The sequence below is a fragment of the Triturus cristatus genome, chromosome 1_2, assembly GCF_964204655.1.
Source record: "Triturus cristatus chromosome 1_2, aTriCri1.1, whole genome shotgun sequence".
NCBI lineage: Eukaryota > Metazoa > Chordata > Amphibia > Caudata > Salamandridae > Triturus > Triturus cristatus.
Window position 1 is genome coordinate 646,532,322 of NC_140580.1, and position 288,358 is coordinate 646,820,679.

Sequence of the window (288,358 nt, forward strand, 5' to 3'; positions counted from 1 at the left end):
AACGGAACTAACTGGGACTGAAAAGGAAGTAGAGAAGATCAGGATGACGTCCAGGTACACCACAAGAAATTGGTTCAGAGAAGTTGCTATTAATTAATCTATGGAAATCTGATGGAGCCATGATAAGGCCAAAGGGGATGACCCAATTTTCATAGTGGCCAAACGGTGTCCAAAAAGTCATCTTCTACTCATCATTCATCTTTATCCGGAGCAGATGGTAAGCTCCACAGAGGTCTAACTTTGTGACTTTGTTGAGTAGAAGCGGGTAGCAGTCCTTAACTTTGACCTTATTCGCAATAATTGATACAAGATCTTAGTTCTTTGAACCTCTTTGGGATGAAGAACTGAAGCGCTCCAGGGACAGATGTTGACCTGACAGTTAGGCTACCCAAAGGTTTTCTCCAAATAATTCCTCTGACCTGCTTCTCGTGCTGAGAAAGAGAGTACATTCTGCAATAGGCAATAGCAATAGGGAATTATGGCCCTGGGTACTGTTGGGATGGCACAATCCAAATCCCTATGTGGAGGCAGTCACACAGAAGTAGGCCTCTGAAAGACGAAAAAAACCTCTTGATAATCCATAGGAATGGACAAGGCCTTGGCTATAGTGGAATGAAACTGATCCTCAGAAAGTTCTTTTACCACTAGAGCCCAATTCGAAAAACAATTGTCTCTACAAAACTGGGAGGAAAGAGAGAATACCCCGGTCTCCCAAATGATGTACGGCTTCTGGTGTTCCAGTTGGGGTATCCTAAGCACAGTGGCATAATTTGGAGACATGATTAGATCAAAGGCAACCATCTCTTTATAATAAATGAAAGACACTAAGTGCCTGATTTGGAGTATGGCGGAAAGTATACTCCATCGCAAAAACATCAGAGTATAGTTGAGGAAGGTCTGCTTGCCTCATTATAATGGGGCAGAACTTCAGTATGTCAGCAGAGGAATCTCCTCTGTCTCTACTACTAACGTATACCTCAGATGGCTTGATGGACCAAGGGCCATCTGAGGTTTGGATTTTTGACAGCCCGCCTGATTTAAAGTGGGCAGTCAAATGACCAGTTTTCACTCTCCATAAGTAAGGTGTAAGCAGCAACGAAAACTTGTAACTGACCCAAACGCCACGCAGAAATCTCCTATGGCAAGATGGGTCATTGCTCTTTTTATTTAAAAAAATATCCTAGTTCAGATTTTGTTTTCAAAAATAAAAATAAATTGAAAGTTTGCCGTACGAATCTGTCATGTTGACATAGACATCCGTCAAACTTTCAATGCATTGACAGGAACTGCTGTTGAGGCAGCGGACATTTCTAAATTCAGCAGGCTGATTCTCCATCAGGGAGACAGAGTATTTTACTCTGTCACCCTGATGGAGTAAATCCCACCCACCAAACTATAAATAAGTCATTAAGAGAGGAATCTTGAAGGAGGTCACTATAGCTGACGTCAATGATGATCCGTCAATGGCTGATGAAATGGACTTAAAAAATTAAATCCAGTATGAACAAACATGAACTGCACTCACCACAGCAGCTGAAAACATTAGGGAGAGTACAATCTTCCACCCCTTTCTCAACAAAGGACGTCAATCTGGTATTTTCCCTGTGGCCTAAAAGGTAGAACCGTACAGTTTTGCAGCACATGATTTGGGTGTTTGCACAATAGAGACACAAGCCTTTCTTACATTTTCGATCCCTTTCAAGCTGCTGTAGTTCATAAGGCACATTAGATGAAAAATTAGTAGGCTCAGTCTGCCTAAAACATGGTGAAGAGGAGTAGAAGTAAAACTCTGAGTTCTTTGTTCTTCTACTCTCTTTTCTTTAAGTGTTTTCATTCAGGAGAACTTGATCCAGGAGTGCAGCAAATGAGGAAGCTCTGTGAACTCTTGCCAACTCATCCTTTAACTTCTCTGTTAACCCTCTTCAGTAAGGTCATCTGATTGAGTTCCACCCAGGTTTCAGCAACAAACTCACACAATTGTGTACAATAGGACAGTATATTGGAATGTCCCTGGGATTTCCCACACAAGGCATCCTCTGTGGAAGTTTCATAGTCTAGACCCTCAAGCATCTTCTTGAAGTTTGCCAAGAAATTGGCATTATTCTGTAAACAAGGGTTTTCAGTGACAACTAAGAGAGTTGCTCAAAACAGAGCTGCACCGGTACAGGAGCCAATAAGATACCTCACTTTGTACTGTCAGAGGAAAATTGTTCAGGTCAAATGCTAAAATAAACCACCAGGCCAACCAAAAACTCCTTTAATCTTGAAAAACCTCCAGAATATTTAGGAGTTGAAGGACTGATGGACTGATGGCTAGAAGATAACAAGACATGGAATGGATTACTTGGTGAAGGGCAGAACTCTTGGCCCTTAACTGGTCAAAATCCAGGCTTTGTTTCTGAGGGACAGCATCTAGGTCTTCAATAGGATCCATGCTGGAAACAGTCACAATTGTTTGGCATCGGAACCTGTTCAGGTCCGGATGTTTAACCTCAATCTGGGTCTTACACTATCCAATCGATGGATGACTGTTGCCAGAAGCCCAGATGTCGCCACACAATGGAATATGTGTAAGGCAAGTGCCTTCGAGAAGCTGCCACCTTCTCAGGAGGAACAAGTCGAAGGTGTAAAGAACCTCCTTGCTGGACCAAAACTTAAGAGGGTTGAAGAAAACCAGGAGTTTGGAATAGTGGAATTTTTTGAGGAGTCAGAATCAGAAAGTTGAGGAAGTGAGGAAACAAGCGAAGAAACAGAGCTTTGCTGTGATGCATGCTTCAACCAGACGGAACCCTTAGTATAGAACAGGAAAAGTAAATGACATAACACATATCGAAACACGAAGAATTGAAAAATCAGAAAGGAATCAAAGAAGAAACCATGAAGGAAAAAAGATAGAAAAAGGAATGAAAACCAGTACCAGACTAGCTGCATACACATGGGGTGTTCTTTTCTAGGTTGTGGTTTCCATTCGTGGATCTCTCACACCAGCAAAGACGACGAAGTGTCCTTAGTTTTGTGCCTTTCACTTCCCTCTGAATGGTTCTCTGGGGGATTGCCTTCAGGTTCAGTTGGTCTCAGGGTTGTTGCACTCACTTCCACTGAGTCTTTTACTGTCAAAAGTAAATACTAGGAAAGGTGTAGAAGGGTCAATTACAGCGGATATGATTTCTGCAGAGGGAGCCCATAGGATCTGATATCCGATCTGTTGGCATTCAGAACTTGCCTGCCTCTTCCTCTCCTGTGAAGCGCAGACCTACTCTCACAGCAGAATAGTCAGGTACTTCACCCTAATCCTGAGATACTGTGATTGCTTGTGTAGAGATCGAGCTTTGCCAGTTAAGAGTCTTTTTGCTTTTCCGATGAGGCTGCAGACTTCATCTTAGCAGTCAGGCAGCCCAAAACTAAACTCATCTATGCAAATCACTGATACAAATTCATCTAGTGGTATGAGCTACAAGACCTCAAATTCTTAAGACCTCACCTTTTCAACATCTTACAATTTGCATTGTTGCTTGCAGAGTATGGGCTAGTAGTGGCTACAGTTAAAGGCTGTCTGAGAGGCCCTGTCTGCATTCATGTGTCCTCCTGCTCAAACTTTCTTGCTTAGAACAAGTGTGGTGGTGCGTTATTTAAAAGGTTTGCACTACTTGGTTCCTCCTTCTCAGTTTATTTTTCCTCAGTGGTATTGAAATTCTGAATTTACTTTCTTGATGTCATGGCCATTTGAGAAAATAAGCAGTTGCCCAATTATTTGCCTTATACTAAAGATAGTTCTCTTGGTGACAATAACTTTAGTGCACAGGGTTGGAAATCTTCAGGCCCTCAGATTTTGCCCACCTTTCACAGTCTTTCTCCTGGATTGGCTAATCCTTCACGTCTGCCCATCCTTCTTACCAAAAGTGGTTTCTGCATTTTATATAGATCAGTCTATTACCGTTCCATCTTTCTTTCCTGCTCCATATCCAACAAAGTAGAACTGACTGCATGGTTGCACAGACTGTATCCTAGACATGTGGTGTGATATTCTATCAACTAAACTCACTGAACTCACCTGAGTGGATGATCATCTCTTTGTGGACTTTGCGGGAGCTAAGAAGGGCAAGACGGTGACCAAATGCACCATTTTGTTTTTAGTCAGCCTCTGTATTAAGATTTTCAGTGCCTTGGTCAAGAAAGATCCTTTGGATGGCAGTCATACCTTTTCCACTAGAGCTGTACCTGCCGCCACGGATACCTTCCTGATTGCAGACAAATGCCGGGCAACTACATTGTTATCTTTACATAGTGTTGCAGAGAACAACAGTCTCACTGCTCAGGTATGCAGTGATGGGTACTTTACTCAAGATGTGTCAAATTACTTTATTGTTTAACCTGCACTACTCTAACCCACCTCCCTGAGAGGTACTGCTTTGGGGCACATTCATAGGTGGATGAATCTGCAGGAAGATGTTATCATCAGAAGTAAAATGTACATATCAATGGTATCAACATTCCTGGTGGATATATAGACTTCCCACAGATTCCTCACTGCCCTCCAATGGGGAGTTAGTGCCATGAATAATAAGATCCAACATATTCAAACATTTGTGGGGCTGTTCATAAAGGTACATGTCTATATTTACTCCTACACCTAAGAATAACATTACTGCTTCTGACTATTCACAACATCTGAGTGCAAAGCTACTCAAAAGTGTAGAAATGCACATCTCCACACCCTGAATAAGCAGTGGGAGAGTAACGTACAAGTGTAAGCTACTGCTAAAAGAGCAGCGGTACATCTAGCACCACACATATAAAATAATGGAGTCAGAGACTTTAATGTAAACCTAGTAGGACATAATGATAATTTAAACTAAATAGTTGAAAATATAAATAAGCATAATTTAATGTTAAACAACTATATAAATTAGTACATATTTTTACTTAATTATAACGTTTTTTAATACCTTTGTTGAATTTTGAAATTATTGTAACAATGTATGTTATTTAAATATATTGAAATTAATATTAATTAATTCTATACAATACTTTTAATAATTGTCAATGCATAAATAAAAAATGTAAGCATTTTAGTTTAGTTAGGAACTTATTTTTTAATTTAATCTGAAACAATATTTATAATGTATTTAATATATATATATTGATAAAGGATTTCTTAAATGTAGTTACACGTGCTGTACTATTTTCTTTCTTTCTTTCTACATTTAGAAATAAATATGACATTAATTGACAAAACAATTAACGTTAAAATATTTTTACAAACGCTTTTCAACTTTAATAAAGGGTTTACTTTTCTCTATATTATTTTACCATGCTGAGATCTCCACCCTGACTGCAGAGGCTCCCTTTGGTAAAGTATAGGGGAAAATAAAAAAGTTTCATCTTTTTAAAAATATGTTGTATGTTAATTATTACTGGATATGCATTTATAATAATGTTACAATTAAAATATGTTTCTCAAGTTTAAATTGAAAAGGAAACATTTTATTTTGCTTTAATTTTATTAAAAGTGATGTAAAGAATTAATTAAAAGTCATTTGTATGAATTAATGGGTAATTTGTAGAGCGCAAACTGTCACTCATAAGAGAGTCCTGGCGCCAGTAGCGTCTGCTACCAGACAAGGGGGGTGAGGGGGAGAGGGGGAGGAATGCAATAAAAATAAAAAGGACTTACCTTCAACGGCTGGGCACTGTCTCTCCTCCGTCCTCATCCTCTTAATCTTCCAGTCCTGGCCGGCAGCAGCAGGAAGCATCCTGACAGGCAGACTCCCCTGAGCAAATCACAACGCTGCAATGTAGCGTTGTGATTGGTCTGAGCACCATGGATCGGCGCTCAGACTGAATCAAGGAGCCTGTGCATGTTCCTGACCTGGCTGAGTAATGCAGCCTGGTAGGAACATGCAAAGTGCGCATTAACTGTTTGTTCGGCCAAACAGTTCATGCACACTTACGGAGTGCACACCACTCCTTCCCTGCTCTGGCCAACCCCGCCCGGTCCCGCCCCACCACTGACTGCAATAGAGAAAATAAATTAAGAATACATTTTATTTTCTCTAAGGCGGAGGAGCTGCCACTGCCTGGTGCTATACTTAGAGGACTATGGATTCCCAAAAGTAACTGAACTAGTTAGATTAGTGAAATACAGAAGGAATCAGGGGCCTAAAATAACCAGGTTCTAAGTTATTTGTTAAACGATTATATCAAATCAAATTTATTGTTACATTATTTTGTTTGATGCAATATTTATTACATTTTTGAAACAGGACAAAGGTAGTACACAGACACAGGTGGTAGTCGGGTTATTGAGCACATACAGTAATTGTGGCTCATTGTCGCAGTGTGTTAAGTGAGTAATGGGATTGTACATTGTCATGGATAAACAGTGGTTTGATCATTATGGTACATATTTCGATGTCAGTACAGACCAGTGTGTTTTTCGGCATCAAAGGGGGTCTTTCAACCGGGGGTTAGATCAGTGTGCGTGATAGTGTCCACAACGCAAGGTCCTCTAGTAGTAGTCCTCCTAAGCTTGTTGTCATTTCTGGTCAGAGTAATTTTTATTTCCTCCGTCGTCGCCCACTCCGTCACATCCAGAATCAATTGTTGTATCTCTGGAGACAGTGTGCTAAGCCAGAATATGCCTATTCGTCTTTTTTGATAGCAAGAGTGTAGACTGTACACATTTCCAGTTTATTTTCTACTTTGTTTTTATGACATCAATAGGAGACATGTTTGTGGTGCCAATTGCATTGCGAGGGACATATATATGTCAAGTAGCAGGCCACCATCTCCTCCAGTGTGCCGCTACTCTCAAGCAATCCTATACCAAATGATAATATGTGGCCTCTGGGTCCCTACATTTGGGACAGTACCCCAGAATGTTGTTATGTATTTGGTGCAACATTGCAGGCGTCATATATGTCCTGTGTACATAATTAAAATGCAATAATCTGTATCTGGCCTTTCTAGAGACTTCTTTAATTAACAATAATATTTGCTTCCACTGTGAATCTGTGAAGCACTGGATACAGTCAGACTCCCAGACGTCCAGAAGCTGACAGACGGCTGTTTTCTTGAAGTAACACAACCCTTAATAATGCAAAGGTTCTAAACACAAGACTCCAACCGGCTGGTGGATGTCAAGTGTGTTCTTACATAAGACTACAACCGGCTGATGGAGATCTTCTGAACAAACGAGCATTTCTAATCAAAAAGAATTCTCCTGAACAATATTACGGAACCCCACCACATGCATGAATACATAGTGGTGCCCAGTAGTAAATTTGAACCACGTCTTAACCGTTTGTTTTCATTGACTGAAGTTTCTGCCTTTGTGGCTGTCCACCACTCCTTCCATATTCCTGAGAAAGACCCGCTCTGACGCACAACATTCCGCACTGTTTCCAGGGTTAAAACGTTGACAGTTATTGTATATGTCCACACAGTTCTCTTGACCATAAATTGATTTGTTAATAGGTTCTGTATTATATGTGAAAAGTTAGGATAGGACAAGAATTCTAAATATCTCCTTTTGTCACTCATGTATGTCATGTATATAGTGTACTGTTTATTTCACCATTCACTGTATGTCACTTCTTCACCATAGTCAGCTATTGTCTTGTTGTAATTCATGTGTATCTGTGACAGCCAACACTATTCAGTTATTTTTTTTGAAATATAAGAGTAAATTAACTTTATTTGTGAATTTCTCCTTTTGGTGTGTTCTTCTTTTCCAAAGTGTTTTTGTGTGTGTTAGAAGTAAGGAATTGAGAGATACCTTTTTCATCTGTAGTAAATACAGTGTGCACAGTAATTGTACTACCCAACAGAACCAATTGTAATCTATACTACCAATACCCAGGCTCTGAGGGACACGGGGTAACCCCATTATTTCTAATGCCATCGCAGGGGGAAATGCAAGGCTGCATCACATTCTTGTAAATATGATGCAGCCTTGGTTAGCCTCTCTCCGCCACTTCATTGTACATATGGCCCCAAGTATTATAACTAAAAAAAGTGCCTCCATATTTACCATGTGAACTAATGTAACCATTCTAGAGATCCATGTGTAAGATGAGTCACAGATTTGAATGATGGGAGCTCCACGCGGATTTTTATTTTTCGGGTGTTGATATAAAGAGTAAGATTAAGTTAAGTAATAATTAATATCTGATTTCAATGTGAAAGACCAGAGAAATGGTAGACTGCATTATACAATTGTATGTCTTAACTAGCTATTTGTGTACAGCAAGTTACCTTGGAGTACCATGCCCAATTAAAGGCACACCAAGTACTGTCTTTGACAAGAGAATGTCATAATATTCCTATGTGGCTTGTAATAGGCAAGTTATGTCTGCTTTGGGGTACACTATCCCAGTCACACTGGAGTGGAGGACTCAACACCAGTAAGCTTCAAGCAGCAGAGAAGGACCAACTCAGACTTCTCAGTAGCAGCAGTCAGCGTGCACCTTAGCTTCCCAGTCAGCACATAGGCCTCTATCTTTTCCTTGCTTGGACAACTCTACCAGCGGTAAACAGCCTTTAGTGCGCGGTTGCTAGTGCGCATACCCTTACTTCGCAAGCGTTACTACGCTTGCGATGTTACAACGCGTACCATTAGAACGCAAGTTGTTACATCGCAAGCGTTGTTACAACGCATGTGTTGTAATGGTATGCGCTATCCACATCGTTGTTTGGAAGGAGCTTCCATTTCCAAACAACGACGTGCAGATCTGACATTGCTGGAAGCCGGAGAAGAGAGGAACCACGGAGGAGAGAGAGGTAAGTGTAGTTTTTTTGTATCGTGCAGGGGTAGTCTTTTAGGTTGTAGGGTTGTGTTTGAGTAGTGCAGGTTCATGCTGGGGCTAGTGTTTTAGGGTTTAGGGTAGTGATGTGGTGTATGTGTAGTGTATGTGTAGTGTAGGGTAGTGTTTTAAGGTAGTGTTGGGGGGTCGAGCAGGTTAGTGTTTTAGTGTAGGGAATGGACTGGGGGTAAGGGCAGGGTCATGCTGGGGGTAGTGCTTTAGGGTTTAGGGTAGTGTAGTGGTGTTAGTGTAGCGCAGGGTAATGTATTAGGGTTTAGGGTAGTGTCGGGTGTAGTGCAGGGTAGTGTTTGGGTGTAGGAACAGGACTGGGGGTCGGGGAGGGTTGTGCAGGGGTAGTGTTTTAGGGTTTAGGGTAGTGTTGTGGTGTTTGTGTAGTGTAGGGTAGTGTTTTAGGGTTTAGGGTAGTGTTGGGGTGTCATGCAGGGTAGTGTTGTAGTGTAGGGAGTGGACTGGGAGAAGGGTGAGGGTCGTGCAGGGAGTAGTGTTTTAGGGTTTAGGGTACTGGTGTGGTGTTTGTGTAGTGTAGGGTAGTGTAGTGTTATAGGGTTTAGGGTAGTGTCAGGGGGTGGTGAAGTGTAGTGTTAAAGTGTAGGGTTCAGGCATGAGGAAGGGGGAAGGTCTTGTAGGGGGTAGTGTATTTGGGTTTCGGGTAGTGTAGTGATGTTTAAGTAGTGTAAGGTAGTGTAAGGTAGTGTAAGGTAGTGTAGTGTAAGCATGATTTTAGTGCAATGTTTTTAATTAGCATAAACCATAGTACATTTGCGTTATAAATGTATGCGCAGTTAAAAGTTGCGAAGTAATGGTTTATGCTAAGTAAAAACATCGCACTAAAATCATGCGAAGTAATAGTATGCGACGTATCGACATACATCTGTAGTATATCCTGCAACCTGTATTAGATTCCTAACTGGGCCATGTAAAAGTACAACTTTTAGTCTGCTATTACTTGCATGCTCTTGTTAGGAGCAAAACCAGGTCAGCAGGAACTAGTTTTCTGGCTCCCCTAAAGATGTCTTGGGTGACTCAGGAGGTACTGGGCTATGCTGGTAGGGATGTATGTCGATATTTCGCATACCAATTCTTCGCATGATTTTAGTGCGATGTTTTTACAGGTTGCAGGATATACTACAGGGCAACCCCTCTCAATGGTCATGCCTTTGTAGCATGCATATCTTGGCTAGTTATCTCAAAATATTAGTACTGTCACTGACATGTTTCAGACAGTTTTCCCCCATTAATACATGTTTACATATCAAAGCATACTGGAAACTGACAGTTTAATTCATCTTATTGAACCATGTTGGGATGGGAATGTCCACTGCATTATATACAATTGTGTTTCCCTGCTCAGCGTCCCCGAACTGCATACCTGTGATCCAGTTTTTTAATATTTTGATCATGCTACACACTAATCCTGTGTTCTCACATTGACCTAGGGCGGGTCTACAAAATGGAACACCAAATGAATGCTTATAATGACAGGGCACTACTGTCCCCGTTATGGGTTTCATGTGTCGATACCATGGTTTACAAATTAGAGACAGAATTTTACCCGATCTCCTGCACACTGTGTGTGTAAGCTAGACATAAGAGTGTGCAATGCTAGATTCATACTGGCCTGGTGGTTCCATTCTGGAAGCCCAAATCCTAGATCAGAGTAGAAGATGGAGGAGAGGTTGCTTTCTCCTGGCAGCATATGTGTATTGCTGGCATCTCCTAGATGTGTGGGGGACAGTAAACGCTATGATGATAGGCCTTTCTTATGATAAATTGGTCTGTGAATGACTCTGGCCCCGATTTAAAGTTTGGTGACGTGACAGATATCCCGCCCGCCTTATTGCAATTGCCATAGGTTATAAGACACTTGTATTAAGGCTGACAGGATATCTGTCACATTTGTGATGGAGTAACCCATCTGCCAAACAATAAATCAGGCCCTCTGACAGCAGTTGCCATTAGGTAGAGGGCATGGTTTATGGGGAGAGGCCTGTAGCATCTGTTCTTAAGGAGCATTTTGAAAAGCCACAAGGAGCATCTGATTACTCTTCCTGATCTCTATGAAGAGGTGTCATAAATAACTGGATGCAGCCTCCTCTCAACTTCCGCTGGTGGGCACTCCACCTTGAGACTGTACTGCTGACCAGAGCATCCTTTAAGACAGTGGAAGCGCTGGAGAGTGGCCTGGCCAGGACACATGAAAGGGGAACTGACCCAAACTGTTACGAAGGAAGACGACCATAAATAAGCATCCCGTCTGCAAATTCGGTATAAAAATGGGAGCTCAACACCCATCGATGTTCATTGTTGTGGTCTCTTCTACCAAGGAGGGTTTACTCCACAGAGTACTTAGGCAATACTAAGCAGCGCACATTGGTGTAACACTGACAGCCAATTTTCCAGAGCCAAGGGAACAACTACTGGAGTCGGATTTGAAGGAGGTACTACTGGACTGTCCTGGGTACCAAGATATCCAATCTGTGAACGAGGGAAGAAAGCACAAACCATGCAGGTGGAGCAGATCGTGGAAAGGACTGCTGTATTGACCCTGGCATAGGGTCTGTCTGACAAAGGCTCACTAAGCAAGTGTGCAGAATGACCTCTAGTACTCACCAAAGGTGACATGCTTCATCATAGGGACTCTCCTACCAAAGGAAACACCTAGTTCCTTTGAGGGCTACAACACCCTCACTGTGAGGGAGGAGTTCAGGGATGTTTTAAAGGAGTATATCGGGTATCCTAAACCCACCTGTGATGAGTCTAACGTGTGAGTGAGGTTGCAGCGCAAAAAAATCTACAGTGTGAAAAATAACGTGCATCAGTGAGTGATTGTTAAAACTGGCTAGTAGGCATCAAACAACAATTTTAATCCAAGGATGCCTATTGTCAGTATTACAAGAGAGAAAGGCAGTGCACCAGCGGTGTAAATTAAACCGCTATGGTGTGATGATAATTGGTCGACATGTTTCAGCCATAGTGATCCTTAATGGATCTGGCTTTCATCAGGACCCGGACAAAAAATGCTGCTGCTCTTAAAAAGTGAATAACTCAAAAACAAATTTCAACAATAAAGGATATTAGACCAAAATAGGGTCTTTGGTCTATCAGTAATAAGGTATCACCGTACCTGAAAAGATAAAGAGACACAGAATGAATGCCAACTAGACATACATTTAACATTCTAAATAAATCACCAGAAAAAAGAGCTGCCAACAATGAACCCACAGGATACAAGACTCTTACCCGCTATCGCTGGGTGTAAAGCCTCACCCCTACCTGGCAACCGCTCAGGAAGGGAGCACCGCTCTATAAAAAGAGAATAACATGTACTATATTAAGTGTCCCTAAGTACACCAATATCTTGCATACACAGCTACCTATCATAGTCATATATTAAGTATGAGAAAAAAAGGACCTGTTAGGTCATGAGAAATTCAATCAACAGACGAGACGCTTGGAAAGACACAGCGAAAAACACTCAAGTATGTTCAAAGATAAGAGGGAAATTATTGTGTGTCCCGCAGAGCCCTGCTAGACGCCTCATGATATCTCAACAGTAAACGGGTGTATTAAAACAAGCCTCAATGAAAAGGTAAAGACCAGAGAATGTCTGCTGCGCATGCATTATGTTAGCAACTCATTGCTTGGTATCATATGTTACACAATGCACCAGACAATGGGCCTCATGTAGGTAAATACATTTTACCGGTTCTTAAATACCGAGCCGTACCGAATCGGTAAATTAGAATCGGTAAGTTATATGTAGGTAAAAATTCGGTAACAGTTACCGATTCGGTAACATTCGGTAATCACGAATCGGAATTCACCGAATCGGTAAATACCGAGGTGGTATTTACCGAATCGGAAAATACCGAGGTGGTATTTACCGAATCGGAAAATACCGAATCGGTATGTACGGATTCGGTAAATAAAATCACATGACTTGACGAAACAGCTAATCCTGTGCAACGACAGCCCACCCAACCAGGAAGTGCCCACACCCAGGCAGGTGTACAGAATTAGCCGAAGTGGCCACACCCAGGCAGGTGTACATAATTAGCCGACCCTGGAGAGGCTTGGAGTGCAGAGGAGAGGCAGGGAGCAGTTGCATGTGCGAGCGGGTAAACGAACAGCATGTCCAGCCAGAGAACACAGAAAGACGGAGGGGAAAGGAGGAGGAAGCTGAAATTTAGCCCCAAGGAACTCCAGGTGCTGGTGGAGGAGGTGGTGAAGCAGCACCAGAAGCTGTTTGGAAGGCAATCCCTGCAAGTGCCTGAGGCGGAAAAGCGCAACATATGGCTGGCCATCCAGGCGCAGGTCAATGCTGTGGGAGTGACCCACAGGGACATTGAGGTCCTCAAAAAGCGCTGGTATGACCTGAGGATTGTAACCAAGAGGAAGATGGGCGACATCCAGAAGGAGGCCAGCCAGACCGGAGGTGGAACCAACAGGGCACCTGCCCTCACCGAACTGGAGGAGCTGGTGGCGGCCACAATCCAGCAGGAGAGCGTCGTGGGGCTTGGGGACGCCGACAGCTCTGCCAGAGCCGCAACACACCAAGGTAAGACGAAAGCACAGCAATGTAGCCCCCCCTACCCCTCTCCCACATCCCCCATTGTGAAACGAGAATCACACTGCAGTCCACACGTGTCAGTGCAGACAGGCAATGCATTCCGGGAGATGTAGTCAGGGCAACACTAACCATGACGTAAATGTTACAGGGCAACAAGGCATGTCACGCACTCGAGGCACATGGAGACAGAGGACATATTGGAATGTGAAATGTTTTATTGTGACGCTTGCAATGCAGCCCTTCGGGGACACTGAGCCAATGTTGTATTTCTGTCCACAGATGTGACATCATGCAGGACAGGGCATGCTGCAGGAGAGACGGCACACCGGCCACAAGTATCACCTCTAGCCAGCACAAGTACAGACCAGGGAGCAGGCCCACTGGCAGCCGCACCACCAACACAGCCAGCCTCGCCGCACCCAGAGCCAGCATCACCTCACCGAGAGCCAGCATCACCACAACCAGAGCCAGCATCACCACAACCAGAGCCAGCATCGCCACTCATGTTCGATTCACCGGCCACATCTCCGCTTGCAGGTGTGAGAATGAGGAGGCGTCCAGCAGCCAGGCTACGAGCCTTAGACACCTCGTCAGACGACAGCATGGGCCCAGAAGACCGCACCGGGCCCCAGGAAGTGAGCCATGCCACTGTGCCCCACACCTCACAGGCAGCACAGACGGGAGCAAGAGGGCGCCGCAGGTCGCGTGTCCAGAGTCCACCAGCACCCACTGACGGCCATGGTGTCTTCTTGGGTCTCGAGGGCCAAATGTTGAAGCAACAGCGCCTGCAATCAAAGGCAGTCATGTCAGTCCAGAGGCACATGCGGGTGATGAGGACAACATTAGTCAACATGGACAGTAACATTGGCGGCATGGCTGCGGGCATTCGGGACATGTCCCAGTCAATCCAGCAGTTGTGCAGCAAATTAGATGCTGACATCGAAGCACGGCGCCGGGAACGCCAGAGAAGGGACACTACCAGCAGGGCACTCAACCGTCTGGCAACTGCGACTTCTCTACTGTGCCGGCGCTCTGTGACGATGCAGGAGGGCCTAACACAGTGCTGCAGCGACCTGTCTCGGGGGATGGTGCAGGTGACAAGTGCACTAGGGGTGCTATTGACTAGTCAGGCGTCGACAACTGCTGCAGGGGATGCTGCGGAGAGCATCGACACCAGCAGCAGCATCACACCCCCCGTCCCAGAAGCACGCAGGAGCAGCAGGCGGCTTGGGGTTGGCTCTAGTGAGGATGCACAGGCCGTGCAATCCATCACTGCAGCGCGTATGCGCAAACATTGATGTGGCCCTGCTAAGCCACTTCCCATTGGGTGACGTAACCCTGGACATACTCCTTGTATAGATGGTATATTGCCTGATTGCCCTGTTCATGTGTTCATGGCGTGGTGCCACATTAAAACTACGTCAGTACTTCTCACAACTCGCTGTGTCCCCTCACTTACTCAGAAATAGTTGTATGTGATCTCTGCCCGTCTCTCTCTCCCATCGATTGCAGTTGGCACTCTAGCTGCGTTGCCCTCTGGCTGGCCTGACTCATCCTCGTTGTCCTCAAAATATGTTAGTTCCACATCTGTGCCTTTTTTCGTGGCAAGGTTGTGCAGCATTGCACAAGTGGCAATAATCTTGCAGCAGGTGATGGGTTTGTACTGGCGTGCGCCTCCGCTCTTGTGCAGGCAGCGGAACCTGCTCTTCAGTAGTCCAAACGTGCGCTCCACCACATTGCGTGTTGTTTTATGTGCCACGTTGTATCGTCTCTCACTCTGGGTTGCTGGGTGTAGGTAGGGAGTGAGGATGAATGACCGGCATGCATATGCACTGTCGCCTGGATGAGTAAAAGGGAACCATCAGTAACATGCCTCTATACACTATGATTTGCAGGTTTCAAGGGGCGTCACTGTTACTTACCTAGCAGGTATCCCTCTCCGAATTCTCCGGCACTCAGTCGTGTGTAGATCCCACTATTCTGGAAGATGTAAGAGTCGTGGGTGCTCCCAGGAAACTTTGCAACAATATCTGTGATGATGTTCCCTGCATCACAGATCACCTGCACATTGATGGAGTGGGTGGACTTCCTGTTCCTGTAGATGTGCTCTGTATCAGCTGGTGGACAGATTGGGATGTGTGTACCATCAATACAGCCGATGACATGGGGGAACTGTGCCATGTGATAAAAGTCTGTTTTTGTTTTGTGCAGTGCAGCCTGTGTGTTTGGGAAGCTTATGTAGTGGTGCATTCTCTGCATCATGGCATCCAGGAACTTCCTGAAGAAACGTGACAGGCAACTCTGGGATACCCCACCCACCGCAGCTATCACCACCTGATAACTGCCGGATGCCAACAGATGTAGGCTGCAGAGCACCTGCACATGTGGGGGTATGGCGTGCGCCCTTCTTATTGGCTGGTCCAGGAGTGGGTGAAGGTCCCTGATTAAGTCCATGATGGTTTCGGGGTGTAGCCTGTACCTCTCATGTATCTCTGCGTCAGTCAGCTGGAATAGTGTGATGCGCTGTCTGTAGATTTGTTCCTCCCGTCGCCACACCCTCAGTCCTGCTGCCTGTAGACGTAGGCGCCTTGCAATGACGTACATGGCGGCCATGTTGTCCACGCTGTTGCATTTTGGGTTTGCCTATATGCATTGTTGATGGTTACCACCTGCTTTCAATCCGTGTTAATTACCGACTCTTATTTACCGATTTTCCTGGATTTCTTAATTACCGAGTGCTCCTACATGTCATTTTCAATTTTACCACTTCATATTTACCACTTCATATTTACCGATTCGTTAATTATGTATTCGGTAACTCTGAATCGGTATTTTGGAATTCGGTAAATATGAATCGGTATTTACCGCCTCATATTTACCGAAAAGTGGTTTTTGGACTCCTACATCTCACTTGTCTGAATACCGGTCGGTAACGGCATATTCACCGAAAATCGGCCGTTACCGACCGGTATTTGGCTACCTACATGAGGCCCAATATGTGGTATATTAGGAAAAAGTGACCAATGAAGTCATATTATAACATTATCAACAAAAAGTAGACATTCAAGCCATTTGTCACACGTAATCCACAACGAACAAAAGTACAGGCTTACTAACAGCTTCGTAACAGTCTCACCTATCCGTCGGTACTGCTTGGCAGGAAGAGCCTGCTGCCGGAGGTAAACGTTAGGTAGTGGGTGTGTTCTTTAAATACCCTCCAACCCTCGCTCTTAATGAAGTTCACGTGGTGCCCATGAAGGCGAGGGAGGTGCCTCATCAGAACGTACACGCATGCTCCAAAGTGGAGCCGCTGTCATCACGTACTGCGCATGAATAACAAATAAACAACATTTGCGCATGCGTGTAAACAAAGACTACTCCTACGCCCCGTATTCTAACATGACTTAAACCTATGGCAAATCAACTGCGAAGATGTTAGAAATAGTTGTGATGTTATTGGCGCATATTGCAGGCAACTCGCAACCATGAATCATGTACTATTATACAGCACATTCCATATGTAACGTGTCCAAGGGCAGTACCTGCGCACAACGTATCTGTAAAGAGCTCAACAACAAAGTGAAACCCAGACGAATTCTAATGTAGAGCAGTCTTAAAACGAGCTCGTAAGAGACAAGAGCTCTACTTTAATAAACAAATCGGTACCACAACTCCTCTAATGTCTAAAATCATTTGTAAACAAAGAGGAGAACAACAGCAAAAGATGTTGCTCTATCCATAGAGACAGAGCCAACAGAGTCAAATGCTTGCTTACATATGTAACAATGAAAAAAGAAGGAGTGAATCGCTACCTAACTCCTATAACTTACATATGTAAAGTGTTTATTGCAATGATCTAATCACCCAATGTTGCATTGATTGAGTCAACCAACATAGTTTCACAAGGACACCCAAGTAATCTCATCATTAAGACCTAACTGGGAACTGTTAAGCTTGTATACCCAACGTTGTTCTTTCTTAAAAAGAAAGGTCGAAATGTCTGCAATGTGTGAGGGAATAAAAGGTTGTTCAAGCACAGTCCATTGTAATTCTTGAGGGGAATGTTGTGCTGTGACAAAGTGTTGAGTTAATCTCGTAGATGTTTTCTTACATCGGATGGTGCTCTTATGTTCCAAAATCCTTGTCTTCACTCATCTAGTTGTCATACCCACATATCGAAGGGGACAGGGACAAGTAATAAGATAAATTAAATTACTACTGTTGCAGTTGGTATGGCTCATCAAAGCCCAAGGTCTGGATGTCCCAATGTCAATCTCAGTGGTGTGTTTGGTATGTGCACAGGCAGCACAGCTGCCACAAGGATAGTGGCCACATACTGGAGAAGTGTGGCTCAATGATTAGAGCGGCAGACCCTGATGCAGAGGTCTATCCTGGGACCAGGGTTCAATTCCCCGCCTCGGCGGGTCTTGGGCTCAAAAATTCCACGGACCTGATAATTCTTGCCTCGGTGCCATTCCAATCATGGAGTGCAACTCTGGGCAATAGCTTGCTTAATCTCCACAACGGCCCCCACAACGCTAAGGATGCCTGGCCTCCACCTTGGGGGTGCCCAGGAGTGGACGCCTCACACGGAAAGCCAGGATGGGTTCCACAGCGGTATTCGTACAAGCGCCTTGAGACCCTTGCGGGTGAGTAGTGCGCTATACAAGTATCAATTTACATTTACATCCCAAAGTGTGTTCTGCTGTGTATTGGTAACCTCGCATGGGGACTAAGGATGTTTTAAATCTGATTGAGAATATTGAGTTCAACGGAGACAATGATTTCCTTGTCTCCTTTGACGTGGAATCATTGTATACATGTATTCCTCAAGACGAAACGTTGTCCACTATAGAGACCTTGCTGTTGGAAAAGGTGCCTGATTCTATCACACCAGTTTAGTTTATCATCAATTGTGCCCGCATTGCAATGAAAGAAAATTTCTTTCAATTTGAAGATCAATTGTTCTTGCAAGTGTCCGGCACTTCGATGGGTAGTGTGTTCGCCCCCAGCTTGGCGAACCTCTATATGCATAGCTTCGAACAGGAACACATTTTGAGCTCTTAACCCATTCAGACAACACATACGGTGTTGGAAACTTTATATTGATGACGTGTTAGTGATATGGACGGGCTCAGTTTCCTCTATCAATGAATTTAAGATCTGGCTTAACAATCAAAACGCATATCTTAGTTTCACATGTGAGTTTAGTAAGTCCAGTTTACCATTCCTTGATATTCTAATTTCCCCGACAGATGGCGGTTTAAGCACTGAATTGTTTAGAAAACCTATGGCAAAGAACTCTCTTTTACTATTTGATAGTTTCCATCCAAAAGCTTTCCGCCGGAATTTGCCTTTTGGACAGTTCTTACGCATAAAGAGGAATTGCACCACGATGGTAAAATACCAAGATCATGCGAAAGAACTAGCCAATCAGTTGCTAACGAGACATTACCCCAAGAAACTGGTCAAACAGTCACTAAAATGTGCAGCCAACAACAACAGAGCTGCCTTACTTGAATCTAAATGCACGAAGGAGACCACCAATAGACTGACCTGTGTCAATACGTTCTGTACTTTCTCCAATCAGATTAAGAAAATTATTTTATCTAATTGGAAGATTTTGAACATTGGTACCACACCGCTTCCCTGTCCCCTTTTTGCATTTAAATGGAGTTCTAGCATTAGGGATTGATTGGTACATACTCGCCCATGCGAGGTTACCAATACACAGCAGAACACACTTTGGGATCTACCGGCAGTACATGGCCACTATCCTTGTGGCAGCTGTGCTGCCTGTGCACATACCAAACACACCACTGAGATTGACATTGGGACATCCAGACCTTGGACTTTGATGAGCCATACCAACTGCAACAGTAGTAATTTAATTTATCTTATTACTTGTCCCTGTCCCCTTCGATATGTGGGTATGACAACTAGACGAGTGAAGACAAGGATTTTGGAACATAAGAGCACCATCCGATGTAAGAAAACATCTACGAGATTAACTCAACACTTTGTCACAGCACAACATTCCCCCCAAGAATTACAATGGACAGTGCTTGAACAACCTTTTATTCCCTCACACATTGCAGACATTTCGACCTTTCTTTTTAAGAAAGAACAATGTTGGGTATACAAGCTTAACAGTTCCCAGTTAGGTCTTAATGATGAGATTCCTTGGGTGTCCTTATGAAACTATGTTGGTTTACTCAATCAATGCAACATTGGGTGATTAGATCATTGCAATAAACACTTTAAATATGTAAGTTATAGGAGTTTGGTAGCGATTCTCTCCTTCTTTTTTCATTGTTACATATGTAAGCAAGCATTTGACTCTGTTGGGTCTGTCTCTATGGATAGAGCAACATCTTTTGCTTTTGTTCTCCTCTTTGTTTACAAATGATTTTAGACATTAGAGGAGTTGTGGTACCGATTTGTTTATTAAAGTAGAGCTCTTGTCTCTTACGAGCTCATTTTAAGACTGCTCTACATTAGAATTCGTCTGGGTTTCACTTTGTTGTTGAGCTCTTTACAGATGCGGTGTGCGCAGGTGCTGCCCTTGGACACGTTACATATGGAATGTGCTGTATAATAGTACACCATTCATGGTTGCGAGTTGCCTGCAATATGCGCCAATAACGTGACAACTATTTCTAACATCTTCGCAGTTGATTTGCCATAGGTTTAAGTCATGTTAGAATACGGGGCGTAGGAGTAGTCTTTGTTTACACGCATGCGCAAATGTTGTTTATTTGTTATTCATGCGCAGTACGTGATGATAGCGGCTCCACTTTGGAGCATGCACGTACGTTCTGATGAGGCACCTCCCTCGCCTTCATGGGCACCACGTGAACTTCATTAAGAGCGAGGGTTGGAGGCTATTTAAAGAACACACCCACTACCTAACGTTTACCTCCGGCAGCAGGCTCTTCCTGCCAAGCGATACCGACGGATAGGTGAGACTGTTACCAAGCTGTTAGTAAGCCTGTACCTTTGTTCGTTGTGGATTAGGTGTGACAAATGGCTTGAATGTCTACTTTTTGTTGATAATGTTATAATATGACTTCATTGGTCACTTTTTCCTGATATACCACATACTGTCTGGTGCATTGTGTAACATATGATACCAAGCAATGAGTTGCTAACATAATGCATGCACAGCAGACATTCTCTGGTCTTTACCTTTTCATTGAGGCTTGTTTTAATACACCCGTTTACTGTTGAGATATCATGAGGGGTCTAGCAGGGCTCTGCGGGACACACAATAATTTCCCTCTTATCTTTGAACATACTTGAGTGTTTTTCGCTGTGTCTTTCCAAGCGTCTCGTCTGTTGATTGAATTTCTCATGACCTAACAGGTCCTTTTTTTGTCATACTTAATATATGACTATGATAGGTAGCTGTGTATGCAAGATATTGGTGTACTTAGGGACACTTAATATAGTACATGTTATTCTCTTTTTATAGAGCGGTGCTCCCTTCCTGAGCGGTTGCCAGGTAGAGGTGAGGCTTTACACCCAGCGATAGCGGGTAAGAGTCTTGTATCCTGTGGGTTCATTGTTGGCAGCTCTTTTTTCTGGTGATTTATTTAGCATGCTAAATGTATGTCTAGTTGGCATTCATTCTGTGTCTCTTTATCTTTTCAGGTACGGTGATACCTTATTACTGGTAGACCAAAGACCCTATTTTGGTCTAATATCCTTTATTGTTGAAATTTGTTTTTGAGTTATTCACTTTTTAAGAGCAGCAACATTTTTTGTCCAGGTCCTGATGAAAGCCTGATCCGATTAAGGATCACTATGGCTGGAACATGTCGACCAATTATCATCACACCATAGCGGTTTAATTTACACCGCTGGTGCACTGCCTTTCTCTCTTTTAATCCTGACAATAGGCATCCTTGGATTAAAATTGTTGTTTGATGCCTACTAGCCTGTTTTAAAAATCACTCACTGATGCACGTTATTTTTCACACTGTAGATTTTTTTGCGCTGCGACCTCACTCACACGTTAGACTCATCACAGGTGGGTTTAGGATACCCGATATACTCCTTTAAAACATCCCTGAGCTCCTCCCTCACAGTGAGGGGGTTGTAGCCCTCAAAGGAACCAGGTGTTTCCTTTGGGAGGAGAGTCCCTATAATGAAGCATGTCACCTGTGGTGAGTGAGGGATTACGTCCTTTAAAGGGATCTGCCCCTACATGATCTTATGAACACAATTTTGTTGTTGGTTTAATGCATTCTTAAGTAAGAAGTATCTGTATTTCATATATACTAGTGACATACGATTAGACCCTAGGATTGTTGGGTATTTATTATGTCTGTTTGGGGATATAATCCTTAGAGGTCTATAAAAAAAATTCCCTTGGATCCTCCCTGTTTGAACTGTTTTGTCTTCGACCTGTAGTACTGTCAGACTGGGTAGTAAGATCTTTGTCATTTATCCCAATCGTAGCCGCCAAGCACCTGGAGGGTGTGCCTATGCAGTAGGCCGAACTGAAGCTGGCTAAGCACCTGCTGGTGGCCTCTGTGTTCTACAAGTGCACTGCATGACCACAGCGCTCCCCAATGTGCTGTTGGGTCGTACCAAGTTCTAAAGATTACATGACCCCAGAAGTGCCCTGGGGCACCTTGTGAAAAATTGAGGTGATCGCCTAAAGGCACTCTGTTGCGAAGATAGCTCCCTGGCACCTTCCACGCCAAAGAATCGTCATCTGCGGAAGTGTGGTAGTCGCTCTCATGAAGAAGTGGCAAGTACTCACCAGAGTGTTGGAGTAAGCCATGCTGTGACACAAGTAGCTACTAGTGTGCTTGAGTAAGCTGCAATCTCAGCCCACCACCTGGAAGATGGTCAACGACAAACGTCTTTGCTTCTGTCATAAGCCTCTGAGCAAAGTGCTGCGTGATCCCTGAGAAGACTGCTGTGTGCCACCCTGAGGTACCTTCTGCTATCAAGAGCCTGCTGCAGCAGGAGGTCAAATGCCACACTGCACGGTTACTACGAACTTCACTGACAGAATAAATGGGTCTAGGCCTGAGAGACTGTATGCTAAGACTAGATTAAAAGGGGGGGGGGAATACGAGCTGCATCTTCTGATCTACCTCGAATGTTGAACCTGAGGTGGGGAACCTAGAGATACGGGGACCCATGAGGGTCAGGTGACGGCCTAGTTGGCAGAGGTACCTGGTGCACACACTTGCACCTGTGGACCGGATATTCATGCATTATTGATTGTGTCAAGTAACTTTCTGTTTTCTGTGTACTAAAGTACTTGCCTTTTCTACAAATAGGAGCACTGAGCTGGACATTGATCTTACTACGCTGCTGGGGGAGGGCAGGGGTTTAATAATTCTTGAGCTTGAATAAGCCCTCACACTAATCTTCCTGAGAGGGCTTTGACTGCTCGCCTTCAAGGTTACAGAGAATCAAGTTGGTAAAAGGCCTCAACCCCCATGGTTGTGGCCCAGTAAACCCTGTCTGCATCAAGGTCTCCTGAATGGGTTCTGATAAGCTATCATACCTGAACAATGATGTGCACAAACAAAGTCTAGCACTATCAAAGTTGTGTCCTCATGATGTACAGTAGTAAACACTGTGTGTGGAGGGGTTGCAGCGAAGGCCTGGGCTGAGTTAGGATAGGAGGTAGCATCCAAACCTAAATGAATATCTACAGCACAGAATTTGTTTGTATATTTCTACAGCACAAAAAGTCTGGCTGACTAGCAAAGCAGCACAATACACAACAAAGGGTGGTGCAAGACTAACAATGTGAGGTAGGGGAAGCACGCTGCTGCCGCTTCACTATATATATAAAACGCTCTTCTAAAAGTTCATGCTAGTAAATGATACAAACTGAATGTAATAAAAATAAATGTGGGTAGCCTTTCCTTGAAAAATGGCCTCAGACTTGGACTTTGGTTCGAAATGCTTGTCCAATGTTAAGATATTACAGTTGATTGCAGTACAGCCATGTCGGAAAGGTGAAATTGGTTAGTGACCTTTCATAAGCACTTGAGAGGTGCGGCATTCTTTGAAGTACATTTTACTAGGGCTTTTCGCTGCACAAAAGGGACGAATTTCTGATACTTATCCCTCCATATGGGTTTCACTGCTTGGTTTTACTGGTGATACCGAAACACTCAAAGTGTCCCAAATTAGGCAATGCAGTGGCACATAGAAGCACAATAAAACCAGAGAGGTCACACACCAGTTATATGAAAACCATGTGGCAGCAATGCATTCTGTCATAGTATTCATTAAAGCAAATGCTACATGACTAGAGTTTGGAAAAATGACTTAAGAATCTAAATTGCAATCAATTTCATTCTGCGGGTACTTGATGATTTTTTGTCATTTCATAAAACTCAAATTATGGATAGGGGCCTCAAAAATGAAAATAAAGTGAGACCCTATGTATTTTGAGGGGGCCTGCATTCTACCTTTAAAAGTAACATGTATTTAAGATGTCTATCTTCTATTTATTTATAAATAACATATGTGATCATAGTTACTTCTCTGCTGACTGTGGGGTCCATTCAAAGCACAGTCTTTGCTGGTGCCAGCCCATATTCCTGTGTGATGTAATTATTCCAGGAGAGCCAAACAGGTTAAATTATAATTGAATTGCACCTTTAAGTTGGAAGTTCTAAATATTTTGACCTCTGTTATGGTGTTTTCAAAACAGATATTGTGTTAAAACATCCAATATAGTAAGGAATTGGTCTTCTGTCATGAATGAACAGTTTGTTTGTCCTAAAGTTGTAAAAACAACTATTATTATTCACAAAGTAAAAAAATAAGAAAATGAAACATGGCATAGTGAAATGCCTGCCTTGAGCTACTTACTGTTCCATCGCCAAGGCCACGCCCAACCTCTGTGCAAATTGTATTTTAATATTAATATTGCGCTTACTACTCCTAAGTGGGGAGCTGAAGCGGTTTCCTACATGGTTAGCAGGCTACACTGTGTAGTGTGTGTAGTTGAATGGGGGTTGTCTTTGTTTGGATCCTGTGTGGGAAATGTTTCTGTGTCGTGGGTGAGGACCACTGAGGTGAGGGTATTGTGTTCTGGAATGCAGCGCTTAGCAGCATGATGGATGACGAAGTGTGAGTGATAGGCATGCAGTTTATGGTTTTCAGTAAGCTAGCAGCATTGAGCATCTCAGAGAGTCTCTTTATGGTATTTTTATGTTTGTATCCCTTAACTGCTGAGTGCTCTGTGTTGTCCGTTCTGAGCTATTTTGTTTAAAGTTTATGGTCCTGAGCAGGCATAGGTTAAAGGAAGAAATGGTTGAGAGATCTGCTGGGATGGACTTAGTTACTATCTTCCCATATTTGATTGTCATTGTCTGAGGCACAGAAGCAGTTATAGTATGTAGAAAGTTGGGACCTGCAACGGTGGACTAAACTAAAATTCTTTGTTGCCCAGCAGCATGTAGCACATCTCTTCAGTTATTCCAAACCTGTTCAGCCCATGATGGGTGGCTTATTTCTTGCGGACTGGTACACTACTGGGTGACGAACATGCCCTTAGCAGTTTTGTCTTTTGTGAATATAAGAGTGTTAAGCAGTAAAAGGGGACTTGTTATGCAGTCTGTATGAACTTCAATCAATTACCAAACTAGAGTGTTATGATATTACTACTAGGGTGAGTTATATATTGTATTTGTACTGTAATTGCATTTATGTAGCACTTGCTCCTCCATAAGAGGTGCTGCAGTTCTTTACGCCGAGCAGCATACATCTCCGGATTGCAGAGTTAGTCGATTTTTGGTTATTGGGATTAGTCTTGTGCTCTTAAGGAAAGCATAACATACTTTAATTCCAGTTTTTCTAAGTGGTAGATTAAATTAACAGTATTTTGGTATAATCTTTAGAGAGCTTGTGCAGTATGTGAATTCATGCATTTGTTGATGGTTTTGTATTAAAACAGTGGTCCTTAAACGCAACAGTTGAGTAAATAGGATAATTATAGACTTTTAATAAATAAAAAATGTCAAAGAACAAAAATACAAACGTAGCTATTATGTGGGACACAATCCTGCATCCTACATGAACACATGACAAATACATTTAAAACAAAAACATATCAGGCAAGACGGGGTAGCTTGTGGAATATTGAGCACAATATCTAACAAGCTTAGAGAAACAGTAACTGCACTTTATTTATCATATGCGATTAACGTGCAAACTGTTTACATTAGTCGATGACGTTTCGATCCTTTAAAAACAATAATAGGATCATCATCAGGACAGTTAATGTGCAAGCCTGAATCAATGAAAATAGTCCGTGGAAAATGAGGAAAAGGGAAGGAGATTAGGGAACATCTAATACAGAGCCGTAAAACATTGTGCCAGCCATGGGGCAGTCAAGGTGTGAAGCAGACGCAACATGCACGTGGTTGAGTGCACTACGACCTTGAAATGGCAAATGGTTAGACTCAGGAAGGTGATGCACGGTGACAATTAATGAAGCGCCTATATAAAGGATAAAGGATAAAATCACTGGAATGCTTGCAGCAGAGGATATACAACAGGCACGTGGTACGTCTGCCAAGAAGGTACGAGTAGCTGATGGGCAGAGGGCTTGGTTGTGAGCGAGTGAACACCGACAAGCGGGAAACGGAGAACTACAGGCAGTGTGGGCTGCGCAAGGGTATGACGGGTGATATCGTGTGCGTGGTACTTCTGCCCAGAAGGTACGAGTGGCTGACGGCCTGAGGGCTTGGTTGTGAGCATGAGAGTTGCGCCAAGCGGGGCAAGGAGAACTTCAGGCAGTGTCGGATGCGCTAGGGTACAAGAGAGCGATTAATGGTGTGAAGGCTGCGCAAATACAGGTATGCCGGGTGGGCTGAGGATAAGTCCAAGGCAGAAGGCGTAGAACGTAGCCTGCTAGTGATAGGGGCGAACAATAGTGGATTAAGGGTAAGGTTCACCTGGATAGTGCTTGCGAGAAAAGGATAGCCGTACGGGGACTCAAGAGGGGCCGGAGCCGCAGAAATGATCGTTCTAAGGTGATTAGCTATGCGTAAGTCCTCACCTGTGGATAAGGTGGTGAAGCTATTCGGGCGTTTTTCAGCAATACGTGATATTATAGTCAATAAATTAGCATGTGGCGATGCACTGCAAGGTAAGGAAGGAAAAAAGGTTTAGGACCCATATCATAAGGAGTAGCAGGGGGTCGGTGACTGAACGGAAGACCACACTTACCAGAATGATGTGAGATCCTATGCTCAATAGCTGGGAACCAGCCGACCAATAAGGTTGTATGTATTTGTAGTGAACAGTGACTCAGCATATTGGCGACAATGCTGGGTGAGGGTTTATGCAGAAAATAGAGGACAGACTATCCACGGCAGAGATAAGACTAGAGAGCCGATTGGTTGCATGGTTTGATAAAGGGTTAGTTAAGCCAACTCAATGGTACTAATAAAATACTACTGATAATCCTAATAAAGGGAGCAGAATCCGCGTGGAGTAAATCGAGCCCTTGCTGCATTTGAGACGCTCAGAGTTGAGCCACAATAACGCGTGGGGTGTTAGTTGGAAGTGTCTCAGGGCAGATTCAATTGGCAATACGAATTATTGAGCAGAGAACAGGGAAAGCCATAGATTTAAAGTGTTTAAAACAATTTATGCCACTATAAAAAACATATGTGACAAATGAATTTGCAGTAATGGCATATAAGTGACATAGTGAGTGAACAATTAAAATCATAAACATGTTAATGAGATTGTATTAACGTGGCACGCTGGCAGCAAACCATATTCAGAGTTAGAACCATACTATGGGTCCAAGGAGAAGTCTAGAGCAGGGTGGTCCAATCCTCATTCCGGTTCAGTCCATTCCTAATGCTGTTCATTTGGATGATCAGTCTAAGCTCCTCTTTATTCAGGAGTTGCGTAATGTCTCCACCTCTTGGAGGTTGTTTCACAACGTTAATGACTGTCCATTTGATGTCATCCTCATTATGGCCGGCCGCAGTGAAGTGATCCACTAATGGCGCGTTGGGAGTTTTGCAGCGCACTCTACTCCGGTGTTGTCCAATTCGGGTCTTCACTTTTTGTGTTGTTTGGCCAATGTAAATAAGCAGGCAGGGACATTGAATCAAATAAATAATATTGCAAGTATTACAGTTTGAAAATGATCTTGATTTGATTATCACATTATTGAAAGTGAATTCTTTGCCTTCCATGGTAAAATCTCAGACATTACAATTGCCAAATTTAGCGTGTCCAATTCAAGATGCCAGTGTGCATCAAGGGTGGTGGCTGGCTGGGGGTTAGGTAGAGCTGCCCGTACAAGATGGTCTTTAAGATTGCGGCTTTTGCGGAAAGCAAAGAGTGGTTGTTGAATGCTAAGGTTGCCTGCGTTCAGGGTGGGCCAGTGTTTTATGATAGATTTGCGGATGGGTTTAGAGATAGGAGAGAATGTGGTCACACAAACTATGCGATTGTTATCAAACTTGATTTTGGGGGAGAGCAAGACCTCTCTAGGGCAATACCAGGCTCGTTTCTATGCCGTGCACACCAAACGTTTGGGATAGCCACGCACTTTCAATTTGGTGGATAAGACTGTGGCTTCGCGAAAGTAATCTTCTTTGGTGAAGCAGTTGCGCCTTATCCGCAAGAATTGGGAGTATGGTAAAGAGTGATGTAGTGCTCGTGGGTGATTACTTTTGTAACGGAGAAAGGTGTTACGCTCTGTAGGTTCTCTGTAGAGCCTGGTTAGTAGTTCGCAATTGGAGTGGTAAATGGTGAGATCAAGGAAAGGAATCAATGATGTGTCATGTGTGAGGGAGAAGTTAAGGGCAAGACAATTATTATTCAACCAGTGTAAGAATTGGTTGAGGGTTTCGACATTATTGTGCCAAATCAGGAAAATGTCATCAATGTACCGACGTCATAATGTGACGCAGGTAATGAAGGGGTTAATGGGAGATAGGATGGTAGTCATTTCAAGGTGGTCCATGAAAAGTATAGCTAAGTTGGGGGCGAAAACAGCCCCCATTGATGTACCTTTACCTGTTGATAATATTCATTGTCAAAGGAGAAGAAATTCCTAGTAAGGCAAAGTTCAAGTAGTTGGAGTATGAACAAGGTAGGGACAGTGTGGAAGCGAGGCCTCGAGTTTAGTACTCCTTGGATCACGTTCAACGTCAGCACTTGCGGGATGTTCGTGTACAAGGATTCTACATCCATTGTACAAAGTATGTCACTAGTCGGGTCAAATGGGTGGTGTTCGACTAAGTTAATCATGCCCATACTATCCCTTACATAACATTCAGTACTGGGTACAAAATCTTAATAAAGTAGTCAACGTATTGACCCAAAGGTTTAAGTATAGAGCCACAACCCGAAACTATGGGGCGTCATGGGGGACTTATGACGTTTGTATGCACCTTGGGTAGTGTATAAATTACTGGCATGCGTGGTGATTTCACATTCAAAAAGAGAAATTCCTTTTGACTTAGAAAGCCCTCAGCTTTTGCTTCAGTGGTAATCTGTAGGATCAGGTTTTGTAGTTCTCTCCTTGGATTTGTGGGCAACGTACAATAGTGGTCAGTATTAGAAAGTTGGCGCAGGATTTCAGATTTGTATGTTTCCTTCTCCTGCAGGACAATCCCACCACCTTTATCAGCTGACTTAATAATTAAAGACTCATTCCTTTTAAGTGATTCAATGGCTTTCTTTTCGCTAAGGGAAATATTGTAAAGAATAAATCGTTTCTTACTCTCAAGTGTGGCAAATTCATTCAGTACCAATTTCTCGAATGTGGATATTTAACCTGGGATCATGCAACTGAAGGGGGAGAACGTGAATGGAGGATGGAAAGGGGTGTTAGAGATGACTGCAGGAGAAGGATTTAACAGAAAAAATGCATGCAGACATAAACGTCTAAAAAATCTCAGTAGTTCTGTATGTAGCTCAAGGAAGTTGGGGTGTATAGTTGGGACAAAGGATAGGCCTTTTCTTAAAAGGGACAGTTCAGAGTCAGCAAGGATATGTTTTGACAGATTAAAGATGGGTATGAGTTGTGAGGATGCTGGGTCATTGTTGCCAGTGGTTACCATTGGTAAAACTTCTGGCGTGTCTGACGCTCGCTGGGGGGGTTGCACCATCGTTGTGCTTGTTTCAAGCGTCTACGTTTCGGTGGATCGCTTTGGCCCCTTCCTAAAAAATTGGGACCGGGGTTACGGTTGGAGGAGCTAGGACCTTCCCCTGAGTCTGAGTTTTCAGATGAGTCTGCAGAGGTGTCAGAAAAGCCTACCAAGTTGTTGCGTCTATTGAAGCGATCCCAAGGTCTAGTGTTCTGGGGGTTAGTGTATGAGCGATTTGTACAGAAATCCTTCAGAAGATATGGGTGTGTGCATTTGGTGATGTATGCTTTGATGTCTTTCTTCACTTTAAGTGATTTTTTGTTCTGCTGTAATCTGTGAAAGTCCTCGACGGTCTTCTGGACTTGTTCAAGTAATTTCTGGCCGTCAGGGACTGAGCAAGTGTCTTTAATCTGCTTTTCAATATCACTGATTTCTTCTGTTAGTTTTTTAGAGTTTCTGTGGCGGTGTCAACACCAAGTACTAATCAGTGTCTGGAGCAAGAGGTTCCTATATAACTAAAGTTGTTAATGTATTTGGGATTGTCTGTGAAGATGCCTGGTATGTTCCTTACTTGCAACCCAACCAGAATTATATCAGCTATTTTAAATATTCGGTTAGCATGCGGATCATCAGCTGGAGGCGAACCTGCTTTTTCTTACACTTCTCTAGTTGATCAGAGAGGGATATATTTGTGTTAGTAGGTGTGTCCAGTGAATCAGTAAATAGGGAAGGACCCTCGAGTATTTTCCTAATATATCCGTCAGAGTAAAGAGGTGCGTGGTCTGACATAGCAGTTGTGTTAAACGGTGTATTGGGACAAGAATTAGGGGGAAGTAAAAGGAGAATAGAGACAAAGAGAGGCAGGAGTGGCCCGCTCACTAGGAGGGGAATAGGGAATTTCTCCCTTGCAATATGGCGATTGCGCTAACCATACTTTTACAAAAACAAGGGAACCCAGAAGGTAGATAAGGACCTTGGGTAACAGCTTAGTATTAGGACAGGGGTCTCCGGCCCCTCCTGAGTCCGCGTACGGCTATCCTTTTCCCGCAAGCACTATCCAGGTGAACCTTACCCGTAATCCATTATTGTTTGCCCCTATCACTAGCGTGCTATGTTCTACGCCTTCTGCCTTGGACTTATCTTCAGCCCACCTGGCATGCCTGTATTTGCTCAGCCTTCACACCATTAATTGCTCTCTTGTACCCTAGCACATCCGACACTGCCTGAAGTTCTCCTTGCCCCACTTGGTGCAACTCTCACGCTCACAACCAAGCCCTCAGGCCATCAGCCACTCGTACCTTCTGGGCAGAAGTTCCACGCGCACAATATCACCCGTCGTACCCTTGCGCAGCCCACACTGCCTGTAGTTCTCCGTTTCCTGCTTGGCGGTGTTCACTCGCTCACAACCAAGCCCTCTGTCCATCAGCTACTCGTACCTTCTTGGCAGACGTACCACGTGCTAGTTGTATATCCTTTGCTGCAAGCATTCCGGTGATTTTATCCTTTATATAGGCACTTCATTAATTGTCACCGTGCATCACCTTCCTGACTCTAACCTTTCGCCATTTCATGGTCGGAGTGCACTCAACCACGTGCATGTTGCGTCTGCTTCACACCTTGACTGCCCCAAGGCTGGCACAATGTTTTACGGCTCTGTAATAGACGTTCCCTAATCTCCTTCCCTTTACCTCATTTTCCACAGGCTATTTTCATTGATGCAGGCTTGCACTTTAACTGTCCTGATGATGATCCTATTATTGTTTTTAAAGGATCAAAACATCATTGACTAATGTAAACAGTTTGCATGTTAATCGCACATGATAAAAAAAGTGAAGTTACCGTTTCTCTAAGCTTGTTAGAAATTGTGCTCAATATTCCACAAGCTACCCCGTTTTGCCTGATATGTTTTTGTTCTAAATGTATTTGTCATGTGTTCGTGTAGGATGCAGGATTGTGTCCCACCTAATTGCTACGTTTGTATTTTTGTTCTTTGACATTTTTGATTTATTAAATTGATTGTCCGGCTGGACACTCGCATTATAGTACTGATTCAAGTCTATAATTATCCTATTTACGCAACTGTTGCGTTTAAGGACCACTGTTCTAATACTAAACTGTTACCCCAGGTCCTTATCTACCTTCTGGGTTCCCTTGTTTTTGTAAAAGTTTGGTTGATGGTTTTACCAGATAAGCTAAAGAAAATTAGGTATTGTTAGAATGGAGGGGTATGTCTTTTAAAGCAAAGATTGTGAACTTGAGCATGCCTAGGATGGAAAGGAATGAGAGATTTGTTCAAGAGGAAGGTGTGTTGACAATCAGAAGTTTTAAGTCAAGGTCAGTTTTCATGTAGGGTTTTTAGTACTACTGTGGAGAATTTATGAGCTAGCATGTAAAGTTGTAGAAGGATGCAAAATGATTTGCATTTGTTACAATACCACTGTTTGTCAAGAGAACTCATGCGTGCGCACACACCATAACCACCCACTGAAAACTATAATTTAAATATGGTTTAATTTCCCCATAAAATCTGATGGAGAACACCACCAACACAGGAATGTTGTATTTTCAATGTTTGTGCTTTAGATGCTCCCGCTCTTTCCCTCCCATAATCAGGGTAGGATGAAGGAGAACAGGTTCTATTTAGTGACTTTTTGTGAGGTGATGCATCTCAGGGCTTGCGACACAGGGCTGCCTCCAACCTGGGGCACCTACAATATAAGCACAATGAAGGGCATGATGTTGCATCTGGCTGTCATTTACCATTCCTGTAGCAGCACTCAGACATACAAAGGAAAAGACCTGCCCAGAGACTCCACCACCTGAGCAACAGAAACTGCAGTCTCGGTGGCCATCCTAATGGAGATATTGTCCCCTTGGTGTATACTTGTGCCTCTCTCCAATCGTACTGGACTTTAGTGATCTGAACGATGAACGCCACCAACAATTTGCAGCTTAGGCGTTCTGTGGCTTTGATTTTACTTCACGATACGGTGAAAATACATGATCCTAACTAATATTGAAAGGCTGGGTTGATATGGTGCTGGCCTTTAATTCAGTGGCAGTCGTACAGAAATAGACGCTAAGTCCCTTCCCACCCATACTGGTTGGTGGATGTATGAGATGGCCGGTACGGCTTCACATGAACACATAATCTAATGTATGCTGGATCCGATAGAGGTGTTCGAACAGATATGATAGTCTTTCCTTAGGCTGTCCATCCCGACTGGGGGGGGGGGGGGACCTGGTATAGTGGACATTCAGGACTCAGCCTCTACACAACGGACTGGGGATTTATTGATCGCCTGAAGAAAAGGCTGCTGTTGACTACGAGTCTGGCACCCTTCCAGTTTTGTCCCAACACCGAACCAGTATAGGTCTTTCTCATGGAGGCGACTGCGCCCTTAATTTGTTTATTGTTCCGATGGTGAACGAACACGGTCAATGGTACCAGAGATGCTCCTCAGTCTGTTTTTCCTTCATTGCTCATTTCTTTCTACTCTTTCATTGCAGATTTTTTCTTTCTTGTTTACAATGATGATCCTCTGCTTTTCTCGTAGTCTGCACATGTTATAGCTAATAGAAGATTGGCAATGAGCACTGGTAACAAGAAATGTTGTTGTATATTGTAAAACTCACAATCATTTTATTTAAAAATCAACTGCAGTCTCACCTATCCACCAAGCTTGCAGTGCTCAGGAAACACTAATATTCAGCAGCCCCTTTCCAAAGAATATAAGGGCATATAATCAAGGCTCAGGGATAAAATGATCGCCGCTTTAGCGTCCGTTTTTGGACGAAAAAAGCGGCGATAATTTTATCGCCCTATCAGCATGAACACGCTAATGCGTGTTCCCATGCCTCAGTGCTGGGACCCTAACGCCCATCTTTGCATCGCCAATGAGAGGCAAAGTGGGCGTACCCTGCCAAACTAACGTGGAGAATGTCGCTAACCGACATTACTCCAATTATCAAGAAATCGCTAACCTGCGTAGCGATAAGAAAAGCAGCCCTAACCGCGGTTATCGCTACTTTCCTTACGCCTGCTTTCAGTCTGACTTAGCCATTATATCCAATGAGAGGTGGATACAATGGCTAAGTCTGCCCTGCCCTATCATCAAGCTATCGCCAAACGTTGTGCGATTATCGCTGGATTTCCAGCGATAATCGTAGATTTGGCAGCTTGCGCTTGGAATTTTATCGCTTTGGAGATAAGCGTCGCTGATAGCGCGCTATCTCAGCGATAAAATCCAGCGATAGCTGGCGATAATTATCCTCATGCTAAGCGCGCTTAGCAATAATTATCGCCGGCCCTTGCTGATATGCCCCATACTTAGTCATGCAGATACAAACACTAATATTACCATATGTCCATCCCACTGCAAATCCACAAAATGAAAAGTAAACTAGTATGTTGTCTCATGTGACGTGCATAGATTTGCGCCTAGAAATTATGCAATTGGGTACTGTAATGAGATCAAACTCTTTTACAAGTGGAAAAGGCAGCTTTAACACAGAAAAGCCCTGTATCTGAGTAAACACCAAGCTCCTTTACAACTGTGTTTTCAGGATTAAGCATTTGTCCACTTTTTCTAAATTTGCCGTTACTTCAAAACAGGATTTTTTTTAATCAAAGGATTTTTTTTCTCATATTATAAAACATATGAATACATATTGCAGTAACATGTTGGCCATATCATGATCTTAAAGACTGTGCTCTGCTCATTTTGAATTCACGTAATGTGTGAGGGTGCACCTCCTTCACATTCTGAGAGGCACTGGCATCAGATTGGCACCACATACGTGTAAGAGGGGAATCAGCTTCATGCATGCAGCCAAACTAAGTGGCCCTGCAATGGCACTTTGTTGTAAGAATTCAGCAATTGATGGCTGACAAACCGAACTGAGCACCAACACATATGCCAAGCGGAGATGATCCTAGAGGTGGGCGAGCCAACAAATTAACAGCACGAGCTGAGCCAGAGCTGAGCCAACGGTCTGGGTCAGCTCTTAGAGCCCATGCACGAGCCGAGCTTTGAAAAAGTTTGCTTTGAAAATCATACAAAAACCTCATGTAAAATATGATAAACCCTTTTCAAAATTCAGAAAGTGTAATCATAGCACTGCACTGAGAGGTGCTTATTAAGTGATCGGTTTTTAAACATGAGCCATCAGTGAACTAAGAGGCAAGACAGTTGTCATGTAAACCCTAAATGCTGCCCAATTATATAGCCGGTCTAATAAATCAAACACAACAGGTTTTTGTACAACTGATTATCTGAAACTCACATATTTGAAAGTGCTTTCATATACGATAATGAAGAAAAATAAGTTTTGGTGAAATAAAATATCTACCTTGGATCACACAATTTAAGTGGGGAAGCCACGATTTATCCAGGTTTTTAGTTTTACTTTGTACAAAGCAGCCAGTAAAAGGCTTACTGAAGTACTACTTTCAGTCCTAACACTCTCTGTAGTGCCCATAAAAATAACAGCATCAGTTGGTCAAATACCGCCTTGCCCAAGGCTGCCTTTAGAAAGAGGTCAATAGCGAATTAACATGTACTCTGGAGGGACTCATCGGCACCCAAGGTGAATCCTGCAGTACTCAAGCTCTCTGTGCGTAATTCGCAGTGCAGTGGGGATCTCTGTGGCTGGTTGAAGCCACATTGTATGCAGGGCACCTGCCAGGCTAAGACCCACGTCCCCACTTTGGCAGGGCTATGCTCGAGGTCGACTGTTCCAATAATTTTTCCAATCAAACACACCGACCTAGGGGAGCTCTACGCTCACTTGAATGTATCGCTGAAGATGCTCCCGAAGCGTCTCTGCCTTGTCACGCCCTAGCCTGCACATGCACAGGAAGTACGTGCTGAAAGTATGTGTTGTGCCCTGCTATGATGTCACCAGTGCTATGTTGTGTAGTAATGGAAGTCTGGAACAGTAAGCATTAAGGGGCACATGCATCAAGCTAATTACCGGTATTTAGCCATCTGGGATGCATCAAGCCCAACCCAATCACAAAATAGGTAATCGCAAAATTTGCGATTACCTATTTTGCAAATGCATTTAGGGAATCGCAATTTGCAGTTCCTTAAATAGAATGCAAGAAGCAATCCGAGATTATGATTTAGCATTAAGGAATCACAAATTACCACCAACTTCAAGTTGGTGCCAATCTGCAATTCCTTAGAAAAATGCTAGAAATTGCATTTTTCTAAGTGCCATGTGTTGCACACACATGCCCTTGGGGCATGTGTGTGCACCACATGTACACACATGCCAGTTTTGGGGGTTAATCAGGGTGGCCTTTTGGCCCCCATCACTCTTGAAATTGCATTCACAATTTGAGATTACCTATGTGGTAATCTCAAATTGCGAATAGTTTTCCATTCATTCCTATTGGCCTCTAGGCTCATAGGAATGAAGGGTAATGCATTTCCTAATAGCGAATCACAATTTGCGAGTCGCTATTAGGAAATATGTAGTAATCCCTATTTTTTTTAGCGAAATCTACATGCATAGGCAATTGCGATTCCTTAATAGCGATTATTTAATATTCGCTACTAAGGAATCACAATTGCCTAGCTTGATGCATCTGTCCCTATATATTTCCATTTAAAATGCCTAAAGTAAACAGAATCTATTAGATTTTACGTAAGGGCATCTTCTAATGTAATTGCTGTGTCCTGAAAAAACAGTGAGGGAAGCCAGGGGTTGCAAGCAAGGTGACAGGGGTTGCAACGGATGGCGTTGGAGTTGCAGTTGTGACCCCCTAATTGACTTCCATGCTAAGAAGCCATCAGTATTCAAGGGGCATCATCGCCTCAGTTCAAGGTCTTTTGAAGCTTTATTAGAGTCCGACATGCTGCAGTAGCTGTGGTTGTTGGGTGCATCTTACTTTGGTACCGACAAAACTTTGAAGAAGGAGCGCCGAACAAGCTGTGAATCATTTGACGGGAAAAAGTACACGCTTGCTGCTGCATTGTGGGTTTCAGCTAGGTCATCCTGAGTGATTCTTTAAACTGAAACTTCAAATGAAGCAAACAACGTGTAAGATTTCAAACTCAAGACTAGATGACAAGATAGTGTACTGCATGTCACTACCAGCTAGACATGTTTTACACATACACTTATTTCTGACAATTCAGAAGTAATGATACAAGGTTTTGTCCTTCAAATTGAAGCATTGTCAAGATAACAGTGTATTCTTTGACCAACATCATTCGAAGCATTTTGGGTTGTTTGAAAGCATGAAACACCAATCCAAATATTTGATCAAATATAATCTAGGTAAAATACTATATGCTGGCCATAAAATAAGCCAATGTTGATGAAAATTATGTAAGCACTATGCGAGACTCCGCTTTTAGCATCGATTACATTTCAACAACTCCCCTGTACTTTGGTGTTTGTTTTGAAATTAAGGTGCCATTCTATTGAATAGCAATTTCCATAATATTTACTTTCCACAAAAATGTGGCTTTGCTTAGTATTTCTTAGAGGTAGCTCAGGAGGGCTGCACTAGTTACACCTATTAGGTTTCACATTAGTAGGATGTATTTTAAGAAAACTAAAAACAATAGTAAAGATGTGAAGTCGATGAATCATGATAGTTGAAATCCACAACAAGCAGAGGAGTCATTTACTGTATCCTTACCAACTGCTGCTGCTTATATGTACTGACTGATAAAATGTGCTGCAGCAGCTGCTTTCAACCAAATGTAAGAACGATACTTACTGATCAAACAACAGAGGCTGCAGAAACCATACAATACACATTTTTGACAGCGAAAAGAGCAATTCTATAGCAATTTAATCATTAAAAACTTGCACTGCATTCAAAAAGTGCATATAATTACTGTATAAACCAAATGTAATTAGCAACTTCAAACCAAGAGGGGGTAAGATTATTTTAAACCTTTGAGAAAGTCCATGGAAACACTGTAACTTCCCAAAGATTGTGACAAATGTTTTGCTTTGCCACAATCGGGAAACGGCCACTACAACGCAGCCGTTTCCACGCATATCATTAACCACGCATGCATTACAACGTATGCGTGGTTAACAAGAATAGCCTTTACCACGCATACCTTTACTACGAGATACGTAGTAAAGGCATGTGTGGTAAAGGCTAAAATTAAAAAAGGGGGCTTGGGGGGTCTCCCCCCCAAAAAAACAAATGCGTGCGAAAAGAAAAAGGGGCTTGGGGGGTCTCCACCCTAAAAAAAACACACCTGACAAAGTACCGATCATGGAGGTAATCGGGAGGCAATCAATGTCGTTAGAGGAAATGGAAAGACACTTCCGTTTCCTCTTTACGATGTGCAATGTCAACAAGGAAGATCATAGAGAAGAGATGACAGATGAGACGACGAGGAAGATGTAAGGGGAATTTTAGATTTAAAAAAAAAACGCAGGGGGCCGATTTTAGGGTTAAGGGCGGGGGAGGGGTATTTGTAAGAAGGGTTTAGGGGTGGGCGAATAACCTTTACCAAGAGTATGCCCTTACCATGCATGAATTTACAACGAAAATTATTGTAAAAATATGCGTGGTAAAGGAATGTTCATGGTAAAGGCATGCGTTGTAACGTAATGTGTTGTAACATCATACAACCCCACAATCATGTAAACAATACTTACTTCTGCGCTCATTTATTTTACATACATCCTTACTTAACAATAGAAAAATGGTTCTGCATAAGACCTACTTCCCAGAAAACGGTGCTAAACTGTTCAATGCCACTGTGCATAAAACAAGCTCAGGAAAAGGGAAATTTGCAGAGAAAATGTATGCATACATTTTCCAGCTTTGCGATGTTTGTTAACAGTGAACCTAATTTCATTAACCACAAAAACATGTGTGAAATCCATAGCAAACTGGGGAACTTTGCACATAGAAGGTCAAAATCAGGTACTTTGAAGAAAATTCTTGATGGAATCAAACACTATGCACATCCCTACTTCAAACCCAAATCGCGAGACAACGAAATTCCATGCTCATATCCGATACATCCTGCCACATTGACCTCACACCCTTACTCATGTGTTAGAATTGAAAATGTTATTGTCCCATTGCTCGTGTTTCATTCTGTGTTAAGTTAGCATTCATAGCGCCATTTTATTAGTAGCCGCTATTCTGTTCTATTATCAAAGCTAAGCTCCGGGCCTCATACTGCTTGCCTTAGCAGAAAACTGCCTCCATGCATCTTTCCTCGTGTTTCTCCAAGGCCAAGTTCAGCTGCACTACTGAATGTACTCTCTATTATGGCATACCTTTGCTGTTAGATAGCTCGTTCCCACCTTCTAGAATGGCGGGCATGGGCAAAGTAACCTTGGAACAGAGATGACATGTACCCGGGCCCCGGACTGTAGCTCATCCTTCTGTGCCTCCTTTGTTTGCTGGTGCCTAGACTGGAATTCTCCCGCCTGGGCGTGTTCCTAGGGATTTTGAATAGTATAATATTTTATGTCAATGTTGGGGGGAGTCAGTTCTTCGGAAACTATCTCATGAGGCTGGTCAGACTGGTCTCCGCGGCAGCGCAATACTAATAAATAACTTGGGTTTATATTCTCTACTGTCTGACTGACTCTTCATTTATTATGAAGGCCAAGAGATGGTCACGAGTGACCCGGGTGACCCTATTCGGGTCACTTCCTTCAGTTGGTGCCCGAACAGGGACTCCATCGGGCTAACCCATCCTTGCCCGCGGACGGGTGAGAAGGACGGGGCCACGTCTGATCGGAAGGGCGGATCGGGGATCCCTGCACGATAGAGCCTAGTACTCGCAGCTGCCCCGCCTGTCTGATCAGGCAGTGCCTCGCCCAGTGGTCATCCCGGATGGGGTCCTGTAAGGCGAAACCCTTCGATCTGACCATTTTGTCCGAAGAGTGGGCAGTGGAGAATACATTTGTGCGACCTGTGTGCACCAGGTGAGTTTGTCTTGGTTCTTTGTGAATATGGCACCACTTTGAATAATCTTTGGTATGGTCTGATGGCCATTTGATTTGAAATTAGTAGTTCTGCGGACCAATTTGAATACAGAGCGTCTGTGGACACTCTGCCAGGCAACATGATGGATTTGGCTTGCCTTTGAAAAATGCCTGGGATTTGGCTGGCTTTCAGTTTTGTGGTATCAATTTTGACTTGTCTCTTTGGTGCAGTCTGGGGACTGAATTTAGTTTTTTTCATTTGATACAGTCTGAGGACCGACCTTTTTGGAAGATATTTGCGAGTTATTCGTCTGGCGAACTTGTTATTATTATTATTATTATATTATGTCCCCTATTAGGATGCCCTGCTTGAGCAAGTTATGTTGTTTGGGGTGCCGTTGTTGTTCCGCTGAGGATCGATTAGAGGAAAGGCACCCTGCACCTCCGGAAGGCACCCCGAACTTTGATATGTATGTTAAGCATGGCCTTGGCCTTATTATGTTTAGTACACTATGGCAGAAATATACGAGGGACAATGCCGAGTCTAGTGGCAGCTAACAGGTACCTTTGATGAACAAAAGTTGAATTTCCTGCAAGATAAATTATTTGCAAAACGAACTAGGCAGTGGATGGTTGATTATCTTCAGGTATGGCAAAAGGAAGCTAGGCAAAGGCGAATGAAAGCAGAAAAAGAGGCCAGAAGAGCAAAGATGCAGACAGTGACTCAGAAAGCAGTAGCATATGATAGAGAGAAGGTGAAAAAAGGCATAGAGTGTGCTGACAGAAAGTTTAGGTTGCAATGTGACAAATCCTATGTTGCCCGAGAGGAAGGTGATGCATTCGTAGAAGAGCTGTTAGACGCCCGAACTACACCTCCCTATACCCCACAGAGGATTTACCCTGCTGTCCCGACGCCCCTGTCTTCTGCCCCTCCTGCTTTCACCTCTGGTTCTCCTGCTCTTGATCTGTCTGCCTCTGCTACAGAACCTCCTGCTCTTTCTCTAGCCTCACATGCTGCGACTGCGACAACTGCAAGTCTCCCTGCTACTGCAATTGTTTCTGCTTACACTCTTTCTCCATCCCTCTCATCCTCAACACAGCCATTAATAATTGAGTGCCTGCTCCTTCCTCTATTGTGTCTCCCTCGAACATATCTTCCCCAACATTGCTGAGTGTTGGGACACCGGTGCGTGGACTGGACGAGGGTGGCTGGGCAACTGCACAGGAGCTAGTGGGGCGGTTGCTGATTCGATCTGATGTGGGAGATGTAGAGAAAAATATGGTAGCTGATCAGGCTGCACAGTGGGCTTGGAACACGATTTACAGCGTGGAGTATGTGTGGAGTGTGTTGAAGGAGTATGAGCCGTTTGTACAACAGCATGACCTCAAACGTTTGTTGGCTACATTAATAGGTTTGTGGGAGCAGTGTTTTAATGGTGTCGCACCTCAGATACTACATGACTTCCGAAACTATGTTTATGCTGCCGACATGGCCCCTAATGATGGTTTCAGTAATGTTGCAACACTGATTGGTTATCGAGGTAGGTTACATCAGAAGAGCCCGACAGCAGTGTCCCAGTTTCCGATGAGGGAAGTGCATCCTATTTTTCACCCTGAAATAACGGAGTTGCGTGATCAGCATGTTGCTGTTTTCAGGCAGCGAGTAGAGGCTCGTTTTCAAGAACAATGGGTTTATACTCCGTGGAAAAGGAGTGAGGTTTTGTCCCTTAAGACTCCGTTGCCCGACCCTAGAAAAAAAGCCAACTGCATACTATAAAGAATCAACAGAGGCTGCGTCGTCGACGGTGATGACGTTAGCAGATATTGAGATGTTTTTTGGTTTATTGGTGCCCGTTAATATTTGGCATCAGGTGCATACGCAGGACCATGTTGTGGAGTAGGGTGGCACTTGGGATGAGATCAGGGCATGGGATAAAGAGCGGAAGCCTGGTGAGAAGCCTAAGGCTGAGATACTAGCGTTGCCAGGTCGTATTATCAGCTACATGCACTCTCTAATTCCACCTAGAAGAGTAGATTGGGACAAGTTAACAACATGTCGTCAGAAGAAAGATGAGAGTATATCTGATTTTTTCACTAGGTTTGAAGGTGTATTTTGGACTTCAGTGAACAGAACCGGACGCTGGAGGGAGGTGTCCGGCTGTTCATTAACAAATTTGTTACGAACCTGCTTCCCGAGAACGTGACTCATTTACAGGATTCGGAGAGCACTTGGAATACCTTCTCCCCGTCAGTGATATTAAGTATGGCACAGTATTATGAGCATAGAGAGAACGAAGAGAAGGAGAAGGTGGAGAAGAAAAATAAGGAGTTGAAAACGAAGGTGTTGATGCAGCAGGTATCTCGAGGGACCAGGAGACGTCGCAGCATTGGTCCGGCCCTAAAGCTGCCCCGCACTAGCAGAAATTCTGCACCTTTGGGGCTGAACAAGTGTGCATATTGTAAGGAGAAAGTACACTGGTGCAGTGAGTGCCCGACATTGTTGAAAAAGGTTGCAGCCCCTAGAGGACGAGGTTCTCGTAGATGGGGTCATGAAGCAGGTGGTCATGACGGAGGTCGGGAAAACGAGGAACAGCAGGGTCGCTCTGATTGGAACTATTTCGTTGACCCTCGGGGCAGACAGTACTATCATGATGACTATGATTTGGATGAAGTGACGGTGTTGAGTCATGGTTAGTATAGCCAGGGACAGGGCGAGGGACCAGTTCAGATACCTGAGGATCAACGCGGACTTTATGTTACTGCTGACTTACAGGACTCAGCTGAGCAATTTTTGGTGGATACAGGCGTAATGAATAGCTCAGTTTCTTGTTCACTGGTCCCCGGGGCAGCCCTGTCCGGCCCAAAAAAAAATTCTGTAGGTTTTTTAGGTATACCGGTTGTGAGCCCCATTTCCAAGCCCCTTGCCTTGACTATTGGTCCCTTTTCTGTAGACTCCCCTTTTCTATTGATGTCCGAATGTGGAGAAAATTTGATGGGTCTGGATTTGTTAAAGAGGTTGCACGCGACCATTTCTTGCTCCCCAGATGATCTCCATATGACAATAGGGCCCACTGTAGTGAGTTCCAAGCAGTGTTTGTCCAAAGATGAACGCCTTCCCGCTGACGCTAAAGATGTGCCAACTACTTTGTGGGCTACCGGCGATACTGATGTCGGGCTGTTACAGATACCTCTAGTCTCCATTAAGGTCAAGGACAATGCTGTCCTACCTCGAATTCCCCAGTACAAAATACCGCAAGCAGGGGAGCAAGCTCTCTTACAGATTATACCGGACATGATCAAGTCTGGGGCTGTTGAAGAGACGACTGCGAACATGTGCAATAGCCCTATTCTTAAGAGGGCACCTTCGGGTTCCTCTGATGATCATCCTGATGTCTATCGTTTTGTGATCGATCTGCATGAGGTTAACAAAATAGTGGTCCCTCAGTTCCCGGTGGTCCCCGACTTCACTGCCCTACTGACGATGATTCCTTCTACTGCCAAATTATTTTCAGTGATTGATTTAAAAAATGCTTTCTTTAGCATTCCCATTCATCCGGATAGCAGGTACCTCTTTGGATTTGCCCTGGCCGGCAGAAGCTTTTGATTCTGTCGCGCTCCTCAGGGCTATACTGAAATTCCTAGCATATGTAGTCAAGCTCTAAAAGGCCAATTGGATTCCCTCACACTTCCCCCAGGTAATGTGTTACTGCAGTATGTGGACGATCTCTTGATCGCTTCTAACACTGGTTGCAAAGATGCAATGGTCAAATTATTCCTACATTTGGTGCAGCACGGACATAAAGTGTCCCTTTCAAAGTTTCAATATTGTCAACAGGAGGTCACCTATTTAGGTCACCAACTGTCGAAGGAGGGAAGGAGACTAACACCTGAACTCATTAGTGCTATTATTAAAATGCCCATCCCTAAGACTCAGCTGGATGTGCGAACTTTCATAGGCATTACTTCGTATTGTCGCCACTTGGTTCTAACTTTTTTTTACTAACAAAACCACTGCTGCAGCTAACCACTAAAGATGTGCATGAACTCTTGCCCTGGACGCCTGAATGTCAACAAGCTTTTGAGCAATTAAAGGTTGAGCTTGGTACGCCTGACTACCAGAAGCCATTTGTGTTGTATGTACAAGGGACGGCTGGTTGTGCGCTCCTTGTCTTGACACAAGCCTTTGGAGGTAAGCAGAGGCCGTGTGCTTATTTTTCTGCTCTGCTTGACAACGTCGCAAAAGAGCCCTCCCGAGCTGTCTAAGAGCGGGCGCGGCTGTGGCTGTCTCTATCCGACAATCGCTACGCAAACATATGATGGATTGAATGCTGAATAAATCATACATTCACGCCCAGTCGAGAGATCTGAGTTAAATCCATCGTTCTTTTGCTCACCATGCCACCCCAGTTTAGACCCAGCCATATGCAAATCAGTCTTGACCCTGTGCCTCATGGGAATAGTCTAGACCGAACTGCTAAGCCAGGTCCTCCCTGGACCAGAAATAATCATCCTGGGACCGGTTTCTCTGTATTACATATCATCAGCCAGGCTAGCTTGAATCCAGTGGCACAGTGAGCAAGGGACCCACGTCTGAGCATACCCATCCCACTTAGGGTGAAAAGTGCTACGGAAACAAACAATGGATGGAATGCTAAATAATCATACATTCATCCCCAGTCAAGAGATCTGGGTTAAATCCATTGTTCCTTTGCTCACCAAGCCACCCTAATTTAGACCCAGCCATATGCAAATCAGTCTTGACCCTGTGGCTCATAGGTACAGTCCAGACCGAACTGCCAAGCCAGGTCTTCCCTAGACTGGAAATAACCATTCTGGGACCGGTTTCTGGATATTACCCTTCATCAGCCAGGCTAGCTTGAAACGCGTGGCACAGTGAGCAAGGGACCCACGACTGGGCATACCCATCCCACTTAGGGGGAAAAGTGCTACGCAAACAAATGATGGACAGAATGCTGAATAAATCATACATTCACCCCCAGTCAAGAGATCTGGGTTGAACACATCGTTCTTTTGCTCACCATGCCACCCCAGTTTAGACCCATCCATATGCAAATCAGTCTTGACCCTGTGCCTCACGGGAACTGCCCAGACCTAACTGCCAAGCCAGGTCCTCCCTGGACCGGAAACCAGCATCTTGGGATGGGTTTCTGGGTATTACCCAGTTCGGGCCGGACTGGTCCCATTGGACGCAGGGTCAAGACGGATTTGCATATGGCTGGGTCCAAACTGGAATGGCATGGTGACCAAAAAACGATGGATTTAGGTCCAGATCTCTGTACTGGGGTGAATGTATGACATTGCTCTGCATTCTGTCCATCAAGTGTTCTTTTTACATTTGTGCCCCTGAGTGGGACGGGTATGCCCAGACGTGGGTCCCGTGCTCTCCATGCCACTGGAGTCAAGATATCCTGGCTGATATGGAGTGAAACCCCGAAACCAGTCCTAGGATGCTTGTTTCCAGTCTAGGGAGGACCTGGCCTGGCAGTTCGGGCTGGATTGTTCCCATTGGGCGCAGGGTCAAGACTGATTTGCATATGGCTGGGTCCAAACTGGAATGGCATGGTGAGAAAAGAAACGATGGATTTAGGCCCAGATCTCTGTACTGGGGTGAATGTATGACATTGTTCTGCATTCTGTCCATCAATTGTTCTTTTTGCATTTGTGCCCCTGAGTGGGACGGGTATGCCCAGACGTGGGTCCCGTGCTCTCCATGCCACTGGAGTCAAGATATCCTGGCTGATATGGAGTGAAGCCCCGAAACCAGTCCTAGGATGCTTGTTTCCAGTCCAGTGAGGACCTGGCCTGGCAGTTCGGGCTGGACTGTTCCCATTGGGCACAGGTTCAAGACTGATTTGCATCTGGCTGGGTCCAAACTGGAATGGCATGGTGAGAAAAAAAATGATGGATTTAGGCCCATATCTCTGTACTGGGGTGAATGTATGACATTGTTCTACATTCTGTCCATCAATTGTTCTTTTTGCATTTGTGCCCCTGAGTGGGACGGGTATGCCCAGACGTGGGTCCTGTGCTCTCCATGCCACTGGAGTCAAAATATCCTGGCTGATACGGAGTGAAACCCCGAAACCAGTCCTAGGATGCTTATTTCCAGTCCAGGGAGAACCTGGCCTGGCAGTTCGGGCTGGACTGTTCCCATTGGGCGCAGGGTCAAGACTGATTTGCATCTGGCTGGGTCCAAACTGGAATGGCATGGTGAGCAAAAAAACTATGGATTTTGGCCCAGATCTCTGTACTAGGGTGAATGTATAACATTGTTCTGCATTCTGTCCATCAATTGTTCTTTTTGCATTAGTCACCCCGAGTGGGACGGTTATGCTCAGACGTGGGTCCCGTGCTCTCCATGCCACTGGAGTCAAGATATCCTGGCTGATACGGAGTGAAACCCTGAAACCAGTCCTAGGATGCTTGTTTCCAGTCCAGGGAGAACCTGGCCTGGCAGTTCGGGCTGGACTGTTCCCATTGGGCGCAGGGTCAAGACTGATTTGCATCTGGCTGGGTCCAAACTGAAATGGCATGGTGAGAAAAAAAACGATGGATTTAGGCCCAGATCTCTGTACTGGGGTGAATGTATGACATTGTTCTGCATTCTGTCCATCAATTGTTCTTTTTGCATTTGTGCCCCTGAGTGGGACGGGTATGCCCAGACGTGGGTCCCGTGCTCTCCATGCCACTGGAGTCAAGATATCCTGGCTGATATGGAGTGAAATCCCGAAACCAGTCCTAGGATGCTTGTTTCCAGTCCAGGGAGGGCCTGGCCTGGCAGTTCGGGCTGGACTGTTCCCATTGGGCGCAGGGTCATGACTGATTTGCCTATGGCTGGGTCCAAACTGGAATGGCATGGTGAGAAAAAAAAACGATGGATTTAGGCCCATATCTCCGTACTGGGGTGAATGTATGACATTGTTCTGCATTCTGTCCATCAAGTATTCTTTTTGCATCTATCTGACATTCGGCAGGGCTCGTCATTTCACAGTTATGGTACCTCATGCTGTGGATACCCTTTTAAACAGAACAAAGACACAACACCTTACCAGTGCACGTCTGACTGGCTATGAGCTGACCCTAGTCGCACCACACATCACCATCAAAAGATGTGCCACCCTGAACCCAGCAACGTTACTACCCCTCCCTTCTGAGGAAATAGACATGCATGATTGCATTTTTTGGACTGAAGAGGAGACAAAGGGACGGGTACAACTGACTGATGTTCCCCTATCTGAACCCCAAGGGGAGCTATATGTCGATGGCTCTTATTTCAAATTATCAGATGGCCCAACTGCAGCATATGCAATCACTACCTTATACGCAGTAGTTGAGACATTACGAGTTCCCTATCAATCGGCCCAAGCTGCAGAGTTAGTTGCCCTTCTTTGAGCTTGTGAGTTGAGTGAGGTACTGACTGTCAATATTTATACTGACAGTCAGTACGCCTTTGGAGTTGCCCACAATTTTGGGCAGCTCTGGGCCAAGAGAGGATTCCTAACTTCACCCGGTTTAAAGATCCAGAATGGTCCATTGATACACAGGCTTTTGTCAGCTCTGACAGTTCCCAAGAAGTTAGCAATAGTAAAGTGCAGCGCCCACAAGGCAATTACTGATGATGTGGGAAGGGGAAATGCATTTGCAGATCTAACAGCTAAGGAGACAGCTCGAACAAAAATGAAAAGAATGTTTGTGGCAGGTCCTGCTAGATGGGGACCCGAAGTTACTATGTTTGAGGACACACTGGATAGTGTCAAGGAAATACAGAATGAGGCAACGATTGAGGAGCTAGCAGTATGGCAGAAAAGCACAGCACGTTTGGACGAAGATTCGTGTTGGATGGATAAGTCAGGAAAGCAAAGGTGGATGTTACTGGATGCCTATGTCCTCCCTGTAGTCACTATGGCGCACGGGGAAGCTCACATTAGTCCCATTGGCATATGCAAACTATTAGACCCCGTGTGGCAGCATGATAGCATCCAGAAAATAGCTGCTCATTTGGTTAAAAATTGTATGATATGCATGATGTACAATCCTGGTAAAGGCACTTCTACACCCCCTGGCAATTTCGCTCCCCCTTGTTTCCCTTTTGAGGTCCTTCAGATGGACTATATCGAGATGGAGCGGGAGAACAATTTAAAATATGTGTTGGTGGTTGTCTGTGCATTCAGTAAATCGGTAGAGGCTTACCCCACAAAGGAGAATACAGCTTTGGTGACAGGGCAAGCCCTCCTGAAGGAGTTATTTCCCCGCTTCGGTTTGCCTCATTTGATTTGGAGTGACAATGGTACTCTTTGTGATGGGTTACACATTAGACAGAAGTTTCACGCTGCACACCACCCCAAGTCAGCAGGTTTGGTTGAGAATTACAATGGTACTCTCAAACCGAAACTGGCAAAAATTCAGGAAAGCACAGGATTAAAGTGGCCAGATGCTCTACCATTAGCCCTTCTGTCAACCAGGGCCACGGCTCATACTAGGACAGGATTATTACCATATGAGGTCGTGTTCGGCCGCCCAGCAAATGTTTGGGGCGTCCCGCGACCAAACATTTTTCCGATATTGTGTATCCTTTGTTAGTGGATTATCTTTATGAATTGACTAGAAATTTGCATTCTATTCATCAACAGATACAAGAAACTTTGCCAGCGCAAACGGAGGGGCCCGGGCATAACATCCAACCTGCCAACTTTGTACTCGTTCGGCACTTTCAGAGACGGGGGAGCCTGAAGCTCTGGTGGAAGGGGCCTCTGCAGGTACTTCTTGCAACCAGGAGTGCTGTTAAAGCGACTGGTCGGAAGAACTGGATATATACAAACCATTGCCGCAAGGTACCGTTGCCTCTCCCCTATGACAAGTGGGTGATCGATGGCATAGGTGACCACGAGACGGATAGTGCCATGCTTCATCCCCTTTTCGGATGCCCGACTGACGTGGAGAGGTGTGGCTCACTGGTTAGAGGCGGCAGATCCGTAAGCAGAGAATGGGCCAGGGACCAGGGTTCAATTCCCAACGCGGCAGGGTCGTGGACCAGGGTCAAAACGGACTCGATAATTCTCGCCTCGGTACCTACTCTAACCAGGAACACACTCGGCAACTCTGGGCATTAGCTTGCCTCATCTCCACAACGGCCCCCCACATTCGCCGGGGATGCCTGGTTTCACCTTGGAGATACCCTGGAGGGACCATCTCACAGGGATAGCCAGGACAGGTTCCCCAGCGGTCTACAGCGCCACGACGCCTCAGGGCAGCAGTGCGCTTTACAAGACACATACATTTACATTTACATTTACGTGGGTGAAAACTGATGAGGAGAATGATGCTGTGTTGAATGAAGTGGTCCCCCCAGAAGTAAGGGCCGCCCAGGATACTCCTCCACCTGACCCACAAGAGCTTGAGTCGCAGTCTTTTGGCCCCTCTGAATTTGAGCCCTTGTTCACTGACTACTCTATGCCCGGAGTAGCTAGGTACAATTTGCGCCCCCGGCGGAGGGACAGTGCACCAAAGGAAAAGTCAGATTAGTAGGGATGGACTGCATGGAATAAGAATAGGGTGTGTGTACCCTGTACGTGGTACCAAGGACAGCTTAGGGAAAGGGAGATTGGTGCATTGTCCGAGATACTGAACAGGATAAGCTGAGGATGTCTTCACGGAAAAGGGAGGGGTGCTCTATCCTGGATGACGTGGGATTCCTTCAACGGGCCGCGATCACGACGTCCCACCATAGATGATCAATAGGAGTCTGCCAGTGAGGCTCAGAAGGACGCTGTGAACTCTTTTCCCATACTATTATTCCCTTGTCATTGACACTGTTGCATTGTGTTTCCCTCTTTTGACCACTAAGTATCCCTTTGGCCCCCCAATTGTTAAAGAGGAACAGCCTTCTGCAGCACCACGCTTGGAAGAGAATGGGGTTGGTTGGCCCGATTGGTCGAGATAGAGTAAAATATTTTTTATGCTAATTGTCCTGGTTTCTTTCATAGCAATGCTTGGAATAATATGGTTTCTTGAAGAAAAATATCCTGTGCATTCCTTAACTGGTACAACACCTGCTCCCCCTGAAGAAATGTTTGTAATTTTGGCACCTCACAAAGGGGAACACCGAAAGTCTTCTAAGGATAATGCCTTTATACAAATGTTGCACCAGACACATAATGCGTCTAACACGGCAAACTGTTGGGTGTGTGGACTACTTCCCTCAGTGACTCACAAAAGTGAGAACTTATTGTGGAGAAGTGTGGCTCAGGGGTTAGAGTGGAGAAGTGTGGCTCAGGGGTTAGAGGCGGCAGACCTGGAAGCTGAGATCGGTCCTGGACCAGGGTTCAATTCCCAGCCTCGGCGGGTCTTGGGCTAAAAATTCCACGGACTCGATAATTCTCGCCCCGGTGCCTCCTCGACTCACGGCTTCACACTCTGCGACTCTGGGCAATAGCTTGCTTAATCTCCACAACGGCCCCTCGCGGCGGGATGCCTGACTTTCACCTTGTGGATACCCTGCTATCTCACAGGGGAATACCAGGACGGGTTCCCTAAGCAAGCGCCGGGAAACCCACAGCGGGTAGCTGTGCGCTATATAAGCTCAACTACATTTACATTTACATTGTCCATGCTGTTGTCCTACATTAATAGCTGTGAAGGGTGGTTTGCTTTGCTTAGTATGGTACGTCCACCTCCCTCACTTAATACATTAGACAGAAAGAGTATTGGTTTCCGCACCATGATGCAAAACGTACACTCACAGCATAGAGCACCTCCTGGTGCTCCTCCAGGTCGAGAGCCGTTCAGTATGATGTTCCTAAGCTCCTGCATGTATGCATACAAAGGGGTAAAAAAGGGACATGGTCTTAAACGGAAATAGATTTTTCTTTGGGGTTCAACACGTCAGAATATTTCTAGTAGTTTCAGGCTCGTAATGTCACTGAGGATAAGCCAATGCCGCTGTCAGTGGTTAACACTACAGCAACTTTCTGTGTCCACAGGAATGGGAAGATCGAGGTAGGGGAGAGCAGGTGCAACACTACATATAAGCTGAGAGCGACAGATAGTCCACCCCTAGTACTACCCCCTAGTGTCTACTTCATTTGTGGGTCCCAGGGTTATGTTTGGCTCCCTGAGGAATGGTCAGGTAGGTGTTATCTCTCTTACCTCCTACCTCCCATATATATAGCTCCACCCAATTACCATCGATTGCAACGTAGGAGTACATACCTGTCCCAAGTTCGGAGGGTTATTAACACTGAAGATGTAGATGAGACAGACACCACTCTGCAGCAGTACATTGATGCCATGAAAGGTTTTGTATCCTTTTGGTACCCTATGTCCAATAGCCTAAATATTCGTAGACTCACTCGGGTGGTAGGAGTGATAAATGCCACTGCTGCTATCCTGACTAATATTACAGCTGACCTCCAGGCTACGAGACTCGTAAACAATAAAATAAATAAAACGAATTTCGTTGCTCACCCTGCATCGCAAAATGCAATGCAGCGCGCGCTACGAAATTCATTTTATTTAGTTTATTGTTTACTTACCTGTAATTATCCATATTCCGGTTTTTAGAACCCCTCACCCTGCCCCTCCCCCGCCCCGCCTTTCCGCCCCACAGAACTCCCTCCATGGGCCGCGGCTGAATGAATGATAAAAGGAGGGTCGGTTAGAATTGAAAATGTTATTGTCCCAGTGCTCGTGTTTCATTTTGTGTTAGGTTAGCATTCATAGCGCCATTTTATTAGTAGCCACCATTCAGTTTTATAATTGAAGCTAAACTCCGGCCTTATACTGCTTGCCTCAGCAGAAAACTGCCTCCATGCATGTTTCCTCGTGTTTCTCCAAGGCCGACTTCAGCTGCACTACTGAATGTACTCTCTGTTATGGCATACCTTTGCTGTTAGATAGGCTCGTTCCCAACTTCTAGAATGGCGGGCATGGGAAAAGTAACCGTAGAGCAGAGATACCATGTACCAGGTCCCAGGACTGTAGTTCATCCTTCTGTGCCTCCTTTGTTTGCTAGTGCCTGTACTGGAATTTTACAGCCTGGGCTTGTTCTTAGGGATTTGGAAATGTATAATATCCTATGTCATGTTGGGGGGAGTCAGTCCCTTGGCAGCTATCTCGTGAGGCTGGGCAGACTGGGCGCTGCTGCAGTGCAATACTAATAAATAACTTGGGTTTATATTCTCTACTGTCTGACCGACTCTTCATTTGTTTGGAAGGCCGAGAGGTGGTCACAAGTGACCCGGGTGACCCTATTTGGGTCACTTCCTTCACATGTGATCAGTGTAACTGATATAACAGATGGTACATTTTCTTATACACATCTACTAAATAAATCTGTAACATCAACAAATAGAGCTACTAAAGGAGATGCAAAAATAGTCAGATTATTGTACGAAATTATCCACAATAGTACTTTTTATCACGTTTGTAATGTTTTTCACAAAATGCATTCATGTATGCAATGGGAATAACTATCCAATGTACTGCTTCAATCATTTAGAAATACTGGTTTTCTTATTCATGATAAATAAAAAAGACAAGTATTTGCAAATTATATCAGAACACTGAAATGGCAGAATAGGACCAGAATACATAATCCATTAACAGTCATGTATGTCGCTTATTACTGGGTAAAACTACATTATCCATTGACATTACATCATACCTGTCAATTATGGCTCATACTTCACACCATGTAATGTACACTGTAATGAACTGTGGGGATTTAAGCCACTGCTGCTTGATCAATAACATTTAGGGGCATAATAATTAATATTTCATCCAAAGCAGCAAGTGAACTTGCTGCGTTACATGAAACCGAGAGAGCAAAAATGCTCCATATTTACAAGGATAAGGAGGATTTATGCTCTGTCCTTGCACTGGCGCACTTTGTCCTAGCTAGTGCCAACGCAGAACACTTGCACCATGGTGCAAGGGTGCCTGCGTCATAGGCAGGATTGGTTTTAGACAATCCTTAAAGACATTTTCCTATTTCTACATAGAAAGAGGAACTAATGAGGGGAAATAAAGATATTTCTCCTCGGTAGGTCTCTGTTTGGTAGGCGCACCATGCTGGCGCAAACCCAGGTTTACAAGTCTTTGTAAATCTGGGTATGAGCAAAATACATGGGTGGATGAATGGAAATGCCATGCTCCACCCATGTAACGCCTCCCCGCCGCAAAGGTACTAAACCATGAGAAGTTGGTTTGAGTGGCTTAGAAAATGCCAAAAATGATTTTGCGTCAGTGCAATAAAAGAGACACAACCCGATGCAAAATCATAGTAAATCTGGGCCCAAATGTGTAATATATCCATCAACAACCAGGACCTCTTAGTTCACAAAACTAATGTTAACAGTTAATCAGTAATAACTTTCCTTTTCATGAGTGACATCATTCCCTATGTTCCTCTTTTTCTGAAAAGGGAAAATGTGTCTTCTTCCACTTCAAAATCTACTGTCTCTTTAGTCACTCCATTCAAAGGTATAAATAACTGGCAACATTTTTCTGAAAGAGATTAAATTATTAAGTGGGGCGGGCGACAACCTACCTCAAGGAACAATCACAACTCTTGTAAAGACAAACCTTCAAAATCATTAAAATAATCTGAGCTCAACCCACTGTTAGCTATGGCACGTAGCAGAAAGACAAATTGAGGCAAGTAGCAATAAAGAGAAAATGCAAAACAATAAAAATCCCAAGAGAAAAATATACTAAACAAAGTCATACAAAAATGACAAAGATCCAATTGGGGAACCATAAATAAGAATTTTTAAGTTGTAATAGAGCCAAAAAGCACAACGAGCATATGATAGTCAAAGGTCACTATAGATAGGGACCTAAGCGCAATTTGACGCTGACTGAAATGGAGCGCGGTTAGGAAACACCAACCAGGTTCATCCTGGTCAAAGGTTTTACCTTTTGACTTAGTCCTTTAAGTCCCAATCCACCAAAGGAGTACACCTCTAAAGCCCCCTCAGGGCACCAGGGCTAACACTTGGAGACTCACAGGGTGTTAGGCAGGGGTCAACACCAGGCTCCAGGTACTACAGGTCAGCTGGGTACTTCCCGGAAAAGGCCTCATCTATGTTATTGTATCCCTGTAGCTTGAACAGGAGATCATCCTTATGACCCTTGGAGTCCACTTCTTTGTCCTTGGTACAAGAGGGTGCAGGCCTAGTCCTTCAAGGCTCCTCTTAGGTTACAGACAGGAGGTGCAGTTCTCTGCTGATCCTCTGCAGGTTCAGGAAGTCTCTGAAGTGGGCACCTTGAGGTACCTCATTTGTGCCAGTACTGGACTAGGTGGAATGACTCCTTGGCATGACCAATCCAGTGGGGTAAGTGTTCCTGGGGCCAACCCTAAACGCTATGAACATTTTCAAGATGGTGAAAGTCTTTGGCCACACTAAACTTAGGGCCTGATTACGATGGCGGTGAACCCGCCACCGGCAGGCTGCCGGTTGCGGGTTCCCTGCCATCGTAAGGCCTTTTTCCGTCCGCCAGATCAGGATGGCAGACGGCGTGCCTGGCAGACGGAAAGCCCGTCCGCCTCAGGTCCGACAGAGGCAATCGTTACAATTGCCTGTCGGACCCGCTCCGCATCCACAGAATTGTGGCGGTGCCTAGGAGGTACCGCCCACCAGATTTGGATGCAGGATCCCCGCACCATGGAAAGGCTGGTGGGGATTGACTTCAGGGGCACTTTTGCTTTGCACTTGGGAGGCACCTATAGTGCCCCCTACATTTCCCTGCACCACATGGTGCCTGCCACATAGTGCAGGGAAATGCAAACAGTGCATTTCTAACATTGTTGGTGGCGGCCGCATTGTAAGCTCACTTGCGGGACCGCCGCCTTATAGCCGGCCGGTCCCAATCCTAGGAACGATGGCGGATGGACTGAAGTCCGTCCGCCATCGTAATGACCCTCTTAGGCTGTAAGTGTGCATATGTCAGGTGTACTATGGTAATCCTAGTGTCTTCTTGCATCTGAAAATATAATCTGGTTTGTGGCAGCCACGGTACAGTGGATCCACAAGGATTGTTTTGGCATCCTGTTCTCTCCCCCTTACAAGTATATCCCAAGTGTTATATGTAAACCCAGCAGAGCTGTCAAGCAGGATTTGACACTCAACGAGTGTCAACAAAAGATATCCACAACCCCTGGATATTGTGTTGAGTTCAGACAAGTCATCTCTGCCCATTCAGGTCATCCTATTGTTTGCTCTTGGGAGGCATGTCACACCTATCAAAGGCTAATTAATGGCCGGAGAGCACCATGTAAATGAGCCTCCAGGAACTTCAGGCAGAGAAAAGGTAACTTTCTAAACTTTACTTTTCCATAATAGTCATTAAAAATCAGACTATATGATTTGTAACAACTATTAAAAATAGATGTTTAGTTATTGTTCTAGCTGGTCCCCTTTCTGAGATACAGTATTAGCATTTTAACCCCTTCGTTGCTAGCCCCCCCCCCCCTCCCCAGTGCGTGCTAAGCCTTTTTTTGGCTATTTGGGTTAGTTTAGCCCCTGTAACTTTTTGAACACTTATGGTATCCAGGCCAAATTTGTGTCCTTTTCTTCCAACATCATGAGGATTTTAAAGGTAACCAGGGTTTGTTGATTCTCCTGGAGGGGGCCCAGAAATTAGCCACAATACAGCAATCTTTTGTTATTTTTGTGAAAAATTAGAAAAAAGTGCTGCAGATGAAGAATCTGTTTTTTTCCCTGCAAATGATATCAACAAAGGGTTTGTGGTGCTGAAATCACCATCGTCCCAGCTTTCGGGAATGACAAACGTTTGTCAGAAAACCAAAACTTTTTACATAGTTTTGGCATTTTACTGGGACATAGCCTATTTTTCATATTTTTGTGTTTTCAACCTCCTTCCAGTTAATGGTAAAAATGGATATGAAAGCAATAATGGATCCTGAAAAGCTATACATTTCTGCAAATGTAGACAGAATTCAGAATGCACCAAGGGCTCATTTGTGTAGATCCTTCAAGGTTTTCTTATAGAAACTAACAGTTGAAAATAGGAGAAATTGAAAATGAGTTGAAAAAAACAGCCATTTGTTCCGTTTTTACCTGTAACTTGTTCTAAGTATGACAGGTCAGATTTTTGAAAGCAGTATACCGTTACATCCGCGTGACCCTTCTGGTTGTGGGGATATATAGGACTTGTAGGTTTTTTATTGTGTACTGGGTGTAAAGCAATTAATTTGGGAAAATATAAATAGTGAAAAATCGGTATTTAAGACACCTATGTTTTTCTGAAATGGGAACAAACTATAGAGTTTCGAAACCGTAGCTATTTGTACATCTCCGAAATTGTGGGTACCTATACTAGCATGTGAACTATAGGATAGTTTTCACAGTGACTTCGTTTTTACACATTGTATTACATTTGGAAGGCAGAAATGCATCCAAAGTCAATAGGTAATAACAGTTGCTCTACAATTCTGTGTTCCCCTAAGTCTCCAGATAAAAATGGTACCTCACTTGTGTGGGTAAGCCTAGTGCCCGCGACAGGAAACAGCCCAAAACGCAACGTGGACATATCAAATTTTTACAGTGAAAACTGACCCTTTTCTTGCAATGTGCCTAGCTGTAGATTTGGAACCATAGCTCTGCCGGCACCTAGGGAGACCTAGCAAACGTATACATTTTTTAAAACTAGACACCCAGGCGAATCCAGGATAGGGTGACTTGTCTGGCTCTCAACAGGTTCGGCTACCCAGAATCCCTTGCAAATCTCCAACTTAGTAACAAAAACACATTTTCCTCACATTTCTGTGATGGTTAGTTCTGGAATCTGCGTAGATCCACAGAATTCCACCCACCCCGCATTGCCCAAAGTCGTCCGATAAAAATTATACCTCAATTGTGTGGGTAGATCTAGTGCCTGTGGGGTGACTTGTCTGGCTCTCACCAGGTTCTGTTACCCAGAATCCCTTGCAAACCACTAACTTTGTGAAAAAAAACAAATTTTCCTCAAATTTCTGTGATGGAAAGTTGTGGAATCTGTGTTTATCCACAAAACTCCACCCACACCGCATTCCCCAAGGTCTTCTAATAAAAATGGCACCTCACTTGGGAGGGTAGGCCTAGCGCCCGTGACAGGAAACGGCCCAAAACCCAACGTGGACACACCACATTTTTACAGTGAAAACGACCCCTTTTTTGCAACGTGCCTAGCTGTAGATTTTGAACCGTAGCTCTGCCAGCACCTAGGGAAACCTAGCAAACCTATACATTTTTTAAAACTAGACACCAAGGGGAATTCAGGATAGGGTGACTTGTCTGTCTCTCACCAGGTTCTGTTACCCAGAATCCCTTGCAAACCTCAAACTTTGTAAAAAAAAAAATAATCCTCACATTTCTGTGATGGAAAGTTCCGGAATCTGCATGGATCCACCAAATTCCACCCACCCCGCATTCCCCAAAGTCTGCTAATAGAAATTGTACCTCACTTGTGTGGGTAGGCTTATTGCCCGCAACAATAAACAGCCCAAAACGCAACGTGGACGCACCACATTTTTACAGTGAAAACTGACCCCTTTTTTGCTAAGTGCCTAGCTGTAGAAATTGAACCCAGGCACCTAGGGAAACTTCGCAAAACTATACATTTTTGAAAACTAGACACCCAGGGAAATCCAGGATGGGTTGACTTGTCTGGCTCTCACCACGTTCTGTAACCCAGAATCCCTTGCAAACCTCAAACTTTGAAAAAAAAAACATTTTCATCACATTTCTGTGATGGAAAGTTCTGGACTCTCCATGGATCCACAAAATTCTACCCACCCTGCACTCACCAAAATCTTCCGATAAAAATGGTACATCACTTGTGTGAGTCAGTCTAGTGCCCGCAACAGGAAACTGCCCAAAACCCAACGTGGACACACCACATTTTTATAGTGAAAACTGACCCTTTTTTGGCAAAGTGCCTAGCTGTAGATTTTGAACCCTAGCTCTGCCGGCACCTAGGGAAACCTAGCAAACCTATACATTTTTGAAAACTAGACACCCAGGGGAATCCAGGATGGGGTGACTTGTCTGGCTCTCACCAGGTTCTGTCACCCAGAATCCCTTGCAAACCACAAACGTTGTTAAAAAAAACATTTTCCTCACATTTCTGTGATGGAAAGTTCTGGAATCTGTGTTGATCCACAAAAATCCACCCTCCCCGCATTCCCCAAAGTCTTCCGATAAAAATGGTACCTCACTCGTGTGGGTGGGCCAGGTGCCTGCGGCAGGGAAGGGCCAAAACCGTATTGTGGATCCATCACAATTACCTATCACAAAACGACCTGGTTTCGCAAGGGGGGTCACCCGGGGTTTTGGCCCCGGGCTTGGAGGCCATCTAGGGAAACCTACCAAAGCCACACATTTCTGAAAACTAGACACACGGGGGAGTCACGGTAGGTATGGCTTGTGTGGACCCCCCAACATTTTCCTTCCCAGAATCCCATGCACACCTCAAATTTACTTGAAAACAATGATATTTTCCTCACTGTTCTGAGTGGGAAAGTTGTGGGATCACCGGGCTGACACAAATTTCCTACAACCTAGCATTCCCCTAGGTCTCCCGCTAAAAATGGTACCTCACTTGTGTGGGTAGGCATAGTGGCTGCAACAGGAAATGACCCAAATCGTACTGTGGTGACTTCAATGTTACCTATCATAAAACAACCTGGTTTTGCAGGGGGGGGGCATCTGGGTTATGGGCCCCGGGCTCATGGCCATCTAGGGAAACTCTACCAAACCAACATATTTCCGAAACCTAGTCACCCTGGGGAGTCCCTGGCGTCTAGGGTGCTTTATTGGGGGCTACTGTCCCCGTCTGCCTCCTGGGGGGGCAGAAAGCCAGTGGCATTTTTTTAGGGGGTGGGGGCATTGCCATGCTCATCCTGGACAGCCCTCACCCCTACGTAAAAAAAAATAACCCTGGTGCCTAGTGGGCTTTCTGCCCCCCCGGGGGGGGGCAGATCAGTGGCAATTGCCCCATCTGCCCTATTGGGGGGGCAGAATGTCTTTTGCCTCCTTTGGGGGGTAGGGTAGGGGCATTGGGATGCCCATTTTGGGCAGCCCCCACCCCTGGCCTATAACAAAAATTATCCCTGGCGTCTAGGGTGCTTTCTGCCCCCCGGGGCAGATTTTGAGCTTCTGCCCCCATCTGCCCCCAGGGAGGCAGAAAGACTGTCTGTGGCAAAACTATATGGGGAGAGCAAAGGCCCTTGCCCAATGGGCCTCTCTCCCCTCCCTGGTGCTAGTGGGTGGATCCCTGCTTGGGATCGCCCTCCTGGGGAGATTCTCCCCTTTCCAATGATACCTCTCCCATGTGTTTCGGTGTTCGGGGGCTGAGATAGCCTCACACGCACCGAAACTGTAAAGCTGAAGCTAAGTTTCAGTTTAGTTTTAGTTGTAATGCTGACAGCATGCCATGCACGCAGTTGTCATTATAAGGAAAACACAAACCATGCTTTGGGAGGTTGGGGAAGCTCCCCACCTCCCAAGGCAAAAAAGAGAGGGAAATCCCTCTGCTGTTTACAGCATAGATTTTTTGCAAGGGTGCTCATCACGGAATGGTTCCGTCATGAGCACACTTGCACTTGTGCTCATGACGGAACCATTCCGTCATGAACATGGAAGGGGTTAATCTGTACTCTGGTTTTCTACATAGGACAGCTAGGTCTGCCACAGTAAAAATAGCTTTTGGGTGTTAGCCATTGTAAGGACATGTTAACCTTAAATTACTGCATATCCTACTTTTTTAAATATCATCCACCCAGTCTTGTGGGCTACAAAGCCTATATAGGGATGGCATGCTAAAATATATTTAATAATATATAAAATAAACCCTGTTGACAGGCAGTTTTAACAACACTACAAATAGGTGACAATGGTAGCCTGAAGCTGCTATTGCACTGCCACAGTAGTGGGTGGCACACTAGGTGCTGCAGTCCACAAGTGAGTACTTTTAGGCCCCGTGTATACTTAGTACCATATACAAGGGACTTATACATAAGTTAACTATAACATTAAGGACTATGACACTTTACTACTGATTAGTAGAGGTAAAGTGCATAGATTTCAAAGCCAACAAAAACTATAGGGTCTAGCAAACGGTAAATGCACATGCAATATAAAGCAAAATGGCAAAATTATTGACCTCTTCTGAGTTCAACAGATATGTTGCTTGTTGCCAGGAGAAAGCAAAGATTTTGGCTATCTTTCAAAGTCTCACTGCAAGGCTGCATGTCAGAAATAACTTCTGACACAAATATATGCTACTTAATAAGGTTTCCGAAAACACTATTGCGCTGAGTATACATTTTTATTATTTATAACAATTGGGCAATATTTATGTACAAGGTATTTAGGATGTCACGGTTATGATAGAAAACATTCTGACAACAACATTCTGGTTCCACTTCCTTTGAGCAGTTGATAGCTCTCTTCTCAAATGCAGTAGTTGAGGATTATAGTCAAAACAACCCTCCCTTTCTGCATAGCTAATTAGGGTTTTTATTAAAGACGAATTCTATTTCATGTGCTTAGAAAACACTTGCATTTTTACAGTGTGCCTTTCATAACAAAACTGTAAACTGTGGAGTAGTTTGTTTCGAATTATTCTCACATATGTAATTACATCCCACTCCCCACTGCATCATGTCATGTGTTTATGACCTGCATTCAGCACTGCTCAATGTTGAAGGTGAATGCCGAGGTTAACGTAGAGGACAATTGCAAAAATAGTTTAAAAAATATACATACAATTGGCATTGGGCTACTTTCTAAGCTCATACAAATTTGAGAGGTAAGGGCAAAGAGTGATACAGGATTATAAGTTGTCGCTGATGATCACATAATGTTGTCAAGTGAATTAAATAATATGATTAGATTGTGTTTACTCATGTTTGGCATGTGGCTTAAATGCTTGAACTGCCTTCAGTCAAAATGGCTACCACAATCCATACCCTAGAGAGTACACAGGTTCCAGTCAATTAGCTCCTTAAGTCTGCCTTCTGTCTCCATCAGTCAATTGGCTCAATGCACTGCTTGAAATATCTAATAAAGAATAACCATAACACTGGCCCGATCCAATCATTCAGCTACAGCGGTTAGAACCCTACTTATGTGTCCACTATTGAACAAGTGTGCCTTGCCATAGCCCAGATGCACTTAATTCTTTCACCTCACAGAATAGCTTGTGAAAGGGCATAGGGTGCTTCACAGATTTCCCACTGTTGCTCCTCCTGCCAGCCATCTAATACCAGAACCCCTGTTTTACTCTCAGTGACACATATTGACAGAAGCAGATGCCATAGTCTAGGTGCCACGGTATTTGCACCTCCTCATAAAATGGAAAATGTTTTTGGGCCACACAGACGGCATAATTTGAGGAGAAGTATACAATGGCTCGTCTGAACATCTCATCAGCTGATGTAAGTCCATTTCTGAATGTGTCCTCAAAGGTCTGTTTGCATTCTTCAAGGCAGATATAGACAAAATGAAGCTTCACCCGAGATTCACAGCCTATCAAAACCAAGGTGCCCATCAGGAGTTCATTGGCATGTCCCGTTCTTTGAGCCATCTCAAGATGCTTGCGCTTCTCAGCCCTTTTTCCCCAACGACAGACACTCACAAATGTAACAGGCAAAAGAATACAACCAATTAGCAAGAGAGACATCCTTGAGATAAATGAGTGCACAGCAGCAAAGGGCTGTAAGGTATTAAAAAGTATATAAAAAAGAATAGAAAGAACAGCTAAAATTACCAATATCACACAGAGAATAACCCTGCAGAATATGTTTTGAATGAACGACCTCATGACAGGAGTGGTATTGATTGCCTCAATTGCTGCTTGGTAAATGAATGGGTCTTCTATGAGCATTCTCAACGGATCAGGGATAGGGGCAGTGCTGAAAGTCCCAGTTTGCCAGTTTGGGATATCTTCTTTTATAGCACTTAATGTTAGCAGCGTCTTTCCATTATACAGTGCACTGGGTTGGTAAGGGACCATGGTGGAGTGTCTCAGCTGATGATTCGATGTGCACAGTACCTGTAGCAGTTTCCTGAAAAATTGGGAGTCGTTGGCCTCAATATAGGTCAGGTGGTTCAGGTGAAGAGGAACAGGGCAGGGTTTCAGCATGACAGGGACAATGGGCTTTCGTTCCATGCAGTCCTTGAGGAGAGAGAGATTGGCTTCAAACAGGCACCAGCCACTCCGCACAAAGTCAGGGCTCAAGACCATCAGTGTTTTTTGACTCCTCTCAATAGACTCCACCATATTCTCAGTGATTAATTTCCCTGGGACAAAGTCCCGTCCATGGTAACACACTTTTAGACCCATGGCCTCCAGTTTAACAACCAGTTCAAGGACCCAAGAAGTATCCAGGCTACTAAAGCTGATGAAAGCGTGGTACTTCTCCTTCCCGCTTAATGTTGGGATAGATGCCAAAGCCACTTCTTTCTGGACTTCCATCAAATCAACTCTACATGCATCCACAGCTGTAGACATACTTTCCACAGGGAATATCTCTTCAGAACCATCCTTCACTTTAGGATTATTTTCTGCCATTTCTTGCAATTTATTTGAATTAATTAATCTGGTCTTTCATTGTACTTGATTTTACAATTTCAAATGGTCACACATCTGTAAGAAGATAAAATTACATTTATTGAACAACAGTTTGTATTTCAAAATATAAACACTATAAAAACTGACTATTATAAGGATACAATTAAAACTGGTAGTTAATAAAACATGCTTAGGGAATGTAAACAAAATATATGCCTATAAAATGTAATGTCTGAGTCACACTGGTAACTGATAAAGGTAACGGCAACCACAATCAAGTCACATGAAACTATGAAAAAATAAATACTCATCCTTCACACTTTCCAGATGAAATTGCAGAATATATCTATACAATCATATTTCTCCTACAGGATATAAGGACTGATCATACATAACTTACAATTCTCAGAAATTGCTTACATTAAAAGGAAACTTCAGTAGAAATATGAAAAGAGCCCACGCAGAAGGCTCTTGGAAATTCTCTGAACCATCCTTTGATTTCTAGAACTTGGAGTTCAGCTAATCCTAATCTTAAATACAACAATGAGAGACCTACAAAGTGTTCATGGTCCAAGTAATTTTCAGAGTCCATCTGAGATTTGTCCAACATATAATTGCACTACAACATTAACACTCAAAATTATTCCATACATTGAAAACAAACATGACCCCCAGAAGCATTTCAATTTTGAATACTTTTAAATCCGTTTTGATGGAGCAGCTACAACATTCCAACTTAAACGTGGGGGGGGGGCGAGCAGAAAATGAATGGAGAAAGTTTTACTATTATTCGTCTTCACATAAACCACCAAACATCCAGTGCATCCTCCAACTACTTATTTCATGTTTCGTTTAAGATTTGATTCCTAAAATACTAACATCACTAGAAAGGCAATAAAGTACTTACACAGAATTTAACAAAAAAAGGGCAAAATACTGGGGCCGATTCACAGAACTAACTTAAGACAAAATCCTAAACTTACTATTTTTGGTATTCACAGAAGTTAGGATTTTGTCTTAAGTTTGTCTTAAGACAAACTTAAGACAGACTTAAGACAGACTTAAGACAGGCTTAAGACAAACTTAAGACAAACTTAAGACAAACTTAAGACAGACTCAAGACAGACTTAAGACAGACTTAAGACAAACTTAAGACAAAATTCTAACTTAAGTCTGTCTTAAGTCTGTCTTAAGTCTGTCTTAAGTTTGTCTTAAGTCTGTCTTAAGTCTGTTTTAAGTCTGTCTTAAGTTTGTCTTAAGTTTGTCTTAAGTCTGTCTTAAGTCTGTCTTAAGACAAACTTAAGACAAAATCCTAACTTCTGTGAATACCAAAAGTAGTAAGTTTAGGATTTTGTCTTAAGTTAGTTCTGTGAATCGGGCCCCCTGTTTGTAGAAAGCCAGAAGATGATCCAGAATTTGAAAGTATGAAGAGCAAATAAATCTTTATATGTGTATTTATTTATGCATGGAGACAAGAACCCTCAATATTGTTATAGAACATTTTGCAGTTTCAGACTTTCAGCTCGGCCTGAACACTATGATAATTTCTGGTCATTATCTCCAATTTGGTGTTGTTTAGAACATATCCAGAAATACAAGACAATATTATTTTCAGGAGTCTCTGAACGAACACCTTGGGATTTGAGAGTAAATGCATGAGGCGTTAAAGAATATATGTTAATTTCTTTTTTGCTATTCCATAATTTTAAGTCTCTGAATTATTATAACAAGTTATTAAGAAAGTATTAAAAATGGCACAACTGTCTTGTACCTTAAAAAAGTGCAAATAAATAGATGGTGATATTACTTAATGCCTCCACAGCTAAAGATGCCATATACATTTATTTTTAAGTGAATGAGCATTTTTGTAAAGCTAATAGTGCATAGGAAACCCATTGATGCTCTATTAAATGCTTTTTGGGTATCCAGGGCTAAAACTATAATCGGTTTGGGACTCTTCCTCACACTCTCAATTAGGTGGGAGAACAATCTTATCTTATCACTTCACAATTGTCCATTGACAAATACACTGTTTCTGCACCTAATACAATTAGACTGGTTATGGATAACGGTTCTGCTAAGATATTTGCATATATTTTGCAAACTGGACCTGGTAAGGAAACATTGTTATGTTTAGCCAGCATTTCTTTATCTGTGTCTCATTTAAAAAAGTAATGAATGTGGATTCAATCATAATCCTTTGTAGGTATCCTTTATCTTCTAAAAAACTACAATAATTTTGGGACAATCAGTCAGTAAATTCTTTAGAAAAACAAACAATAAAACCACCAGTTACACTAGTATAGTAGCCATGTTTAAGAGCATTGATTGCTTCTTTGATCATTTGTAGAGGTAAAACCCGATCTGAGGTGCTGCTTGTATTGCATTTAAGAACCCTTAGACTCTACAGATACAGCCTTGTTAGACTTGCTCTTAACCGTTGCAGTTAAAGTCATACTTACAGAAAGGAAGTCCTTTCAAAATCTATCGTACCACACCTGGTCGGCTTCGGATTCATATCTCCGTGGGGCTCATATGTCACTCTTAGGGAAACATTCTGTACCACTAATCTCTGGTAGGGTTTGGCGGTCCCTTGATAATTACATGAAACTAGGCTCTCAGGGCCCACTGACCCTTTTCAGTATTGTCTCTTAGGGATCAAGCTAGAGTCATGTGACAGACATCCCAACCTATTTCTCAACCCCCTTTCCTCTCTAGTTTTTTTCTATGTACCACAGGCGATACAAATACCGTCAATTTACTTGGTACTGCTCTACACCATACCTAGTCTTACTGGTAGTACGGCTATTTTTGTGCTCTTGATCACATTTTTTCTGATTCATAATATTGCAGACGCATCCCTCTGCTGTGTCCTCGCTCATCTGTCTAACTTCTGTGACTGCTGTACAAATGTGCTCTGTGTAATCAACTGTATTTTCATGTGTATCTTGTATTTCTTGGAATTTCGCTTGTATTGCATGTATTTCTGATTTTTTGCTCCTGTTTCATTTTTAACTAATAAAAATGCTTGAACTAAAAAAAAGAATGGGTATATCTTCAAAAATGAAAACTGTTTGACAGCCACTGTGTGGAGTAAACATTTTGGTTCAACTGCCAAAAAATGAACTATCCGATGAGGATCTTCCATAACTTTTCTCTCATTATCTAACATATTCACTATTCAGGCCCACAATGTTTTCGATAATTCACATACATGTAACCTTAACTATTGGTTTCTTGGAAGACTTTTCCTCTGTACTTGGTGGTCGCTGACTCACTATCAGAGAGCATTTAATTATATTCAGGTTAGATGGCTTCAGTTATGTGCAAGTGTTTGGGGTTATAACATAAAATGATTTTTTTACTCTCGTATCAGATTCCTGTTGGTGACATATTTCTGTGAGCAGTTATTCCAATGAATGAATGTGTGAGACATCCCTTCAAATATTTCTGTGACGCTTTCCTTTGCTTTGTTACAATACAGTCATCTGCAAATATACTATTGTTAAAAGGCCACTTTTTGTTTTTGGGACGCACGTTGCGCGCTCAAAAGATATGAATAACTGCATTATCCAAGATGATAACTAGTTCGACATGTGTCTGGAACACAACCTCATTCGGCCGTTTTGTATGCTTCATAAGTCATTAAGTACAAGATATCATCAATATTATTACTGCTTTATACCGTCTCGATAAATAGATTATAGTTAAATAATGTCCATCAGCAATCAAGCCCATGGACAGTTTGATGCCCCTGCCTAATATCCGGGGTATCATTTTGTAACCCCGGGTAGATCTCTAAATATTTTTTTAGCACGTTGGCTCATCTGAGGCAGGATTGCCTTCATAGCTGTAATTATTTTTGCTACCTTATTTAATTGTATGATTGAAAGGAACATTACTGAATTTCAGCCTATTATTAATATTTTAATATACTATGCTAAGACAAACTACTCTTGCATTATGGGCAATGTCATTCTGCAATTTCACAAAATCATAATTAATTTTTGTCCTTTGAAAGCGATCACTCTCAATGTTTAGAGGGCACATAATAAATTCATTGTATGTCAATCAAATTAGGTTGCGGTTATGATTTCGGACATGACCAAGAACATTGTTGCTTCTGACGTTTATTGCATTCTTATGAGAATTTGTTATCTTGAAAACTATTACTTATTGATGAATGACTAACAGCATAAAATACCAGGTGTGAGATGAGACGAATAGGTATGATAAAAACCGAGAAGTAAGCTCACATAATAAACACCTGATTTTCAGCAAGGACTAATGAACATATGCACAACAGATTGAAAAGGTTTCATATGTGAAACGTTTATTGAAATTATTTTGAAAATCATTTTTGGAAAAGAACAACTTTTGATGACATTCTTGTATTGTTACTTAGAGGAAGGAGAGCAATAACCAACTAAAGTTGTTTTCTTTTTTTGATTTTAGATGATTTTGACACCAAGACACAACAAAAGCACCATACCATATAAAACAGCAAGAAATGTATTAGTGAGGGTAATGTCCCCTGCGTGAAGTACAGTTGTGAACTCGTGCCTCGAGTGCCCAACTGTATCTCGTAGCTTGATTTTTGACCCTGGCCTTTCTGTAATCCTACAAGTGTGCAAAGACCTAGGCCAGTCCCTTGACATGAGTGAAGTCCACATCCTGTCCTGTGACCTGGAAGAGCACACTAATTGGGACCTCTTTACATTGACAGTGGACTAGTTTCCCTGTTATGGTTTTGCATGTAAAGCAATGGTGGCAGCATATCATGTTTTGTGAAGTTATAGTTGACCAGACCACTTTATCTTTGTCACTGGAGTGGAGGCCTACCGGCCAATTCGTGTACAGTTCAGCCTCTATGCAATAACCCAGATCCTAACACTAACATTCTAAGGGTATGTAGCCTCTATGCAAGCTTTGTGTGCATGAGTGAGATAGAGTAATGGAGACCTAAGGGATCCATTTTGGATACTTCTGGCTTGGCCTAGTACACATGATTGAGGTGAGATTGTCTTTCAAGCCAGTGGAAGTGTAGTACTGACATTCCTGAAGCTAGAGGAAGGAGACCTAGACACTGAAATAGGGAAAGAGAAGGCAAAGCTTATTCAGTAATTCAATTAGGTCTTTTGTGAAGGAGCACTGCTAATATCTTCCTGCAGCAATGCCATTTAGGAAATGCTTGGAGTGAAGGGTGGAACTGCAGCCTCCGTAGTTCAAGGTGGAAGGAAGACCCTAGGTGAGGCCTGCATTTTGTCTCTTCCCTGATAACTCAGCAGTGTGGTTGATGACAGCCAGTGACAGAAAGCTCACACCTCTTTATGCCTCTGTTGTTGGAGCTACAGGCATGAGGCTACCCTGTTGTGAGGAGCACTACTCTACACAAAGGCTGTGTCCAAAAAGCAGCCTGGAAAGTACATTTGAAAGGAAAACCACCCTGAACTGGTTCTGAATCCACAGCTTGTCTGCTTTTACCGCATAGATGTGAGAGTTATGGATGTTCTCGTTGATCCAGTTATAAGTTCTCTGTCACTGAGGAAGGGAGTGCTGTACATTATTATATTATAGAGGCTTTTGTAACGCGCTCTGCTACTAAATAGTATAGTATCCTGTACTAACCAGACCGTGGTGCAACCAGAGCTGTTGACTCACTGAAAGCTACCATCTCAGGAGTGAGGGGACATTACCTGAAGGCTTGCCTTACTCGAAGAAGCAGTCAATATGAACCGAAAGTGCGTAAAAGCCAACTTGTCTAGTGAGGGAAGAAGCCTACCAACCCTACAGATGGTGCACTTGTCCAGGATAAGCTAGGAGCAGCAAGACCCTTGTGCTGGTGGGGTCTGACAGAGGAGTGTAATCTGTGTACCCAAAGTATTGGTGGGCATCGGGCGCTCCTTTGTGCTAATTCTGGTTTGAACCACAGATCTGCCTGCTAACACCTCTCCAACCAAATAAGTAGGCCCAGGGCTGTCCTAGCCACTGTGGTGAAGACAAGTGTGCCAACTGTGACCAATAGAGGAGAACCCACAACTCTCCATGCAGCTGTAAGCAAAATAACCAAGCCCACAGAAGCCAATGCCATAGCGACCAGCAAAGTTTACCACTGTGGGTTACCATGCCGTTGCGACCTCAGGATGACATGACCCACTCACATCAACCACTGCTGCTAGTGCCCAAAAGTGGGCAAGAAATCAATCATGATCAGCTCAGATCCAAAGGGGAACTGCTACTTTGTTATCTGTACTTCCTGCTGGAGGGATTAAGCAATGGAGTTGGCTACCGTCATACACCACAATCTCCCCATGACTGAAGGAGGCTGCTACACCGTGAATTGCATGCCATTTCCCAGAAGAGGGAGAGAAAGACACTGCATGCTTTGTCAGTCCATCACTGACCTCAAGAGACTTTACCAACTGTAAGAGTGGAACTTTACTGAACTGAAAGCTTCTACCTCTAAAAGGGTTAATCTGCACCTGAGGCTTTATTTGTGCCTTCTGAGATACTCTACCCCACAGGGGAGACATGTCTATCTCAGAGAAGGAGTGACACTCAACGGCTGGAAAAGGGTGAGTGTCATACCAAGGCACAATAGCCCCAGTGCCTGTACACTGAACTGTAATTCATAGATATTGCAAAAATGATATTACTGAAAGCACTGGGTTGAACAATCAGATATTGTGCTGCTTGGGTGACTGTTGAGTTCTGACCTCAAGCACCCCTCTCTACCTCTCCGAGAAGACTATGACTACTCACCTGTGCTACCACTGAGAGCTAAGAGTTGAAAGGGTTGTTCTTGTCCCAATGTGCAAGTCCTCAGGAGGGTGAACCACAAGACATCAGTAGTCCTTGCTTGTCTCTTGTCCACCCGTACATGAACTGACAACTGGCAGTAAGTGGAATGATATCCTGCAAAAGCCAGTTTCAACCTTCAACAACAGAGCAAAAAGTTCAGCTTTTACATCTTATAACCTGCACAGTAATATGATATATGCAAGGCTAGTCTTGGTAGATTTTTTACTCCCTTTCTGCTTGTGGCCCACCTTGGAAACTTGGGTTTTGGCCTGGCCCTTACGCTTAGATCTGGAATTCTTTTAACTCCCTGTCCTGAGACCAGTAGAGGGATGCTTTTGAAAACAGGATGAAGGACTCAAGTGAACAAGGACAAGTATTTCCTTATGAGTTACATTAGTGCCCATTAAAAGAAACTAGACAGCTTTAGAAAAAGAGAAGCTCAGGATGGCAACAAACACATGTACATCTGGGCAAAGCGATCCCACTTTCCAATTCATTGCAGTACCTGACAAGGTTCCAGAAGACCTTGTGTGCATGTATGTGGAGGAATAATATATACTGAATGGCTTTTGAGCTTGCTTGTAGAGCTCACTCTTTGAATGTGTTTAAGGTAGCCAGCTTAATAAATCACTTGCCAACAGAAGTTACAGCAGTCATTGGAAAGATGCCTGAATCTAAGCAAATGAACTATGAGTGAATGAAGGAATATTTAATCAGATGGGTTAGGCAGCAGCCAGCACAATACTTTCAGGGGTTTAAAGGAAGCAAGAGAACAGATGGTGGTCCATTTCAGACTTGGATTTGTGGTGTGTAGTGTTATAGGAATGAGTGAAATGAGAGGGATGGAGGCAAAAGACTTTTCAAACCCTTTACCAGTGGGTGGTGACAGAGAGACACAAGGAGAAGTGTTCTACCTCTCTTAGGCAATACCTGTAAGATTTGACAGGCAAGGGTCCAGAAAAACGTGCAGTGATGGCTGACAAGTAGTTAGCTAAGAGAGTTTAGAAAGAGATGGAGCAGCAGGGCAGATGAGAGACAAACTCTCTCAACAGACTGGTTCCAAATCTAAGCGCAAGGGCCAGGGCAATTCCCAATTTTCCAAGGGGGGGCCACAAGCAGAAAGGGAATTGTGTTCCAAGTCGGGAATAACACAAGGGAGGGCAGGGACGTTCTTTCAAGCTAAAAAGGTGTGACTTGTTTCAGGTGTCAGTAGGAAGGGGAAAACAAGAGAGACTGTTACATGAAGTCCTGTACCAGCTGCACCCATGATAGTGAGTTTTTGGAATTGTGGGTTACCGCAGAGGGCCCTGCTGCACAAAACCTAGTGGTAACAGACGTTTGGGATAGGGAAACCAGTTACCTTGAAGCTGACACCCAAATATGGGGTCTATGTTATATATTTTTTTGTTCGGATTTACCATTCAGAATGAGCTCCATATGTTGCTGCCCCAAGAAATGTTCTCTTGCCTGGTCCTTATCAATATATATTTATACATTATATCTTATTTAGGTCACCAGAGGTTTAGCTCAATAGTGACAGGCTAGAATACAGTCTAAGACTGCATTCTGGTATAGTCATTTGACCAGCTTTCTCCACTGATTAAGTTTTGTCCAAATATTCAACCTTTGATTGCTTTTACATTTCTCATCTATATCTGACTAATAACAGAGCTTGGTTAACCAAACCTGCAGAGTGGAAGGGGAATGGTAATATGCATTTTTTACAAATCTCCACTCTGGCAACAAGAAACATATGGACCTTGCGTCCACCTTACTCAGTTGTGTATACTCATCTTCCTCGATGATACCTAAGAGAATTCAGGTGGGGTTTACCTTGATATCTTGGCATAAGACTTCTGACATGATCTTACCTGTGCTGGTCCAATATTACCTAGGCTATTCCAATATTCAACAAGTATAGGACAACAAACACGTAAATGTCATCAACATGTGGCCGATTACAACTCATACATCTGACTTCTTCTTGTCTCTTCATCTTTGTAATATTTTTTGGGTTCGAGTGGATTCTAGGAATGGTGAAAAAATGGTTCCTTGTGTGGTGCTAATTTTGTAACTGTTTTATACAGTGAGTATAAAGATACTTGTCAGACATTCTCAGTAGCGGTCATAGGCAGTTCTTCCTCCCAGATTGTATATGGCGCTGGTCTTTTTTTATATTCTTCTTCTAGTAGCTCCTCATAAAAGGATGTAAATTCTTTATTCCTTGGAGGTGCCTTTTGTAAATCCCCCTCAAAGCCAAATATAGAGCATTCAGTCTAGTAGAGTTGCTTTGTAATGTGTCATTTGGTGAGCAGTCAAAATATCGAAAATTAAATATCGACCTACACTAATATCGAGTTGACAATATCGAAGGGACAGAATATCGATGTTAAGAATATCTATGAATAGAATATCGACCCTAAGGTAAGTAATATAGATTTTTTTTATATCGATGTTAGTAATATCGAAGTTAGTAATATCGAAATCAAATATATCGGTTACTAATGTTGATGTTACTAATATCGATATTTATATTATTGTTATGTATTTTAATATGTATTTAATATGTATGTGTTATATGTTTTTTGCTAAGTGTTCTACTGGTTTTAAAATAAATGTATACAATTTTTATATGTTAACAATGGTTTTTTAAGTCAATTTTGTGTTTTAGTACCGTAGGCTTATAGGGGAATAGGGTGGGAAGTAATTTAATTATATGAAATTAATTATACATTTTTAGGAATTATTAAATAATTTTAATTAATTTTTGCGTTTAAGTTCTGTAGCGGGTTGTGGGTTTATAGGGGAATAGGGTGGGAATTAATTTAATTGTAATTAAGTAATAATTTATTTTCATTTATTGGTATTGATAATTATGTTATTGTTAATTAATTATTAATTGGTAATTAATTTGTATTAATTGGTAATTCGTTTTTATTAATTGATAATTATGTCAAGTGTATTATTTTATTATTGGAGTGTGTTGTGCGTTTATAGGGGAATAGTGTTGGAAGTAATTGAAATCCAATTAGGTAATTATTAAATTTGTTGTTGGGTATTGATAATTAAATTATTGGACATTAATTATTAATTTGTAAATATTTTAAATTATAATATGTTGGTTATGAAAAATAATGTATTGCTTATTAATCATTAATTGGTCATTAAATATGATTAAATATATTATTTATTTAAATGTCTAATTAATATATTAATAAGTAATTATTAATTGGTAATTACTGTTTAATAATGAATATTTTTAGGTATAAAAAATATTTATTTGTTCATCATTTTTTAATTGGTAATTAATGTTTAATAATAATTATTTTGGGGTATAACAAATATTATGGTGCCGATTCCGATCCTGTAAAACCCGGGTACAAATGGTCGTACGGAGCGTTTTCTCCGTACGACTCGTACCCGGGAATTCCACCGTACAAACCGGCAAGTACGATTCGTACAGAAATACCATTTCCGTACGAATCGTAAAAAACACCGTACGGCTAAAAAATACATACAATTCCGATCCTGGACAACGCGTACGCGACGTCCGCACGGAGACAGGCAGCGCTTTACGGACCAGCAAGTACGATTCGTACCCACAGCACTCCGCACGGCTATATTTTTACGGGAGCCAAAAATTGCCGGAAAAGCTAAGTACGCCGCGATGCACGAGGAAAAGGGGGCCCGCTACGCGACGTACATGCCATCACCCACATCGTACCTGTCATCATGTACGGTGCGTACACCAACATTGCATATGTACGGACCGTACCCCCCACCCCCCGCATATGTACGCACCATACCACCCACCCCCGCGTATGTACGGACCGTACCCCCCACCCGCCGCATATGTACGCACTGTACCCCAGGCATACCCCCAATTCTCGCGTATGTACGGTCCGTACATACGCGAGGATTGGGGTACGCCTGGGGTACGGTGTGTACATACGTGGGTGGGGGGTACGGTCCGTACATACGCGGGGTGGGGGGTACGGTCCGTACATACGCGGGGGTGGGGGGTACGGTCCATACATACTGGGGGGTGGGGGTACGGTCCGTACATACGGGGGGTGGGGGGTACGGTGGGGACGTACGTGGGAGGGGTGGGAGGCTGGGGGGGCAATACGACTCATACCCCGGGCACAAGTGTACTCGGGGTAGGGCTCGTACAAAGTTCGCTCCGTACGGGGCCTTTTCCATGCGCTTGTGTTTTCGGACTTCAGTTTTACGAGTTGTATGTAAAACTGTACGGGGACGTCTCGAAGACTTTTCCCGAGGCGATTCGTATGTATTTTTCACGTACGAATCGTACTTCGCCGTTTGTACGGGACTTGTACGATTCGTACGTAAAAAAATACGGATACGAGTCGTACGGGAAAAAAAAATCCAGGATCGGAATCGACCCCTTAATTGTTCAATATATTTGAATTGGTAATTACTTTTTAATAATTAATATGTTTTTGTTATGAAAAATATTTTATTGTTCAATATTTATTATGTTGTAATTAATGTTTATTAATTATTATTTATTGGTATTTATTATTAATTTATTGCTAATTAATTATTCATTGGTAGTTGTGTTTGTAATAATTATTTATTGGTATTTGTAAATAATTTAGTTATTTAATAAATAAATCAATAAATATTTTAAATAATTATTTTATTTATAAGTATGTTATTTTTAACTTTTACGCTATCCAACACTTTCCCTACTGTTGCACTCTCTGGAGTTGGAATAGTCATTTTGACCCTTACGCTATGCAACACTTTCCCTACTGTTGCACTCTCTGAAGTTGGAATAGTAATTTTTACCCCTACGCTATCCAACACTTTTCCTACTGTTGCACACTCTGGAGTGGGAATAGTAATTTTTATCCCTACGCTATCCAACACTTTCCCTACTGTTGCACTCTCTGGAGTTGGAATAGTAATTTTTACCCCTACGCTATCCAACACTTTCCCTACTGTTGCACTCTCTGGTGTGGGAATAGTAATTTTTACCCTTACGCTATCCAACACTTTCTCTACTGTTGCACTCTCTGGAGTTGGAATAGTAATTTTTACCCCTACGCTATCCAACACTTTCCCTACTGTTGTACTCTCTGGAGTTGGAATAGTCATTTTTACCCCTACGCTATCCAACACTTTCCCTACTGTTGCACTCTTTGGAGTTGGAATAGTCATTTTTACCCCTACGCTATCCAACACTTTCCCTACTGTTACACTCCCTGGAGTGGAAATAGTAATTTTTAGCCCTACGCTATCCAATATTTTCCTTACTGTTGTTTTTGTTGGAGTAGTAGTTTTATTCTCTCTGATATTTAATATTTTTTGTATTATTTTAGCTAATGTAATATATAATTAATTAAAAATATTCAAATGAAATGTAATTTTTTTAATTTGTTGTACGTAATTATTTAATTTTTATTCATGTTATTGTTTTATGTGTACAGATGTATTGGTAATTTATAATATTTTTAAATAATTTATAAGTTATTAAAATAATTCTTAAAAATAATTATTAAGTAAGTATATATATTATATATTATGGTGCCGATTCCGATCCGTGAAAAATATTCCCTGTACGAATCGTATCCGGTTTTTTTTTCCGTACGAATCGTACAAGTCCCGTACAAACTGGCAAGTACGATTCGTATGTGAAAAAATCCATACGAATCGCATTGGGAAAATTCCCCGACACGTCCTCGGGTCGGAAAAAGTGTCCGAGACGTCCCCGGACAGTTTTACCTACGATTCGGGAAACTGAAGTCCGAGCGCGCAAGTACGATCCGTCCCGTCCGTCCGAATTCACAACCGTATGGAAAAAACACCGTACGGTGCGAACTCCCATAGCAACTATGGAGTCGTCTAAATAGTTGCCCGCATACGCGCCGAACACCCCCCCAGCACACCCCCCCACGTACGTGCCGTACCCCAGCACCCCCCCATGTCCGCGCCATACCCCCACCCCGTAGGTACGGAGCGTACCCCCACCCCCCCTAGGTACGGAGCGTACCACCACCCCCGTAGGTATGGGGCGTACCCCCACCCCGTAGGTATGGAGCGTAACCCCCCCGTATGTACGGTGCGTTACGTGCTGGGGTGGTCCACAGCGTACCTACGGGGGTGGTAGTACGATCCGTACTTACTGGTGGGGGTACGCTCTGTACCTACGGGGTGGGGTAGGGGTACGCTCCGTACGTACGGGGTGGGGTGTGGGTACGGACCGTCCATAGGGGGGGCTGGGGGTACTGCGCGTACATACGGGGGGATGGGGGTATGTGCTGGGGGACGGTGCTTACATACGGGGTACGCACCATCCATACGGAGGTGGGGGTACGCACCGTCCATACGGGGGTGGGGGCACACACCGTACCCCCAGCACCCCGTGTGTACCCGCCGTACCCCCAGCCCCCCCCCATGTACGCGCCGTACCCTCGGTTCACGTATGTACGGCATGTACCCCAGGCCCCTACACCCTGCCTGTGCCTGTACGCACCCTACCCGAGGCCCCAACACCAGCACCCTCACCCAGCCTTGCGCATGTACGAGTCGTACCAAGCCATAGCAAATGTGAGCACTGTACAACAACATGGCCGATGTACGCACCTCACAGACGCGAAAAACACACATACTGAACCAGGACACTGCAAAACACCACAAGGAGAGTCAATTCGAATCGCACAACACCACAAAACACGTCCAACAAGCCCAAATACATCCAATACACTGACCTGCAACAGCCAAACAGGTAAACAGAGGCCCAAAACACAACCACTCCTTATAACACACCCACCCAAAGTTCAAACACAGCCACACCCACAAATGGACCAATAAAAAGGGCCCACAGACACAAACCATGAGCCTTTGCAACAGACCCACTGCTGCCAGACCCCACAGACAACCCACAGCACCATACTTGAACCTTTACTACACCTTACACTTGCACACCTTCACACAACCACCTTCACAAACACCCCCTCATCACATTCACACACACACCTTCACAACCACACACACACACCCACAACCATCCACACCCCACACCATGCCCACAGACAGGAATCCAAAGTTCACAACAGCGGAGCTGGAGATCCTTGTCAACGAAATCATCAGAGTCGAGCCACAGTTCTTTGGAACATTGGTCAGACAGACCAGCGTAGCAGCTAAATCAGCCATGTGGCAGAGGATCATCGAGAGGGTGAATGCTGTTGCGCCCATCAGAAGGACCAGGCATGAATGCCAAGCCAGGTGGTACGATCTGCGGAGGACGGTCCGCCGCAAAATGACAGACGAATACAACCAGGGGAACATCACTGGAGGTGGCCCGCCCCCCAGACCAGTACACTACCATCCCTGGGAGGAGACGGTGATGCGCACGCTGCCGCCGGTGGGAGTACACGGAGTAGGAGGAGTCGTCGAGCCTGGTGAGTACACAAACAACTCACCCCACATGGGGGGAACCGCATCAACAACCCAACTCACAATAATGCACGCAACTACCCCAAAGCAATCACCGGACACGACCACACTCCAAAAACACGCACATGCCACTAGCGGCTCCATGCCCCATGCACCAAGCAAGGCCATGCCAAGTCACATGCCACACAAAACACCAACACAAGACAGGATGTCCATGATGCCAGGAGGGGGGGCCTCCAAAATCACATTGTGCAACTCAGAAGCAGACACCAATGCCCTCAGCCCATATGGCCTAGGGCACAGCTATACAAACAGTGTGTCCCGACACTGTACTGTGTCGCCTGCAAATGGCGGCCGCGTCGCAGGATGACATGGGTATGAAGGCCCAATTTGCACATAACAGCAGCTAATGAAGAGGCATCACTGTGAAAGAGTGTCAGCACACACCGCCGCTGCAGCGCAGACTCAGAGACACTCTGCCCAATGGGGTCCGGGAGATTCTAAACAAAGCCACATGAACAAGCCAATGCCCTTTGAAAGACCTGCAAAGTGCGTGTGCCCAGGAATCTGGGCTGAGGTGACAGACAGACGAAGGGAGAGGGAGAGAGAGGGAGGGAGACAGAGGGCGACAGATGGAGACAGACAGAGGGAGGGAGAGGGAGAGAGAGGGAGGGTGACAGAGGGAGACAGATGGAGACAGACAGAGGGAGGTAGAGGGAGAGAGAGGGAGGGAGACAGAGGGCGACAGAGGGTGACAGACAGACGGAGGGTGAGGGAGAGAAAGAGAGGGAGACAGAGGGCGACAGAGGGAGACAGACAGAGGGAGGGAGAGGGAGGGAGACAGGGCGACAGAGGGAGACAGATGAGACAGACAGAGGGAGGGAGAGGGAGAGAGAGGGAGGGAGACAGAGGGCGACAGAGGGTGACAGACAGACGGAGGGAGAGGGAGAGAAAGAGAGGGAGACAGAGGGCGACAGAGGGAGACAGACAGAGGGAGGGAGAGGGAGGGAGAGGGAGGGAGACAGGGCGACAGAGGGAGACAGACAGACGGAGGGAGAGGGAGAGAGAGGGAGGGAGACAGAGGGCGACAGAGGGAGACAGACAGAGGGAGGAGGGTGACAGAGGGGGGGAGAGAGGGAGACAGAGGGAGACAAAATCACCCTTGGGTGGTGTGGGCATGTCCGTTCATCAGCAGGTGGACTGTGTGCATGTTGACAAGGTCTGGCAGTGCGTGAAACACCCCTCATTCGTTTGGAAAGCACTGGGCCATGTGTCAAACTGTGCACGAGTCGATCCTTGCTGCAGGCACAAACCTAACCTCACACCCAGTATACCCACTCACTGTGTTTGTTAGAACCCAGTCACAAATGCATAAGTTACCTACCTGCATTCTCCAATAGACATGACAAAGCAACATTTGGCCACGTACAGTGCAACACGTAAGTCGGTTCTGCAGCGCTCGCTACGCACGCTTGCTACACTGCTCACTGCGTTCAAAACTGATGCAACAACAAAGAGTGTGTCACACATAGGAAAAGCGTTGACAGCTGTGGCCAAGGGACATACCCATGCACCATGCACAGGGACTTGCCAAGTACAGACAAGGTAGATGACACTTTGCCCTGCTGTAGACAGCACAAGGCAAACCTGTGACCACTGTACACTCAAACACCAACTCCACATGCCACCTACCTACCACAGGAACTCACATTCACTGTCATGCCAGCAGGCACCATGAGGGGATAGACACATCACCTGGTAGACCCAATGACAAATCACACCACACCCAACAGCATGCCCGGTCACACCCCCCCCATTACACAAGCACACACCCCCGGGGCAGCCAACGTAAATTGGCACTCCCACAATAGATATGTGACACAACAAGACCAATCCATAGCCAAATAAGCATCCCAACACTCATCAGACAGGCCAAATAACCAGGAGTACATATCAATCTGTCCCCCGCAACATACCCATCCACAAGTGCACTGTGAGAGGAATGCTAGACATATCCAACTACCCAGAGGAACTGTGCCAACTTGAATATGTATGAAACATGGATGACGCATGTAACACCATTAACATTGTCTCTCTCTCACACACAGGGCAACGTCGTCGATCTCCTCCCAACACTGGGGGGGAAGAATCACAGGACCAGGCTCGGCGTGACGATGATCCCACCGGCAGCGACGACTCTCACCACACCGTGGATGTCCCCGACCAACCTGGCCCCTCTGGTGCCCAAGCACCTGCAGCACCTGCGTCAGGTACAACTGTGCCAACCATCACCCCCATTCCTGCCACATCCCAGGATACACACAGGAGCCCTGCTCGCACACAACGCAGTCTGACCAGGAGGGACAAGGTACCCTGGGCACCCAGGAGGAGGCAGGCGACCCCGCAAATGCCATCCCTCAGGGGTCCCAGAGACCCGATGTGCCCACCACGGCAGGCCAGGCTCAAGTGGGCAGGGGTGGTGGGAGTGGAGGACGGCGGAGGCGCGAACCTGACCAGACAGCTGAGGAACCGGTTATGTCACACATCCGCAACATCCTGGACACATACCGGCATGACACCAGGGGCATCAGCCAGGCCATGGAGGCCCTCAATCACATTAAGAACCTGCAGGCCGAGCAATATGCCAGTCAACAGCAACACCAAGGACGGATGGAGGCAAGAATGGCTGAGCTCGTGGCGGTGCAAACAGACATGACCCGTGTACTCCGTCGGATTGCTGAATAAATGGGCAACACTCCCTGTGAAACCAGGCGTAGATCACCACCAGCCACAGGGAGGGATCAGGAGGAGGATTCGTCTGACGGAGCATCCCAGACATCGTCACGGCCTGCTTCTGAGGGTCCCCGGAGCAAGGTGGGTCATCCACGCAAAAGACCGTGAGAGTCAGCAGACCATCACCATCTCCCAGGTCACCTGGCCTGGCACCTGGCCCTCTGGCGCAACAGCAGCACCTCATCCAATGACATTCTCTGCCACATGGACTTGCTGGTCACTGTCTGACCAATGTTGACAAAGACTGTGGCATGGACTCTGATGACTTCCAATGGCAAGGATCCCAACTCCCCCTGTGAACTTTGGATTACAGACACCCGGCGAGCACCACTTTACATCCCCCCAAACACGTACCCCACCACTAATAAAAATCTTAAAAATCACGAGATGATGCCGTCATTTAGCATTATTCCATTACATGTGTGTGTTGGAAAGTCAAACCATGCCTGAGTTTTGAAGTAACTCCAACCATGCATACCCTGGGGTCTGAGTCTGGCACAGGACATGCATGGATCACAATGTATCATCCAATACAGACATGGAGCACCATACTCACCCGTGATGGGCCCAACCAGCTGAGGGGGTGCCTGCACAACTTTGCGGACAGACCTATTTCGAAGAGCAACAGTCATGCGCAGAGGTCAGGGATCATGTGGAGTGTCCTGGGGTGGGAGTCCCAGGTATGTGTAGCCAGGTGGGAGAACTATGTCCTGCAAGCAGGAGTCAGGTGGCTGTGGAGAATGGTGGCCAGGCCAAGGTTGGATGCATGGAGATGGCACAATGGGGTCTTGGATGACAGTGCCGCAAGGTTGTGTTGGGGGCGTGGTCGTGGGCTGCATCCTGAGTGTGGGCGTGGATTGTGAAGGTCATCCTGCAGCTGATAGTGATCCATTGCAGCTATCTCTGTTGGACGGTGATGTGGCTGGGTCACCGGATGTTGAAGCAGAGGTGTGCAGATGCACCCTGGATGTGGACAAGTCTCATGGGAGTTGTAACGTACTTCTCCCTAGAGTGCAGGGTAGGATTAGACACGAATGTTGAAGTTGACCTGGGGGATGGTCTGTCTTGCCTTGAGGTGGATCGAACTGTGGATCTTGTGCATAATGCAGAGTGTGCTGAAGCCTGAGGTACAGATGCTGGTGATCAGCATAGCACATGTGAGCAAGCATTCCATGATGCACACCAGCTCGTGTGCGTGGACACTGTGTGCCTGTGCAGGGCCCTTGCGGGTGGGACACAAGCAGTTGACCCAGCTGTAAGGGGACAATCCGCAGATGAACACCTCAGTCGTGTACAAGTCCAGCATCAGGTGGCCAACGTGCAGCCATCTGCCAATGGATACCATGCATTATTCAATATGAGAACTGGCAAGGACTGCGTCTTTGGGGAGGGTGAGAAGCACCTGCCTGTCAATGGGACACCAGATGATGATGAGATGCAGTGCGCATGTCATGGTGTAGAGGGGAACCCTGGACACATTGTAGACTGGCACGCTGAGACATGATACCTGTGCCATGTGTCCCACAACGACACCATACTACATGCAGAGGCCTGGAGTACCACTCACATGGCCATGTTGGGGTACAGAGCCGGTGGGGAGTAGGAGGGACATGACCTGGTTGGTGTGACAGGGCCTGGAAGGCGTGCCAGCGCTGTGTAGGCAGTTGGAGTTGCACACTCATTATGCAAAGGTGTTGTGTGGGCGATGAGTGCATGCCTGAGTGCATGCAACAGATGTATTGGATGGACATTGCTTGGTGGGTGGCCTCAACATCATGGTGTGGCGTGATGTGGCACATGCAAGGACATGAGGCACGTGCAATGTGCACGTAGCATGTGCAGACGGTCCAGCCTTTCCCACCGCAACTGTGTCACACACAAGCAGATTACACCAAAATGAATGGGTGGAGGGAGGAAGGGGGGTGCGTCTTAGAGGCGTGTGTGTGAGGGCAAATATAGAAACTCTGTGTGCCCTTGCTGCAGGGCCTGCAGCAGCAGGCGCCGTGTCCTGAAAACCATGCCACAAGTTGCACACTAACACAAGCATGTCAGAAAGGACTACTGTAAAAGGTGTATGAGAAGGGAGGAGTGTCTGGTTCAACATGGCACACACACAGACAATGGATGCACATGCAGCAAAGTGGCCGTTGTGGGGACTGAGATGCCAAAATACCTACACAGCCATGTACATCATGCACAATACATATCATAATCCCTGACAAATAGCTTGCATCTTGCTACTCTACACATAGACTCATATGCACCATCTGTGACAACTATGCCAGACATGCCGCATGCACAGTGGCAAGAGACCCGCATTGACAGAGATGAGGCACCTTGGAGGCTGAGGGACACCTTTATTAGTCATGTTTGCCGGAAGGCAAATGCATCTATATTAACAGATGCACAGGTCATGTGGATGAACATGTGGAACCTACACTGGCACCCCCTTTTGCACCACAGATGCAGGAAACCCATAGAACTGGCACACAAGTGACGGGTTTGAGGCAAACGCCCCGTGCTGCTCACGGAGAGGCTGCAATTCACCATTGAGCCACTAATGGGGATGTCCCACACTATGTCAACCCGGTGCATCCCGTATGTTTCCAAGGGCAGTGTTACACACATTGATGCCTTCATCACAATCCACAATCACATTACAGATGACTGTCACCAAGTGTGACTATCAATTCAGGTGAATCCAGCTCCATGTCATGTGACCCATGGTGATTCTACATGTATGCTAAGTAACCAAACATGAACAGGAGCAGTGCACACACATTCCAAACAAATAGCACACCCAAAAAGCCGTGGTGCATCCCTTACCCTAAGGGGATTTTTCGACATGTCCGTGCATGTTACGCTGATTCAGCACACGTTGCTGTATTCATGAGGAATAGCAGGAGCACAACAATGCCACCAGCAGACAGCATGCGCAAATACCTGGGGATGAGAGACACACAAGAAGTGAGCCAAAAGAAGCACATCCGCATGCATGGGCATGTACTCGACACGTATAAGGTTGTCAACATGCTAGGTGAAAATAGTGTCTCAGGTAAGACATACTGTTATTACACCATCACTCGAGTGACACATCCAAACACACCTCTGACTCACTTGCCATACATTCAGATGGAGCCACACATTGCAACACATGCCACACAAGGCTCAATGCGTGCGCACTCAGACACTGCAACTCACCACTAAGCAAAGAAGTTGCGTATGAGCCGACTCCGGATGTCCTCTTCGTCTTCCTCCTCAAAATCACTTGCCTCGTCACCAAGCCCCTCGTCCTCCACGGATGGATGTTCCTGCTCATCCGGATCCAGGATGAGTGGCACAGCTTTCTCCACTGCCATGTTGTGCAGCATGCAGTACACGAGGAAGATTTTGCAGACCTTCACCGGTGCATATGGGAGTGCGCCGCCGGTCTTGTGGAGGCACCGGAATCGGCTCTTCAGGAGGCCAAAGGTCCTCTCTATCACTCGCCTGGTCTGCCCATGGGCGTTGTTGTACCGGTGATCGGCAGCCGTTCTGGGGTTGCGGAGAGGCGTGATCAGCCATGGCATGTTGGGATAGCCAAAGTCCCCTACATGGAAACATCATGGACAGAAGTGGGTCAGGAGAAGCAGTAAGACAGAAAGATGACGCTAAATACAGGAGTAACAGAGTATACCCACCAACAAGACATGCTCGTTCGTTGCGCAGCTGCAGCATCATTTCAGGCACCCTGCTACGCATCATGATGCAGGCATCGTGTGCTGATCCTGGAAAACGAGCACAGACATGGGAAATCACCATGTTAGCAAGACACACCACAAGGGCATTAATGGAGTGGTAATGTTTCCTGTTTCTATAGGCTACCTCCTGGACCTGTGGTGGTGCAAAAGCCACAGGTGTCCCATCAATAGTCCCAATGACATGGGGCATCCCTCCCAGGGCATAGAAGTCACCCTTGACACCTGTCAACTGCTCAGGAGTTGGGAAATTAATAAACTCATCCAGGTGAACCAACATGGCCTCTAAAAAATCATGCAGGACATGGCTGAACATGGTCTGGGACATGCCACCAACATGAGCTATGGTCTCTTGAAACGTACCCATGGCAAAGAAATGTAGGGCTGCCATCACCTTCATCTTGGGTGTCAGTGCAGTAGGATACCTGTGTAGCGGTTGGAGGTGTGGTGCCAGCCTAGCTGTCAAGTTCAGAATCAACCGTTGGGTGAAGCGGTAGCGGCATATACAGTCACGTTCCCTCAGGGCAGCCAAGTCTGGGATTGGTCGGGGGAGAGGCGGAGCCCTGCAGTAATTTGGAAGGGACAACGAAGAGTGAGTACAGTACAACAACACTGTCAATGTACTGAGCACATGTTGAACAGCCAATACACATATGCTACATGCAGAGTCAGGTCTGTGCAATATATCCTGGACACGTATGCCAGGCAGGTGACACTCCTACCAAGAGCCAGCTACAAACGTGGATTCACAAGCTCAACATGACATGGCATGAAACTAGCTGTGGGCCAGTGTAAGTGAACAGGCAGACGCATTACAGGAGTGACAGACATCCACATGTGTGCAGAAGAAGGATGTTTATCATACAGACAGGTTGCGGAACACTAGAGGCACAGGTCACATATCCCGGAAAAAAGGACAGACCACACACCTTGCCATGAAGGGGTACATGTCAAAACTGATCACACATACATTGATACTACGCAGATATGTCCTTGTCTCGCAAGTCCATGTTCGATGCATACATACACACATTACGTCTGATTCCACATGTGTCCTGGTGTGCATAATAGTGTGCCATGCCCATCCACACACATGCACATGTTGGATGCAGCAACTGCAGATGCATTTGACGGAACACCAACAGCAAGCTTATGGGAACACATGACACACACATGACATACTCACATCGTGCAATGCCGGTAGTCACATGTCAGGTGTCATTATCCGTGTACCTGGCATCAGGGGACAGTTGCGGGTGTTGGCGACTGTGCCATGCCAGTGACGCAGTGCTCAACAAGTCTGTACTACATGCACACATGTCAAAGGTGTGAAGGGGATGTGTGGCACATAGTGCAGCTTGACACATGACATGTGTACACAGCTCATACACATATATTGGGTTCAAACATGAGGAGATTTGTGCCACATCACAGCCTGACACACCTAGGCCCGAGACATGTAGGACTGCACTGACAATGACTTGATGTCCAGCCTCGGCCAAGTATGACAGCTCAATTCCTTTCTGTGTGCCGCCTGTCACCAGTGTAAGGTGTGAAACGCACCGTACACACGCTCTGAGGGCGTGTGTAGGTTCCTTATCACTATGGTTGTGTTGCCGTAGGCTTACGCCATAGGGATACGGTCCGTACAGGCGTCTGTAGGGTCCGTACCACTACGGTTGTGTCGCCGTAGGTGTACGCCCTAGGGATACGGTCAGTAAAGGCGTCTGTAGGGTCCGTACCACTATGGTTGTGTCGCCGTAGGCGTATGCCATAGGGATACGGTCCGTGCACGCGTGTGTAGGGTCCGTGCCACTATGGTTGTGTCGCCATACGCGTACGCCATAGTGATACGGTCCGTACACGCGTGTGTAGGGTCCGTACCACTATGGTTGTGTCGCCGTAGGCGTACGCCATAGGGATACAGTCCGTACACGCGTGTGTAGGGTCCGTACCACTATGGTTGCGTACGCCATAGTGATACGGTCCGTACACGCGTGTGTAGGGTCCGTACCACTATGGTTGTGTCGCCGTAGGCGTATGCCATAGTGAGACGGTCAGTACACGCGTGTGTAGGGGCTGTACCACTATGGTTGTGTCGCCGTAGGCGTACGCCATAGTGAGACGGTCCGTACACGCGTGTGTAGGGGCCGTATCACAATGGCGTACGCGTACGGCGACACAACCATAGTGATACGGCCCCTACACACGCGTGTACGGACCGTATCCCTATGGCGTACGCGTACGGTGACACAACCATGGTGATACGGACCCTACAGACGCCTGTACAGACCGTATCACTGGAGTAGTGGTGCCCTAGGGGCGTGGAACGCTCCGTACCTGTGTGTGTATAGTAAAATTACATAGGGTACACATGAGGGACAATTATAAGGGCCTAAATGCATGCTGGTTGTCATGCTCATTTTTTAAAACATGCAAAGGCACCCACTGGGGTAGGTTTAAAGGGATTGGAGGAAACGTAGGATGCAAATGAGATTGACCAATCACTCTGTACTCCTGTAAATGAAACTGGCCAGCAAGGCAAATATAAGGCAGCCAGGCCCCATGAGAGAGCACTTGCCTGCACAACCTTTCATTCCACACCACTGCTGCTGCTCGTGATTCCTCTGGCACCATGTCCAGGTCTGTGGAGAGGGCCCAGCCATTCACCCAGGAGGAGAACCAGGCCCTGCTGGATGTGATCCTCCCACAGTACCCTTGCCTGTATGGGAGACCAGGGGAGCAGGTGAGTGCTGACTCCATTAGCTTAGACTGTGCCCCTTTTGTGTGACTGTCACTTCTGGCATTGTGTCCAGGTGTGACAGACATGCAATGTTCTTTGGAGTGGGTCCCTGGGGGGGGGGAATTCCTCATGTCTCCCATGCAGAGCATGCTGTAGTGCATGTCTGCACTCCTCACTTGCATAGTGCTTACTGTGACAATCACTGCATGGTGCATGCCACATTCAGCCTGGCTAATCCTCTTGGGAATGTTGTTTCTACAGTCCTGATGTGATTCTGTGGTCCCCCCAGTGTGACAGGTGACTGTACTCACAGATGTGTGTGAGTTGTGTGTACCTGTGGAGAGAGTGTCCAAATGATGTGTTCGTCCCCTGGACATTGGTGTGTGTGTAAGTCCCCTGTCATGTGGGCGAGTGTCTATGTGGAGTGTTGCACCCCAGCTGCATGAGGGATGCATATACCCTACCCATCTGATGTGTGCAGGGAGCAGTGCTGTATGACTGACGTGCTGAGCCTGCCCCACACCTGTGACACCCCCCAGTCTAGAGGCACATGTGCAGAGTGATGTTTGTACCCGCAGTTGCCAATGGCAGGTGATTGTCCTGTGCCTGTGTGAGTCTGTGTACCCTGCTGAGGTTGCGTCAGTAGCCTGGGGCATGTGACTGCTTTGAGGTGCAGTACATAATCGTGGTGTAGCTTGTGATGCACAGTGTGAGCCGGGATCAGTGATTGTGTTGCACCCCTCATTCCACCTGTGTACTTTCAATGCCACGTAGTGCATTTACCCATCCCCAGAGGATGATGTCCCTATGACAAAGGTGCAATGAGTTTGCTGCATACTATGCCCTGTTCAAACCAGCCAAATTGTTCAAATGTGTGTCTCTGTGACATGGAGCAGGTGTATTGATGTTGTCTCACTTTGTCATCCTCACAGGTAGGCGTCTATGGCAAGGGGGAGATCTGGAAGCAAGCCGTCAGTGCCGTGAGGTCGGTGGAGGGTCGGAGGCGGCGCCTGTCCCAGGTGAGGAAACGCTGGCAGGATTTCCGGTGCTGGACCAGGAGGATCGCCCGGGTCCTGCTGGGGGACTCACCAGAGAGCCATAAGAACCGTGGGCGCCAGCGTCTGACCCACCAGATGAAGCGTGTCCTGGCGGTGGTCTTCCCTGACTTGGATAGGCGCTTAGCGGAGAAGCAGTAGCAGGAAGGGGGTAGGTAAATGTGTGTTTGTTGTGTGTCACCAGCTTTTGGAAGTGCGCAGTTGCATGGAGACACTGCCAGGGTTCATATGTGCAGTACATATCCTGTTCCCCCAGTTAACCGGTGCTGTTCTTCCTCCCTTCCCCTCCTTGACATGTGTTCCCTGGTCTGTGTGTAGTCACTCTTGCACAAGGTTATCTAGGCTGCTAGTTAATTCAAGTGCCCAATGCTTGCAGCATCATGTGTGGGGGTGTTGTGTAACATGTGTTGGGTCCTTGCCTGTGCCCTGGCCAGTTGAGTCAATGTGGGGTCCATGTTAGTTGGCACTGATGCTGAATCCCGACATAGGAGTGTGTCTGAAAAGTGTACTGCCTTACAGCATGCATGACCAATGTTGTGCCCTCAGACATGATGTGCATGAGTGGGAGATATGCATAGTGCAGGGACGTTTGCTTCTGTTGCAGTCATATCCATCCAGGACCATGGAGGAGTGTGGCCACTACAGTCCCCTGGGGCACCTTTTCCTAGGTATCATGTGTGTCATCCAACAATGTGGACATTCTCTGTGTCTTCAGCATAGGTTGGGCTCTGTGGCATTGTACCCTGGCCTCATTTGTATTTACGTTAAGTGTGCTACATGTGTCCACTGTACAGGGTGACCCAATTTGGCTTGTGCATACTCACAGTGGCCGGTGCCTGTGTGTTTTGGTACAACTATCTGATGATGGTTGTTTGTCAATTATATGTGTGGACAGGCGCACGAGGGTTAGTTTGTGTACATTCAGGACTCATTGAAGGGCATTTTAGTAATCCCCGAATAAGAGGTGTAAGTACTTCCTCTGTGTCACTCACATTGTCTCAGGTAGGGGGGGGGGTTTGTGCGGGCAAGGCCTACATGTCCAAACCGTATGTGTCCTTGCCAGGTCTGGCCTGTGTGTGATGATTGTCTGAACATACACTCAACATGCAGTGACCCAGTCATGTTGGGCAGGGTTAAATGTATTTGCTAAGCAGCATGTGCCAAACGTTAAAAGACTTAGGGGCCGATTCACAGAACTAACTTAAGACAAAATCCTAAACTTACTACCATTTTCGTATTCACAGAAGGCACTTACTCATTTTGGTATTCACAGAAGACACTTACTCACTTCGGTATTCACAGAAGTTAGGAGTCCTAGCTTTAGGACTCCTAAATGCCTTCTATGAATACCGAAAGTCTTAAAATTAGGATTTTTCTCAATTTAGGAGTCCTAAAGTTAGGACTCCTAACTTTACTACTACTAAACTGAGAAAAAATCCGAATTTTAAGGCTTTCGGTATTCACAGAAGGCATTTAGGAGTCCAAAAGTTAGGACTCCTAACTTTACTACTACTAAAATGAGAAAAATCCTAATTTTAAGACTTTCGGTATTCACAGAAGGCATTTAGGAGTCCTAAGGTTAGGAGTCCTATCTATACTACTACTAAACTGAGAAAAATCCTAATTTTAAGGCTGTCGGTATTCACAGAAGGCATTTAGGAGTCCTAAAGTTAGGAGTCCTAACTTTACTACTAGTAAATTGAGAAAAATCCTAATTTTAAGACTTTCGGTATTCACAGAAGGCATTTGGAGTCCTACAGTTAGGAGTCCTAACTATACTACTACTTAACTGAGAAAAATCCTAATTTTAACACTTTCGGTATTCACAGAAGGCATTTAGGAGTCCTAAAGTTAGGACTCCTAACTTCTGTGAATACCGAAATGAGTAAGTGTCTTCTGTGAATACCAAAATGGTAGTAAGTTTAGGATTTTGTCTTAAGTTAGTTCTGTGAATCGGGCCCATGGTTCCTGCTCATCCCTTTTTTGGCTACGGTGTGTGGTCCAGATGCAGTACTCGACTGTCCCCAGAGGCTAGCTCCTCTGTCTAATTTGATATCAAGTTCTTTGCTGTTGTGTCATGCTCTCCATTGTTTCTCAGTGGCATGGTGGGTCAACCAACTGTGTGGTGCAGGGCCTACATATGTGCGTAGTATTGTAGATGTTACTCATGTTGCTTTTCATGCTATGCACTGTGACCTATGTAGTTTTGAATCATGTGTCATATGTATACAGGTGTCTGATTATTTCCTGTCTCTTCACCTTGCCCACAGCATCGTCGGGGGAAACCGAGGGAGACACTGGCACGGACCTTGAGGAGGGATCCAGCAGCGGTGCCACCAGTGCTGGCGAGTCTGGCTCAGCGAGTGGCACGGAGGCGGAGGGGAGTGCGGCGGAGGACCTGTCCAGTCCCACCACCGACTATGACGCTGACGGGTCCGAGGCTGAGCTCCCAGAGGGGGCGGACGCTGCTCCCAGAGCTGAAAGCAGCACTCCATCTGTCGCCGCCCCCTCCATTCCCATCACCCGCCTCCCAGTTGCTCTGGTCCCTTTCCTCCGTGCTAGGCGCCATCAGGTCTCCTTCGGGCCAGGCACCGCACCCCCTGCCCCTGTCTCCCCTGCTGCCGTCAATGCCGAGTCTGTGGACATTCTGCGGCATTTGCAGGTTGGTCAGACATCGATGCTTACTGTCCTCCATGGCCACACCACACTGCTGACACAGATGGTGTCGTACTTGGAGGGCATGTCAGCAGCGATGTCTGATCAACGGATGTTGCTGAGGTCCATAGACTCGTCACTGACTGCAGCAGTGGATCTCCAGCAGCGCTCCGTCCCCCCCCTACCCCTGCACCATCCACACTTCCCACTCCCATGCCTGTCCCACGCACACCCAGATGTCCCCATGCACGCACCCCACCAGACACAGGCAGCACACCACCAGGGAAGGCCAAGCGCACTCCTCCAGTCATGCACACACAGGGGGAAGTAGGCACACCCACTGGGTTTGGGGGCAAACGGCAGGCACGCAGCCACAGTGGGAGTCCGCAGTCCTCAAGACCCACTTCCTCCAAAACCACTACCCTTAGCTCCCCTGCCCAACAGTCGGACAAGGAGTCCTTCATGGCCAGTCTGTCCCTCAGCCCCAGTGTGACCGCAAGCGGTCGAGAAAGTCCCCGGGCAGGGGAGTTGAGTCCCCCCCTGTCCACACCCTCCCCCAGTAGAGCTGCAACCCATCCCTCTGACCCCCCCCCTCCATGGGGCCTGTGGTTCATTCGGGTGCAGGGGAGACGCTGGGAGACCTTGCCACCGTATGCAGCGCCATCCTCACCACCACCTTTGGCGCTGCCCCACCCCCTGTGGTGGAGTCATCCGTCCCTGCACCCACAACACCTACCCATGCCCCTCCTGTCCCTGCGGTGCCTGGTCCCCTTCCCCCCCCCCCATGATGCCCCCCTTCTGTGGATGAAATGGAACAGTGAACTGTGCAGGCAAGCTAGGGGAGACATGTCCCTAAGTGTCCCCCAATAGGACTTTTCACATGGCCTGGCCTATGGGCCCTCTATATTCTGGACAGTCATTTAGCAAATATTATTTTCTGCTGAATAAAGCATTTTGTTTTTCTTTTGCACACTAATGCTTTCCTGGACTTGCTGTTGGTGGTGCTGCTCCATGATTTGGGGTGGTGATAATGTGTTAGGTGTCTGGGAAATGTTGTAGTGTGCTGCTCACGGGGTGGACCCTGGTATCTGTGTGCCATCACAAGGGCTCTGCAAATAATCCTTGGTCATGTGTGCTCTTACTGTATGGTGATTTTGTCCCAAGCTGTGTTCCTTCCTCTGTGGACCCTGACATCTTCCCTGCAGGCTGTTTCCCAATTGTTGTGCTGAGCTGTGTCTACATATCCTGGGTGTGTGACGGATCCCTTCAACTTTGGCCATGCATGCTCAGCAATGTTTCCACCTGCATCATTTGTGGCATCCTTGGTGGTCACTGTACTAGTGTATGGAGTATATTGACATGACTTCATGTGGACATGTTCCCTTTTACGCCCTATGCATGTGTGTACTCCCAGCCTCGCACACATGTGTTACGTGTTCTGCAGGGTCTTTGTTCACCTGACTGACAATTGTGGGCATTGTATCTGTGGGTACTCCACCCTTTTCCTTCCATGGGAGGCAACAACTTGTTGGCTGCCCCAGCACCTGTACATTCCTATCAGTCCTGGAATGTGCGTGACAGTGTGTGTTCCCTTTGGGTCTCTTAGTTTAGTAGGGTGGCACATGAGTATACAGTCTTGTTGCATGCTCTCATTGTGTGTATTGTGCCGTCTGCACCAGGGGTGGGTATGCATGTGTCATTTGTCATCACACCCACATGTGGTGTGTCATGCAGTGGGGGATGGACATCCACCCTCATGGGAGTGGGACACTGCTGTCAGTGATGTGTTGGCATGCCACTCTCAATATTGTCGCACTTTGTGTATGCCTTCATGCACCCATGGTGTTTTGCTAATTGTAGGATGGTGTACACACCACCATGTCTCTGTCCACTGCTTGGGGGACTCTGCACCCACCCCTCCTATGTCTGGGCACTGCTGGGAGTGATAGGCACCCACCCCTCCTATGTCTGGGCACTGCTAGGGGGACTGCACACACCCCTCCTATGTCTGGGCACTGCTGGGAGGACTCTGCACCCACCCCTCCTATGTCTGGGCACTGCTGGGGGGACTCTGCACCCACCCCTCCTATGTCTGGGCACTGCTGGGAGGACTCTGCACCCACCCCTCCTATGTCTGGGCACTGCTGGGGGGACTCTGCTCCCACCCCTCCTATGTCTGGGCACTGCTGGGGGGACTCTGCACCCACCCCTCCTATGTCTGGGCACTGCTGGGAGTGATAGGCACCCACCCCTCCTATTTCTGGGCACTGCTAGGAGGACTCTGCACCCACTCCTCCTATGTCTGGGCACTGCTGGGAGGACTCTGCACCCACCCCTCCTATGTCTGGGCACTGCTGGGAGTGATAGGCACCCACCCCTCCTATGTCTGGGCACTGCTGGGAGTGATAGGCACCCACCCCTCCTATGTCTGGGCCCTGCTGGGGGGACTCTGCACACACCCCTCCTATGTCTGGGCACTGCTGGGGGGACTCTGCACCCACCCCTCCTATGTCTGGGCACTGCCGGGAGTGATAGGCATCCACCCCTCCTATGTCTGGGCACTGCTGGGAGTGATAGGCACCCACCCCTCCTATGTCTGGGCACTGCTGGGAGGACTCTGCACCCACCCCTCCTATGTCTGGGCACTGCTGGGAGGACTCTACACCCACCCCTCCTATGTCTGGGCACTGCTGGGAGTGATAGGCACCCACCCCTCCTATGTCAGGGCACTGCTGGGAGTGATAGGCACCGACCCCTCCTATGTCTGGGCACTGCTGGGGTGACTCTGCACACACCCCTCCTATGTCTGGGCACTGCTGGGGGGACTCTGCACCCACCCCTCCTATGTCTGGGCACTGCTGGGAGTGATAGGCACCCACCCCTCCTATGTCTGGGCACTGCTGGGAGTGATAGGCACCCACCCCTCCTATGTCTGGGCACTGCTGGGAGGACTCTGCACCCACCCCTCATATGTCTGGGCACTGCTTGGAGTGATAGGCACCCACCCCACCTATGTCTGGGCACTGCTGGGAGGACTCTGCACCCACCCCTCCTATGTCTGGGCACTGCTGGGAGTGATAGGCACCCACCCCTTCTATGTCTGGGCACTGCTGGGAGTGATAGGCACCCACCCCTCCTATGTCTGGGCACTGCTGGGGGGACTCTGCACCCACCCCTCCTATGTCTGGGCACTGCTGGGAGGACTCTGCACCCACCCCTCCTATGTCTGGGCACTGCTGGGAGTGATAGGCACCCACCCCTCCTATGTCTGGGCACTGCTGGGAGGACTCTGCACCCACCCCTCCTATGTTTGGGCACTGCTGGGAGTGATAGGCACCCCCCCCCCTCCTATGCCTGGGCACAGCTGGGAGGACTCTGCAACCACCCCTCCTATGTATGGGCACTGCTGGGAGTGATAGGCACCCACCCCTCCTATGTCTGGGCACTGTTGGGGGGACTCTGCACACACCCCTCCTGTCTGGGCACTGCTGGGGGGACTCTGCACCCACCCCTCCTATGTCTGGGCACTGCTGGGACTGATAGGCACCCACCCCTCCTATGTCTGGGCACTGCTGGGGGGACTCTGCAACCACCCCTCCTATGTCTGGGCACTGCTGGGAGTGATAGGCACCCACCCCTCCTATGTCTGGGCACTGCTGGGGGGACTCTGCACACACCCCTCCTATGTCTGGGCACTGCTGGGGGGACCCTGCACCCACCCCTCCTATGTCTGGTCACTGCTGGGAGTGATAGGCACCCACCCCTCCTATGTCTGGGCACTGCTGGGGCTGATGGCCACACACCCCTATGTGTCTGTCCACTGGCGTGGTACGAGCTGTACCCACGTCCTACGGCCTGGGTATGGGCTCTACCCCTACGGCACCCCAACAATGGCGGGACGGCCCGTACCCATGCCTTTTGGACATGGGTACGGCTCGTACCAAGCATACCCCTACATCACCACTGCAATGGTGGTACGGCCCGTACCCATGCCTGTGGGACGTGGGTGTGGGCCGTACCACCATTGTGGCGGTGACGTAGAGGTACGGCCCATACCCAGGCCTTTAGGACGTGGGTACGAGTCGTACCCCCATTGTTGGGGTGCCGTAGGGGTACGTACCGTACCCATGCCTTTAGGACGTGGGTACGGCCCGTACCACGCGTACCCCTACATCACCACTGCAATGGTGGTACGGGCCGTACCCACGCTCTGGGGGCCTGGGTACGGGCCATGCCACCATTGTGGCGGTGACGTAGGGGTACGCGTGGTACGGGCCGTACCCACGCTCTTCAGGCGTGGGTACGGTTCGTACCCTTACGTCACCCCAACAATGGCGGTACTGCCCATACCCATGCCTTTGGGACGTGGGTACGGGCCGTACCGCCATTGTCGGGGTGCCGTAGGGGTACGGCCCGTACCCACGCCTTAGGAGCGTGTGTACGGGTCGTACCACACCCACCCCTACGTCACCCCAACAATGGAGGTACGGCCCGTACCCATGCCTTTGGGACGTGGGTACGGGCCGTACCGCCATTGTTGGGGTGACGTAGGGGTGGGCATGGTACGACCCGTACCCACGCTCTTAAGGCGTGGGTACGGTGCGTACCACAATTGTTGTGATGCCGGTTCGCGTCCATGTTGACTTCTGTTGGGGCGGACGCAGGCCTTGGTGGAGACGCCCCCACCCCCGAAGTGACCAGGCCCTGGGGGTCAGGTATGTACAGGGCATGTGTGATTTTGGACTTGGGTGGGGGTTATGTTTCCTGCCCCTGCCCCCCCCCTTTGCCCCTGGGTGTTCTGACCTTCTGCGGCGTCTGCGTCGGTTCCTGCAGGTGGACTGCTATGAGGGCCGGGATGACACGTAGGTTGGGGTCCATGGCTGTCCATCGCGTACAGGTGCTCCTTCTGCGCGTCGTCCTGATTTCCCGGCAGTTTTTGGCTGCCGTAAAATATTGTCCATGCGGGGTGACGTCGGCACGAATCGTACTTGCTGGTTCGTGAAACGCTGCCTGACTCCGTCCGGACGTCACGTCCGCGGTGTCCCAGATCAGAATTGTGGGTATTTTTTGGTCGGTCGGTGGTTTTTACGATTCGTACGCAAATGGTGTTTGCGTACGAATCGTAGTTGCATGTTTGTAAGGTATTTTTCCCGGGTACGAGTCGGACGGAGAAAACGCTCCGTCCGACGGTTCGTACCCGGGTTTTAACGGATCGGAATCGGCACCTATATGTATATGTTTAATTAATGTTTTATTAAATTATATATATTAATTATTAATTTTAAACATTATAAAATATATTTAATTATGTTTATTTTATTTATAAGTATTATTTGGTTTATTTTACATATTTTTTTAACTAAAGAAAATCAATATTTTTTAATAACGATATTTTTGACATCGATATTTTATTTTCGATATTTTTGTACTTACCATGTTGTAGATAGGATGTCGATATTCTTGACATCGATATTTTTGCTTCGATATTTTTGTAGGTCGATTTTTTGACCTTCGATATTTTGTTAGTGATCCGTGTCATTTACACTTTTATCGAAGCTTAGGGCTAGGCAATTGATGAAATCGGTTACGTTTGTGAGGATTTTCATTTTAACCATGATCACGTTCCAGCAAATCCCTATTGTTCTTCTAATTATAAGGCATTTTCTGACCTCTTGCCACTCTCTCATAAATCTTCATTGAAATGTCGCTGATTCCTTGAGATACAGTGATACATTGGGGTTAGCTTTTCCTGGTGGAGATAGGCATTGACACCATAATCAAATTCATATTTTTCCACTATTAACCTTGTACCCCAAAACCTCTTCAAATAATTTTGTAATCCCACTAACCCTCTCCAAAGCCCTCCATGTAATAATATATTCTTAATAGCGAAACGTCCACATCTAAAGTGAGCTATTTTCTCATCCCACCCAGTGGCCTGGGGAAAGAGTTCAATACATAGATTAAAAGAAGTGGTTACAATGGGCACCTGTCAGCAGGAAGAAAACTTGCACCACAAATTGATACTTACCAGGGACTTTGATTTGCTAGCATACAATTGATCAGCATCTAATTGAAAACCCCAACTGTCACCAATTGAACTCTCATAACCTTGTGTTCTAAACAAAAACATACCAAAAAATTAGTAAGGAGGGATGAGGAAGGGAAAAGATAGGGGACTATGGGTGGAGAATAATGGAACATCCCATTATTATAAAACAAACACATCTCCATCCTTTAACAAAAGGTAAGCGAACCACAGAGCACTAATCATCAAATAAAAACATCCTGGATGGCATCCTGGACCTTGGATACTTCTTGACCCTATCAGCAACAGATTCATAGCTGCTGTGTAAAACAGGCTTCTCCAAGTAGCTTGTGAGCTAGTGATAGCTTTTCAGAAACCAGCAAGTAGCTGTCCTGTCTGCAGCTCAGCTTATTTAATTAGAAGCTTTTTCTTGTTTTAATTAATATTTGTATACCAAAATTTAAAAGCAAGAATTTGAGATAAAAGTGTTTATTTTCAGATCTCGTAAGCCGATGTTTACCAGGAGGGACAAGGTACCCCGGGCACCCAGGAGGAGGCAGGCGACCCCGCAAATGCCATCCCTCAGGGGTCCCGGAGACGCCATGTGCCCACAACGGCAGGCCAGGCTCAAGTGGGCACGGGTGGTGGGAGTGGAGGAAGGCGGAGGCGCGAACCTGATCAGACAGCTGAGGAACCGGTTATGTCACACGTCCGCAACATCCTGGACACATACCGGCGTGACACCAGGGGCATCAGCCAGGCCGTGGAGGCCCTCAATCACATTAAGAACCTGCAGGCCGAGCAATATGCCAGTCAACAGCAACACCAAGGACGGATGGAGGCAAGACTGGCTGAGTTCGTGGCGGTTCAAACGGACATGACCCGTGTACTCCGTCGGATTGCCGAAAACATGGTCAACCCTCCCTGTGCAACCAGGCGTAGATCACCACCAGCCACAGGGAGGGATCAGGAGGAGGAGGATTCGTCCGACGGAGCACCCCAGACATCGTCACGGCCTGCTTCTGAGGGTCCCCGGAGGAAGGTGGGTCATCCACGCAAAAGACCGTGAGAGTCAGCAGACCATCACCATCTCCGAGGTCACCTGGCCTGGCACCTGGCCCTCTGGCGCAACAGCAGCACCTCATCCAATGACATTCTCTGCCACATGGACTTGCTGGTCACTGTCTGACCAATGTTGACAAAGACTGTGGCATGGACTCTGATGACTTCCAATGGCAAGGATCCCAACTCCCCCTGTGAACTTTGGATTACAGACACCCGGCGAGAACCACTTTACATCCCCCCAAACACGTACCCCACCACTAATAAAAATCTTAAAAATCACGAGATGATGCCGTCATTTAGCATTATTCCATTACATGTGTGTGTTGGAAAGTCAAACCATGCCTGAATTTTGAAGTAACTCCAACCATGCATACCCTGGGGTCTGAGTCTGGCACAGGACACACATGGATCACAATGTATCATCCAATACAGACATGGAGCACCATACTCACCCGTGATGGGCCCAACAAGCTGAGTGGGTGCCTGCACAACTTTGCGGACAGACCTATTTCGAAGAGCAACAGTCATGCGCAGAGGTCAGGGATCATGTGGAGTGTCCTGGGGTGGGAGTCCCAGGTATGTGTAGCCAGGTGGGAGAACTATGTCCTGCAAGCAGGAGTCAGGTGGATGTGGAGAATGGTGGCCAGGCCAAGGTTGGATGCATGGAGATGGCACAATGGGGTCTTGGATGACAGTGCCGCAAGGTTGTGTTGGGGGCGTGGTCGTGGGCTGCATCCTGAGTGTGGGCGTGGATTGTGAAGGTCATCCTGCAGCTGATAGTGATCCATTGCAGCTATCTCTGTTGGACGGTGATGTGGCTGGGTCACCGGATGTTGAAGCAGAGGTGTGCAGATGCACGCTGGATGTGGACAAGTCTCATGGGAGTTGTAACGTACTTCTCCCTAGAGTGCAGGGTAGGATTAGACACGAAGTTGAAGTTGACCTGGGGGATGGTCTGTCTTGCCTTGAGGTGGATCGAACTGTAGATCTTGTGCATAATGCAGAGTGTGCTGAAGCCTGAGGTACAGATGCTGGTGATCAGCATAGCACATGTGAGCAGCATTCCATGATGCACACCAGCTCGTGTGCGTGGACACTGTGTGCCTGTGCAGGGCCCTTGCGGGTGGGACACAAGCAGTTGACCCAGCTGTAAGGGGACAATCCGCAGATGAACACCTCAGTCGTGTACAAGTCCAGCATCAGGTGGCCAACGTGCAGCCATCTGCCAATGGATACCATGCATTATTCAATATGAGAACTGTCAAGGACTGTGTCTTTGGGGAGGGTGAGGAGCACCTGCCTGTCAATGGGACACCAGATGATGATGAGATGCAGTGCGCATGTCATGGTGTAGAGGGGGATCCTGGACACATTGTAGACTGACACGCTGAGACATGATACCTGTGTCATGTGTCCCACAACGACACCATACTACATGCAGAGGCCTGGAGTACCACTCACATGGCCATGTTGGGGTAGAGAGCCGGTGGGGAGTAGGAGGAACATGACCTGGTTGGTGTGACAGGGCCTGGAAGGCGTGCCAGCGCTGTGTATGCAGTTGGAGTTGCACACTCATTATGCAAAGGTGTTGTGTGGGCGATGAGTGCATGCCTGAGTGCATGCAACAGATGTATTGGATGGACATTGCTTGGTGGGTGGCCTCAACATCATGGTGTAGCGTGATGTGGCACATGCAAGGACATGAGGCACGTGCAATGTGCACGTAGCATGTGCAGATGGTCCAGCCTTTCCCACCGCAACTGTGTCACACACAAGCAGATTACACCAAAATTAATGGGTGGAGGGAGGAAGGGGGGTGCGTCTTAGAGGCGTGTGTGTGAGGGCAAATATAGAAACTCTGTGTGCCCTTGCTGCAGGGCCTGCAGCAGCAGGCGCCATGTCCTGAAAACCATGCCACAAGTTGCACACTAACACAAGCATATCAGAAAGGACTACTGTAAAAGGTGTATGAGAAGGGAGGAGTGTCTGGTTCAACATGGCACACACACAGACAATGGATGCACATGCAGCAAAGTGGCCGTTGTGGGGACTGAGATGCCAAAATACCTACACAGCCATGTACATCATGCACAATACATATCATAATCCCTGACAAATAGCTTGCATCTTGCTACTCTACACATAGACTCATATGCACCTTCTGTGACAACTATGCCAGACATGCCGCATGCACAGTGGCAAGAGACCTGCATTGACAGAGATGAGGCACCTTGGAGACTGAGGGACACCTTTATTAGTCATGTTTGCCGGAAGGCAAATGCATCTATATTAACAGATGCACAGGTCATGTGGATGAACATGTGGAACCTACACTGGCACCCCCCTTTGCACCACAGATGCAGGAAACCCATAGAACTGGCACACAAGTGACGGGTTTGAGGCAAACACCCCGTGCTGCTCACGGAGAGGCTGCAATTCACCATTGAGCCACTAATGGGGATGTCCCACACTATGTCAACCCGGTGCATCCCGTATGTTTCCAAGGGCAGTGTTACAGACATTGATGCCTTCATCACAATCCACAATCACATTACAGATGACTGTCACCAAGTGTGACTATCAATTCAGGTGAATCCAGCTCCATGTCATGTGACCCATGGTGATTCTACATGTATGCTAAGTAACCAAACATGAACAGGAGCAGTGCACACACATTCCAAACAAATAGCACACCCAAAAAGACGTGGTGCATCCCTTACCCTAAGGTGATTTTTCGACATGTCCGTGCATGTTACTCTGATTCAGCACACGTTGCTGTATTCATGAGGAATAGCAGGAGCACAACAATGCCACCAGCAGACAGCATGCGCAAATACCTGGGGATAAGAGACACACAAGAAGTGAGCCAAAAGAAGCACATCCGCATGCATGGGCATGTACTCGACACGTATAAGGTTGTCAACATGCTAGGTGAAAATAGTGTCTCAGGTAAGACATACTGTTATTACACCATCACTCGAGTGACACATCCAAACACACCTCTGACTCACTTGCCATACATGCAGATGGAGCCACACATTGCAACACATGCCACACAAGGCTCAATGCATGCGCACTCAGACACTGCAACTCACCACTAAGCAAAGAAGTTGCGTATGAGCCGACTCCGGATGTCCTCTTCCTCCTCCTCCTCCTCAACATCACTTGCCTCGTCACCAAGCCCCTCGTCCTCCACGGGTGGATGTTCCTGCTCATCCGGATCCAGGATGAGTGGCACAGCTTTCTCCACTGCCATGTTGTGCAGCATGCAGTACACGAGGAAGATTTTGCAGACCTTCACCGGTGCATATGGGAGTGCGCCGCCGGTCTTGTGGAGGCACCGGAATCGGCTCTTCAGGAGGCCAAAGGTCCTCTCTATCACTCGCCTGGTCTGCCCATGGGCGTTGTTGTACCAGTGATCGGCAGCCGTTCTGGGGTTGCGGAGAGGCGTGATCAGCCATGGCATGTTGGGATAGCCAGAGTCCCCTACATGGAAACATCATGGACAGAAGTGGGTCAGGAGAAGCAGGAAGACAGAAAGATGACGCTAAATACAGGAGTAACAGAGTATACCCACCAACAAGACATGCTCGCTCGTTGCGCAGCTGCAGCATCATTTCAGGCACCCTGCTACGCCTCATGATGCAGGCATCGTGTGCTGATCCTGGAAAACGAGCACAGACATGGGAAATCACCATGTTAGCAAGACACACCACAAGGGCATTAATGGAGTGGTAATGTTTCCTGTTTCTATAGGCTACCTCCTGTGCCTGTGGTGGTACCAAAGCCACATGTGTCCCATCAATAGTCCCAATGACATGGGGCATCCCTCCCAGGGCATAGAAGTCACCCTTGACACCTGTCAACTGCTCAGGAGTTGGGAAATGAATAAACTAATCCAGGTGAACCAACATGGCCTCTAAAAAATCATGCAGGACACGGCTGAACATGGTCTGGGACATGCCACCAACATGAGCTATGGTCTCTTGAAACGTACCCGTGGCAAAGAAATGTAGGGCTGCCATCACCTTCATCTTGGGTGTCAGTACAGTAGGATACCTGTGTAGCGGTTGGAGGTGTGGTGCCAGCCTTGCTCTCAAGTTCAGAATCAACCGTTGGGTGAAGCGGTAGCGGCATATACAGTCACGTTCCCTCAGGGCAGCCAAGTCTGGGATTGGTCGGGGGAGAGGCGGAGCCCTGCAGTAATTTGGAAGGGACAACGAAGAGTGAGTACAGTACAACAACACTGTCAATGTACTGAGCACATGTTGAACAGCCAATACACATATGCTACATGCAGAGTCAGGTCTGTGCAATATATCCTGGACACGTATGCCAGGCAGGTGACACTCCTACCACGAGCCAGCTACAAACGTGGATTCACAAGCTCAACATGACATGGCATGAAACTAGCTGTGGGCCAGTGTAAGTGAACAGGCAGACGCATTACAGGAGTGACAGACATCCACATGTGTGCAGAAGAAGGATGTTTATCATACAGACAGGTTGCGGAACACTAGAGGCACAGGTCACATATCCCGGAAAAAAGGACAGACCACACACCTTGCCATGAAGGGGTACATGTCAAAACTGATCACACATACATTGATACTACGCAGATATGTCCTTGTCTCGCAAGTCCATGTTCGTTGCATACATACACACGTTACGTCTGATTCCACATGTGTCCTGGTGTGCATAATAGTGTGCCATGCCCATCCACACACATGCACATGTTGGATGCAGCAACTGCAGATGCATTTGACAGAACACCAACAGCAAGCTTATGGGAACACATGACACACACATGACATACTCACATCGTGCAACGCCGGTAGTCACATGTCAGGTGTCATTATCCGTGTACCTGGCATCAGGGGACAGTTGCGGGTGTTGGCGACTGTGCCATGCCAGTGACGCAGTGCTCAACAAGTCTGTACTACATGCACACATGTCAAAGGTGTGAAGGGGATGTGTGGCACATAGTGCAGCTTGACACATGACATGTGTACACAGCTCATCACACATATATTGGGTTCAAACATGAGGAGATTTGTGCCACATCACAGCCTGACACACCTAGGCCCGAGACATGTAGGACTGCACTGACAATGACTTGATGTCCAGCCTCGGCCAAGTATGACAGCTCAATTCCTTTCTGTGTGCCGCCTGTCACCAGTGTAAGGTGTGAAACGCACCATACACACGCTCTGAAGGCGTGTGTAGGTTCCTTATCACTATGGTTGTTGTTGGACCCGGCCTCGTAGAAAGGCCCTCCGTGCCCCCGCACCACCGGAACCTGGTGCCTACAGCCCAAGCACGCGGCCCAGCCGACCTTTCCCACCAGGACACCTGCACCAACCCCGGACATCCCCGTCCATGGCCTCCCTCCTTTCGGCCACCCCGGGCCCGCGTGCCCACTCCCTGCAACAAGATGGCCGCCCGGCCCCAGCGCGACCCGGGCCTCGAGGCGCCACTCCGGCTGGAGGACATCACGCTTCCAGGGGATGAGAGAGGGAGGAGCAGTTTCTATCGCACCTCTGAACTCCCCTGGGACGATGGGTTTCGATCGGCCCTCCGGCCTCCCTGCGGGCTGGCTCCGTGCCTGCTGGGTGTCTGGAACTCCTCCCGACCCGGCCCTGAGGGGATCAAAAGACAATAGCAGGAAACCCCGACAAGCGGCCCCCAGGTGACAAGACCCCTGCCTGCGCAGACTCCGGACATCAAAGCGGGGTCGACCTATAACAAGGGGTGCTCTGAGACTGTCCGGCAGATTCGACGCTGGAACAACGAGAGCCTGCTGACGTGGTCGCAGCTCCTGGAACTGAAACCTGCCTGAGCCCTGCTGAGTGACTCGCGGCTCCCTGAAGATCGTAAGACCTCCTAACTTGTACCTGAGCCCTGCTGAGTGACTCGCGGCTCCCTGAAGATCGTAAGACCTCCGAACGTGTACCTGAGCCCTGCTGAGTGACTCGCGGCTCCCTGAAGATCGTAAGACCTCCGAACTTGTACCTGAGCCCTGCTGAGTGACTCGCGGCTCCCCCAGACTCTCACGGTCCCGCCGGACCCCGACTCCGACCACGTATCCCCCGGCTCGAGGATTGTGAGCTGTGCGCCGGATACGTCCCTGCAGCGAACCGTTACCAAAGACTGTCCCGCTACCCCCTACCTTTCCGAGACTCTTGAGCCCGTGCTCACCTTGTACATATTTGCAGTGATACCTATTTGATAAAGCTTGTTTCTGAGAATACCCAGTGTGGTCTCTCTGTATCGTGTGGTGCCAGAAGTACGATCCTAGTTACGAGATTCCTCCCCCTGGGGAATCTCTCGCCAGTGCCCGGCTACGATACAACACGGGTGGGACTCAGGGAAGTCAGGACCCCCTTTCCGGGCTCCTCTGGGGTCACCGTCTAACATTGGTGGCAAGCGACGGGATTCGGGCCCATCACCTAGAGATCGTACAGTGAACAACGAACGCACGACCAACAGAGATGGCAGAAGGAAGCGCCATGAGCTCCGCAGAGACCAACGCCAACAGAGTGTTCCAGGTGGAGCATCTGGAAGACTGCACACACAAAGAGCTAAAACAATTTTGCAAGGAACTTAAAATAGCTACCACTGGCCTCAACACTAAGGAAGACTTGCAGAAAGCACTGAAAAATTGGGTGGAGACCGGGGCGTCCCACCCGGAAGGCACGGGGGAGCGCCCCGACGAAGCCGAACCCCCTCCAAGTGAAAGCAACGACAATCAGGTGCAAGGCATTGTACCAGACGGGGGCCTATCCCCGGGAGAACTCGCGGACAGAGAGAGACGCCGCAGTCATGAACTCGAGTTAGCTAAACTCAAAATCGAGGGCGAATTGAAGTTAGCGGAGAAAAAGCTAGCGGTAGAGCAAATGCGCGTACAAGGCGAACTGGAAGAAAAGAAGCTCCAACGGGAGCACGAAGGAAGAAAGCTCCAACTGGAGCACGAGCGCAGCTTGAAGGAACTCGAGCTCAAGGCCAGAAACGAGGAAGGGAGGCCCCCGGGAAACCGAGAGACGGCCCCCCCAGCGGAACAGAAGGTCCACATCCCCAAGGATGTGGTCAAAGAATATTATAAAAACGATGACATTCAGCAATGGTTTCGGGCCTACGAGGTCGCCATGACCTCCCATCGGATTCCAGAGAAGGACTGGGGGGCGGGGTTGTGGGGGCGGTTTCTGAGCGAAGGAAGGGACACCCTGCTCGATCTACCCCTCTCCCTGCAGACCTCCTACAGCCACATGAAAGAGGCTCTCCTCACAAGATACGGCCTCACCCCAGAAATGTACCGCCAACGGTTCCGGGACTGCCGGAAGATCCCGGGCACCACCTGGGTGGAGTATGTAAACTTTTTTAGTCGGGCCTTCGATGGGTGGGTCAAGGGCAGCAAGGTCACCACCCTTGCCGAACTCACTGACCTCATGTTATGGGAACATCTGGCTGCGAACTGCTTCGTAGAGCTTCGTCAACATCTGCTGGATAGCAAGCTCACAGATCCCCGGAAGCTGGCTGTGGAGGCCGACCGCTGGACCAACACCCGGGTCTCCCGGGGCATGGTAGGAGAGTACCCCCGAACCAGTCAGGGACCACCCCGCCAGAGAGGGGGAGGGAACCAGGGAGGGCCGAGAGAGTCCCAGCCTAGCCCCCCGAAGACACCACCTCCACCTTTCCTGGCGCCCCCCCCACCAGTAACAGGGCCCCCTGGGAGACGAGGACACCGGGTGACCGTTACATGTTTTCGTTGCCAGAAACCCGGGCACTACGCCAATGACCCAGAGTGCCCCATGGTCACCCAAGTCACCCCTGCGAGACAGATAGCCAACGTAGCCCTGGGGGAGGAGGTTGAGGAAGCCGAGGAGTGGGAACCCGCCGCTATGGCCCTAGTATCCCTGGGAGATAGGGAAATGATCCCTGGTAGCCTCCTACCGTCCAACACACAGAAATATGGGCAGCTCGTCAAGATCAATGGCCACCAGGTAGAGGCCCTGCGGGACACCGGGGCCAGTATCACCGGTGTCCTCAGGCACCTAGTTCCCGAGGAGCAGATCCTCCCCAATGTCTTTTGCCCCGTAATCTCTGCAGACAATAGGGAAAGTATGTGTCAGGTAGCCCTGGTGCCATTTGAGTGGGGAGGGGTGATAGGTAAACTCAAGGTGGCCGTAAGGACCTCCCAGCCGGTCGACTGCCTCTTGGGGAACGACCTGGAGAGTTCTCCCTGGAAGCACGTAGAGCGCAAGGCCCACCTAGGAATGATGGGACTCCCCGAGTGGGTGTGTGACACCACCCGATCTATGACCGCCCGACTCACTCCCCGGAGAGAAGTCGAGAGCACCCCGGCCGAAGAAGCCCGTACCGTCCCCGCCGAGGGTCCTCCCGTTCCCCCATCAGAAGGGTCTGTCGCCAGCGACGAACCCGCACCATCCGACCCCGCCCCGGTCCCCAAGTTGGGGGATCTACCCGAGTTGGCCCATTGGCGCCACGAGGGCGGGCCCACCCGGGAAGAATTTTGCCGGGAGCAAGCCACCTGTCCTTCCCTGGTCGGGCTGCGGCGCCAGGCCGAGGGCCAAGCCGCAGGTGACCAGACCGGAACGCACCGAATCTATTGGGAAAATAACATCCTGTATAGTGAGCAGAAATCAGTGGAGCTGGGATCCGGACGGGTACTGGTGGTACCCCTCCGCTTCCGGGATTTCCTCCTGGGCTTAGCCCACGATGTCCCCCTCGCCGGTCACCTGGGTCAGGACAAGACCTACAGCCGTCTCGTGACCCATTTTTATTGGCCTAAGATGAAAGCAGCGGTAGAGGCCCACTGCAAGTCCTGCCCCACGTGCCAAGCCAGTGGGAAGAGTGGGGGGAAGCGCAAGGCTCCCCTCCAACCCTTCCCGGTCGTCAGTACCCCCTTCGAACGAGTCGGAATCGACATCGTGGGGCCACTGGACCCCCCCACCCCCCAAGGTCACCGTTTCATCTTGGTCCTAGTAGACCACGCCACCCGCTATCCAGAGGCTATTCCCCTGCGCACCATTACGGCCCCCGTGGTGGGCCGGGCCCTGATGGGGATCTTTTCCAGGGTGGGTTTCCCCCGCGAGGTCGTGAGCGATCGCGGCACTAATTTTATATCAAGGTATATGACGTCCCTGTGGCAACAATGTGGGGTGTCCTATAAGTTCACCACCCCGTACCATCCCCAAGGGAACGGCCTAGTAGAGAGGTTTAATAGGACTTTGAAAGGGATGATCGCTGGCCTAGAAGAGCCCCTCCGGCGTAAGTGGGACGTCCTGCTCCCCTGCCTCTTGTTCGCTTACCGGGAGGTCCCCCAGAAGTCCTTAGGGTTCAGCCCGTTTGAATTACTCTATGGGCACCCCGTCCGAGGTCCCCTCAGTTTGGTTAAGGAAGGGTGGGAGGCAGCACCCCAGACCACCCCCCGAGATGTGTTCCAATACGTCCTGGCCCTCCGGAACCAGACCAGGAAGTTCCGAGAACTGGCCGAGGCCAACCTGGAGGCGAGTCAAGAAGAAATGAAGCGCTGGTACGACCAGAATGCTACTCTGGTCGAGTTCCAGCCGGGCCAGCAGGTGTGGGTCATGGCCCCCGTGAAGCCTGGCGCTCTCCAGGACCGATGGACTGGGCCCTACAAAGTGGTTGAGAGGAAGAGCCAAGTCACCTACTTGGTGGACGTCCAGTCGCCTCGGGATCCCCTCCGGGTCCTGCACGTGAACCGCCTCAAGCCTCACTTCGTGCGGACAGAACTGAGCCTCCTGCTAGCCACCGATGACGGGGCCGAAGATGAGTCGGATCCCCTCCCGGACCTCCTGTGTGTCAAGGAGCAGGATGGCTCCGTGGAGGGAGTGAACCTCTCCCCAGCCCTCACTGCCCAGCAACAAGCGGACTGCCGCCAACTCCTCAGACAATTTTCGGACCTCTTCTCCCTGACCCCCCGGGTCACCAACTGGTGTGTTCACGATGTGGACACCGGGGACAGCCGGCCGGTGAGACACCGAGCCTACCGGGTTCCTGACCGGGTCCGGTCCTGTATTCAAGCCGAAGTCTCGAAGATGTTGACCCTGGGGGTGATCGAGCTCTCTGACAGTCCCTGGGCCAGCCCCGTGGTCCTGGTTCCGAAGGCAGCAGCCCCCGGTGTCGCCCCCGAGCTCCGGTTCTGCGTGGATTACCGGGGGCTCAATGACGTTACCCGAGCCGATGCCCACCCCATCCCACGAGCCGACGAGCTCATTGACCGACTAGGGGCCGCCCGGTTCCTCAGCACTTTCGACCTCACCTGCGGCTACTGGCAGATTGCGCTCACCGAAGGGGCCAAGGAGAGGTCTGCTTTCTCCACCCCCGATGGGCACTACCGCTTCCGCGTGATGCCCTTCGGGATGAAAAATGCCCCGGCCACTTTCCAGAGACTGGTAAATAGGGTCCTGGCCGGGCTAGAACAGTTCAGCGCGGCCTATCTGGACGACATCGCTGTCTTCAGTTCAGAGTGGAGTGAGCACCTCCAGCACCTCCGGAGAGTGCTAACCGCCCTGCGCCAGGCAGGCCTCACCATAAAAGCCAGCAAGTGCCAGATCGGGCAAGGATCCGTAGTCTACCTGGGGCACCAAGTCGGGAGTGGCCAGGTCGCTCCTCTACAGTCGAAGATCGACGCCATCCTGGCCTGGGACCCACCCGTCACCCAAACGGAAGTCCGAGCCTTTCTGGGACTCACGGGCTACTACCGCCGATTCATTCAGGGGTATGGCAGCCTGGTCAGCCCTCTCACGGAACTCACGTCTAAAAAACAGCCAAAGAAGGTGCAATGGACGGCTGCCTGCCAGGAAGCTTTCGATGCTCTAAAAAAGGCCATGTGCACGGCCCCCGTCCTCCAGGCTCCCGACTACACCAAGGAGTTCGTAGTCCAGACCGATGCCTCCGAGCATGGCATTGGGGCCGTCCTGTCCCAAGTGAATGATCAAGGCCTAGACCAGCCCGTCGCCTTCCTCAGTCGGCGGCTGCTACCCCGAGAACAGAAGTGGAGCACCATAGAGCGCGAAGCCTTTGCCGTGGTCTGGGCACTCAAAAAACTACGACCCTACCTGTTCGGCACTCATTTCAGGGTCCAAACTGACCATCGGCCCTTGCGATGGCTCATGCAGATGCGAGGAGAAAACCCCAAGCTACTGCGGTGGTCAATCTCCCTCCAGGGAATGGACTTCACCGTAGAACACCGCCCTGGTACGGACCACGCCAACGCTGACGGCCTCTCCCGGTTCTTCCGCCTCAGCGAAGAGAACCCCCCAAGGTGATGGGCAGTTCTCTCCGGCTTTCAGCTGGGGGGGACGCGTGTTGGACCCGGCCTCGTAGAAAGGCCCTCCGTGCCCCCGCACCACCGGAACCTGGTGCCTACAGCCCAAGCACGCGGCCCAGCCGACCTTTCCCACCAGGACACCTGCACCAACCCCGGACATCCCCGTCCATGGCCTCCCTCCTTTCGGCCACCCCGGGCCCGCGTGCCCACTCCCTGCAACAAGATGGCCGCCCGGCCCCAGCGCGACCCGGGCCTCGAGGCGCCACTCCGGCTGGAGGACATCACGCTTCCAGGGGATGAGAGAGGGAGGAGCAGTTTCTATCGCACCTCTGAACTCCCCTGGGACGATGGGTTTCGATCGGCCCTCCGGCCTCCCTGCGGGCTGGCTCCGTGCCTGCTGGGTGTCTGGGACTCCTCCCGACCCGGCCCTGAGGGGATCAAAAGACAATAGCAGGAAACCCCGACAAGCGGCCCCCAGGTGACAAGACCCCTGCCTGCGCAGACTCCGGACATCAAAGCGGGGTCGACCTATAACAAGGGGTGCTCTGAGACTGTCCGGCAGATTCGACGCTGGAACAACGAGAGCCTGCTGACGTGGTCGCGGCTCCTGGAACTGAAACCTGCCTGAGCCCTGCTGAGTGACTCGCGGCTCCCTGAAGATCGTAAGACCTCCGAACTTGTACCTGAGCCCTGCTGAGTGACTCGCGGCTCCCTGAAGATCGTAAGACCTCCGAACGTGTACCTGAGCCCTGCTGAGTGACTCGCGGCTCCCTGAAGATCGTAAGACCTCCGAACTTGTACCTGAGCCCTGCTGAGTGACTCGCGGCTCCCCCAGACTCTCACGGTCCCGCCGGACCCCGACTCCGACCACGTATCCCCCGGCTCGAGGATTGTGAGCTGTGCGCCGGATACGTCCCTGCAGCGAACCGTTACCAAAGACTGTCCCGCTACCCCCTACCTTTCCGAGACTCTTGAGCCCGTGCTCACCTTGTACATATTTGCAGTGATACCTATTTGATAAAGCTTGTTTCTGAGAATACCCAGTGTGGTCTCTCTGTATCGTGTGGTGCCAGAAGTACGATCCTAGTTACGAGATTCCTCCCCCTGGGGAATCTCTCGCCAGTGCCCGGCTACGATACAACACGGGTGGGACTCAGGGAAGTCAGGACCCCCTTTCCGGGCTCCTCTGGGGTCACCGTCTAACAGTTGTGTTGCCGTAGGCGTACGCCATAGGGATACGGTCCGTACAGGCGTCTGTAGGGTCCATACCACTATGGTTGTGTCGCCGTAGGCGTACGCCATAGGGATACAGTCCGTGCACGCGTGTGTAGGGTCCGTACCACTATGGTTGTGTCGCCGTACGCGTACGCCATAGTGATACGGTCCGTGCACGCGTGTGTAGGGTCCGTACCACTATGGTTGTGTCGCCGTAGGCGTACGCCATAGTGAGACGGTCCGTACACGCGTGTGTAGGGGCCGTACCACTATGGTTGTGTCGCCGTAGGCGTACACCATAGTGAGACGGTCTGTACACGCGTGTGTAGGGGCCGTATCACAATGGCGTACGGCGACACAACAATAATGATACGGCCCCTACACACGCGTGTACGGACCGTATCCCTATGGCGTACGCGTACGGCGACACAACCATGGTGATACGGACCCTACAGACACCTGTACAGACCGTATCACTGGAGTAGTGGTGCCCTAGGGGCGTGGAACGCTCCGTACCTGTGTGTGTATAGTGAAATTACATAGGGTACACATGAGGGACAATTATAAGGGCCTAAATGCATGCTGGTTGTCATGCTCATTTTTTAAAACATGCAAAGGCACCCACTGGGGTAGGTTTAAAGGGATTGGAGGAAACGTAGGATGCAAATGAGATTGACCAATCACTCTGTACTCCTGTAAATGAAACTGGCCAGCAAAGCAAATATAAGGCAGCCAGGCCCCATGAGAGAGCACTTGCCTGCACAACCTTTCATTCCACACCACTGCTGCTGCTCGTGATTCCTCTGGCACCATGTCCAGGTCTGTGGAGAGGGCCCAGCCATTCACCCAGGAGGAGAACCAGGCCCTGCTGGATGTGATCCTCCCACAGTACCCTTGCCTGTATGGGAGACCAGGGGAGCAGGTGAGTGCTGACTCCATTAGCTTAGACTGTGCCCCTTTTGTGTGACTGTCACTTCTGGCATTGTGTCCAGGTGTGACATGCAATGTTCTTTGGAGTGGGTCCCTGGGGGGGGGAATGCCTCATGTCTCCCATGCAGAGCATGCTGTAGTGCATGTCTGCACTCCTCACTTGCATAGTGCTTACTGTGACAATCACTGCATGGTGCATGCCACATTCAGCCTGGCTAATCCTCTTGGGAATGTTGTTTCTACAGTCCTGATGTGATTCTGTGGTCCCCCCAGTGTGACAGGTGACTGTACTCACAGATGTGTGTGAGTTGTGTGTACCTGTGGTGAGAGTGTCCAAATGATGTGTTCGTCCCCTGGACATTGGTATGTGTGTAAGTCCCCTGTCATGTGGGCGAGTGTCTATGTGGAGTGTTGCACCCCAGCTGCATGAGGGATGCATATACCCTACCCATCTGATGTGTGCAGGGAGCAGTGCTGTATGTCTGACGTGCTGAGCCTGCCCCATACCTGTGACACCCCCCAGTCTAGTGGCACATGTGCAGAGTGATGTTTGTACCCGCAGTTGCCAATGGCAGGTGATTGTCCTGTGCCTGTGTGTGTCTGTGTACCCTGCTGAGGTTGCGTCAGTGGCCTGGGGCATGTGACTGCTTTGAGGTGCTGTACATAATCGTGGTGTAGCTTGTGATGCACAGTGTGAGCCGGGATCAGTGATTGTGTTGCACCCCTCATTCCACCTGTGTACTTTCAAGGCCACGTAGTGCATTTAGCCGTCCCCAGAGGATGATGTCCCTATGACAAAGGTGCAATGAGTTTGCTGCATACTATGCCCTGTTCAAACCAGCCAAATTGTTCAAATGTGTGTCTCTGTGACATGGAGCAGGTGTATTGATGTTGTCTCACTTTGTCATCCTCACAGGTAGGCGTCTATGGCAAGGGGGAGATCTGGAAGCAAGCCGTCAGTGCCGTGAGGTCGGTGGAGGGTCGGAGGCGGCGCCTGTCCCAGGTGAGGAAACGCTGGCAGGATATCCGGTGCTGGACCAGGAGGATCGCCCGGGTCCTGCTGGGGGACTCACCAGAGAGCCATAAGAACCGTGGGCGCCGACGTCTGACCCACCAGATGAAGCGTGTCCTGGCGGTGGTCTTCCCTGACTTGGATAGGCGCTTAGCGGAGAAGCAGCAGCAGGAAGGGGGTAGGTACATGTGTGTTTGTTGTGTGTCACCAGCTTTTGGAAGTGCGCAGTTGCATGGATACACTGCCAGGGTTCATATGTGCAGTACATATCCTGTTCCCCCAGTTAACCGGTGCTGTTCTTCCTCCCTTCCCCTCCTTGACATGTGTTCCCTGGTCTGTGTGTAGTCACTCTTGCACAAGGTTATCTAGGCTGCTAGTTAATCCAAGTGCCCAATGCTTGCAGCATCATGTGTGGGGGTGGTGTGTAACATGTGTTGGGTCCTTGCCTGTGCCCTGGCCAGTTGAGTCAATGTGGGGTCCATGTTAGTTGGCACTGATGCTGAGTCCTGACATAGGAGTGTGTCTGAAAAGTGTACTGCCTTACAGCATGCATGACCAATGTTTTGCCCTCAGACATGATGTGCATGAGTGGGAGATATGCATAGTGCAGGGACGTTTGCTTCTGTTGCAGTCATATCCATCCAGGACCATGGAGGAGTGTGGCCACTACAGTCCCCTGGGGCACCTTTTCCTAGGTATCATGTGTGTCATCCAACAATGTGGACATTCTCTGTGTCTTCAGCATAGGTTGGGCTCTGTGGCATTGTACCCTGGCCTCATTTGTATTTACGTTAAGTGTGCTACATGTGTCCACTGTACAGGGTGACCCAATTTGGCTTGTGTATACTCACAGTGGCCGGTGCCTGTGTGTTTTGGTACAACTATCTGATGATGGTTGTTTGTCAATTATATGTGTGGACAGGCGAACAAGGGTTAGTTTGTGTACATTCAGGACTCATTGAAGGGCATTTTAGTAATCCCAGAATAAGAGGTGTAAGTACTTCCTCTGTGTCACTCACATTGTCTCAGGTAGGGGGGGGTTTGTGCGGGCAAGGCCTACATGTCCAAACCGTATGTGTCCTTGCCAGGTCTGGCCTGTGTGTGATGATTGTCTGAACATACACTCAACATGCAGTGACCCAGTCATGTTGGGCAGGGTTAAATGTATTTGCTAAGCAGCATGTGCCAAAAGTTAAAAGACTTAGGGCCCGATTCACAGAACTAACTTAAGACAAAATCCTAAACTTACTACCATTTTCGTATTCACAGAAGGCACTTACTCATTTTGGTATTCACAGAAGACACTTACTCACTTCGGTATTCACAGAAGTTAGGAGTCCTAGCTTTAGGACTCCTAAATGCCTTCTATGAATACCGAAAGTCTTAAAATTAGGATTTTTCTCAGTTTAGGAGTCCTAAAGTTAGGACTCCTAACTTTACTACTACTAAACTGAGAAAAAATCCGAATTTTAAGGCTTTCGGTATTCACAGAAGGCATTTAGGAGTCCTAAAGTTAGGACTCCTAACTTTACTACTACTAAATTGAGAAAAATCCTAATTTTAAGACTTTCGGTATTCACAGAAGGCATTTATGAGTCCTAAGGTTAGGAGTCCTAACTATACTACTAATAAACTGAGAAAAATCCTAATTTTAAGGCTGTCGGTATTCACAGAAGGCATTTAGGAGTCCTAAAGTTAGGAGTCCTAACTTTACTACTAGTAAATTGAGATAAATCCTAATTTTAAGACTTTCGGTATTCACAGAAGGCATTTAGGAGTCCTACAGTTAGGATTCCTAACTATACTACTACTTAACTGAGAAAAATCCTAATTTTAACACTTTCGGTATTCACAGAAGGCATTTAGGAGTCCTAAAGTTAGGACTCCTAACTTCTGTGAATACCGAAATGAGTAAGTGTCTTCTGTGAATACCAAAATGGTAGTAAGTTTAGGATTTTGTCTTAAGTTAGTTCTGTGAATCGGGCCCATGGTTCCTGCTCATCCCTTTTTTGGCTACGGTGTGTGGTCCAGATGCAGTACTCGACTGTCCCCAGAGGCTAGCTCCTCTGTCTAATTTGATATCAAGTTCTTTGCTGTTGTGTCATGCTCTCCATTGTTTCTCAGTGGCATGGTGGGTCAACCAACTGTGTGGTGCAGAGCCTTCATATGTACGTAGTATTGTAGATGTTACTCATGTTGCTTTTCATGCTATGCACTGTGACCTATGTAGTTTTGAATCATGTGTCATATGTATACAGGTGTCTGATTATTTCCTGTCTCTTCACCTTGCCCACAGCATCGTCGGGGGAAACCGAGGGAGACACTGGCACGGACCTTGAGGAGGGATCCAGCAGCGGTGCCACCAGTGCTGGCGAGTCTGGCTCAGCGAGTGGCACGGAGGCGGAGGGGAGTGCGGCGGAGGACCTGTCCAGTCCCACTACCGACTATGAGGCTGACGGGTCCGAGGCTGAGCTCCCAGAGGGGGCGGACGCTGCTCCCAGAGCTGAAAGCAGCACTCCATCTGTCGCCGCCCCCTCCATTCCCATCACCCGCCTCCCAGTTGCTCTGGTCCCTTTCCTCCATGCTAGGCGCCAACAGGTCTCCTTCGGGCCAGGCACCGCACCCCCTGCCCCTGTCTCCCCTGCTGCCGTCAATGCCGAGTCTGTGGACATTCTGCGGCAGTTGCAGGTTGGTCAGACATCGATGCTTACTGTCCTCCATGGCCACACCACACTGCTGACACAGATGGTGTCGTACTTGGAGGGCATGTCAGCAGCGATGTCTGATCAACGGATGTTGCTGAGGTCCATAGACTCGTCACTGACTGCAGCAGTGGATCTCCAGCAGCGCTCTGTCCCCCCCTACCCCTGCACCATCCACACTTCCCACTCCCATGCCTGTCCCACTCACACCCAGACGTCCCCATGCACGCACCCCACCAGACACAGGCAGCACACCACCAGGGAAGGCCAAGCGCACTCCTCCAGTCATGCACACACAGGGGGAAGTAGGCACACCCACTGGGTTTGGGGGCAAACGGCAGGCACGCAGCCACAGTGGGAGTCCGCAGTCCTCAAGACCCACTTCCTCCAAAACCACTCCCCTTAGCTCCCCTGCCCAACAGTCGGACAAGGAGTCACTCATGGCCAGTCTGTCCCTCAGCCCCAGTGTGACACCACCCCGCAAGCGGTCGAGAAAGTCCCCGGGCAGGGGAGTTGAGTCCCCCCCCCTGTCCACACCCTCCCCCAGTAGCGCTGCAACCCATCCCTCCGACCCCCCCCCCCCCTCCTTGGGGCCTGTGGTTTATTCGGGTGCAGGGGAGACGCTGGGAGACCTTGCCACCGTATGCAGCGCCATCCTCACCACCACCTTTGGCGCTGCCCACCCCCTGTGGTGGAGTCGTCTGTCCCTGCACCCACAACACCTACCCTTGCCCCTCCTGTCCCTGCGGTGCCTGGTCCTTCCCCCCCCCCCCATGATGCCCCCCTTCTGTGGATGAAATGTAACAGTGAACTGTACAGGCAAGCTAGGGGAGAAATGTCCCTAAGTGTCCCCCAATAGGACTTTTCACATGGCCTGGCCTATGGGCCCTCTATATTCTGGACAGTCATTTAGCAAATATTATTTTCTGCTGAATAAAGCATTTTGTTTTTCTTTTGCACACTAATGCTTTCCTGGACTTTCTGCTGGTGGTGCTGCTCCATGATTTGGGGTGGTGATAATGTGTTAGGTGTCTGGGAAATGTTGTGGTGTGCTGCTCACGGGGTGGACCCTGGTATCTGTGTGCCATCACAAGGGCTCTGCAAATAATCCTTGGTCATGTGTGCTCTTACTGTATGGTGATTTTGTCCCAAGGTGTGTTCCTTCCTCTGTGGACCCGGACATCTTCCCTGCAGGCTGTTTCCCAATTGTTGTGCTGAGCTGTGTCTACATATCCTGGGTGTGTGACGGATCCCTTCAACTTTGGCCATGCATGCTCAGCAATGTTTCCACCTGCATCATTTGTGGCATCCTTGGTGGTCACTGTACTAGTGTATGGAGTATATTGACATGACTTCATGTGGACATGTTCCCTTTTACGCCCTATGCATTTGTGTACTCCCAGCCTCGCACACATGTGTTACGTGTTCTGCAGGGTCTATGTTCACCTGACTGACAATTGTGGGCATTGTATCTGTGGGTACTCCACCCTTTTCCTTCCATGGGAGGCAACAACTTGTTGGCTGCCCCAGCACCTGTACATTCCTATCAGTCCTGGAATGTGCGTGACAGTGTGTGTTCCCTTTGGGTCTCTTAGGTTAGTAGGGTGGCACATGAGTATACAGTCTTGTTGCATGCTCTCATTGTGTGTATTGTGCTGCCAGCACCAGGGGTGGGTATGCATGTGTCATTTGTCATCACACCCACATGTGGTGTGTCATGCAGTGGGGGATGGACATCCACCCTCATGGGAGTGGGACACTGCTGTCAGTGATGTGTTGGCATGCCACTCTCAAAATTGTCGCACTTTGTGTATGCCTTCATGCACCCATGGTGTTTTGCTAATTGTAGGATGGTGTACACACCACCATGTCTCTGTCCACTGCTGGAGGGACTCTGCACCCACCCCTCCTATGTCTGGGCACTGCTGGGAGTGATAGGCACCCACCCCTCCTATGTCTGGGCACTGCTGGGGGGACTGCACACACCCCTCCTATGTCTGGGCACTGCTGGGAGGACTCTGCACCCACCCCTCCTATGTCTGGGCACTGCTGGGGGGACTCTGCACCCACCCCTCCTATGTCTGGGCTCTGCTGGGAGGACTCTGCACCCACCCCTCCTATGTCTGGGCACTGCTGGGGGGACTCTGCTCCCACCCCTCCTATGTCTGGGCACTGCTGGGGGGACTCTGCACCCACCCCTCCTATGTCTGGGCACTGCTGGGAGGACTCTGCACCCACCCCTCCTATGTCTGGGCACTGCTGGGAGTGATAGGCACCCAGCCCTCCTATGTCTGGGCACTGCTGGGAGTGATAGGCACCCACCCCTCCTATTTCTGGGCACTGCTGGGAGGACTCTGCACCCACCCCTCCTATGTCTGGGCACTGCTGGGAGGACTCTGCACCCACCCCTCCTATGTCTGGGCACTGCTGGGAGTGATAGGCACCCAGCCCTCCTATGTCTTGGCACTGCTGGGAGTGATAGGCACCCACCCCTCCTATGTCTGGGCACTGCTGGGAGTGATAGGCACCCACCCCTCCTATTTCTGGGCACTGCTGGGAGGACTCTGCACCCACCCCTCCTATGTCTGGGCACTGCTGGGAGGACTCTGCACCCACCCCTCCTATGTCTGGGCACTGCTGGGAGTGATAGGCACCCAGCCCTCCTATGTCTGGGCACTGCTGGGAGTGATAGGCACCCACCCCTCCTATGTCTGGGCCCTGCTGGGGGGACTCTCCACACACCCCTCCTATGTCTGGGCACTGCTGGGGGGACTCTGCACCCACCCCTCCTATGTCTGGGCACTGCTGGGAGTGATAGGCACCCACCCCTCCTATGTCTGGGCACTGCTGGGAGTGATAGGCACCCACCCCTCCTATGTCTGGGCACTGCTGGGAGGACTCTGCACCCACCCCTCCTATGTCTGGGCACTGCTGGGAGGACTCTACACCCACCCCTCCTATATCTGGGCAATGCTGGGAGTGATAGGCACCCACCCCTCCTATGTCAGGGCACTGCTGGGAGTGATAGGCACCCACCCCTCCTATGTCTGGGCACTGCTGGGGTGACTCTGCGCACACACCCCTCCTATGTCTGGGCACTGCTGGGGGGACTCTGCACCCACCCCTCCTATGTCTGGGCACTGCTGGGAGTGATAGGCACCCACCCCTCCTATGTATGGGCACTGCTGGGAGTGATAGGCACCCACCCCTCCTATGTCTGGGCACTGCTGGGAGGACTCTGCACCCACCCCTCCTATGTCTGGGCACTGCTTGGAGTGATAGGCACCCACCCCACCTATGTCTGGGCACTGCTGGGAGGACTCTGCTCCCACCCCTCCTATGTCTGGGCACTGCTGGGAGTGATAGGCACCCACCCCTCCTATGTCTGGGCACTGCTGGGAGGACTCTGCACCCACCCCTCCTATGTCTGGGCACTGCTGGGAGTGATAGGCACCCACCCCTCCTATGTCTGGGCACTGCTGGGAGTGATAGGCACCCACCCCTCCTATGTCTGGGCACTGCTGGGGGGACTCTGCACCCACCCCTCCTATGTCTGGGCACTGCTGGGAGGACTCTGCACCCACCCCTCCTATGTCTGGGCACTGCTGGGAGTGATAGGCACCCACCCCTCCTATGTCTGGGCACTGCTGGGAGGACTCTGCACCCACCCCTCCTATGTTTGGGCACTGCTGGGAGTGATAGGCACCCCCCCTCCTATGCCTGGGCACAGCTGGGAGGACTCTGCACCCACCCCTCCTATGTCTGGGCACTGCTGGGAGTGATAGGCACCCACCCCTCCTATGTCTGGGCACTGCTGGGGGGACTCTGCACACACCCCTCCTATGTCTGGGCACTGCTGGGGGGACTCTGCACCCACCCCTCCTATGTCTGGGCACTGCTGGGAGTGATAGGCACCCACCCCTCCTATGTCTGGGCACTGCTGGGGGGACTCTGCAACCACCCCTCCTATGTCTGGGCACTGCTGGGGGGACTCTGCACACACCCTCCTATGTCTGGGCACTGCTGGGGGGACTCTGCAACCACCCCTCCTATGTCTGGGCACTGCTGGGAGTGATAGGCACCCACCCCTCCTATGTCTGGGCACTGCTGGGGGGACTCTGCACACACCCTCCTATGTCTGGGCACTGCTGGGGGGACTCTGCACCCACCCCTCCTATGTCTGGGCACTGCTGGGAGTGATAGGCACCCACCCCTCCTATGTCTGGGCACTGCTGGGGCTGATGGCCACACACCCCTATGTGTCTGTCCACTGGCGTGGTACGAGCTGTACCCACGTCTTACGGCCTGGGTAGGGGCCCTACCCCTACGGCACCCCAACAATGGCTGGACGGCCCATACCCATGCCTTTTGGACGTGGGTACGGCTCGTACCAAGTATACCCCTACATCACCACTGCAATGGTGGTACGGGCCGTACCCATGCCTGTGGGATGTGGGTGTGGGCTGTACCACCATTGTGGCGGTGACGTAGAGGTACGGCCCATACCCAGGCCTTTAGGACGTGGGTACGAGTCGTACCCCCATTGTTGGGGTGCCGTAGGGGTACGTACCGTACCCATGCCTTTAGGACGTGGGCACGGCCCGTACCACGCGTACCCCTACATCACCACTGCAATGGTGGTACGGGCCGTACCCACGCTCTGGGGGCCTGGGTACGGGCCGTGCCACCATTGTGGCGGTGACGTAGGGATACGCGTGGTACGGGCCGTACCCACGCTCTTCAGGCATGGGTACGGTTCGTACCCTTACGTCACCCCAACAATGGCGGTACGGCCCGTACCCATGCCTTTGGGACGTGGGTACGGGCCGTACCGCCATTGTCGGGATGTCGATATTCTTGACATCGATATTTTTGCTCCGATATTTTTGTAGGTCGATTTTTTGACCTTCGATATTTTGTTAGTGATCCGTGTCATTTACACTTTTATCGAAGCTTAGGGCTAGGCAATTGATGAAATCGGTTACGTTTGTGAGGATTTTCATTTTAACCATGATCACGTTCCAGCAAATCCCTATTGTTCTTCTAATTATAAGGCATTTTCTGACCTCTGGCCACTCTCTCAAAAATCTTCATTGGAATGTCGCTGATTCCTTGAGATACAGTGATACATTGGGGTTAGCTTTTCCTGGTGGATATAGGCATTGACACCATAATCAAATTCATATTTTTCCACTATTAACCTTGTATCCCAAAACCTCTTCAAATAATTTTGTAATCTCACTAACCCTCTCCAAAGCCCTCCATGTAATAATATATTCTTAACAGTGAAACGTCCACATCTAAAGTGATCTATTTTCTCATCCCACCCAGTGGCCTGGGGAAAGAGTTCAATACATAGATTAAAAAGAAGTGGTTACAATGGGCACCTGTCAGCAGGAAGAAAACTTGCACCACAAGTTGAAACTTACCAGGGACTTTGATTTGCTAGCATACAATAGATCAGCATCTAATTGAAAACCCCAACTGTCACCAATTGAACTCTCATAACCTTGTGTTCTAAACAAAAACATACCAAAAAATTAGTAAGGAGGGATGAGGAAGGGAAAAGATAGGGGACTATGGGTGGAGAATAATGGAACATCCCATTATTATAAAACAAACACATCTCCATCCTTTAACAAAAGGTAAGGGAACCACAGAGCACTAATCATCAAATAAAAACATCCTGGATGGCATCCTGGACCTTGGATACTTCTTGACCCTATCAGCAACAGATTCATAGCTGCTGTGTAAAACAGGCTTCTCCAAGTAGCTTGTGAGCTAGTGATAGCTCTTCAGAAACCAGCAAGTAGCTGTCCTGTCTGCAGCTCAGCTTATTTAATTAGAAGCTTTTTCTTGTTTTAATTAATATTTGTATACCAAAATTTAAAAGCAAGAATTTGTGATAAAAGTGTTTATTTTCAGATCTCGTAAGCCGATGTTTGGAGAAAAATGATTGAATTTGCAAAATATAATGAAATCTGATATTTGAATAATCATTTGCCGTATAGACATATTACAAAATTCATTACTTTGGTGCCAGGTGAAATGTAGCTATGGTTTAGTTATGTTTTACCCACTTACAGGCATTCCACATTAACAATATATAACTGGTAGGAGCCCTGGCTTACAAACTTGGTCGATCACTACTAATGTTCAAGGATAAAGTGGCCACTAGTGTAATCTAGTCTAATATGGTCTCTATTACACTGCTAATACAGGGTGATTTTCACTGAACAGAATAAGTAGCTTTTGTAACAGTAAAGGCTGGAGGCCCTGGCCTACAGGAACTGTTAGCTCAACACTACTATTGGGTTGATTTTCCGAATGTTTAACAGGCAAGTCAAAGTTTGCATCAAACACATTCATTTAATCACCATCATTACGGTCATAGCAATTACTCCATCACTTTGTTGCGAGATAATCAGGGTTAGATGCCCCTCACATTTAGACAATCTCTTAAGGCTCCAACACATGCCATCTAAGGTGAGGACACTCCCTTTGTTGGTCATGACCACTTCCATGGGCTTGGAAAATTTCCTCTTACCCTTTTCCACTCATTTGGGCAATTGCTTTCTGGCACAGTCACCAACATACAGCTTAGAACATGCAATATCATGTAATGAATCATACTTCAATTTTGAGGTAGCTTGTTTATCAGTGAATATTTATTGTTCTCTCGTTCTCTAGGTCAATTTTGTCGAGTAGGCATTCACACATTAAATTTCATTTTAAGCCACCAAGGACAAACTAATAAAGTGATTTGCCAACTCAAATGGAGACATTCCACAGACAGAATTTGGAGTGATTCTATAAGTCCATAGCCTTTCAATCTCTGCTATGATGAAAGGGATCCCTCCAACCATGGCCAAGTTGATCCCCTCCTTAAAGTACCGGTTAAAGTGCTTCACTTCACTTGGCCATTGCACTGGGGATCGTACATCGCTGTCCCAAATGTTTGATACCGTCATTTCAGATGACATACATTTAACCCCATTATCTATGAGCAGAACTTATGAAAATCCCTCTCTGAAAATTTACATCAGAAATTCAAGCACAAAAGACATAATCACTCTCCCTCTGAAAACAAAACTTCTGGTATGGTAATCAACCAGAACTATATATCTTTAAAGGGCCTGCAATGACCAATCCAACTTTTTACACTGCAAACGTGGGCCACTAAACATTTCCCATTGGTGGAGTTTGAGTTTTACAATTTGTATCAACAACAGCACAGATCTGGCACTGTTTAACTATGCCCTCTGCCTAGGCATCCATTAATGACCACCAGTAATGACTATGCAATAGATTCTTAAGTGCAGACATGCCCATGTGATCAGTGTGACTCACTTTGAGTAAAAGTTAACCAAGGCCTGCTGATAGTGCACATTTATCATTTCAGAAAATAAAATCTTCTTCAACACTGAATTTGGACACAACCTTGGAAAACGAGTGCAGAGTACCTTTAAGATTCTTACTGTGTGGCTATCTTTCCAGCGCATATTTCTTTACCAAATTAATTTTAATGTCTTTTGGATTTTCCAACATCAATAAGTCCTAATCCAGTTTTATTTCAGGCATCGTGAAACTATCACTCACTCATGCAACCACATCACACTCATAATTTTCAAAAACATCTTCTTTCTCCCCCACATGGCAACCGAGACAAACAGGCAGCAGTCTGGTTCCTGTGTCCAGGAATGAAAGCAATGTCAAATTGTACTCCTGCACTTTGGAGCATGATCTTACAATGCAGGCAGTAGAGTTCCTTCCAACACCAGGGCACAAGATATGAACTAGAGGCTTATGATCAGTGTGTAGTGTAAATTTACTTCCCCACACATAATTGTCTGAAATGGTTTGTTGTCCACACACAGGTAGGGAGATCTCATTCACAGACTGAGTACCTGTGTCTGCCTACACTCAATGTTTTGGAAGCATATGCCACAATCTATTTAGAACTTCCCGCACTTTGAGATAATATCGCTTCTAAACCATAGGCACTTGCATTCTCTTCGCTTATGTGCATTTTACCATATGAAAAGGGCTGCAAAACAGGAGCATGAATTATTCGTGATTTGACAAAATCGAAAGCTTATTGCTATTCCTAACCCCAGACAAAATCGACATCCTTGTGCAGAAGCATCTCTAACGGTTCCATCACAGAGTCTAATAAATGATTAAAGTTGATCTGTCATTAGGTGGTGGTGCTTTCTTTTTAGCATTCACCAAGTTGTCCTTTGGCACTACACCTCTGGCTGATATTTTATGTCCCAAATAATTCAACTGGGATGCAAATAATCTGCATTTTTCTGCACATAAAGCCAATCTCCTTGTAGACAATCTCCTGCACATCTTTGTCATGACCTCAAAATGATCACTTTTAGCCATAGTAAATACCAATATGCCATCCTGGAAGCACCTGATCTGATTTTCCATGTCTATAAACATGTGGAAAAATATCCTCTGGAAAATTGAGGATTGTTATCCCAGACCAAATGGCAATCTTGTGAACTGGAAAGCACCAAAAGGTGCAAATGAACGCTGTTAGTGGTCCAGAAGACAAAAATTATGATATTTGGTGATATGCACTTTGTGAATCAAGTGTGGAAAAGGTATTTGCCCCTTCAAGCAAGCACAGTAATTCATTAATCTTTGGTAAAATAAGTCTGCCCACTGGAATATTGCTATTATGGGCCGTCAAGTCCACACTAAGCCTCAGATCTCCAGTACTCTTTTTCGGCAGCACCACTGCTGAAATCCTAGCTGAGGATTCCGTTTCATCATAATGTAATCCGCTTTAGTTGATTTAGGAGTTTCTGCAAGTCCTTACTGAAAACGAATAGGACTTCCCTTACCCTTTGCCTGACAGGTTCGGCACCACCCTTCAGTTTTATTTTATGTTCAAATATCCGTTTACTCATTTCATCACAGAAAACCCTGGGAAAGGCATGCAGGATTTGATCTGTAAGGTCACTGAATTGACAGCTAACAAAAGATCATAAGCAGCTGGATTCAAAGTTATCTTAAAACATTTCTGTACTTCTCTCCAAACACATTGGTTTTCTTGTGGGCCACATATATTTGATTGTCGCAGATATTCCCTTGAAGATTGTATCAGCAAAAAAATGCCCAATAAATCACTTTTGTGACCATCAAGGTGCCGATTCCGATCTGTTAAAAATAATTTGCGTACGACCCGTATCCGTATTTTTTTACGTACGAGTCGTACAAGTACCGTACAAACTGCCAAGTACGATTCGTCCGTGAAAAATAACTACGAATAGCGTCGGAAAAAGTCTACGAGAGTGCGTCGGAAAGTTTTTACGTCTGAATATCGTCGGGAAAAGTGTACGAGAGTGAGCCGGACATTTTTACGTGCAAATCGTAAAACACAAGTCCGAGCGCGCAAGTACGATCCCGACCGTCCGTCCGAATACACAATCGCACGTAAAATGGCCCGTACGGAGCCAACGCAGTAGCACACATGTACATGGGTAAACTTATGCCCGTGTATGAGCCGTACAGCCCCCCCACCCCCAAATATGTCAGCACCGTACACCACCCTGTCCGCACTGTACCCCAGCCCCGCAACTGTACGTGCCATACCCCCCATGTACGTGCCGTACCCCCCCATGTATGCGCCTTACCCCCCTGTCTGCACTGTACCCCAGCCCCGCACCTGTACGTGCCGTACCCCCATGTATGCGCCTTCCCCCCCTGTACACGCATCACCCCCGCATGTACGCGCCGTACCACCGCATGTATGCGCCGTAGCCCAGGGCCGCACGTGTACGCACCGTACCCCCACCGTATGTACGCGCCTTACCCCCCATGTACGCGCCGTACCTCCGCATGTACGTGCCGTACCCCAGGGCTGCACCTGTACGCACCATACCCCCACCGCATATACGCGCCCTCCCCCCATGTACGCACCCTCACCCCATGTACGTGCCCTCCCCCCAATGTACGTGCCCTCCCCCCCATGTACGCACCTTACCCCACCCATGTACGTGCCGTACCTCCGCATGTACACGCCGTACCCCAGGGCTGCACCTGTACGCACCGTACCCCCACCGCATGTACGCGCCCTCCCCCCCATGTACACGCCCTCCCCCCATGTACGCGCCCTCCCCCCCATGTACGCGCCTTACCCCCCATGTATGCGCCGTACCTCCGCATGTACGCGCCGTACCCCAGGGCCACACGTGTACGCACCGTACCCCCACTGCACTCCAACACCGTACCCCAGCACCCTCACCCAGCATCGCGTATGTATGGATCGTACGTACGCGAAAAAGACTCTTACAGAACCAGGACAGTGTAAAACAGCACAAGGAGGGTCAATTCGACTCGCACAACACCACAAAACACGTCTACATGACAAAATACATCTCACTGACTGACCTGGCACATCCAAACAGGCAGAGGCCCCAAATCACAACCACCTCTTATAACACACCCACCAAAATTCAAACACAGCCACACCCAAAAATGGACCAATAAAAAGGGCCCACACACACAACCCATGAGCCTTTGCAACAGACCCACTGCTGCCAGACCCCACTGAGAAACAACTCCACATTACTCATACCTCCACTACACCTTCACTCACACACCTTCACACAACCTCCTCCACAAACATCCCCCTCTTCACATTCACACACACACCATCACATTCACACCCACACACCCACAACCATCCACACCCACACCCCACACCATGCCCACAGACAAGAATCCCAAGTTCACAACGGCGGAGCTGGACCTCCTTGTCAACGAAGACATCAGAGTCGAGCCACAGCTGTTTGGAACATTGGCCAGACAGACCAGCATAGCTGAAAAATCTGCCATGTGGCAGAGGATTGTCGATAAGGTGAATGCTGTTGCGCCCATCCGAAGGACCAGGCATGAATGCCAAGCCAGGTGGTATGATCTGCGCAGGGCGGTCAAGAGGAAAATGAACAAAGAGTATGCCCAGAGTAACATCACTGGAGGTGGGCCGCCCCGCAGGCCCGTACACTACCATCCCTGGGAGAAGGTGATGGCCCTGCTACCGCCGGTGGGAGTACACGGAGTCGAAGGAGTCGCAGAGCCTGGTGAGTACACAAACAACTTACGTAACATGGGGGCAATGGGGTCCACACCACATATACACCAAATGCACGCAACTTCCCCCAAGCACTCACCGCACACAACCACACTCAAAAACCACGCTCATGCCACTAACGTCTCCATGCACCCTTCACAAATCAAGGCAAGGCCATGTCCAAGGCTACAACAACCACAAACTGGATGTCCGGGAGGCTGGGAGGGTGGGCCCCACACAACACATTGTGAAAATGAGACGCAGACACCAATGCCCTCAGCCCATATGGCATAGGTACATACCCATGCACAATGCACAGGGACTGGCAAAGTACTGACAAGGTAGCTGACACTTGGCCCTGCTGTATGCAGCACAAGGCCCTCCTGGGACCACTGTACACTCAAACACCAACTCCACAAGCACAGGTATCTAGCACAGAAACTCACACTCACTGTCATGCCAGCATGCACCATGAGGGGACAGACACATCACCTGGGAGACCCAATAACAACTCACACTACACACAACAGCACGCCCGGTCACAACCCCCCCCCCCCCCTTCCCTAACACAAGCACACACCCCCGGGGGAGGCAACGGATTTACACACTCCCACAATGGACATGTGACACAACAAGACCAATCCAGAGCCAAATAAGCATCAGAGCCAACAATCTACAGGTCAAACACTCAGGAGAACATCCCAATCTGTCCCCCGCAACATACCCATCCCCAAGTGGACATTGAGAGGAATGCTAGGCACATCCAACTACCTGGAGGAACTGTGTCAACTTGAATATGTATGAAACATAGATGTTGCATGAAACACCATTAACATTGTCTCTCTCTCACACACAGGGCAACGTCGACGATCTCCCCCCAACACTGGGGGGGAAGAATCACAGTCCCAGGCTCCGCGTGAAGATGATCCCACCGGCAGCGACGACTCTCACCACTCCGTGGATGACCCCGACCAACCTGGACCCTCTGGTGCCCAAGCCCCTGCAGCACCTGCGTCAGGTACATCTGTGCCAACTACCACCCCCATTCCTGCCACATCCTAGCACACACCCAGGAGCCCTGCTCGCACTAAACAACAGAGCCAGTCTGACCAGGAGGGTCAAGGTTCTCCGGGCACCCAGGAGGAGGCAGGCAACTCTGCAAATGCCATCCCTCAGGGGTCCCATAGACCCGATGTGCCCTGGACTCTGATGACTTCCAATGCCAAGGATACCATCTCCCCCTGTGAACTTTGGATTCTATTCCCCCGGTAGAGCACCTAATTGCATCTACCAAACCACTTACCCCACCGCAAATAAATATATCACTTTGGACATGAGACATTCCTGTCATTTAGCATTATTCAACGACATATGTGTGTGGAAATGTCAAACTATGCCTGAGTGTTGAACTAACTCCAGCCATCCATACCCTGGGATCAGAGTCTGGTACAGGACACACATGGGTCACAAGGTATCATTCAATGTAGGCATGGAGCACAACACTCACCTGTGATGGCCTCTGGCTGCTGCGGGGGTGCTTGCTAAACTGTGCGGAGAGACCTATTTGGGAGATTATCATCAAGGCGTAGAGGTCATGGCTCATGTGGAGGTTCCCGGGGAGGGAGTCCCAAGTATGTGTGGCCAGGTGGGAGAACAATGTCCTGTATGCTGGAGTATGGTGGATGTGAAGAACGGTGGCCAGGGCAAGGTTGGATGCACGGAGATGGCCCAACGGGATCTAGGATGACAGACGTACAAGGTTGGTTGGGGTCGGGGTTGTGGACTGCCTCCTGAGTGTGGGTCATCCTGCAGCAGACAGTGATCCATTGCAGCTATCTATGGTGGACGGTGAGGTGGCTGGGGCGCAGGGTGTTGAATCTGAGGTGTGCAGATGCACCCTGGAAGTGGACCAGTTTCCTGGGAGTTTGTATGTACTTGCTCCGTAGAGGGCAGGGCAGTATTTGACACGGATGTTGTCATGGACCTGGGGGATGGTCTGTCTTTTCTTGGAGTGGCTCTATCTGTGGATCATGTGCATAATGCAGAGGGCGTTGCAGCATGAGGTACAGATGGTGTGGACTAGCATGGCATATGTGAGCGAGCAAAACATGATGCACACCATCTTGTGTGTGTGGCCACTGGGTGCTTGTGCAGGGCTCTTGCGGGTGGGACACAGGCACTTGACCCAGCTGGAAGGGGACAATCCTCAGATGATCAACTAAGTCCTGTACAAGTCCAGCCTCAGGTGGCTCGTGTTCAGCCATTCATCAATGGATCTCATGCATACTTGAATGATGGAACTGCCAATGTCTGTGTCTTTGATGAGGCTGAGGAGCACCTGGCTGTCAATGGCATACGAGCTGATGATGAGGTGCTGTGCGCATGTGATGGTGGAGGGGGTGGTCCTGGACACTCTGTAGATTGACATGCTGAAAGATGATACCTGTGCCATGTCCCAGACGATGACACCATACTACATGCTGAAGCCTTGAGTCCCACTCCCATGCCCTTGCTGGGCTACAGAGCCTGTGGGGAGTATTAGGGACATGACCTGGTTGGTGTGACAGGGCCTGGAAGGCGGGGCAGCGCAGTGTAGGCAGTTGGAGTTGCACACTCAGCATGCAAAGGTGTCGTGTGTGTGCCCAGGGTATGTCTGACAGTAGGCATTAGATGTGCGGATGGACATAGCTCGGAGTGTGGCTGATACATCAGACTGTAGTGTGATGTGGGTTATGCAAGGACAGGATGGTGGTGCAATGTGCACCTTGCATGTGCTGATGGTCCAGTCTTTGGCACCGCGTGGCGGCAACAGCGGCATAGACAAGCTGAGGACAGCAAAATGAATGGGTGGAGGGAGGAAGTGAGGAGCATCCTGGAGGCGTGTGTGTTGCCAAATCTGGATACTCTGTGGGCCCTTGCTGCAGGGGCCGCAGCAGCAGGCAGCATCTCCTTGCAAAATGACAGAATTTGCACACATAGACTAGGATGTCAGAAGGACAACTGCAACAGGCGCGTGTGTAAAGTAAGGAGTGTCCAGTGTCACATGGCACACCCAGAGACAATGCATGCACAATCACCAAAGAAGCATGACACCGGATCAGGAAACTGAAGGCCGACCTGCGCACAGGAGACACACCCTCAGCAGCTGTTGATGGCCCATTGTGTGGACCAACATGCCAAAAAACATACACGGCCATGTACTTCATGCCCAATAGGGAGCCTAATCCATGAGCAACTGCATGCATGTTGCTAAACTACACATGGACTCCTATGCATAATCTTCCACAACTATGCCAGATATGCTGCATGCAAAGTGGCAAGAAACCTGCATTGACAGAGATGAGGCACCTTGGAGTGTGACGAACACCTTTATAACTCAGCCTCACACTAAGGGAAATACATCAATTGGAACAGACTCACAGGTCATTTGGCTGACCATGTGTGACCTACACTGGACCACCCCCTTCAACACACAGATGTGTAAATCCTACTGAGCTGGCACACAAGTGAAGGGGTTAAGCCTAACACCCCTTGCTGCACATGGAGAGTCTACAATTCCCCATTGAGCCTCATATGGGGATGTCCCACACTATGTCCACCATTAGCATCCCGTATGTTCCTGAGGGACGTTATACACACATTGATGCCTTCAGAATCCACAAACCATTACAGATGACTGTCAGGAAGGGTGACTATCAATTCATGGGAGCCATGCAACACGTCATGTGGCCCATGGTGAGTCGACATGTATGCATGGTAACACAACATGCACAGGAGCAGTCCCCACATATCACAAACACGTACAACCCACAAAATGCCTTGCTGCACTCCTTACCCCAAATGACTTTTCACCATGTCTGTGCATGTAACTCTGATCCAGCACACGTTGCAATACTCATGAGGAAAAGCAGGAGGGCAATGATGACATGAGCAGACGACAGCCGCAAGAACCTGTGGAGGCCAGACACACAACAAGTCAGCGAAGAGCTAGTAATCCTCAGACATGTACATGTACTCTACAGGAATGATGTTGTCACCATGCCCTTAATAAATTTAGTGTCCCAGCTAATATGTGTGGAATGACATCATCACTTGAATGTCACATCAGAACACACCTCCAAGTCACTTAGCACACAGTCAGTACACGCGTGAGTACGTGCCTATCACTATAGTTGGGGGTACCGTAGGGCCTAGTGATACGGCACGTACTCACGCGTGTATGGGCTGTACACGCGTGAGTACGTGCCTATCACTATAGTTGGGGGTACCGTAGGGCCTAGTGATACGGCACGTACTCACGTGTGTACGGGCCGTACATGCGTGAGTACGTGCCGTATCACTGGGACCTACAGTAACACAACTATAGTGATAGGCACGTACTCACGCGTGTACGGGCCGTACACGCGTGAGAACGTGCCTATCACTATAGTTGGGGGTACCGTAGGGCCTAGTGATACGGCACGTACTCACGCGTGTACGGGCCGTACACACGTGAGTACGTGCCTATCACTATAGTTGTGTTACTGTAGGTCCGAGTGATACAGCACGTACTCACACGTGTACGGCACGTCGGGCCGTACACGTGTGAGTACGTGCCGTATCACTCGGACCTACAGCAACAAGACTATAGTGATAGGCACGTACTCACGCATGTACGACCCGTACACGCGTGAGTACGTGCCGTATCACTAGGCCCTACGGTAACCCCAACTATAGTGATAGGCACGTACTCACGCGTGTACGGCCCATACATGTGTGAGTACGTGCCGTATCACTAGGCCCTACGGTACCCCCAACTAAAGTGATAGGCACGTACTCACGCGTGTACGGCCCGTACACGCGTGAGTACGTGCCATATCACTAGGCCCTACGGTACCCCCAACTATAGTGATAGGCACGTACTCACGTGTGTATGGCCCGTACACGCGTGAGTATGGCCCGTATCACTGTAGTGATGGTGCCCTAGGGGTACGTGTGAAACGCACCGTACCTGTGTGGGGATTTAAGAATTACAATGGCACTGATGCTGAGTCCCAACATAGGAGTGTGAGGGTTCAAATGAACAGACTTGCTGCATGCATTACCAATGTTGTGGCCTCAGACATGATGTGCATGAGTGGGATATATGCATAGTGCCGGGACGGTTGCTCCTGTAACAGTCAGCTCATTCCAGGACCATGGAGCAGTGTGCACACTACAGTCCCCTGACACAGCCTGCCCTCCTACTCATGTGTGTCATCCAACACTGTGCACATTCACTGTGGGTTCATCATGGCTCTGCCTCTGTGGCATTGTTTCCTGGCCTAGGTAGTAGTTTTCACATGTCTGATACATTTGCCCACTGGACAGGGATACATCAGTTTGCTTGTGCATACTCACACTGGGCAGTGCCTGTGTGGCTATTCACAACAATCTGTTGATGTTTGTTTGTGACCAACATGTTTTGGCAGCCCTACAAGGTGATGTCGTGTTAATGAAGCTAGTTTTCAAGCACAGTTATTGTAACCCTGAATAAGAGGTTTCACTTCTTGATCGGTATCAGTCACATTGACTCAGGTATGGGTGGGTGTGTGCGGGAGGGGTGTACATGTTCAACCCTGATGTTTCATTGCCAGTTCTGACTTGTGTGTGATGATTCGCAGTACAGAAAGTCATCGTGCAGTGCCCCCGTGATGTTGGCCAGTGCTTAATGTTCGTGCTTCATTGCCTGTGTCAGTTTTTGACAATCATGTATCCTGCTTGTACATTTTTGCCACCTGTGTGTGGTTCAGATGCTACACAGTTGTGACTTTGTGTGCTGACATCTGTGGGTACATTCTGGCTTGCCATGAGGGGGAACCCACAGTACAGCTAGGCTTTTTTGCTAAACAATTGCAGGCCCATTAGCTTATGCATTGTCCTGGGTGTGGACATGTGTGCCACTCCAGATGACAGTCAGTAGGTCATATGTGTAGCCAACTGTGTGATCAGGTGACAGATAGCCATGTGACAAATGACATTATTCAAGTTGTTACTCAGAGAAAATGTCCATTGGCACTCACTACACCTGTCAACATGTCTCAATGTTTCATATTCTTGACCTTGTTGTTTGGTTGTGAAGGACAATGATGTGCCTGCATGACAGATGTCTCCCAAGGAAGTGCACAAGACACCACCTTTACACTTTCCAGGGACACGCTGGCACATTTTAAAGTAAGGCAGAGTTTGAACACAACTTGTTTGGAGTTCATACATATACATGTTCCCACAGTGTGCTAGCATTTGGGTTAGTCCTTGGTTGTTGCTGATACCAACTTACGAGTGTCAAGTCATCCAGACCACCCTGGTGCCATGTATATGTACTTACTGATACGCCATTTCTGCCTAACAGTGGCTGATTTGAATGAGTCTGGCAGCTCAGACAATGACTGTGTACATGTAGTTTGGTGAGCACCTCCTTGTGTGACTTCTGCTATACCGACACATGTGTGTTGTGTTCACAGAGTGCCACATTCACACATGCTAGACATGTCCATTGTGTAAAGGGTTGTGATTTTCCAGGAGTCACACTGTATTTCTTTGGGGTGTCAAAAGTACTCACAGATCTCTGAGTGTGTGGACACCTTCTGCATTGGCATGTGGTATTTGGCCTTGGTTGCGACAATACTGTTTGTTTCACAGTGAACAAGAGGTGGCATGCCTTCATAGTCTTGCTGTGCTCAACTGATCCCAGACACTAGCTTCTCATGATCTTGTGATTTCAAGTTATTTGCTGTTGTGTCCTAATTTTCATTGTTTCCAAGTGGCATGGTGGGTCAACCAACTGGGGAGTGCAGGGCTTACATATGTGGGGAGTATCCTAGATGTTACTCATGATGCCTTTCCTGATATGCACTGTTGCCTATTTTGTTTGGACTCATGTGTCAGATGTATACAGGTGACTGATTTTTTCCTGTCTCTTCACCTTGCCCACAGCATCATCGGAGGACACCGAGGGAGACACCGGCACGGACGTGGAGGAGGGATCGAGCAGTGGTGCCACCACTGCTGAGGAGTCGGTGGAATCTAGTGGCACGGAGGGCGAGGGGAGTGAGGCGGAGGACCTGCCCAGTACCAACACTGACTACGAGGCAGACGGGTCCGAGGCTGAGCTCCCAGAGGGGGTGGAGGCTGCTCCCACAGCTGAAAGCAGCAGTACATCTCTCGCCGCCCCCTCCATTCCCATCACCGCCCTCCCACTTGCTCAGGTCCCTTCTGTCCGTGCTAGGCCACACCATGTCTCCTTCGTGCCAGGCACCGCACCCCCTGGCTCTGTCCCCCCTGCTGCCCTCACTGCAGAGTCTGTGGACATTCAGCCCCAGTTGCAAGTTGGGCAGACATCGATCCTGACTGTCCTCCATGGCCACACCAGACTGCTGACCCAGATGGTGTCGTACATGGAGGGCATGTCATCAGCGATGTCTGACCAACGGATGTTGCTGAGGTCCCTGGACTCGTCACTGACGGCAGTAGCGAGTCACCTGCAGCGCTGTGTTCCCCCCTACCCCTGCCCCATCCACAAGTCCCACACCCATGCCTGTCCCAAGCACACCAAGACATCCACACACACGCACCCCACCAGACAGAAGCAGCACACCACCACGTAAGGGCAAGTGCACACCTCCTGACACGCACACTCAGGGGGAAGCAGGCACATCCACTGGGTCTGGGGCACACAGGCAGGCCAGCAGCCACAGTCCTGGTCCACATGACTCACTCCCCAGTCCCTCCGATGTCACTCCCCTTGGCTTCCCTGCCCCAGATTCGGAGAAGGAGGCCTACTTTGCTGGGCTGGGCCTCAGCCCCACTAGTTCACCTGGACGCAAACGGTCAAGGCACTCCACGGGTAGGGGAGTTAAGTCCCCCAGCCCATCCACCACCTCCTCCAGTAGCTCTGCAACCCATCCCTCCGACCTCCCCCCCCCCCCCTCCTTGGGGCCTGTTGTTTCTCCGGGTGCAGGGGAGACGCTTGAGGAACTGGCAGAAGTGTGCAGCGCCAAGCTCGCCTCCACCTTTGGTGCTGCCCCACCCCCTGTGGTGGAGTAGTCCGTCCCTGCACCCACCACACCTACCCTTCCCCCTCCTGTCCCTGCGGTGCCTGGTCCTTCCCCACATGATGCCCCCTGTGAGAAGTTGGCCTGGTATATGCTGCTCACTAACTCTAGTGATCACCTTGTACCATGCCAAACAACCCTTATGGTGGTGGTTGAAGTCAACCTTGATAGACCAGCTATCCTAGTGGTAGCGTGGACAGTGCAGTCTGCAGGCTAAACTCTTGAGAGCATGTGAAGCCAGCTGTTTTACCATATGTAACCTCCTTGAATACCAAATGAAAGGACACCACACAGATATATATTCAAAATATATATGTATTTATTTACTTAAAAGTATCCCCTATACTCTTTATGAGCACAGAAGCACATTCGTTAAAACAAGGCAGTGTTTAAATATATAAAAGTTGCCCAATTATGGATGGGCCAGGTGGCCAGCTAAACCATATACTAAAATAGTGGTATAAGAACCACGAATAGAAAGGAAGGAAGGCCTAGGGCCTTGGAAATCGCTGGGACGACAAGGAGCTAACTGTAGTTAGTGACCAGGAGGCCCACAGGATGCGTATGCAGTGTGAAAAGTTACACGCGTGCACCTATTGATTTCAATGGGTGCGTAAAAGTCACAAAGTTAAAGGAAAAGGAGTCTTCCGGATGGACCAGAACCTAACAACTTGAAACCTAGACACTAGAGATGTTTCTCTACCCAGGAGCACCGGAGTGCCAGCGTTACCTCACCCACAGGAAGCGGGTGCATAGGGGTCAAAGTGCGTCGGGTTTCGTCGTGCAGGTCTATGGAGCCTGAGGATGAAGATGCTGCAGGCGGCTAGGCAGGAAGAGTTCGGGTGGATCCAAGGGTGGATCTGAAGAGTAGACGACCTGTAAGCAGAGGGGACAGTGTTCAAAGTCACTAGCCAGTGACCGACGTGGAACCAGGAAGGAACCAGGCGATGTCGGGTGCCAACAGGTGAAGAAAGGAAGCTTGTCTCCGCAGCCACGTGGAAGTGAAGGGATCGACGATGACCAGGAGTCACTCACGAGCTGTCCCACAAAGGCTCTAGCTGATGGCGGTGTCGGCTTCTTGATCGGAGCAAACAGGCCTTGGCTAATGCAAGCCACGCAGGAATCGATGAAAGCTTGGTGCTCTAACCAGCAAGATCAGAGGAGCTGCTCCTTTTCACAGGAGCAAGGGCCAGTCTGGAGCAACCAGACCAGCGGTGTTGTTTGTAGATTTCGTCGCCAAGATGGCCACTAGCCAACGGGCCAGTAACCGGGATGACGCGTCGAGTGGCAAAAAGCAAAAGGGCCCCACGCAGATCTCGTGGATGCTGGAGGGCTGATCTTTGGTGCAAATGCTGCTCGGTGTTGGGGCTTCTCAGGGCCCAAAGCACAGCATTGAGGATACCTCGGGTGCTGCGCAGTCAGCTTGTCGTGGACGTTCCAAGATGGCCGGTCCCACGTCTCTCGGTGCCTCCACGGGTCTCTTCTTTGCAGGGACTGTGGATCTGGCTCAGAGATGTCTGGGAGTCTGGGTCTTGTCGGGCTCTGGGCTCGGTCTCCGGCGGGAGGCGGCGGCAAAGCAGTCGTGGAGTTGCTGGATGGTGCCTGTGTTCACAGGGTGGTCACTCCTTGGCCACAAGGGATATTCTCTTCAGTCTTCTGTGCAGCAGAACGTCGAAGTCCAGTAGTTCTTCTTGTTTAAGTCGAGTTTCAGGATGATCTGAAGTCTTGGGACACAGCTCCTACTCCTACTCTTATTCCAAATCTAGGGGCCGGATTACCTGCTAGGTCCCTCCTCTGGGTGGGACCAGGAAGGGGGGTGATTACACCCCCTTTCCTTTGTCCAGTTTCGCACCAGGACTGGGGCTGGAGAGTCCCAGCTCCAGTTTGAACTGGCATATGCACAGGGACACCTTGTGTGCCCCAGGCATGTCTCAATCTATTCAGCCCTCCCTAACCCACTACACAAAATCCTGTCTGGGGTGGTGCAAGCACCTCCCCCGACAGGAAACCCTTTGTCCACACCTCCCAAGCTGGAAGGACTCCCAGCAGCAGGAGGGCAGACTTGTGTCTGTGGTGGCAGCATCCATTTTGTGATGCTGAGGCTCTGTTTAACTTTACCCGGGTTTCAGGTTAGGTACATGTCGTGTCCCTCTAGAAGGGTGGAATGCTACCCCCGTCGCCAGAACTGGCGAGGGGGTAGTATTCCAAATCGTATGACACCTTACTTGACATGTTTTGATAAAGCCAAACCAAAGTGAGCATTTGACCGCGAGGTACATAATGCACTTAAGAGTATATGGTATGGCAATATCATGAAACAGCTAAAGGACGTTGTTCCGAAAGCTGCAGACAGGCTCAGCTCATGCCAGAGCACCATCTCACAAGAAACCAAGCACTCTGCCTCCAGGATTGTTAAGGCCTGCCATAGGAGTGACTGATAGGTTACCATGTGTCCATATATGTTAGATATAGATATACTATATCTAAGTAAGAGGTGATTACACCAACTTACCCCAGCTGAGTGATCTGCCAGTTGTGTCAAATAGTGAGGCCAGGCCAGGGGTGGCATAATACATGCTGCAGCCCCTGGTAGGCCTTGGATACACCTATGCCCTGGCTGTTACAGGGTCCAATAAGGTGAACCAGTTCCAATTGGTAATGCACCTAGCGTGCATTGGCATTAATTTAGGGAGAGAGCAGCAGGGCTGTGGGTCTGATTAGCAGGCCCACAGCCACACTAAGTCATAAAACCAGTGGAGCAAAAGCAAAAATTTGGGGTGACCATAGGATAGCAGACCCTACTCTCCTACACCCCCCCCCCCCAGTAGACGACACAGTCTTGTTATGTGCAGGCAAGCTAGGGGAGACGCATGGCCATGTGCCCCCCCCCAAGGACTGATAATATGGACTGGCCATTGGCCTTTGTGAATAGTCTTGTTTACACATTATTATTTTCATGCTGAATAAAGCATTTTCTTTTTCGTTTGAAAAGTCTTGCATTTCAGGTATTGATGTTGATGCTGATGCTACAGGAGTTGGGGTTGTGGGCATGTGTTATGTTTCAGGGAAATGTTGTAGTCTGCTGCTCATGGGGTGGAACCTGGTATCTGCGTGCCATCACAAGGTCTCTGCAAAGATTCTTTGTCGTGTATGCTCTTTGTGTTTGGAGACATTGTCCCAAGGAGTGTTCCTTCCTCTGTGGCACCTGACATCTCCCCTGCAGAGAGTTGCACAATTGTTGTGTTGCCCTTTGTTGGTGATGGATCCCTTCAACTCTGGCCATGCCTGCTCAGCAATGTGTCCAGCTGCATCGTCTGTGCCATCCTTGGTACTCACTGTACTTGTGTATAGAGTATTTTGCCATGCCTTCATGGATAAATTGTCCCTTTTCCGCACAATGCATGTGTGTAATCCCAGCCTAGTACACATATGGTACTTGTTCTGCTGGGTATTTGAACACCTGACTCACAATTGTGGCCATTGTATCTGTGGGAACTCCACCCTATTCCTTCCATGACAGACAACATCTTGGTGGCTAGCCCAGCACCTGAACATTCCTATCAGTCCTGGGATGTGCGTGACAGTGTGTGTTCTCTTTGGCTCTCTTAGTTTATTAGGCAGTGACATGACTATACAGTCTTGTGGCATGATCTCAGTGTGTGTATTGTGCTGCATCTGCCAGGGGTGGGTATGCATGTGTTATTTGTCCTCACACCCACATGTGGTGTGTCATGCAGTGGGGGAAAGACATCCATCCTCCTGGGAGTGGGACACTGCTGTCAGTGGTGATGTGTTGTTATGGCACTATCATCATTGTCCACAGTTAGGGATATGTACATTCACCCATGGAGTTGTGGTCATCTGATAATGATGTACACCCCCCATGTCTCTGTCCACTGCTGGGAGTCCTCTGCACCCACCCCCATGTCTCTGCCCACTGCTGGGAGTCCTCTGCACCCACCCCCATGTCTCTGTCCACTGCTGGGAGTCCTATGCACCCACCCCCATGTCTCTGTCCACTGCTGGGAGTGATGGGCACCCACCCCTCACATGTCCCTGTCCACTGGTGGTATTCCTCTGCACCCACCCCCATGTCTCTGTCCACTGCTGGGAGTCCTCTGCGCCCACCCCCATGTCTCTGTCCACTGCTGGGAGTCCTCTGCACCCACCCCCATGTCTCTGTCCGCTGCTGGGGATCCTCTGCACCCACCCCCATGTCTCTGTCCACTGCTGGGAGTCCTCTGCACCCACCCCCATGTCTCTGTCCGCTGCTGGGGGTCCTCTGCACCCACCCCCATGTCTCTGTCCACTGCTGGGAGTGATGGGCACCCATCCCTCACATGTCCCTGTCCACTGCTGGGAGTCCTCTGCACCCACCCCCATGTCTCTGTCCACTGCTGGGAGTCCTCTGCACCCACCCCCATGTCTCTGTCCACTGCTGGGAGTCCACTGCACCCACCCCCATGTCTCTGTCCGCTGCTGGAGTCCTCTGCACCCACCCCCAAGTCTCTGTCCACTGCTGGGAGTGATGGGCACCCACCCCTCACATGTCCCTGTCCACTGCTGGGAGTCCTCTGCACCCACCCCCATGTCTCTGTCCACTGCTGGGAGTCCTCTGCACCCACCCCCATGTCTCTGTCGACTGCTGGGAGTCCTCTGCACCCACCCCCATGGCTCTGTCCACTGCTGCTGGGAGTCCTCTGCACCCACCCCATGTCTCTGTCCACTGCTGGGAGTGATATGCACCCACCCCTCACATGTCCCTGTCCACTGCTGGTATTCCTCTGCACCCACCCACTTGCGCCCTTGCTGTGGTACACTGCTGTCCTGGGCATACACCACCCCCAATTTACAGCTGATGTGCTGCTCCAAGCCGTACACCTACATCCGTGGCGTGTGTACGCCTTGTATCCATCATGTAATGGGGCTGTAGGGGTACGTGTGGTACGGCCCATACCCATGCTCTGGGGGCGTGGGTACGGGTCGTACCACCATAGTGGCGGTGACGTAGGGGTACGCGTGGTACGGCCCGTACCCATGCTCTGGGGGCGTGGGTACGGGCCGTACCACCATAGTGCGGTGACGTAGGGGTACGCGTGGTACGGCCCGTACATACGTCCCCCAGAGCGTGGGTACGGGCCGTACCACCATTGTGGCGGTGACGTACGGGTACACGTGGTACGGCCCGTACCCACACTCTGGGGAGCGTGGGTACGGGCCGTACCACCATTGTGGCGGTGATGTAGAGGTACGGCCCGTACCCACGCTCTGGGGAGCGTGGGTACGGGCCGTACCACCATTGTGGCGGTGACATAGGGGTACGCGTGGTACGGCCCGTACCCACGCTCTGGGGGGCGTGGGTACGGTCCGTACCACCATTGTAGTGGTGATGTAGGGGTACGCGTGTACGGACCGTACCCACGCTCTGGGGGCGTGGGTACGGGCCGTACACGCGTACCCCTACATCACCACTACAATGGTGGTACGAACCGTACCCACGCTCTGGGGGCGTGGGTATGGTCCGTACACGCGTACCCCTACATCACCACTACAATGGTGGTACGGCCCATACCCACGCTCTGGGGGGAGTGGGTACGGTCCGTACCACCATTGTAGTGGTGATGTAGGGGTACGCGTGTACGGACCATACCCACGCCCCCAGAGCGTGGGTACGGTTCGTACCACCATTGTAGTGGTGATGTAGGGGTACGCGTGTACGGCCTTTACCCACGCTCTGGGGGCATGGGTACGGGCCGTACACGCGTACCCCTACATCACCACTGCAATGGTGGTACGGACCGTACCCACGCTCTGGGGGCGCGGGTATGGGCCGTACACGCGTACCCCTACATCACCACTGCAATTGTGGTACGGACCGTACCCACGCTCTGAGGGGCGTGGGTACGTCCCGTACCACCATTGTGGTGGTGACGGGTACGCGTCCACGTCCAGTTCCATTGTGGTGGGACGTGGGATTGGTGGACACGCCCCCCGAAGTGACCAGACCATGGAGGTAATTAATGTGCAGGATATATTAGTATTTTGTGGGGTGTGGGTTATGTTTCATGCCCCTTGCACCCCCCCCCCCTTTGCCCCTGGGGGTTGTTCCAACCTTCTGCGGCATCTGCGGCGGTTTCTGAACACAAGGTCGTAGGCTATGAGGGCCGGGATGACATGTAAGTTGGGGTCCATCGCTGTCCGTCGCGTACCGGTTCGCGTCGTCCTCAATTTCCCGGCAGTTTTTGGCTCCCGTAAAAATATGCTACGTGCGGAGTGACGTCGGCACGAATCGTACTTGCTGGTCCGTAAAACGCTGCCCGACTCCGTCTGGACGGCGCATACGCACCATCCAGAATCAGATTTGTATGTATTTTTTTGCCGGTCGGTGTTTTTATGACTCGTACGGAAATGGTATTTCTGTGCGAATCGTACTTGCGAGTTTGTAAGGTGTTTTTCCCGGGTACGAGTCGGACGGAGAAAACGCTCCTTACGACCATTTGTACCCGGGTTTTACAGGATCGGAATCGGCACCCAAATGTTACAGCATGAATATAAGGTGACAACAAATGTTTCATACATGATCCCAGTTTTGTATCAAAATATGATTTGGAGATTATAGTGAATAGTGACCTGGAATGGGCCATGCCCTATAAGTTTTTACTGCACAGCTGTAAAGGAAAAATGGAAGATGCACTACTTCTTCCATATTGGTTTCCTCTTCCACTTGTACCATTAGGATCATGTTCTTATTCATCATCCTCTCAATGTCTTCTCCTTCGGCATCAACTGCAGGTTCCTCTGTTATGTTAGACAATCTAAAATTGATGTGCTTATTAGCGTTCCCCCACACCCTTGCAAAATGGCCCTTACTTTTGCATACAATAAATTCCCTGTATGCCGTGGGGCAATTTTTTGAGTAAGCCAAGTGTGAAGCATCTTCACATATGTAACATTAGATGTTATTTCAGTACGCTGGCTCTTTATGACTTCTGTTTTACTTTGTGTACTACTCATATAAAACAATTTGTTTTCTTTCTTACTTGGACGAGTCTCATTTACCTCTTTGACCTAACTCATGGACTGTTCTATTGCCTTGGTGATGTGACAACCTAACCTCATCCAGTGTGGGATCTCCCATAACTCTCAGTCTTTCTTGTTTTCTTTTGTTACTTGTATTTACCATGAGTTCGCCACGGATCATCTCATTAGTGTTATTCCCAAAAAGACATGTGTTTGAAAAGGCTTCTAAAAGTCATTAGAAACTCCCTGAATGTTTCATCCTTCCTCTAACTTTTGGTGTGGAAATAATATCTCTCTAATGTTGTCCAGATAGTGGTTTAAACCTCTCCTCTAGCCTTAACATTGCTCACTCAAATTCATCATACTAATCTCCCCCCCCCTGGAGCTTCTATTTTAGTGAGTGAACTAGAAAGGTCTTGTCCATCTGAAGCAAGGGAATGTAGTAAAATACACTTTCTTCTATCTACAGGCATTTCATTATCATCATTTTCCACTAGATATTTATCAAACTCCTCCATCCACAGTTTCCAGGGTATTGGTAGCTCACCTTTTGTTTGTAGATTTTTTTAAGTGGATCTAGTTTGTGGGTACTCACAAAAAAGTTCCCATGGGCCACAAAGCTTGGTCTGCGATGTGACCTAGGGTCACATTGATGCCAGCAGGGTGGTGGTCCGGTGGGGGAGGGGGCGGTAAGGTGGGTATAAGGGAAACAAAGCATATACATCTAGTGCCTGAATTGCACAATGTGAAACAAGAAAACCTAGGATTATTCCTAACTTCACCATTTTTCCAAATTATTTATTTCACTTTCCCTCCTTCTTCCCCATTATCACATTTAAGAGGACCTCAAAATACATGACCTCAGGATGTGCGCTGCACAAAACCTTCTCCAGTGTTTGATTTAATAAACTATAATGTTGTTCATGTGTAATAGGTAACTAGGGCACCCTAAGAGTGCGCATAACAACTGACTTGCCTCTTAGTTCACTATTGGAATTGTTGTCAGTGTAAGAGGAAGAAGGAATATGCTACTTACCAGTATGCATCTGTTCTTGGCATGTAGAGCTGCAGAGTTGTACACTTAGCATAGATCGCCATCTGGTGTTGGGCCCGGATGTTTGCAGTTTGTTTTTCTTCTTGGACAGTCTTTGGAAGTCACGAGTTTGGTGACTCCTCCTTCGGTCCGTACTGCGCATGGGCTTCGGCTCCATCCTCAGATTGTTTTTCGCCAACAGGGAAATGATGGAGCGTAGTAATAACAGTGAGAAACCCATGTGTTGTATCTAAATAAGATGTACTGGAACGGATACAGGTAGCCGGGGAGGCGGGTGGGCGTGTACAACTCTGCAGCTCTACATGCCAAGAACAGATGCATACTGGTAAGTAGCATATTCCGTTCGAGGCATATGAGCTGCAGATTGTACACTTAGCATAGATTATATAGCAGTACCCAACCTTAGCGGCGACCACCGGTATCCGTTGCAGCTGTTTGAAAAGTGTCTTTAGTACAGCCTGGCCCACCCTAGCTTGCTGCTTGGAATGCACATCTACACAGTAGTGTTTTGTGAAGGTGTGCGGTGTAGACCATGTGGCTGCTTTGCAGATGTCATCTAAGGGTATATTCCCTAGAAAAGCCATAGAAGCCCCTAACTTTCTTGTAGAGTGGGCTTTAGGAGGAACAGATAATGTTCTCTTTGCCTTTTGATAGCAAATTTGTATGCATTTTACAATCCACCTAGCTATCCCTGATTTAGAAATGGGGTTGCCTTTATGTGGTGGAGAGAAGGAAACGAACAATTGTTTAGTCTTCCTGAAGGGTTGCGTTCTTTGTATGTAGTATAGCAACGCCCTTTTCACATCAAGTGTGTGTAAGGCCCTTTCTGCAACAGATTGGGGTTGCGAAAAGAAGACAGGTAATTCCACTGATTGATTGAGGTGGAAGGGGGAAATGACTTTGGGCAGAAACTTCGGATTTGTGCGAAGTATGACCTTGCTGTGATGCATTTGTATGTAGGGTTCCTGTATGGTGAACGCTTGTATTTCACCAACCCTTCTAAGGGAAGTGATAGCTACAAGGAAAGCTGTTTTCCAGGTGAGAAACTGTAGCTCACATTTGTGCATTGGTTCGAAGGGCGGACCCATTAGTCGTGTAAGAACTAAATTTAGATTCCATACAGGGGAAGGTGGTGCCCTGGGAGGAATTACGCGTTTAAGGCCTTCCATGAAGGCTTTAATAGCGGGCACTCTGAAGAGTGATAAATGCTGTCTGTTTTGTAGATAAGCAGCGATCGCTGCTAGGTGTAGGCGTATGGATGAATATGCCAGGTTACACCTGTGAAGATGGAGCAGATAGCATATGATGTGCTGTATGGATGCATCTAGAGGGTTGATTGTATTGTTACGGCAGTAAATTACAAATCTTTTCCACTTTGCGGCATAGCATGCTCTAGTGGTAGGACGTCTGGCTTCCATGATGATGTTCATGCAATCAGGGGGAAGGTTAAGGTATCCGAATTCTAGGATTTCAGGAGCCAGATCGCCAGGTTGAGCTGAGCTGGGTCCGGGTGCCTGATTTCTCCATGGTTCTGGGTTAGGAGGCATGGGGATAGATGCAGTTTTTGATGTGGTACCACTGACAGTTGTAGTAGCGTGGTGTACCACGGCTGCCTGGCCCACGTCGGAGCTACCAGAATGAGTGTGAGGGAGTGCTGTTGTAGCTTCCTGACCACTAATGGAATTAGTGGGAGAGGTGGAAAGGCGTATGCAAATCTGCCTGACCAGTTCATCCATATCGCATTGCCCTTGGACAATGGGTGTGGGTATCTGGCGGCGAAGCTTGGGCATTTTTTGTTTTCGTGGGTGGCGAAGAGGTCTATCTGAGGATGCCCCCACTGTTGGAAGAATGGGTGAAGAACTTGTGGATGCAGTTCCCATTCGTGTAGTTGTTGCGTTTGTCTGCTGAGCAGATCTGCCATGGTGTTTTGTACGCCTGGAACGTGCTGTGCCAGGAGAAAGATGTTTTGAGGAATTGCCCATCTCCATATGCTCTGGGCTAAGCGGGAGAGCTGGGGAGAGTGTGTCCCCCCCTGTTTTTGGATATAATACATTGCAGTCATATTGTCTGTGCGAATGAGGACTGCTTTGCCCGAAATCTGTTTTTGGAAAGATTTTAGGGCTAGAAAGATCGCCAAGAGCTCCAGATGGTTGATGTGGAGCGATTTTTGCTGTGGCGTCCATAGACCTTGCATGGTGAGGTGTAGAAGGTGCGCTCCCCAGCCGGAGAGCGATGCGTCCGCTGTTAGAGTCACCTGAGGAACCGGGTCCAGGAACGGCCGCCCTTTGGAAAGGTTTGTGGTGTTCCACCACTGCAGAGAGTGATGTGTGCGGCCGTCCACCAACACCAGATCCGTCAGCTGCCCCTGGGCCTGGTTCCACTGTTGTGCTAGGCACTCTTGAAGTGGACGCATGTGGAGTCTTGCATGGGGCACTATGAAGATGCAAGACGCCATCATTCCTATAAGCTTCATAAACACTCTTGCTGGAAGAGAGTGTTGAGGAAGGAATGTTTTGCGTAAGGCTTGAATGCTTGTGATTCTGGCTGAGTTTGGATAGGCAATACCTTTGGAGGTGTCTATAGTGGCCCCGAGATATTGCTTTGTGTGAGATGGTATGAGGTGGGACTTTTGGTAGTTCACCGTGAAGCCTAGCTGGTGGAGCAGTTGGATGGTGCTGTTTGTATGTTGCACACATTGGTTGTAGGACGCGGCTTTTATCAGCCAGTCGTCTAGGTAAGGGAAGACGTGAATATGTTGACGTCTGAGGTGTGCTGCTACTACTGCTAGGCATTTGGTAAACACCCGTGGTGCGGTGGTGACCCCGAAGGGGAGAACCGTGAATTGGTAATGTTGCCCGTCCACCACGAACCTGAGGTATTTCCTGTGAGAGGGGTGTATTGGGATGTGAAAGTATGCGTCTTTCAGATCCAAGGTTGTGAGGAAGTCTCCCTGGCAGAGGAGTGGGAGGACTTGCTGTAGGGTGACCATGTGAAAATGGTCTGAATGTATGTAGGCATTTAGAGGCCGGAGGTCGAGAATGGGTCTGAGGGTCCCGTCTTTCTTTGGTATTAAGAAATATAGGGAGTAGACCCCTAGATTTTGTTGATTGACGGGGACCTGCTCTATAGCGTGTTTTTGGAGGAGTGAGAGTACCTCTTGTTTGAGCAGTGTGGAATGTTCTTGAGACATTGGACGGTGTCTTGGTGGGATATTGGGTGGGGTAGATGTTAGTTCGAGACAGTACCCTGACCGAATGATTTGGGTCACCCATTTGTCCGATGTTATGGACTCCCATGTGTGGATAAAGTCTTGTAGTCTGCCCCCGACCGGAGTGGGATGGTCTGGGGGGAGCGGAGGGGAGTCATTGTGCGGGTGGGGTGGCAGAACGGGTGTTGTTGGTTTTGCCCCTGCCCTTATTGTTGTTGCCTCTGTAACCGCCCCTTTGATTGCCCTTTGAAAAGGTATTTTGAGGAGGGGACTTGTAGGAGGTAGAGGCGTTATCGGTGGAGGAGCCTCTGCCTGTGCCACGAAAGGACGAGCGTCGAAAGGAACGTTTAGAGGCTTGTGTTTGGAGTGCCCCCATGGACTTTGCTGTGTCTGTGTCCTTTTTCATCTTTTCCAACGCTTCGTCTACCTTTGGCCCAAAGAGAGTTTGCTGGTCAAAGGGGTGATTGAGTATGGACGCCTGGACTTCAGGTTTGAACCCTGAGATCCTGAGCCAGGCATGGCGACGAAGCAGGACACTTGTATTTATGGCTCTAGAAGCAGTGTCGGCTGCATCGAGGGCACACTTAATGGAGGTGTTTGTAATTAGTTTACCCTCCTGTATTAGGTCATGAGCTTTGCGCTTGTGTTTTTCTGGAAGGTGCTGCATAAGAGCCTCTAGTTCGTCATAGTGTGCTCTGTCATATCGCGCAAGCAGTGCTTGTGTGTTTGCAATGCGCCACATGTTTGCAGCTTGGGAGGCGGTGCGTTTACCAGACGCGTCCAGAAGTTTAGATTCCTTGTCTGGCGGTGGGGCTTCTCCTGAGGATTGGGAGTTAGCCCGCTTTCTAGCTGTGGAGACAACTAGGGAATCTAGGGGAGCAGGGCCCTTAATGTATGCAGGGTCTGTGGGTGCCGCTTTGTACTTCTTCTCTATTCTAGGGTTCAGTACTCTGGCCCTGACAGGGTCTTTGAACACCTCTGTAGCGTGCTTGGTGACACCCTTAAGCATGGGTAAAATGGAAGTGGATTTGTCTTGTATGTCAAATGTATCCAGTAGGAAGTCTTCTTCCACTGGTTCACTGTGCATGTCCACCCCATGGTAGTGTGCTGCTCTCTGCACTAAATGATGAAACCCTAAGGAGTCTTCTGGAGGAGACGGCCTGGATGGGTATAGGTCGTCCTGAGGTATGTCTGGTATATCAGGGTTATTGTAATCCTCCCATGGGTCTGGGGTCCCTGGTGGAGTGGGATCCATTGGGGCGTCCGCCGGGTAATTGTCCGGGTCCCCGTCATCCGGATCTGGGGATGGGGCCGGATCGTAGTGAGGTGGAGGTGGCGGAGACCTGGGAGGGGGAGGGGGTGGAGGTGGTGGAGGAGGTAGGGGAGGCGGTAGTGGGAAGGGCACTCTGAGGGGTGAAGTAGCAGAGTCCTTCCTTTTGGGTGGTGGAGGAGGAGCCGGAGTATCAAGGCGTCTTTTCTTGATAATTAAAGTCAATAGTCCAGTCTTTGGATCTTTGGACAGAGTCTTTTGTAGAGGGTCTGGTGTAAACAGAGCCAGTGGCGTCGAATCGTCCGTCGGCACCGGTGATTTCGGAGCCGAGGGCTTCGATGGTTTGTGTGCGCCATGCTTTTTTGGGGCCTCCTGTTTTTTCGGCGTCGAAGGAGTTTTCGGCGTCGGAGCGTCGGTGCCGACAGATTTATGTTTGTGTTTGGTCGGCACCGAGAGTCCAGGCTTCGGCACCGGTGGCTTCGGAGTCGAGCTGGATATTGTTTTCTTCGGTGCCGGATGCTGTTTTTCGGCACCGGGCGTCGGCTGGCTCGATCCCGAGCTGCCGTGAGACTTTGGATGCTTCGACACCGAGCCCGAAGGTGGGGTGATCGAAGCTTTGGTCTTGGTTTTGCCCAGGCCGGCAGGCGAGGGAGTAACCTGAGTCTCTTTGGTTTTGGGCGCGGGGGTGGGAGGGGGCACAGTACTCACGGCCCGCTGCGCCGGTGTGATGTCCTCCACGTCGGAGTCGTCGGCTTCGGAAGCGCTGACGACGTCTTCTTCCTGCTCGGTGTGTGTTTGCCCCGAAGCTTCGGCGCCGTCTCCGAAGATGTCCGGTGGAGCTGCAGACGATGAGTGCGCCATGGTGCGTCGAGCTTTTCGATCCCGGATGGTTTTCTTCGATCGAAAAGACTTACAGGCGGGGCAGTCTCTGGCCTCGTGTTCTGGAGAGAGGCAAAGATTACACACCTGAAGAGATCGGTGTGGGGAAATTTAGACCCACATTTTGGGCACTTTTTGAACGGAGTCCTTTCCATCGGCCGGGACCGGAGTCGAGGAGGGCCCGAAGGCCGGTGCCGATGTACGGGATGGAGAAAAGTGCCGCTTCGAGAGATGAAGATGATGATGAAGAAACTCGAAGATACGAGGATTTTCCGTCGAGGCTGGAACCGTAGAAGTTCGAAGCCGGAGCATGAAGTATCACATCCGAGCCCGATGGCGGAAAAAAACAATCTGAGGATGGAGCTGAAGCCCATGCGCAGCACGGACCGAAGGAGGAGTCACCAAACTCGTGACTTCCAAAGACTGTCCAAGAAGAAAAACAAACTGCAAACATCCGGGCCCAACACCAGATGGCGATCTATGCTAAGTGTACAATCTGCAGCTCATATGCCTCGAACTGACTGTTTCTAAATTCATATTTTAAAACTACAACTTTGAAAAAAATACTTCTCAATGCACTGATTTAATCTGATATACTAAGGTGGAATAGTTCTACAGGTTAATGAAATACACTTTTTGAATTTTGAAGAGAACTTATATTTTTACACTTTTGCTGCAAGATGGCTTTGAAAACGAAGTTGTTCCTAAAGTTAAATGGTGCAGGACAACCTAGTTACTTTCTTTTCTTCACTTCAATTAACCTTTACGTAAAGGCTTGCCTGGCTATTTAACATTTTTTTAATGTCCTCGCTGAGTCCAGTGAACAGCAGCCTAGTGCTACTGTTGATCAGGGGGCCACATGTAAAGGTCAGGTGGGCCGAATACGGCCTTCGGGCCGTACTCTGAGAATCCCTAATCTATTGGCACTCTTAATAGTATTGATACCAGCAAGGAAAAATGCCTTCACAAATTATCCACTAGGAATTGTCAGTATGACTAGCGAGGACCACTATTATGAACTCTAACAAAGCCCACAGTAACTAAGTGAGGTTACCGGGTGATATGAGGAAGAACGTTAATTTAGTCTGTTTCCCAAAGAGGTTTTGAAATCAGTAACTTGAAGCGAGGAAATTCTTTTCAAGTAACTGTAAAATGACTGCTTTATTGCATTGGAACCCATATTTTCATAGGGTTGTATGGATTTCAAGATGGTATTGTGTTCGAAACGAGGCTAGGCATGCCATAGATCAGCTGTATGAGACGCCATCAGAGATGACTAACCTTCTCAGGTTTCTGATGGGGGGTGGGGGGGTGGCAGTCCTACTATATTGGCACTGGGTTCCTGCATCCCCGCCAGAGCATAGATGGGGAACCGCCCTCCACAGGCAATCACCACCAAGAGTGTGCTGGCGGCAGGATCATCTGCACCCATCTTTTCCAACCTTTCAGATGGGAGCACAACACCAATTCGAGTCCAAGTGCAGTGAAATGGTGATGAAGGATCTCAATCTCCATCGCCACTGTTAGAAGGAAGAAAACTGCACCAAAAGTTGAAAGGTACCACAGACTTTATTCCGCTACTATACAAAAGGTCGGCATCTCAACAAAAACCCTAAGTGGCACCAATCGAACTCTCATAACCTTGCATTCGTTGTGAGGACATACTAAAACAATGAGAGAAGAGGGTGTTGGGGAAGGGAAAAGACAAGGGAATACGAGTGGAGAAAAATGTAACATCCTATTAATACAGAGATGTATCCCCTTTCTATTAGAAAATTTGAGGATAATTTGCCATTTGCCATTTACTAGAATCCTAGTGAAATGGGTCTTATCTAGCATCTATATTGCACTGGTGAAGCCTCCCTTTATACCAAATTGATTGAGAGCTGCCCATAAAAATTCCCAATTTACACTATCAAATGCCTCTAGTGTGATAATGGCAAGTAGGGCCTGGGTCTGTTCTGTTAAATTAATGGATCCTAGCAATGTTTGTGTCATGAATATGCCTACCAGGAATAAAGGCCTTCAGTTCTTCATGAATTAACATTCCTGCAACTCTACTTAAATCTCCTAGCAAGAATCCCTGTAAAGAACTTATAATGACTGTTAAGCAACAAGGTGGGTCTGTAAGATTCACACAGCTTAGGGTCTTTATTCGGTTTCATGATAAGAACTATTATGGCTTTGTTCCAAGATTTTAGTACTTCTTTCCTGTCTACAAAGATGAAGTTAAACATCCTCCCTAAAACCAAAGGTATTGTCGCTGTCAAAGCTTTATACACTTTCCTGAATGCCATGTATGCCTCCGGCTTTACCTCTTTACTAAAAGCAGATGCTATCCCCTTCTCCTAAACTGGGAGATATAGTTCATCTAATTGCTCTTGAGTTACCCAAATAAATTGTATTTTATTAAGCTATTCTTGTGTTATTATTGAGTGTGTAATAAGATATTTTCTATAACTGTTTTTTGGTAATTTCAAAATATTTCCTCTAATTCTAATGAGCTATACACTACCTGTTTTGTCATGAGGTTTATTACTTCCCTGATATGGTTTCTAATAGTACCTGTTCTAGCAGTCCAGGTCAACATGGCTCCTCTTTTCTCTCCAAACTCATAGTGGCTAAGGTTACAAGCCTTCCCCATTTTACAAATATCATTTTCTAGCAAATTCCTGAAATCCTGTTGTGCCCTTGCTAGATCTATATTCAGATGGTCTTGATTTTGGATTTTCTGGATCTTTGCTTCGAAATGCTGTTTGTTCACCCACTCAAGCTTAGACATGCGATTTGAGACATTTGTTATTACCCCTCTCAACACTGCTTTATAAGAATTCAAATTACATCAAGACCCACTGTACTAAGGTTAAATTCAATATACTCTTTGGCATTAATCAGAATCTTTTTATTGAAACATGCGTTACTGTCAAATTTGTAGCCAAAAGAGTATCTACTACAAAAAAATCTAACTTTGAAAAATGACCATACTTTTTTGACTGGACTGTGCACTCTCTCTGTTTCCCTGCACATTCCTTCCAAGTATCCAAACTGCCTGGGTATGCATAATATTGTACACATATCTGAGTTTTGGGGGTATTAATGGTTCTCCTCCCTGTAGATCTCTCAAGGGACTCCCTCTATAATTATTACACAGAGAAGCATACAAGGTGTGTGACTAATATGTCAAGTAAACCATAGTCTTCTTTATCTGGACCACAGTAACTAGCTGTAACAAACAAATCATAATTATAGTTTATCTTGTCAATGACCCAACAACCTAGGGAGTATATCAGCTTGCACTACTTCAAGCTCAGGAATCTGTCTCACAATGATAGCCACCCCTTTGTTACACCCAGTTTGATCTGGTTACACACTACTTGATCCATTGTTTCCTTTCGAAAAACTAAAATTCTGGTTTACTCATGTGAGTCTCTTGTAATAAAATTACTTGGGCCATTGACTTCTTTAGCTATTCTAAGGCTTGATTTTGCCTCACCTTCAATCGCAGACAGTTCAAATTCCATGTTACCAATTCAGCTCCATCTACTTTCTCCTACAGACTTATGAAACTTGGGCTGGTTTCTATGTTGTTGTGAATGAGGACTATGATTTTTTTTACTCCTCCACCAATGCCCCACCCTTGTGTCCACCGCCTGTCCCTACTATGAATAGCACTGATGTAGTACATTGAGACACCCCAAGCAATTGATCTTCCATCTGGAATACTGTTGTTAACAAATTGGCATTAGGAAGTTAAAGGTCCATCACCTGTGTAATATAGAATCTCCTTTTTCATAACTTCATGCATGTGCATGTTTATGCATTGGACCCCCTTTGACAGATGTTATTTTAAGTCTACAATTACAGCCTTAACATCTTCTACGATTCTGAGGTAAAACATCTTGTTTTTCAACATTACCCATAGTACAGTGAACCGTGTCTGGACCTTATCACCTAAATGTTGTAGTCATTCTATCCTTTTACCCAACCCCCAGTGACTTTTCCAAACTCTTTCTAGGCTTTTGCCTGCTAGGATTGAACTTAAAAGAATCACTGTAACCCTGTTGATTCTCATGCTGTAAATCAACTGTAGTATATCCTTTGATATATTATGCCTCAGGAGGCTTATAACAATGTTTTATATGTTATTTCCTTCTAATCCCTAGGGACCTCAATGAATCTTAGATTATTCCTCCTGGAGTGGTTCTCCAACCTTTCAAAATTATCAATATAAATTCGTCTTGTGACTTTAACTGTGAGGTTTCTTTCGTATTCCTTTCCAATGTCTTTTTTGTTTGCTGCAGTACATTTCCCAATATAGTTTTTTCTTCTACCAATATCATCAATTTGTTTCTACAATAAGGAGCATGCTTCATGGATCTGTTTTTAGTTTCCCTCTGAAAACTTAAAACCTGCTTCTTACTTTTGCCATTTCTTTTGTTGGCATTGTGCTGACTTCTTCAAGAGATGGTGGGTTAGTGGATAGCATAGTAGATAAAGATGATTTCTCATGGGAAATAAGGGTCAGAGCCTGCGTCGGGTTCTACTTAAGTGTGAACGAGCAAGGCATCCTCTATTCCTTGCCGATCTCCAGGTCTCTTTATTACATCATTTTTATCTTTCTCGCCGATAGTGGCTGTTAGAAATGGCGATTTATGGTTGGCTAGGGCTTGCGCCAAAGTCAGGCAGAAACCACCACTCTAGTCAGGGCTGGGGAGTTACACGCCAAAGATAACTCCTGCTCACCCCCTTGGTAGCTCGGCACGAGCAGTCAGGCTTATCCCGGAGAGGATGTGTAAAGCGTTTGCACGCGCACCCAGCAACAACACCCAAGGCCCACCACAAAAGAAACTCCACACAAGGTATTATATAAAAATAGCCTTTGTATTATACCAAAACACATTAGATAATATTCACACAATTTACACTGTGCCAACTGGCACTGGGCAGAATTTTACAAGGGATTATATGTACAGGGGACAGGGCCACCTGGACCACTGTCAGGAATTAGCACTTTTAGAACTTAGAACTTAAAACATAGGATATAAAATTACTGTAGCACAAAATTAGAAAATGTAGCGCACAACCAGTAGCCACTGGTAACAGGTAAGTACCACCTACGCAACCCTAACCACCTTAGGAGAATATTGCGCAGGGAACCAGGACCTCACTAGCACCACCTGTACTAGGAGAAAAACAACCACCTAAGTATCACAATACCTGTAGGGGTCTAAGCACATTATGTTATTAAACAAAGAGGACTAGCTTAAGTTGACCAAAGTGTTACAGTACTCAAATTAGTTCTGTTACGGGCACCTTGTTGGTGTATTCATGAAGCCCTCACCCACCAACCTAGTTGGTGGCATGCTTCATCATCGGGCCCACCCAGTGACACCTTGTATGTCCCGGGTGTGCTACGACGCCTGATTACAGCGGAGCTGGTATATTGCTGAGAGTGCAGTGAGGTTGGGTGAGTTGTGATTTAAAACGGCTTGATGGTGGTCCCAGTACCCGAGGGTAAATTAAATTTTATTAACTGGGCCGTCACCAGCGGTTAAAAGTAAGGCTACAGGATGCGTGAGGGTGGCGAGTTACTGCCCCCTGCGTCCTTCAGAAATAAAACAGACTTAGTGTTGTGGTACAGACTATGTGATATTTTAATTCACCACACCTTTTTAAAAAAACGGTCCTGAGGAAAGCCAGAATACTCTAAGGCACTGGCTGAAACATGTCGACCATCTGAAGGACGCAGGGGGCAGTAACTCGCCACCCTCACGCGTCCTGTAACTTAAGCTAGTCCTCTTTGTTTAATAACATATAAACCCTCGGGGACTCGGACTAGCTAACTAGTCCTCTCTCTCCCTCTTGTTACACACGTCTAAGCACATTACACATGATGCATCACAACACATTCAGAGGTGTAGGGAAGGAAAACACATGATGCATAACATACATTCAGCGGTGTAAAACAAGGCACATGACGCATAAAAACACCTGCGACAATAACCATGCACCCTAGGTGAGGGCACACACAGCAAAACTGTCCCCAGGCCAACCTGGCCTATCAGGGGCTCAAACACCCTTTGTCCATAGAGTCAGGGCTGGACTGCGCAAACTGCGCAAACCAAGACGCACAAGGCACAACCTAAACGTTGCAGCTGCCCACTAAGTGCTGGGCAGCTGGGAAAATGAGCGTGGGCACCACTGTGCCTTTTAAAACAAATATAGCAGGTGTTGGAGCCTCTCCTGGACTCTAACCACAAGAAATACCCCCTAGAGCCTTCGTGGCTCAAGAACAATGTGCCCCCGTCGGTGGAGTCCCTCTGGACCCTGAGCAAATGTGGGGGCCAACGTTGGAGCGGCCCGCTGCCTTCCGGGGCCGCTCTTTCCCAAGACAATTGTCCCTCTAACGTTGGAGCGCACCAGCGCTCTAAAATACGCAATGCCCACCAGCGGGGGAGCCTTCCTGGGCTCTTAGGAAAACAATGTGGGCCTCGATGGAGCCTCTCGGGGCTCGGGAACACGTCCTTCGGTGGAGTCCCACTCGGGGGACTCTTTAACAACACAGATGGCCCCCTGAGCCTTGCAGGCTCTGAAACAACTGTGGGGCGCGTTGCAGGCTCTTTGAATAGTGGGGGCCCCGTTGGAGCGCACCAGCACTCAGCAACCAACCAGGCTGCCCCGTGCACCCTCGGGGTAAGAGCCCCACTCACCGGATCGACGCGGGCCTTCTCGCGGCGGGAGGACGCCTCCTCCGGTGGGTGCGCGGGACTCCTCGTGGCCTGGCTTCACCCGGTCCCTCGGAGCGGGACCGGGACTTCGTCTTTCCGCCGGACCGGCGGCGCGGGGTAGGCGCCTGCCTGTCCTGGGGCCCCAGACCAGCCGCGAGTCTTCGGTGGGAGGCGGGGTAGGCTCCCGCCCTCCTACTTCCGGCTCTGGTTGTCCGGGAAGCCCGTCCCCGGCCTGCCTGACTTCCTGGATCGCCCGGACCGGGCTGCAGCTGTGATTTTTCTTTGGCTTTCTCCGGAGCGCGGGGTGGGCTCCCGCCTTCGGATTAAAGTATAAATCGGCGGAAATAAGCGGGGTGGGCACCCGATATCAGCAATAAAGCGCTCCTGGTGCTAAGGGCAAATAAAAGCGCTTCCAGGCGCTTAGGGATACAAATAAAGCGCTCCCAGCGCTTAGAGGAGAATAAAAACAAAGTCCAGCAAAGTTCTCCTCTGTTATGCATCAAGGCAGGGGGGGCAAGGCTGGGCCCAGAGCCAGCTCACTGGGCCTCCAGGCAGGGAGGTAGTCCAAGTGGCGGTCCTCTGGCCCAGCAACAGCAGTAGCCCCCCTCAGGCAGGATCCTGGAAGAGAACATTTTTCATGGGGTCACAGCCCCTTCTTATACACAGAACACCTTTGTCTCAAGGTGCAGGGAAGGGGCGAACCAGTTACAACTGGTTCCTGAGCACTTTGTTTTGCTCAGCCCCTCTCCCTATTCACAGGGCAGGCCAGGGTCATCAGTCGCACCACAGGGGGCGGAGCCAGCATTGTGTGGGGAAAACCCAGCCCTATTCAGGACCCAGGTGTACTCCTCCCACCCATCTAGCTGCTGATCTCCCTATTCACCACTGGGTGACTCCTCCTGACTCTGGGGATTCCCTAGCCCATCACATGACCTCAGCCAGCCAACCACGCGACAGGCAGTCACTGCACATTTATGCCAGCGTCTAGAAGTGGCACTTCCACACTAGCTACATGGACACCGCACACATCATCGCGCAGCATTTAATCACACGAGTCCGTACATACCAAACTCGCACCTGCACTCCCCACGCATCAGGAACTACCAGGGGCACATACATTCCCCCATGCATTCCTATGGGAGGGCAGGCCAAACTCACTACACGCACGCACTTTACCCTGGGACACAATGGTAAAGTGTGCAGAAACCAAAAATCACTAACACCAAGTCACAGTTAAAAGCAAAAAGTTTCAGGGGTGAACCTGCCAGAAGGGCCAAGTCCAACAGTGGCTAATATATAAAACGTATTCATGAGGCTGATCTGTGCAAGCTCCTTATTTGTCTTTGTACCTGTTTTATCTGCCTACTGAACCATCTTGATATATTCTACAGCCTTCTCACGTTTCCCTACTTCACCCGAGAAGTATGCATGTGACTCGCCTAACTTTGCTCAGAGTATAGGTAGACTGGAGTTTTCCACCAATTCCCTCATTTCTGGCATAATATCCTTCTCTACAACCTGAAAAATGGCTCTGAGGGTTGATGTAATTTTTGGGGGCCCTATCCATACGCCTTATAGCTGCTGCTTGGAGACCAGTAGGAAGTTTACACACTTTGTAGCTCTGTAATGTCCTCAAAGATTTACCTAGGGACCCTTTTTAGGTCTCGCTGAGCCAGCCCATGCGCTGCTCTGCGAGACATTTAGTGTGTGGGTTTTCAAAGTGCTGCCACAGGCTTTTGGTAGCCTAAAGCTTGTGTACACGGGAGCGTGCACGCGCGCAGCCACCATCTGTTTTTCCTCAGTCACAAAACTCTCGCTTCTCCCCCTCCCCCACCACAGATCGCTCCGCTCGCTGCGATTGATCGCGATCTCTTTCACTTTCGCGGGCCGCGCGGTTGTGTCACTTTCAGGGCCGAGCGGCCAATGCTTGTTGAAATTTACATTTCCTTTGAGTAAAGTAAAATCACCGAACCTTTCATCATCAATCACTCTGTGAGCAGACAACAACACTGTACAAACACCACACAAATGCTTAGTTGACTAATAATTTACAACAATTTGTAGCCCATGCAATACATTTCGGAGACGCTGTTGACACAAGTTGTTAGCATATATAACTGGCCGAGCTGTGATAAACGAGCACAGTGCTTGCTCCCTTAAAGATACAGGCCTCGCGCGGCAGCATGTGTTTCCGATTGTGCGCCAGCTTCGGCCCAATGCAACTTGAAATCTGTATTTCGTGCCCTCGGTATTCATGAGGTAAAAAGGAAGCCTTTTTTCGCCAACACATTACAAATTACCTCATGTGAAACAGCTTGAAAGCAGAGGTGTTCACTTGCCATCAAATGCACAATTCATCTGCGTCTTCATTATAAACTGAAAGCAGGACTTTCAGACTGAAGCAGACACTGGATTTGAAAACTTTTTCTTCAGCGCTTAGTTTGTATAATACTATACAATAACTTTTATTGTTGTTGTTTTTTCGCTGACATCTCTCCAGATGTACACAGTTTTGGCAGAAGAGAGGAGAAAGCCCGGTTGCAGCCAGCGATGGCTGCTTTGAGAGGCACCTGGTTTCTTTCATCTCCTCCGGGTGACTTACGGTCTTTTCTCTTGATCTGTGATAAGGCTGTGAGTGACCAGTTTATTGCCATGTGTTTGCCTGTTCTTTACCCAACCTGTGTAATCAGTGCTTGGGTACCCCCCAAGACATGCACAAAAACAGCCTCTGGAAGGGCAGGGTTATTGTTGTGAGCCCTTTGAAATTTAGATATACAACTCAATTTACAAACATGGGCGTAATGCCGTAATGCTAATAAACCTCCATTGTTTTATTTCACTTTTTCAGTACGACATGTCTCTGCATTTTTGTTTCAAAACTGGCTTGCGACCGCCCTTTTATTTGTGAATGCTACAAACTCCGTTGCAGGAGTACAGCTGGGGAATGCCTCTGCCACCAGACACAAGGAATGTAAGTCGGACTACAAAGTCAGAGGATTTCACGGAGTGACTTGTTTTGAAAAGCCACTATCACAAAACTTTGTTTTCAAAAGCTTGTATGAACTAAAGGGCACTTTTAGGAGAACCGGATGGACACATATCAACAGTTTTTTGGTAGCGCAGAAGGCATTGCTCACATCTGCAGAGCGATAAATAGGGCACATTCTGTCAGAGTGACATGAGAAGCCACCGCTGAACAGTCCTGTGTAGAGCATACTACAACCACCCCCCAACAACCCATCTCACCACTTGAACAGCCTTATGTAACACTTGATGTGTTTGTGGACATACATGAAAAGATTTTTTTCCAACTTAAATATGCAGCGTCGACTTTTTTTTCTCAGTATTTAGTGGAAGAAATGTGTGTTCAATTTTTGTGCTTCTGATTTCTTTCCCTACCACTTCCTCAAAAGAGACCCCTCCCTGGTCTTCAACTTCATGACCATTGGGATAATGCTGATGCCTTCTGGGCATGGCATGATGGCTACTTCAAAAGGCTGTGCTCCTTTTATTATTTCTGCACGGCAAGGTAGCTGCTGCAGGCCCTTGAACCCTGTTGTACCAGTAAGTACATGTCCTTGGGAGCGAGCTGCTTCTCATGCGCTTTGTGAATGGCAAAAATAGTAAATGTATAGCTATTCAATCCCTGGCGGCACACCACCCAGGATTATATGCTGCATAGCTAAGCACTTATAAGGTCCCGAAGGCGAGACCTATTGGCTATGCCAATGCTTGTTTAAGACTTATTTCAGATTTAGTCAGACTACTAAAGTTATACTGTGATTTTGTAATTCTCTATCCACTTGCCAGTTACTTCCCCTTTTTCCCATTAGTGGTCTCTTTACTTCCAGCTTAGGTCCTAAGGGGGTATTAATGAGAACATTAAAGGGAAAGATGTACACAGCCCGAATGAAAAACAAAGAGCTGCAGGTACTGTTTTATAGGTTTTCGAGCCCACTATAAAGGTGCTAGAAAAGAAGTGTCATTAGCTAGAATCCAATGCCATCAATTCATGAGAAATGAGTGGAGAGTTTTGCTGGGGGTACTCCGCCTGTCTCTACAGTCAGGTACCACGTTCTCTGCCAAGAACCGGGAGGGGTTGGGTTTGTGTTAGAAGTTAGTATTAACGTGAAGAAAGTTCCTGGCCCGACAGATACAGAAGCGTATAGGACTATGGTTAAGAGGAAATATCTCAAACTCAAGCAGATTCTCCCTGGTGACCCATGTACAGGCTTGGTAGCTAGTGGAGATGACATGGAATAAACCATTGCCAAAGCTGAGATAGAGATCAATGGCAAGTCAGAATGGTTGAGGTGGAAGTGAGGGAGCTGCATGGTGCTGAATAACGCAAGGGCAATTTTTTCGTTGCACTTGGTTTTGTACAAGACCTGAAGCCTACATGGCTTGGACCCCTTCAGCTGTGTTAACCAGAGTACAGGCTGAAACCTCAGTAGGAGAGTGGGACCAATCCGGATTTGTCTGCTCCAGACAGAGAGAAGGATAAGATACCCCATGCGGACCAGATGTTGGAGTTTGGTTCACTGACAGAGTTTCAGGGGATGTTAGCTTAGCTACTGGAGTACCTATCCCAGGAATTTGGCAGAGCAATTTGAGTGCCCTACGCTTGTGCGTCTTCAGAAGGAAGACCATGAACAGCTCAGCGATGGGTTGGTGAAAAAGCATTATGTTAGCTGTGAGGATTAACTGCTTTATAGTGGACCTCTTCATCCTAAGCCAAGAGCTAGCAAGAGACAAATGGTCCCACTAGTGTGCACAAACTTTCTGTTGTCTTCGGTCCACAAAGTGCCATTAGCAAGACCCAGGATAGGTTGCACCCTCAGTTCTAGTGGACTGGGATATTCAGACACACAAAGAGGTTCTAAGGAACCAGTCCCACTTGCCAACCGAGTGGTATGTTAAGAGGTAAGATCACAGCAACATTAATGCCTCTGCCAGTTAAAGGTGTTCCATTTGAACAAGTGGGAATAGATATTGTTGATCCATTTCGTTACGGTAAATCATGCCACCAGGTATCCAGGTGGTGCATCTGAGGAGTACAAGTGTAAACATAATGAGCAGGTTCTCCTTTCCATATTTTCTACAGTTGGATTTCAGAAAGAGGAACCAATGTTATTTCCTTTTATTTGAGAGAGATGTAGGAGCTAGCTAGTGTGGCCTACCATTTCTCATAGGCATACAGTCCACAAGCCAATGGATTAGTGGAGCGGTTTGACAAGACCATTAAAAGCATGATGGGAACTATACCAGAGAACCTCAGGAGGAAGCGGAATCTTCTCCTGCCATGTTTCTTGTGTCCTTAAATGGAGATTGCACAGAAATAAGTTCGTTACTCTTCCTTTTGAACTTCAGTTTGTGCACATAGTTTATTGCCCACTCACTTTGTTGAAAGAGTGGGAAAGAACTTCTGAATCACTTCAGGAGCATATTGTGAATTACATGATTGTCCTCCGGACAATACATAGGTCAAGTAAAGAAAAACCTTCAGGCTAGCAAACAGTAGCTGAAAGAGTGGTATATTCAGAAAGGGGTGCCGATTGGTACCAGGACGTCAGGAGTTGTTGATGCTGAAGCCTATTTGTCCTAGAGCTTTGGCAGGTAAGTGATGTGGGCCGCACAAGGTAGTGCAGTAGGTTTCTAATGTTAACAAATTGGTGGACATAAATACCACAAAGGAATACAGGAAGGTGTTCCAGAAGAATAAACTCAAGCCATGCAATCCAGAGAGATTACACAGTGAACATCATGGCTATGCAAGAGGAAATTAAAGAAAGGAAGCCTCTGCCAGATTCTCTGTAAATTGACATGAACAATAGATATGTGAACGGGGTAAGCTTGACACTATGTTTACAAACATGAGCAGCAGGAAGTAGAGAGGTGCTGGGAAGACGTTCCCATCTTTTTTCGCTGACTCCAAATTTTTAAGTCTGTCTGTGTTTATGAGACTGACAAAGAAGATGGAGACTGTCGGCCAAAAGCAAGACTTACAGCTTGTCTGACAGAGTCCAGGAGTGCATTAAGGGGAAAGTAGCCACGCTTTTTGGCTTGGGAGTATTTGAGATCTCGTATTTCTTGCCCCATTCCTTTGGCGTTGATGCCAAACAAAGTTCCCTAGGTTTGTGCTTTTGTGAGGACTACAGGATCGGTAGTGTCAGAAACGAGTGGATGTATGAGGTTGTCCCTGGGCCCCAGTCACCGAGAGCCAGTGGAGTTTGCAACTGAGTTGCGCTTGATCTCTCCTTGGTGGGAAGAGAGTGCTTCAGAGACCACTGCAGTAATATTCTCTAGGGAGAACTATCAAAGGTTGCTAGTGGAGTGTACATGGACCGAGATGAGCAATTGCTGCAGAAAGCCCAGGGCAGCATGCGAGTGATCCTGGAATCTCTGAGGACCGAACTTACATTGAGGCACCATTACCTTGAATGAAGAGATCTCAACCTCCCTGGTGGGAGCACTTGAGTATATCATCTGGTACTTCTGCCCACCTAAGACGCTGGTTGGAAAGAAATTACAATTATAACAGAAATGGACAAGAGTAGTGAAACATATGTCCTGACAGCAGTTTGGGAACACCAGCACAGGCGGACCAGGAATATCGATGAGCAAAAGGAACCAGATTTTCTGCACTCCCTCTGGGGAGATGAGACGGAACATCGAGAGCATAGAAGATGTCTCTTATATTCGGTTCTGGAGGCATGTAACAAGACGCAGGAGGCCCTAAGCAAAAGGGGATTCAATAAAGCAAGCCCATGCCCCCAGGTAGCAAACACAAAGCAAGGTCACAAAGTTCATCACAGCATTATCACACCACCTGTGGGCCAAGCGGATACCAATATGGCCACCACTAAGACTGATCTATTACCCATATTAAAAGTTAAAAGGGAAATCTCTGCAAGAAGCCAAATTGATTCGCTGAAAGACCTTTGACCTCGCTCAGTCTACTCAAAATTATGAGATTACACATGTGCTAGAAGACCTTGAAAACCATGCTAGGCTTGACAATATTCGTAGAAGATGCTCAAAGAGCAAAGGGCTCAAAGGTTGAATCTCTTGTGGAGGCGTTATCGGCTTTCTTGCAGGAAGCTGAACCAGAAGATATTTTATTGAATAGAGGGCACATAATGGGTCTCAGACCTCCAGCCGACACTAACCGCCCTCCAGATATAGTGGTGAAATTTCAGAATTTCCAAACTAAAGAGAAGATCTTGAAGGTGGTGCAAGAATGTGAGAACATCAGATTTGAGGACTAAGACTGTGCTCTTTTCCAGGATTTTGCTCCAGCCACATTGCCTAGACACCAAGTTTGTCCCATAACTATCTCTGGGACAAATAAGTTGAGATGCCAGAAGGAGATGGTAAATTGACAGGGGCAGATTTAATGCAGACACTAAAACCTGAACATGCTCATGTTAAATACACAACATCATACCAGGTGGAATGGAATGGTACAAGTACTCACATTGAAGGTTAGGGGACTAGACAAGATTCTACCTCTTCTCCATCAGTACTGCAGCCTGTTCCTTTCTTTCTTTCTTTGTTTTTTTTTCTTCTTCTTTTCGGTTCCCGTTATTAATGTACAAAAATGTTATTTTTGATATGTATGCAGGTCAGGTCAGGTCAATAAGTCTTTATTTCGATTTAAAATCATGAAAGACAAATCCATAAAAAATCCAACTATCGATGTAAGCAAGTTATTTGACATAAAAAACATAATGGTAAATTTCATAGACATCAATAGGAGCAAGTTTATGCATTAAAAAGGATGATATACAAGAGGATAACAGATCCACAATGAAAAGATACATAAATATATAATAAATAATTAAAATGACTAAAAATCTCTAAAAAGAGTCCCACCATGGTATATATAATCATCATAATTACATTATAATCAAAGCAGCACGATACATAATATTATTCGCCCCCGGTAGCATACAAGGAGGCAATTGTCATTTCTTCCTCTCCTTTGCACGTATAACCCACATCCAGCTTAAGAACTTTGCAACGGCAATCACAATGGATTCATTAGTAGCTGTTTTTAGGATCCTTAGAGCTTCGCTGCTTAACCTAGTCCCCAGATTTAAACAGATAGATTTTAACCATCTGTGCCTTGGAGTTTTATAAGCTGGACAGGCAAATAAAATGTGTGCCAACGATTCATTCTGCGTTGGACAAAATGGACATTTGCTGTGATTCAGGGTGTGCCATTTGCTGACAAATAAATAAGTGGGGAGTGATCCCACCCTAAATTGGTGGTAGAGTTTCCTATCTCTAGTAGAAGTGATAAGGTCCCAATAATTTTCATACTCCACCTCATGCTTATGTTCAAAATAGTCCCTGGTTAATGATGGTCTTGTTAAGGCAGAAAAACGCTTCGTTTTAATCATATTCCAATATGCTGCCTTATATTCATTCTTTGCAGGAAAGGGGTTTTCGACGGGATTTACCCACAATCTACTCATCCCCATCTCACAGAGAGTGATTTTTACCCATCTCAGCCATACAATTTTATGCATGCAGTCAGCCTCCCTAACTTCCAAGAGTGCTTGTGCGTACTTAGACAGCTCTGGGGTAATCCAGAGCCTTCTCCAGTATGCCACCGGTCTAAATTGTGCCATATCTTCAATAGAATAACAGCCAAGATCTAAAAATAGGGGCAATAAGGGAGTTGACTGGGGAAGGCCAGTCAATGCCCTAAACAATTTATTTTGGGCTGATACTAAGGGGGCTAGATTGTCGAAGCCCCACAATTCGGCCCCATACAAGACCGAGGCACTAATTTTATTATTATATATTTTAAGGAGTGGAGCAACAGGTTTAGTGTAAGAGAGACGCTGCTCCTTCAGCAGGGCACCTGACAGTTGAGCATGCCTAAGAGTCAATAATCTAATCTGAGGCTTCCAACTAAGTTTACTACCAATAGATACCCCCAGGTAAGTAAAGTTCTGAGTCTGTTTCAGGTATCTTCCTTCATTTCAACTCTACCATTAATAACCTTGTGTTTATGTAGAACCATACATTTCGTTTTCTCTACATTCACTAGGAGATCGTGATCCTGACAGAACTCCTCAAATCTCTCCAGGGCAGACTGTAAACCCTTCTGTGTCTTGGAGAGTATCAAAGTATCGTCTGCGAACATAAGCAACGGGATCTTCAAACCTGCTAAGGTTGGAGCATCAGCGGGATAATTCTGGAAATACTGGACTACCTTGTTGCTATACAATGAAAAGAGGGTTGGTGCCAGAACGCACCCCTGGCGAACCCCCTTTTCTATAGGGAACCTTTGTGTGACACTCCCCTGCATATCCCAACGTACCTGCGCATAATTAGCATCATGTAGGGTAACTAAAAAAGCCAATATTTCAAGTGGCATACCTAGTTCCAAAAAGGTTCTCCACATTTTGGCACAAGGGACGAGGTCAAAGGCCAACTTAAGGTTGACAAAAGCAGCATAAATAGTGCCCCCGCCTAAAATTACCACACGCCAATAAACTAAGATAAACCTAAAAACCTGGTCAATAGTACTAGTACAGGAACGGAAGCCTGCCTGAAATGGTGACAAAATATCAAATTCGTCCATCCAGGCCTGGATTCCGCTTAGTACCATCCTAGCTGAAACTTTCTGTATGCAGTCAATGAGACTTATAGGCCTATAATTACGTGGATTGGAGCAGTCTCCTTTCTTAAAAATTGGGAGAATTACTGCTCCTGACCATGTATCGGGCATAGATGCTCCACTGGCAATAGCATTCACAAGGAGCTGAATGTAGGCTGTCCAATTAATGATATCATGGAGGAACAGATCCGCCGGGATGCAATCCAACCCAGGTGCCCTGCCTCTAGAGACTGATTTTAATGATTTTCCACCTCTTTCTTTGTAAAATACAGAATAGGTTTAACACATGGCAATTCAAAATCTTCCTGTGTGGGGTTCATAGTTGCAAACTGGGCCTTATAATGAGAAACCCACTGCTCAGGAGCTACATGGTTCACTGGCACACGGCTCGATTCACCCCTACCCCATTTCATGAGATGCCAAAAAGTGACCATGCTTCTCCCTGTACAAGCCTTGAGCAGCTCTGCCCAGTATTGTTCATCCCATTCCTTTTTAGCTTTCTGTTGGGTCAACTTGTACCCCACCCTTGCCTTTCTTATATCCCCCCGGTTCTTAGATCTTATTGCCCTAGCTAGAATACTATAGGCTTTTCTACATGATTGACCATACCAAGCGGCAGCCTTCAGGCCTGAATGAGTCTGGTTTTTTTTTGGCCATAGTAGTAAAAAAGCCTTTAAGCTTATTAAACAAATCACTGTGGACCTGAGAAACCTTTAAGTTCACCTCCTCTTGAGTTGCACAATTTTGAAGAGTAGCTGTTGCACTCGCCACTAACTCACTCATCTGCTGTAAATGCTCTTCTTTTTTTAATAACATTAATCCATCTAACTCTCCTTGTATCATTAGTTAAATATGCTTCTACATATGCAGTTCCAGGCACCTGACTAACAGGAATAGTAATGCCTTTGAGCTGCATGGAAAGAACTAGGGGGTTATGGTCGCTCTCGGTCCGCTCCCAAAACTACCATATCTACTAGGGAGGGCCAAAGTTCCTTATTAAGGAAAATAAAATCAATGCGACTACTTCGCAACCCATTATTAAAGGTTTGCGAGCCCTGCCTATCAGAGACGGACCTCCCATTAACAGCCCTAACCCCCTGTTCCAAGCAGAACACTTTCAACTGCAATGCTGCCCCTGTCCATTTTTTAATGGGAGAAAGAACCAAATGGGGTATACCCCACTGGACATCCTCCTCAAAACTGAGGTTGACATCATTGTCATTAAGGGGCTCAAAAGAACAATTAAAATCTCCTGCAATTATCATGTTCGATACACCTCTGTAATCATGTAAAAACATATCTAGGAGAGCTACAGTGGGAGAGGCTTTCCCACCTGACATACCCCTAGCATAAACATTAATAAGCAATAAATCAGGGACTTCTGCCATCTGTAGTTTAATTATTAAAATGTCCCTACTATCAATATACAATTCCTCCAACCTATAGAGGTCAGATTGCCTCACCCATGTTGTGACGCCCCCCATGGGTCTTCCCCTCTGCCCCCCTTGTGGTAGTTTTGAAAAATTTAAGAATCCCTGACGATAAACATGGTCCATAGCCCAGGTTTCCTGGAAGGTCATTATATCATGGCCTTCAATAATAATGCCATATCATGTACTGTTTCACATGCATAAAATTGGCAGAGAAAATTCTATAAAGTTTGTTTATAAAAAAAAGAAAGTTAGGGGACTAAACTCCACAAATGCATAAAAATTTGGGAACAGGAGGGAGGTACGACATAATTAGACTTCAGGAAACCTGTTGGACCTGTCAGCCCTAGGGTGGTCTCCCCTTCTATTTTTGATCGTGCCTCATTTTTTCCACCCTCATTTTTATGTTGGACTAGGTCTCCGGGCGCCTTTTCATTGCCAATCAGTGTTAAGGTGCAGGTGCTCCCTTCTCCCAAGATGGCTGCCACCGACCCCTGCTACTGCAGAGTGGTCTTTCATCGTAGCACCCTAGCTGCCAGGAGCTGGCTGGAACCCCACAACAATGTTGCGACTCCAGCCCGCCTTTATGTCCCATAGGTAGAGTGGGGAAGCTCCTGGAATGTGCTGGAACCTTCTAGAAGGGAGGTGTGGTTTTTCTTTTGCCGCCTTGGCTAGAGGTCACTTGACCTAGGGCTACTTAAGTGAGGGAGGGAACTTTTTGTGGTGAGTTGGCCAGTGGGGTGAAGCAGAGCTGGAAGAATCCACCAGGAGTGTAGGCGGTAGGGCCTAGCCAGGGACTTATGCCTCTGAGAGTGACAGGATTTAGGTGCTGCCTCTTAAGTGAGTGAGGGACCCTGTGAAACCCACTGATCTTGCCCAGCAGTAGGAGGACCCAGAGAATCTCTGCCCAGCCTGACTAGGAAGGACCTAGTCGCCTTCTCTATCCCTACCCCCCTGTAACAGAACCCCTTAAGGGCGCCAGATACATCTGCGCCAACAAGACTTCATCTAACATCTGAGAACAGAGACTTATATACCAAACGCTGAGACTGCGTGTCCAGATTGAACTCTAAAGCTTATATACCAAGTACTGAGACTGCGTGTCCAGATTGAACTCTAAAACTTATATGCCAAGCGCTGAGACTGCGTGTCCAGACTGACCCCTGAAGCCGTATGCAAAGCAGATTTAAGAGCCACCGGGGATCGACCAGGTATTAGCGCTGTGACCCCTGCGCTCCCTGACCTGGCCTGGGACCCCCGGCAGCGTGCTCCGCTGAGCGCGGAACCCCCATCCTTAACTTGAGCACCCCCCTGTGACGAGGAAGCCAGCGCTCTCACCGCCGCGGCCCGGAGGCCGGAAGAAGTGCCCTGCAGAGTCGCGAGGCCCTTGAGATGCCCGGGGCCCCGCCGCTGCCGTCGCAGCTGTGTGAGAAGGTGCGCGAGGCCTGGGGCCGAGTTCCCCATCGTCGCTGGAGCGGACGCCGTCGGACGCCGAGAACGAGGTAAGCCCGGAGGCTGGGATTGTCCCCGGTGCGCCCCCTACTGGTCGGGAGCCGCACCGCACCCTCAGCCCAGGTTCCCTCTCCGTGGGAGTTCCCCTATCAACGCGACAGAGAGACCCCGCCGAGGGATCCCTCCCTGGTGTCCCCCGTGACTGTATTGACGCGTGGTGCCCTACGAACTGCACCGGAGCCGAGAGACTCGCTCCTCCAGTCCGGGGCCCTCCCCGCTAAAAGCTCCGTGAGGCGCATTGACTGTCCTACCCCGTATTGAAGTACTCAGTGCCCGTAATTACGAGTAGCGCTCTGTTGCTCCTGTGCCATATTGAAGGGCTAAATGTCCGTAATTACGAGTAGCGCTCTGTTGCTCCTGTGCCATATTGAAGGGCTAAATGTCAGTAATTACGAGTAGCGCTCCGTTATTCATGTGCCCTATTGAAGCACTACGTGCTATCGATTACGAGTAGCGCTCTGTTATTCATGTGCCCTATTGAAGCGCTACGTGCTGTTGATTACGAGTAGCGCTCTGTTATTCATGTGCCATATTGAAGTGTTACGTGCTATTGATTACGAGTAGCGCTCTGTTATTCATGTTTCATATTGAACTGCTACGTGCTATTGATTACGAGTAGCGCTCTGTTATTCGCGCCCATATTGAAATGCTAAGTGCTATTGATTATGAATAGCGCTCTGTTATTCATGTTCCATATTGAGGTGCTAAATGTCCTTGATTACGAGTAGCTCTCTGCGCTAGATGCCCCGTTCTGAGGTCGTCACCGCTTAGCGCGCCTAGCGCTATAATCACCCCCCCTCAGGCGCTACAGGAAAGTGAAGCGCGCGAGTGCACATACGTGAATGGTGATTATATCTCAGGCAGTACTGATATGTCATGAATTGCAGTTATGGTATGATCAACATTTATAACTCCTGACTGATCTGTATATCGCTAGGAATTGTGTTATCTGCTTCTGAAATGTACTGCTACCTCATGAACTGCATCTAACGTGATCTACTTGGATAAACTTGAGTATTTACTTAACTCCTACAGTGTGGCGTCACTTATTGTGTGCGTTCCTCGTCCCATGTGAGGTGCGTGTTGTATGGTTGCTTTACACACAGACCTTTGGTGGCCCGACCGCTCGTGTCACGTTACCGCCCCATAGGGCCTGGAGACCTCAGGTCCTACATTGTTGGCGAGCGGTGGGATCCTTAGGACCTGTGACCATACAGCACCCTTCCGTGGAGCGAAGGGCGCCACAATTAAACGCCTATTTGTTCCAGAGCTTGAAAACCATTGATTGCTGCATTGTTATTTCCACTGTCCAGGTTGAGAGTACAAGAAGCCTGGTTAGCTGAGAACTGTTGCCTATCCCCTAGGAATTTTTCTCCCTAGTGTCTAGGTCCCAACCTGCCTGAATGGAATTCCGGTTAGCTGACCTCGAGGGGTACTCGGTGAAGCAACTAAGGGAGTTCGGGCAGGGGATGGGGGTGCCTGGGGTACGGAGGGCCAAAGGACCGGAACTCCGCACCGCCATTAGGGCATGGGTAGAGGCCCACCCACAAGGGAAAGAGGATGAGGGACAGGAGGCACCAGATGCACCTCAGGAGGAGAGCGCCCAGGTAGTACTAGACATCTTAAATGTAGATATGTCAGAAAATGTGCCCCCAGGGAGACGTTCTGGGGCCAGTAGTAGGGCAGGGTCTAGAAGGAGCGCGTCCCCAGAGGAGTACGAGGACAGGAGGGAAGAGAGGCAACTAAAATGGGAGCTAGCGAAATTAGAACATGAAAGAGAAAGGGAAAGAGAGAACAAGAAATGGGCAATGGAGGAGAAGAAGCTGGCGCACGAGCTTCAGCTAAAAGAGCTAGAGCTACGCGCCCTCCAATTGAACGCGTCCAATAAGTACAATGGTGGCAGCATACCTAAGGAACCTCAAGAGTCAAAGTTCTACCTACCTAAAGAGGTAATTGCCAATTACACCGTGGGGGACGACATCATAAAAAGGTTGGAGGCATACCAGGTAGCCTTGACGGCCCATGGGGTACCCGAGAGTAATTGGGGAGGTGGTTTATACCGGTATATACCTCCCAATGTTAGGGACACCCTGCTATATTTGGCCAAGGCGGATCAGGTAAGGTATGCCCCCATGAAAGAGGCCTTGTTAAAGAAGTTTGGTCTCAACCCCGAGAGGTACAGGCAAAAGTTTCGTGGCAGCCATAAGCTGTCCACACAGACATGGGTAGATTTTTTTGATTATGCGAGGAAGGCACTAGATGGTTGGGTGCGTGGCAGCGAGGTGCAGGACTACCAAGGGTTGTACGATCTTTTTTTAAGGGAGCACCTCTTGGATAAGAGCTTTCCGGAGCTGCGCCAACATCTGGTGGACCGCAAGTTGATGGATCCCCGTGAGCTTGCGGAGGAGGCAGATATTTGGGTGAGCACCCGGGTGTCTCACAAGGGCCCCGGGGGAGATGGCTCGAAAGGCGGACAGGGTTTCCCCCAGAAGAAAGAGGGGGGGGGATAAAAAGGTGGAGTTCTCGAAAGGTCCCCAAAATAAGTTTGGGAAGGGAGTAGGAACCCCACCCCCGTCCAATTCCACAAGACCCACTTACCCTGACAGGAGTCAGCAGCCTAGGATTGTGCGGTGCTACGAGTGTGGAGAGATTGGACACTACAGGGGAGATCCCAAGTGTCGCAAGCGTCCACCAGCCCCAACGGGCGGGAAAAGTCCCGGGGTGAGTAGTATAGTGCTTGGGGTGGAGCTGCCCTTAGATAGGGAAGGGGAGTGGACAGGCCTGACGCTGGTTTCACTCGGGGATAGAGAGGTGGTCCCCGTAGTGTCCCTGCCCCCGAACACTGCGAAATATCAGCAGAGGGTGAGAATTAATGGGGAGGAGGTGGAAGCTCTGAGGGACACAGGGGCCAGCATGACCACTGTCGTGCGGCGGCTGGTGTCCCCAGACCAAGTAGTCCCCGAGGAGTTCCATCCGGCCGTATTGGCTGACGGCAGTATGAGTCACTATCCAGTGGCTCGTGTTCCATTTGAGTTGGGAGGAGTCAAAGGCCTACTGAGAGTTGCTGTGAGCCCTGCCTTACCTGTGGGGTGTTTGCTAGGGAACGACCTGGAGCACACCAAGTGGAAAGACGTCGAGTTTCACGCTCACACCGAGATGCTGGGATTACCAGGGTGGGCTTGCGTAAGCACGCGGTCCATGGCTGCCCGGCATGGAACTCACCCTGGGTTGGAGCCTGGAATCATGGCCCAACCCAAAGCCAAACATGGAAAGAAGAAGGTGGTAGAGGACATGCCCCGTGAGATGGATGGGGAGGCCGCAGAGGTGCCCCCGGAGTCCGAGGAGGTAGATGTCGTTCCTGTGGAGGACTTGCTGACCCTTGCTGACTGGCATGTGGAAGGAGGGCCTACCCGGGAAGAATTTTGTCAGGCACAAAGGGCGTGTCCCACGCTTGAAGGCTTGCGGCGGCAGGCCGAAGCCCAAGTGGCCAGTCAGGAACTGGGAGGTTATCACGTGTATTGGGAGGATGGTCTCCTATACAGTGAGCTCAGGGTGCCGGATCTTCGAGGGCCATAGTGGTCCCCCAATGTTACCGGGCCTTTCTGCTGGAGTTAGCGCACTTTGCACGGTTGGTCCCCCATTTTTATTGGCCCAGGATGAGGATTGCCTCAGACACCTTTTGCAAGACCTGCAAGTCTTGTCAGGCCAGTGGCAAGACTGGGACTAAGTTGAAGGTCCCGTTGGAACCGCTCCCCGTGGTCGGGACCCCTTTTGAGAGGGTCGGTATCGATATTGTTGGGCCATTGGACCCTCCGACCGCAGCGGGACACCGGTTCATCTTGGTTTTGGTGGACCACGCCACAAGGTACCCAGAGGCTTTTCCTCTGAGGACCATCACTGCACCGGTGGTGGCGCGGGCACTGTTGGGGATTTTTACCCGAGTGGGATTCCCCAAGGTCGTGGTGTCGGACAGGGGCAAAAATTTCATGTCGGCCTACATGCAGGCCAAGTGGAAGGAGTGTGGGGTGACCTACCGGTTCTCCACTCCTTACCATCCCCAGACTAACGGACTTGTAGAGCGCTTCAATAAGACATTGAAGGGGATGATCCGAAGCCTACCAGATGGCTTGAGGCGTAAATGGGACGTCTTCCTCCCCTGCTTGTTATTCTCCTATCGGGAGGTACCGCAGAAGGGAGTCGGGTTCAGCCCGTTTGAATTGCTCTATGGCCATCCCGTTAGGGGTCCCCTCAGTTTAGTGAAAGAGGGGTGGGAGAAGACTTCGCAGAAGCTTCCCCGTGACATTGTCAGCTACATGCTGGCGTTCCGCAGCCAGATGGCCAAGCTGTGGAAGGCAGCCACAGAGAACCTGGAGGCTAGCCAGTATAGTGGTATGACCGCAACGCTCGGACGGTCGAGTTAGACGTTGGACAGAAGGTGTGGATTATGGAACCTGGGGAGCTTTGTGCCCTCCAGGACCGGTGGACTGGCCCGTTCGACATTGTGGAGCGGCAAGGCCAGACCACGTACGTAGTCAATATGAAAACCCCCCGGCAGCCCCTCAGGGTGCTCCACGTCAACCGCCTGAAGCCGCACCATTAGCGATCAGAGCTTGCTCTTCTTATGGTGACGGATGGGAGCGAAGAGGAAGAGAGTGAGGCTCTTCCTGACCTTCTAGCGGTACAAGAGAAGGATGGTTCGGTGGAAGGTGTAGTCCTCTCCCCATCCTTGACCCCAGAGCAACAAAGGGACTGTCGCCATGTCCTGGGACAGTTCGCCTCGTTGTTCTCCCTCACGCCTGGAATCACTCATTTGTGTACCCATGATGTGGACACAGGGGACAGCCCCCCGGTGAAGAACAAGTCTTACCGGCTCTCTGACCGAGTGAGGGATAGCATCCAGCGTGAGGTGGCAAAGATGCTGGAGCTGGGAGTGATAGAACCTTCCAGCAGCCTGTGGGCTAGTCCAGTGGTGTTGGTGCCGAAAGCGGCCCCACCGGGTACGACACTGGACCTTCGGTTCTGTGTGGACTACCGGGGGTTGAACTCTGTCACGAAGACAGATGCTCACCCCATCCCACGTGCAGACGAGCTGGTGGACCGGCTGGGAGCAGCCCGGTACCTCAGCACCATTGATCTGACATCCGGATATTGGCAGATTGCCATGGCCGATGGAGCACGGGAGAAGACAGCGTTCTCCACCCCCGAGGGCCACTACCAGTTCCGAGTGATGCCCTTTGGGCTCAAAAATGCTCCGGCCACATTCCAGCGGTTAGTGAATCAGGTACTATCTGGCCTGGAGTCCTTCTCAGCGGCCTACCTGGATGACATAGCTGGCAAAAACTCTGTCCTTAAGGGATTATGAGGCCTTTCCGACTGGGTGAGTCGGACCTGCGTTGGATTCCCCAGCCGGTTTGAACTCTCACCAACATCAACGTAAAATGGTGGTCAGACTTTAAACCTACAATGTCAGTCGGAAAGCTTCTGACAAGTGGTCGGAGGCTTTCCGACTGACATTTTAATTAGGCCCTAAACATCTCATAGACAATAGGTGTGTTTGACAGCTGTCAAAAATCTACAACTCATAAAAACAATACACCACACGTTTAGAGATTATTTTGTTTTGGTCCTTCTCTGGAACGTGTATCAGGACCGACTGCTGTTGCAATGTGAGAGTGCTGCCTCACAGCTGCCACAATGTGAGAGTGCCTTTGTGAACGCAATCAGCCCTAAGGGAGGTAGCCACCATGTTGTTGGCCCCTTAGCAGAACCCTCAAACTACCCAATTCCATGCTTGAGATGTTTATCCAGGCCAGAGTGTTTTTCTCGCATCCTGGGACATGTAATGCTTTTTATTGCTTTATAAAACCAGGACTCCGTAGACCAGAATGCAAACAGAAATCCTCAATGGAGTTTTCTACTTATGCATGGAATTGTGAAACTTGAGAATCTCTGGATTCACTGGGTTTTCACAGTAACTAGCAGGTTTGCTTGGAAACCTTGGAGGCAACCAGCAACAGGATGAAAAAACAGTCCACTTGCAAGTTGTTCACACCTTTAACCTAAAATAGTCTGCAAAATCAGGTGTTTTTTTAGGGCAAATCCATGAAACCCACAGAGATGGCTGAAACATCTTTGTCAACAAGAGCTAGTGGCTGAAAGGTGGGCTCCAAAGCCCAAACTAAGTATCTAATAGACAGCAGGCATGTTTGACAGATGTGAAAAGTTTACAACTCATAAAAAGACTACACCACACATGTTTAGAATTCATTTTTTCTAGTCCTTCTCTGGGTAGTGTATCTGGACCGCTGCTGCAATGTGATGGTGCTGCCTGACAGCAGCCACAATGTGCGGGTCCCCTGTGAACTCAATCAGCCCAAAGGGAGGGAGCCACCATTTTGTTGGCACTTCGGCAGACCTCTCAAAATACCCGAATCCAAGTGTGAGACGTTTATCCAGGTCAGTGTTCTTCTCACATTCTGGTACATTAAATGCTTTTTATCCCTTTATAAAAGTAGGACTCCAAGTACCAGAATGCAATCAGAAATCCTCAATAGAGTTTCCTACTTATGCATGCAATTGTGAAACTTGAGATCTCTGGATTCACTGGGTTTTCACAGTAACTATCAGGTTTGTTTGGAAAGCTTGGAGGCAACCAGCAACAGGATGAGAAAACAATCCACTTGCACTTAGTTCACACCTTTAACCTATGATAGTCTGCAAAATCAAGTGCTTTTTAAAGGTAAATCCATGAAACCCACAGAGATGAAAACATCTTTTGAAAGGTGAGGAAGTTTCAAGGGAGTGTAATCATACTGAAGTCTATGTGAGGCTTTTTGCTAGTTAGGAGGGTTAAGATGACTTGAACGACAGCAAGCCCCTCCAAATGAGAGAGGTGCCATGTAACGGATGGAGCATCGTGGAACGAAGACAACCTACATGTTCAGCACTGCAGCCATCCACAACATCCTGTTTCCAGCAGCAAAAAGCCAGAGGTTCTGGGTGCAGGAGGAAAGACAAACTCCGGCATACGTAGACCACCCTGTAACAGATTATGGTCGAAGTAAAGAAATTTAGAATTTCAACAAACTAGCAGGTGTTTCAGTAGACTGAACTCACAAGAGAAGAACGCAAGTGAGAGATCAAAACAAGAACAGCACAAGGTTGGCACCACAAATGAAAATGTTTACCAGCCAGCGTGCTACCTGTAATGTGAATGACCCAACAGGCACTGCCATTTTAAGCACAGGGAGCCTCATTCAAAACAGTGAAACGCCATATCAATGTCAGGTGGCAAACTGAAATGAGAGAAGCCATCATGCTGAGGCCCGGCAACCTCATCCAAACAAAGAAAACATCATACCAGAGTCAGGCAGCCCTTTTTGAACTACAGGGCTGCCATAGTGAGGTCAAGCGACCTCATTTAAAACAGAGAGGCAGACATTTTGGAGCGGGGGTACAGTAAATAAAGGACAAATACTGCAGTGAAGGGGGATGGAACACACACAACAACCTCACGAAGGGGGAAGGAAACCACAAACACAAGACTGAGGTGAAAACAATGTCCCTGAAACAAAACCAGGAAAAGGATCAGAGTCATTTCTCCACCCCACTTTATCTTGACCTCAGGCAACAACATGAGACCCAAATTGTTGGAATGGTTTGATGAATTTGACAAATTCATTGAAGCAATGGGAGAAACAGATGAAAGATAAATTCTAAAGTATGCTAAATCATCAATGAGCTGGTCACGGTCCAATCATCCATTTATCAAAAATTACGGGAATCCCTTGATACAAAATGTTTACCAACAAATTACATAGATCACGAACACTACACATTCAACTTGGCTTCACAGAAAAAGGGAGGGCCTTTAGGTAACTAAAGCCAAAAAAGAGGCAGCAGACGGCAAGTCACTGCACCTTTCCTGTGTCCAAAAAGCAATTAGCAATACAGTGATTCAATCAAATGTGTGCACACAATTTCAGCACCTGCTGCCAAGATGCAGCCCTAGAATGAGAACCATTCAAATTTAAACAAAATAAAGGTGCACCACGAATAATAACAGTGTAAAGAAATTTCAAGAAGGAAATCCAAAGTACATTCAATTCCTCTTTTCTATGTTCACATTCTTCTAAAAGCCGTTGCCAAATTTACAGCAGAAACAGCCAACACGTTTCTTCCATAGCAATGGACTTCTTCAGGGCAAGTTATGTTCAAAAGTAATGTCACCGGTTAAGATTCAGAAACGCAACATAATTCTTGGTCCCAAGTAAACATAGATGTGAATCAGCAAATCACTGACCCCCAAAAAAGACAGATGATGCAGACTTGATACAGTCCATAGGCATTCATAAATGTTATCCGGTAAGATATCCAGACAGCCAACATATATTCTATAGTTGGATTTCAAACTAAGGGGTCCATCCACCCCATTGTGGCACTCAAATCAGTGTCATAGACTGCAAGTGGACTGGCTGGCCATCCTACACTCAAGGAAGTGACAAATATCTGCTAATGATTACTCATAACAACACTATAAGAAAGGAATACGCACGATTAAATCTTCTGATGCGAGAACACCTTGCCTGTTTTGCACTAGATTGTGGTGCATGACAAAACTAAATCTGGATCGCAGAATGCAACAAAAATGAACCTCAAGCCCAGGCTCTCGAGAACCAATAGCCAGGTCTACACCTGGATGGCTAAGAAACCAAATCCATGTCTCTGCAAGTTCACGACAAATCTCACCTACAAAGACTGCAGCCCTGAGACTAAGATCCATGTAACTGATTGACTGATTTTCCCTCATTACCTTTTCAAGTCTGCCCACAGCACAACAACTAAAACTCTTAGCCATCCTCGATATGGTAGAGGACCTGCCACCCACTGAGCACAAACATTCAAAACTCTTTACTGGGCTAGGAAAGATGAGGAACTTTACTGTACAACTACAAATAAACGAACGAGCCAAGCTCATGGCCCAACACCACAGAAAAAATCTGGTTCATCTTCAGAAGGCTGTTGAAGATCTACAAGAGCTCCTTACAGCAGATATCGCTGTGCAACTGCAAGGACCAAGCCCATGGGTATCCCCTCTAGTAGTAGTCCTGATATGAAACACAGAGGGAAAGGTATACCTCTGCTCGACGTGTGGATACCCAACCCTGCCATCCAGTGAGAATCACACCCTGGGCCAAATCGAGCCGATGGCTCAAGCTCCTTAATGAGGCGCAAATCTTCTCCAAACTGGACCGCAATAAGGGATATCATCAACTAGTGCTTCATGAAGACTTGAGGAACATCACAACGTTCACCGCTTACCTTGGCCTATTTCACTACAAATGCTTCAGATTTGGGCTAGCATCGTCAGCTATAATATTCTAGAAAGCCAAACACTGTGTCATCAGCTCGCTCGTAAATGTCCGGAACTACAGTAACAACATTCTACTGTTTGAGACCATGACGGAGCAACATGACCACACCCTAGAGCAAGTGTGCATGGCACTAAGGAAAGCCAACCTAAACCTGCAACGCAACTAAGTGCAAAGTCCACAAAACGCAAATGAACACATCTTCTCAGACAAAGGAATGTAACCAGAGTCAGATCAAATCTAGGCTCTCAGTAACTTTCCAGCTCTCAAGAATGTCAGCGACATTAGATCCTTTCTAGGAATAGCCAACTACGGAACAAGGTACATCAAAGACTATGCCACCATCAGCAAAGCTCTTCAAGGGCTCACCAAGAAAGGGTGTCGGTTTGAGTGAAACACAACATGTGAATAAGCATTCCAAGAGATCAAAGATACAGTGATGCATACAACCAACATGGCTTACTTTGACCTTAAACTGTGCATCAAACTCACAAAAGATGCCAGTCTGGTGAGCCTAGAAGCCATTCTAGCACAGCACCGCTGAAGGGTATGACTGTCTACAAATTGTACCCAAGCCAGGTGCAGTATGTCAGATGTGGGGATCCATTCTTCCAGGCTAAAAAATGAGAGCTTGGCAGTAGTATGAATGTGTGAGCACTACCACATTTTCATCCATGGGAAACACTTCAAAAGCATTACTGTCACCAAGCACTAATAACAATCTTTGTAAATCACCTGCACTTCAACATTGGAAGACAACACCACTGTGGCCCCCAATCAAATGGAATGGTAGAACGATTCATGCAGACTTTGAAAAAGACACTACAACAAGCGAAAAATAGACATCCACATCTACAACAGTTGCTTAACACTATCCAGAGAGCATAAAGAAACAAGCCACACAGGACTATGGTTCGGATGACCCTCATGTTTGCATGGGACCTAAAGACAAGAATACCCAGCTGAAAACCGTGCTGAATCACGAGAAGACAAGGAGGACAGCCTCTGAAGTGCAGCTCAAGTTTGGAAAGGAAGAAGAAATATTGAAACTATACAGTGACTCCTGAAGACATGCTCAAAGTCGAGAGGTCTGAGAAGGTGAGTGGGTCCTCATGAAGCAATAGCATCTCCGGAAAGGAGATGCTGAATATGATGCCATTCTGCTCAGTCTACCTGTGAAGCAAGATACCATAACTATTGCAGCAGGACACAAGCGGACAACTCAGATCATCTTGCACTTCAAAACATATTATTAGCAGCACTACAAGGAAAAAGAATGCATCACTGCAGCGACAAGCGCAGACAGTGAAGATGAAGTAGGGCATACAAAAGGAAACCCTACGAGATGCTAATCAAAATGAAGCCACAAGAATCCAACCAGACTGATTGAAGAAATATAACAAACGTCTAAGGGAGATGGCATTTTTCTGAAGGAAGGGGGAGTGTAATGTCACGGATGGAGTACTATGGCACGAAGGCAGCTGACTAGGTCGGCCCTTCAGTCATTCATGACATCCTGTTTCTGGCAGGGTACAGCGGGAGGTTGCAGCTGCAGGAGAACAGAAGCACAGATGTGCGGGAGACTAACTCCAGCATACAAAACCCCCCTGCAACTGATTAGGGCCAAAGTGAGTAAATTAAGAAATTCAACAAGCCACCTGTGTTGCAGCGTGTGGGCAGACAGAGACAAACTGGCCTATAGGGCAATTAAGCAGTGCTGGTCTGACAGATCTGTGTGTGGGCCGATTCATTTGCAGGTGGACCGGTTTTTACTGTTGATTTCTCTGATAGTACCCTTTTTTAGGTCGAGCTAGAGTCAGCGCTCATGCACTGCTCTGCGAGGCATGCGGTATTAGAGAATGGACTTGAAGCTCCGCCCATATTTTTCATTGGCTTGTGTCGTCCTTTGTAAATGCTGGCTTCTGATTCCTTAATCGCCTTGTTAGTCCCTCCTTGTCTTCATTTGAAGCCTCCCATGGCGACTGCCCCTTTTACTTCTGTTGTTACACGGAATGTCTTATTTAGTCTGTAAGCACTATTTTCTTTAATGGGATTTGCGAGGCTGCAGGCCCCGCCTTGCTTTCCTTACATCCAGCGCGTCATGCCGCTTTCACTTTCCAAGCATCCAAGACAATGGCGGCCGCTTCTTTGTAATACCATATGTCTCGCATTTACGAGAGTTTGAGCTATACTCTCGTAAATGCGAGACCTATTGCATTTGAAGTGGTTGTTTTATAGGTCGCTCGCCATATTCAGGTTATCAAATGGTAATGCTTTTTTTTATTTTTAAATCTCTGCGATGTCGTGCTTTAACTTTTAACATTATTATTGTTTTTCAATGAGTCACCCTCGCTGCAAATCTAACATGGCAGCACACGCCTTTCATTTGTGCTGGGACTGGCCAAAAGCAACTTTTAAACATCGTTTTTTTACCCAGCAACTACAAATTGTGGCACTTTAGCAATGGCGCCCATGTCCACTGTCAGCAGCTTCTAACATTTCCGTCTGCTTTCCCTATGTGACTGCGTTGGAGCTGTTGCGTTGCCTGGATGAACCTCCGTGATCCCTATAGCCCCTGCAGACATGTCGGACAGCAGCAGAAGGTTTCTTTACTTTCGATGACTCTTCTCCCTTCATTTGAAGATAATCTGGGTAACTTGAAGGAATAGGTAGGGGTGGCTCTGCTTATTCTTTATGCCCCCCTTTCATTGTTTTATCCCCTTTCTCACTGCACCCTGCTAGCGCGGACTGCTCTGCTCCATTTTCCCCACCCTCTGTTCAGTCCTCACTCATTCTGAGTTTAGGGGGTTCTCAATACAGATAGATTTGAATGCTTCTCCTTTCCCTCCCACTTTCTCAGATCTCCTTCCTTACATTCTCTGACTGCGCTTCTGCCTCCTGATTCTGCTGTCTCAATGAGTTACCTCTTTCTAGATAAAGGCGGGAGGCTTATTCTAGCTGTGTTTATGCACAATTTATGGTTTCTTGTGTTTAGCTTTCCTTGTTTTAAGCTGATACACTTTTTCTATTTTTTTCTGTTTTGTTAATTGTAACACCCTGTACTAAAACAAAGAAATCTAATTCTGGACTTTATACCAAATACCTCCAGGTTTCGTCATGTTTCTTTTTTGACAATTAACCATACTTCAGTTCTGCCATTCATAAGAGCTGTATTTTTCTGGTGTGGTTCGTTCAGATTTGATCTCTCCAGATTAATGTTTTGATGACTTAACAGAATTTGGGCACCAGAATAAGAGCTGAAGTAACTCTGCAAATGACTGTAGGTTTGCTATGTCCAGGGCCACTGGAATTATGCGATTGTGTGGCCACAGCGATTTTTGTATAATAAAAGATTTGCCGTATTTGCCACAGTCCTTCATGTGCTGCATAATCTGCTAAAATAATTAAGTGATGCTTTCAAAAAATATACCGCATTACACGGCATAAATTGCTTTTTCTTGCTGCATAATTTACTCAACCCTGACACATTTTTTGGCCCTCCCATGCTGCATAATTCCAGTGGCCCGGACTATGTCCAACCACTTGTATAGTGTATTTATCAAGAGTCCATTCCTCAATGGTAGGAAGCACTGTACACTTGTGCGGCAGGAAACATGCTGCGTTTGTGCAATCAGTTTCTCTTACTTTCCCAGCTGCTTCTAGGCACTCCAGAGTGTTTCCTGTGGATACAGTTACAACAGAAAAATGCAAGAGCAGTTCCTATTGTATGCCTTGCCCTTGTGTGATGTCTCCCTCCCTGAGAAACATGACCAAGACTGAATCATCTTCACCTCTTTAAAAACTCCACACACTCATATATATTACTTAAAGACATAAGTTTGAAATCGGGCTAAAGCGGACTATCGAGTCGACTGGCTACGCCACAAAAAAAGAAACAATATCAAAATCCTCTCACACCCCTGTCTCACTAACTCAACAACCTGACCTCCCAACTCATTACTTGGAAATTACTTGTGAATGAGAGACTGGACGAGGATCTTTAGGAGTGTGTCAAAGTTTGTGTGGCTAAGTAGCTGCAGTGACCCCTAAAGTGACCCCTAAAGAAATGAGAATTGCAAAATGCTGTTTTCTTGGGCGGGATGTAGTTTCAAATTTTGTTCAAGCATCTAACATGGAGGAAATTTTCGGACAATGTGTTATTATGCTAATGAAGTGTTTTCGTCAGTTACAACATACCCCATATATGACAGAGTATCAGACCTGCCACCTTAAAAAAAAAAAAAAGCATTTGCAATGCAATAGGTCTTGCATTTTCAAAACTTTAACCTATTGGTATTGTAAATGACAATTCCTTTTATTATTGCATGTTTTTTAAACACATAAATAAAAGGCAATATCATTTACAATAGCAATAGCTCAATATCTCGCAAATGCGAGAACGGTTGCATTGCAAATGCTTGTTTTTTTAGCTATCTGCTTCGTTAATGGGTGCCACTTTCAGTTAGGTGCCCAGACCTATTTTTCATCCCCGTCTGACCCTGTGGGCAGCCTGTTCAAGGGAGTTGAACGGTAGGTCCTCTTACTGCCCAGCCTCAGGGAGAGCGTTCCCTTTAGGTGTCTCCTCCATCAGGGCTATTCTGACGGATGGTCTAATAATAACGTACTAAGGTGGCGATTATTCTGCAACCAGGGCCAACTCCTAGGTGTTTTTCACAGTCCCTCTATTGGTGCACACAAAACAGAGTCAAGTGGGGCATCAAACTGCATACTTCCATGCACGAGTAGTTAACCCATCCAGCACAGGGGTTTTCTCTGCATATTAAACCAGGGCCACCAGAGTTTTACAATTACAATTACAACTGCTGGTCATTTCTTTCATGACAATAATCTAAGGTACTATATGAAGGTGCGTAACTTGGGCGGGGGTGTATTTGGGGTGTTACACCCCTCCAAAAAGTGTATTTTTTAGTAAATATGCTGTAGGTCGGGTATGGTGAGATGTTTGTCGGATTTCTCTTAGGATTTTTACATGCATATGCAGACAAAAACTCTCACACACACACTTTCGCCTGTTTTAAAGGTTTAAATTGTCATTTTCCAAAATATTGAATTTTAATTACCGCCTTCCAATGGTACTCCTCTTCCTTTCTCCTTAAGTTGCCCTGTTTCCCATATAATGTATTTTAACCAGCGTGATTGTTGGAAAATTGGAAGTTCACACCCCCTAATCTTAAGGACCTAGCCTACGCCCGTGAATATATGACTCGCATCTCAAGGGTATCCCAGTCTAGTTTTCCCGTCTACCAACGACTGCAATGTACATGTTTGCAACTAATTTAATTTAAGGTAAACGAGAATGTATTCATTTTTAACGGAATGTTAAGAACAGAAAGAGAGTGCCCTACATGATATGGAGTCATCGGATAAGCTTCCAAAATACCTATTTCGAAGTCTTTCTCTCTGCGTCATCAAACACAGGAGCCGCGCGCTCACGTAAATGTCCTCCTACCTGTGCCGAGTACAGATCTGTTAAACATATTTCCGGCCTCCAGTCTGTAAATTCCGAAGTTCAAGTTACAGTAGGTACTGAGGGCGCAAACTAGGGACGGCGAAAACACAGCTTCCTGCTTCTGCTGGTGAAAAGTGAGAGGGCGGTTCGCTCTGCTGCAGGTTCACCTTGTCGCCAGGTTGGCACAGGGATTTTGTCTCGTCTCTAGCCTTAGGTCACAGTTGACGCTTACGTATCCGTGGCGTCGCCTGATGTAGTATTAAGGCGGAAGCACCGGGTTTCGATTCTGCATCAACAACCGAGCCCTGTTTCCTGCTTTTACTCCATTTTGTTCTGAGGGCTCCTCGGCTGGTTACTTGCATCCTCCTGCGCAATAGGGGTGGGGTCTACGGGAGTGGGGACAGGGGCAAAGGCGTGGCTAAAAAAGAACAAAATATTCTATTCGCCATCCTGGTAACTGCATATAAAATAAGGCACATCTTTAAATGAAAAATAAATGCAATTTCAACTATTCATTGGGACATGTATTATTTTACATTATGAAACATCGATGTACATAGCCCGACAGCCACAAAATTATATCCTGATTGGTGCTGTGGAAAATAGTTTTAGTGGTAAAAGGACCCAGCCTGTGTCAGAAAGTATGGTGACTATGTAAGTCATCATATTAAAAACTTATATTACACACAGTATAAGATAGGCTGCCATAAAAAAAAACAGCTAAAAAATTGAGGTTTATAATTGAAAAAGTGCTTCCAATATATAGATTATAGTAATAAACAGACTGCACCTACTGCATTTCTATTACTGTTCAGTGTTATATTATGTTATGTTGATATGTATAGTGCACTAATAAGCTGAGAGGCTATCCAGGCTATTGGGCAAGGTGCGTAGGTGTGTGGTCCCAAGGTGCTTGTATAAAGAGCCAGGTCTTCAGCTTCTTGCGGAAATCAAGAAGTGAGGAGGAGGCTCTGATGTGTTGAGGGAGGTTGTTCTGTGTCTTGGGTGCGATCTTTGAGAATGAGTGACCTCCAGTTTTACTTTTGGGTATGTGGCGAGTGTCAAAAGAACGCTCAAGAGAACTTTACCACGAAAGAAAGCTTATCAGAAAGTGCGAGAAAGAATGGAGATTAGCACCCTGTAACCTGAATATGAATAAGCTTTACATAGCACGAAAATAGTACAAGCACCGAATACTTAGAGACAAATCCTCTCACTTCAGAGCACACGTGAACTCTGCAAAGAACAGACCAAAGCTTCTGTTCGAGGTTCTCGCACAAACTAGAAACCTCTCCACAACTTCAGTTCTCGAGCCATCAGTGGCCCCCCGCAACAACTTTGTGGATTTCTTAGATCGAAAACTCAGAGACATACACACCTCGCTACACACCAGTGAACCTCCAGAAACTGAGATTCTACTGTGCAAGGTGCTTTATTCTAGGTCCTCTTTCTCCCCCATTTCCGAACGAGACCTATATCAAACAATCTCGCAAGTGAAGCCCTCAAACCACCTTCAGGATGCCATTCCAGGATCTTTCAACAAATCTGTTGGCACACTCCTACTCCCCCTATGGACCAACATGGTCAACTCCTCTCTTCAGCAGGGCCTGTTTCCAGAATGGTTAAAAGTGGGTCAAGTATCTCCTGTCTTGAAAAAACAATCTCTCATCCCAGAGAACATGAACAACTACCACCCAGTCTCCACACTTCCATTTTTAGTCAAAGTCATTGAAAGTTGCGTGGCTTCCCAACTCACTTCACACATTTGATCAAACAACCTCCTAGACTCTCTCCAATCAGGTTTCTGCCAAGGCCCCAGTAAAGAAAATTGTCGAAGACTCCCTTATAATCCTCGACTCCGGGAACTCCTGCCTCCTGGACTTGTCCTCTGCATTTTGCACTGTTAACCATCTGGACCTATTTTGCACTTGTGAACAATGCATGGGCTGTGGAGGCACAACCCTCAATTGGTTCTCCTCTTACCTAACCAACTGTCACGACTGCTCCGTTCCCGTTCCCGTTCGCATTTGCAGATGGTGCAGAGAAATAACATGAACTAAATTTGCTGGCAATGGCGGAAGAGCACTTCACATTCTAGTTGGCGTGCGCGTCTTTCGGCCTATCTTTTCACTCACCTGCTTCCAGGTCACTGCACTTCACATCCGGAGGCTCCTCAATGGGTTGTTGAATTCCGGCTGTCGGTCCTTGCTTATTGGGGCATCCCAAATCCTATGGGCACTAGTCTCGCCGCTCCAGGAAAACCTGCAAGTAAAGAAGGGAACAAAATACCTATAAAGATCCACGTTATCTACAAACAGGCGACAACGCTAAGCTGTACATTATTTCCTTAATGGGTGATATTACTTATCTGATTGACATGTCCATGAATTTCTGGAGATCACACTTCCCTGTGCACTTGTCTACTGAAAAGATACAAAGATATCAAGTCAAGTCAAGAAAGCTTTATTCGACGATTGTCATAAAAGCATACGAAATTTATATATATACAAATACACAAAACATGTTAAAAATAGTTTAAAACAATAAATAAGGATATTTACAGAATAATTTAGCAATTCAAGGGAAGGAAAATTTATCCAGACAACAATTTACTCCTAATCACCCATGCCCTTCCTAGAAACTTTGCAGCAGAAATGTAAACAAGTGGAATCTCAGCAGAGAGTAGGATGCGTACTGCTACCTTGGCATTTCTGGTCCCCAAGTTCCGGCACATTGGCTTTAGCCAGGTCTGACGAGGAATTACATAGGATGGACATTGGAACAGGAAGTGGTTGACAGATTCGATAGGTGCAGTACAGCCAGGGCAATTAAGCACATTAGCTGTGGACCATCTAGATGAAAACTCTCTTACTGGAAGACTGCCAACTCTGAATTGAAAATAAAGCTTCCTGTCCAAGGGATTAGTAATGTCATCCCAAAAAGGTGCCAGGGAAATAGTGTCCTTAAAGCCCAAGAAAATGCCAGATAGTGAAAGCGGAGCTGTAGATCTGAAGACTCGGGAAGCTACCATTTCCCAGTACAGGGCCTTTAGTGCTTGTTTGGTCGGGAAGCAAGCATTTAGAGGATCCTCCCACAAGTTTTTTAAGCCTAAATCCTGAAGTGACTCGTAGATCCTGCGGAGCCACTTGATCTTGCGAAAAGAATCCAGTTTTATAATGTCCATGAGGCCAAGAGCAAAGAGCCTAAGTTCGGGGGTGACCCATAAACGCCGCCAGTATAGGATGGGGCGGAATAAGGCAATTAATGCTATTGGTCTCATACCAAGGTCATAAAAAAGAGGGCAAAGGGGAGTACTCTGAGGTAGTTTGGTGAGATTTCGAAGAAAATTATTTTCGGACGAAGATAATTTATGTACATTGTCAAATCCCCATAACTCAACTCCATAAAGTGCGGCGCCAACCACTTTGGCATCATATACCCGAAGTGCGGGATCAATGGGTTTAGTCAAAGATTTAACATATTCTTTGCTTAACGCACCAGAGAGTTGGGAGTGTTTAAGAGATGCCAGATCTACCTGTTTTTTCCAACCCAAATCATGTTGTATGCAAATACCAAGGTAAGTGAAATCTTGGACCTGGTCCAATATCAAATTATTCATAAATATCTTACATTTGGAGGATTTTGACTGGTTAAAAGACATAAATTTGGATTTTAAAACATTTATTTCAAGCCCACGGGCTAAACAAAACTCCTCGAACAGGCCTAAGGACCTCTGTAGGCCGCTCGGGGTTTTGGAAATAATAAGACAATCGTCAGCAAACATTAAAATAGGAATTTTCGCACCTGCCAGAGAGGGGGCATCCACATTCGCGTCTATTAATAATTTTGCCACATCATTGATATACAGTGAAAATAAAGTTGGCGCAAGGACGCAGCCCTGCCTGACCCCCTTCTGGATAGGGAACTGCCTAGTCACTTGGCCAACACCTCCCCATCTAATCTGCGCAAAGTTGTCTAGATGAAGTCTAGCGATTAGAGAGACTAGGTCAGCTGGCATCCCCAGTTTGCCTAAGACAGCCCATAGGGTTGTCCGAGGGACTAGATCAAAGGCTGTCCTAAGATCAATGAAGGCAGCATATAAGCTGCCTCCCCCCAAGTAGACCACCTTCCAATAGAGCATAGCAAAATGCAGCACCTGATCGATGGTGCTTATTCTTGCTCTAAAACCAGCTTGTAGATGGGAAAGGATTGCATTGTCTAGAGCCCAAACCAGCACTTTGTTCAAAATCAGCCTACCTATGATCTAAATTTGCTGGCATTGGCGGAAGAGCACTTCACATTCTAGTTGGCGTGCGCGTCTTCCGGCCTATCTTTTCACTCACCTGCTTCCAGGTCACTGCACTTCACATCCGGAGGCTCCTCAATGGGTTGTTGAATTCCGGCTGTCGGTCCTTGCTTATTGGGGCATCCCAAATCCTATGGGCACTAGTCTCGCCGCTCCAGGAAAACCTGCAAGTAAAGAAGGGAACAAAATACCTATAAAGATCCACGTTATCTACAAACAGGCGACAACGCTAAGCTGTACATTATTTCCTTAATGGGTGATATTACTTATCTGATTGACATGTCCATGAATTTCTGGAGATCACACTTCCCTGTGCACTTGTCTACTGAAAAGATACAAAGATATAAAAGAAAAGCATCAATGAATTAGTCAGTTCCTGAAGTAAAGGAACTAATCCTTATTTTCTAGTCCCGCACCTTTCATGTGCTTACACCTGATTTCCTATTTCCTTTTTAGGATTATGTTATTTTTTGGTTTGTTCATATAATTGAATATCTGATTTGGGACCTTCTACTTCCTATTTTTTTACCATCATAGGTCAGTTATTATAACATTACCTTCCTATATATGTACCTTGATCCGATTGCATATTACCTGATTGTTCTATTTTAATTGCTTGGATGATCACCTTGTCTTCATCTACTAGCATTAAATCCTCAGGGGAAGAGGGGAAATTAACAGGTAGTCAACCCCGATAAACATATATATATATATATTTGAGATGTCATCAGTGATGTCATGAGTGATGTCACTGACCATGTCATGAGTGATGTAATATGTGACGTCATCAGCAGTGGATTGCGGGCGCGCGAGTTATAGTTAGCTGAACTAACTATAACGGGGGAATTTCATTGGTTTTTTACGAGTAAAATGACCAGCTAACTATAACATGTGTGAAACCTATGGTTTTTTTCAGGGAATTTGCAAGGTTTTTTAAATGCTAATTCCTAACTATAACGTGTGTGAAACCTATGGTTTTTTCAGTGAATTTGCAAGGTTTTTTAAATGCTAATTGCTAACTATAACGTGTGTGAAACCTATGGTTTTTTCAGTGAATTTGCAAGGTTTTTTAAATGCTAATTTTTGTATTTTTGTATTATTTTTTTTATATATTTGTTTTTCAAAAATTTCCCTATGTATACATTTATATATTATCTGTATCCTTTAATTTGGTGTGGCTTTTTTTTTTAACTTTCAATTAGGATGACGTACAACAACATAGTTAATATCTTCTATTAACTTATGTTCACTTTTTGTTTTTTTTATACATTCTTGGGGTGTGCGCTCGTAGCGCGCTCCTAGTACGTTTGCGTACGTTTTTTGTGAATTTCGGCGTACGTTATTTACGTACGCAAACATACGTTTTCATGCGCGTTCGGAGCGCGCACCCAGTACACATGCGTACGTACGCATGCGTGCGTGCGTCGTACGTGCTCCACGCGGTACACTTCCGTATACGTGTAGAGTCCGCGCGCTGACGTTCACGTATACGCGCGTGCCGCGTATGCGCGTTACGTACGCGAATAGTACGTAAGTGCATGCGCGAAACGCGTTTGCGCATGCGTAATTGCACCGTGCGCGCTGGGAGCTTGCGCGGTGCGCGCACCTTGGGGTATGTGATGAATAAAACAACACTTTTAATTGGTTCTCATTACTTTCAGTTTCAGATTGTTTCAACACCACACCCAATCCCCTCATAGCAAGTCATGTGTTCAAGAATCATCACTTTTGATTGGTTTGAAGTACTTTCAGTTCCAGATTCTTCCAACACCACTCCCACTTTCCTCATTATTAGTTCTGATTCCCTTGGAGAAGGAGCTAATCTGTTGTTGAGAGACAATGGCTCAGCAGCATCCATCTTCAGAGAGTGATGAGGACACTCTTGAGAGACAGAGGAACAGGAAGCAGAAAGACAGCTTTATATGGCAGTTTTTCACTTTTCCAGAGGGACAAAAAAAGGTAAATGCACCTAAAGTTACTTGTGTACTTTGTCAAAAAGTCTTGTCACGTGGGAATCCTAACAAGAAGTATTCTTTTAGTATTCACACTATGTTGAGGCATGTTGACAAAATGCATCCAGTGACTTTTCGTCGAGCTTCTGGAGCAAACCCTCCACCTGCTCAGCCGACGACATCTGCAGCAGCTCAGCCGAGCACATCTTCGGCAGCTCAGGCAAGCACTTCTACTGCGATGGTGCCTTCACCTTTTTCTACACCTCTTGTTGGTCCACCTTGTTTGGCGAGTTTGTCTACACGGTGCACTGATTGCGGTAGTCTTATTTCTGTGGGGGAGACCAGTCTTGATCTCCTTCAGCGAAAATTTGATGCGCATCATTGCTCTAGGCCATAGAGGTTTTTTCTTTTTTTCGTTTTTCTCTTCCTGTCTCCCTACATTAACTCAAGGGCTCTTTTCAGAGCCACCTAAAAACTAAACCCAAAAATATTTTTTGGGGTTTTTAAAAAAAAATTTTTTTTGGGGGGTGCGCGCACTCTGCGCGCACCCAAGGAGGTTTTTTAACCCCTTGAGTGCCCCGCCCTTTCCCCGCCCTGTGCCGGCCCTTTCATTAGCGGGCGGGGTTCATGACGAGATAGTCTCGTCATGGGCACAGCGCAACCGCGGCCCATGACGAGACCATCTCGTCATGGGCACTCAAGAGGTTAAAAAATGTTTTGTTTTTTTAAATTTTAATGAACAAAGAGAGGTGAAGAAAAGGAATCATGAAAAGGAAGGATTAAGAAATACAAATATTTTTTAGTTATCTTATTTTTAAAAAAACTTATTTTGATAAAAAAACATTTTTAATAATTTGCAAGGAAACAGAATTTCATTTTTTAAAAGTTCTGAAAAAAAAGAAAAAAAATATTAATATTCAATCATACATTTTATAAAGCAGTACATGTTTTTACATATTTTACAAGGCAATTTTTTGCCCATTTTTTTGCTGTTTTCAGAATTTTTTAATTTTCACTTAAAATAGTGAAAACAATTTTATTCATCATTTAACAGCGGGCAAAAAAAAAAACAATCAGAAAGATTGTTTAAAAAAGCCCCAAAACTATCCACACTAAAAAATACCTTGTTACAAATATTACATATATATTACAAATACCTTTCTAGATGAATACATTTTTTTTAGATATTCCGTCTTTAAACCTTGTTGCAAAAGCACATATGGCAAAATAATATCTATCAAAGAAGTCCACAATTGTTTTTATTACTTTTCCTTTAGGCCAAATAGTAATTTCAAAAACCTTTTATTACTTTTCCTTTAGTCCAAATAGTAATTTCAAAATCTCTTTTAAGTGATATCTTCAATTATACTCCTTTAAAATTTCAAAAAATGCTTTCTTCAGATGCAGTTTTTATTTTTTTTAAATTTAGGTTTCAGAAAAATTAAGTAAGAATTGGGTAAATCATAAGGCAAACGTTGTTTGAAAATCAATTGGGAATCATTACACAATGTCCAGCCTTTTTCACATTTAAGATAAACTGTGTAATGTCCCGAAGTTACAGTAGGTCCTTCATGAAAAATTATTGCAACTGTAACAAAAGTTTTGCCAGAAATTGATAATTGTTGTCCTATAAACTTCTTTATTAAAGTATCCAATTTAGAACCATCAGCTCTACAACGTTGCATTAAAATAACATACTGACCATATTTCTGTAAAAATAACGTGGAAAACATGTCAGATTTACATTCAGAACATTCCATGTTATGATTGGCATCTTTAACTAATTTACTAAAAGTGACTGATTTACTTTGTGGTAATGGTAAATATATGAACCTTTCAGAATCAACATTACTACTGCATGTGTTCATACAGTTTTCACAGCAATGTTCCCATTTATAAGAGATACCAAATAAGTTTTCTACTTCTACTCCTTCATCTTCAAGTACCATCAGCATATATATTAAGAATTCTTGTGCATCTTGCTGGATTTTTTGACTAAACTGTGTACTTCCTGAACATACATCTAAAAGATTTCTAACATCAGAAGCACTTTCTATTTTAGTTTTATCATTACTCAGCTTCTCATAGAAGAGACTCAGCAAAGAACAGAATCTTTTTTCATGATTTCGTATTATCTGCTCTTGCAAAAAATCAAGATAAAATACAACATTCAGCACTACATTTGCGTAGCAGTTGACACCAGAGCTATTTTCAAAATGACAACCAACAACCTCTTCCACACTGTCCTTTTTCTTTTTGCTTGCAGTCTCATTACTCTCTTTTTGTTTTCTCTTCTGTACATCCTCATTACAGATATTCTCAAATCTCCTTTTCCGACAAACAACACGTTTTTCAAACACAGGATACTGACCTAAATGAGGAGCATAGCTCCTTCTTAATCTATTATACTCCTTTACACAGTTTGCATCAGCACTTACTTTTGAATCATCAAAGTCTATCATGAATAACCCAGATAATGTTTTCACGCGTGACAAAGCAACATATGCCATACCTTCTTTAAACACAGTAGATCCAATGTTTACAAATGCACTGTCAACAGTTAATCCTTGAGATTTGTGAATAGTTACAGCATATGCTAGAGAAAACGGAAACTGCTTCCTACGCACATATAAGTCTTTCACAAGCAAGAAACGAACTGAACAACGACAAATGTCTTTAACCTCTTGTATCTGATCAAATTTTATTTTTAAACATTCAATTCCAACTTTTTTTCTGGTAATTAATAAAACCCACAACTCTTCCCATAGCTCCATTCACTAAACCTTTCTCTACATCCAAATTACGTCTTAAAATTACTCTACAGTTCATACACACATAAAGATTCTTTTCCAAACCAGCTGTTTTTGAAATGTTTTTCTCCAGAGAATCCAATTTAGTACCCAATTTGCCTGTCAATATAACAGTTATTCGTTCATGTTCTATTTTATCCACAGCTTCCAGTTTTACGATCTCTTCATTTTCCAATTTCAAAAGTTCTTCATTGAATACAGAGCATTCATGTAGTGTTGGCATTAAGCAGATTACAGTATTTTTTTCCGTAATTTCCTTGTATATTTTCTCTGGAACTATTTGTTCTGTTGGAAACAAATTACTCAGCAATCGACTCTGTAATGCTTTTCTGCCATGTTCTGTGAGTAGTCCAATTCTTATATCTTTCAGAATACTTGCATAGTCCTCATCATTGGCTTGCCTCATATTGGTAATGAGTTCCTTATACTCAAAATATGTCCAAATATTTACATTGCCTACACTTCCTAATGACTTTTGCGTGTCTTCATGTGTAAGAGTATGGAATACCGGTTGTCCTTTAACTGGAGTAAGTTGCAAAAGATCTCCAAAAACTATGACGTGTTTTCCTCCAAATAGGACGTCAAAGTCTGTCTTCAGAATTTGCTGCATTCTTAAATGCACAAAGGCAAGCATTAAGTTTGATACCATGCTTACCTCATCAATAATGAGTACTTTCATTTTCTTCAATACTCTTGAAACTTCCAAGCATGCTTCTCCTGCTAGTTTGTGGTACTGTATTTTGTTCTCATGCTCTACTGGTAACATTAGCAAACGATGTAAGGTAACTCCTTTGATGTTATACGCTGCTAACCCAGTTGGAGCAGTAACAACACAAGACAAAATGGATTCCATTTTCTTCTGTAGGTAGCTTCTAATTACGTTAATTAAGAAACTTTTTCCAGTTCCTGCTTGTCCACTTACATACATTCTCATTTGTTCAAAAGATGTACATGAGCACTCTTTATTTTCATGTAGTAATCCGTGATCAATTTTTTGTCTGACTTCTTCATAAATTTGTTTTTGTTCTTCATTCAGTTGCTCCTCCCAATATGTTAAGTCTACTAATTCTTCTTGAGCTTGATTCATAGCTGTTTCCACTTCGTTCATAGCTATTGCTGCTTCATTTTCGATGATCGGTTGTCCTAGAGGATCTTGACTGAATGTCCCAGAACTTTGACTGTCTTGAGAACTGTCTCTAGCTACTTCAGCTGCAATTGTTGCTTCTTGTTCAATTTCTTCATTTAACATTTGAACATAAGTTGTGAAAGTACTACATTCGATGCTGTCTTTCCTAGCATTGAAGGAATCTTCATAGCTCTGAAATTCTCCAAGAAGTTCGTCCTCTGAACGCCATGGTTTAAACAGCTGCAAAAGTGCCAAGTAGTAAAATTCCTTTTTATCAGGAGTGTCGCAACTCAGCTTCCGGTGATTTATTAAACTTCCTTTTGTTTGCTTCACCAAACATCCTTCCTCACCAATGACTTTATATTTTCCATTGTTGATATCTTCTGTGACATTCCGTTTAAACATAAAGTTCTGCAGCACTTCATAGAGACACATGTTCTCAAGGTGATGACTTCTTTGTGGGTAATATGTGTCCAACATGTTTGTTCTTAAAATGTCTGTACTTTCTGGTTCGAACTCTGCTAAATATTCAATTTCTCGAATAGATTTCACTACCCGATTTCGCATTCCTGCAAGACCTAAACTTGCCCAAATTATTCTTCTGGATTTCGAGTAAAGACTTGCAGATGATAACCTATCTGAACATTCGTAGGATCCAATTTCTCGATGCGATAACATCTTTAAACTGAAACTGTATAGCTTCTTACTGACAGTCTTCTCATGAGAAATCTCTTCCCACATTTCCTTCAATTCTGTTTTCTCAGATTTAGTGATGTATGATGTGACATACCGAGCAACAGCAATAGAATTGTCTGCCACATACTGAATATCCATGTTAGCATTCCACATGGATAAAATGACTGGGTTGTAGTCATTTATGTATTTCGACTCTTCTTTTCTTCTTAGGTTATAGGTATTTTTTGGCAATTTTCTTGTAATAGTATGTCGCACAGCTGACATAAAACTGTTTACCCTTCCTTTTGAAAGGACAGGTCTTGGAAATCCAAATCGACATTTTGTGTAGAATTTTTCTTTGCTCTTGTACTTTCTTCGACAGTATTTTCCACACCGATGATTTTGAAAACGTAGAACTTGCTCTTTTAACTTTTTCTCTTGTGTGCTTTTAGGTATAGCACATGTTGCATATTCTTCAATAAAACTTAAAACTGCTTCATCTGCATCTGTTCCAAATTTTGGGGCATCCTTGATCCACAACAGCATATGAATATGAGGAGCACCTCTTGCTTGGTACTCTTTTCTCCAAAAGAAATCCATAACTTCTCCAAGAGGTGAATTTTTTTTATTGCAGATGAAGGACATCATAGCCTCAAATCTGTGATTGAAATATCTGCAAACATTAACCGGATCCAATGAGCACAATTCTCCTGCTGTCTTGTATTGGATGTTTTTTTTTTTTTTGAAACCGTTTATTACAAAATTCTAAATATATACAAAGATGGGCCTACAACCTTCCGGCCGGCCGCTAGCAGACAAAAGGAGCATATGATATACAATGTAGAGCGCATGTTGCGGCTGAGGAAAATACACAGGAGTTAGCAGCGTTGATAGCCACACCATTCGGATCCCACTAAGCGGTTTCGTTTTAAACTTAACTAACAACAAGAAAAACAAACCCACAAGGCAACCCACAATCGGAAACAGCAGCATGCGCTCCCCTGGAAGGGGGACCCTACCAATCCATAGGAGTATCAAGAGGGGGAAGAGATCAGGACAGGGACTGGGTGAACTAAGTGCCCGGTACCGTAGAGATAAGTCGGCTAAGGGGACGGGGCAGGCGAGGGATCGGGCAATAACGGCGGGGCACAGATTCCCCCGCGGTAGGCGTTCCAGGGGCCCCATACTTTCACTCATGTCCCAGGCTTACCTCTCGCCACATACACCACTTTTTCCCGAAACATGCACCAATCCATATTTTCCTTCCAGGCCGAGACAGTCGGGGACCTCTGGGAGCCCCACAGTTGGGCAATATCGCGCTTGGCCACCATATATCCCAGAGTCACCCACCACGTCTGTGGCGCCGAGTAGTCGGTAGGTTCCCACACATTCAACAAGCATCTCCTCGCTTCGGGCAGCAGCGCCACACGCGTAACCACTTGCAAGATCTCATGCACACCACGCCAGAATCGCTCCACCTCCGGGCATTCCCACAAGATATGCAGAAAGGTCCCCAATGCACCACACCCACGCTTACACAACCCGTCCACAGCATAGCCCATACGCAGGAGCCTTGGCCCCGTCATGTAGACCCTGTGGAGTATCTTGAGCTGGACGAAACGAAGACGGGCCGGTATGGCCACCTCTTTCGGGGAGGCCACCGCAGAGATCCAGTCCTCGTCGTCCAGCTCCAGTCCATCGGCAACCCAAGCCTCACGAAGGGTAGCCAGCAATCCCGAGCGGTCATTAATCAGTTTTTTATAGATTAGTGAGATCGTGCTTTCCGGAACGTGTCCGTCCAGCACTCTATCCTCCAGGGGGGAATACTCCGGGATGGAGGCAACGTCCGGGAAGACGGAGCATAGTTCATGACGGATCTGCAAATACCGAAAGTACTCCCTGTCCTGCAACTGGAATTCCGTCTGCAGCATCTCGAACGTTTTAAATCCCCCCCTCGTCCAGAGATCCCCCACCCTGCTGATGCCTATCATGTCCCACTTCTCGAAGCCCTTCGAGGTCCACAGGGAGCCCAGCTGCTCGGACGCGTATAGCGGTGATGCCCGGGTCAAACGATCCTTCCACCCCATCGCCACATTAGCCGCGTGCCATGCTCGCACCATGACACGCGTGGGGCCCGTCAGACGTGCGTCGGGTGCACTGGAGTAGAGCGCTCGATTATAGTCACCACCCGGCAGTAGCATCTTATCCATTACAAAGGCTGGGTTTAAGGCAGGCCCGTATAGGCCGTGATCAATCGCAGCCAGCTGGGAGGCCCAATAGTACCGTTTGATATCCGGGAGGGCAATCCCCCCGTCGTACCATGGGAGCGTCAGCTTCGCCAGGGCGATACGCGGCCTCCCGTCCCAGAACAGGCGGCGTTGCAAACTCTCCACCTCGCGGAAGTAGCGCGCCGGGACGAGGTCCATAGTATTCTGCAGAGCGTACAGGAAACGCGGCAGCGACATCATCTTAAACAATGCCGCCCGGCCGAGCGGCGAGAGCGGCAAGCGCCGCCAGCGCGCGACATCCTCCTTCAGGCGCTGGAGGGGGGGAAGCAGGTTCCGATCGTACCGGGCCTCCGGGTCCAGAGTAATGAAGACCCCCAGGTACCTAAATCCCCGCGGGGCGATCTGGATAGGACAGCCCCGCGGGAGGATAGGAGCCTCCCCAGAGTGGACATACACACACGATTTAGCCCAGTTGATGACAAGGCCGGAGTTACGACCAAATGAATGCAAAACATCAACCAGCACTATCAGTGATTTACGTGGGGAAGCTAGGTACAAGAGGATGTCATCAGCGTAAAGAGATACGCGGTCCTCATACTCGGGGGTCCAACGGAGACCACGGATAGAAGGATGCCACCGCAGCCACTCCGCCAGGGGCTCCAAGGCAAGCGCAAAAAGGAGCGGCGATAAAGGGCAGCCCTGCCGCGTGCCCCTGCCCAACTCGAACGGAGCCGACACTCTACCGTTCACCACCACCTGCGCCAGTGGGCCCGAATACAACAATTTGACCCAACTGATAAACCCTGCGCCGAATCCAAACTTCGCGAGCGTCGCCCAGATGTATGGCCATTCAAGTGTATCAAACGCCATAGTGGCGTCCAAGGACGCCAAAATGGCCGGCTCCCGTATGAACGGGACATGTGCGAGCACCCCATGCAAACGCCTCAAGTTGAGGGCTGTGTTGCGATGGGGAATAAAGCCGGACTGGTCCTGGTGAACCAAGTCACCCACTACGCCGACCAGCCGATTGGCCAACACCTTGGCGAGAATTTTGGGCTCCGCATTCAGTAGCGAAATGGGCCGATAGGATGTAACCCGGTCCCGAGGCCTCCCCTCCTTGTGGATAACCATGATGGTAGCCAGACGCTGGTCCAGCGGGAGGGAGCCCACCGAGTGGGCCGCAAGGAACATAGCCCGGAGATGTGGCGCCAGCGTATCCGGTCGCAACTTATACAACTCGATGGGAAGACCATTGGGACCCATGGCCTTGCCGGAAGCAACCGAACGTATGGCGAGGGCGATTTCGTCGGAGGTTGGAGCGGCATCCAACGATACTCTGTCCTCCTCCGAAAGGGAAGGCAGCGCGATATCCCTGAGCAGGGCATGGGAATCCTCTTCAGAGCGGGAAGACACCGGGGAATACACCCCACGGAAATGATCCGCGAAGCAGGAGACAATTTCTTCCGGTTCAGTGACACACACACCATCCGTTTTCTCAATCAGCGGGACCACACGACTCGCTCTCTCCTTTTTGTCCAGCCACGCAATCAGTTTACCAGCCTTATCACCCACATCATACAGTCTCCCCTGTTGCTCTCTACTGAGGCCCCTGGCCGCCTCCGTGACGAGGGCCCTATAGGCCGCTTGCTTGAGTTGGAGAACATGTAAAGCGGCATCCGTCACCCCTCGTTCTAGATTACCCTCCAACTCGGTTATCTCAGCCTCCACACGGGTCACCTCCTCCCGCTGGCGCCTCCGGGAATGGGAAATAAGGGACGGGGCCTCCCCTCGGAGTACTGTCTTGAACGCCTCCCACAGTGAGACAGCCGATGGCACGGACCCCACATTCTCATCAAAATAGCGCTTAAGGGATTTAATCAACTCTGCACGAATGGTGGGGTCACGCAGGTACCAGGGATTGATCGGGACCACCCTACCCTCTCCCCTCGGAAAAATATCAAAGTGCAACAAGAGCGGGGAGTGGTCCGAGATACCCCGTGCCAAATGGCGCACCTCACCCACCCTCCCCACATAAGCTGCCGGGACCAGGACATAATCGAGCCGTGAGAGACTACCATGGGCCCCCGAATGGAAGGTATACTGTAGCTGCGTGGGATGTTTTAAACGCCAGCAATCCACCAATCCCAAAGTATCCAAGAGGCCGGAGAGCCACGTTTGGGCCCGGGGGAGGTCCCTAGGGGGGTGACGATCCTCAGTCCCAGAAACTACCGCATTGAAATCCCCCCCCCCACCACTAGAACCCCCCCCGGAAGGCCAAGGAGGAGGCACCCCAGATCCGCAAAGGTAGTCGACTGCAGCCCCGGCGGGACATATACTGACACAAAAACGACCACTCTGCCCTCCATTCTTCCCACCACAGCCGTGTAACGTCCCCTGTCGTCATGGAGCACCTCATCAATCTTCAACGGGAGCGAGTTCTTAACCATAATGCCCACACCCCTTGAGCCAGACGTGAAGCCCGAGTGGGCCACAAGACGGTAGCCCCGCCGATTCATGGCGCAAAAGGAGTTGCCAATGAGGTGTGTCTCCTGCAGAAAAACTATATCGGGCGAGATTCGCTTCAAGAACTGCAGGACCACACCTCGTTTAATCCTGTCCCCCAGTCCATTCACGTTCCAGGACAACAAAGTTAGTTCCCTACCCCCCATCATAAACAGAAGCCATCACTCGTCCCCCAGAGAGCACTATAGAGCTAACACAATGATACGTTTGCCTTGTGGTGAAAACGAACAACACCCCATCCCAACCCACCCACCCCAACAAAACTCCCCCCTCCCTGCACCCCTGCATGAGCCCGGACAGCCCCCCCAACGTGCAGTGTGCCTGTCGCCCCATATATAATAAAACTAGCTAAACCCCCTAGAGGAGGAAGGAGAACCCCCAGTAGACCCCACACAACCTCCGTAGGAGGGGAAATTATACAAACAGATGCTTAACCGAAAGTGGCATCATATTCATCCAGAGTGAGGTCCATTATTAACCCCTCAGTCCCGATCCAGTGGGCCGTCTCCTCCCGCCGCCCCCCCCCGCCCCCTCGATCACGATCCCCAGACAGAGTGTCTAGCCAGTCCCCGGCCGCTTCAGGACGATCAAAAAAGTGCGTGCGACCCTCTACCTCCACTCGCAGCTTGGCCGGGAATAGCATAGCGTATTTTAAGTTTAGGTCCCGAAGACGGCGTTTGACGCCTAGGAAGCTCAGTCTCTGCTTCTGGACCGCTTGGGTGAAATCAGGGTAAAAGTTCACCTCCATATTTTCAAGCTTGACCGGCCCATGCAGTCTGGAGGCTTGCAGGATAGCGTCCCTGTCCCGAAAGTTGAAAATCCGGGCGATGAGAGGTCGCGGAGGGGCCCCGACCTTCGTCCTTCCCCCGGGAACCCTGTGGGCTCTCTCCACGGCAAAGAATTTACTCAGCCCCCGAGGCTGGAGATGGGTAGCGATCAGGTCCTCCACAAATAGGTCTGCCGCCGCCTCCTCCCGTCCCTCGGGTACCCCGATGATGCGGATGTTGTTCCTCCGGGCCCGACTCTCGGAGTCCTCCAGGCGCCGATCCATAAGGGCGCTCGCCTGACTAAGCCGGCGCACCTCTGTTTGTAGTGCCGCCACCTCAGTCGTAAGGCCCGATGCGGTGTGGGCCAAAGAATCAACTCGGTCGTTGGTCTTGGAAAGATCGGCCCTCACCAGGCCAACATCCACGAGGACCGAGTCGATCTTCTGTGCCAGTGTGTCAAACCGCTGGCCCACCGAGGCCTTCATCTCGGCAATGGCGCCCATGACGTCCCGCAGAGTCAGATCCGTGGACAGGTCCAGGGCGTCAGGAGGGCCCTCAGGGGACTTGTGCGGTCCGCCGGGCGACCCCTTCTGGAGGGTATAGCGGTCCATACTATTGGCCTGATGGACGGTGCCACGCCGGGTCGACTTGGCCTTGGACCGGTCGCCATCTTGTTTCGTGGCCATCGCCACAGGCCTCCCAATCGCACCAGCAACGCCGTGGAGGGACAGGCAATCAGGGCCACGGGCTCCGGGGGGGCCACCCCTAGATCGGCGGGGTGGGTCACAGCCGGCAGGCAGGCAGGGTCTCCCAGCGAGGCCACACCAACACAAAGAGCCCCGCGACCCAACCCTGCAGAGACGGCAAGGGGGTGTGAAAGCGAAAGCGAAAGTGCGGGGTACGCAACTCGCCAGGCCCGGCCCGCCGCTGTTGTTCACTTTGTCACTGGGTCACACCTCAGCGCAAATCCAGGGTCCGGCGAGGAGAAGGCCGCAAACTTCAATCGGTGCTCACTCCGGCACCCGAGGTCCAATTTGAAAATGGGAAACGGTACCACGTCAGCTCAGGCTCACCAACACATTCCCTTCATCCGAGACAGGATAAATTCAGGATAGTCGTAGGAGGTTGCGGAGGTCCCCGGGAGCCTCGCACCTACGCGGCCATCTTGGTTGCGCGCTAGGCTCCTCCCCGTATTGGATGTTTTTAATGTTAGAATTTGCCTCTCGTAGAAAATCCAGTAAATCATCCCAAGCATACTCGGCACAGCTTAGGGTAAGAAACCATGTTGGAGTTCCTAAATTCCGTAACATGCATTTTAATTCTCCATGGCATCGGTACCAATATTCATTCGTCCCACGCTGACAAGCCATCAGATTGATCAATTGTGTTTCCAAAAGATCATCTCGGTGCTGCACTTTGTCCATAAAATCCTTAGCAGATACATTATGTAGATGTACTCCACTTTTTAAAATGTGATTTACTGCATAAGATAGTGCAGACAAGTCGCTTTCAAATAAAAGATGAAACAAATAAGGAATACTTTGACGAAATCTTGAACCTTCTGCATATAATCTTGTAGTCCGATACTCAGAAGCTGGAATCTGTTCTGGGCGATCATCGTATCGTCCACCTTTTCCTGTAGGAAACAGCTGGGGAAAACATCGAGCTTCCAAGCTCTTCTCCCATACACTAACGGGAGTTCCTTTTGCTTTCGTCATCTGAAACAGATCAATAGTGTCTCCCATAACTTCTTTAGAATGAAGAGGATGTATGCTAAAATGTTCATAAATTTCTTCTTCTTTTGACTTGTCCACTTTTTCAATTTGCCCAGTTGGTGTTTCTGTGTCTTCTAGTATTTCTTCTTCATCTTCATCCATATAAATTGATTCATACCATTTATTATTCCTTTTCAAATATAAATTTGCTCTTTGTACTTTCCGCACATCTACCAGCTCCTGCCAAATCTTCTTATTCTTTGTAGGTACACCATTAACCAGAATAACTAATGGTTCCGTTTCCAAACTATCTACATCAATAGTTTCCATATTTTTTTTCAAATCCAATGGCAAATACACCACTCTTCCTTTTAAACCTCTCAGTAAATCTGAAGGAGGTAATTTACCAGTTTTGGGCTCCATACGCACTATGGTCTGGAACGGATGAACACATTGAATGAGTATAGACTCATATGTATTTAAATCAGAAAGTTCGGCAAGAATAGCATCCAATTCTAAATTATTATGTACAGCTCTGGTCGGCATTCTATTTTCTTCTAACTTATTATAACAGTATTTACAAATACGCTGATCTTCACCCAATTCATAACAATTTTCCAGAAATATATATGTTGCAAAATCCTTCCACTTATAATTATCTTCATTTTCACTTTTTTTATACAGATCAACATTCCTTGTTTGAATTTTGTAATGGCTTCTCCGGCAACAAATACAAGTAATATTTGGTCTTTCATTGGAGATAATAGTAAATTTTGTCATTTCATCTTCAAAATTTTTAGTAACAGTGAGTTCTACATTCTCTTCCACATTTTCCTCATTAACTGTGTCCTTTTCTGCACTTTCTTGTTCTGGACCGAAGTAACAAAACTTAATCTCATCAGTAACCTTCACTACATCTGATACAGATCCACGGAACAGAGCATTATTTAACTCATTTAACTTTACTGCTGGACTTTTAGCAAAATACAATGTTCTCACAAACTTTCTCATTTCAGTATGATGAACAGTCAGCATCCTAAAATGGTGAAAAACACTTTGACACACTTTCCTAGATAGACAAGCCAGAGAATGTCCTTGCAAACCAGTATTCTCTCTCACTCTGCATGGATCTAGTCTTTGAAGCACCTTAATCTTCTGTTTTACACTCTTTTTACTAAATTCTCTTAGAAACTCACGTAATTTATCAATAGATTCCTGATGCACAGTACAAACACTACTACAATTCCAAGTGTACACTGGGGCTTTTGGACGTCTCCCCATAGCCTCAGCAGCCATCACTTCTTCCTCATTTCTTGGAACCATTTTCTCCTTTTCCATCACACAACCATCTCTAACTTCATATGCTCTACCATTGGTGTCAACTGCATGCAACAAGCTATTACTTTGAAGATAACTCTCTTCATTAAAAAATGGTTCAGTACTTGATCTGTGCTTCCATTCTCCCAAGAACACTTTACAAAAGTTACTTTTTTTCACTTCTCTTTTCCTTTTGCTTTGTGACTTCATTGCATTGACTAATTTATCTAATCTACGCATCCAATTCAAAATTAAAATAAAAAGTTTTCTTTTTATTTCCAAAGCCTTACTTACAATATTTTCTATAAAAAAAAATTCTTAATAAATTTTGTTTTTTTCTTATATTTTTTCACATCCTTTAGCAAATTTAACATCACTCTTCTCTGAAACATTTTTCGACTAATGTTTTTAAAATCTAATTTTCGTGTTAAATCACTTTTACTTACTTCTGATTGTACATTAGCTTTTGTTTTATGCTGTTGACTCTGTTGTTGCTTTGTACCTAAAACACTGTTTGTTTTACATTTATTTTTTCCATTTTTTTGTTTTTTGAAGATCTTTTTTAAGAAATCTCTACTCTGCTTACCAGTAGACTTTTTCTTTTTGCCATCACCAGCTTTTCCTCCTATTTTTTTTTTCCAGTTTTGTCCAGATATAGTTGTTGTTGCTTTTCTTTCCTCTTTCTTGTCCTTAAAGGCATTTTTTTATTTTTTCACTTTTGCTCAGCAATACCTGCAAGAAACTGTAAAAAAAATACCTTTTTGTAATTATAATTCATTTAAATTTTTTTTAGCTTTTCAATAATTTAAAATGTTTTAGCGTTTGCCTCTCATTTGCGTTTTAGTGTTTTCTGCTGAGTGCTAACCACCACATTTGAAGAAAACAAGCTGTCCCTTTCCTGCAAGTGCATGTTTTACAGAACAACTGCAACACAAATTACAACTCTGGCCACAATTTCTGTGCGCACACAGCCTCATGGTGTGATTCTAAGCAGAAAACAGAATTTGATTGGCAATTTCAAAGCACATTTACTACTATGGTAGAGCAAGTGATAATTACTGTTACAGCCTGACACATTTTCCTAGTAGATTACAGAGGCAGAAAAGAGCACATGTCCTAACAGCTACTTCATACCATGAGCATGTGCAACCTGGGTGAGTGACTACACTAGAGCAAAGGAAATAAGCCTTGGTGACGTTGAATGTGTTTGCGTTACACAGTGCTATCTGAAACAGCACACAGAGCTGAGTAGTACGCATGGGAGTGTTGGAGAAGCTGCTGCGTGTGTGCCAAGAGTGTGTTTCTGGAGACTGTGTATTGTCTGGTGCAAGACAGATGAGCAAAGAGACTTCCAAAACTGCATGAAGACTGCTGGGATGTATGTAACAGTGCATGTGTGCTAAGGGTTATTTTCTGTTTTGAACATATGGCAACTACCTGTGCCTTTGCTATTTTGAAAGGGAAATCTACCCTGTTGGTTTCAAATGTTTTAGCTTTTGGCTCTCATTTGCGATTTAGTGTTTTCTACTGAGTGCTAACCACCACATTTGAAGAAAACAAGCTGTCCCTTTCCTGCAAGTGCATGTTTTACAGAACAACTGCAACACAAATTACATCTCTGCCCACAATTCCTGTGCGCACACAGCCTCATGGTGTGATTCTAAGCAGAAAACAGAATTTGATTGGCAATTTCAAAGCACATTTACTACTGTGGTAGAGCAAGTGATAATTACTGTTACAGCCTGACACATTTTCCTTGTAGATTCCAGAGGCAGAAAAGAGCACATGTCCTTACTGCTTTTTCATACCATGAGCATGTGCAACCTGGGTGAGTGACTACACTAGAGCAAAGGAAATGAGCCTTGGTGACGTTGAATGTGTTTGCGTTACACAGTGCTATCTGAAACAGCACACAGAGCTGAGTAGTACGCATGGGAGTGTTGGAGAAGCTGCTGCGTGTGTGCCAAGAGTGTGTTTCTGGAGACTGTGTATTGTCTGGTGCAAGACAGATGAGCAAAGAGACTTCCAAAACGGCATGAAGACTGCTGGGATGTATGTAACAGTGCATGTGTGCTAAGGGTTATATTCTGTTTTGAACATATGGCAACTACCTGTGCCTTTGCTATTTTGAAAGGGAAATCTACCCTGTTGGTTTCAAATGTTTTAGCTTTTGCCTCTCATTTGCGATTTAGTGTTTTCTGCTGAGTGCTAACCACCACATTTGAAGAAAACAAGCTGTCCCTTTCCTGCAAGTGCATGTTTTACAGAACAACTGCAACACAAATTACATCTCTGGCCACAATTCCTGTGCGCACACAGCCTTATGGTGTGATTCTAAGCAGAAAACAGAATTTGATTGGCAATTTCAAAGCACATTTACTACTGTGGTAGAGCAAGTGATAATTACTGTTACAGCCTGACACATTTTCCTTGTAGATTACAGAGGCAAGAAAGAGCACATGTCCTTACTGCTTTTTCATACCATGAGCATGTGCAACCTGGGTGAGTGACTACACTAGAGCAAAGGAAATGAGCCTTGGTGACGTTGAATGTGTTTGCGTTACACAGTGCTATCTGAAACAGCACACAGAGCTGAGTACTACGCATGGGAGTGTTGGAGAAGCTGCTGCGTGTGTGCCAAGAGTGTGTTTCTGGAGACTGTGTATTGTCTGGTGCAAGACAGATGAGCAAAGAGACTTCCAAAACTGCATGAAGACTGCTGGGATGTATGTAACAGTGCATGTGTGCTAAGGGTTATTTTCAGTTTTGAACATATGGCAACTACCTGTGCCTTTGCTATTTTGAAAGGGAAATCTACCCTGTTGGTTTCAAATGTTTTAGCTTTTGCCTCTCATTTGCGATTTAGTGTTTTCTGCTGAGTGCTAACCACCACATTTGAAGAAAACAAGCTGTCCCTTTCCTGCAAGTGCATGTTTTATAGAACAACTGCAACACAAATTACATCTCTGGCCACAATTCCTGTGCGCACACAGCCTCATGATGTGATTCTAAGCAGAAAACAGAATTTGATTGGCAATTTCAAAGCACATTTACTACTGTGGTAGAGCAAGTGATAATTACTGTTACAGCCTGACACATTTTCCTTGTAGATTACAGAGGCAGAAAAGAGCACATGTCCTTACTGCTTTTTCATACCATGAGCATGTGCAACCTGGGTGAGTGACTACACTAGAGCAAAGGAAATAAGCCTTTTTGACGTTGAATGTGTTTGCGTTACACAGTGCTATCTGAAAAAGCACACAGAGCTGAGTAGTACGCATGGGAGTGTTGGAGAAGTTGCTGCGTGTGTACCAAGAGTGTGTTTCTGGAGACTGTGTATTGTCTGATGCAAGACAGATGAGCAAAGAGACTTCCAAAACTGCATGAAGACTGCTGGGATGTATGTAACAGTGCATGTGTGCTAAGGGATATTTTCAGTTTTGAACATATGGCAACTACATGTGCCTTTGCTATTTTGAAAGGGAAATCTACCCTGTTGGTTTCAAATGTTTTAGCTTTTGCCTCTCATTTGCAATTTAGTGTTTTCTGCTGAGTGCTAACCAGCACATTTGAAGAAAACAAGCTGTCCCTTTCCTGCAAGTGCATGTTTTACAGAACAACTGCAACACAAATTACATCTCTGGCCACAATTCCTGTGCGCACACAGCCTTATGGTGTGATTCTAGGCAGAAAACATAATTTGATTGGCAATTTCAAAGCACATTTACTACTGTGGTAGAGCAAGTGATAAATACTGTTACAGCCTGACACATTTTCCTTGTAGATTACAGAGGCAGAAAAGAGCACATGTCCTTACTGCTTTTTCATACCATGAGCATGTGCAACCTGGGTGAGTGACTACACTAGAGCAAAGGAAATAAGCCTTTTTGACGTTGAATGTGTTTGCGTTACACAGTGCTATCTGAAAAAGCACACAGAGCTGAGTAGTACGCATGGGAGTGTTGGAGAAGCTGCTGCGTGTGTACCAAGAGTGTGTTTCTGGAGACTGTGTATTGTCTGGTGCAAGACAGATGAGCAAAGAGACTTCCAAAACTGCATGAAGACTGCTGGGATGTATGTAACAGTGCATGTGTGCTAAGGGTTATTTTCAGTTTTGAACATATGGCAACTACCTGTGCCTTTGCAATTTTGAAAGGGAAATCTACCCTGTTGGTTTCAAATGTTTTAGCTTTTGCCTCTCATTTGCAATTTAGTGTTTTCTGCTGAGTGCTAACCACCACATTTGAAGAAAACAAGCTATCCCTTTCCTGCAAGTGCATGTTTTACAGAACAATTGCAACACAAATTACATCTCTGGCCACAATTCCTGTGCGCACTCTGCCTCATGGTGTGATTCTAAGCAGAAAACAGAATTTGATTGGCAATTTCAAAGCACATTTACTACTGTGGTAGAGCAAGTGATAATTACTGTTACAGCCTGACACATTTTCCTTGTAGATTACAGAGGCAGAAAAGAGCACATGTCCTTACTGCTTTTTCATACCATGAGCATGTGCAACCTGGGTGAGTGACTACACTTGAGCAAAGGAAATGAGCCTTGGTGACGTTGAATGTGTTTGCGTTACACAGTGCTATCTGAAACAGCACACAGAGCTGAGTAGTACGCATGGGAGTGTTGGAGAAGCTGCTGCGTGTGTGCCAAGAGTGTGTTTCTGGAGACTGTGTATTGTCTGGTGCAAGACAGATGAGCAAAGAGACTTCCAAAACTGCATGAAGACTGCTGGGATGTATGTAACAGTGCATGTGTGCTAAGGGTTATTTTCAGTTTTGAACATATGGCAACTACCTGTGCCTTTGCTATTTTGAAAGGGAAATCTACCCTGTTGGTTTCAAATGTTTTAGCTTTATTTATTTATTTATTTATTTATTTTTGCTATTTTTAAAGCGCGCAAATACCCATACAGGTGTCTCGGCGCTGATGATCACAGAACTCCCTACAATATGACGGGGGGGTTAAGAAGAAGAGAAAAGCCATGTCTTGAGGCTTTTTCGAAATCTAAGGAGCGTAGGAGCAGTTTTGATATGGAGTGGGAGGGTGTTCCACAATTTAGCAGTGGCTGTAGTGAAGCACCTGTCTCCCCAAGTGGCCTTTTTTGTCCGAGGGACATACAGCATGAAGGCTGTGGAGGATCGAAGGATCCTGCGTTGCTCCAATGGGCGAAGAGCTTCTTTTAGGAACTTAGGCCCTGAGTTATTAAGGGTCTTATAGGCTATACAAAGAGCCTTAAATTTTATTCGGCTCCTGATTGGGAGCCAATGGAGCTCTTTGATGTGATGGGAGACAGATGTAAATTTGGAAATAGAAAGCAAGGTTCTGGCCGCCGCGTTTTGCACGGTTTGGAGTTTGTTGAGAACTCCTTCCTGAGCATTTAGAAACAGAGAGTTGCAATAATCCGTTCTTGAAAACACTAAAGTGCTGATAAGTGTTTTGCCGGCTGACTGTGGTAGGTAAGGAAGGAGTTTCTTGATTTTTTTGAGGGTGTAGAAGGCAGATGATACGACGGTATTGGCGTGATGGTGGAAAGTCAGTTTATTATCAAAGGTGACTCCCAAGTTGCGGACCTTAACCACCGGTTGGGGGGGGGGATCCCAACTCCGGTGGCCACCATTGTGGGGACCATGTTGGTCTCAAGCTCCCGAATGTCATCACCTCCGTTTTATCGGAGTTAAGTTTGAGGCAGTTTGATGACATCCAGGAGCTTATTGCCTTCATTCCCTCCTGAAAGTTGGCTGCCACGCTTGCTCCGTTATTGTACACCGATAGTACTAGTTGCGTGTCATCGGCGTACGTGGAAAGGGCAATACCATAAGATTTTATCACCCTCGCTATGTCCGAAAGATAGATATTAAAAAGCGTCGGACTTAGCGAGGAGCCCTGTGGAACGCCGCAGGGGAGTGAGAAGGTCTGGGAGGTGAAATTACCCATTTTGACAGTCTGTGGACGATTGGCGAGGAATGAGGCAATCAGATCTTTAGCTGTTCCTCCTATTCCCAGAGCTGCGACACGGTCGATCAGGGTGACATGATCGACCGTGTCAAATGCAGTGGAGAGATCTAGGAGTATCAAGACGGCCGTCCCTCCCTTGTCCATGGTTGTTCTGATTTCGTCTGCGGCTTTCAATAGTGCTGTCTCTGTCCCGTGTCCCTGCCTAAAACCGAACTGTGTGTCATCGAGCAGATTGTTGTCGTTGATGAATTTTGATAGCTGAATGTTCATGGACTTTTCGAAAATCTTTGCTGGAAATGGGAGACAGGCGATGGGTCTCTAGCTTGCTGGGATGAGATGGTCTAGCGTTGATTGTTTCAGCAATGGCTTTATGATCGCCTCTTTCCAGACTGAGGGATATATACCTGTTGCGAACATAGTATTGCATATGGTAGACAGCGGAGGGGAAATTGCTTCCGGGATACGGTTAAGAATGGACGGGGGACATGGGTCGAGGGGGGAACTGGATTTAGTGCTGGCCACCAGACGTTGAATGTGATCCTGGTCCACGGAGTTGAAAGATAGTAATGTTGGCTGAGTGCCCGTAAGGAGTGGACTCGAAGATGGTAAGGGGGCAGAGTGAGAGAAAGTCTGGAGCTGACTTTTTCCTCGAAGAAGCTGGCCAAGGCATCTGCCAGTGATTGAGAGCCTTCTAAGGGCGGCGTAGGGGGGTTGGATAGAGTGGTAACTACCCTGAATAGTTCTCCTGCCGAGTTCTTTGCCTGATTGATTTGAGTGATAAAGTAATGGCTTTTCTCAGTGGTTATCGCTCTTTTGTAGATGGAGAGGGCATTTTTATAGTTTGATTTGTCTGCAGGGCTGTAGTTGCGACGCCATTGTCTTTCGAGGTTCCTGCAGTATTGTTTCTGCATGCGTAGAGCCTCAGTGAACCATAGGGCTGAAGGTATTTTTCTGTTCCGGTGTGATGATTTAAGTGGGGCTAGCTTGTTACAGGCCATATCTAGGTTTGTCAGGTAGTTAGATGATGCTTTAGTAGGGTCATGCTCATTGGGGATATGATTATCCTGCATCATCTCTGCTAATTGGGTTATGTTAATGTTTTTCCAGTCTCTGTATGTTAAACGAGCTGGTGCAGTAACACTCGGTTTAGTAGGGTTTGTTTGCACTGTGAAACAAATAGCTGAGTGGTCTGTCCAAATTAGTGGAATTATTTGGGTGACATTTACAAGAGGACTGTTAGTAAATATACCGTCTAATGTATGACCTGCCTGGTGAGTAGGGGAGTTAATAAGTTGCATTAGGCCTGCAGCTGAGAGGTCTGCAAGAAGCTGCGTAGTATCGTGGTTATTCAAAGTCTCAAGGTGAAAATTGAAGTCACCTAATAGCGTAAAGTGAGGGGCGTCGGCGACTGCTTCAATTATACTGCCTATATTTGCTAAAAACTTAGCTCTTGACCCTGGAGGGCGATAAATCAGCATTCCCTTGAAGGATGATTTTGCTGATAGGCCTTGGGTAAAGATGAGAGACTCATATTCTGGGCATGCATAAGGTTTAGTCGTGAGTTTAAAGAGGCTTTTATAAATTATGGCAATGCCGCCACCTCTTTTTATTGGTCTGTCTAATCTACAAACATTGTAGTTGATTGGAGTAGCTTCTGCAAAGTCGGGTCCTGAGGCGTCATCGCCCCATGTCTCGGTGACAAACAGTAGGTCCAGTTTGTGCGCGTCGATCAAATCGGCGATTTCTATTTTGTGTTTGGGGAGGGATCTGGCGTTTATTAACGCTGCTTGAATTAATGGTGGGTTATTTGTTGAAGGTTTCCCGGTACATTTGTTGCAAGTAGGACATGAGAATGGGCCTAGGATGTGATTGGAGTAGCTTAGATGCGGGGGTGTATGTGGTTGGACCGCCAGATGCCTTAGTTTTAGTAGTTCATCGGTGGAGTAGGTTAATCTCACCGTATCAGTAGAAGGTCGTGGTGCTGGAGTTGCAGGGGGGGTGGCCGTTGGCCCGTCCTCGGCGCGGACGAGCGCAGACGAGCTTGCCTTATGCGCGCCTTCATCGCGCGTTCGTCGCGCCCGCTGCGCTCGTCCGCTGCGCTTCCTGTATAGGCACATCTTACATAGGGATAAGAGTTGGGGTGGAGAGGGGTGTGGCTACGGGTGGAGGCGTGCCGTTCTATTCCGGCCAATAGCGCGTTAGTATCAAACAAACCCCCGCCCTCGTCAGCATTTTCTTCGCTGTGCGAGGAGCTGGATACAACAGTGGCTCTTAAAATCAGCAATATCTACAATAAAGTTTTAAAAAGAAGGAAGGTCCCTTCTCCCGGCTGTGCCTCAGGAGATCTGTATCAAAGACGCGGCGCTCGTGATCAAAGCGCGCTAAATAGGAAAAGGGGCGTGGCTACGGGTGGAGGCGTGACGTTCTATTCCGGCCAATAGCGCGTTAGTATCAAACAAACCCCCGCCCTCGTCAGCGTTTTCTTCGCTGTGCGAGGAGCTGGATACAACAGTGGCTCTTAAAATCAGCAATATCTACAATAAAGTTTTAAAAAGAAGGAAGGTCCCTTCTCCCGGCTGTGCCTCTCATTTGCGATTTAGTGTTTTCTGCTGAGTGCTAACCACCACATTTGAAGAAAACAAGCTGTCCCTTTCCTACAAGTGCATGTTTTACAGAACAACTGCAACACAAATTACATCTCTGGCCACAATTCCTGTGCGCACACAGCCTCATGGTGTGATTCTAAGCAGAAAACACAATTTGATTGGCAATTTCAAAGCACATTTACTACTGTGGTAGAGCAAGTGATAATTACTGTTACAGCCTGACACATTTTACTTGTAGATTACAGAGGCAGAAAAGAGCACATGTCCTTACTGCTTTTTCATACCATGAGCATGTGCAACCTGGGTGAGTGACTACACTAGAGCAAAGGAAATGAGCCTTGGTGACGTTGAATGTGTTTGCGTTACACAGTGCTCTCTGAAACAGCACACAGAGCTGAGTAGTACGCATGGGAGTGTTGGAGAAGCTGCTGCGTGTGTGCCAAGAGTGTGTTTCTGGAGACTGTGTATTGTCTGGTGCAAGACAGATGAGCAAAGAGACTTCCAAAACTGCATGAAGACTGCTGGGATGTATGTAACAGTGCATGTGTGCTAAGGGTTATTTTCAGTTTTGAACATATGGCAACTACCTGTGCCTTTGCTATTTTGAAAGGGAAATCTACCCTGTTGGTTTCAAATGTTTTAGCTTTTGCCTCTCATTTGCGATTTAGTGTTTTCTGCTGAGTGCTAACCACCACATTTGAAGAAAACAAGCTGTCCCTTTCCTGCAAGTGCATGTTTTACAGAACAACTGCAACACAAATTACATCTCTGGCCACAATTCCTGTGCGCACACAGCCTTATGGTGTGATTCTAAGCAGAAAACAGAATTTGATTGGCAATTTCAAAGCACATTTACTACTGTGGTAGAGCAAGTGATAATTACTGTTACAGCCTGACACATTTTCCTTGTAGATTACAGAGGCAGAAAAGAGCACATGTCCTTACTGCTTTTTCATACCATGAGCATGTGCAACCTGGGTGAGTGACTACACTAGAGCAAAGGAAATGAGCCTTGGTGACGTTGAATGTGTTTGCGTTACACAGTGCTATCTGAAACAGCACACAGAGCTGAGTACTACGCATGGGAGTGTTGGAGAAGCTGATGCGTGTGTGCCAAGAGTGTGTTTCTGGAGACTGTGTATTGTCTGGTGCAAGACAGATGAGCAAAGAGACTTCCAAAACTGCATGAAGACTGCTGGGATGTATGTAACAGTGCATGTGTGCTAAGGGTTATTTTCAGTTTTGAACACATGACAACTACCTGTGCCTTTGCTATTTTGAAAGGGAAATCTACCCTGTTGGTTTCAAATGTTTTAGCTTTTGCCTCTCATTTGCGATTTAGTGTTTTCTGCTGAGTGCTAACCACCACATTTGAAGAAAACAAGCTGTCCCTTTCCTGCAAGTGCATGTTTTACAGAACAACTGCAACACAAATTACATCTCTGGCCACAATTCCTGTGCGCACACAGCCTCATGATGTGATTCTAAGCAGAAAACAGAATTTGATTGGCAATTTCAAAGCACATTTACTACTGTGGTAGAGCAAGTGATAATTACTGTTACAGCCTGACACATTTTCCTTGTAGATTACAGAGGCAGAAAAGAGCACATGTCCTTACTGCTTTTTCATACCATGAGCATGTGCAACCTGGATGAGTGACTACACTAGAGCAAAGGAAATAAGCCTTTTTGACGTTGAATGTGTTTGCGTTACACAGTGCTATCTGAAAAAGCACACAGAGCTGAGTAGTACGCATGGGAGTGTTGGAGAAGCTGCTGCGTGTGTACCAAGAGTGTGTTTCTGGAGACTGTGTATTGTCTGGTGCAAGACAGATGAGCAAAGAGACTTCCAAAACTGCATGAAGACTGCTGGGATGTATGTAACAGTGCATGTGTGCTAAGGGTTATTTTCAGTTTTGAACATATGGCAACTACCTGTGCCTTTGCTATTTTGAAAGGGAAATCTACCCTGTTGGTTTCAAATGTTTTAGCTTTTGCCTCTCATTTGCAATTTAGTGTTTTCTGCTGAGTGCTAACCACCACATTTGAAGAAAACAAGCTGTCCCTTTCCTGCAAGTGCATGTTTTACAGAACAACTGCAACACAAATTACATCTCTGGCCACAATTCCTGTGCGCACACAGCCTTATGGTGTGATTCTAAGCAGAAAACATAATTTGATTGGCAATTTCAAAACACATTTACTACTGTGGTAGAGCAAGTGATAATTACTGTTACAGCCTGACACATTTTCCTTGTAGATTACAGAGGCAGAAAAGAGCACATGTCCTTACTGCTTTTTCATACCATGAGCATGGTGCAACCTGGGTGAGTGACTACACTAGAGCAAAGGAAATGAGCCTTGGTGACGTTGAATGTGTTTGCGTTACACAGTGCTATCTGAAACAGCACACAGAGCTGAGTACTACGCATGGGAGTGTTGGAGAAGCTGATGCGTGTGTGCCAAGAGTGTGTTTCTGGAGACTGTGTATTGTCTGGTGCAAGACAGATGAGCAAAGAGACTTCCAAAACTGCATGAAGACTGCTGGGATGTATGTAACAGTGCATGTGTGCTAAGGGTTATTTTCAGTTTTGAACATATGGCAACTACCTGTGCCTTTGCTATTTTGAAAGGGAAATCTACCCTGTTGGTTTCAAATGTTTTAGCTTTTGCCTCTCATTTGCGATTTAGTGTTTTCTGCTGAGTGCTAACCACCACATTTGAAGAAAACAAGCTGTCCCTTTCCTGCAAGTGCATGTTTTACAGAACAACTGCAACACAAATTACATCTCTGGCCACAATTCCTGTGCGCACACAGCCTCATGGTGGGATTCTAAGCAGAAAACAGAATTTGATTGGCAATTTCAAAGCACATTTACTACTGTGGTAGAGCAAGTGATAATTACTGTTACAGCCTGACACATTTTCCTTGTAGATTACAGAGGCAGAAAAGAGCACATGTCCTTACTGCTTTTTCATACCATGAGCATGTGCAACCTGGGTGAGTGACTACACTAGAGCAAAGGAAATAAGCCTTTTTGACGTTGAATGTGTTTGCGTTACACAGTGCTATCTGAAACAGCACACAGAGCTGAGTAGTACGCATGGGAGTGTTGGAGAAGCTGCTGCGTGTGTGCCAAGAGTGTGTTTCTGGAGACTGTGTATTGTCTGGTGTAAGACAGATGAGCAAAGAGACTTTCAAAACTGCATGAAGACTGCTGGGATGTATGTAACAGTGCATGTGTGCTAAGGGTTATTTTCAGTTTTGAACATATGGCAACTACCTGTGCCTTTGCTATTTTGAAAGGGAAATCTACCCTGTTGGTTTCAAATGTTTTAGCTTTTGCCTCTCATTTGCAATTTAGTGTTTTCTGCTGAGTGCTAACCACCACATTTGAAGAAAACAAGCTGTCCCTTTCCTGCAAGTGCATGTTTTACAGAACAACTGCAACACAAATTACATCTCTGGCCACAATTCCTGTGCGCACACAGCCTCATGGTGTGATTCTAAGCAGAAAACAGAATTTGATTGGCAATTTCAAAGCACATTTACTACTGGGGTAGAGCAAGTGATAATTACTGTTACAGCCTGACACATTTTCCTTGTAGATTACAGAGGCAGAAAAGAGCACATGTCCTTACTGCTTTTTAATACCATGAGCATGTGCAACCTGGGTGAGTGACTACACTAGAGCAAAGGAAATGAGCCTTGGTGACGTTGAATGTGTTTGCGTTACACAGTGCTATCTGAAACAGCACACAGAGCTGAGTAGTACGCATGGGAGTGTTGGAGAAGCTGCTGCGTGTGTACCAAGAGTGTGTTTCTGGAGACTGTGTATTGTCTGGTGCAAGACAGATGAGCAAAGAGACTTCCAAAACTGCATGAAGACTGCTGGGATGTATGTAACAGTGCATGTGTGCTAAGGGTTATTTTCAGTTTTGAACATATGGCAACTACCTGTGCCTTTGCTATTTTGAAAGGGAAATCTACCCTGTTGGTTTCAAATGTTTTAGCTTTTGCCTCTCATTTGCGACTTAGTGTTTTCTGCTGAGTGCTAACCACCACATTTGAAGAAAACAAGCTGTCCCTTTCCTGCAAGTGCATGTTTTACTGAACAACTGCAACACAAATTACATCTCTGGCCACAATTCCTGTGCGCACACAGCCTTATGGTGTGATTCTAAGCAGAAAACAGAATTTGATTGGCAATTTCAAAGCACATTTACTAATGTGGTAGAGCAAGTGATAATTACTGTTACAGCCTGACACATTTTCCTTGTAGATTACAGAGGCAGAAAAGAGCACATGTCCTTACTGCTTTTTCATACCATGAGCATGTGCAACCTGGGTGAGTGACTACACTAGAGCAAAGGAAATGAGCCTTGGTGACGTTGAATGTGTTTGCGTTACACAGTGCTATCTGAAACAGCACACAGAGCTGAGTACTACGCATGGGAGTGTTGGAGAAGCTGCTGCGTGTGTGCCAAGAGTGTGTTTCTGGAGACTGTGTATTGTCTGGTGCAAGACAGATGAGCAAAGAGACTTCCAAAACTGCATGAAGACTGCTGGGATGTATGTAACAGTGCATGTGTGGTAAGAGTTAATTTGTGTTTTGAAAACAGACTGCCCCTTTCCTGGGTCTGCAATTCTTACAGAACAACAACTTCACAAATTAAATCTCAGACAACAATTCCTATATGCACACAGACTCATGCTGTGTTGGTAGGCACAAAACACAGGCTGCCCCTTTCCTGGGACTGCAATTCTTACAGAACTAATGCTAATTTCATATGTGTTGCCATTTTCCTCTCTTTTCTTTCAAAGTGATTTCTGCTAAATCCTAACCATCACAATTAAAAAGAAGCTGTCCTTTTCTTTCAACTGCAAGTCTAACTTTTCAACAGCAACACAAATTAAATCTCTGTCAACAATTCTTCTCTGCACACAGACTCGTGGTTTGATGGTAGGCACAAAACAGTATTCCTCATTGTTACCAGTACACATTAACTTATGGTGAAAATATACTCCATAATATCTTACAAGTTCAAGACAGTTAAATATCTCCCAAACCTCAAAATGTAAAACATAACTTTTGAAGAAGATTCACAATTCTAATATTTATCTCAAAAATCACCACATACTTTCCCTCTCAAACTCATAACTCACCTTTAAAATTAGTTAGTTGTTTAAGAAATGTGCCACTCACACAGCAGACTATCAGAGTCAGAATATCAGAGCTCTACACCTCTCTCCTCTCTCCAGAACCAGTAAATGGCAATGTTTCCCTCTCTTTTTTCACAAATATACATGTTATTTTCAAATCTCAGTGCTTCCCACTTTTTTTCAAATGAAATCACACATTTCTATTGGTTGAAAACTTCAACCCCTTTCCAAATGTACCCTTCCCCCAACTTGACTTCTGCCTGCTACCATAGCAACAGCTCATGGAACACTGCTGTGAGGAGAGAGGTCAGAAGTTCAGCACACAATGTTTCAAATCCAAAGAGCAAGAGTAGTTCACCTGTCCAACCTAACAGCAAATCCAATCTAATCTTCTGTGGGAACACAATTTTCTGAACCAATACAAAACATGCTTCTAAAAATATACACATACAGCCTACTTTTTTCTGTTAAAAGATTTGAATCAGCCAATGTGTTCTTTTTATGTTAAAAAAATATGTATGCCTCCATTTTACAACTGTCTTTCATTTCATATTGCCTTTCTACTGAAAGACACCTCCTGAGTGCATCCAGATCTCCTTGGAAGATGTTCACAGTGTGGATTGTAGGTCACAGCTATGTCTTCTGGAGTGAAAAGTTTGCAGAAAAAAGAGGTATGGTGAGAGACCTTGCTTTGCCAAATGTAGACATTAAATGGATTGGTCAGAGAGGGTTAAAGTGGCACCAATTAATGCCTTTGGTGAAAACCTTTCTACATCTCCCACAGCCTAACCTTTTTATTGTGCACTGTGGTGGTAATGACCTAGGCACTCTAACTGGGGTAGGTCTGGAAATGCTTATTAAGGACACCTTTGTGCAATTGATGTCGCTTTTTCCACAAACTGCCTTTGTATATTCTAATATATACCAAAGGCAAAAGTGAAACTGGTCCAACCAATTTTGTCCACAGATTGACAAAGCAAGGAAGCACGTCAACAAATCTATTTCTGCTTTCCTCAGAGACTATGGTATGGGTTCTATATACCACAACAACTTGCGTTACAACATGCAAGACATTTATAGAGGAGATGGTGTACACTTCACTGATGAAGGCAACAGAGTCTTCCTCTTGAACTTTAGACTCTGCATCGGTACTTACTTGTAGGTACCAAAAAACACACAATGAACACAAGGGCTCTTTTTAGAGCCACCTTATATCTAAACACTTAAATGCGATTTTTTATTCTTTTTTTTAAAAAGTTTTTTTTCGGGTGCGCGCTGGGTGCTCGGCGATTTTTTTTTCAAAATATAAATCTTTTTTTTTGCCCTACAAGGTCCTACTGTGACCCCCTTACAATGCCTAGTGGGTCAATATCTCCCCACTCTGCCCCTTTTTCACGTTCTCCCCCTTTGTTTCTCACTCCCTCTTTATGCGAGAGACAAAATGGCGGCCGCCGCTTCCTGATTTCCACTGATTAGAATGTTTACTTACTTCTTACAACCAATCAGAAGTGCGCTCGCGCACTGCCGAGTGCGCGCACCCAGCGCGTACGCTGCGCGCTTACAGATATATATATTGTTTTAAATGCTTTTTTCTCAGGAAATACTGAACAGATTTACACCAGACCTGCAAAAGGCACTTCATGGACCTTTTAGCTACCTCTCTGCCAAATTTCACATAATTATGTTAAGCCGTTCAGGCTGTAGCTGCGACTAAAGTCCCTATGGAAAAATGCATGGGGAAAACGTTTTGGGACCCCCCCTTTTTCTCAGCCCCCGCTTTACGAATCACCCCGAGACTTCCAGGGTAGGAGCTGAGCGGAGCGCCCCATTAGTTTTGAAAATTTCGCGAGGAATCGTCAACCAGCGCCAAAGTTATTCAAAATAGAATTTTGAGATTTCCTATGGAAACTCGGTCCTAACTATAACTATCTACTGGCGACCGCCAGTAGATAATATATATATATATATATATTCAGTGAAAAAACCATAGGTTTCACACACGTTATAGTTAGGAATTAGCATTTAAAAAACCTTAGAAATTCAGTGAAAAAACCATAGGTTTCACACATGTTATAGTTAGCTGGACATTTTACTCGTAAAAAACCAATGAAATTCCCCCGTTATAGTTAGTTCAGCTAACTATAACTCGCGCGCCCGCAATGCACTGCTGATGACGTCACATATTACATCACTCATGACATGGTCAGTGACATCACTCATGACATCACTGATGACATCTCAAATGACATCACTGATGACATCACTGATGACATCATCCAGTGAATGTGTGTTTTTCTGAAAATTAAATATGTTTTATATATGTATATCTCAAGGTTGATGGAAGAATAAATGGGTATATTACTGTCTAAATGGATGATTTCTTTTTGAAAAATTGATTGTGTAACTGACTGATTAAGTGTATCATAGTGAATACATGGCTTAGTGAGTAATGTTTAAATATGTAAATATCTGTATCATTTTTTCACTTTGTGTATAAGTGGCTGCATGGGTTGGTGAGTAGCTACATGGGTGTCTATATAGGTTATTAGTTGGTTTTTTGAGTATTAGTCTGAGTGTCTGCATGGTTCGGTGGGGGGTATGACGTAGTGCATAGGTGCATGAATGAGTGACTCACTGTTTGTATGTGTTGAACAGAGCATGTGTGCAGGACTGCATGGGTGGATGAGTGTGTGTATGGGTGTGTTAGTGAGTGAATGACTGTCTCAATAGTGTCTTTATGAGTAACTACATATGTTTAAAACTAGTATATGTGACTATTGGTTTATATATGTGAGTATATGTGAGAGTGAGAGATTGAAAGAGTTCCTGTATGAATAAGTATGTATTTCTATAAGTGATTGTTTAAAAGACTAAGTATGTGTAAGTTTCCGTAGAAGTAAGTGTGGTGGTGTGTGTATAATTGTATATGCAAGTAAATGTATGTTTGATTCTTTATTAGCATGAGTGACTATGTGTGTGAGTAGCTCTATGGATGAGTGGCATTGTGTAACAGGATGTATAGGTGTATGAGTACATATGATAAGTGAGTACATGTATGAGTGACTGTATAGGACTGTTGGTGAATGAGTGGATGTGTATGTGGATCTTAGAATTACTGAAGAGGTTGTTGTAACTGTTATTGGTATGTCCATTGTTTTGAAAAGTTTAGTCTCTATTTTTGAATGTGTGTATCAAAGGTTATATTAGGGGAAGAGGAGGTCTGCCACTCTATCACAAGGATGATGTCATCAGTGATGTCATCAGTGATGTCATTTGAGATGTCATCAGTGATGTCATGAGTGATGTCACTGACCATGTCATGAGTGATGTAATATGTGACGTCATCAGCAGTGCATTGCGGGCGCGTGAGTTATAGTTAGCTGAACTAACTATAACGGGGGAATTTCATTGGTTTTTTACGAGTAAAATGTCCAGCTAACTATAACATGTGTGAAACCTATGGTTTTTTCACTGAATTTCTAAGGTTTTTTAAATGCTAATTCCTAACTATAACGTGTGTGAAACCTATGGTTTTTTCACTGAATTTCTAAGGTTTTTTAAATGCTAATTCCTAACTATAACGTGTGTGAAACCCATGGTTTTTTCAGTGAATTTGCAAGGTTTTTTAAATGCTAATTTTTTTTTTTTCTTCTATTTTTTTTAAACATATATTTTTTTTAATTTTCTTACCTTTTATAAAGACTATGGTTAAATTTTTAAAATTCTTTAATATGTTTTTTTTTAATATATTTTTTAAAATAAACATGTAAAATTTATTTGCAGTACATTTTTTCTATTTTTTTTATTATTTTTTTTAGTACGCGTACCGTAAGCTTACGGTAAGCGTACGGTTTACGCAATGTCCGTAATTTATCTACGCTGTTTGCGTATAGTTACGCAATTTGCGTAGCCGCGCGTACTCCGCGTGGGACGCGTGCGCGCGTACGCTACACGCGCACGTTACGCGGAAGTGTCGGGTAGTGACTGTTATGTGCATGCGCGCAAGCGCGTGTCTTTTTTACGCGCATGCGCACTTTTGCCGTAAGCGTACCGTAAGCGTACCGTAAGCGTACGGTAGGTCATGTGATCATGAAACACAACTTTTGATTGGTTGAAACTACTTTCAGTTCTAGAACTCTCCTACACCACACCCATTCCTCTCATTTCTGCTTGTGATCCCTTAGGAGAAGGAGCTGGGTTGTCTTTGTGATACGATGGCAGAACAGCAGAGCTCTTCTGAGAGTGAGGCTAGCACTAGCAGCACTACCTTGAGGCAGAGAGCGAGGAAACAAAAGCCCTCTTATGTATGGGATTATTTTACTTTTCCTGAAGGCCAGCAAAAGGTAAATGCACCTTTAGTAACTTGTAAGCTGTGTAAGCGTGTACTTTCAAGAGGTAATCCTGACAAGAAGTATTCCTTTGGGAATCATACCATGAAGAGACACCTCAAGGATGTACACAGAAGGACACATGCTCGACTTTTTGGAGGTAACTCTTCAGAAAGTCAACCAAGCACATCCACAGCAGCTCAGCCTGGACCATCATCTGCAGGGCTGACTCCTTCTTCTGCAGGTCAGGTGAGCCCTTCATCTGTGGGGGGAGCATCTCCTTTTGCTGGCCCTCTGGAAATTAACCCTCGGTTTGCGAGGGTTGATATTCGATGCGCCTCTTGTCATGATCTAATTTGTCATAGGGAGACCAGTGTTTCCCTAGTGAACAACAAAATAGATCAGCACACTTGTCGCTTTGACTAATTTTCCCGGTCTTTCTTTCCTCTGTCCCTGCATGAACACAACGGCTCTTTTAAGAGCCAACCTTATCTTTCATCTTTTTTTTACATATGTTTTTTAAAAACTTTTTTTATTTATTTTTTTTACCGTACGCGTACGGTACGCGTAATTATTATTATTTTTTTTTAAAAAACACTAAAAATCAATTATCACATTACAAGGTCCTTGAGAGACTACAATTATTATTATTGACTTACCATACCCACTCAAAAAAATATTTATTCATTTGTTTTAAAAAAAAATTGGTTTAAAAATGGTTCTAGTTTTCGAAATTTTTCTATATCAATCTGAAAAAAAAGAAAAAAGTATTAATATTTTTAAAACATTTTATAATACAGTACACATATTTATATATTTTTCAAAAAATATTTTTGCCTTATTTTTGCTGTTTTCAGAATATATTGCATTTCACTATAAATTGTGAAAGCAATTGCATTCATCATTTTACAGCGGGCAAAAAAAAATAACAATCTCAAAGATTGTATTAAAAAAGCCCAGAATCTCTTTTTACTTAAACTTAACATTATAGAAATGCATAATATTCTAAAAAAATATCATCTAATACCAATACTTATTTCTTTAAAATACCGTCTGATATGTTTGTTTCAGAAGTATAAACACAATATTATATCTCAAATAACTCCACAATACATCTGATTCCATTTCCTTTAGGCCAAATAGTAATTTTAAAAATTTTTTGGGAATAAATTTCCAACGGTAATCCAATAAAATTCTAAAGTTTAATTTGTCCAGATCTCACCGATTCTCTGTAACATTTTGGTTCACGAAAATTTTTTGAATAATTTATTAAGTCCACAATAGAATTGGTTACTTTTCCGCATGGCCAAATAGTAATTTTTAAAATCATTTTTGAAAAAATTTCCAATGGCACTCCAATAACATTCCAAAATTTAAATTGTACAGATGTTACCGATTATCTCTAAATTATTGGTTTTTGAAAGTTTCATTAAAAATTAAAAAAGTCCACATTGCAATTGGTTATCTTTCCATTAGGCCAAATGATAATTTAAAAAATCTTTTTTTTACAAAATTCCAATGGTAATCCAGTAAAATGGTAAAATTATTTTGTCCAGATCTTGCCAAATCTCTCTAAAATTTAGGTTTCAGGAAGATTAGATAGGAATTTGCTAAATCAAAAGGCAAACGTTGTTTGAAAATCAATTGGGAATCATTACACAGTGTCCAGCCTTTTTCACATTTAAGATAAACTGTGTAATGTCCAGAAGTAACAGTAGGTCCATCATGGAAAATTATTGCAAAAGTTACAAAAGTTTTTCCTGAAATTGATAATTGCTGTCCTGTAAACTTCTTTATTAAAGTATCCAATTTTGAACCATCAGCTCTACATCGTTGCATCATTAAAATTACATACTGTCCGTATTCCTTTAAAATTAATGTTGAAAACATGTCAGATTTACACTCACCGCATTTCATGCTATGATTAGCATCTTTAACTAATTTTGCAAAAGTGACTGTTTTACTGTCTGGCAATGTCAAATAAATAAACCTTTCATTATCAACATTAGAGCCACATATATTATAACAGTTTTCACAACTATGTTCCCATTTATAAGAGAGACCAAAAAAATTTTCAATGGGAACCCCTTCTTCTTCCAGTACCTGAAGAAAATACATCAAGAATTCCTGTGCATCTTGCTGTACATTTTGAGAAAACTGTGTTCGTCCTGAACATATATCTAAAAGTTTTCTAATTTCAGTAGCACTTTCTATTTGAGTTTTATCTTTACTCAGCTTTTGAAAAAGGAGACTCAGCTCAGAACAGAATCTTTTTCCCTGATTTACTATTATCTGCTCTTGCAAACTTTCCAGATAAAATGCAACATTCAGCACTACATTTGCGTAGCAGTTGACACCAGAGCTATTTTCAAAATGACATCCTACAACCTGTTCTTCATTTTCCTTTTTCTTTTTGCTTGCAATTACATCACTCCTCTTTTTTTTCCTCTTCTCTACATCTTCATTACAGATATTCTCATTTTTTCTTTTACGAGAAACTACACGTTTCTCCAACACAGGATACTGACCTAAATGAGGAGCATAGCTTCTTCTTAATCTATTATACTCCTTTACACAGTTTGTATCAGCACTAACTTTTGAATCATCAAAGTCTATCATGAATAAACCTGATAATGTTTTCACTCGTGACAAAGCAACATATGCCATACCTTCTTTGAACACAGTTGAACCAATGTTCACAAATGCACAATCTACAGTCAATCCTTGAGACTTGTGAATAGTTACAGCATATGCTAGAGAAAACGGAAACTGCTTCCTACGTACATATAAGTCTTTCACAAGCATGAAACGAACTGTACAACGACAAATATCTTTAACTTCTTCTATCTGATCAAATTTTATTTTTAAACATTCAATTCCATCTTTTTTCTGATAATTAATAAAACCCACAACTCTTCCCATAGCTCCATTAACTAAACCTTTTTCAACATCCAAATTTCTTCTTAAAAATACTCTACAGTTCATGCAAACATATAGATTTTTTTCTAATCCAGCTGTTTTGGAGATGTTCTTCTCTAGTGAGTCCAATTTATTTTTCAGTTTGCCTGTTACTGTGACAGTAATTCTTCCATCCTCAATTTTGTCCACTGCTTCCAATTTCCTGATCTCTTCCTTTTCCAATTTCAAAAGCTCCTCATTAAATATTGAGCATTCACGTAGAGTTGGCATTAAGCAGATGACACTTTTGTTTTCTGCAATATTCTTGTATATTTTCTCTGCAACTATTTCTTCCTTTGGAAATAAATTATGTAGCAGCCGACTCTGTAATGCTTTTTTGCCAACTTCTGTGAGTAGTCCAATTTTGATATCTTTCAGAATACTTCCATATTCTTCATCGCTTGCTTGCCTCATATTAGTAGTAAGTTCCTTGTACTCAAAGAAGGACCAAATATTTGTATTTCCGATGCTTCCTAATGACTTCTTCGTGTCTTCATGTGTGACAGTATTAAACACTGGTTGTCCTTTAACTGGAGTAAGTTGCAAAAGATCTCCAAAAACTATGACGTGTTTTCCACCAAATAACATGTCATAGTCTGTCTTCAAAATTTGCTGCATTCTTAAATGCACAAAGGCAAGCATTAAGTTTGATACCATGCTCACCTCATCAATAATGAGAACTTGCATCTTCTTCAATATTCTTGAAACTTCCAAGGATGCTTCTCCAGTTAGCTTGTTGTATTGTATTTTGTTCTCATGCTCCACTGGTAACATTAGCAAACGATGTAAAGTGATTCCTTTTATGTTATATGCTGCTAACCCAGTTGGAGCAGTAACCACACAAGACAAAGTAGAATCTGTTTTTTGCTGTAGGTAGCTTCTGATGACTGTTATAAGGAAACTTTTTCCAGTTCCAGCTTGTCCGCTTACATACATCCTGATTGGATGAAATAATGTGCATGAGCACTCTTTTTTTTCATGTAGAAATCCGTGATCAATTTTGTTTTTGATCTCTTCATAAATTTGTTGCTGCTCTTGATTCAGTTGTCTTTCCAAATTTTCTAAGTCTATAAATTCTTCTTGAGCTTGATTCATAGCCGTTTCCACTTCATTCATGGCTATTGATGCTTCATTTTCAACGATTGGTTGTCCTAGGGGATCTTGACTGAGTGTTCCTGAACTTTGGCTGTCCTGAGAACTGTCTCTAGCTATTTCTGCTGCAATATGTAGTTTCCTGTTCAATTTCTTCATTTAACATTTGCAGATAAGTTGAGAATGTACTGCATTGTATGCTGTCTTTGCAAGCATTAAAAGAATCTTCATAGCTTTGAAATTCTCCCAGTAGTTCATCCTCTGTACGCCATGGTTTAAACAACTGTAAAAGAGCCAAGTAGTAAAATTCCTTCTTGTCAGTAGTGTCGCAACTCAGCTTCCTGTGATTTATCAAACTTCCTTTTGTTTGCTTCACCAAACATCCTTCTTCACCAAAGACTTTATATTTTCCATTGTTGATGTCTTCTGCGGCTTTCCGTGAATAAATGTAGTTCTGCAGCACTTCATAGAGACACATGTTCTCCAGATGTTGACTTCTCTTGGGATAATAAGTGTCCAACATGTTTGATTTCAAAATATCTGTACTTTCTGGGTCATTCTCGGCCAAATATTCAATTTCTCCTACAGATTTCAGTACCCGATTTCTCATTGCTGCAAGGCCTAAACTTGCCCAAATTATTCTTCTTGACTTCGAGTAGAGACTTGCAGAAGATAACCTATCTGAACATTCGTAGGATTCAATTTCTCGATGCGATAACATCTTCAAACTGAAACTGTACAGCTTCTTACTGACAGTCTTCTCGTGAGAAATCTCTTCCCACATTTCCTTCAATTCTGTTTTTTCTGATTTCGTAATGTAAGACGTTACATATCGAGCAACAGCAATGGAATTGTCAGCTACATACTGTATATCCATGTTAGCGTTCCACATGGATAAAATGACTGGGTTGTAGTCATTTATATTTTTTGATTCTTCTTTTCTTTTAAGGTTGTAGGTATTCTTAGGTGATTTTCTTGTGATAGTATGTCTCACAGCTGACATAAAACTGTTAACTCTTCCATTTGAAAGAACAGGTCTAGGAAATCCAAATCGACATTTAGTGTAGTATTTTTCTTTGCTCTTGTATTTCCGTCAACAGTATTTTCCACACCGATGACTTTGGAAACGTAAAACTTGCTCCTTTAACTTTTTCTCTTCTGTGCTTTTTGGTATAGCACATGTTGCATATTCTTCAATGTAAGATAACACTGCTTCATCAGTATCTGTTCCAAACTTTGGGGCATCCTTGATCCACAACAGCATATGAATATGAGGAGCACCTCTTGCCTGATACTCTTTTCTCCAAAAGAAATCCACTACTTCTCCAAGAGGTGGATTTTTTTTATTGCAGATGAAGGACATCATAGCCTCAAATCTATGATTGAAATATCTGCAAACATTAACCGGATCCAATGAGCACAGTTCTCCTGCTGTCTTGTATTCGATGTTTTTAATGTTTGAATTTGCCTCTCGTAGAAAATCCAGTAAATCATCCCAAGCGTACTCGGCACAGCTTAGGGTAAGGAACCATGTTGGAGTTCCTAAATTCCGTAACATGCATTTTAATTCACCATGGCGTCGGTACCAATATTCATTTGTCCCACGCTGACAAGCCATCAGATTGATCAGTTGTGTTTCCAAATGATCATCTCGGTGCTGCACTTTCTCCATAAAATCCTTAGCAGACACATTTTGTAAATGTACTCCACTTTTTAAAATGTGATTTACTGCATAAGACAGTGCAGACAAGTCGCTTTCAAATAAAAGATGGAACAAATAAGGAATACTTTGTCGAAATCTGGGATCTTCAGCATATAGTCTAGTAGTCCGATACTCAGAAGCTGGAATCTGTTCTGGACGTTCATCGTATCGTCCTCCTTTTCCTTTAGGAAACAGCTGGGGAAAACATCGAGCTTCCAAGCTCTCCTCCCATACACTCACGGGAGTCCCTTTTGCTTTCTTCATCTGAAAGAGATCAATATTGTCTCCCATAACTTCTTTTGAATGAAGAGGATGTATGCTAAAATGTTCATAAATTTCTTCTTCCTTTGACTTGTCCACTTTTTCAATTTGTCCAGTTGGTGTTTCTGTGTCTTCTTGTAAATCTTCTTCTTCTTCTTCTTCTATATAAATTGATTCATACCATTTGTTATTCCTTTTCAAATACAAATTTGCTCTTTGTACTTTCCGTACATCTACCAGCTCCTGCCAAATCTTCTTATTCTTTGTAGGTACACCATTAACCAGAATAACTAATGGTTCAGTTTCCAAAGTATCCGCATCAATAGTTTCCATATTTTTTTTCAAATCCAAGGGCAAATACACCACTCTACCTTTTAAACCTCTCAGTAAATCAGAAGGAGGTAATTTACCAGTTTTGGGCTCCATACGTACTATGGTCTGGAACGGATGAACACATTGAATAAGTATAGACTCATAAGTATTTAATTCAGAAAGTTCAGCAGGAATAGCATCCAATTCTAAATTATTATGTACAGCTCTGGTCGGCATTCTATTTTCTTCTAACTTGTTGTAACAGTATTTACAAATACGCTGAACTTCACCCAATTCAAAACAATTTTCAAGAAATATATATGTGGCAAAATCCTTCCACTTATAATTATCTTCATTTTCACTCTTTCTGTACAGATCAACATACCTGGTTTGTTTTCTATAATGAGTTCTGCGGCAACAAATACAAGTAATATTTGGTCTTTCATTAGAGATTTTTTCAAATTTTGTTATGTGATCATTAAATGTCTTACTTACAAATGGTTGTACATTCTCTTCCACTTCTTCCTCATTTAGTGTGTCCTTCTCTGCACTGTTTTGTTCAGGACCAAAGTAACAAAACTGAATTTCATCAACAACCTTCTCTACATCTGATACCGTTCCTCGGAACAGAGCCCTATTCAATTCATTTAACTTTATTGCTGGACTTTTAGCAAAATACAACCGTCTCACAAACTTTCTCATTTCAGTATGATGAACAGCCAGCATCCTAAAATGATGGAAAACACTATTGCACACTTTTCTAGATAGACAAGCCAGAGAATGACCCTGCAAACCAGTATTCTCTCTCACTCTGCATGGATCCAGACTTTGAAGCACCTTAATCTTCTGTTTTATACTTTTTTTACTATATTCTCTTAGAAACTCTCGAAATTTGTCAATAGATTCCTGACGCACAGTGCAAATACTACTACAATTCCAAGTGTACACTGGGGCTTTAGGACGTCTCCCCATTGCCTCATCTGCCATCACTTGTATCTCATCTCTTGGAACCATTATCTCCTTCTCCATTATGCAACCATTTTTTACTTCGTATGAACGACCTCTGGTCAGGTGTCAACTGCATGCAGCAAACTATTACTTTGAAAATAGCTTTCTTCATTATAAAATGTTCACTACTTGAACTATGCATCCACTTGCCTAAAAACACTTTACAAAAGTTTGTTCTGTTCACTACTCTTTTCCTTTTGCTATGTGATTTCAGTACATTAACCATTTTGTCTAATGTACGCATCCTATTCAAAATTAATATGAATAGTTTCCTTTTTAATTCTAATGCCTTTGCTGCAATGGCTTCTATTTCTTTTTTTCTTTTATAAAACTTTGTCTTTTTCTTATATTTCTTCACATCCTTCATCAAATTAGACATAACTCTTCTCTGAAACATTTTTCTACGTATCTCTTTAAACGCTGTTTTTCTATTTATATAAATCTTTTCAGTTGCTGAAGGTATATTTGCATTAACTAAATTGTCAATTTTTTCCTCTCCTTTTTTTTTAAAAACATCCTTTCGAGTACAGACATTTTGTACATTTTTCATTCTTTTGAATATATTTTTAAGAAATTGTTTTTTGTGCTTACCAGAAGATTTTTTCTTTTTCCCAACATCAGCATCTTCTACTAACTTTGGTCCTCTAGTTGTCTTCAAATATAGGTTTTTTTTTAGCGTTTTTTGAACTCTGGATTTTGTAGGCATCTTAAATTTTGTTCACTGCTCCTCAGCAATACCTGAAAAAAACTAAAAAAAAAATTCCTTTATTTTATTTAAATATATTACTACATTTCTTTTCACAATAGTCACAAAACGAAATTTCTTTGCCAATTTGAATGCACACTTACTGCTCTTTTTTTTTGGCAAGTGAAAATCACTTTTACAGACTGACACATTATGAAACCACTTTTCAGATTTTTTAAAAAGCCCATGTCCAGACTGCTACACTCCAGCAAGGGCAACCAGCCTTAGTGATGCTGAATGTATTTGCATTACAGACTGAAACCTGAAAACCCCACTCGCTTGTAAATACTGTGCATGATTATACATGGCAAGCAGCTGGGTGTGTGCTAAGAGTCTGCTTCTTCCCCCAAAAAATCGCTCCCCCTTTTTCCTACTAATGCAACTGTGAAATCACCAGAGCAAAACGCAATAAATCTCTGCCTGTAATTCCTATTTGCACACAGAGTCATGTTTTCACATTAGTCCCAAAACGAAATTTCTTTGCCAATTTGAATGCACACTTACTACTCTTTTTTTTTGGCAAGTGAAAATCACTTTTACAGACTGACACATTATGAAACCACTTTTCAGTTTTTTTAAAAAGCCCATGTCCAGACTGCTTTTTCAGACCACCACCATGTGTATCCTTGGTGACTACCTACACTCCAGCAAGGGCAACCAGCCTTAGTGATGCTGAATGTATTTGCATTACAGACTGAAACCTGAAAACCCCACTCGCTTCTAAATACTGTGCATGATTATACATGGAAAGGAGCTGGGTGTGTGCTAAGAGTCTGCTTCTTCCCCCCAAAAATCGCTCCCCCTTTTTCCTACTAATGCAACTGTGAAATCACCAGAGCAAAACGCAATAAATCTCTGCCTGTAATTCCTATTTCCACACAGAGTCATGTTTTCACATTAGTCCCAAAACGAAATTTCTTTGCCAATTTGAATGCACACTTACTGCTCTTTTTTTTTCGCAAGTTAAAATCACTTTTACAGACTAACACATTATGAAACCACTTTTCAGTTTTTTTAAAAAGCCCATGACCAGACTGCTTTTTCAGACCACCACCATGTGTATCCTCAGTGACTGCCTACACTCCTTCAAGGGCAACCAGCCTTAGTGATGCTGAATGTATTTGCATTACAGACTGAAACCTGAAAACCCCACTCGCTTGTAAATACTGTGCATGATTATACATGGCAAGCAGCTGGGTGTGTGCTAAGAGTCTGCTTCTGCACCAAAAAATCGCTCCCCCTTTTTCCTACTAATGCAACTGTGAAATCACCTTAGCAAAACGCAATAAATCTCTGCCTGTAATTCCTATTTGCACACAGAGTCATGTTTTCACATTAGTCCCAAAACGAAATTTCTTTGCCAATTTGAATGCACACTTACTACTCTTTTTTTTTTGGCAAGTGAAAATCACTTTTACAGACTGACACATTATGAAACCACTTTTCAGTTTTTTTAAAAAGCCCATGTCCAGACTGCTTTTTCAGACCACCACCATGTGTAACCTGGGTGGCTGCCTACATTCCAGCAAGGGCAACCAGCCTTAGTGATGCTGAATGTATTTGCATTACAGACTGAAACCTGAAAACCCCACTCGCTTGTAAATACTGTGCATGATTATAAATGGCAAGCAGCTGGGTGTGTGCTAAGAGTCTGCTTCTGCACCAAAAAATCGCTCCCCCTTTTTCCTACTAATGCAACTGTGAAATCACCAGAGCAATACGCAATAAATCTCTGCCTGTAATTCCTATTTCCACACAGAGTCATGTTTTCACATTAGTCCCAAAACGAAATTTCTTTGCCAATTTGAAAGCACACTTACTGCTCTTTTTTTTTGGCAAGTGAAAATCACTTTTACAGACTGACACATTATGAATCCACTTTTCAGATTTTTTTAAATGCACATGTCCAAACTGCTTTTTCAGACCACCACCATGTGTAACCTGGGTGGCTGCCTACATTCCAGCAAGGGCAACCAGCCTTAGTGATGCTGAATGTATTTGCATTACAGACTGAAACCTGAAAACCCCACTCGCTTGTTAATACTGTGCATGATTATACATGGCAAGCAGCTGGGTGTGTGCTAAGAGTCTGCTTCTTCCCCCAAAAAATCGCTCCCCCTTTTTCCTACTAATGCAACTGTGAAATCACCAGAGAAAAACGCAATAAATCTCTGCCTGTAATTCCTATTTCCACACAGAGTCATGTTTTCACATTAGTCCCAAAACGAAATTTCTTTGCCAATTTGAATGCACACTTACTGCTCTTTTTTTTTGGCAAGTGAAAATCACTTTTACAGACTGACACATTATGAAACCACTTTTCAGTTTTTTTAAAAAGCCCATGTCCAAACTGCTTTTTCAGACCACCACCATGTGTAACCTGGGTGGCTGCCTACATTCCAGCAAGGGCAACCAGCCTTAGTGATGCTGAATGTATTTGCATTACAGACTGAAACCTGAAAACCCCACTCGCTTGTAAATACTGTGCATGATTATACATGGCAAGCAGCTGGGTGTGTGCTAAGAGTCTGCTTCTTCCCCCAAAAAATCGCTCCCCCTTTTTCCTACTAATGCAACTGTGAAATCACCAGAGCAAAACGCAATAAATCTCTGCCTGTAATTCCTATTTCCACACAGAGTCATGTTTTCATCATTAGTCCCAAAACGAAATTTCTTTGCCAATTTGAATGCACACTTACTGCTCTTTTTTTTTCGCAAGTTAAAATCACTTTTACAGACTAACACATTATGAAACCACTTTTCAGTTTTTTTAAAAAGCCCATGACCAGACTGCTTTTTCAGACCACCACCATGTGTATCCTCAGTGACTGCCTACACTCCTTCAAGGGCAACCAGCCTTAGTGATGCTGAATGTATTTGCATTACAGACTGAAACCTGAAAACCCCACTCGCTTGTAAATACTGTGCATGATTATACATGGCAAGCAGCTGGGTGTGTGCTAAGAGTCTGCTTCTGCACCAAAAAATCGCTCCTCCTTTTTCCTACTAATGCAACTGTGAAATCACCAGAGCAAAACGCAATAAATCTCTGCCTGTAATTCCTATTTCCACACAGTCATGTTTTCACATTAGTCCCAAAACGAAATTTCTTTGCCAATTTGAATGCACACTTACTGCTCTTTTTTTTTGGCAAGTTAAAATCACTTTTACAGACTGACACATTATGAAACCACTTTTCAGTTTTTTTAAAAAGCCCATGTCCAAACTGCTTTTTCAAACCACCACCATGTGTAACCTGGGTGGCTGCCTACATTCCAGCAAGGGCAACCAGCCTTAGTGATGCTGAATGTATTTGCATTACAGACTGAAACCTGAAAACCCCACTCGCTTGTAAATACTGTGCATGATTATACATGGCAAGCAGCTGGGGGTGTGCTAAGAGTCTGCTTCTTCCCCCAAAAAATCGCTCCCCCTTTTTCCTAATGCAACTGTGAAATCACCAGAGAAAAACGCAATAAATCTCTGCCTGTAATTCCTATTTCCACACAGCGTCATGTTTTCACATTAGTCCCAAAACGAAATTTCTTTGCCAATTTGAAAGCACACTTACTGCTCTTTTTTTTTGGCAAGTGAAAATCACTTTTACAGACTGACACATTATGAATCCACTTTTTTGATTTTTTTAAATGCACATGTCCAAACTGCTTTTTCAGACCACCACCATGTGTAACCTGGGTGGCTGCCTACATTCCAGCAAGGTCAACCAGCCTTAGTGATGCTGAATGTATTTGCATTACAGACTGAAACCTGAAAACCCCACTCGCTTGTAAATACTGTGCATGATTATACATGGCAAGCAGCTGGGTGTGTGCTAAGAGTCTGCTTCTTCCCCCAAAAAATCGCTCCCCCTTTTTCCTACTAATGCAACTGTGAAATCACCAGAGCAAAACGCAATAAATCTCTGCCTGTAATTCCTATTTGCACACAGAGTCATGTTTTCACATTAGTCCCAAAACGAAATTTCTTTGCCAATTTGAATGCACACTTACTACTCTTTTTTTTTGGCAAGTGAAAATCACTTTTACAGACTGACACATTATGAAACCACTTTTCAGTTTTTTTAAAAAGCCCATGTCCAGACTGCTTTTTCAGACCACCACCATGTGTATCCTCGGTGACTACCTACACTCCAGCAAGGGCAACCAGCCTTAGTGATGCTGAATGTATTTGCATTACAGACTGAAACCTGAAAACCCCACTCGCTTCTAAATACTGTGCATGATTATACATGGAAAGGAGCTGGGTGTGTGCTAAGAGTCTGCTTCTTCCCCCCAAAAATCGCTCCCCCTTTTTCCTACTAATGCAACTGTGAAATCACCAGAGCAAAACGCAATAAATCTCTGCCTGTAATTCCTATTTCCACACAGAGTCATGTTTTCACATTAGTCCCAAAACGAAATTTCTTTGCCAATTTGAATGCACACTTACTGCTCTTTTTTTTTCGCAAGTTAAAATCACTTTTACAGACTAACACATTATGAAACCACTTTTCAGTTTTTTTAAAAAGCCCATGACCAGACTGCTTTTTCAGACCACCACCATGTGTATCCTCAGTGACTGCCTACACTCCTTCAAGGGCAACCAGCCTTAGTGATGCTGAATGTATTTGCATTACAGACTGAAACCTGAAAACCCCACTCGCTTGTAAATACTGTGCATGATTATACATGGCAAGCAGCTGGGTGTGTGCTAAGAGTCTGCTTCTGCACCAAAAAATCGCTCCCCCTTTTTCCTACTAATGCAACTGTGAAATCACCAGAGCAAAACGCAATAAATCTCTGCCTGTAATTCCTATTTCCACACAGTCATGTTTTCACATTAGTCCCAAAACGAAATTTCTTTGCCAATTTGAATGCACACTTACTGCTCTTTTTTTTTTGGCAAGTTAAAATCACTTTTACAGACTGACACATTATGAAACCACTTTTCAGTTTTTTTAAAAAGCCCATGTCCAAACTGCTTTTTCAAACCACCACCATGTGTAACCTGGGTGGCTGCCTACATTCCAGCAAGGGCAACCAGCCTTAGTGATGCTGAATGTATTTGCATTACAGACTGAAACCTGAAAACCCCACTCGCTTGTAAATACTGTGCATGATTATACATGGCAAGCAGCTGGGGGTGTGCTAAGAGTCTGCTTCTTCCCCCAAAAAATCGCTCCCCCTTTTTCCTAATGCAACTGTGAAATCACCAGAGAAAAACGCAATAAATCTCTGCCTGTAATTCCTATTTCCACACAGCGTCATGTTTTCACATTAGTCCCAAAACGAAATTTCTTTGCCAATTTGAAAGCACACTTACTGCTCTTTTTTTTTGGCAAGTGAAAATCACTTTTACAGACTGACACATTATGAATCCACTTTTTTGATTTTTTTAAATGCACATGTCCAAACTGCTTTTTCAGACCACCACCATGTGTAACCTGGGTGGCTGCCTACATTCCAGCAAGGTCAACCAGTCTTAGTGATGCTGAATGTATTTGCATTACAGACTGAAACCTGAAAACCCCACTCGCTTGTAAATACTGTGCATGATTATACATGGCAAGCAGCTGGGTGTGTGCTAAGAGTCTGCTTCTGCACCAAAAAATCGCTCCCCCTTTTTCCTACTAATGCAACTGTGAAATCACCAGAGCAAAACGCAATAAATCTCTGCCTGTAATTCCTATTTCCACACAGAGTCATGTTTTCACATTAGTCCCAAAACGAAATTTCTTTGCCAATTTGAATGCACACTTACTGATCTTTTTTTTTGGCAAGTTAAAATCACTTTTACAGACTGACACATTATGAAACCACTTTTCAGTTTTTTTAAAAAGCCCATGTCCAAACTGCTTTTTCAAACCACCACCATGTGTAACCTGGATGGCTGCCTACATTCCAGCAAGGGCAACCAGCCTTAGTGATGCTGAATGTATTTGCATTACAGACTGAAACCTGAAAACCCCACTCGCTTGTAAATACTGTGCATGATTATACATGGCAAGCAGCTGGGTGTGTGCTAAGAGTCTGCTTCTTCCCCCAAAAAATCGCTCCCCCTTTTTCCTACTAATGCAACTGTGAAATCACCAGAGAAAAACGCAATAAATCTCTGCCTGTAATTCCTATTTCCACACAGAGTCATGTTTTCACATTAGTCCCAAAACGAAATTTCTTTGCCAATTTGAATGCACACTTACTGCTCTTTTTTTTTGGCAAGTTAAAATCACTTTTACAGACTGACACATTATGAAACCACTTTTCAGTTTTTTTAAATGCACATGTCCAAACTGCTTTTTCAGACCACCACCATGTGTAACCTGGGTGGCTGCCTACATTCCAGCAAGGGCAACCAGCCTTAGTGATGCTGAATGTATTTGCATTACTGAGTCCAACCTCAAACCCTTAAACTATTCTTTTTTTTTCCAGTACACCTTAATTTATCGTGAAAACATAGTCCATATTATTTTACATGTTCCTCACATTTAAATTTCTCCCAAAACAGAAAATGATAAACGCAACTTCAACAAAAGGATTTCCATTTCTATTATTCATTTCTTAATTTACCATATACATCTCCTCTCAAACTCTAACCTCACCTTTAAAATTAGTTAGTTGTGAAAGAAATGTGGCACTCAAACAGCAGATTAGCAGAGCCAGGATCTCAGAGCTGTACACCTCTCTCCTCTCAGCAGAACCAGAAAATGGCAAACTTTCCCTCTATTTTTCCACACATATACATGTAAGTTTCAAATCTCAGTGCTTCCCCCTTTTTTTCAAATGTAATCACACATTTCTATTGGTTGAAAACCAACCCTTTTCCAAAAGTACCCTGCCCCCAACTTGACTTCTGCCTAGTACCCTTCCCCCAACTTGACTTCTGCCTGCTACCATAGCAACAGCTCATGGAACACTGCTGTGTGGAGTTAGGTCAGAAGTTCGCCACACAATGTTTCAATTCCACAGAGCAAGAGTGCTTGACTTTTCAAACCTAACAGCAAATCCATAGTACTGTTCTTTGGTAACACATTTTTTTGTACCAATACAAAACATGCTTCTATTAATTTACACATACAGCCTAGTTTTTATTCTAGAATGGTATGAAACAGCCAATCAGTTCTTTTTGTTTTGAAAAAAATATGTATGCCTCCATTTCCAAACTGTCTTTCTTTTCATATTGCCATTCTACTGAAAGACACCTCCTGAGTGCATCCAGTTCTCCTTTGAAGATGTTCACAGTGTGGATTGTAGGGCACAGCTATGTCTTCTGGAGTGAAAAGTTTGCAGAGAAAACAGGTATGGTGAGAGACCTTGCTTTGCCAAATGTAGACATTAAATGGATTGGTCAGAGAGGGTTAAAGTGGCACCAATTGATGCCATTGGTGAAATCCTTCATGCAAATCCAACACCCTGACCTCATAATAGTGCACTGTGGTGGCAATGACCTAGGCACTTTGACTGGGGTAGGTCTGGAAATGCTTATGAAGGACACCTTTGCACAACTGTTTTCACATTTCCCTAAAACTGCCTTTGTGTTTTCCAACATATGCCAAAGGCAAAAATGGAACTGGTCCAATCATTTCTGTCCGCAGATTGACAAAGCAAGAAAGCACGTCAACAAATCTGTTTCTGCTTTCCTCCGTGACTATGGTATGGGTGCCATTTACCACAACAACTTGCGTTATGACATGCAAGACATTTATAGAGGAGATGGTGTGCACTTCAATGATGAAGGGAACAGAGTCTTCCTCTTGAACCTTAGACTCTGCATCGGTACTTACTTGTAGGTACCACTAAAAAAATGACTTCATAAACACAACGTCTCTTTTTAGAGCTCCCTAATATCTAAACTCTTAAATCTGCATTTCATTTCTTTTTTAATTTATTTTTTCTTCCGTACGCTTACCGTAAGCTTACCGTACGCGTACCCCGTGATTTTTTTAAAAATCAATAAATGTTTTCTTTGAACTTTACAGTCCTTCTTTGACCCCCTCACAAATGTAAGGGGGTCTGTAACTCCTTGCCCCCTTTTCTTGTTTTCACTCTTTTTTTTTCTGAGTGAAACACACAAAATGGCGGCCGCCGCTTCTTGGTTTCGGCCGATTCGAATGTTTACTAAGATCTAACAGCCAATCAGAATCGCGCTCGCGCACGCCACCGTACGCGTACGGTAAGCTTACGGTACGCGTACCGTAAGCTGGCTCAGATATATATATTGATTTAAAGGCTATTTTCTCAGAATCTACTGAACAGATTTACACCAAACCTACAAAAGGCACTTCCTTGACCTAGGGACTACCTCTCTACTAAATTTCTAGTAATTCTGTTCAGCCGTTCGGGCTGTAGCCCTGTCTAAAGGTCCTATGGAAAAATGCATGGGAAAAACGCGTTTTGGGACCCCCCTTTTATCTCAGCCCCCGCTTGACGAATCCCCCCGAGACTTTCAGGGTAGGAGCGGAGCGTAGCGCCCCACCTATTTTGAGAAATTCGCGAGGATTCGTCGACCGGCGCCAAAGTTATTCAAAATAGAATGTTGCGGATTTCCTATGGAAAAGGGGTCCTAACTATAACTACCTACTGGCGACCGCCAGTAGGTAATATATATATATATATATATATATCTATGTATATATATATCATCACGCAAGGTTGCCCCCTTAGAAGATGCCACACAGGTCGGGGTTACTGCACAATACATCCCAGGCAGCCTGAATTACAGCATGTGGTAGGTATCCCATGAGCCATACGCGTTTTGAGCATCCTAACTGCTCTTGATCACTGGCAATACTGACACGAGGCGGGCTGATTGAAACAATGCTTTATTGCTGTTCAGAGTCCCGCCCAAATGGGCGCAGGCATTATGGTCCTTGTAGTCTACCAATTAATGCCCCCAGACTCAGCGTGTCTCTCCCCCAGTGGAAACCCAAGCCAAGGTCAGTGAAAATGTCATACCCGGTTGGGTGAGAATCCCGTTCACAGAGCTGCATTCACGCCAATATATTCCTGCGATAAAGGCCCCCTGCCTTCCAACGAGCGTCAGTGTATCCCGGCACTCAGGATCCGCTGTGCAGGCGGCGGCGCATCTTCGCACAGCGGCATGTATTGTGCAGTAACCCCGACCTGTGTGGCATCTTCTAAGGGGGCAACCTTGCGTGATGATTTAATGCGACAAGCCCGGTCGCGAAGATGCCCCGCCGCCTGCAAAGCGGATCCTGAGTGTCGGGATACACTGACGCTCGTTGGAAGGCAGGGGGCCTTTATCGCAGGAATATATTGGCGTGAATGCAGCTCTGTGAACGGGATTCTCACCCAACCGGGTATGACTTTTTCACTGACCTTGGCTTGGGTTTCCACTGGGGGAGAGACACGCTGAGTCTGGGGCCATTAATTGGTAGACTACAAGGACCATAATGCCTGCGCCCATTTGGGCGGGACTCTGAACAGCATTAAAGCATTGTTTCAATCAGCCCGCCTCATGTCAGTATTGCCAGTGATCAAGAGCAGTTAGGATGCTCGAAACGCGTATGGCTCATGGGATACCTACCACATGCTGTAATTCAGGCTGCCTGGGATGTATTGTGCAGTAACCCCGACCTGTGTGGCATCTTCTAAGGGGGCAACCTTGCGTGATGATTTAATGCGGCCAGCCCGGTCGCGAAGATGCCCCGCCGCCTGCAAAGCGGATCCTGAGTGCCGGGATACACTGACGCTCGTTGGAAGGCAGGGGGCCTTTATCGCAGGAATATATTGGCGTGAATGCAGCTCTGTGAACGGGATTCTCACCCAACCGGGTATGACATTTTCACTGACCTTGGCTTGGGTTTCCACTGGGGGAGAGACACGCTGAGTCTGGGGGCATTAATTGGTAGACTACAAGGATCATAATGCCTGCGCCCATTTGGGCGGGACTCTGAACAGCAATAAAGCATTGTTTCAATCAGCCCGCCTCGTGTCAGTATTGCCAGTGATCAAGAGCAGTTAGGATGCTCGAAACGCATATGGCTCATGGGATACCTACCACATGCTGTAATTCAGGCTGCCTGGGATGTATTGTGCAGTAACCCCGACCTGTGTGGCATCTTCTAAGGGGGCAACCTTGCGTGATGATTTAATGCGGCCAGCCCGGTCGCGAAGATGCCCCGCCGCCTGCAAAGCGGATCCTGAGTGCCGGGATACACTGACGCTCGTTGGAAGGCAGGGGGCCTTTATCGCAGGAATATATTGGCGTGAATGCAGCTCTGTGAACGGGATTCTCACCCAACCGGGTATGACATTTTCACTGACCTTGGCTTGGGTTTCCACTGGGGGAGAGACACGCTGAGTCTGGGGGCATTAATTGGTAGACTACAAGGACCATAATGCCTGCGCCCATTTGGGCGGGACTCTGAACAGCAATAAAGCATTGTTTCAATCAGCCCGCCTCGTGTCAGTATTGCCAGTGATCAAGAGCAGTTAGGATGCTCGAAACGCGTATGGCTCATGGGATACCTACCACATGCTGTAATTCAGGCTGCCTGGGATGTATTGTGCAGTAACCCCGACCTGTGTGGCATCTTCTAAGGGGGCAACCTTGCGTGATGATATATATATATATATTCAGTGAAAAAACCATAGGTTTCACACATGTTATAGTTAGCTGGACATTTTACTGATAAAAAACCAATGAAATTCCCCCGTTATAGTTAGTGCAGGCAACTATAACTCACGCGACCGCAATCCTCTGCTGATGCTAATACTGTATTTAGACAATTATTTGCCCATGTCTTCTTCCATTAAATTTTAGCTATACATATATTACAAATATTTTTTTTTCATAAAGACACATATGTCATCAGCAGAGGATTGCGGTCGCGTGAGTTATAGTTGCCTGCACTAACTATAACGGGGGAATTTCATTGGTTTTTTATCAGTAAAATGTCCAGCTAACTATAACATGTGTGAAACCTATGGTTTTTTCACTGAATTTGCAAGGTTTTTTAAATGCTAATTCCTAACTATAACGTGTGTGAAACCTATGTTTTTTTCAGTGAATTTGTACGTTTTTTTAAATGCTAAGTTACTTTACGCCATTCGTGGCGTGCGCGCCCACTTAACGCAGTTCGTTCCGTGCGTGCACCGTGCGCCCACTTTACGCAGTTAGTGCCGTGGATGGCCCATGTACGCACGATGCGCTTCGCGCACCGTGCGCACATGGAGGACATATTATGCGCTTCGTTGTGAAAGGTAAGAATTTAAATTTTCGAAAAAAACATATGCCATGTACATATGGAGCCCTTCGGGCACCGTTTGCACACGGGGTGGGGAGAGTGTGGATAATTTTTTTTTTTTTTTTTTTTTTTTACCGTTCGTAAAAAAATAAATATGAATTTTTGGCCTTGGGGGATCTTTGGGGACACAGTAATCAAGGCTAGGTGGTTAGGAGCTGTCTAAACAGTCCCTTTACATGTTTTTTGCCTTTGTTTTTCCTCCCCCCCTCAGAGTGCAAGAGAGAAAATGGCGGCCGCCGCTTCCTGGTTTCGAACGATTCGAATGTTTACTAGGATCTAACAGCCAATCAGAATCGCGCTCGCGCACGGCACCGTACGCGTACGGTAAGCTTACCGTAAGCGCACGGTAAGCGCACCGTAAGCTGGCTCAGATATATATATTGATTTAAATGCTATTTTCTCAGGAACTACTGAACAGATTTACACCAGACCTACAAAAGGCACTTCCTTGACCTGAGGACTACCTCTCTGCCAAATTTCAAGTAACTCTGTTCAGCCGTTCGGGCTGTAGCTGTGTCTAAAGGTCCTATGGAAAAATGCATGGGAAAAACGCGTTTTGGGACCCCCCTTTTATCTCAGCCCCCGCTTGACGAATCCCCCCGAGACTTTCAAGGTAGGAGCGGAGCGTAGCGCCCCACCTATTTTGAAAATTTCGCGAGGATTCGTCGACCGGCGCCAAAGTTATTCCAAATAGAATGTTGCGGATTTCCTATGGAAACAGGGTCCTAACTATAACTATCTACTGGCGACCGCCAGTAGATAATATATATATATATATATATAAATATTCACTGAAAAAACCATAGGTTTCAGGGGCTATATAGTTAGCTGGACTTTTCAATCGTACAAAACCATTGAAATGCCCCCGTTATAGTTAGTTCAGCTAACTATATCTCGTGCGCCCGCAATGCACTGCTGATGACATCACATATTACATCACTCATGACATGGTCAGTGACATCACTCATGACATCACTGATGACATCTCAAATGACATCACTGATGCTATCACTGATGACATCATCCAGTGAATGTGTGTTTTTCTGAAAATTACATATGTTTTATATATGTATATCTCAAGGTCGATGGAAGAATAAATGGGTATATAAGTGTCTAAATGGATGATTTGTTTTTGAAAAATTGATATAACTGACTGATTAAGTGTATCTTAGTGAATACATGGCTGAGTTAGTAATATTTAAATATGTAAATATCTGTATCAGTCTCTCACTTTGTGTATAAGTGGCTGCATGGGTTGGTAATTAGCTACATGAGTGTCTATATAGGTTATTAGTTGGATTTTTGAGTATCAGTATGAGTGTCTGAGTGTCTGTATGGTTCGGTGGGGGTATTACGTAGTGCATAGGTGCATGAATGAGTGACTCACTGTTTGTATGTGTTGAAGACAACATGTGTGCAGGACTGTATGGGTGGATGAGTGTGTGCATGGGTGTGTTAGTGAGTGAATGACTGTCTCAATAGTGTCTTTATGAGTAACTACATATGTTTTAAACGAGTATATGTGACTATTGGTGTATATAAGTGAGTATATGTGAGAGTGAGAGATTGAAAGAGTTCCTGTATGAATAAGTATGTGTTTCTATAAGTGAGGTTTTAAAATACTAAGTATGTGTAAGTTTCTGTAGAAGTAAGTGTGGTGATGTGTGTATAACTGTATATGCAAGTAAATGGATGTTTGATTCTTTATTAGCATGAGTGACTATGTGTGTGAGTAACTCTATGGCTGAGTGGCGTTGAGTGGATGTGTATGTGGATCTTAGAATTACTGAATAGGTTGTTGTAACTGATATTGGTATGTCCATTGTTTTGAAAATTTTAGTTTCTATTTTTGAATGTGTGTATCAAAGGTTATATTAGGGGGAGAGGAGGTCTGCCACTCTATCACAAGGATGATGTCATCAGTGATGTCATTAGTGATGTCATGAGTGATGTCACTGACCATGTCATGAGTGATGTAATATGTGACGTCTTCAGCAGTGCATTGCGGGCGCGCAAGTTATAGTTAGCTGAACTAACTATAATGGGGGAATTTCAATGGTTTTGTACGAGTGAAAAGTCCAGCTAACGACAACGCCCCTGAAACCTATGGTTTTTTCACTGAATTTCTAAGGTTTTTTAAATGCTAATTCCTAACTATAACGTGCTTGAAACCTATGGTTTTTTCAGTGAATTTCAAAGGTTTTTTAAATGCTAATTTCTAACTATGCCTATAGAGATAGGACATGTGAAGAAAGGAGAAAAAACGCACAGAAAGAAATGCAGAAAGAAGCAACAGAAGTCCTCAAAGACGAAGAAAAGTGCAGGAAGAAGGATAACGTGCAGAAAGAACAAACAGAAGAGCAGAAAGAAGATTTGTTGCAAAATCATCCTGTACCCTCAAATTTTCAGACGGATACTGGTGGTAACTGAGTCTGACTAACCAGGTCTAGAGCCAGTGCTATGTTAAAAGACACTCAGACTACAATGAAAACACCTACATACACTAGGGAACACTATGCATTGGGGTCCCCCTGTGATCAGCATGACCTCCTCTGTAAGCCCCTAGTATATAATAGGGCAGGGGATTAAAACTATCTCTTAAAACGCGCCACAGGGCGTGTTTGCACATGTCACCTCAGGCCCCGTTCCCTCACTTCCCCACTGTGTAAACACGCCCTGTGGCCGTTTTAAGTTGGGAGATTAAGTCCCCTTGAATCCTGAGGGTCCCTAGGGTCCAACTAGACCACTAGGTACCTCCAGTAAGCGCCACAGAGCTGTGTTGCAGAGAGATATAAAAAGGGGCACGGCCTAGACCACCTCTCTGCAACGCAGCGCAGTGGCACTTACTGGAAGCACCTGGTGGGCTAGTTGGCCCCCAGGGTCCCTCAGGATTGAAGGGGAATTATTTCCCCAACTTAAAATGCGCCACAGGGCTTGTTTGCACACGTTAACTCAGGCCCCGTCCCCTCCCTTCACCACTGTGTAAACACGCCTTGTGACCGTTTTTAGTTGGGAGATTAAGTTAATTTGAATCCTGAGGGTCCCTAGGGTCCAAAGAGCCCACTAGGTACCTCCAGTAAGCACCACAGAGCTGCGTTGCAGAGAGGTGTAAAAAGTGGCACGGCCTGGACCACCTCTCTGCAACGCAGCTCAGTGGCGCTTACTGGAAGCACCTGGTGGGCTAGTTAGCCCCCAGGGGCCCTCAGGATTGAAGGGGAATTATTTCCCCAACTTAAAACGCGCCATAGGGCGTGTTTGCACACGTCATCTCAGGCCCCGTCCCCTCCCTTCCCCACTGTGTAAACACGCCCTGTGGCCGTTTTTTAAGTTGGGAGATTAAGTCCCCTTGAATCCTGAGGATCCCTAGGGGCAAAATAGCCCACTAGGTACGTCCAGTAAGCGCCATTGCAGAGTGGTGTAAAAAGGGGCACGGCCTGCACCACCTCTCTGCAACGCAGAGCAGTGGCGCATACTGGAAGCCCCTGGTGGGCTAGTTGGCCCCCAGGGTCCCTCAGGATTGAAAGGGAATTATTTCCCCAACTTAAAACGCGCCACAGGGCGTGTTTGCACATGTCACCTCATGCCCCGTCCCCTCCCTTCACCACTGTGTAAACGCACCCTGTGGCCGTTCTAAGTTGAGAGATTAAGGCCCCTTGAATCCTAAGTGTCCCTAGGTTCAAACTAGCCCACCAGGTACCTCCAGTAAGCACCATAGAGCTGCGTTGCATAGAGGTGTAAAAAGGGGCGTGGCCTTATAACACCTGTCTGCAACGCAGCTCCCTGGCACATACTGGAGATACCTGTTGGGCTAGTTCGCCCTCAGGGACCCTCAGTATTGAAGGGGAATTAATTCCCCAACTTACAACTGGCCAGGGGGCGCGTTTGCAGAGTGCTGCAAGGAGGTGGCGTGGCCTCCAGCGCGATGCCGGTCTTTTATTTATTTTATTTTTTTAAGAAGGAGGGCTGTGTGGCCCCCCTTCTTTTTCTAATTTACTGGCCGTGGGGACCCCATCCCCCAGGGCCTGCACCCTAATTTCTTTTGTTGATAAAAATAAATTTGGCTCTCCCAAGGCCTTAATCGGCCCCGGGGACCCCAACCCCCGGGTCATGGCTTTTAAAAAAAAAAATCTTTAGGAGGGGGTTGCGTTGCCCCCCTCCTCAGGACACTTATGGCCCCAGGGACCCAATCCCCCGGGGCCGGCCTTTGTTTTTTATTATTTAAAAAAAATATATATTTATAGAAACACCTAGGACATGCTGTACCAACCGTATGTACCTATCACCATGATGATTTGCGTGATATTCATTAAAAGGCGACTATGCATAGAGTGAATCCACATGGAATGTATTTACACCGCTTGTGAAGCTCTGACGTGTCTGACGCCCTACCGTGCCTAATCCTGGCGCCCCCGCCGGTGGGTACTCTCCAAGTAGACACCCTTGTTGTTTATTTATACAAACATGGGTAGCTATTGACGGGCACATTTAATATACACGCACACCAAGCCATTCAAAGGGGATTAGACAAAAATTCGACCAAACTATGCAAGAAACCCCCCTCACGGTTAATAAAACACACATCCACCGCCGGATGTGTAATACTTTTTATTTTACTCTCTGGAAAGGAGACAAACCTTACTTGAGAGTCACAGTGTGCTCCTGGCTGAGCCCAATGCTGTGTTACACCCACCAGTGCCCGCCAAGTGCCTCACACCTCTGTGTTGTATTCCACCAGCTAGTGCGTATGCTATGACACTCTCTAGCCCATGTGCACTGTAACACTACCCCGTGAATATGTCATGCCGCACTTGCCTTCGCACAGGTTATATTGCCCCATCTAACATGCCTTCCTCGATGCCTATGTTATAACACACAGCACTATGCCATACATATTACAATCTGGGATCCATATCTTTGTCACAGTGCATATGCAACGTTACACTCCCCAGCACATATTTTATATTACAAATTTAGAGACTAGTTAGGTTACACAACACTGCCCTGTGCATATTACACTCCAAGGCGCATATCGAATAGCACGCGCTAGTGCCTGTGCTATCTTGCGCTCTCCAATGAATCTGTCATTGCACACAATGTATTGCATATTATATTTCACGCCCCGGTTCTTCTTATATCACACTTTTTGGTGCATAGTTTATACCATATACTATATCTAGTTTTCATTTTCAATCGTGCTCTCAGGACAATGTTCTATATAACACTGCATCTACCTACCCTTTTCACGGGCATTACATTTTGCGATGGGGGGTTGAGAGTCAGGGGGTGTTTCTGCCAAGTGAGCCCGGAGTCACAGTCACAAGCGTCCTCTTCTTCCTGAATAAAAGTGAGATTATGCTGCATACTTGTTCATATTTTAAGTAGTTCGCACAGACACACATTTTAAAAACAATAAAGTTCCTAATACCCACCTTCTCTGAACAGTTAGCTTGCTGCCCCATCCACCTCATCCCTATCCTCTGTTGTCTGAATCCATGGACTAGCCTCCTCCCTCCTGCCATGCATGGTCTGATGTGCTGCCACTGCCCTCCATTTAGCATGATGTACCAGTCCACTCCTCCTGCCCTCCATTGCCCAATTCTATGGCCCATCATTGACCTCCTGCTTAGCCTCTGTGCTTAGCTTGCTGCCCCTATTCTCCTTCCCCCTGCCCTCCGATGTCTTTGTGCATGCCCCTGCTCCATCCTTTTTGCCCACCATGTTCCATGGACCTGCCACTCCTATCTACTCTGAGTGTTCTATTGAGCTGCCACTCCCCTCCCACCAGCCCAGCATTGTCAGATGACAGTAACCTGTCCCTGCCACCTCCACCCTGCCTGTCCACATGCCATGCCCCTATCCCCTTCCTCCTGTCCTCCATGGTCCATTTTACTGCCACACTCTTCTGCCCTCCCTGGTCTGTTGTGCTGCAACTGCTCCTCCTGCCTGCCACGCGCGGTCTGTTGTGAGGCCCCTTCCCCTGAACTCTCTTGTCTGTGCCCAGGTCCTGACCCTCCCTTCTATCCTCCATGGTCCTTTGTGCATGCCCCTGCACCCTCCTTCTTGTCCATCATAGCCATTGTGCTGCCACCAACCCTCCCGCTTGCCATGCATGGTCTTCTGTGCTGCCATGGCCCCTCCCACCTTCCCTGTGTGGTCAGCTAGCTGCCCCTGACCCCCTCCCACCTTCCCTCCATGGTCTGTGTGTATGCCATCATAGTCTCATTGTTGCTCTCCATGGTGTGTCTTGTTTCTAGTGCACATCCTGCCTGACCTCCATGGTCATCTTGCTGCTCCTGCCCTGCCCCCTTGCCCCCAGCCCTCTGTTTCCATGTGCAGACCCCTATTCCCTCCCTCCTGGCTGGTCTGTTCCATTGTAATGCCCCTGATCTGTCCCTCCTGCCCTTTATGGTCTGTTGTGCTGCAGCTTTCTCTCCTGTCTGTCCATTATGGTCAGCTAGCTACCATTGCCTCTTTCCCCTCTGTTCTCTGTTGTCCATGTGCATGGTCCTGTCCCCTCCCTATTGCTTTCTATGGATTGTTGTGCTGCACTCTCGTCCCGCATGCGCTGTGTGGTGTATTGTGCTGCTGCAAATCCTGATGCCTGCCCTGTAGGGTCATTTTGGTGCACCTCTCCATGTCCCTCCTGTCCTCTGTTATCCGAGTCCATGTCCCTACCCCAATTCCTCCTACCTACCATGATCCAATGTACCATACTTGCGAACATTTTGAACTTGGTAAGAGGGATATTTTGAAAAAAAACTGGGGTATTGATTTTCCCCTTTGAGTTACATTGAAAAAGAGGAGATTGTAGACAGGAGACAGATCAAATAAAGTCCATTTGATCTTAAAAACATTGGACGTTTCCTGGCTGAAACGGGTCTGTTGGTTGTACTACCACTGCCTCTTCCTTCTGCCCACAATGGTCTATTATATTGCCACAGCCTCTCTTGCCAGTCCTGTATTGGTTTGTTGCCCCTGCCCCCCTTTCCACTGCCCTCCATAGTCTGTTGTGCTGCCACTGCCCTTCCTGCCTGCCCAGTGTGGTCAAATTGTTGCCTCTGCACTCTCCTACCTGCCTTCAATTTTCAGAGTCCGTGCCCCTGGCCTCTGCCTCTCAACAGTATCCCAATGAACAACTAGATTGCTAACATTCTATATTTATTACAAAAGTGTGGAACGCCTGACGTCCTCTTGATGTAATCAAAACTGTAATACCTAGAGTATTTCCTTTAGAAATTACATATATGAGAGGGTCTTATTTGCATCAAAATTATGGTTAGTGCCCTAAAAAACTAAAATGAGGACATATTTTCTGAGTTTTCAAATAGCGACAAAGAACTTTTAAATTATTTGTAATCTTTATGTTTTTTTACCCAGTTGACCACTTGATTAAATTTTGCACCTAGGGGAGAGGATGTGGTGTTACTTCCAGAACTGCAGACTTTGCAACTGGGGAACCAGGTTGGAGTTTCTGCTTCAGCGCAACATTCTATGATTCTGGTCAAATCACTTAATCTCCCCATGTCTACAACCAAAATTAATTTGATCTTGTGTGATGTAGCCAATGCTCATGTAAAGCACTCTAATACCTGACAAGTCTGCACTATATAAAACTGCAAAAACACAAAAAATAAGTGTTTTGCACACTTCTGTCATTGGGCTACATGTGGGCTACATCTGGGTGATATTTGTGCTGCATTTGGGCTCTTTTGTCTCTGGTGGCCATCTTTGGAGATTTATTTGTTATGAAGTTTCCTAATTTCCTCATTTACTGCAGTCTCCTCAGTAGGAAATGCTTTCAGGTTTTTACTTTGATTCCATCAAGAAGGTATTCAGATATGTCACACAATTGCCATAAATTCTGAATGTTACCACTCTAGTTGCTCATTAGATCACTGTAGTAAAGCTACTGCTCACCACGGAAGTCTGCTGCTGGTATTAAAAGTGCATGTTTCAGTCTGCATATCAGAATTTTTTTATGAAATAGAAGAGGATTTGAGAAGTCAAAATGTGCCCTAATTTTTCTTTCTGCAGCACTAATCATAATTTCTATGTCAAAATGAACCCCCTCATTTTGTTTCTTTGTAAATTAAATGTTTTAAGTGTTACCACTTTATTGCAATCAAGATGGCTTCAGGTGTGTCAAACTTTTGTCATAAGTAAGACTGTTAGCGCTCTAGTTGTTCGTTAGAACACTCTGGGACATTCTGTCATTGGGCTATACTTGGGCTACATCTGGGTGATATTTGGGCTACATTTGGGCTCTTTTGTCTCTGGTGGCCATTTTGGGAGACTTATTTTTTATGATGTTTCCTAATTTCCTCATTTACTACAGTCTCCTCAGTAGGAAATACTTTCAGTTTTTTACTTTGATTCCATCAAGAAGGCATTCAGATGTGTCACACATTTGCCATGAATTCAGAATGTTAGCACTCTAGTTGCTTATTAGATCACTGTAGTAAAGCTACTGCTCACCAGGGAAGTCTGCTGCTGGTATTGAAAGTGCATGTTTCTGTCTGTATGTCAGAATTTTTTAATGAAATAGAAGAGGATTTGAGAAGTCACTCAAAATGTGCCCTAATTTTTCTTTCTGCAGCACTAATCATACTTTCTATGGCAAAATGAACCCCCTCATTTTGTTCATTTTTAAATGAAATGTTTTAAGAGTTACCACTTTATTCCAACCACGATGGATTTAGGTGTGCCATATGTTTGTCATAAGTAGGACTGTTAGCGCTCTAGTTGTTCTTTAGAACACTCTGGGAAGCTGCAGTAGAACACAAAGGAATCAACTGACAGTCTCTGCCCTTGTTGGATGTACATGTTTTACTGAGAATGTCAGACTTAATTCTCACATGACTGAGAAAGATAATGTGAATTTACAGAAAATATGCTCTCAGTTTAGCTTATAGATCACCTTCCAAACCTCTGTGGAAAAAACATGAGAAAATAGTTTTCTCTCAAACATGATTCATGATATCACAGCAGAAGGCTTTTGCACATGGTAAAATCACCTTAGAACACACCACAATTCCTAAAATGAGTATGGTACCATCAACAAATGATTTATAATGTAACTAAAGTCTTAAAACCTTCTATTAACTGCAATGCTTTTTAATGAGGTGCTATCATGTATATTGGTCCCAAGATGGCTGCCAACACTTCTTGGATGAAGTGCTGACAGCCAATCAGATCTCACAATGAGATGTGTGGTTAGGCTCCGCCCAGATACATATGTGATTTTACTTTTGATTTTCTCAGGAACTACTGAACGGATTTACACCATTTAGGCAAAAGGCACGAGTCTGAACTGAGGACTACCTCTTTGCCAAATTTTTCAAACTTTTGGCCAGCTCCGCTCCGCTCCGCCCCTGAAAATTTCTTGGTGATTCGTCAAGCGGGGGCCGAGAAAAAAGGGGGGGTCCCAAAACGCGTTTTCCTCATGCAATTTCCCATAGGACCTGTTGTCGCAGCTACAGCCCGAACCGCTGAATGGAATGATACCAAATTTGGCAAAGAGGTAGTCCTCAGTTCAGACTCGTGCCTTTTGCATAAATGGTGTGAATCCGTTCAGTAGTTCCTGAGAAAATGAGAGTTCAAAGTACATAAATATCAATGGCCGCGGAGGATCCGCGGACCCTACCCGCACCGTGAGCGCACCCTCCCCGAACCGAGCGCGCACCCTTCTGATCGCGCGCTGAATGCTAATTGGCTATCGAGTGTCTCTCTACATTCGAAACCCGGAACTGTTGGCGGCCATTTTCTGCCTCGGTAGAAGCGAGGCTGAAGAAGCAAGGGGAATAAGTGTTTAAAACATATAAAGGGGGCAAAGTGGAAATACTCTGACCCTCTAGAGCTGCTTACGGGGTCCCAGAAGGACCCCCTGGGGCCCCCTTTAAAAAAAAAAAACGGCGAAATGCGCGCATGGTGCGCGCATCCTATCGCGTTGGCTGCGCGGACCCACGGATTTTTTTTTTAAAAAGACAAGAAATCATTGGTTGTATGACTACTTTGTACACTGAAAGGTAGGGTGCATATTTCTGTTTTTTAAAGTTATGATTCTTATTGGTTAACAAAACCAGATTGTAAGGAACATTATATATGATTAGCTGATATGTTGAAAAGTGAAGCACACTTCCTCTCTTGTGTAGGAACATTGTGTGCTGTACTTCTGACCTGTGTGCTCAGTGCAGTGTTCCATGACCTGTTTTTTATGGTAACAGGCAGAAGGCAGATTGGGGGAAGGGTTGAAATGTATTTCAGTTGGAAAGGGTTGAAATGTTTAACCAATAGAAATGTGTGTTTGCTTTTGAGTTTATGTGTGAAGGATTGTGATTTGATGTTTACATGTATATGTGTGGAAAATGAAAGGGAAACTTTTCCATTCTTTGTTTTTGCTGAGCGGTGCACAGTGCAGAGATTCTGTAAAAGAAAATATGGTGAGTGACTGATATACTTCTTAATCTACAAAAGAACTTGAAAGATGAGTTATTTAATTGTGAGGGGATGTATGTAGACTATTTTGATTTTAAACAGACTAATGAATTTCTCCTGCTAAAGTGTAGGGAGTACTTTTTTTCTCTACAATCTTATTGACAGTGTGTGTGCATGTAGAAACCATTCTGTGATAAGCATTTGTGTTTTTCATGTGTTTGCAGACAGATAACTGTGCTGTTTTTATATTTTGGTAGAATTAGAAACCAGTCATTGTTTATGAATTTGTGAAATGAGTTATGTTATGTTTCTACACTAAAATGTAGTACTACTTCTAGATGAAGAAATGTGTTTTGGTATAGTGCAAGGGATAGTGTTGTTTGTCTAGAATCACACAGTGAGTATGTGTGCATTTGGGAACCATTGTGAGAGAAGCATTTGGTAACATCGTGTATTTGTTGACAGATAACTGTTTTAACCTGTCATGTTGTGAAGTTTTAGTAGCATTAGAAGACAGTTATGGCTTATGCTTTGATTAAATGAGTCAGGCTTTGACAGAAAAGTGCAGTCCTGAAATATGTAGATTGTGTGCAGTTCCCTTACCACTTGCACTGTAGTGAATGAGTTTTGCTAAACTCCTAGGGATAGTGGTGCTTGTCTAGAATCACACTGTGAGTTAGTGTGTATTTGGGATCACTGTGAGAGAAGCATTTGGTGACATCATGTATTTTTTAGCAGATAACTCTTTTAAAACTGTCAAGTTTTAGTAGCATTAGAAGCTAGTCTTTGCTTATGCATTGATAAAATGAGTCAGGGTTTGACACTAAGGTGCAGTACCATGTACTATTCTCTTCACTGTGGCAGAACTGAAAATTTAAAAGTTTTACCTAAGCACTGTCCTAGAAGTAGTCTGATTATTTAGTCAGTTTCTAAGTACCAAATAGGCTGCTTCAAATGTCTATGCAGTATGCATGTAGTGTTCTAACATACTATACACTTGTCTTTTACACCTTCAATTCCCTAGTCAGTATCCATACACTTCCAGGAAACACCCTGTCACTCCATTTGCAGTCCTCTAGTGACCCATTCAACACCATGTACTAATCCATTCACTGTGCCAAAACCCAAACACTTATAAATTCACCAAGACACTCTCTTTCCAGTACTCTAATGATTCAGTCACTGCCTAAGTATTCATGCACTGAGCCAGGCCTCAGCACATGGACTTCTTCAAACCCCTCTCCACTATGCATGCAGCCCTCTAACCACCTACACACTTGTCTTTCACACCTTCAATTCCCCATTCAGTATCCATACACTTCCAGCAAACACCCTGTCACTCCCCTTGCACTCCTCTAGTGACCTTATTAAGCATCATGTACTAATCCATTCACTGCGCCAAAACCTAATAAATTCACCCAGGCACTCTCCTTGCAGTACTCTAATAATTCAGTCAGTACCCAAGTACTCATCCAGTGACCCAGGCCTTAGTATATGGACTGCTTCAAACCCCTATCCACTATGCATGCAGTCCTCTAACCACCTACACAATTGTCTTTCACACCTTCAATTCCCTAGTCAGTATCAATACACTTCCAGGAAACACCCTGTCACTCCCTTTGCAGTCTTCTAGTGACCCATTCAGCATCATGTACTAATCCATTCACTGTGCGAAAACTCAAACACTTATAAATTCACCAAGATACTATCTTTGCAGTACTCTAATCATTCAGTCAGTGCCTAAGTATTCATGCACTGAGCCAGGCCTTAGCACATGGACTGCTTCAAACCCCTATCCACTATGCATGCAGTCTTCTAACCACCTAGACACTTGTCTTTCACACTTTCAATTTCCTAGTCAGTATCCATACAGTCCAGCAAACATCTTGTCACTGCCTTTGCACTCCTCTAGTGACCCATTCAGTACCAAGTACTAATCCATTCCCTGTGCGAAAAGCCTAGCACTTATAAATTCACCTAGGCACTCTCCTTGCTGTACTCTAATCATTCAGTCAGTACCCAAGTAGTCATGCAGTGAGCCAGGCCTTAGCACATGGACTGCTTTAAATGCCTATGCAGTATGGATGCAGTCCTCTAATCACCTACACAGTTGTGTTTCATACCTTCAATTCCCTAGTTAGTATTCATACTCTTCTAGCAAACACCCTGTCACTCATCCAGTGTGTCTCCTTATAGTACTGTAATCATTTAGTCAGTTAGCATGTAGAGTTTTAGTGAGGGAGGCTTTAGGGCATGAACTGCTTCAAAGTAGTATGCACTATGCATGTAGTGTTTTAACCATCGTCACACTTGTGGTTCAGGGCCATAGTTTCTTAGTCAGTATTTATATAAAATGTGTTTGTACAGTAATGGAATAGTATAATTTTGAAAGTTATTAATATACATTTATTTGTGATTCTTTTCTACAGATACAGAACAGGAGGGTTTCTCATCTGTTTGCACTCTTCTCATGCAAGATTGTTTGGATGAAGGGTCCTTAGGTGTTTCATCATACTTGCTGTGCCGCATGAGTATTTTTTGTTAGGATCCCCTCGTAACAGAACTCTTTTGAAAATCTTGTGCATGAGAAAGGTGGTATTGGTCTTTGTTTGCCCCTCGAAAAAAGTAGAAAATTTCCACATCACTGAAGGAAAACGTTGTGGGCGTGGTGCATCCTCCAAAAATTCAACTTTAGATTTGGTGAATATGTTATAGCGACATCATTTACAGTTTTTGTAAGTTAAAGTTAAAAAATGTTGTTAGCTGTGTGCATTTTATATTTCTGTGATTTGTACTTTGAGAATGGCATGTTGTTTTTTTTTTAACAATCTTTTTTACCCGCTGTTAAGTGATGAGTATGATTGAAATCACTATTTTTAGTGAAATTTAATATATTCTGAGAACAGCAAAAAAGGCAAAAAAATTACTTTGTGGAAATTATGCTGTGTTGTAAAAAATGTATTATTTCATGTTATAATTTTTTTTTCCTTTTCTTTCACAGAGCCAAATTTTAAAATAAGCAGTTTATATGAATTTATATTTGAATGAAAAAGAGAAAAAAATGTATACCATTTTTTATTCCTATTACTGTGAAGGTAAGTTTAACTAAGTCTCAATATGCAGAATGAAGAGGCCTGCAAGAAGCTACAAAGTTGAAACACGTTTCTAAAAACACTCTGTTTATGTAGTTTAAAATCTGACCATAATCAGAACCATGTGACCTGCAAAAAAAGAGATTTGAGGGGTTCATAATATTTCCCATTTTAGCTTTTGAAGAACCGCAATCATTTCAATCATTCTTCTTTGAACATCTTTGCAGACAAAACTCTGTGCTTACCTTCTATCATTCGCAAGGAAATTTAAAAATGGAAATATGTCACTTTTTGTAACATAGTTATTGTGCAAGATACTCTTTCATATTTACAAATAGAGGAAAAGGCACTCTGTGCACTTTTTATACTCCATGTAAATATAACCTCATCATGCACACCACTTTGTGTTGAAATGGTGTTCTATAAGTGTTGTTGTGCATGATTGCACTTAATACTCATAGAACAAGACACATGTCTAGATTTATCAGAAACCATAAATCTCGATATGTGTGTGAATGGTGCACCATTCTACAATTGGTGTAGGAAAGCACAACAAGGAGAATTGTTTTATTTCTCCACATTTTTATATCTTCAATGCATGCTGAAATGTTCAGCATACATTGAAGAAGAAAAATGCATTTTCTCATTGTTTTTGTGCAGGAAGGTGTGTCTTCCTGCAGAAAAACAACAGCACATGACACAGATATCCTTGCACTATGGTGCAAGGGTGCATGTGTCACCATATGGCTGTAGTTTAAGCAGCCGTGCAGAGAGAAGCATAGATTTGCAACACATTTATGTACATATGTTGCATCCCTGTGCTTCGGAAGTACTACAGCACACTGCAGTTAAAGAGGTTACTGTGTGATGCTGCAGCACTTCCTCATAGTTCTGCACTTATACATTCACCATACGCTACTAATGCATTCATTCAGTCAATTACATACTACACATACATTCATCTAAACTAACACTAACAAAGAAATTTAGCTCTTTTTTTAAACCAGGAAAGTTAGTTCTTACAAGAACTTTTTTTTTCTTCTTTCTTCTTTTATAATTTTTTGGGGATTTTCTGAACAATTTTTAATTTTTTTTGGTTTTTCTGCAAAAAAAAACAAAAAACAAAACAGGAGAAATCAAACAAAAAACTAGCAAATGTGACTTTCTTGCCGGCGGCAGATCAGATCGATCGACTGCTCACCATAGCACAAAGTTTTATTGCACTTAGTGCAGAGCATTTTTAAAAATTGAAATTGAGGACGGATGTCCAAGGTTTGGGCTCATGGATGCACTCTTGATGTGCTCGGCTGTGATGAGGTGGATGGCGCAGGAGCAGGAGTGTTTCTCATCCATCGGTACTCTTCTTGTGCAAGATTGTTCGGATGAAGGGTCCTCATGTGCTTCATCATACTTGCCCTGCCGCAAGTGTATTTCTTGTTACTATCCCCTCTCGATAGGACTCTTTTGCAAATCTTGCACATGACCAAGGTGGCATTGGTCTTATTCTGCCCCTCGGGAAAAGTAAAAAATGTCCACACCACTGAAGAAAAACGTTTTTGGGTTGTGCCTCCGGCAAAAATTCATCCTCAGAAGTATGAGGTGATGCAGGTGATACCTGCTGCCCTGAAGCCCTTTTTGGTTGAAAAAAGTTAGAGCTAAGTGTAAACGTAGTCTAAAAAATCTTCTTCTCTCCAAAGAGATGGTGCTCTAAAGAAGGTCAAAGAAGAATGATTGAAATAGGTGGGGTCTTTCAATAGTTAGAAGAGGAAGTGTAATGAACCAATCAAATCTCTTTTTTTGCAGGTCACATGGGATCCGCGCACCCTGCGCGTACGCAGCACGCACCCAGCGCGCATCCGCGAAATTGAATTAAAAAGAAATATAGGATTAGATGTAAAAATATATTACTTTTAAGACTAGTTTAGAGTTTGTCTTCAATTAATATTCACATGAAATATATATATGTTTTTTTAAATGTTAAATATTTCGCGGGATCCACGCACCTACCGCGTCATAGACGCACATGACGCATCGCGGAAGCGCGTAAACGTCGCGTTACGTACATTGAACGTGTCGTGTATAGGCTGGGAGTCGCGTACTTGTCGCATTGCGATCGCGCACTAAACACGTACCCAACTCGTACCATGCGTGGATGCTATCGCGTAGGGATCGAGAACGGTGCGCATAGGGTGCGCGGATCCAAAAACATTGAAAAAAATATATAAAATACAGTTTTGAACATATAGTTAAAAAAATATTTTAAAAAATATGTTTGAAAAACCCATTAAGTTCAAATAACATTTTTTAATTTTTAAAAGAATTATTTGAAAAAATAAGTTTAAAAAATGGTGATAAAAAAGTATTTAAAAAAAAAGATAATTAATGAAAAATATAGAAATCCAATCAAAATCATTAAACGTGATATCTTCAGAGATAAGTTATAGATGGGAATTAGCACTTAAAAAACCTTTGAAATTGCTGAAAAAACCATAGGTTTCATGCACGTTAAAGTTAGGAATTGGCATTTAAAAAACCTTTGAAATTCACTGAAAAAACCAAAGGTTTCAGGGGCGTTATAGTTAGGAACTGGCATTTAAAAACCTTAGAAATTCACAAAAAAAAACATAGGTTTCAGGGGCGTTATAGTTAGCTGGACATTTCCCTCGTACAAAACCACTGAGATTCCCCCGTTATAGTTAGTTCAGCTAACTATAACTATGGTTTTCAAAATGGCCGTCTGAAATTTTGAGTTGGTGTATCAAAAGTTATATTAGGGTGTGAGAAGATGCACCAATTTATCACATGGATGACGTCATCAGTGATGTCATCAGTGATGTCATTTGAGATGTCATCAGTGATGTCATCAGTGATGTCACTGACCATGTCATGAGTGATGTAATATGTGACGTCATCAGCAGTGCATTGCGGGGGCGCGAGATATAGTTAGCTGAACTAACTATAACGGGGGAATTTCTAGGGTTTTGTACGAGGGAAATGTCCAGCTAACTATAACACCCCTGAGACCTATGGTTTTTTCAGTGAATATATATATATATCATATATTATCTACTGGCGGTCGCCAGTAGATAGTTATAGTTAGGACCCTGTTTCCATAGGAAATCCGCAACATTCTATATGGAATAACTTTGGCGCCGGTCGACAAATCCTCGCAAAATTTTCAAAATAGGTGGGGCGCTACGCTCCGCTCCTACCCTGAAAGTCTCGGGGGGATTCGTCAAGCAGGGGCTGAGCTAAAAGGGGGGTCCCAAAACGCGTTTTTCCCATGCATTTTTCCATAGGACCTTTAGACACAGCTACAGCCCGAACGGCTGAACAGAGTTACTTGAAATTTGGCAGAGAGGTAGTCCTCAGGTCAAGGAAGTGCCTTTTGTAGGTCTGGTGTAAATCTGTTCAGTAGTTCCTGAGAAAATAGCATTTAAATCAATATATATATCTGAGCCAGGTTACGGTGCGCTTACGGTAAGCTTACCGTACGCGTACGGTGCCGTGCGCGAGCACGATTCTGATTGGCTGTTAGATCTTAGTAAACATTCGAATCGCTCGAAACCAGGAAGCGGCGGCGGCCATTTTCTCTCTCGCACTCTGAGGGGGGGAGGAAAAACAAAGGCAAAAAACATGTAAAGGGACTGTTTAGACAGCTCCTAATCACCTAGCCTTGATGAATGTGTCCCCAAAGAACCCCCAAGGCCAAAAATTCATTTTTTTTACGAAAAATCGCCGATTACGCTTACCGTACGCGTACGGTAAAAAAAATATAAAAAAATAAAAGTATCCACACTCTCCACACCCCGTGTGCAAATGGTGCCCGCAGGGCACCATTTATACATGGCATATTTCCGATAAAAAAAATTAAAAGCTTACCTTTCACAACGAAGCGCATAATATGTCCTCCATGTGCGCACGGTGCGCGAAGCGCATCGTGCGTACATGGCCCATCCACGGCACTAACTGCGTAAAGTGGGCGCGCGGTGCACGAAGCGCACCGCGTGCTCACTGTGCACGCACGGTGCGCGAAGTGCACCGTGCGCGCACGGAACGAACTGCGTTAAGTGGGCGCGCACGCCACGAATGGCGTAAAGTAACTTAGCATTTAAAAAACCGTACAAATTCACTGAAAAAACCATAGGTTTCACACACGTTATAGTTAGGAATTAGCATTTAAAAAACCTTGCAAATTCAGTGAAAAAAACATGGGTTTCACACATGTTATAGTTAGCTGGACATTTTACTGATAAAAAACCAATGAAATTCCCCTGTTATAGTTAGTGCAGGCAACTATAACTCACGCGACCGCAATCCTCTGCTGATGACATATGTGTCTTTATGAAAAAAAAATATTTGTAATATATGTATAGCTAAAATTTAATGGAAGAAGACATGGGCAAATAATTGTCTAAATACAGTATTAGCATCAGCAGAGGATTGCGGTCCCGTGAGTTATAGTTGCCTGCACTAACTATAACGGGGGAATTTCATTGGTTTTTTATCAGTAAAATGTCCAGCTAACTATAACATGTGTGAAACCTATGGTTTTTTCACTGAATATATATATGTATGTGTGTGTATATATATATATATATATATATATATCTATATATATATATATATATATATATATATATATATATAACCTACTGGCGGTTGCCAGTAGGTAGTTATAGCTAGGACCTATTATCCATAGGAAAATCATAACATTCTATTCCCAATAACTTTGGCGCCGGTTGACGAATCTTTGCAAAAGTTTCAAAACTTATGACCCGTTTCGGTCAGCTCCTATCCTGAAAGTTTGGGGGTAATTCTTCGTCAAGCAGGGGCTGAGAAAAAAGGGGAGTCCCAAAACACGTTTTCCCCATGTTATTTCCCATAGGAAATTTTAGACACGGCTACAGCCCGAACTGCCTCTAAGGCCCCCCCAAGCCCCGGGGACTGCCACCCCCCAGGGCTTTCATTAATTGTAAGTGGGGGGCACACGGCCACCCGCAGCCCCGGAGACCGCCACCCCTGGTGCTTTTTTAAAAAATTATTCCCCGGGGCACTAAATATTCAAAATAGGGGGTCCATTACGGACCCCAAGCTACGGAGACCACCACCCACCGGAGCTTTGCAAATGGTGGGAGGGGGGGCCGTGCAGCCCCCCTCCTGGAGCCAATGATGGCCCTGGGGACCGCCACCCCCCCAGGGCCGGCTTCGGCAGTGTCCTGGGGTGCCCACCCCCGGGACACTTCTGTTTGCTATACCAGGGCGGGAGTCTCGCGGCTCCCGCTCTGTCATAGCAAACTCTGCTTTGGTTTGTGGAAGAGAGAGCAGGGAAACCTGCTCACTCTTCCAAAAACCAAAGCCGATTGCTTTTCCACACGGGGAGCTGCATCTTAGCAGCTCCCCGTGTGGAAAAGCAATGCCGGCTTCCGCAGGAGGCGAGGAGCCGGCGGGACCGTGGGGGATTGGGGATCTCTCCACAGTCCCCAACGGATAGGGCCGGCCCCGGGGGATGGGGTCCGGGAGGGGGGCCACGCAGCCCCCCTCCTCAGAAATAAAAAAAAAACAAAGGCCGGCCCCGGGAGATGGGGTCCCCGGGGACGAATATGGCCAGAGGAGGGGGGCAATGCACCCCCCCTCCAAATATTTTTTTTTTTAAACTTGCCATGCCGTGGGGATGGGGTCCCCGGGGCTGATTATGGCCTCGGGAGGGGGGCCACGTGACCCCTTCCAATTAAAAAAAATAAAAAATAGGGGTCAGGCCCTAGGGGATGGGGTCCCTAGGGCCAATAGATTAGAATAAGAAGGGGGGCCACACAGCCCCCCTTCTTAAAAATAAAAATAAAGACCGGCATCACGCCGGAGGCCCCGCCCCCTCCCTGCAGCCCCCTGGCGTGTTTGCAGATGGGAAACTAATTCCCCTTGAATACTGGGGGGCCCTGGGGGCCAACTAGCCGACCAGGTACCTCCAGTATGTGCCAGGGAGAAAGGTGTTCAGAGGCAACGCCCCTTTTTACACCTCTCTGCAACGCAGCTCTGTGGCGCTTAATGGAGGTACCTGGTGGGCTAGTTGCACCCCAGGGACCCTCAGGATTCAAGGGGTGTTAATCCCCCAACATAAAACGTGCCACTGGGCGCGTTTGCACAGGGGTGAAGGGAGGGGACGGGGCCTGAGGTGACGTGTGCAAACACGCCCTGTGGCGTGTTTTATGTTGGGGAAATAATTGTTCTTCAATCCTGAAGGCCCCTGGGGGCCAACTAGACCACATGGTGCTTGCAGTAAGAGCCACTGCGCTGCGTTGCAGAGAGGTGCAAAAAGGGGCACGGCCTGGACCACCTCTCTGCAACTTGAGTTGTCATCAGTGATGTCATGAGTGATGTCACTGACAATGTCATGAGTGACGTAATATGTGATGTCCTCAGCAGTGCATTTGGGGGGGCGCGAGTTATAGTTAGCTCAACTAACTATAACGGCCACATTTCTCTGGTTTTGTATGAGTGAAACGTCCAACAAACTATAACGTCCCTGAAACCTGTGGTTTTTTTCAGTGAATTTCTAAGGTTTTTTAAATGCTAATTTCTAACTATAACGTCCCTGAAACCTATTTTTTTAGTGAATATATATATATGCACATATATACACACACACACACACACACACACACATATATATATATATATATATATATGCACACACACATATATATATATATGTATGTATGCATGTATGTATCTATCTTTATATATATATATTCACTGAAAAAACCATAGGTTTCAGGCACTTTATAGTTAGGAATTAGCATTTAAAAAACCTTCGAAATTCACTGAAGAAACCGAGGGCCCGATTCAAGGAACTAATTTAAGACAAAATCTTAAACTTACTACCATTTTGGTATTCACAGAAGGCACTTACTCATTTTGGTATTCACAGAAGGCACTTACTCATTTCGGTATTCACAGAAGTTAGTAGTCCTAACTTTAGGACTCCTAAATGCCTTCTGGGAATACCGAAAGTCTTAAAATTAGGATTTTTCTCAGTTTAGAAGTAGCATAGTTAGGTCTCCTAACTTTAGGACTCCTAAATGCCTTCTGTGAATACCGAAAGTCTTAAAATTAGGATTTTTCTCAATTTAGTAGTAGTAAAGTTAGGACTCCTAACTTTAGGACTCCTAAATGCCTTCTGTGAATACCGAAAGCCTTAAATTTTGGATGTTTCTCTGTTTAGTCGAAGTAAAGTTAGGAGTCCTAACTTTAGGACTCCTAAACTGAGAAAAATCCTAATTTTAAGACTTTCTGTATTCACAGAAGGCATTTAGGAGTCCTAAAGTTAGGACTCCTAACTTCTGTGAATACTGAAGTGAGTGTCTTCTGTGAATACCAAAATGAGTAAGTGCCTTCTGTGAATACGAAAATGGTAGTAAGTTTAGGATTTTGTCTCAAATTAGTTCTGTGAATCGGGCCCCATAGGTTTCAGGGGCGTTATGGTTAGCTGGACTTTTCACTCGTACAAAACCATTGAAATTCCCCCGTTATAGTTAGTTCAGCTAACTATAACTTGCGCGCCCGCAATGCACTGCTGATGACGTCACATATTACATCACTCATGACATGGTCAGTGACATCACTGATGACATCACTGATGACATCTCAAATGACATCGCTGATGACATCATCCAGTGAATGTGTGTTTTTCTGAAAATTACATATGTTTTATATATGTATATCTCAAGGTCGATGGAAGAATAAATGGGTATATAAGTGTCTAAATGGATGATTTGTTTTTGAAAAATTGATTGTATAACTGACTGATTAACTGTATCTTAGTGAATACATGGCTTAGTGAGTAATGTTTAAATATGTAAATATCTGTATCAGTCTCTCACTTTGTGTATAAGTGGCTGCATGGGTTGGTGAGTAGCTACATGAGTGTCTATATAGTTTATTAGTTGGTTTTTTGAGTATCAGTATGAGTGTCTAAGTTTCTGTATGGTTCGGTGGGTGGTATTACGTAGTGCATAGGTGCATGAATGAGTGACTCACTGTTTGTATGTGTTGAAGACAGCATGTGTGCAGGACTGTATGGGTGGATGAGTGTGTGCATGGGTGTGTTAGTGAGTGAATGACTGTCACAATAGTGTCTTTATGAGTAACTACATATGTTTTAAACTAGTATATGTGACTATTAGTGTATATAAGTGAGTATATGTGAGAGTGAGAGATTGGAAGAGTTCCTGTACGAATAAGTATGTGTTTCTATAAGTGATTGTTTAAAAGACTAAGTATGTGTAAGTTTCTGTAGAAGTAAGTGTGGTGGTGTGTGTATAACTGTATATGCAAGTAAATGGATGTTTGATTCTTTATTAGCATGAGTGACTATGTGTGTGAGTACCTCTATGGATGAGTGGCGTTGTGTAACAGGATGTATAGGTGTATGAGTACATATGATTAGTGAGTACAATTATGAGTGACTGTATAGGACTGTTGGTGAATGAGTGGCTGTGTATGTGGATCTTAGAATTACTGAATAGGTTGTTGTAACTGGTATTGGTAGGTACATTGTTTTGAAAATTTTAGTTTCTATTTTTGAATGTGTGTATCAAAGGTTATATTAGGGGGAGAGGAGGTCTGCAACTCTATCACAAGGATGATATCATCAGTGATGTCATCAGTGATGTCATTTGAGATGTCATCAGTGATGTCATCAGTGATGTCACTGACCATGTCATGACTGATGTAATATGTGACGTCATCAGCAGTGCATTGCGGGCGCGCGAGTTATAGTTAGCTGAACTAACTATAACGGGGGAATTTCAATGGTTTTGTACGAGTGAAAAGTCCAGCTAACTATAACGCCCCTGAAACCTATGGTTTCTTCAGTGAATTTCTAAGGTTTTTAAATGCTAATTCCTAACTATAACGTGCCTGAAACCTATGTTTTTTTCAGTGAATATATATATATATAAAGATAGATACATACATACATACATACATAATTACATACATACATATATATATATGTGTGTGTGCATATATATATATATGTGTGTGTGTGTGTGTGTGTGTATATATGTGCATATATATATATATTTACTAAAACAAATAGGTTTCAGGGACGTTATAGTTAGCTGAACTAACTATAACAGGGGAATTTCAATGGTTTTGTACGAGTTAAACGTCCAGCTAACTACAATGCCCCTGAAACCTATGGTTTCTTCAGTGAATTTCTAAGGTTTCTTAAATGCTAATTCCTAACTATAACGTGCCTGAAACCTATGGTTTTTTCAGTGAATTTCAAAGGTTTTTTAAATGCTAATTTCTAACTATGCCTACAGAGATAGGACATGTGAAGAAAGAAGAAAAAACGCACAGAAAGAAAAAAAAGAAATGCAGAAAGAAGCAACAGAAGTCCTCAAAGACGAAGAAAAGTGGAGGAAGAAGGATAACGTGCAGAAAGAATGAACAGAAGAGCAGAAAGAAGCCTTGTTGCAAAATCATCCTGTACCCTCAACTTTTTCAGACAGATACTGGTGGTAACTGAGTCTGATTAACCAGTCCTAGAACCAGTGCTATGTTAAATGACTCTCAGAATACAGTGAAAACACCTACATACACTAGGGAACACTATGCATTGGGGTCCCCCTGTGATTAGCATGACCTCCTCTGTAAGCCCCTAGTATATAATGGGGCAGGGGATTAAAACTGCCTCTTAAAACGCTCCACAGGGCGTGTTTGCACAAGTCACCTCAGGCCCCGTCCCCTCCCTTCCCCACTGTGTAAACACGCCCTGTGGCCGTTTTAAGTTGGGAGATTAAGTCCCCTTGAATCCTGAGGGTCCCTAGGGTCCAACTACACCACTAGGTACCTCCAGTAAGCACCACAGAGCTGCATTGCAAAGGGATGTAAAAAGGTGCACGGCCTAGACCACCTCTCTGCAATGCACCACAGTGGCGCTTACTGGAAGCACCTGGAGGGCTAGTTGGCCCCCAGGGTCCCTCAGGATTGAAGGGGAATTATTTCCCCAACTTAAAACGCGCCACAGGGCGTGTTTGCACATGTTAACTCAGGCCCCGTCCCCTCCCTTCACCACTGTGTAAACACGTCCTGTGGCCGTTTTTAGTTGGGAGATTAAGTTCATTTGAATCCTGAGGGTCCCTAGGGTCCAACTAACCCACAAGGTACATTCCAGTAAGCGCCACAGAGCTGCATTGCAGAGAGGTGTACAAAGTGGCACGGCCTCGACCACCTCTCTGCAGCGCAGCTCAGTGGCGCTTACTGGAAGCACCTGGTGCGCTAGTTAGCCCCCAGGGGCCCTCAGGATTTTAGGGGAATTATTTCTCCAACTTAAAACGGGCCATAGGGCGTGTTTGCACACGTCACCTCAGGCCCCGTCCCCTGCCTTCCCCACTGTGTAAACACGCCCTGTGGCCGTTTTAAGTTGGGAGATTAAGTCCCCTTGAATCCTGAGGGTCCCTAGGGGCAAAATAGCCCACTAGGTACGTCCAGTAAGCGCCATTGCAGAGAGGTGTAAAGAGGGGCATGGCCTGCACCACCTCTCTGCAACGCAGAGCAGTGGTGCTTACTGGAAGCACCTGGTGGGCTAGTTGGCCCCCAGGGTCCCTCAGGATTGAAAGGGAATTATTTCCCCAACTTAAAATGCGCCATAGGGTGTGTTTGCACATGTCACCTCAGGCCCCGTCCCCTCCCTTCACCACTGTGTAAATGCGCCCTGTGGCCGTTCTAAGTTGAGAGATTAAGGCCCCTTGAATCCTAAGGGTCCCTAGGGTCAAACTAGCCCACTAGGTACCTCCAGTAAGCGCCACAGAGCTGCGTTGTATAGAGGTGTAAAAAGGGGCGTGGCCTCAGAATACCTGTCTGCAACGCAGCTCCCTGGCGCATATTGGAGATACCTGTTGTGCTAGTTGGCCCTCAGAGACCCTCAGTATTGAAGGGGAATTAATTCCCCAAATTACAACTGGTCAGGGAGCGCATTTGCAGAGTGCTGCAAGTAGGGGGCATGGCCTCCGGCGTGATGCCGGTCTTTTATTTTTTTTATTTTTTTAAGAAGGAGGGTTGTGTGGCCCCCCTTATTTTTCTAATTTATTTGCCCTAGGGATCCCATCCTCCAGGTCCTGCACCCTAATTTTTTTTGTTGAAAAAAATACATTTGGAAGGGAGCCGTGTGGCCCCCCTCCCAAGGCCTTAATCGGCCCCTAGGACCCCAACCCCCGGGGTCATGGCCTTTTCAAAAAAAATTCTTTAGGAGGGGGGCTGCGTTGCCCCCCTCCTCAGGCCACTTATGGCCCCGGGGAACCCATCCCCCGGGGCCGGCCTTTGTTTTTAATATTTAAAAAATAAATATATTTATAGAAACACCTAGGACATGCTGGACAAATCGTATGTACCTATCACCATGACGATTTGCGTGATATTCACTAAAAGGCGACTATGCATACAATGAATCCACGTGGAATGTATTTACACCGCTAGTGAAGCTCTGATGTCTCTGACGCCCTACCATGCCTAATCCCGGTGCCCCAGCCGGTGGGTACTCTCCAAGTAGACACCCTTGTCGTTTATTTATACAAACATGGGTAGCTATTGACTGGCACATTTAATACACATGCACACCAAGCCATTCAAAGGGGATTCGACAAAAATTCGACCAAACTATACAAGAAACCCCCCTCACGGTTAATAAAACACACATCCACCACCGGATGTGTAATACTTTTTATTTTACTCTCTGGAAAGGAGATGAACCTCACTTGAGAGTCACAGCGTGCTCCTGGCTGAGCCCAATGCTGTGTTACACCCACCAGTGCCCGCCGAGTGCCACACACCTCTGTGTTGTATTCCACCAGTTAGTGCATATGCTATGACACTCTCTAGCCCATGTGCACTGTAACACCACCCCGTGAATATGTCATGCCACACTTGCCTTCGCACAGGTTATATTGCCCCATCTAAAGTGCCTTCCTCGATGCCTATGTTATAACGCACAGCGCTATGCCATACATATTACAATCTGGGATCCATATCTTTGTCACAGTGCATATGCAACGTTACACTCCCCATCACATATTTTATATTGCAACTTTAGAGACTAGTAATATACTCTGCCCCGCGGAGGAAAGCACCATATCTGCAAGCTGCAAGTACTGCCTCTGTATTCAGAAGTCGAGTATTTATGGAAATGATTGTACGGATGGTTTCATTACCCAACGAAAGTTTGGATGTGGAATATTAACTGTTGTTCTCTGTCCAAACATAAGGAAGAGATATTTGATTTCTTGATTAGTGAAAAACCGGATGCTATTTTCCTAACAGAAACCTGGTTAAATGCATGCTCAGGACCAGATGTGGCCTGTGCCTTACCAGATAACTATGACATAGTGAGAAAAGATAGAACCTCCAAAAAAGGAGGTGGCATAGCAATAATTTTTGAAAGACGTTACTCCTGTAAATTTGATGATTTTCCTTTAGTTGACTGTGAGGCTGCACTTTTTAAACTGACTCTTACAGCCCAATTTACTATGTTTGGAGTACTTATCTATCGACCACCAGGGCCAGCTGAACCTTGGGGAACTTTACTCCCTGACTTGATTGCCCCTCTGCTACTTAAAATGGCAAATTTTTCAATAATAGGTGACTTAAACCTGCATCTGGAAAATGATGAATGTACTGCAAGTAAGACACTGATTTCTGATCTTTCTGCAATGAATATTCTGCTTTGTAATAATGGCCCTACTCATACAGCTGGACATTTTTTAGACCCCTTCTTTTCGAATTTGTCCAATATCAATTGCCCTCCAGCACTTCCCCTTTGTTGGTCTGATCATTTTGCTGTTAAAATTGAATTTACAATCCTACATTCCCCGACTTTGCCACTGTTGAGTAAATCAGGCCAATCCAGGAATTGGGGGAAATTGGATGTGGAAAAATTAAATTTAACATTGTCTAATAGTGTCCCTCTGATGGATTCTATATCTTCCACCTTGGTGGAGAGGATGTACAACTGGATCACTGAGGCAGCTAATGTTTGCCTTCCTTTGTCTATAAGAAAGCTGAATAATCACCGCCCTCTGGCCCCCTGGTTTACAGAGCCATTAAAAGCTGAAAAAAGTTAATGTAAAGCCATGGAAAGACGATTGCGTAAGAACTATTCCCTTGAAGATAAATGCACCTATAAAAGTGCATTAAAAAAAGATCAAAATTTATGCAAAATAGCTCGAACAGAGCATGTTGCCCTTACCATTTCAAGCACGCAGAATTGCCCTCGTACTTTGTTCACTATGGTTAAGAAGCTTGCGGGCTCAGATACGCAACCTTCTTCTCCTATTTTGAAAGAAAAGCAATGTAATACTCTTGCGAACTTCTTTATAAATAAGGTGGAACAAATATATTTGACATTAGAGGGTAGTAATCTAGCTTCTTCAACTCCGGCTATGTTGGTTGAAGATCACACTGCTGGGGCTGTCCCACTGATAAAATTGGATTAATGGGAACCAATTAATATAAGTTCTTTTTAAAAAAATGTTGCCAGCATTAAATCGGGCTCTCCGGCTGATCCTCTTCCGGCTGCTGTGCTCTTGCAATTTGAACAGTCATCTTTGAATTTTGTTATGGAACTACTTAACGCCTCTCTTGTTGAGGCAGTAATGCTGCCAATTTGGAAACATGCAATGGTCTTTCCTTTGTTAAAAAAGGTCAATTCGGATCCCTCCCAACCTGCTTATTTCAGGCCTATGTCTCTTCTTCCAGTTTTTTCATAAGTCCTGGAAAAACATGTAAACGCTCAATTGTCTCTAATTGTTGAATCCTCTAATTTTTTACATCCTGCACAATCTGGCTTTAGAGCAGGTTTCTCAACTGAGACTACTCTGTTGGGCGTAACTGAAATGTTACGTCAACGCCTAGATGCAGGCAACACAGTGGCACTGATATTGCTGGACCTAAGTGCCGCATTTGATACGGTTTCTCACACCGTATTAATTAAGTCTCTACAATCTTTAGGCATCTCAGGATCAGCATTAGGGTGGCTGTCCTCTTTTTTATCTAATCGTACTTTTCAAGTTTTTTCCTCTAGGGCTTCCTCCAATGTTTTTTCCTCGCCGTATGGGGTACCACAGGGTTCTGTTCTGAGCCTGCTTCTATTTAATATTTATGTACAACCTTTGGCAGCAATTGCAGAAGAAGCGGGTTTGTCATTGTTCTCTTATGCCGATGATACTCAGATCATCTTTTCCTTAGCAACTGAAAGTAGTTCTGGACCACCTACCCTGCAGGCGGGCTTGCGCAAAATTGCAACCTGGATGCAATCTAAATTGCTAAAACTTAACGGGGGAAAAACGGAGGTTCTTATTTTTGGCAAAAATGCAGACCTCTGGGGTACCCAACACTGGCCTGTTGAAATGGGACCCCTACCTGTACCCTCTTCCCACGTCCGTAAGCTTGGTTTTATCATTGACAATAAATTATCAATGAGACGTCATGTAGTAAAAACTGCTGCCACATGTTTTACCATTCTTAAGTGGTTAAGAAAAATAATTTGGATGCTCCCTGCTGATGCCCAGAAGACTGTAGTCCAGGCACTGGTAATTTCACGCCTGGATTATGGAAACATCCTTTATTTGGGCATCAACAGGGATTTAATGCGCAAGCTTCAAACGGTGCAGAATGCTGCTGCTCGACTGCTTTGCCAAATTCCTAAAATGTCTTCTGTCTCTAAGGCCTTGAGAGACTTGCATTGGCTCAGGATGGAAAATCGAACAAAGTTCAAGGCCCTGAGCTACATGTTTAAAATCAAAAACGGACTGGCACCTAAATATTTGCTAGACCTGGTACACCTCTACCAACCGGCACGCTTGTTGTGCTCCTATGTCCAGGCATTTTTGGAGATTCCTCGGATCAAGCTTGAAAGAATGGGCGGTCGCTCCTTTTCCTATCTGGGCCCACGTCTTTGGAATTCTCTCCCTTTGTCGATGCGCAAGGAATCTTTGTATTAAAATTTTCGGAAACAGCTAAAAACCTGGCTGTTTAATCAATAATCTGCCTAATCTGTTGTGCTTTTCTTTTTCTGAGTTCCCTTTTTAGCTTTGCGCTGGGAAACCCTTTTTGGGTAGCTGTGCGCATTATAAAAATAAACTAACATAACATAACATAACACAACACTGCCCTGTGCATATTACACTCCAAGGCGCATATCGCATAGCACGCGCTAGTGCCTGTACTATCTCGTGCTCTCCTCTGAATCTGTCATTGCACACAATGTATTGCATATTATATTTCAAAAAAATTCAAAATCGAAGTCAGTTACCCTACCGCCGCCGCTGCTGCCAACACCGGGGTCTTGTCAGCTGCCTCTCCCCCCCCCGCCGCCGTAGCATCTAGCGGCCGAGAGAGAGGGGGAGACTACAAGCCCCAGCCTGCCTTGCGGTCCTCCACGCTCGGACGCCGCCAAACGCGCCCGGAGGCGCTCAAAAGACCGCTGCTCCTCCCGCGTCGCGGGACGCGCGCGGGCGGCGCCGGGCTAAGCCCGGGCAAAGGGCGGGCCCTCTGAGGTCCTCAGAGGTCAACAGTGGTCGGGCGGGCCACCCATCTAAGTTGAAGACAGGTGAGAGAAGCGATATGGCTACAAGGGGGAAGCGCTCTGCCATCCAAAGCGGTGGCCCAGATGCGGCACATACGGGTATACCATTAACTTTGGAAAGTATGCTGGACAATGCTTTTAACATGGTTGCCAATGAAATTGCGAGTACGGAGAGACGGATGTCACTGGAACTCTTGCGCGTACACACTGAGTCAAGAGACTCAAGCGTAGTTTACACTGTACCGTTATCTCCAACCATTACTGTGTCTAAATCCAATGTGCCCAACCCACCATCTATCACACTTGAGGAGGAAAGTGATACTATTATCCTCGAATCCCAGCTTGACACCACTGAATATGTCCCTATCCCTCATATATCCCCAAAGGCCAAACCTGCTGGAGGAAAAAGGAAAAGAGGCCCCCCAAAATCTTTAAATAACAAAAGGAAACCAGCTCCGTATAATAAGGGCCAACCCACACCGCAGAGTATGTGGACCAGAGGGAAGCAAAAAACAATAGGGGTCAGTGGTGCTACGACTGATGAAGTTCAACTGGTTGAAGGACCTTTGGACATTATTCCTCCCAGTAATGGTACAAACTGTACTTATACACAGACTGAGTTAGTTAGTGAAAATATTCCAGCAACGAAATCAAATGCTAACTTTTTGGAAACCATTGTAGATACCGTTTTTAAACAGTTAGAATGTCAAATGGTCAAACAGTTTAATAATATTTTTAAAAGACTGGACCGTATCGAAACAATGATTAAAAATGAGGATGCTAAGAGGAAGGGGGCTATCAGTCTTGATCTAATAAGGGGTGAGCGCTTTTTGAAAGACTTAGAAAATGTTAACAAAGATATACTAAGTGATGTGCGAAAATCCCCCAGTAATGTCACCACTGCAAATATTGTAACGAATAGCACTAGTGACGGGAGAAATCACACTTTAAAAAACCCCCAGCACACCAAGGTCACGGCCATAGAACCGATATGCCCCAATACTATTGCCACTAATATGCCTAAGGATGCTCCCACCCATCACACCACAGGAAGGAAGGCACCTACTAACACTGCATCTGATATGGGCCAAATAACTACCACAAGGCCAACAATGCACTCAGGGCCTGTCCTTAATCTGCCCCCCGACGCCTGCCCTTATGTGATAATTCTGGCAGGAGTCCCTCAGTTAAGGGAGGGACAGAGCGAGACATGGATGCAGCTTAACAACAAATGCATAGACTGGCTATCTAAACACAAAGGGGTAGGACCTAATATCATGAGAGAAATTTTGACTACACGACGGGTGAGCTGGGTTGGGCCTCTACCAAAGAACATAGAAGGGGATTGTATCGTCATCAATTTTAGAAATCCCTCTACAGTTAAATTTATTCTTGGTAGTAATAATAAATGTTTTTCTCCGCCCACTGATATAACCTCCTTACCATTGGGCTACTTTTACAGACCCCATTATAGACCTCACAGCTCCACCTTTTCGCCTTTTCCCTTACACAATAGGTACAGTGCCCTGTCTGATCTGGGCACTCTGGACTGACCATCAACCATTTCGTCAGATTCAGCAGTTAAGAACTATTCTAAAATACTCAGGCCAGCAGGGGATTCTCCTATCGATTTAAATACAGTGATTGCCAACGATGATAAGGTGCCTAAGAATAATAGCTATGTTTCTACTCCGGTATCTCTGACTAACAATTTGGCAATCCTAAGTTGGAATATAGCAGGTTTAAATGCTAAAGTTACAAACAGCGATTGGGTGGACTGGGTTTCTAAATTCGATATTTTAATGTTTCAAGAAACCTGGTGTACCACTCCTTTACTTTTTGATGGTTTCTGTTGTTTTAATCAAACTGCCTCAATACCTGCTTTAGGTAGACCCAGTTGGGGACTATCAACATGGGTCAAAATGGGTGCCGATGTCATAACTGAACCACTGGAAACAAACAATAGAAACTTCCAGGCATTGCTTTATGTTAGCAGTGTTAGAATATGTTTTGTAAATTTTTATAACAACGATTTTAAAACACATCCCAATATGAATTTTATAGAGCTGTTTAATTTTATTGACGACATTACTGAAAGACAAATGTGTGGTAAACTTGACGGGATATGTGTTGGAGGCGACTTTAATGCACACATCCACCGTCGAACTCCTCCCTGTAAAAGAGGTGAAGAACTATCCAACCTTCTGGCCACGAGGGATTTAATTAATGTAATGGAAAAAGTAAACACCATGGAAAAACTCTGCCCTGTGGCCACCTACATTGGACATGGGAGTGCTTCCACAATCGACTATGTACTCATGAGCCCTATGCTGGTGGACCTTTTATTAGAGGCCTCAGTAGTAAGGTGTATCTATAGCGACCATTACCCCATTTTATCCACCCTCAAACTTCCCCACAAAAGGTTGAAGCGGAAGGAAATAGGGGCAAAAAATCTAGCCGTGTCGACAGATAGGCTTAGGGTGGTTTGGAAGGGGATTAACAATAAGGGGGTACTAGCCCAGGTTATAAAATCTTATCCTGGACTAGTCTTCACCTGCCTGTCATCCGACCGCCCTAATTATGCGATAGTGGAAGCATTCACTGAATTGTGCAAGACTATAAAGAAGGAGATATCCAAGCCAGTCTTAATCAATACTAATATCACCCCCAGATGGTTTGACAACTCTTGCTCTAGAGCAAATAGAGATTTGAGAGCTGCCTTAAAGACCGATCCACCAGATCAGCTTTTGGTGAGGACCTTGAGGTCTAGTTACAAACGTGCTTTAAAAACACGATCCAATGAGCTTTTAATAACTCATTGGGAATCACTTGCAAGAACTGCAGCAACAAAGGATATTGCCGGGTTTTGGAGAGAGGTCAAGAACTTGAAATCATTTGGCTCTAATATCACTCCCATAACTTGTAGCATACCGGGGGATGTATGGGTGAAACATTTTACAAATATTTACATGGCATCGACCGCTCCTATTGAAAATTGTCAATCATTTAAGTTCCCGCATATTTCAATAACGGAAGTAGAGGATGCAATTCTTCAAAGCGCCGGAAACAAAGCGCCAGGGCCTGATGGAGTATCTATTGATTTAATAAAATCAGAGCCTGATCTATGGTCCCCACTTTTGTGTAATGTTTTTAACAATTTATCCATCACTTCACTGCCTGATTCTTGGTCTAATAGCACCATCGTACCAATCTTTAAAAAAGGGGACAGATTTGATCCTGGGAGTTATCGCCCGATATCATTAATCGACAATACATTGAAGATTCTGGGCAGGGTCATTTTTAATAAGATTAACATCTGGTCCGAAGAAAACAAAATTTTACACCCATGCCAGTTAGGCTTTAGAAGCAACGTAGGGACGGTTGAGCAGTGCCTGAACCTAAACTTAGTTTTAGATAAATACATTATAGCTAAAAAATCCCCACTTTATTTAGGTTTCATGGATCTAAGCTCCGCCTTTGATTTTGTCAACCGATCACGCCTATGGACAGCCTTGCTGAGGTATGGTTTGGACGAATCTCTGGTCCACTTTTTGGCCCACTTACACAGTGATTTAAAAGCTTGTGTCCGTATTAACAATGATGGTGAAGTTTCGGGCGAGATTTTAATTGGCAGGGGTGTTAGACAAGGCTGTGTCCTGGCTCCCCTGCTTTTTATTTTATATATAAATGAACTAAGTACATCCTTGGATAAATTGACTTTAGATGTTCCGCTCGTTAACGGCAAACCTCTCCCTGTATTGCTTTATGCCGACGATGCGGTACTCTTAGGTCGTACACCTAATGCACTTCGCACTTTAATATCAGGCTTCGTCTCCTATATGGCCGATCTTGACTTATGCACAAATTTTAAAAAATCTTATATAATGTCTTGTGGGCCTAAGAAACATAAAATCAGTCATATTACGTCAGGGAATAACGTTCTAAACAGCACTAGCACTTTCCCTTACTTAGGTTTGTTGTTTTCCGATTTCGGATCCTGGCAACCACATGTTGCCAGAGGGAGGAATAAACTGGGTAAAGCCATTAATTCTATAATTACTTTACGCCAACCAAAGCATACTGAAGTCATTCTGTCACTTTTACAAATTTACAAAACCCAGTGCGTCCCTACAGGAACTTATGGTGCTGAGGTATGGGGATACTCGAGCTGCACGAACATTCAGATTGAAGAAAATAAGTTCTGCAGGAGGGTACTGGGGGGTGTTATCTCGGCACCATCATATGTGTGCCACAGAGAACTGAACCTTCCATATATAGAGGACTTTATAAAATCTAGACCTGCTCTGTTTTGGTTAAAAATTTGGCGTAACCCAGCAGCCTCGCTGACTCGTGATATAATTTTAGACTGTCTAAAAAGTGAGCGGGCAAAATACATTCCTTGGCTCAATGCGGTACAGATGAGCCTTCTAAGCGTAGACATGGGGCATCTTTTCTCAGCACCCGAAATAATCGATACATCACATAGGACCATAGTGAAAAGGGCCTTATTTGATTTGTATCGAGTGAATAGAGAAAAAAATCGAATTTACAAAGCCAGTAATTATTGGGTACATACCACTACAAATAGCATGTACCGAGCCATTTAACATGCCCCAAGGCTACCTACGCAAGAAATTGGGCAGATGGAACCGGAGTTTGCTGTTTAGATTTAGGGATGAGAGTGTGGTAAATTTACTCTGCTTCCCCTTGGGCTACACTCATAACTTGGGGAGTCTATCCTGCCCATGTAACCAGGGTGGAAAGCAAAGTTTGTTGCATTTTACACTGTTTTGTGGCTTTTATGCAAAATATACCAAACACTTTCTAATCCCTTATTTGAGAGCTAATGCCCTGACGGATTTTAACGAGGCTTTCAGAGTTTTACGGATGTTAAGTACTGACGATGTCATTTACAGAGTCAACCACTTTCTTCAAACCGCTGTCCGTTCTCGTGCCTCAATGATTATGACTTGAAGTGTGTTGATTATTCTGCCAAGTTAATTTATTGTGTTTTATTTATTGGTTGTCCACTCACCTCAATGAACTTGGTTTGAAAGCCTGTTTATTATTTTATCCATCGCACTTTTGTTCATTGGGTGTACCTTCAGATATGCTGTTTTTAAGATTAGTTTTTATCAATGACTTAGGTTGTTTTATTGTTTGCACACTGCATATTTGCACATTGATGTACCTTAGACACGTTGTTCTTTTAAAATATGTTTTATTATTCATTGGGATGGTTTTTAATGCTTTTAATAGATGTATTTTCTGGAAGTCTCTGATATGTTTGATTTAGAACTATTTTTACAGTATTTGAGTTTTGAATCTGCACTTATTTGACTGTGTTTAAGAATGTTTGTTGTATCTTGTATGTACTTTTATGGATGTCTGTTTATATCCGAATAAAGATCATTTGAATATTATATTTCACACCCCAGTTCATCTTATATCACACTTTTTGGTGCATAGTTTATACCATATACTATATCTAGTTTTCATATTCAATCGTGCTCTCAGGACTATGTTCTATATAACACTGCGTCCACCTACACTTTTCACGGGCATTACATTTTGCGATGGGGGTGGAGGGTCAGGGGGTGTTTCTGCCAAGTGAGCCCGGAGTCACAGTCACAAGCGTCCTCTTCTTCCTGAATAAAAGTAAGATTATGCTGCATACTTGTTCATATTTTAAGTAGTTCGCACAGACACACATTTTAAAAACAATAAAGTTCCTAATACCCACCTTCTCTGAACAGTTAGCTTGCTGCCCCATCCACCTCCTCCCTATCCTCTGTTGTCTGAATCCATGGACTAGCCTCCTCCCTCCTGCCATGCATGGTCTGATGTGCTGCCACTGCCCTCCATTTAGCATGATGTACCAGTCCAATCCTCCTGCCCTCCATTGCCCAATTCTATTGCCCATCATTGACCTCCTGCTTAGCCTCTGTGCTTAGCTTGCTGCCCCTATTCTCCTTCCCCCTGCCCTCCGATGTCTTTGTGCATGCCCCTGCTCCATCCTTTTTGCCCACCATGTTCCATGGACCTGCCACTCCTATCTACTCTGAGTGTTCTGTTGAGCTGCCACTCCCCTCCCACCTTCCTAGCATTGTCAGATGACTGTAACCTGTCCCTGCCACCTCCACCCTGCCTGTCCACATGCCATGCCCCTATCCCCTTCCTCCTGTCCTCCATGGTCCATTTTACTGCCACACCCTTGTGCCCTCCCTGGTCTGTTGTGCTGCAACTGCTCCTCCTGCCTGCCCCACGCGGTCTGTTGTGAGGCCCCTTCCCCTGAACTCTCTTGTCTGTGCCCAGGTCCTGACCCTCCCTTCTATCCTCCAGGGTCCTTTGTGCATGCCCATGCATCCTCCTTCTTGCCCATCATAGCCATTGTGCTGCCACTAACCCTCCCGCTTGCCATGCATGGTCTTCTGTGCTGCCATGGCCCCTCCCACCTTCCCTGTGTGGTCAGCTAGCTGCCCCAGCTCCCCTCCCACCTTCCCTCCATGGTCTGTGTGTATGCCATCATAGTCTCACTGTTGCTCTCCATGGTGTGTCTTGTTTCTCGTGCCCATCCTGCCTGACCTCCATGGTCATCTTGCTGCTCCTGCCCTGCCCCGTTGCCCCCAGCTCTCTGTTTCCATGTGCAGACCCCTATTCTCTCCCTCCTGGCTTGTCTGTTCCATTGTAATGCCCCTGATCCGTCCCTCCTGCCCTTTATGGTCTGTTATGCTGCAGCTTTCTCTCCTGTCTGTCCATTATGGGCAGCTAGCTACCATTGCCTCTTTCCCCTCTGTTCTCTGTTGTCCATGTGCATGGTCCTGTCCCCTCCCTATTGCTTTCTATGGATTGTTGTGCTGCACTCCCATCCCGCATGCCCTGTGTGGTGTATTGTGCTGCTGCAAACCCTGATGCCTGCCCTGTAGGTTCAGTTTGGTGCACCTCTCCATGTCCCTCCTGTCCTCTGTTATCCGAGTCCATGTCCCTACCCCAATTCCTCCTGCCTACCATGATCCAATGTACCATAGTTGGAACATTTTAAACTTGGTAAGAGGGAGATTTTGAAAAAAAACTGGAGTATTGATTTTCCCCTTTGAGTTACATTGAAAAAGTGGAGATTGAAGACAGGAGACAGATCAAATAAAGTCCATTTGAGCTTAAAAACATTGAACGTTTCCCGGCTGAAACAGGTCTGTTGGCATGTATGGTTGTACTACCACTGCCTCTTCCTTCTGCCCACAATGGTCTATTATATTGCCACAGCCTCTCTTGCCAGTCCTGTATTGTTGGTTTGTTGCCCCTGCCCCCCTTTCCACTGCCCTCCATAGTCTGTTGTGCTGCCACTGCCCTTCCTGCCTGCCCAGTGTGGTCAAATTGTTGCCTCTGCACTCTCCTACCTGCCTTCAATTTTCAGAGTCCGTGCCCCTGGCCTCTGCCTCTCAGCAGTATCCCAATGAACAACTAGATTGCTAACATTCTATATTTATTACAAAAGTGTGGAATGCCTGACGTCATCTTGATGTAATCAAAACTGTAATACCTAGAGCATTTCCTTTAGAAATTACATATATGAGAGGGTCTTATTTGCATCAAAATTATGGTTAGTGCTCTAAAAAACTAAAATGAGGACATATTTTCTGAGTTTTCAAATTGCGACAAAGAACTTTTAAATTATTTGTAATCTTTATGTTTTTTTATCCAGTTGACCACTTGATTAAATGTTGCACTTAGGGTAGAGGATGTGGTGTTACTTCCAGAGCTGCAGACTTTGCATCTGGGGAACCAGGTTGGAGTTTCTGCTTCAGCTCAACATTCTGTGATTCTGGTCAAATCACTTAATCTCCCCATGTCTACAACCAAAATGAATTTGGTCTTGTGTGATGTAACCAATGCTCATGTAAAGCACTCGAATAACTGACAAGTCTGCACTATATAAAACTACAAATACACAAAAAATAAGTGTTTTGCACACTTCTGTCATTGGGCTACATGTGGGCTACATCTGGGTGATATTTGTGCTGCATTTGGGCTCTTTTGTCTCTGGTGGCCATCTTGGGAGATTTATTTGTTATGAAGTTTCCTAATTTCCTCATTTACTGCAGTCTCCTCAGTAGGAAATGCTTTCAGTTTTTTACTTTGATTCCATCAAAAAGGTATTCAGATATGTCACACATTTGCCATAAATTCTGAATGTTAGCACTCTAGTTGCTCATTAGATCACTGTAGTAAAACTACTTCTCACCACGGAAGTCTGCTGCTGGTATTAAAAGTGCATGTTTCAGTCTGCATCTCAGATTTTTTTAATGAAATAGAAGAGGATTTGAGAAGTCACTCAAAATGTGCCCTAATTTTCTTTCTTCAGCACTAATCATAATTTCTATGGCAAAATGAACCTCCTCATTGTGTTCCTCTTTAAATTAAATGTTTTAAGTGTCATCAGTTTATTCCAATCAAGATGGCTTCAGGTGTGCCATACTTTTGTCATAAGTAAGACAGTAAGCGCTCTAGTTGTTCTTAAGAACACTCTGAGACATTCTGTCATTGAGCTATACTTGGGCTACATCTGGGTGATATTTGGGCCACATTTGGGCTATTTTGTCTCTGGTGGCCATCTTGGGAGATTTATTTGTTATGAAGTTTCCTAATTTCCTCATTTACTGCAGTCTCCTCAGTAAGAAATACTTTCAGTTTTTTACTTTGGTTCCATCAAGAAGGCATTCAGCTGTGTCACACATTTGCCATCAATTCTGAATGTTAGCACTCTAGTTGCTCATTAGATCACTGTAGTAAAGCTACTGCTCACCAGGGAAGTCTGCTGCTGGTATTCAAAGTGCATGTTTCAGTCTGCATGTCAGAATTTTTTTATGAAATAGAAGAGGATTTGAGAAGTCAAAATGTGCCCTAATTTTTCTTTCTGCAGCAATAATCATAATTTCTATAGCAAAATGAACCCCCTCATTTTGTTCATTTGTAAATTAAATGGTTTAAGTGTTACCACTTTATTCCAATCAAGATGGCTTCAGGTGTGCCATACTTTTGTCATAAGTAAGACTGTTAGGGCTCTAGTTGTTCAGTAGAACCCTCTGGGACATTCTGTCATTGGGCTATACTTGGGCTACATCTGGGTGATATTTGTGCTACATTTGGGCTCTTTTGTCTCTGGTGGCCATTTTGGGAGACTTATTTGTTATGAAGTTTCCTAATTTCCTCATTTACTACAGTCTCCTCAGTAGGAAATACTTTCAGTTTTTTACTTTGATTCCATCAAGAAGGCATTCAGATGTGTCACACATTTGCCATAAATTCAGAATGTTAGCACTCTAGTTGCTCATTAGATCACTGTAGTAAAGCTACTGCTCACCAGGGAAGTCTGCTGCTGGTATTGAAAGTGCATGTAGCAGTCTGCATGTCAGAACTTTTTAATGAAATAGAAGAGGATTTGAGAAGTCACTCAAAATGTGCCCTAATTTTTCTTTCTGCAGCACTAATCATACTTTCTATGGCAAAATGAACCCCCTCATTTTGTTCCTTTTTAAATTAACTGTTTTAAGAGTTACCACTTTATTCCAATCAAGATGGCTTCAGGTGTGCAATACGTTTGTCATAAGTAGGACTGTTAGCGCTCTAGTTGTTCTTTAGAACACTCTGGGAAGCTGCAGTAGAACACAAAGGAATCAACTGACAGTCTCTGCCCTTGTTGGATGTACATGTTTTACTGAGCATGTCAGACTTTATTCTCACATGACTGAGAAAGATAATGTGAATTTACAGAAAATATGCTCTCAGTTTGGCGTATAGATCACCCCCAAACCTCTGTGGGAAAAGCATGAGAAAATAGTTTTCTCTCAAACATGATTCATGATATCACAGCAGAAGACGTTTTCATATGGTAAAATCACCTTAGAACACACCACAATTCCTAAAATGAGTATGGTACTATCAGCAAATGATTTATAATGTAACTAAAGTCTTAAAACCTTCTATATCTATTAACTGCAATGCTTTTTAATGAGTTGCCATCATGTATATTGGTCCCAAGATGGCTGCCAACACTTTTTGGATGAAGTACTGACAGCCAATCAGATCTCACGATGAGATGTGTGGTTAGGCTCCGCCCAGATATATCTATATTTTTAACTTTAATTTTCTCAGGAACTACTGAACAGATTTACACCATTTAAGCAAAAGGCACGAGTCTGAACTGAGGACTACCTCTTTGCCAAATTTGGTGTAATTCCGTTCAGCAGTTCGGGCTGTAGCTGCGTCAACAAGTCCTATGGGAAAATGCATGGGGAAAATGTGTTTTGGGACCCCCCTTTTTTCTCGGCCCCCGCTTGACGAATCACCGTGAAATTTTCAGGATAAGAACGGACCGGAGCTGGTCAAAAGTTTGGAATATTTCGTGAAGATTCGTCAATCGGCGCAAACGTTATTCCAAATAGAATATATATATATTACCTACTGGCAGTCGCCAGTAGGTAGTTATAGTTAGGACCTATTTTCCATAGGAAATCCGCAACATTCTATTTGGAATAACGTTGGCGCCGGTTGACGAATCCTCGCGAAATATTCCAAACTTTTGGCCAGCTCCGCTCCTCTCCTACCCTGAAAGTTTTGCGGTGATCCGTCAAGCGGGGGCTGAGAAAAAAGGGGGGTCCCAATACACATTTTCCCCATGCAATTTCCCATAGGATCTGTTGTCGCAGCTACAGCCTGAACCGCTGAACGGAATGACACCAAATTTGGCAAAGAGGTAGTCTTCAGTTCAGACTCGTGCCTTTTGCATATATGGTGTGAATCTGTTCAGTAGTTCCTGAGAAAGTTAGGGTAAAAAAGTTAGTGATATCTATGGCCGGGGAGGATCCGCGGACCCTACCTGCACCGTAAGCGCACCCTCCCCGAACCGAGCGCGCACCCTCCCGATCACGCGCTGAATGCTAATTGGTTGACGAGTGTCTCTCTACATTCGAAACCAGGAACTGTTGGCGGCCATTTTCTGCCTCGGTAGAAGCGAGGCTGAAGATGCAAGGGGAATAAGTGTGTAAAACATATAAAGGGGGCAGAGTGGAAATACTCTGTATGTATGTATGTATGTATGTATGTAGGTGGGCTCGCGGATCCAAGGGAAAAAAAATGAAATTGTTGGGAGATAAAGAATAAGCTTAAGTGTTTTGTTCTTGAGAGTTTTTGGTACTTATAAGTAAGTACCTATACAGAGTCTAAAGTTGTTGAGGAAGACTCTGTTTCCTTCATCAGTAAAGTGTACTCCATCTCTCCTATACATCTCTTGCATATGAAAGCGCAGATTGTTATTGTAAATGGACCCCATTCTGTAGTCTCGGAGAAAAGCAGAAACAGATTTATTCACATGTTTCCTAGCTTTCTCAATCTGTGGACAAAAATGATCGGACCAGTTCCATTTCTGCCTTTGGCATATGTTAGAGTACACAAAGGCAGTTTTAGGGAAAAGTGAAATCAGTTGTGCAAAGGTGTCCTTCATAAGCATTTCCAGACCTACCCCAGTCAAAGTGCCTAGGTCATTGCCACCACAGTGCACTATTATGAGGTCAGGGTGTTGGATTTGCATGAAGGATTTCACCAATGGCGTCAATTGGTGCCACTTTAACCCTCTCTGTCCAATCCATTTAATGTCTACATTTGGCAAACCTAGGTCTTTGTGAATGCCTTTGTTTTCTGCATACCTTTGGCTTCAGAAAATGTAGCTGTGTCCCACAATCCGCACTGTAAGCATCATGTAAGGAAGTCTGGATGCACTCAGATGGTCTCTGTAAATGAAATGGCAGCTTGGAGACTAAGATGTTTCTAAAATGGTGGCTAAGATGCAATTTTGAAAAAAGACAAGAAATCATTGGTTGTTTAACAACCTTCTACACTGAAAGGTAGGGTGCATGTTTCTGTTTTTTAAACGCATGATTCTTATTGGTTAACAAAAAGTGCGTGAAAGGAACATTATATATGATAAGCTGATATGTTGAGAAGTCAAGCACACTTGCTGTTTTGATTAGCAACATTGTGTGTGCTGAACCTGTGGCCTGTGTGCTCAGTACAGTGTTCCATGACCTGTTTCTATGGTAACAGGCAGAAGGCAGATTGGGGGAAGGGTTGAAGTTTATGTCATTTGGAAAGGGTTGAAATGTTTAACCAATAGAAATGTGTGTATGCTTTTGAATTTATGTGGGAAGGAATGTGATTTGATGTTTACATGTATATATGTGGAAAATGAGAGGGAAACTTTGCCATTCTTTGGTTCTGCTGACAGGTGCACAGTGCAGAGATTCTGTATAAGAAAATCTGGTGTGTGACTGATATCTGGTGTGTGACTGATATACTTCTTAATCTACAAAACATCTTGAAAGGTGAGTTATTCAATTGTGAGGGGATGTATGTAGACTATTTTTATTTTAATCAGACTAATGTATTTCTTCTGCTAAAGTGTAGGGAGTACTTTTTTTTCTCTACAATCTTATTGACAGTGTGTGTGCATGGAGAAACCATTTTGTGATAAGGATTTGTTTTTTTCATGTGTTTGTAGACAGATAACTATGCAGTTTTTATATTTTGGTAGAATTAGAAACCAGTCATTGTTTATGAATTTGTGAAATGAGTTATGTTTCTGCAGTAAAATGTAGTACTCCTTGTAGATGAAGAAATGTGTTTTGGTATAGTACAAGGGATAGTGTTGTTTGTCTAGAATCACACAGAGAACCTGTGTGCATTTGGGAACCACTGTGAGAGAAGCATTTAGTAATATCTTGTATTTGCTGACAGATAACTCTTTTAAAACCTGTCATGTTGTCAAGTTTTAGTAGCATGAGAAGCCAGTGTTTGCTTATGCGTTGATTAAATGAGTCAGGCAATGATATACAAGTGCACTTTTGAAATATGCACATTGTGTGCAGTTCTCTTACCACTTCCATAGTAGTAAATAAGGTTTGGTAAACTCGTAGGGATAGTGGTTGTTGTCTAGAATCACACTGTGAGTCTGTGTGCATTTGGGAACCAATGGGAGAGAAGCATATGGTAACATTGTTTATTTGCTGACAGATAACTATTTTAAATCCTGTCATGTTGTCAAGTTTTAGTAGCATTAGAAGCCAGTCATTGCTTATGCGTTGATTAAATGAGTCAGGCATTGACACTAAAGTGTAGTCGTGAAATATGTAGATTGTGTGCAGTTCCCTTACCACTTGCACTGTAGTGAATGAGTTTTGGTAAACTCCTAGGGATAGTGGTGCTTGTGTAGAATCACACTGTGAGTCTGTGTGCATTTGGGAACCACTGTGAGAGAAGCGTTTGGTAACATCGTGTATTTGCTGACAGATAACTGTTTTAAAATCTGTCATGTTGTCAAGTTTTAGTAGCATTAGAAGCCAGTCTTTGCTTATGCGTTGATTAAAAGAGTCAGGAATTGACACTAAAGTGCAGTCGTGAAATATGTAGATTGTGTGTAGTTCCCTTACCTCTTCCACTGTAGTGAATGAGTTTTGGTAAACTCCTAGGGATAGTGGTGCTTGTCTAGAATCACACTGTGAGTCTGTTTACATTTGGGAACCACTGTGAGAGAAGCGTTTGGTAACATTGTGTATTTGCTGACAGATAACTGATTTAAAACATGTCATGTTGTCAAGTTTTAGTAGCATTAGAAGCCAGTCTTTGCTTATGCGTTGAATAAATTAGTCAGGCATTGACATTAAAGTGCAGTTGTGAAATATGTAGATTGTGTGCAGTTCCTTAACCACTTCCACTGTAGTGATTGAGTTTTGGTAAAGTCCTAGGGATAGTGGTGCTTGTCTAGAATCACACTGTGAGTCTGTTTGCATTTGGGAACCACTGTGAGAGAAGCGTTTGGTAACATCGTGTATTTGCTGACAGATAACTGTTTTAAAACCTGTCATGTTGTCAAGTTTTAGAAGCATTAGAAGCCAGTCTTTGCTTTTGTGTTGATTAAATGAGTCAGGCATTGACACTAAAGTGCAGTCGTGAAATATGTAGATTGTGTGCAGTTCCCTTCCCTCTTCCACTGTAGTGAATGAGTTTTGGTAAACTCCTAGGGATAGTGGTGCTTGTCTAGAATCACACTGTGAGTCTGTGTACATTTGGGAACCACTGTGAGAGAAGCGTTTGGTAACATCGTGTATTTGCTGACAGATAACTGTTTTAAAACATGTCATGTTCTCAAGTTTTAGTAGCATTAGAAGACAGTTATGGCTTATGCTTCCATTAAATGAGTTAGGTATTGACAATAAAGTGTAGTCGTGAAATATGTAGATTGTGTGCAGTTCCCTTACCACTTCCAGTGTAGTGAATGAGTTTTGGTAAACTCCTAGGGATAGTGGTGCTTGTCTAGAATCACACTGTGAGTCTGTGTGCATTTGGGAACCACTGTGAGAGAAGCGTTTGGTAACATTGTGTATTTGCTGACAGATAACTGTTTTAAAACTGTCATGTTGTCAAGTTTTGTAGCATTAGAAGCCAGTCTTTGCTTATGCGTTGATTACATTAGTCAGGCATTGACATTAAAGTGCAGTCGTGAAATATGTAGATTGTGTGCAGTTCCTTTACCACTTCCACTGTAGTGAATGAGTTTTGGTAAAGTCCAAGGGATAGTGGTGCTTGTCTAGAATCACACTGTGAGTCTGTGTACATTTGGGAACCACTGTGAGAGAAGCGTTTGGTAACATGGTGTATTTGCTGACAGATAACTGTTTTAAAACATGTCATGTTCTCAAGTTTTAGTAGCATTAGAAGCCAGTCTTTGCTTATGTGTTGATTAAATGAGTCAGGCATTGACACTAAAGTGCAGTCGTGAAATATGTAGATTGTGTGCAGTTCCCTTATCTCTTCCACTGTAGTGAATGAGTTTTGGTAAACTCCTAGGGATAGTGGTGCTTGTCTAGAATCACACTGTGAGTCTGTGTACATTTGGGAACCACTGTGATAGAAGCGTTTGGTAACATCTTGTATTTGCTGACAGATAACTGTTTTAAAACATGTCATGTTCTCAAGTTTTAGTAGCATTAGAAGACAATTATGGCTTATGCTTTCATTAAATGAGTCAGGTATTGACAGTAAAGTGTAGTCGGGAAATATGTAGATTGTGTGCAGTTCCCTTACCACTTCCAGTGTAGTGAATGAGTTTTGGTAAACTCCTAGGGATAGTGGTGCTTGTCTAGGATCACACTGTGAGTCTGTGTGCATTTGGGAACCACTGTGAGAGAAGCGTTTGGTAACATCGTGTATTTGCTGACAGATAACTGTTTTAAAACCTGTCATGTTGTCAACTTTTAGTAGCATTAGAAGCCAGTCTTTGCTTATGTGTTGATTAAATGAGTCAGGCATTGACACTAAAGTGCAGTCGTGAAATATGTAGATTGTGTGCAGTTCCCTTACCTCTTCCACTGTAGTGAATGAGTTTTGGTAAACTCTTAGGGATAGTGGTGCTTGTCTAGAATCACACTGTGAGTCTGTGTACATTTGGGAACCACTGTGAGAGAAGCGTTTGATAACATTGTGTATTTGCTGACAGATAACTGTTTAAAAACATGTCATGTTGTGAGGTTTTAGTAGCATTAGAAGACAGTTATGGCTTATGCTTCCATTAAATGAGTTAGGTATTGACAGTAGAGTGTAGTCGTGAAATATGTAGATTGTGTGCAGTTCCCTTACCACTTCCAGTGTAGTGAATGAGTTTTGGTAAACTCCTAGGGATAGTGCTGCTTGTCTAGAATCACACTGTGAGTCTGTGTGCATTTGGGAACCACTGTGAGAGAAGCGTTTGGTAACATCGTGTATTTGCTGACAGATAACTGTTATAAAGCCTGTCATGTTGTCAAGTTTTAGTAGCATTAGAAGCCAGTGTTTGCTTATGCATTGATAAAATGAGTCATGATTTGACACTAAAGTGCAGTACCATGTAGTATTGTCTTCACTGCACCAGAGCTGAAAATTTAAAATTTTTACCCAGGCACTGTCCTAGAAGTAGTCTGATGATTTAGTCAGTTTCTAAGTACTTATGTTGTGAACCATTCATTACCAAATAGACTGCTTCAAATGTCTATGCAGTATGCATGTAGTTCTCTAACCACCTACACAGTTGTTTTCACACCTTCAATTCCCTAGTCAGTATCCATACACTTCTAGGAAACACCCTGTCAGTTCCTTTGCAGTCTTCTAGTGACCCATTCAGCACCATGTAGTAATCCATTCACTGTGCCAAAACTCAAACACTTATGCATTCACTGACACTCTCTTTACAGTATTCTAATGATTCAGTCTCTGTCTAAGTATTCATGCACTGAGCCAGGCCTTAGCACATTGTCTGCTTCAAACCCCTATGCACTATGCATGCAGTCTTCTAACCACCTACAGACTTGTCTTTTACACTTTCAATTCCCTAGTCAGTATCCATATAGTCCAGAAAACATCCTGTCACTCCCTTTGCACTCTTCTAGTGACCCATTCAGTACCAAGTACTAATCCATTCCCTGTGCAAAAAGCCTACCACTTATAAATTCATCCAGGCAGTCTCCTTGCTGTAGTCTAATCATTCAGTCAGTACCCAAGTACTCATGCAGGGAGCCGGGCCTTAGCACATGTACTGCTTTAAATGCCTATCCAGTATGCATTCAGTTCTCCCATCAGCTACACAGTTGTCTTTCGCACCTTCAATTACCCAGTTAGTATTCATATACTTCTAGCAAACACCCTGGTACTCACCCAGTGTGTCTCCTTTTAGTAGTGTAATCATTCAGTCACTTAGCATGTAGTCTTTTAGTGAGGTAGGCTTTAGGGCATGAACTGCTTCAAAGTAGTATGCAATATGTATGTAGTGTTTTAATCATCGTCACACTTGTGATTCAGGGCTCTAGTTTCTTAGTCTGTTTTTATATAAAATGTGTTTGTACAGTAATGGAATACTGTAAATTTGAAAGTTATTAATATACATTTATTTGTGATTCTTTTTTGCGGATACTGTTTTTCAACGTTAAAATCGAGAAATTATGCCAGAAAAAAAAAGAAAAAGAAAAGAACAGAGACAGGAGGATTATTTGAAGAAACATCAACCACATATATTGAATGAACAAGATAATGTGGCTAAAAGGAAAAAAAATTCTGGTAAGATCACAAAGCAATTTATTTAAAATGTTTGTAGGAGCAAACAGAATGTAGAGATGCTGCAACTTCAGAAAAATTTTTAAGTAAGAAAAAAAATCAAAATAAGAGGAAAAGTAAAAAAGCAAATGTTCAGTCAAAGGAGATAAAGTATGGTAAAAGAAGACAAAATCAGTATAAGGAATTACGCAAAAAAATATTTTACAAGAGAGTAGTGCATAATTTGCTGAAAGATGTGAAGAAATATAAAAAGAGAGCTTTATTTTATAAAAAGAAGAAGCATATTGAAAGCATTGTAGAAAAGGCTTTTGAAGTAAAAAGGAAACGGTTTATTTTACTGTTAAACAGAATTTGATCACTAGATAAACCATTATATATAATGAGGGCCAAAAGTAGGAGGAAAAGAGTTATTAATAAAAAAAAAAATGGGATATTTTTTTGGGAGAATGGAAACACAGTTCTAGTTCAGAGCCTTTTTTTTAATGAAGAGAGTTATTCACTAAGTGAAAAATTATTGTATGCAGTTGACACCAGTGGTAGAGGTTATGAGGTTAGTGATGACTGTCCAATGGAGAAAGAGAAAATGGTTGAAAGAAATGCAGAAGAAGTGATAGCTGATGAAGTTTTAGGGAGACGTGCTAAAAACCCTGTGTACACTTGGGATTGCAGTAGTGTTTGTAGTATACACAGTAATCTATTGAAAAATTATGTCGTTTTTTACGAGTCTATACTAAAAAAAGTGTAAAACAAAAGATTAAGCTGTTGCAAGGACTAGACCCTTGCAGAGTGAGAAAACATACTGGTTTGCAAGGTCATTCTCTGGCTTGTCTTTCTAGGAAAGTTTGTGTAAGTGTTTTTCACCATTTCAGAATGCTGGCAGTACATCATACTCAAATGTGGAAGTTAGTGAGAAGGTTGTATTATGCAAAAAGTCCAGCACTAAAGTTAAGTGAGTTGAACAGTGCTCTTTTACGTGTGTCAGTTTCAGATGTGAAGCAGGTCTGTGAGGATATTGAGTTTTGTTACTTTGGGCCTCAGCAAGAGAGTGAAGAAACTGACACATTAGTAGAACAAAATGTTGAAGACAATGTAGAACCTGTAATTACAGAAACATTTGAGGATGAAATCACAAAGTTTAAGGTAATTTCAGGTGAAAGACCAAATGTTTCTTGTATTTGTTGTCGGTGAAGTCACTATAAAAATCAGACTAGGGGTGTCAATCTGTATTTAAAAAGTGAAATAGAAGATAATGATAAGTGGATGGAATTTGCAACTTATTTGTTGGGAGAGGATTGTTTTGATTTGGGATGTAAGCAGCGTATTTGCAAATATTGTTATAATAAATTAGATGAGAATAAAATGCCTGCTAGAGCTGTTCATAATAATCTAGAGTTGGTTGCTATTCCTCCAGAGCTGATTGATTTAAATACGTATGAGTCTATTCTGATACAATGTGTTCACACGTTTCAGGCTATTGTTCGTATTGAGCCCAAAACAAGTAAGTTACCTCCATCAGAGTTGCAAAGATGATTGAAAGGAAGAGTTGTGTATTTACCATTAGATTTAGGGAAAAATGGTGAAACTATTGGTGTAGATCATGCAGAAAATGAGCCACTAGTCATTCTAGTTAATGGTGTTCCTACTAAGAATAAGAAAATCTGGCAAGAGTTAGTGGATGTTAGAAAAGTGCAAAAGGCATAATTGTATCTGCTAAAAAATAATGAGTACTATAGAAATGTGTTTGTTGGAGAAGAAGAAATAGATTTAGCAGAAGATAGTGAAACATTAAGTGGACAAATTGAAAAAGTGGACATGTCCAGATGTGAAGAGATCTATGAACATTACAGTGTACATCCACTTCATTCCAAAGAGGTGATGGGGAATACAATTGAGTTGTTTCAAATGAAAAAAGCAACAGGAAGTCCCATGAGTGTATGGGAAGAGAGCTTGGAAGCTTGTTGTTTCCCGCAGTTGTTTCTAACAGGAATAGGTGGACGATATGATGAACATGCAGTGCAGATTCCTGCATCTGAATATCGGACAACAAGATTATATGCAGAAGATCTAAGATTTCGACAATGTATCCCTTATATGTTTCATCTTCTGTTTGAAAGTGACTTGTCTGGACTTTCATATGCAGTAAATCACATTTTAAAAACTGGAATGCATCTTCAAAATGTAACTGAAAAGGATTTTATGGATAAAGTGCATCAGAGCGATGATCATTTAGAATCTCAGTTGATTAATCTGATGGCATGTCAGCGTGGGACTAATGAATATTGGTACCGTCGACATGGAGAACTGAAATGCATGCTACGGAACTTTGGAACTCCTACATGGTTTGTTACACTAAGCTGTGCTGAGTATGCTTGGGATGATTTACTTGAATTTCTTCAAGAGGCAAATTCCAATATAAAAAATATTGAATACAAGACACCTGGAGAATTGTGCTCTTTGGATCCTGTCAATGTATGCAGATATTTCAATCATAGATTTGAAGCTATGATGTCTTTCATCTGCAATAAAAAGAATCCTCCTCTTGGAGAAGTTGTGGATTTCTTTTGGAGAAAGGAGTATCAAGCAAGAGGTGCTCCTCACATACATATGTTGTTATGGGTCAAGGACGCCCCCAAATTTGGAACAGATTCAGATTAAACTGTTTTGTCTTTCATTGAAGATTATGCTACATGTGCTCTTCCAAATAGCAGAGAAGAGAAAAACTTAAAACAACAAGTCTTACGATTTCAAAGCCATAGGTGTGGAAAATACTGTCGACGAAAGTACAAGTCAAAGGATAAGTTCTATACCAAATGTCGTTTTGGATTTCCACGTCCTGTATTAACCAAAGGAAGAGTGAACAGTTGTATTTCAGCTGTACGACATACCATCACAAGAAAGTCTCCGAAAAACACCTACAACTTAAGAAGAAGCAAAGAATCAAAATACATAAATGACTACAATCCAGTTATTTTATCCATGTGGAATGCTAACATGGATATTCAGTATGTTGCGGACAATTCCATTGCTGTTGCTCGATATGTAACGTCTTACATTACTAAATCAGAAAAGACTGAATTGAAAGAAATGTGGGAAGAGATTTCTCACAAGAAGACTCTAAGTAAGAAATTATACAGTTTCAGTTTGAAGATGTTATCGCATCGTGAAATTGGAGCATATGAATGTTCAGATCGGTTATCATCTGCAAGTCTATATTCCAAAAGTAGAAGAATCATTTGGGTGAGTCTAGTTCTTGCAGGAATGCGAAATCGGGTACTGAAATCTGTTCAAGAAATTGAATATTTAGCAGAAAATGACCCTGAAAGTACAGATATTTTGAAAACCAATATGTTGGACACATACTATCCAAAGAGAAGTCATCATCTTGAGAACATGTGTCTCTATGAAGTGCTGCAAAACTACACTTTTAAACGGAATATTACAGAGAACATCAACGATGGAAAATATGGAGTGATTGGTTCTGAAGGATGTCTGGTGAAACAAAGGAAAGGAAATGTAATTAATCATAGAAAACTGAGTTGCGACACTGCTGACAAAAGGGAATTTTACTATTTAGCCCTTTTGCAAATGTTCAAACCATGGCGTTCTGAACTGGAATTACTTGGAGATTTTCCCAGCTATGAAGATTCATTTAATGCTTGTAAAGATAGCATACAATGCAGTGCTTTCGCAAATTATGTGAAAATGTTGAATGATGAAATTGATCAAGAAGCTACAATTGCAGCTGAGATTCCTAGAGACAGTTCTCAAGACAGTCAAAGTTCTGCTGCACTGAGTCAAGATCCACTAGGACAACCAATTGTTGAAAATGAAGCAGCGATTGCAATGAATGAGGTGGAAACAGCAATGTATCAAGCACAAGAAGATGCAATACAGTTAGGAAACTTGGAAGAGCAACTAAATGTTGAACAGAAACAAATATATCAGCAAGTGAAAGAGCAGATTGACCATGGATTACTTCATGAAAAGAGAGTGTGCTCATGTACATCCTTTCAACCTATCCGAATGTATGTGAGGGGTCAAGCTGGAACAGGAAAGAGTTTCTTAATTAAAGTAATTACAAGTTATCTGCAAAAAACAACTGAGTCGCATTTGTCTTGTGTTGTCACTGCTCCAACTGGGTTGGCAGCACATAACATTAAAGGAATTACTTTACATCGTTTACTAATGCTGCCAGTAGAGCATGAGAACAAATTGGAATACCACAAACTATCTGGAGAAGCTTGTTGTGAAGTTTCAAGAGTGCTGAAGAAAATGAAACTTCTCATTATTGATGAGGTGAGCATGGTTTCAAACTTGATGCTTGTCTTTGTGCATTTAAGAATGCAGCAAATTCTTAAAACAGAGTATGACGTGTTATTTGGAGGAAAACACGTCATAGTTTTTGGAGATCTACTGCAACTGACACCGGTAAAAGGACAACCGGTATTTAAAACACTTGCCCATGAAGATACCAGAAAGTCTCTTGGCAGTGTTGGTAATGTGAACATTTGGAGTAATTTTGAATACAAAGAACTGACAACAAATATGCGACAGGCAAATGATGCTGAATATGGAAGTATTCTTCGAGATATAAGAATTGGAATTCTTTCAAAAAAGGGAAAGAAGCTTTGGAGAGTCGATTACTTTGCAATGTCTTTCCAAATGAAAATGCAGTTGCTGCAAAAGTGTATGTGGAAATTGCTAAAAATAAGTCAGTCATTTGCTTAATGCCGACACTGAGTGAGTGTTCAATATTCAACGAAGAATTATTAAAATTGGAAAATGAAGAAATTGTTAAAATGGAAGCCATCGATAAAATACTACATGAAGGAATCACTATTATTTTGACGGGTAAGTTGAGATCAAAACTAGATTGTTTAGAAAAAATATCTAAAACTGCTGGTTTGCGGAGGAGCCAAGATGGCGACCGGAGCAGACGCTTGAGCGCCCGGCTCCGCCGGCCCTTGGCCTCGGACTATCATCCTGATTCCTATCCTCGCTGATTTTCGAGGTGCAACGTGCGCGACGACGCGCTGACCGCG

At 45.4% G+C, this 288,358-nt stretch overlaps 1 protein-coding gene across 3 annotated transcripts; it reads right to left on the reverse strand.

The window, feature by feature from the left end:
- Positions 1–59,764: 59,764 nt before the first annotated feature.
- Positions 59,765–180,577, reverse strand: LOC146867787 (uncharacterized). 3 transcript variants are annotated; one of them, XM_085608024.1, is made up of 3 exons: positions 180,243–180,442; positions 160,303–160,395; positions 59,765–62,105 (listed from the first exon to the last, which is right to left on the reverse strand). In XM_085608024.1, exon 3 carries the CDS (start codon positions 62,028–62,030, stop codon positions 60,717–60,719), a length of 1,314 nt encoding a protein of 437 aa, XP_085464150.1. In that variant the 5' UTR covers positions 62,031–62,105; positions 160,303–160,395; positions 180,243–180,442; the 3' UTR covers positions 59,765–60,716. The 3 variants fall into 3 exon arrangements, with proteins under 3 accessions (XP_085464150.1, XP_085464156.1, XP_085464140.1); XM_085608030.1 differs by lacking the exon at positions 160,303–160,395 and adding an exon at positions 128,430–128,545 and having other exon boundaries at positions 180,243–180,423; XM_085608014.1 differs by lacking the exon at positions 160,303–160,395 and having other exon boundaries at positions 180,243–180,577.
- Positions 180,578–288,358: the final 107,781 nt, after the last annotated feature.

Coding starts and splice junctions, on each gene's coding strand:
- LOC146867787 (XM_085608014.1), bottom strand. CDS start 62,030: ATGGCAGAAAATAATCCTAAAGTGAAGGATGGTTCTGAAGAGATATTC.